Genomic DNA, 288,358 nt, shown 5'->3' on the forward strand with positions numbered 1-288,358 from the left:
TTTCATATTAGCGGTCACTTCTGATTCTCCTATCCCTCCAGGCCCTGGCAACTACTAATCTACTTTTCCTTCTTTATATATTTGCCTATTCTAGACATCTCAATACAAATGGAATCACGTAATATTTGGCCTTTTGTTTCAAAATTTTTTCAATTAGAGTGTTCTCAGGATTTACTCATGTTGAATCATGTGTTAGTAGTTTATTCCATTTTATGTCTAAATAATATCCCCATATATGGATATAGTACATTTTATTTATCTATTTATCAATTAGTGGACATTTGAGTTGTTTCTACTGTTTGATTATTCTGAATAGTGCTACTGTGAACATTTGTGTACAAGTTTTTATGTGGATATATGTTTTCAGTTTTCTTGAGTACACACATACACACCAAGAAGTGGCATTGCTGAGTTAAACTCTATGTTTAACTTTTTTGAAGAAGTACCTATGTTTCACTTTTTTGAAGAAGTACCTATTTTCTAAACTGGCTTCACCATTTTACGATCTATAAGAATGTTCATTTTTCCACATCCTTGCTAACATTTGTGACTGTCATAATCATCCTAATGAGTGTGAAGTAATATCTTTTTTTTCAATTATGTAACATGTCACTTTAACATGTCACTTTATTGGCATTGATTAATTCCAACAGATATTATTTTATTTAAATTCCGTTAGCCAAGTTATAGTACATCATTAGTTTTTGATATAACATTTAGTGACTCATCAGTTCAGTATAATAGCCAATGCTCATCACATCATCTGCCTTTCTTAATGCCCATCACCCAGTTATCCCATCCCCCACCCACCTCCCTTTCCACAACCCTCAGTTTGTTTCCTGGAGTCAAGAGTCTTGTATGGTTTGTCTCCCTCTCTGATTTCTTCCATTCAGTTTCCCCCACTACCCATATCGTCCTCTGGCCTATTCCTTATGTTCCACATATGAGTGAAACCATATGATAATTGTTTCTCTGACTGACTTATTTCACTTATTATAATACCCCCCAGTTCAATCCATGTTGTTGTAAGTGGTAGATATTCATACTTTCTGATGGCTGAGTAATATTCCATTGTATATATGAACCATATCTTCTTTATCCATTCATCTGTTGAAGGACATCTCGACTCCTTCCATAGTTTGGTTATTGTGGACATTGCTGTCATGAATATTGGGGTGCATGTGCTCCTTCTTTTCACTCCATCTGTATCTTTGGGGAGGATACCCAGTAGTGCAATTGCTGGGTCATAGGGTAGCTCTATTTTAATGTTCTGAGGAACCTCCATACTGTTTTCCAGAGTGGCTGTAACAGCATGCTTCCCACCAACAGTGTAAGAGGGTTCCCCTTTCTCCACATCTTTGCCAACATTTGTTGTTCCCTGTGTTGCTAATTTTAGCCATTATGACTGGTATAGGGTGGTAACTAATTGTGGTTTTGATTTGTATTTCCCTGATGGCAAGTGATGTGGAGCATTTTTTTATGTGTCTATTGGCCATTTGCACGTCTTGGTTGGAGAAGTGTCTGTTCATGTCTTGTGCCAATTTTTTGACTGCATTATTTGTTTTTTGGGTGTTGAGTTTGAGAAGTTCTTTATGGATCTTGGATACCAGCCCTTTATCTGTAATGTCATTTGCAAATATCTTCTCCCATTCCATAGCTTTCAGTTTTGTTGATTGTTTCCTTTACTGTGCAGAAGGTTTTTATCATGATGAAATCCCAAAAGTTTATTTTTGCTTTTATTTTCCTAGCCTTTAAACACATATCTTGTAAGAAGTTGCTTTGTCCAATGTCGAAGAAGTTGCTGTTTGTGTTCTCCTCTAGGATTTAAATGGATTCCTGTCTCACATTTAGATCTTTCATCCATTTTCAGTTTATCTTTGTGTATGGTATAAGAGAATGGTCTAGCTTTATTCTTCTGCATTTGCCTGTCCAATTTTCCCCAGTACCATTTATTGAAGAGACTGTCTTTTTTCCATTGAATGTTCTTTCCTGCTTTGTCAAAGATTAGCTGACCATAGAGTTGAGGGTCCATTCCTGGGGTGTCTATTCTAGTCCATTGACAAATGTGTCTGTTTTTGTGCCAATACCATGGTGCCTTGATGATCATACCTTTGTAATATAGCTTGAAGTCAGGCATTGTGATGTACCCAGCTTTGGTTTTCTTTTTCAGCATTCCCCTGGCAATTTGGGGTCTTTTTTGGTTCCATATAAATTTTAAGATTATTTGTTCCAGCTCTGTGAAAAATGTCAATGATATTTTAATAGGGATTGCATTGAATGTAATATCTCATTGTGGTTTTGATTTTTCCAGTAACTGATGTTTAACATCTTTTCATGTGCTTATTGGTTATAAATTGGTCATATCTTCTTTAAATAAATGTGTATTTATAAACTTTGTTTTTAATTGGGTTATTTCTTATCTTTTTTTATTTTTGAGTTCTTTATATTTTCTGGGGACTAGGTCTTTATCAGATTTATGATTGGTAAATATTTTCTCCCATCATGTAAGTTGCCTTTTTATATTCTTGAGAAGTTTTAAAACAAAAGAAAAGATTTAAAATTGAATAAGCCTTATCTACCTATTTTTTTCTTTTATTACTTGTACTATTGGTGTTATATCTATGAAACCTTTGCCTAACTCAAGGTCTTGAACATTTACTTCTATATTTCTACTGTATGTTTTATAGTTTTAGCTCTTACATTTAGGTTTCTGATCTCTTTTAAGTTAATTTCTGGATGGTGTAAGGAAACTTCCTTAATTCCATCATTTCTACCTTTGTTGTTGTGTTAAACAGATATTTTATACTATGATAGTTCCCTTGTGTTTTCTTTTACATTTTTAAATTTATTTTCTTCACAGTTTCCCTGGTGATTACGATTAGCATCTCAAAACAATCTAGTTAAAATTAATTTCAATAGTACACAAAAACTTTGCCCTGATGTAGTCCCACCTCCCCCTTCTTTTGTGCTACTATGGTTATTCAAATTCTATCTTATTAAATACAAGCCCATCAACATGGTATTATAATTATTGCTCTCACATAGTTGTCTTTTAAGTATGATAAAAGAAAAGAAAAAAATATGTTTATATTTTCTTCTACAATAACATACTTAATTATCTTTACTGGTGTTATTTCTTCATGTACATTTGAGTTACAATCTAGTATCTTTTCAGTTCAAGAATGAAAGACTGCTTTAATATATCACTTAGAGTAGTTCTGCTAACAATGACTTGTCTCAGTATTTCTGTATGTGTGAATATCTAAATTTCTTTTTTGGAGACTAGTCTTATTGGGTATGGTTAATGTCTTTTTCTCTTAGCAGTTACAATACATCCTCCTACTCTATTCTGGTCTTCATGATTTCTGAAGAGAAGTCAACAGTAAGTATTATTGAGAACTCCTCATACATCATGAGTACTTTTCTCTTACTGCTTTCATTATTCTTTCTTTTTGGCTTCTGAAAGTTTGACTATGATGAATCAAGGTATGAAACTCCTTGGATTTATCTTAGTTTGAGTTATGAAGCCTTTTGGATATGAATGTTAATAGTTTTCACCAAACTTGGAAAGGTTTCAGACAGTATTTCTGCAAATATGCTTTTTGCCCCCTCTGCTGCCTCTTCTCTGGGACTTCCATCATGCATACGTTGGTACATTTGATAGTGTCCCACAGATCTCTGAATCTCTATTGACTTTTCTCAAAGAATTAGCTATATTTTCAAAATTTGGCTGCCTTTCTTTAAAAAAATTGCAACTCTTTGTTTAATTTCAGAGTTTGGAAAAAGTTGATTTTGATAATTTTTGCCAATGCTGTCATGACTTTTATGGAGGAGTAGATATTTGGAGGTGCATTACTTACCCCATAATTCCAAAAATGTCCTTCCTATTGGCAACTGTGTTGTATTCATGGGTAGTCATATGTGGATTGACTCAGGCCATCCCTAAGCCAACACAACAGCTGACTATGGTTAATGATCCTAGTATGAATGATATATTCTGCTTACTCAATAGCAACTGGTAGGTCCATGAATGATAAGGAGGCACTGAATGGTGCAAATGCTAGGTGCAGCAAATCAAGCTGTGCTTTAAATTTGAATTGGGCCATGTCTGAATGCTTTCTACCTTTGCCTCTGTGGTAGCTTTAGGTCCAGTTTCTCCATCTCAGGCTTCACCAGTTTCTCTCCATTCTTATATACTTTATGACTCTTTTTGATCCAAGGAATTCAACAGATTTCTATAGCTTCTGTGAAAATTAAAACTCATTCATTTGGTCATATATTCCTACATTTTTCTTTTCTTCTAAGCAGGAATTATTATTTTTTTTTAAAGACAGTTCTGGGGGTGGAGGGAGAGAGGGGAGGGAAACACTGAATTATTTCTTTGTATATCGAGAGCTCAAGAGACAAATGCAGTATCATAAAAATAGTTTCTTTTATACTTCTTATTTTTGTGGCTAAAATTATTCTCTGCAATATAAATATATAATTGCCTAAATAATATTACCACTTTTATTAGTGTTACTAATACACTAATATTAGAATTACTGGTCCTATTACTTTTGGTGTCTCAAATTAATAGCTCCGTAGTAGGTATTTTAAACTCCTCTTGTTCCCTTGTAACACATCTGAGCCTACATGAAAGAAAAACTCGGGCAGATCCTTGTATTTAGGGCCTTAGTTTTGAATTTTCCCAGCCAGTTCAAATTTGTTCCATAATGCTTCCATCTTCATTGCCTACCCAAACTTACCTTTTCATTTTTGCTTTACCCTGGCAGTTTTAGTGGGCTTTTGACTCCCAGTCTCTGGCTCTATCTTCTTGGCTGCAACACTTTCCTTTTCTGGAGACAGATCACCTAATTATGGCTCTTTCATGAAAAGCCCCAGGATTTCCTCTTTCATTGCAGGGCCTTTCAAATCAGACCTCACCCCACAGAACAAAGACTTGGATATTTACAAGTTCATGGCCCCCTTCACCCTAGCTTTGGGACCAAAATGCTTAAAATGTCCAACACTGGCAGTATATCTTTAATGTTTACATTACCTATCTACTCTATGGTGTCCAACTGGTATATCTAAAAGTTCTTTGGGCATCATGATAGTGGTTTTATTTTCATCTTCTTCAAATTTCAAAAGAATCACCAAAGATTATTCTTCTAGATTATTTGTTCTCTTTGGTGAGATAAATGTCCAGCCTTCCACCTTTATTTTGCTAGTGCATATAATTGTATTTATTGATAATAAACAATAATAAATTTCCTTAAAGAAGGCATTGCATCAAAATTCAGGGAAGAAATTCAGGACAGAAGGTTCACAGTGTGCCTCATGGATTTAATATATTTCATTTCCTCTACTTCAAAAATTAGAGTAAATCACACCACTTCAGCAAACGTTATGAGAGGAAAAAATTAATACAGAGTAAAAAACATGTTTGCATATGTCACTCAGAACAATGAAAATATTCTATTCTTATAAGAAGTCAAAATTCCTTGGCATCCTTTTAAGATCTATTCAAATCTGGTCAGAAATTCACTTGCATTTGCAATTTTATTCCATTCTATTTATCCATTTCATGCTGCCTTTACCTAGAAGGCCCATTATCCTTTTCCTCCATCCGTGAAACCCTCTCCCCATTTCCTGCAAGACCACATTTCAGTGCCATCATCTTTATAAAACCCTGTCTTTTTCTTCCTTTTGACTTTATGCTCTGTTCCAGGGCTCATCAGACACAATTAAGAGGATACATTCTATGCATATCTCTAAGTATCTTGTGAATGTTTTTGAGGATAGTGCCAAACATTTCAACATTTCTGAATCCTGGGAGCCAGAAGACTTCCTGCTACACAGAGGTAACACCATAAATGTTTGAATGTTTGAATGAATGAATTACATGGGGACAGATGCCACAGGCAATAAAAATGAGTTATTGACTGTTTTGGTGTAGATTATGGTCTAGTAGAACAGAAGAAAAATAGCCACATAATTTGTAAAACAAGCTATTTAAGTGTTATTATTTCAGAGCCAAATAATAGACTCCCTTTCCCTTGATGTATTTTTTTTTATTAACTACAAGACTATTTCCCCCACATCTACAGTGACCCAGTCCTATTACAAGAAATATCAATCTTCTTGGTTTAATTACTAACTAATAATTTGTTTCAGTCCTGAGATTTTAGAGCCCACCTACTTGCTTTAACTCTTTATAAACTGGGAAAAGGAAAATGATTAAATTAATTAAATCAACCTGCTCAAATAATCCCAACATTGCCTAATAATTTAGAAAACAGTTAACTCACATTGCAAATTAAGGAATCCGGCATTGCAGCTGAAATGTTACTGCTCATCAGTGATGGTTATTGTGAGTCAAGAGTGCCGTGACTTAAATATTCTTGCCAGGGCACCACCCTGGTATTCCCTCCCCCCGTGCAACACTAGTGTGTCACTCATGTTGAAGTCTACTAATAAGTTTTAGGAGTTTCCTACAGTGTTTAGAGCTGTCCTTCCCAGGATTCTAAATTCAAATTTTTTCCTAAGTACCAGTTGCCCAAATGTCTTTGGACCAAGTTTCTGGCATAGACTTGTTCAGGAAATAGGGAGGGAGGAACACCTATTTTATATTTTAAGTGAAAAAACATTCACACGAGAAGATTATGCAATAACAAAAAAAAAAAGAAAAAAAAGTTTGGTTGGTGGTGAAGTTTAAGTTCCACATCATTGTGACTTTGTTTTGGTCATAGAAGAAGCAATCATGGGTTCTCAAGTTGAAGTAACAACATTAATATGGTAATTCCACTAGACTGCTGAATTTAACAGGCTTAAAATGAAACATGTCAATGTTATAATTGAGAACAAAACTACTTGTTTTCTCTCTCTCATTCCAAGAGAAAAAAAAACTAATGGACAGCAGATTTTCAGTAGAAAAGCAAGTGTTCTACCCATTTTTACCTCTGCAGAACATAGCCCTAGAGTCCAGTACACAGCAGGAACTTAAAAATTATTCAACTCTGGCACCTGGGTGGCTCGATTGGTTAAGCCTCCGATTCTTGATTTTGGCTGAGGTCATGATCTCAGGGTCATGAGATGGAGGCCCATGTCGGGCTTCATGCTAAGCAGGAGTCTGCTTGATGTTCCCCCTCTCTCTCTACTCCTCCTCCTATTCACACTTTCTCACCCTCTCAAAAGAATAAATAAAGTCTTTAAAATAAATAAATAAAAACAATAAATAAATATACAAAAATTGTTCACCTAAACTAGTTGCTCACAGGAGTTAGCTTTGTGAGTTCGCATCACTGTCTTGGAGAGCAACTCCCTGAGTATATACAGAGTAAAACTGAAAAATCGGAATCTTTATGCAACCTTAAAAGAAGCAGCTCTAGATAAGACCACCTATCCTTAACACCTATCCTCCTCAGAGTTGAGGAGGGTGGAAGAAAGCACAATTCGATGCTATACTAAAATGCATTTTAAGGGGCGCCTGGGTGGCTCAGTGGGTTAAGCCGCTGCCTTCAGCTCAGGTCATGATCTCAGGGTCCTGGGATCGAGTCCCGCATCGGGCTCTCTGCTCAGCAGGGAGCCTGTTTCCTCCTCTCTCTCTCTCTGCCTGCCTCTCTGCCTACTTGTGATCTCTCTCTGTCAAATAAATAAATAAAAATCTTTAAAAAAAATAATAAGATGCATTTTAAGCCTCATAGTTAACTTTTTTAAAACATTGTTTTACATTTTTCCTATAAATATCTGTTATTTTAACATAAAAAGTTTTAAAAAGTATTCATGATTGACTAAAACTATACCACCTTTCTACAAAGGTGGGAGTACCTTGTTTATCCTGCAGTTTTGAGAACCCATGATCTAACTACCAAAGATCCATGGCCTTCACCACTAGCAGAACTCTAGACCCTCTCCTATTCCCAACCCCTTAGTGAAATGTTCTGTTCTTGTTAAAAAAAAAAAAAAATCCCTTTTACATCTAGCTAATTTGAAAAGGAAGTCCTTGTTAATTTCATAATGGGTTCTAATGTCTTAATTTATACCCATTTTATTTTTTTAAAAAGATTTTATTTGTTTATTTGTTAGAGAGAGAGAGCAAGCGAGCACTGGCAGACAGAGTGGCAGGCAGAGGCAGAGGGAGAAGCAGGCTCCCCACTGAGCAAGGAGCCTGATGTGGGACTCGATTCCAGGACGCTGGGATCATGACTTGAGCTGAAGGCAGCCACTTAACCAACTGAGCCACCCAGGTGTCCCATTTTATACCCATTTTATTGGGGTTTTTTCAAGATAATTCCCTAATACAAAGTAAGGATTCCAAGTGAGGATTCCAGAAATAATAACAAGAGTCGATAGAGATGGTTTTGGCCAGACACTAACATTCTCTTTTGATGCCTATCAAATGGCATCACTTCCTATGCCCCACCACACACAGACCCTGCCCTATATTCCCACTGTTTAATTTTAATTCTCCTGCAACAGGGAAGAAGAATAATTCATTTCTATTTACTTTAATCGAGACATTTTGCTAAATGCTTCATAAGTTTGTCTCATTCAATTCTCACAATAATCTTCAGAGAGAGGCAGTATTTTTATCCCCATTTTATGTTTGAGAAAACTGAGCCTCACAGAGCTCTGTAACTTTTCCTAGATTACACAGCTAACATGTGGTGGTTCCTGGGCATGAGTACAAGAAGTTTAACTCAAGAACCTACATACTCCAATAATTATACTCACGATATATTGGATTACCTCTAAGGGGAATACTTTAGTATAAAATATATGTTTTTATTTTTGAGATAGTAACCAGTAATCCCCAAATGCCATCCTACCTGGCTGGGGAAGGTGGAGATCCATTAGAGCAATCTGGGGAGGGTTGGGTATCACCTTGGGCCTGGATGTTCACGTGGGTGGCAAGCTCCAAATGGTTTGAGAGTATTAGACTTCCCACACTATCAAAACAGGTCAAAAACTCAAAGATTCCTATAAACCACAGAGTAGTTTTGCTTTATTTTATGGATTAAGTTCTTAATCAATTCAGTCCCTAGCCTCTCAAGGTACTTGTAATTTTCACCCATATTTCCCAACTGTCAAAAAGATCTGATCAGATTAGATCTCATTTAAAATAGAAGAGTACATTGTGCAAAGTCTAGAGCTTAACATTTGCTGTCAGGTGACCCCATGTAATGACTAGTTTGTCACCCTAGTTTTTAACCTTTCCAAGCCTCAGTTTACACAATAACACATCTTCCTGCCAGGATAAAGTTGGTTAAGAGAATATCTTGCCTGACATTGGTTTATGTTTAGATTTACTGAAGTTCAGAAAATGAGCACTGATCCTAAATTTAATTCTCCAGCAATAGCTATTTTCTCAATCTCTGTATTTGCATTGATGTGAAATGGGAAAATTATTAAATATTGTCATAAGATTCATAACACATATAAAAGTTAACTTTAACCACAGCACTAGTAGTGCTGGTTATCACCATTAGTTTGCAAGTCCTAGAGAAGATTTTCAAAACTTTAAATTCAAAGTATTTATTAACCCCCAAAAAGAAAGCTAGAGTTCCCAATAATTATAACCTTCATCATTAGTATGGTTTTTTTTAATTTTTAAATTTTTATTTTTTATAAACATATAATGTATTTTTATCCCCAGGAGTACAGGTCTGTGATTCGCCAGGTTTATACGCTTCACAATACTCACCATAGCACATACCTCCCCAATGTCCATAACCCCACACCCCCCACACCCCCTCCCTCCAGCAACTCTCAGTTTGTTTTGTGTGATTAAGAGTCACTTACATCATAAGTATGTTTTAACCCTACTATTGATATAAAATTATATCAATAAGATATAATTTTATAATTTCTCTTTTCATTTCTAATTCAATAATGTTATAACTTTCTAGAGCTCTGCAGATGCATATGCGTGTATATATATACACACATATATACACACATATACACATATGTTTACATATATATGCACACTATTCTATGTTTATGAAAATACTGAGCAATTTGAAGAGATATTTCAGAGAAAGTATTTATCATGGTTTTTTAATGTCTAACCATTAACCAGTTAATCAGTATTTGATTATTGTGCAAAGCCCCATGGGTCATACTGAGAGGCATAAGACATAACTGAGACTATAGACGGAGATATGAGATGTACAGATTGCTTGTCAAGGCTTTCCCAGGAAAGGAACAGCAGGAGGCAAGGCGATGATACAGATTAATGAAGAGGGGTTGGAAAGCCAAACTGGGATATGAGACCACTGATTGCAGGCAAAGGAGTTTAAGTAATGTCAGATGAGTTTGAACTGTGATCCAACATGAAATTTTTCTAGAGATTTATTTGTGCAGTTTTGAAAATAGGACTAAGAAAGGAAAATATGAAAGCTGGAAATGGGGGGAAAGTGTTTCAAATATATTTATTAGGTAGTTAATCATTTCGTACATAAATTAGAAGAGGAATTCCTTAGCTCTGATGGGTTACATTACTGGGATTTGATGGCCTTGAACCTCTCAGGGATGCCCATCCTGTTTTTGATTTTCATTACATTTCATTACCTTTTGTCTTTTCTAGCCTTAGCATCTGGAATCCTGGCATCTTCTATTTGGTGGCAATCTATTCAATCATCCCTGTGGGCTTCTCCCTTCCCTTATCTTGGGTTACCTATCCTGTACGTCACCTGTATTGTGTTCTAGGCAGAGTCCTCCTTTGGGTGGCAGTCTTGTCCTGCCTAGCCCTAGTCCTGCTAGCTAGAGATGATTAGTTGTTGCTTTGAATTGAACTGAATTGAATACATTTTATTCCCTCCACCACCTGTAAACACAAATCCACTCAACCAGTCCTTCCCTTTCTTAGAAATTCTCAAAACCATCAAGATACAGCTGCTTTAAAAAAAAAAAAAAAAAAACAGAAAGTGAAGCGAACATGTGCATGTGGCTCTTGACTCAGGGAGGTTGGACAACTCATTCAACAAGGAAGGGAAGCATTGCAGTCTTAAGCGCCTTTTCTGGCCTGAGTCTCTCGGGGTGGGGTAACAATCTCCAACATTTTGACCTGTCAACTTAACTTCCCAATTTTCAGTTCCCTAGAGAGTGGGAGTGGAAGAGGTAGGAGTAACATGAACATGATTTAATGCACTCTTACTTATAAAAGTCTACAAGAAGAAATAAAACAGTGCCCTGTGTTCTTTATTAGATTCAATTCCCAATGTACAAACATCCTAATTCAACTTCAACAAAATAGCCCACACACATAACCACTTCTAAAGACTGTTTTCCTCCCTTCATTAACCTCCCTCTTCCTTCTCGCATTTATTTTTCTCCCTTTCTTTTTTTTCTTTTCTCTCATTCTGGTTTTTCTCCTTTTTCTGGTTTTCTTAGGGTCTTCCCAAAGAAAAGTTTAGTTGCAACCCCCGTTTAACCACACATCACCATAAGCGAAGCAAACTCTGCATAAGCTAAAGCAAAACCCTCTGTCGGGGCGTGTCTGAATGGACGCTCCCTCTACACACACACACACACACACACACGCACGCACGCACACTCACTCACTCTTAGTGCCAGACAACAACAGCACGCGAAGTTCAAGTGTCCGCAGGAGAGGGAGGTGGGGATACCAAAGTGCTCACTTTCAGAGACAATCTAATTCCTTCTGCGCAATTTAACCCCAGGAAAGCAGCCTCCCCTTAAGGGCCACGGAGTCCCGGCACTTGAAAGTGCCCTCCCTGCCCTGACTGAGGGAGAGGGAAGGGGTGTGAAGGCGGGGCCACCGGACGGGCGACACCCTCCCGAAGGTCCAGCCGTCGTGGGCCTTCCTGCCACCTTAGGGAGCGCGATCGCCCTCTCAATGGAAGGCAGATGTCCCTTTAAGGTTTGATTTGCAGCCCGTGGACTTTAGCCTAAACACGAGCCCGCGAAGCTGGCTTTATTTGTCCATGTCTCGGACACAGCCTGGGAGGCTGCCAGGAGGATTTCAGAGAACGAGCGCGCGAAGGGGCGGGAGATGGGGCAGTAAGTCTGGGATATGAAAAGCGTGGAGAGGACCTAGAGGCAGTCGTCGAAAACACAGGAAATTCACTCTTCGGCTTCTGGGCGCCGCGACTGACCGGGGCCGGAGACGGAGACCTAAGGCGGCAGAGTAGCCCAGAACGCGCGGCTCTGTGCTGCGTCCTGCCCCGTGCTGCCCTCCGATCCAGCGCGTCCTCCGGGCTCTGCGGGCTCCCGGGTCATGGCCCCCCGACGCCAAGCCAGCCCAGGGGTCGCTGTCGCCTGCTGCTGGCTCCTCACTGGTGAGCGACCCTGTTTTCTCTGAGCGTCTGCGTGCGGGGCTCTGGGCTGCGTGTGGGTCGGGAGATAGCGAGGGCTCCGCGCAGAAAGGCGGAGGAGCGCCGGCTCACTTAGGGACCCTCCAGGTAGTCCGGGCAGGTCCGAGGGCAGAAAGGAGTCTGCGTTTTGTTTCGGATACTAGTTTTGATGTATTTCAAAACCTTCCCCCTCAATAGAAGGAGGGAGATCGTGCTGGAAACTTGACAAGGTAGAAGTGAGTTTACAACTAAAGTTGTTTTGACAGTTTACATTGTATTTTAGGACTTTGCTGACTGGCATTACCCCCACCTACCTCCTTATCTACCTTTCTTTCTTTCTCTTTCTCTCTCTCTCTCTTTTTTTTTTTTTTAATTTTTTTTTTATTTTTTGGAGGAAGGTAATAGGGGGCGCCGGATTTATATGCAAAGTTCCTACCTTTAGGTTACTCAAGAGTGGGCATTATTGCATTTTTCTTGCTGCTGTGTATTCAAGATCTTTTCTACGACAGAATGAGGAAAGAAAGGAAAGCAAGGCAAAATTGCTTCTTGTCCTGAAATGACGTTTCTGTATAAGGAGGAGGAACACTTTGAAATTGAGAAAGGGATAGTCATAGAGCAGATTATTTTTTAATGCAAAATACAGTATTGTTACTTGTGTATAAAAGGCATTTTTAAGGAGGGACTTTAAAAAAAACACTGGAAATGCAAAGTTATATCCAATTTAGAAAAAGGTTGAATCATAACATTTTCTAAGATTTTCCAAATGATTAGCCCATGGCCAGATTTTACCAGATACTGAGGGGGGGAAAGTTTGTAATGGTGAAAGAAAAAGGCAGATTGGTGAAGCTTTGTGTGAAAGTAACGTGATTAATGGTTAGGTTAATGATTGGGTTTAGCATATCATCAATATTCAATATTCAGTGTCTTTACTGCTTGGCATGCTTATTGGTATTAGTTAATTTGGCATTTTTCCACTAAAGACAGGGGTGATCCTGATTTAGATGCCCAAGCATTGTTAAGTTTTATGAGGATCCCTGAGAAATGGATTATTTGCAAGTAAAACATTTTTTTCACAGCGAGGTGGTATTAACAGAGTTAATTATGAGCTATTGACTTTTCATCCAGACATTTTCCACTACTCAGGAAGTGTCCGGTAATCCAAACAGTAGTAACTTCTGAACAGCTTTGCAGCCAGTGAATGGTTTAACTTACCAGCTGCTGTCCCTGCCCTTTATACTTATTTGACCTATGATGCCTCTTCTGCTCCAACCTTTTGGAGGGCGTTTGCATTTTGTTGTCGTTGTACAAAATCTGAAGTTTTCTAATTATTCAAGTTGTACCTTTTGCATTTTACCAAATAAGCAGTCACTATGCAGAAAGGATCAAAGGCAGTTTGCACATCCTCTAAAAAGGGCAAGAATGAAACTTTAAAAAATTTAATTCCCTTTTGTGTGTGTATATGTGTGTGTGTATTATTCAATCATACTAAAACTTAGAATTTATTGCATAAGAATCAATAGGTTCCTCATACGTGCTATATTTATGCCCATTTCACAACATAAGGATCTGAAATTTGACTTCTTCCTCTCCTTTGAGAGTTTTCCAGTCAGTTATCATATTGTCAGCTTTCTTGGAAACTCCTCAATTCATAAAATCTACACCTAATCTGCGGTATCATCTGTCCATGCACAGTACGAGAGAGCTCTTCTTGTTGCAAATCTGTACCCAACTTCTAATTTATCTTCTTAATAACTAATTTTCATTATATATTAGTCTTTTTAGTAAAACAAACAAACAAAAACACTTTCATGGTTCTTTATTGTCTTCAGATGAAATCCAGAATTCTCTACTGACCACTCTGTTTGTCCTAATCCAGCACCCTCTCTCTCTCACTGTACCTATATCCATTTCCTATTTTTGTTGTACCAAATTGCTATAGATTTATTGGCTTAAAACAAGACAAATATGTTATGTGACAGTTATGTAAGTTAGAAGTATCACTGGGCTAAAATCAAGGTGTGGACAGAGCTATGTGTCTTCTGAAGCCTGTATCAGGGACAATCCACTGCCTTGCCTTTTTCAGCTTCTAGAAGCCACCTGCATACCTTAGCTTGTGGCTCCATCCTCCATCTTCAAAGCCAGTAGGATAGCATTTTCACATCCTTCCCTCTGACTCTGCTTCATCTTCCAGTTCCTTCTTTGACTCTGACCCATTGCCTCTTTCTAAAAAGGATCCTTCTAATTACATGGGCCCATTTGGATAAACCAGGATAAGCTCCTAGTCTTAAGAGCCTTAATTTAATCATATGTGCCAAGTTCCTTTTGCCATATAAGTTAACATATTCACAGGTTCTAGGGATTAGGACATGAACATCTTTGGGAGACCATTTTTCTGCCTACCAAAACCCTGAAATGTAAACTTCACATGAGAGCCAGTCACATTTCCTTATTTTCTACATAATCTTCATGCTCATTTTGCCACTGTGGCTATGGTCTTGTTGTTTTATATATCTAGAAAAGAACTTCACGCTTCCTTCCCACACCCCCTGCCATCTAAATGAACTCTCTCCAGACTTCAAACCTAGGTTTATATCATGACAACAAATCGCCATGCTAATAAACTTCCCATTGAATTAAAAACTGCCTTGTATTAGCTTTTAACAGTATTATAAAATGATCTGCCACCAAAGATTATTATTTTACATATATCAAAGTCCCAGCAAAAAACTAGTGACACATATAAAGCATTTAACTAAAGAAAGTTTAATAAAGGACTGTTTGCAGAGGCATTTAAAGAACTGACAAAAGATGGTAGAGCACCTAAGGGCAAACAATAGTGAAAGGAAAGCATATGAAGCAACACTGGGAAGAGAAGCCATTATCACTCTTAGGCCTGAGGAGGAAGTAGTGTTACATTGGCTGTGAACTCTAGCTATGGGAGAGGGGCTGTTGGATGGGAGCTGAGGCATAGGAAGAGGAATGCAGCTAGAGCCACAATCGAAGCCCAGCCAGAAGGGAGCAGAAGAAATAAATACCTGCTTCTTTTCCTCCCACCCTCTAAAAAGTCTTGCCCAACCCTCTCATTGGCCAAGTCCAAATGGCAGAATCAAACATCCTGGGGAATAGGGTCAGGACACACCATAACAGAGAAAAACTAACACAGTGCTGAATGGCACATATTTATTGGGAACATATTATGGGTGAGGCCTTATGTCAAAAACTTTGCATATATTATTTCACTTGAATCTCAAAAAAAGAAAATTTTAGAACAATTATCCATATATTAGATATGAAGAAACGAAAATGCTAAGAGATTAATTTGTCCAAAGTCCCACGACTCATAAATGGCAAAGCCTATGCTCAGCTCTCTGATCTCAAATCTCATGCTGTGAAATAATATGCCATACAGGCTATCAAAATACAAGTCCATTTCCTTCTTGCTCAACTCTCAGAATGTTAAAGCCAAGCTTAACTGTCTATGAGACTTTAAAAAGGACCTAATTAATATTGTGAATCTGATATTTTCAGGACTTTTAGGTATATCATGAAATTAGATGTCCCACCCTATATTAATTGTAACTTAAATAACTATCTCTGAATATTAAGAATATGTAGAATGACCCCAATTGAGTAATATGTCTCTTCTTGATAGAAACATTTTAGTTAGCCTAAAAGCAAGGTGTCTTCCTTTGTAAATTTTTTCAGTTAAGATTTTCTATTCAAAATGAAGTCCAGTGAGGTGATGGCTGAATATGGAACTCAGATACTTACCCATAGCAAAGAAATTACCTCCAATGGCACACAATGGACTGTAAGGAATTACTGAAGAAGGTGAAACTCTTCAGTCATTATGATGTCTGTAAAGGTAGAGTAAATAGGCATGGAGAGTAGCAATGAAATATATATCTTTAACTAATTTGCCTATTTCTCATCCCTGCTGTTGTGATGCTGTTTTAATGCATAAAGTCTTGGCACAGCTTATAACTGTTGATTTTACTCCCTTAGATGGATGTTCCTCTGCCTATGTTCTTCTGAAACCTCCAAACCAAGAAACTTCCCACTAGGTTTAGAACTTGCCCTTTAAAATATTTTGTAAATCAGCTCATGTTTAAAACATATTCAGAAAATTAGGGATCAAAATGCTGTTCTTTACTTACACAATCCTTCTGTTGTATGAAACACAAAATAGTGTATTTGAATTCATGTTAAAAAAAAAAATTGAGATGAAAGATACTTGGAATCGATGCCACAATGCTAAAATCAAAATACATTGCCTATCCAAAGTGGTCTGTGACTAGAGAATTGTATTCACTGTTAAAGCAAGTACAGAAGAGTATCAAGATATGTAAATGAGCTAAATATATTCCTGTCAAGTTTACTGAGTTTCTTTTCCCTCTTCTGTTGTGCCAGCTCCTCTGAAGTCTCCAGGCCTTTGCATAAGCAATTGCTCTCACTGCTTGCTTACCCTCAAGTCCCCACATGAACATTAGCTCCAAGAAAGTCACTAGGATAAATTGGTCCTCCTGCCCCAGAAACATGTAAGCCCCTAGTGTCTTTGCTTCTATACCACAGCACATGATATGGTTAATTAAATATCTAACTGTCTTCCCAGCTTGCTATATGCTCTGTGAGGGTAGAGTTTATTATCCTTAGCGTTTAAGAGTAACAGTCACTTGAAAAGTTGTTACTGAATGAATCTCAAAAGATAAAGACAAACTCATAAATACTTAAGAGATTGGACTGTCTCTTCTAACAGTATCCTTACCTAGATTGTGTGTGTGTGTGTGTGTATGTGTGTGTGTGTGATGACCCCAGTTAAGTTATATGTCTCTCCTTGCTAACAATTTAGTAAGCCTAAAAGCAAGGTGTCTTCCTTTGTAAATTTTTTCAGTTAAGATTTTTTATTCAAAATGAAGTATGTATATACATGTATATATGTGTGTATATACATGTATATATATATCTATACACACACACACACACACACACACACATATATATATATATATCCTCATATTTATATCTAATTGAATGAAAGACACGATCAAGGGGTGCCTGGGTGGCTCAGTGGATTAAGCCTCCGCCTTTGGCTCAGGTCATGATCTCAGGGTCCTGGGATGGAGCCCCGCATCTGGCTCTCTGCTCAGCGAGGAGTCTCCTTCCCCCTCTCTCTCTGCCTGCCTCTCTCTGTGTGTCAAATAAATAAATAAAATCTTTAAAAAAAAAGACACCATCAATTGAAAAAATGCATCATTATTTTATTCACTACTAAGGAAAAAGAGTGCTGCCAATCCAATTATAATTATTAGACTGTTAAATAACTCCCAGTCTCAGAGATGTTGAAACGTGGGAAAATATGCATCTGAAAATTACAGATATAACATACAGTAAATCTACATAGTAATTTTCTATTAAATTTCTTTGTATTTTTAAAAACTGCATCATATAATTTCAAACACTCCTGGATACAAATGACACTGTTCCTGGAAACAATGACATGAACCTTGTCCCTCTTCTTAGTTTTTTTTCTATCTGCTACAGGGGATAATTGCTCCTCTATCATCAGCAGCCTGACCAAATCCCAGAAATGAGCTTCATCTGAACACTCTGCCTCAGCAGAAATGTGGCAATAAAGTCATTAAAAGTGTTCTAGTTGCACAGGATCAATGACTGGTTTTGGCAAATGCTAAATTTCTGTCAAATGGTGATTAGTGCTAGAGCTATACACATATGAAGGTACCTAATTTTTATCTAAAGTCTTCTATAATTTAAAAGGAAGTTTAAAAAATCAACTAAGTCTTAAAGGAGATTAAAATATATGCACTGGTTGGTATTAAGAATTCACTTTATGTGCAAAAACATTAATATTTTTTTATCCAAATAGTAGATCTCTTTAAGAAACAAAAACCAAAAATTGTCCCTTTCCCCCTTTTGCCTGAATTAGCTGAATATTTCTCCCAACTGTACACTTAGCTTTGCTTGTGGTGGTCACATGGGCATCTTTGAACAACCTGAGGTTAGCACATTCCCTTTTCATAAATGATTGCATTTATTATTAGATATTCATAATCAGAGCTCTGACTTATTCTGCAAAGATCATTTCCTAAACAGGCATAATAAAACTGTCATTATACATTATTTACAACATTTTCAGCTCTTTTCCTCAGTAAGATGTGTTTGAAATAATCATTTTCTTACCCAAGCATGGGTATCTCAAAAATTGAAACAGGTTTTTAGAAACTAACCTTAAGAGTAATCTTCTCTTTAAAATTCTAGTAACATTATAAAACAAAATGTTTTCTTAATTTTAAGATACCAGTGATAGATAAGTTAAAAGTTCTGCATTAAAGGAGAACTAAAAAATATGCATTCTTTCATATGATGACTGTTTATATAACAATTGCTGTGCTGGGTTTCAGGAACATAGACAAATAAAAGTAGGCTCACAGTCTGAAAACGGGATAGACAAGCAAAGAAGCAATGATGGGAGGAGCCTCCAAGGTGCTCTAAGCAGAAGAAGGAAAAGATTAGTAAGTGTTGCAGGAAAGTTAAGTCTTGAAAAAAAAAAATACTAGGAACAAGAACATTTATACAGCCCTTACTGCACTAAGCCTAGGGTATTCAAACAAGATTTCCATTGTTCAGGAGCTCATAATTCCTGCTGCTGTGATACAAACCATTTCTAACATACCACTATAATAGCAACAAGAACTGTAATCTAATTCACCAACAAGATACATGGATTCATGTACTAGGGCTCACCTAAGTTTTCCCTGGAGAAGAGATACTAGTATAAATTAATGATACCCACAGATTATCCATCAGTCAACCTTACCGAACCAGTTATTTTTCTAAGACCGAATAATTATGATCATGTCAGTGTGAGCCCTTGCCCCCTGCTATGTCTGATTCAGATTTCTAGCTTCAGGTCAGGCATTCTTAGAGATATACCACGTGTTTGTAGAACTCTACAGTTTACAAAGTATCGTAATCTCATTAGAACCTTATAAGGGTTATCAAATGAGAGAGGCAGCACCAAAAACCTGACTTACAATTTAGAATGAAGGCTTCAGGTTTGTAGCTGTTAGGGGACCTAACTAAAGATGCTATAATCTGCTGGAAAGATCATGACTCATGTCTGCTGACTATTGCTGTGCAAGTATTAAACTTCGTATTGATCTTTTACCACTGTAATGGACCTTAGGAAGAATTAAACTCTTGAATACATTTATTTTTCTGTAATTCATTTTCTTACTACAAAATGAGGATAACAAATATTTAGAGAAGAGGATTAGAAGAGTATAGGAAAGGACCTGGTGAATATTCCATAAATGATAGCTCTTCAAGAAAAACTTAACACTTACTAAGATCCTACTGTATGCCTGCCACTGTGATTATGTGGTTTTTAATCTTTATCAGACTTTGAAGAGAATTCTACTTAGGTGATCAAGGAGCAACTCAAAGTATTTCTCTCTCCTGGTTAGGGAATGTCCTTTGGAGAGACAAACCATCTTCACATCTTAGGGCATTCGGTTCCTTACTCAAAGTTGCTGGGTCTTCTGGGAAGTGGAAGAAAGCCGTCAGAGTTAGAAACTTTAGGAAGGCATTCAGTATGACAGGAAGGTGTGGAAGGAATAGGAAAAGGAGGTAGAGAGAGGGAGGGAGAGAAGTCACAAAACAAACAATGGCTCTAATTTGTATTAGCACTTGAAAAGGGATTTTTGTGTCTCCTTGGAATCTCTGAGGAAGATAATTGAGGCATCAGAGTTAAGACTGTCAAGACTTGTGGCAAAGTCAGATTCCTTCCTTTCACCCTGGTCTCACCAGTTCTGGGTGGTTAAGATTCCCTTTCAGTGCCATATGCAAGTAAGAAAGAGAATGAGAAGATATGTGGGTAGGACTACTCTGTTCACCTCCTCTGGTTTTTGTTGTTGTTTTGTTTGTTTTAAGATTTTATTTATTTGAGAGAAAGCAAGAGATCCAGCTCAGGAGCAGGAGCGGAGGGAGAGGGGCAGAGGAAGAGGTAGAAGCAGACTCCCCACTGAGCACGTGGAACCTGCTGGGGCTCAATCCCAGGACGCTAGAGATTGTGACCTGAGCTTAACCCACTGAGATACCCATGCGCCCCTCCCCATCTCATTTTAACTCTGGGGGAAATTCTGGTGGGCTTTTTCTATTTCTACTCACTGATCTTGTTATCACCATAAAAATGCTAAGTGATTTAAGGATTTTCTTTAAAATCAACTTTGTAGCCATTCAGTCGGGTTGGTCCAAGTACATCAGACTTTTTCCACTTCCCATATCTTCAACTCAATTTAGGCAGTGAAGTTCGGGCTCTAAATTTTTGCGACCCAACCCCCAACCTAAACATTTCACAGGCTACTGAGCTGCATAAAGTAGAGACTGCCAATTTTGGATTCTGGGATTCCCAGGACATCAGGCCAAGCAACTGAGCTGTCCACCCAGGGGTGAATTCCACAGATGGTTTCTTTTCTCTCTGGGGTCAGTGCTTTAACATCTGGGTAGTCAGATTGTGCAGACAGGGTAACAAGCACAGAAAACGGCTGGGCACGTTGCTCTGAGCCCAGACCCACCGTGACCAGTGGTTCTTAGAAACCGTTTCTGGAAATGCCAACTCCAACAGGAGTGTAGCATCTGAGTGCTGATAAGGCAAGCCCAGTTTAGAACTTTGGGGCCAAGCCTGAGATTTTGAGAAATCCTTTTAGTTAAGTTTTGGATTTATCCGGGGCAGAGAGGGTGTACAGTAGTAACTTCATGCAGCTGGGCGGGTGGGGGGGGGGGGAGTTGCACTCACATACTTCCCAGATTCTGCACAAACAGGTTTGGAAGAGAAAACTTAGGAAGTCCAAGTTCAGCATTAAAATAAGTAACTCGCCACCAAAGATTCTAAGCCCTTTGCTCTCAGTTCAGTCTTCGGACGCACTTCGCCCTTAGTGCGCCTGCGCCCCCCGCAAACTGCAACCCCGCCTCCTCGTTGGGGACGTAAAACGTGCGCCGAGAGGTGGAACGCGGGCTGAGCATGCGCCGTCATTGCATCAGCCGCCGGGTCCGTGCTGGGTGCTGGAACGCCGGGGAAGGCTGTGTTTTGCTGCTGTGTCTCTTGCTCGCGTCTGGCGCTCTGTCGGAAGACTAGGAAAAGAAGGGCTAGAGTAAGTGTTCCCCTTGGCCGCTTGAGTCGGAGCTAGGGTATTTCCTTCCCGCCAGGCAAGTGCCTGTAGGAACCGGACCCCGCCCCCTTCCCGACCTAGACTCCCCTTTTCCCTCCCTGTCCCTTTCCCACCGAGGACCTTCTCCTTTCCTCTTGTTCTGCCTCTGAACCCCCGCGGAGGTCATGAAGCTTGTGAGGAAGGACATTGAGAAAGATAATGCGGGCCAGGTGACCCTAGTCCCCGAAGAACCTGAGGATATGTGGCACACCTACAATCTAGTGCAGGTGGGCGACAGCTTGCGCGCCTCCACCATCCGCAAGGTACAGACGGAGTCCTCCACGGGCAGCGTAGGAAGCAACCGGGTCCGCACTACTCTCACTCTCTGCGTGGAGGCCATCGATTTTGACTCTCAGGCCTGCCAGCTGCGGGTTAAGGGAACAAACATCCAAGAGAATGAGTATGTGAAGATGGGGGCTTACCACACCATCGAGCTGGAGCCCAACCGCCAGTTCACCCTGGCCAAGAAACAGTGGGACAGTGTGGTTCTGGAGCGCATCGAGCAGGCCTGTGACCCAGCCTGGAGTGCAGATGTGGCCGCCGTGGTGATGCAGGAAGGCCTAGCCCATATCTGCTTAGTCACTCCCAGCATGACCCTCACTCGGGCCAAGGTGGAGGTGAACATCCCCAGAAAACGGAAAGGCAACTGTTCCCAACATGACCGGGCCTTGGAGCGGTTCTATGAACAGGTGGTCCAGGCTATCCAGCGCCACATCAACTTCGACGTTGTGAAGTGCATCCTGGTGGCCAGCCCGGGATTTGTGAGGGAGCAGTTCTGCGACTACATGTTTCAACAAGCAGTGAAGACCGACAACAAAGTGCTCCTGGAAAATCGGTCCAAGTTTCTTCAGGTAAAAATCTTATCCAAGGATAATTCAGAGTGGGCAGAGGGATTTGTATAAACTACTCTTAAATTTTAGACCTGGGAAAAGTGCAGGAGGAGAAAGTGTTCACTGGACTGCGATTGTAAGTGAGGTAATGAAGTGAAAGTTGTTAAAACAGCCTGTTTACATAGTAAACTTGGCTTAAGTCCTCAAACATAGAAAGCCTTCTTTGTGCTTTTGGCTTTAGGTCATTGCAGGCTGATTAATGGGTACTCGAAGACATTCTTCTGTCTGACTTTGATAATTATGATTCTAGGTACATGCCTCCTCTGGACACAAGTACTCCCTGAAAGAGGCCCTTTGTGACCCTTCTGTAGCTAGCCGCCTTTCAGACACTAAAGCTGCTGGGGAAGTAAAAGCCTTGGATGACTTCTATAAAATGCTACAACATGAACCTGACCGAGCTTTTTACGGACTCAAGCAGGTGGAGAAGGCAAATGAGGCTATGGCCATTGACACATTGCTCATCAGCGATGAGCTGTTCAGGCACCAGGATGTCGCCACACGAAGCCGGTATGTGAAGCTTGTGGACAGTGTGAAAGAGAATGCGGGCACAGTTAGGATATTCTCAAGTCTTCATGTATCAGGGGAACAGCTCAGTCAGCTGACTGGAGTAGCTGCCATTCTCCGCTTCCCTGTTCCTGAACTCTCTGACCAAGAGGATGATTCCAGTTCTGAAGAAGATTAGTGATTGGACCTTATAATTGAGACAAGCTCTGTCCCCGTTGTTAACATATTGTGGCATCCTGACAGAACGCTGCAAGGCACTTCGTGATTCTTACATGGATTTTTCATTTATTTGGTCACACTAGGTATTTTGTAATTGGCAAGACGTGTTCAAACTAAACAATAAATTAAAAGGAAATAATCTCCATGTACTACCATTTTTATTAATTAGAATAATTTATATAGAAATTATGAGTTATTTGCAGTACTTAAAAACATTTTGTATATATAAGAATGCCTTATATTCTTTGGGATAGATCATAAAATCCCAAATGTCATACTTTGAAATAAGTTTTTTCTAAGGAAAAGCCGTTCAGTATTTCATCATACTCAGTTTCAACTGCTTATTTTAATTCTGCATAGTGTCCTTGTATGGTGTTTAATGATCCCTTTCCTCCATTTCCTGTACACTTTTTTTTTCTAAGTGATGGCCAAATAATTTGTAGACTTTTCTAGAAGACAAATTTAAAATGGTATTTTTCTTAAGAGACTTGTTAAATCAGGCATGTTACAAGTAAACTCTTGGTGGGTTTTTTGTTTTGTTTCGTTTTACAGTTACTCATACTTGCTTTGGAGAACCATATAATTCATTACTTTTAGGTCATAGAGTTTCATTCTGCTAGGGATTCTCAAGATAAGCTATTTGAGGTGTCTTTATTTTTAAAATGCAATTAAGGTGTGTCATTTGCTTGTTATGTGGCTAATTAGTGCTAAAGCGGAAGGTAGTTCCTGCTCGGGCTCCATTTCTTTGCACTATCACACTATATGTATTTATTTGGCTTATCTAGAAATATGTATTGTTGTCTTAAATTTCTATGTGGCATTAGTCTGTGCTTGCACATTCTTATTGCACTCTCTCTACATCCTATTTTAGGAGGTGAGAAGGCCTGTTCAGAAAGTTTAAGTCGCATCATTTGTAGTATGTGATAGTTGACTTGAACTCCAGTACTCTACTGTAATGAGGGTGTTCTGCTAATACCTGAGAGTTTACAATATTTTCATTATTTTAAGAGTTAGGGAGGGATCCTTGGAATGGAATTGCATCCTGACCTTTTACAAAACTCAGTTTAGCAAAATAATTAGGAAAAGCATTATGAAGAAAGAGTGGTAATTCAATTTTTAATACATTGGTACCCACATGAAATATAGAAATTAAGTAAACTTTTGCTTGTCCTTTTCTGTGTCTGGGCTTTTTCTCCTGGGACAAGTGCAAGGTCTGGGGAATATATATATAGATATAGATATAGATATAGATATAGATATAAACTTCTGACTAATCTGAGCTTACTTTAATCTGTAATTAGGAATAGATGATAGATATTTAAAATACTATGAAGAGTATGTTATTAAATAATTTGGTAGGAGTATAGAAATGAAACTGCTAAGATTCTTAATATTAGAACCTGATTGATAATGACTCATATTACCAGTAGAAGTTTGGAGACTTGGGGTGTATATTACTCTCATAATCTATGCAGTACCGGTTATTCCCAGTTCTGTTACCTACTGTATTAGAAACAAGGAGAAATAAAACCTACCCATAAATCTGACCATTTTCGGTCATAGATTCTCAAAGTTAGTTGCTTGTTAGCCTGAACTTGGGAGCTTTTGAAACTCAGTACCCAGACTGGATCCCAGGCTCAGTAACCTTTCAGCCTTAGAAATGGTTTCTTATAGCTCCCCAGGTGATTCCGTTAAGTATCAGGACTTAGAACCACTGATTCAGGCCTTGCAATTCAGAAGTGTGGTCCACGGATCACTAGCAGACTATGGACCAAGACCCTAAGAGCTTGTCAGAAACTGGAAACCAGCATCAATCCTGGGCCTTCTGGGTTTCAGTCTATATTTTAACATCTTCAGTTGATTACTTTGCCTGATAAAATCTGATAAACATAGGCAGGAACTTATTCTCCCTGTACTAATAAAAATCTCTGGCTGGGATTGCCAGCCATAGAGGAAAAACATTTGGGTCTCAAGGTTGATTTCAGTAGAGTTAATTGGCTAGTATTCAGCTTAACTATCTGTAAAACTCAAAATAATAGTGTATTTTTTTGTCTATAGAGTACTTAAAATACCTTCAAGAATTCCTGTTTTTAAAAAGTTACATTCTGGAGGCACCTGGGTGACAGCTGGTTAAGTGTCCATCTCTTGATTTCAGCTCTGGTTGTGAGATGGAGACCTTCACTGGGCATGGAGCCTGCTTAAGATTTTCTCTGTCCTTCTCCCCCTAATACCCTTCCAAAAAAAAAAAAAAAAAAGTTACGTTCTGTACCATTGTCAAGAGTATAAATCCTCATACATGTATAGCGTGAAATATCAAAATAATGATAGCATATGAAATTTTAAAATTACGATCTTTTTTCTTTTTTACTATTCTCTAAAAAGCAAAATGAACCATAAGTCTTTGGAAGTCATTTTCATTATTTTATGAATGTCATGTTGAATATGACATATGAATGAATATGACTTGAATAAGTCATATTCAGTAGTCTAATCCATTATTATGAATGTCTAATTCAACTGCTATTTATTAATAAGGAACAACTTGGCTACAAATGGAAACACCTTTCAAGGCAATGTTGTACTGTAAATTTCCATTTAACATCAGGTACTTGTAAACAAAGATTTGTTCCCTGCCCCCGCCCCCCCCCCCACCAGCACAGTAAATGAGAAGCTGGCAGATTGTTTCATTTTACTCTAGGTATAAAATACATCAAGTTTATTTTGCTATTCTTAGTCCCTCATTTATATGTTATATTTATTTTACTAGTTTTTATGTCTGGATTGTTGATTCTGGATTTCATTTTCATTTTTCTCTTACATATGAGTTGGCTCTTTTTCCACCCAGACGGCACTGCAGTGGCTTTGTAAAACTAATTTTCCCTTATCTCTACCTATTTTCTGTTGTTAACTTCATTTTCCTTTTTTTAGCCCTGTGAGCAGTTCTCTTAACCTCAAATTATCTTTAACAGAAGTGATTCATGTATTCTGGAACTGAAATTTCCTTTATTGCTAAAAAATAAAAGTACACAGATAAATGGTGTATATGTGAATTTCCCTAAGTAATAGCTGTTACTGGGGAAAGGAGTATTGTGCTTTTAAATCAGATAGTTTTCCAAACAAATGAGATTGGATGTTTGTTTTCAGTATCAGACCATGTTGAATTGCATGTAGAATAGGTATTTCTAAAGTGATTCTGAGTGAGGAGAAAGAAACCATTTGCCTGTGTCCAGATCCTGGAAATGGGGCATCTGTGTTTGTATTATACCAATTATTAAGGGTGTTACATTTATCCATTTGGATTTTAGTTCCTGCTTTGATGCTGGGTTTAAGAAAGACAAGCATGAAAACAAATCACTATTACAAGAGCAACTTGTACAAAGTGTAAGAGAGCACAGTGTTGGAAGGGTCACTTGTAGGAGGAACTTTATAGAGCTGGAGCCAGTAAATCTCCTAAATGGTGAGAAGAACCCCAGAGATGTTATTGGAAAGAGGAGAGGGGCAGAGTAAGTATACCAATCACATTAGACCCCTCTCCATGCAGCAATAAAGAGTGGGTTTGACAATAATGAGAAATCACTGAAAAGTTTAAGCAGGAGAATGGCATGTTTGCATTTCACAAATATAACTGTTCAGCAGTATCAAGGATGAATTGGAGGAGGCAAGAGCACTTGTTAAAAGAATGCAAATTAGAAAAACCCAGGGGAAAAGCAATTTTGGCCTGAACAAGGACAGTAACAATAATCCTTGCAACAGGAATGAAAAATCACTAGGCAATATGAAGAGATAGGATCAAAAGGACATGGGCTACTGATAGTTGTTCAGAGTTAAAGAGTAGACTGTAGGGAGGGCTAAGTCTCGGATTTTTTTTTTTTTTTAATGTGGTAGAGATGATGGCACAATTTAAAAAGCAAAACAAAATCAAACCAGGAAATACAGGAAGAGAAGCTGACTTGCAAGGAAAAAACATTAAATTCAGTTCTGAGTCTTTAGGGGCATCTGGGTGACTCAGTCAGATAAGCATTCGACTCTTGATTTTGGCTCAGTCATGATCTGAGGGTTGTGAGATTGAGCCCCAAGTCTAGCTCCATGCTGGGCATAGAGACTGCTTAAGATTCTTTCTCTTCCTCTGCTCTTCCCTGCCCCCCTCCCAACTCTGTCTCTCAAAAACAAATTGAGGGTGCCTGCAGAACATCTGAAATGCTCTTCCACCAGATTTCTGTATGCTCACTCACTCATTCTCTTAAGGTTTTTGTTAAAAGTTCACCTCTGTGAGGTCTTCCAAGCCAGTCTTTAAAAAAAAGATAACTTCTCCAGGATTTCTTTCTAAGCCCTTTGTCTTACTTTTCTCTATAATGTAGTTGTTTTGCTTATCATCTGTCTAGCATGGAAACTCCATGAGGGCAAGGACTATTGTTTGTTAGGTTCATTGCTATATCCCTAATGCTAAGAACATTAGCACGCAGTAGATGCTCAAAAATATTGGCTGGGGCAGGGGGTGGTAAGTGAATGACAGAATGAATGCATTCATTCTCTTAGCTAAGAAGTTCCCTTAGAAGGGTCCTGGGTGGCTCAGTGGCTTAAATAAAGCTTCTGCCTTCGGCTCAGGTCATGATCCCAGAGTCCTGGGATCAAGTCACACATCAGGCTCTGCTCAGCGAGGAGCCTGCTTCCCCCTCTCTCTGCCTGGCTCTCTGCCTACTTGTGATCTCTCTCTATCAAATAAATAAAATCTTAAAAAAAAAAAAAAGAAGGTCCTTTTGTTCATTGTGCACACAGGCCTGAAGTTCAAGAAAAAGCAGTTGGCTGAGGTTAATGATATACCAGTTGTCAGCGTTAATGATATACCAGTTGTCAGCATGTAAGTAAACTTGAAATCAGAGAGAGAGAAAAAAATGGCCTCCCAAGAATTAGTAAAGCTAGGGAAAAAGGCCAGGCACAGAAGCATAGGGAAACAGATAACTTCTTTAAATGTTCCTTGACTCTATTGTCTGTTAAAATCCATCAGAGTAGAAATGGATTTGAATATTTGAATATTCAAATATTTGAATAATTAATATGGTCAGATAATTATTTTTCCCCCTGCAGAGCTCTTTAATGTCCTAGAGATAATACAAGTAGAAGAGCCAAAATGTTGATTACATAGAAACTGGGTTTTGAAATTTCCTAAGATAAGTTTCTAAATTTGGGGGCAAAAGCCAAATTACTTTTGTATGTGGATATTAAGTGAGTCTTAATATGCATAGATGTTTACAAATTTAGTATTTATAAATTTATAATTTTCTATTTACAAATTTAGTATGTGAAAGTTCCAATTTAAAAAAAGGATAGAGTAGGGGGTGATAACTCAATTTAAGGGACTTTTTCAGGATATCCATAGCACAGGAATTATTAGCAAATTCTGTCTCGGGCCAGGTTTATAGCATAGCAATATTAACTGCTATTGGACCCTTAACTCCTGGGCTCCCTGTCCATGACATCGTTGATTTTCCTCAGCACACTTCTACTCCCTGCAGAACCACAAGTGTCACAATTGTGGCATGAATTTTGCAATGTTTTGTTTATATTTATTTTAAAAATTGATTTTGGTCAGCCCATAATTTTGTTTATACATATTTTTCAGTAAATGAGTTTCCAAGTAGCAATTTTAGTGAGGACTTGAAGACCAAGTAAAAAAAGAATCAAAACTTCAAATAAAGTTCTTAAAACCCTAAGTAAAATAGTTGTCTTCATAGTGATGTGTCAGCATCTTTAAGGTTTATGCAGAGGTTCAGTTTATGTATTCTAGGAGATGTAGTATTTTAGACAAGTGCTAATCAAGATTTTTTTTTTATTTATTAACATATCATGTATTACCTGCTTCAGGGGTATAGGTCTGTGATTCATCAGTCTTACCCTCCCCAATGTCCATCACCAGCCACCCCATCTCACCCACCCCTTCCCCTCCAGCAACCCTCAGTTTGTTTCCTGAGATTAAGTCTCATGGTTTGTTTCTTAATGCATTGTGCACACTGCTGATCAACTGGTAGTTTGGAAGTTTAGTGCAAAAGTGTTACTGAAAAGTCCTAGTGATTGCTAATGGGAGTTTGAGATGCGAGTATAATACTAGTGTTTATTAATAATGCCTTATTTAGAAAAGATTCAGAAGTCAACAATACAGCTGCTTAAGGTGTTGGGCAGTAAGATCCGTAGTAATGGTTTTGGGCAGTAAGATCCATAGTAATGGTTTTGGAATTTAGCAAGAACAATCTGAGGAGTTACTTAATGTAGTCCTCAGGTCAGGTAAAGTTCACTAAAAATGAAAAATAAATTGGCCAAATTCAGTAGGGAGCTAGTGTAGGAAAGCTATAAAAAGCATTGATAAAAGGTCATTGTTAAGCTGCAGTGGAAATGATAAAATCTTATTTGTCATTTTTCTTTATATAGAAGAATTCTACCTTTCTTAGGAGTGTTTGATTTAGTATCACCATCTGTATTCTCATCCATATTGTAGTGTTCTTTATAGATTTCTGAGTGTAATAATTTGTAAGATAACCCATTTATATTGCAGTTTTTAATTTCTGTATTTTAAGAAACATGTCAGTATGTTCTGTTGTGAATAATAACTCTCAGAAAGAAACTGGGACATTGTGAATTTGTTCATTTAAATTGAGGTGAAACCAATGCATTTACTCAAGGAAGATGCACTCTTGTGTTCAATACTTCGGTTGCAAACAAATTTGAGGCTATCATTTTTGCTCTCAACAGTGAATATTTTTTTTTAAGATTTTATTTATTTATTTGGCACAGAGAGAAAGATCACAAGTAGGCGGAGAGGCAAGCAGAAAGAGGGGGCGAAGCAGTCTCCCTGCTGAGCAGAGAGCCCGATGCGGGGCTCAATCCCAGGACCCTGAGATCATGACCTGAGCCAAAGGCAGAGACTTAACCCACTGAGCTACCCAGGTGCCCCTTGACAGTGAATATTTTAATTCTGTAATAAGCAGCATCAATATGGGAAAGGTCTTACATTTCCAGGTTCCAGTCAGTAAAGTTTCTGACATTTATGATAAATTGTGGGGACTTGGGAGTACTGCCTTCTTTTAAGTCCCCTTTCTTCAGCCCTTAACATACCCCACCTTAAAATCCCATCATTTAGAATGTTAGTGTAATGGAACTGTGCTTGCTTTCCATATTGAAAGGAAGTTAAAGGACTTAGAGCTTATTTCAGTTTAGGGTGCCACATTTGGTTCAGAGCACCCAAGACCAAGGCAGAGCTGTATCTGGCAGGCTGCAAGCCCAAGAGAAAAATGTCTTTGCAGACACAGTGCCTGGTCATGCACAGGTTTGGCTCCACTGTCCCAAATCCAGGAATGGACAACATATGACAATAAAAGTAATTACAAACTTATTGAGGGCCAGGTCTATGGTAAAATACTTTAGAATGAATTATTTAACTCTCTGAAGATGCCTATGAGAAAGATTTTGTCATTACTATTTTCAGGTAAGAAAACTGAAATTAGAAGAGGTTAAATCATTTGCCCCAAATCACATAGCTAGGGGGTGTGATGAGGTACCTACTCAAGGTATAACCTAAAAAATATAGGAATGCCAGTTCATTCCTTAGTTTTATATTTGGAGTAGATCACATGTGCCTAGAAATGGAAGAATTCTTTGATAAAACAATTTTATATAATCAACCAAAGTTTAAGCAATCATTTTATGTTTTTTATTTACCTACCACTATTATTTTTCAGCTCTTTATGAGTCTCAGGAGCTCAAACCTATGGCACTCGATCTAGAATATAAGAATTAGAAAGTGTATGGAAACTATTATAAGACTGTGTAATAAACTAAGCCCCTCAAGCCTTTAGTTAGCCTCTATTATTATTTCATTCCCAGTTTTAGCAAGCTTGTTTAAAAAAAAAAAAAAATTAAACCTACTCTGTTAATTAAATCTACAATGTTAAACCTAAACCTAAAATTAAACCTGCTATGTTAATTCATACATTATTTCAACAAACACATATTAAAATACATACTAAAATGTCTTAAGTAGCAGGAATGATGCTACTCTTGGATATGCAAAAATAAGAATTTTTTTCCCTGCCTTTTATCAGCACATTGTATATCAGGGAGAGATGATCCTCACCAAGCTGATGGAGGTCACCAGGGTGAGAAATGAGAGTTGACAGCTTAGGTAGAATCTGAAGCATTATCAAAAGAAGAAAGTCTAGGGCTTAGACTATTTTGCTGGAGTGTGAGGATATTACTGTGTTATAGAAACTGATGTTCATATTGAGAAAAAGAATGAATTACATTCTGTGTATTCTATTAAAAAATCAAGGAAATATAATGTCTTTCAAAAGTATTTTTTTCTAAGGCTATTAAAAGATAGTGGTACTTAAAGAAATCTTTAGCTAGAATGATAGTTCCAGATGGCTGGAGTTTTACTAAACCATGAGAATCTCAATAATAAAACTGAAATAATTGTTGAAAGATAAATTCTTGTTAAGGAAAAGACTCCCAATAGATTTTAGTTGTAAAATTTATCAGATAGAGATGGGAGGTCCTGTGAGTTCAAGTCTAAGTTCCAGAAGTTTTATGTCTGGAATTTTTCATCAAGTCCTAGAGTGTAAACATTGAGTAGAACTTTTTGTTTGACACGGTTATGAAAAATTGCTCTGTGAATATAAAACATTTTAATTTTGTATTTCACCTCATTGATCTTGTGACCATAATTTGTAGTTTTTTCTTTTTCTGCAAGTGTACTGTTGACAATGGTAAGAGTCATTTTTTTTTTTAGAGGGAAGTGCTTTAGGTAGAGGAGAAGAAGATTGAAAGTACATTGTAGTACATGCCTCTGAATCATTTAGAATCATGAAAGGCTAATGCTATAAGGAGCCTTATCTTATCTGGCCTACTCACTTCATGATATAGATGTAAACTTGAGGCCCAGAGAGGGTTGATAACTTGTTCCAAGTCACATGAGCAGGAATTTTTCATAGGGCTCACCTTTCTGTTTGATCCATTCTATTCCAGTTTTTTACCCATTTTCTTGTCACCAGTGCATACTAGGAGGTGGTGAGGGTTGAGAAGGAATGAATTAGGATCTTAGAATGCTTTAAACCCTCCTTTTTTATCAACTAATTCATCTTGGAGCAAAGCAATTTCTCTTTCAGGAGCATCACTGAGACCCAGACGTAGCTTTGAAGTTCAGTTGTTCATTCCTTGGAGGACTATTCATCTTCTGCTAGAAAAAGACCCTGCCTCCTACCTTTCTTCTTCTGAGATTCATTTCATTCTTCTGACAGCCATTTGCTAAGTACCTACTGTGTCCCAGGCACTCCGCCAGCCCCCAGCAATATAAATGAATAGAAAAGATTGCAGTCCTTTTCTTCCAGGGAGAGCCAGTCTAGGATGGGGAACAGACAGGAAACAAGCTATCATAGCACTGCAGTTTGTGCAGGAACAAGAAATGTGGTAGAACATAGGAACTCAGAGGGTGCTCCTAATTCAGACTGGCTTCACTGAGGAGTGCTACCAGAGCTTAAACTGATAAATTCCAGAAGCCCACATTGATCTTCTGTTATTTGCCAGAGAGATGAGGCAAAGGGGACTGAGGACGTTTACCTTTAAAGGCCCTCGGATTGATTTGGTACCTTTTTCTCCTACGTAGTGGTCACTGAAATCTCTAAGCTCTCCAGATGTTAAATATTTACAGTAAAGAGTCAACAAACCTAAGAAGAAGAAACATGGCGAAAGGAGATGACCTCATCTCCTACCCTCCAAACTGAGGGGAAAAGGCACAAGTAGAATGAGAAATGCGGATCAGGGACCAAGACTGAAACGACTTTGAGATTCTGGAGCCTTTATATTTTCCATGTTTTTGTTATCTCCTGTTTCTGTCATGACTAACAGCAAAACAGTTAATCCAGAAAGGACAGCGAAGAAAGGGATGGTGAGAGGGAGAGCATGGGACGTCGCATCCTACTCCACAGCCATTCTTGGAAGAGAGGATGTCCAAAAGAGAGGTGACGGCAGCTACCTCAGGGAAAGGAAAGCAGACTGCTGGCTAGCTGTCCAGAAGGAAGTGACTGGGCACTCGTTTAGGTCTGGGGAGGAGCCCTGGGGAAAGGCCCAGAGGCTGGACAGTAGGAAGACCTGCTAGAGTCTTTCTTCTTTCTTTATTCAACATTTTATCCACAGTGTAAAATTCAGGGAAGCACCTTCAATAAGTAGTAACAACTTCTCCCTTAAGTAGTATGTATCACTAAATGACCAGTGTGGATGGGGTATAGTGGAAAGAAAGAAAATGTTCTACAGAAGAGAGAAAAGAACATAAAAGGAATGACTGTGGGAACAGTCCTCTGACCCTTTGTGTCTCAGTGGTATCCTTAACTGAATCAAAGGAAATGGAGTAACATGTGGAATGTGGGGAAGTATGCAGAGCTGAGGCAAAACTATCTGCCTCATTAAATGTAGCCATATATTTTTTTATTTTTTTTTTTTTATTTTTTTTTTTTTATAAACATATATTTTTTATATACATATATTTTTATCCCCAGGTCTGTGAATCACCAGGTTTACACACTTCACAGCACTCACCAAATCACATACCCTCCCCAATGTCCATAATCCCACCCCCTTCTCCCCAACCCCCTCCCCCCGGCAACCCTCAGTTTGTTTTGTGAGATTAAGAGTCACTTATGGTTTGTCTCCCTCCCAATCCATGTACGAAAGGAATCCATCAAAATCCTTGAGGAGAACACGGGCAGCAACCTCTTCGACCTCTGCCGCAGCAACATCTTCCTAGGAACAACGCAAAAGGCAAGGGAAGCAAGGGAAAAAATGAACTACTGGGATTTCATCAAGATCAAAAGCTTTTGCACAGCAAAGGAAACAGTTAACAAAATCAAAAGACAACTGACAGAATGGGAGAAGATATTTGCAAACGACATATCAGATAAAGGACTAGTGTCCAGAATCTATAAAGAACTTAGCAAACTCAACACCCAAAGAACAAATAATCCAATCAAGAAATGGGCAGAAGACATGAACAGACATTTCTGCAAAGAAGACATCCAGATGGCCAACAGACACATGAAAAAGCCATATATTTTTTTAAAAAGTAGTCTGTTCTCACTGAAACTCAGATACTAAATTTTTCACTCTGGGCCTAACTCCTTGCCTAGAACTTAAGAGAGCTTTAATAAGTGTTAGAATTTTTCTTATCTTTCTAGAAATTATCCTCACCCTTATCTGACTCCTAAACTTGCTCTAAGTCACGGTAAAATATAGTGGGAAATGGGGTGAGTAGACAGGAAATACAGAGAAAGACAAGCCCTTTTGATAATGGTTTGTTATGGATTTACTCTTAGATTTGCATTTGATGCGTGGGTTCACATATATTCTTCTGGATGAATGAGAAACTGTCAGAATCAAGAGTATGGTACTTGAGACTGTGGAAAGGATGTTATGTACCAAAAATCACAATGTAAATTTGAACGCAATTTGCTACAGTTACTGGAGATCATATATAAGCATTTGCAAAAACATTGCATTTGTGAACAACCAAAATGCATCACAGCAGAAAAAAATCATTTGGCCATTTTCAGAGGACTCTGTGGCTGTGGCAGGACAAACATGAGAACTGGCCTGTGAGTCAGGAGATCAGGATGTACCCAGGCCTTACAGTTAGGTTGTGTGACTGAGGAAATCGCGTCATTCTTTTGAGCCTCTTTTTTCGTCAGTAGAATGAGGAAAGGCAGGTGACCCTTGATTTCGTAGTTGCTCCTGAGGTCTCTGATTCTACTCGGTACAGTTGCAATAACTGCTTGTTATTTTTAAAAGTTGTATCTTTCCAGCAAAATAAATCTTCTATGATTCTCAGGTTTAAAAAGAATCTGTTTTGCGCCAAAAAGCTTTCCAAAAGCTGCCAGATTTGGGGATTGGCTGATTGTTAATGAGAACAGCCTGTGAGGAGCAAATTCCAGAGCTGAGGCTCATTTATTTGGAATGCTTTGCCAAATACTCCCATATTTTCAAAGTTGTTGGGGCCTTTAAACCTGAGCATTAGGGGAGAAACAGTTGCACTTTTTCAATAGGTGCACAAAACTTTTGAAGTTTATAAATATTTTTGAATCATTTGCAACATTCCAATGGCATGCCAAGTTGCATAGTCCTGCCACCTTCCTCCTTATTATTTTCCTTCCCTATCAACTGCTTGCTGTCCCGAAGAACTGGATATGAGAAAACACAGGTCTTTATTTCTTCTAGAATGTTCTTTCAGTTTGGCCAGTGGTTCTCAAACCAGGCTGCACATTAAAATCAATGCACATTAAAATCAATCCACATTGCTGACTGGGTTCCATTACCAAGACGAGTCAGAATCCTTGGGAGAAAAGCCCAGGTTTGTGTACATTTAAAAATCTCCCCAGGTGTTTCTTATCTTCAGCCAGGTTAAACCATGGCAGGTCATCACCAAGAAAGCCAGGTGGCTTTAATATGTCCTGTGACCACAATGCCAGTCAGCTGTCTGGCTAAGAAAAAGAGATGGAGCATAGAAAAAAATGTGAAATTGTAGATTAATTATCTCCACTACTGAAAAGGCAACTTCAAAAAGTTGATGAGTGGAATTTATTTCTTTAGCTTTAGTACATCAGTATGGGATTTGTCTATACCTTTGTGTGTTGACTTGCTCTAATAAGTCCACAGTTAGGACTAATATTGACCAATTTGTGAATATTGATGCCTTTTACATGTGTATATGTTACTAGGTACAGTGAGGAAGGGTACGAAAAAGTAGAGAAACTGAATCTCAGTTCTTGAAGGATGGAACATATAAATCTTAGGCTGCAAGAATTACGTAAGACAGGACCAGGACAGCAAAATCATGTAATGTACAGAAAGTAATAGCTAAAATTGTTGATAAGAGGAAGATATCACAATTGGCTACACTCGCTTGGGAAGATGGTATTTAACTATGAGCCGCCTTTCTTTTTTATGATTATTTATTTGAGAGAGAGAGAGAGGATGAGTAGTGGGAGGTGGTAGGGAAGACAAGCAGAGCCCGCCCCCACCGAGTGGGGAGCCTGATGTGGGTCTCTCAATCCCAGGATCCTGAGATCACCATCTGAGATGAAATCAAATCAGACCCTTACCTGACTGAGCCAGAGTGTGGGCCACCTTCTGAATGTCTTCTTTTACTCAGATGGCAGGCAGCAGTGGTAAGAACACTGACCCTGAACTAGAAAATCTTAACTCTACCACAGATGAGCTCCATGACCATGGGGAAGTCATGTTATCTTTGTGATCCTCAAATTTAGATTTATGAGTTTCAACCTGAAAAATGGGAAAAATGATTAAACTTGCCCTATAGAGTTGCAAGGCATTAATGATATGATTTGAGAAAAATACCTGAAAATGAGTAAGAGCTGTATTTAACTTAGTTTAATTCCTCCTTTTGTTTTTTGTTTTGTTTCTTTTGTTTTATTTTGTTTTGTTTTTTTCCTGTATGTACCACCTGAATACCAGATCAGCTGTGGAGGTATGATGCGAAAGAAGTACTTCATGTCCTTTCTATCATAAATTCCTAGCATCTGCCAAAGATGGTGTGAAAAACCAGAAAAAGTGGAACCACTCCCTCCAGAGTTACACTCAGCAAGAAATGGGTTAGCCAGATCATGCTCAGCATTTGTAACATTTTCATTTCTTCATATTCAGATACATATTCATGTCCTGCCTCATTGCATAAAGAATGGAGGTGAAAACCTCACCCTTATAACTGTAATAATCCAATAAAGAAGAGGAACACAGAAGAGCACATTTCACTTTTGAAGTTCATGCCAGGAATAGTAACTCCTCAAGGTGACCACTGTGCACACACAGAGAACACTAGCCACCTAACTAGGTAGTCCTGGCTCGATCTGCAAGAACAGTAGATACTCACACAGCCCCATGATGCTGAGGCTGTTTCTATATCAGGCGTGACCTGTCATTAAACTCTCAATCAAGTTAAATTTATGTTAGTTCTTAGGTGAAACAATGTGTTGTCTTTTCCTCCTTAATTTTCATCTTAATTCCTATGGTACCTATTAATTATTTGAGTATTATTCCTCAACTGCTCAGCTTTCTTTATCTGGGGCTTCCATCCCTGCATAACTTATAAACAAATCACAGTTCTCTTATTATTTCTAAGTCACTTGCGAACAATAGAATGTAGTTTTGATAATATAAGTAATAATGGAATGTTATGGACAATGCGGAGACTCAGATAGGAGAGAGGAAGCCACTGTCAAACCCATGCTACAGAAATGATCTGTGTATGATAATGCAGCTGATGAAATCATTACCCTCAGACAGCCATCCAATCCTCTGGACTTAAAACTCAACCAGAGCTTCTGAGAACAATCTCTAATGGACAGGAGTAACAGATGGGTTGTCCAGAGGTTACATGTCCACAAACCATGGACCAGAAAGCAGGATAAAGGGCCATTGTACATTTGCATCTCCATCTCCTCCATACTCTGGAATACCCCTCTCCTCAACTAGGAAGAGTGTGTGGAGACACAAGAGGATGACAAAATGGCAACTAACCATTGCAAAACAGTGGAAGTAAGAGAACGATCATTACTAAATCCTTTACCAAGGCAGCTACTGTACTGGCAGTCCAGATACAGGCCCTGCAGCCAGACTGGCATTGTTCAAATCCTAGCTCAACGACTTGCTGGAAGAAGCAGCCAGTAGCTGGTGCTGAGCCCATGCTGGAACCATGTCAGTCTGATTTCAGGGCCTGAAGCCCCAACACTACTTCACTCAGTCTAGCCGGACAATTCTTAACACTTATGTTCCTCATCAGAGCAAAGATGCCAATTTGATTGGAGAAATCTTAGCATCCTTTTCAGGCTTCGTATCTGCTTGGAAAAAAATTACCTAATCATATAAATTAATTGTACACTTGACACTTTTTTTTCCCCCCTTTTACCTATTTTTTCCTAAAAAAAAAGATTCTAAGAAAAATTACCCTTAATGTTGTGGCTCTTGACTTCAGTTTTCTACTGCGGTCCTGATATTGGAATGGATGTCTGATTCACCAGCAAACACTTAAGAACCAGCCTTAATGATAGATTTAAAATGATGAATCATTTAAATACTCAAAATGAAATGTCCCTAAATTTTCAGCCTGGGAAATTGTCAACAAGATTCAGCATTAGTCCTGAGGTATGCATCATAAGTGCAAGGGACTCAGAGAATGCTTGGCTTCTATAGTCTCAGGTCTTCTTGAGGTTGCCTCAGGCCACTGACACGTCTTTCTTTTTCCTTGGCTAAAACTCAGTTCTGGCAGGAAATGAAAGTCAGGGAAAAGAAAGGTGATGTTTTACCTCCTCATTCACAACACACACTGGCCTTAGCCTAAATATCATTTTTCAACCCAGCTATTAAAATTCAAGCATGAAAGAAGAAGAGGTAGCAAATACATCCAGATTTCATGTTGGGCATCAAAAGCTAAGGAGAGTAGGCCACAAAAGTTTAAAACAAGTCCCATCAGGTTTTTTACTCTCATACAGTTAAATCTAAACCTGGAGGTAAGCCAAAATTAAACATATAAAGCATGCAACAACAGCTTGTCTTTCACCTTTCTAAGGTTTCCAGATTTCAATGATAGGCAGAACAGTGAATGGTACATACGTAACCTGAAGTTATTCATCCTTTGTCCAAAATTCAAACTTAACTTGGTGTCCAATAACCCTAAACTCTCTTTCACACTGCTGATGTTGACTGTCTTGGGTAGGAGAGTTCTTTGTTTGGGCGGATGTTAGGAGAAGCACTGGTAAGTGTATTCCTGTCCAGGACTGGGTTTGGCTCTAATTTGAGCCTTTGCTGGAAGAATGGAGAAGAACTGATTTCTTCTGTGTTTGGAAAACACTGATTGAAGGCTTTCAGCAGTAGCTCTTATTCTGAACCACAGTAAAAAAGTAATAATAGTAATAATAATCTGTGTTATCATTGGCTAGAGCAGATGGGGATTTTCTTCAAAGTAATGTTTTCAAGTAGTGTCACCTGGTAGCTAGATTCCTTTCTCTGGATGGAATTAGCACCCTAAAAGCAAAAAGAGATTAGAAATACTTGAGGTGAGGGACATCTAGGTGGCTCAGTGGGTTAGGTGTCTAACTCTTGATTTTGGCTCAGGCCATGGTCTCAGGGTCATGCCCCTGCGTGGGGTTCCGTGCTCAATGCAGAATCTGCTTGAGATTCTCTTTCTCCCTCTCCCTCTGCCCCTATACTCAGCTCACGAGCTCTTTCTCACTCTTAATTAATTAGTTAATTAATTAAAATAAAATCATAAAAGGAAAACAAGTTCTTGGGGTGATAAACTTGTGTCAATTTAGAATCAATTTAGACAGTTTAAAATTTCTCTCAAACCTAACACATTCTAGAGCTTTCGATATTACCCACTAACAAATCATGTCTGTAGAATTTTTTCCATAAAACATTTAGTCTGATTCAAACCTAGCAAGATGCTAATCTTTGCAAAACTTTTTTTCCCCTTATTTGGCTTTCTTACTTCTTGTAAAAGTCAGAGTTTAATACACGAGAATTGCTGAATGTGGCGGGAGGTTACAATTGCTGTGGGCTTAATTTCAGGAGAACTAGGTCCAAACCTGAATTCTGCAACTAAGTGGTTTTGTGACCTTGGGCATCACTAAGCTATTGTGAGCCTCACCTATAGAGTGAGGGTAATACTGCTTGGAAATGTGGGTACTATTAAATTATGGAAACTTTATGTAAGCACTCAGCTCACATAGGTGTTTGATAAATGTTAAATCCATGGCCTATTATAAGGGAATTGAGTTGCAAGGTTTGTTAGAGCTTTGATTTAATTAAATAAAAAATGAGTGTTTGGAGTGCCTGGGTTGCTCAGTGGGTTAAAGCCTCTGCCTTCAGCTCAGGTCATGATCCCAGTGTTCTGGGATCAAGTCCCACATCAGGACTCTCTGCTGGGCAGGGAGCCTGCTTCCTCCTCTCTCTCTGTGCCTGCCTCTCTGCCTACTTGTGATCTCTGTTAAATAAATAAATAAAATATTTTTTAAAAATGAGTGTTAAAGTTTTTATGTCCTTACCAAATAGATACTATCTTTCTCTCAAAGAAATTAAAAGTTTCTTAAGTTTATGATTTGAAAAAGCAGATATCATTCTAGGTTAATAATAGAAATCTGCAAAAATATGCAATTGTGCTTTAATGCCCCAAAGATTAAAAGTAATGCAATCAGAATAACATTTATTTCATCTGCCAGAATTTTGCCCTGTTTCTTGCTTTTGATTTGTTTAACTACCTGAGGTTAAATTGGTACAAGCATGAATGCTTAAAATACTTATAAAGATGTATTTTGCATATGCAAATTACAGTGTGCATATTATAAAAGATTGTTTCAGCTTTATTTGTAGCAGAGGGCAGCAGCCTTTTTTTTTCTGTAAGGGGTCAAGATAGTAAATTTTTTCAGCTTTTCCGGAAACAGGGTCTCTTTAGTGATTACTTAATGCCATTGTAGTGAAAAAGCAGCCATAGATAATAGTAAACTAAAGGGCATGGCTGTGTTCCAGTAAAACTTTATTTAGAAAAACCAATAACGTGTGGTGTTTGGCTCACAGGACAGTTTGCTGACCCCTAGCCTAGAACATGATATAGAGTATATTTTCTAATTAGGCATAATTAAGATAAACTTACTGATGGACAAAATTTATGAATACATCCATACGTTATTAATCAGTAATTATATAAAAATAACCTTAAGTAAATGCACTTATTCCTTGAGCATCATAACTTGCTAAGTTTAAAAAAATAGTGTGGTTTTCCAAGTATATTCAGTTGCTTTGCTAGTAGGTAAATCACAGTATAATCATCTTGCATTTCCCTGTACTTTCTGAAGTTCTAATCCGGATCCATGTGTACATGCTTTATTGTTTTTCTGTGTTAGGCAAGCTTCAAAATTGGACTCAAATCCATCATTACATGAATGTTCAGGACAGGATTTCCTTCTGCTGCACAAGAATAATTTGTGAATTTCCTGGGAAGTGAATTTCCTGGAAGAGCATGACTTACCTGACAGCATCTGAGCCATTGTGTTCTAAGGAATTTCCTGCAGGGATTAAATCCCTTTGGTTTAGGCCTTGGTGTTTTATAACTGATTCCCACAATCACCTGAAACAATGTCTTTTAAGAATGTTTTTGTGTGATTTCTTCCTCCAGGAAGAAATTGAAAGTAATGAAATGCCTAGACCATTAGAGAATTTTGAGAATTAGAGAAGGCATCTCTTTTTGCCATAATAATATAAGAAACCAACTCAATCCTCGGTGCCTTACCAAAGCATCCAGCATTTACATGTACATTAGAAGGGCATCTAATCTCTCACCATTTAGAGATTCTAATTTTAATTTTATAAATTCTAATTCTGTTGTATGGTGAGAATATCTACAATCAGAAGCTTTATGCAAGAGTAATAACAGGGTAAACACAATTAACCGTCAAAAGAATCCAGATATCATTGGCTTACTACTGACTGTATTTCTTCCATATATCTCAGTCCAGTGTGCATTGGATGGTCCCACTCCATCTTGTACTATGCCATCAGGAATACATACCTCTAAAATCACAGCAGAAGGGAAGAGAAAGGTGTAGGTAGGAAATAGCACTGCCTTGGCGGAGGGGACACAATATCATTTCTCAGCATTCATTCACCAGAAATGGCCCATGAGTCTCCCACCTACGTGCAAGGAAGACTGGTAAATATGGAGGTGCACATGGATGTTTGGTGACAATTGGTGAGCCCTGCCACAGAAAAACATTTAAAGCATTGGGTTTTGAGCTGAGTCCAAAAAAATCAATCAGATAAGAACTAATAAGAAACCTATGATATTATCTCAGTTTTCATTTGCTTGATTGTGACAAGAACATATGTTGATAGGGTATTGCTACATTCTTCTTGTTTCCCTTGTCTAGGGTAGTTGTATTTAAAATTCTCTGACCTTTAACTTAATGGACAAATGAAACTCTCTTCTAACTATATAATCCTTAATATCTATACCATGAAATATACCCTTTGTATTGATTGCGTACTTTGTGTGTGTGTGTGTGCTCGTGCACATGTAAGTGTGTTATTGTTGTTACTCCAATTACAGTCACGACAGGAAAATAATTTTATATCAGTGTGTACTGAATAAGTAAGTGTTGGTTGATAAATAGATAAATAGATAAACTCTATTTATATGTACTGCTATACAATGGTGAATTTACTGAACTCAGGTTCATTAAACTTGGTAGCATTCAGTAGCATGAAGACTACAAGTGACTGCCTTTACTTTGCAGTTCTACACTGCTTAGGGATTTTAGTTTAGTTAGGGATTTTAGTCTAGATTTAGTTTGGCTCTTCAGAGTATATCCAGTAGATCAAAGTGGGAAATCTGTCATGGGATCCAGGAGCCTATATTAAAAAACCATGTGTTTAGGCTACTTTCTGCTCTACCACTCCCCCCTTCTGAGTGAAAATGGCCCTATTGAATCTCTTAAAAGAAAAATAAAGTTATTCTGTTCAGGTACGTACTTGTTGCTGTAATCAAATTAGCTCATACACAGTTGGTATACATAGGGCAATGGTGTCACTATAATGCAGTTTTCCCACCAAGTACCAGCATCTGAATGCCAAGTACACTATGAGTTGGACACCGCAAGCATGGACTAATACAGTCTGTGTGCAATGTCCATTCTCCTTCCATTCTTCTTTTTGGCTTACTTTTGCCACATGTGTGGTTTCTTGGAAGGGCTTATTAATGGTCAGCTTCACACTCAGTTCATTTTACTTTTGTCCCCGTAACTCTACAACCTCAACATTTTCTTCCTTCCCTCCATTGAAGCCCTTGTATTTAGCATAGCATTTATTTGTTAGGAATGTAATATGCCTTTAAAATCATGCTAGTATTTTTATTTGGATTGTTAATGGTTTTGTTTGTATTTGGTTAAAAAGTTGTAAAGGATTTGAGTAGGCTGCTCCAAATCTATTTTTATCACAATCTGTATTATTTTGACATGAGACTGTAGAAAACGTGAGGTTGCTTTTAGGAACGGTTATATCACATTATAGAAGACATGCCTGTATTCTTACAACTTCGATCGCATATAGTTTGTGGAATACAAGAATGCCAATAACAAGTTTGTTCTGGGCCTATTTGCAAAGTTCCCACATGGAGGCAGTTTTCTGGTCTTTTATCCTTTATATTTTAGAGTGCTTCAGAGTTCCCAAATGGTGTTCACATACAGAATCTCATTTCAATCCCAGAACAATACCACAAAGATCATTATTAGCATTTCTACTTGACAAACTTGAAACTGAGGTTCAGAGAGAGAGAAATGTTTTGCCTAAGGTAGACTGGTCTCAAAATTCTGAGTCTAATTAGTTATTCTATTCAAATAAACATATTTTAAGTACCTATTTTATGCAAGGCACTGGAGATACAGAGATAAGTAAGATGAAACCTAGCCCACCTCCAGTAGCTTTCCCCCTCTTCCTTCCATTGATGTAGGGACTCTTCAGCTTGGGCTGGGTGGGACCCGGTCATTTGCCCCCTCTCAGAGAGGCAACAGACTTGCTAGTTTCCTTGAAGAGCTGACAGCTCAGTACCCTGGCTGCTGTAGACAGACTGAGGGACACTTTAGAGAGGCTCCTGATCAATAGGCCTCAGCCTGTGGACAACTGGAAATCTGTCACTTGACTCTGCTCCTCTCCAGTCCCTCCCCTGTTCTAGCCTCTAATCACGACATTGTTTTACCCATGGAAACAAAGCTGCAGACTGAAGAAGGCCTGTTTCCTCTCATCTTTCTGCCTTTTGTGAGCTGTAATTACATCCCAGGATGCACAGTGAAGCAATAATAAACCATTGCGTCATGTGCTCCATAGAGTGGGATACAGACTGATAACTCAATGAAGAGCAACAAATTGTCATCTCTGGGTTCCCTCAGTAAACTAGACATGATGTCTTAGGCAAGATTTTTCAACTGCTTGGGCCTCAGTGTTCTCTCATAATTTAAGGACACTGTCCTGCTTAAGTGATCTAAATAAGGCTTTTTTCCAGCTGTGGCCTTCTGAGATTCTCAAGGGCATACTTGGGTTTATTCAGCGTATGCTCAAAGTGGGGTTCCAAGGAGCCAGGTCCAAAGAGCTTTATGGTAAGAGAGGTCTCTTAGTTGTGCTTTCCTGAGATCCTTCTGAATCTTAGACATGCCTTACAGCTACATACAGACAGAATGATGAAAATGAAAGCACCTGATTTGCATGGAGTTTTTAAGCATTTTATTATATTATTTTTATTGAGGTATAATTGGCATATAATGTTATATTAGTTTCAGATGTATAACATAATATTTTGATATTTTTATTTAAGCATTTTAAATTATCATAAATTGAAAAAAATTTTTTAAAAACTATTGTAGAAAGTACAGAGTCATTTAAAATACACAGACATTGGGCCCCTTGGTGGCTCAGTCAGTTAAGCACCTGCCTTAAGCTCAGATCATGATCCCGAGGTCCTGGGATCAACCCAGATTGGGCTCCCTGTTCAGCAAGAAGTCTACTTCTTTCTGTCCATCTGCTTCTCCCCCCACTTCTGCTCTCTCTCTTGCTCACTCTTGCTCTCAAATAAATAAATGAAATCTTAAAAAAAAAAAAAAAAAAAAGGCAGGGGGCGCCTGTGTGGCTCAGTGGGTTAAGCCTCTGCCTTTGGCTCAGGTCATGATCTCAGGGTCCTGGGATCAAGCCCCACATCGGGCTCTCTGTTCAGCAGGGAGCCTGCTTCCTCCTTTCTGTCTCTGCCTGCCTCTCTGCATACTTGTCATCTCTATCTGTCAAACAAATAAAATCTAAAAAAAAAAAAAAAAAAAGGCAGTACCTTTAAAAAAATAGAAAAATAAAATACAGTGATATTAATAAAGAAAATAAATATTTTTGAGACCAGGTTAAATTATTTTTGATCAATAAAATATTAGAGAAGATAATCATTTTCAAAATTAATGAAAGTCCTGTATGTAATATTCAAAATACTATCAATTTCATTACTGCATTAAAAATATCTAATCACAAACTTTTAACTGTATGCCTTTATAGTGACACTAAAGGCTATTCTCTCTAACCCCAGGCTTTTCCTGCTGTAGGAAAACAGAGCTCACGTATCTCCAGAGATCTCTTCTATTTGTAGTTTTGATCCCATGATACTGCTTAGGCAGAACCCACAACCAGTTAAATGTTTATTTACTTGGTCAATGTTTAGCCTGTGGTTGAGCATTTATATCCTAATGGGGACTGAGAAAGCAATACAGCATGGTGAAATAAGACAAAGGAAGAAAAATAATTGGAAACCAGGAGAAAACATGGGAAAAGGAAGCAGAAAGAATGAAGAGTGCTTTTACCGTTTCTTTTTTGTTTCTATTGAATGCTTAGAAAATAGAATACATATTTGTATGCCTGTAGTAGCTTTACAAAGAAATTAAACATATGAGCACTTGTCTATTTATTCCACAAATATACAAAATATCATTAATATGTTCTATGCTTTCCAGATAGATGGTATGTCAGATGTTTGCAGAGTTATAGCTTGAAGAAAATGTACCCGGCCTTAAGTGCTGTGTTTGTTTTATATTTTCATACTCAATGGTCTGTGACCTAATTTCTTTCAGCCCTGACCATGCTTTGTTCTATGGGTTAAAAAGTATATATGCATATATTCGCATGCACACACAATTATAACTCACGTATCAAAATACATTTAAATATGTACCTGAAGCATCCAAATTTTAATATCTATCCTAATTTGTGTTTCCTTTTGTCTTCCATTGAAGATAAAACAGCTGGGGAAGTTGTTCTCTCTTAATGGGCTGATTAGTAACCAAGTAAAACATACTGTACTTTTACCTAATGCAATGGCAGGAAGACCAATTTGCAGAATGTCCAATTACACAATCCTGTATTAGTCACCAAAGAAAAGTATTTATATTTTATTGTTTTAAATAGAAAAAAAAAGGATGGAAGATTCTTTAAAAAGCAAACTGAGTCTCACACATTGAGGGCTTTCATCCATTTAGAGTTTATTTTTGTGTATGATATAAGAGAATTGGATGGGTATCATTCTTCTGTACATAGCTGTCCAATTTGCCCAGCACCATTTATTGAAGAGACTCTTTTGTCCATTGGATATATTCTTCTGATTTGTCAAAGATTAGTTGACCATAGAGTTGAAGGTCCAGATCTGGACCCTCTATTCTGTTCCACTGATGTATGTGTCTTGTTTTTGTGCCAATACCATGCTGTCTTGGTGATCACAGCTTTGTAATATAGCTTGAAATTAGGCAATGTGATGTCCCCAGCTTTGTTTTTCTTTTTCAACATTTCCTTGGTGACTAAGGATCTTTTCCATAAAATTTTAAAATTGCTTGTTCCAGCACTTTGAAAAATACAATTGGTATTTTGATTAGGATGGCATTGAAAGTACAGATTACTCTAGGCAGCATAGACATTTTAACAATGCTTATTCTTCTAATCCATGAGCATGGGATGTTTTCCATCTTTTTGTGTCTTCTTCAATTTCTTTCATAAGTGTTCTGTAGTTTCTAGAATATAGATCCTTCCTGTCTTTGGTTAGTTTTATTCCAAGTTATCTTGTGATTTTTGGTGCTTTTGTAAGTGGAATTGATTCCCTTATTTCTCTTTCTACAGTTACATTGTTAGTGTGTAAGAAAGCAACTGATTTCTGTGCATTGGTTTTGTATCCTGCCACATTACTGAATTGCTGTATGAGTTCTAGTAATTTGGGGGTGCAGTCCTTTGGGTTTTCCACATAAAGACAGGAATCCATCACAATCCTAAAGAACATAGGCAGTAACCTCTTAGACATCGGCCACAGCAACTTCTTTCAAGACACATCTCCAAAGACAAGGGAAACAAAAGCAAAAATGAACGTTTGGGACTTAATCAAGATTAAAAAAACTTCTGCACAGAAAAGGAAGCAGTCAACAAAACAAAGAGGCAATCCACAGAGTGGGAGAAGATATTTGCAAATGACAGTACAGATATAGGAGTGATATCCAAGATCTATAAAGAATTCTCAAACTCAACACCCAAAAACCAACTAATCCAATCAAAAAATTGGCAGGAGACATGAACAGACACTTCTCCAAGGGAGACATACAAATGGTTAACAGATATATGAAAAAATGTTCATCATTATTAGCCATCAGGGAAATTCAAATCAAAACCACATTGAGATACCACCTTACACCAGTTAGAATGGCCAAAATTGGATGTGGAGAAAGGGGGACCCTCTTACACTATTGGTGGGAATGCAAGTTGGTGCAGCCAATTTGGAGAACAGTGTGGAGATTACTTAAGAAATTAAAACTAGAGCTTCCCTATGATCCTGCAATTGCACTACTGGGTATTTACCCCAAAGATACAGACGTAGTGAAAAGAAGGGCCATCTGTACCCCAATGTTTATAGCAGCAATGGCCACAGTCGCCAAACTGTGGAAAGAACCAAGATGCCCTTCAATGGACGAATGGATAAGGAAAATGTGGTCCATATATACTGTGGAGTATTATGCCTCCATCAGAAAGGATGAATACCCAACTTTTGTAGCAACATGGATGGGACTGGAAGAGATTATGCTGAGTGAAATAAGTCAAGCAGAGAGAGTCAATTATCATATGGTTTCACTTATTTGTGGAGCATAACAAATAACATGAAGGACATGGGGAGTTGGAGAGGAGAAGGGAGTTGAGGGATATTGGAAGGGGAGATAAACCATGAGAGACTATGGACTCTGAAAAACAATCTGAGAATTTTGAAGGGGTGGGAGGTTGGGGGAGCCTGGTGGTGGGTATTAAGGAGGGCACGTATTGCATGGAGCACTGGGTATGGTGCATAAACAATGAATCCTGTTACACTAAAAAGAAATTAAATTAAAAATTATGAAAAAAAAAGCATACTGTTGTATGTTTAGGGTGAGTAATTGAGATGCTTTGTATTTTGTTTCTTGTGGTAAAGTATATGCAAAATAAATTTTAACACTTACCCATTTTATATTTTTAATATAAATATAATATTATATATAATGTATAGTACATATAAATTACGTATAACCATATAAATTATACGTAATTTATATGTACTATACATTATATATAAATATAAATAATATATATAAATATAATATTTAATATTAATATAAATTTATATGAGAGAGAACACAAGTAGGGGCAGAGGGAGCCGGAGAGCAGACCCCCCCCACCTTGAATACAGAGACTGATGCAAGCTCCATCCTAGGACCCTGAGATCATGACCTGAGCCAAAGTCAGATGCTTAACTGACTGAGGCACCCAGTGCCCCTACTATTTACGCATTTCAAAGTTATAATTTAGTGGCAGTAAGTACATTTATAATGTTGTGCAGCTATTACCACTATCTATCCATTCCCAGAGCTTTCTCACCACTCCAAATGAAGTAATTACTCCCATTTCCCCCTCGTCTGAGGCCCTGAAAATGACAAATCTGGTTGATTCATGCTGTAGTGTGTATCGATACTTCATTCCTTTTTATAGCTGAATAATACTATATAGTCATATCATATTTTGCTTATCCATTCATCAATTGATAGACATCTGGGTTGTTTCCATTCTTTGGCTATCATGAATAGTAATACTATGAATAATAATGTACAAGTTTTTATGTGGACCTATCTTTGGGGTATTATACTTGGAGGTGGAATTTTGGGGTCATATGGTAGCTCTATGTTTAATTTTTCAAGGAACCGCCAAACTGTTTTCCACAGCAGCTACATGGTGTTACATCTCCATCAGCAATATATCAAGGTTCTAATTACTACAAATAATTGCTACTAATTACTTCACCCATTTTTAATTGGGTTGATTGCCTCTTCGCTATTGATTTGCTTCTTAGTTTTAAAGGAACTGGACTCCAAAAAGGCTTCAGTTGTGCTGAAAATGTTCCTTTTCCAGATTTGGGTGGCAGTTACATGAGTGTGTTAATTTGTGCTCTAATGTACATGTGTAAAAAATGAGGATTTGTGACCTTTTCTGAACGTATTTATTTCCTAGGGCTAGTGCAACAAATTACCACCAACACAGAGCCTTAAAGGAATAGAAATTTGGCTAGCATCAAAAAGACAAGATAATAAATGCTGGAGAGAAGTGGAGAAAAGAGAACCCTTGGGAAGTCCTGGTGGGAATGTAAATGGGGCAGTCAATATGGAAAACAAAATGGAGGTTCCTTAACAAGTTAAAAAGAGAACTACCCTACGATCCAGCAATTCTACATCTGGGAATATAGCCAGAGAAAGTGAAAACACTGTATAAGAGGTATCAGCACCTCCATGTTCAAAGCAGCATCATTTATAATAGCCAAGATGTGGAAACAACCTAAGTGTCCATTGACAGAGGGATGGATAAAGACGTCACACACACACATGCACACACACACACACAAACACACACACAAAATATTATTCAGCTATAATAAAAGAAGAAAATTCTACCATTTGTGACAAAATGTATGAACCCTGAAGACATTATACGAAGTGAAATAAGTCAGACTGAGGAAGACAAATGCTGTAGGCTCTCACATGTGGAATATCAAAAAAAACAAAATTAACAAACAAAACCTAATTCACAGAAAAAGGGATCAAATTTGTGGTTACTAGAGGTGGAGAGTAGGACGAGAGAGAATTAGATGAAGATGGTAAAAAAATACAAACTTCCACTGATAAGATAAATAAGTACTGGGGATGTAATGTACAACATGATGTCTACAGCTCGCCTTGCTCTATGGTATGTATTGAAGTTGTTAAGAGAGTAAATCAAATCCCATGAGTTCTTATCACAGCAGAAACATTTTTTCCTCTCTCTCTATAGAAACTGGAAAGGAAAAAAAAGTAAAAACAAAAACAAAAACCCAGAAATTTATTCTCTCACAGCTAGAGGCCGGAAGTCCAAAATCAAGCTATACTCCCTCTGAAGGATTTAAAGAAGAGTCTTTCCTTGCCTTCTCTAGTTTGTGGTAGCTGCTAAAAATTTCTTGTCATTTCATGGCTTGTAAACACATTTCTTTAGTCTCTACCTGTCTTCACATGTCTTCTCCTCTGTGTTTCTGGTTCTAGGTATCCCAAATCTCCCTCTCCCTTTTTTTATGACAATAGCAATCAATGAATTTTAGGCACACTCTGAATGCAAGATGATCTCATCTCAAGGCCCTTAACTTAACTACATCTGCAAAGATCCTCCTTCCAAATAAGGTCACATTCACAGACACCAGATGTTGGGACTTTGGACATATTTTTGAAGGAACACAATTCATCCCCCTATACTGAATATATGTCATGATTCAGTTTAAAAAAAAAAAACTAAACTAAAAGTCTTTAAGGAAAAAAATGGCAATTTTTTTTTAAATGTGGTAATCTGAGTTTTTGTGACAAAAGTCCTATAGGTTAGGGAGAGAAAGAAAATCCTATAAATTTGCCACCCTGTAAAGGAGAAATTCTTAATCAATTTTGAAAAGTGTCTTCAATGATTGTGATTCTGAAAAGAACTTTCTCTTTTTTTGAGTTCTTTTAAATTTAATTTTATTTTTTCAGTGTTCCAAGATTCATTGTTTAGGCACCACACCCAGTGCTCCATGCAGTATGTGCCCTCCTTAATACCCACCACCAGGACTTTTCAAATAAGGCTTTCAAACGATTTATGTGGGTTGTTGTTTTTTAATTTGAGAGGAAGCTAATGAGAACAGTATCATATTCATATAGAGAGAAAATACTTTTTAAGATATTAAAGGATTCAGGGGTTTTTTGGTATTGCCAAGTGTAGGACTCCATTAAAATGTCCAGAAAGCATATCTCTGTGTGTGTGTGTGTGTGTGTGTGTGTGTGTGTGTGTGTGTGTGTGTGTGTGTGTTCACAGCTCTTACACATGATACACTCTTATTGTTGTTTGGGGGTTTTTTTGGTAGTTGTTGTTTTTGTTTGTTTTTGCTTTTGTCAATTGTGAATAATTAAATCATTGTTATTATTGAGACTTGGACCTTTGACCACTGTGATCCTCAACTTTGGTAGAGTTTGCAAGTGGCTGAGGATTCAGGTCATAAAGGCATATTATCCTAACACTTAGCCCCAGCAGCTTTGTACTTTAGTGTGACATGTAACTTATGACCAACTTTGTTGGGGTTTCATTTCATACATCAGTTAAATAAATATGTAGTAGAAGTAATTCTTTCTTTTTAAGAATGACATTTGATCCAATATATGAAAAGTTATTTGAGTCCCCAAATATTAAAAAAAAAAAAGCTGATAATTTTAGTAGTTCTGTGAAAAGCTGTTTTAGTATGAGAACATACAAATTTAAGAATTTAGACAATAGCCTCATTCAGAAAACTAAAAGCTTCTTAGAAGCCAATTTTCTGGACCCTAATGCTATTCTGCTATCATTTTTTTTTCTCAGTTCAATCTGTTAAAAAATAGATGACAAAGCTTTGATTCATCACCTTCTCAAATTGTTCCCATTATATGTCTTCAAAGATAAATTTTGGGAGCTCTTATGTGCCCAACTGTATGAATGTTTTGAGTAAGTCCTAAGTATTCACCAGGGAGCATATCTTTAAAAAAACAAAAACAATTTTTTTCTGTGCTTTCTTTGACAGGCATTAAAAAAAAAAAAAAAAACTTAACAGCATTTTTAAGTTGATGGGAGTTCATCCAGAAAATCATGACTTGTTGGTAAAAAGTTAAAATTAAGGAAATCCAATTTTTTGAAATTTTTCACAAAGTTCTTTTTGTACTTTTAAAGTAGTAAAAGGCCAAGTATTTTATGAAGTGTCCACACAAATTATATTACTGGTCTTTCATCATCTTATGGAATCGTACTTGCACTCAAGACATGAAGGAAAAATCCGCTTCAGGGTTTGGCTGGGAAATAACTGACACACAACAGAATCACTCACCCTCGCAGTTTTTCACTGTAGGCGCCAGGCAGGGTGTCAGCCCATGGAGGGGCAAGCTGGTTCCTCATTCAGCTCTGCTCTCCTCATAAGATTGGCCTGACACAAAGCTGCAATTATTCTGTAGTGACATCACCACTGTCCTGCCCTTTTGCCTGTATTTAAATGAATTATTCTTATGTTGCATAATGGAAGATTTCGACTTTAAATCTGACCGGGCAATGAAAGTCAGTGTGAGTTCTGTGTCATGTTTCCATCTGGCTTTATTTTTAACTTCTGGTGATGCCTGGAGCACAGTCGTAAAGTACTGAAAGCATTTCCTAATGTGAAATGTAGTCTTCCCAGGGAAACGTTGCGTATTACCTGCTTAGTCAACTAAAAAGGTATCACGCTTTTTCATAGTACGTAAAGGACTACCCAAATTAAGTCCCAAAGGCATCTATTTCCTATTCTCTTTTAGATAGCACAGACCTGTGGTGCTTGGGTGGCTCAGTCAGTTAAGTGTCCGACTCTTGATTTTGGTTCAGGTCATGATCTCAAGGTCATGAGATGGAGGCCTGTGTCAGGCTCTGTACTCAGCACAGAGCCTGCTTGTGCCTCTCCCTCTGCTCCTCCATCCCCCACCCTCAAATAAATCAATAAATAAAATCTTAGACAGCACAAAGCTTTTCAATGATTAAATAGGAAAGAAAGAAAAAACAAAACTAGGATTGTTAAGATTTGTAAAAATTGGTATCCAAATTACAGGAGTCACATTATAGAAATCAGCAATCACTTCTGGCCCATGGGATTTTTTTTTTCTTTTTTAACCTCATAAGGTTAATTATTTGATTATGCCTTATGTCTCACAAGTAATTAAAGCTTTCTGAGGGCATGGCTAATGTTTATTTTGCCTCTTAATCACTCATAGTTCTTCCACACTACCTTGCACATGATAGGTTCTTATTAGTGTGTGCTGAATGAATATGACAATGCAGAATTTTGTCACATACATTTATTTACATACTTCCAGTCTATATACAGGGCAGGCCAGTCACTTTTTCTCTTATTCCATCTTTTTAAAGTTTTTAATGGCTTTTAGGGGGAACATAAGAAGGAAGCATTGAGTCAGGTCAAGAGAGCCATCTGTTTTTCTTAGCTACACTGCCTTGCTCTTTTTTTCCCATCCTTCCTTCAGCCACAGTGGACCAAGGAAACTGAAGGGGGACCACTAACTGGACTAGACAGTATCTACAGATATTAGACAATATCTAGAGAATTCTCTCTTTCCCTCCTCTAGATTTCACTTTCACACCATTCTTCTTGGCAAGAATGAAGCCTGTGTCTGTTCCTGACTGTCCTGTTGCATGATCTTCAACACCAAGACAAGAGCCTACCAATGAGGCCAACCTGTTGTCAGAGAGTGGAGTACTTGGATTGGCTGCCTTAGAGTTAATCAGCTGTGGCCAGGAGAGTGAGACACCAGATGGTTCATTTTAAATCTGATGCTCATTCTTGGACCATTCAGCCTGGAAGTCAGTGTCACTTAAAACATAAAACTTAAAAACATAGCAGCAACATCTGAAACCCTGGTTTGGAGTGAGATGGTTGCCCTAACAAGGTAGTTGCTGGCTTCTGGTGAAATGGAAGGGCTAATTTAAATAATAGGTAAGGTGTCTTATAACTACTGACTATAATATTTTATGATTTAACACTATAGCAGTCAAATATTAGGAAGTCATATTTAATTCTGCTGCAGTTTCCCCTAAACTCTACAGTTTGATAGATCAGTTGAACAGATTTTTCTTGCACATAGAACCACTTACTACCTACACTATGTTAGAATAGAGATGAACACTATCACTAGAAATCTGGAAGCATATTTAAATAGTGGTAAATATTCTAGATATTGAGAAGACCCTTTTTATTCTAACAGAAATATCTAAATCATATATATATATATATATATATATATATATATATATATATAATTTTCATCCCTGATCTCATTGCTCAAAGAGTTAAGTTTTGTTTGGTTGTTTTTTGTTGTTTTTATTTTTCTTTTGGGCTTTGTAAGCCATCAAAAACTTTAAAATTGGAGTGTTACCTTTGTGTTGTATCACTAGATGGAAAAGATATAGTATCACTAGATGGAAAAAGTATCACTAGATGTCTTTTCAAAATCTTTGAAAAGACAGTAAAATGGCCTTTCACAAGGATAGGTACCATGTAGAACCCTCAGGATCCTGACTATTCCCTTATTAAAAAAAGTATATCCAATCTAAAGCCATTTAATTATCTTTGCATTTTTATAAGATACAAATTTTCTTTAACTCTAAGGTCTTAAAAATTCTGATGTAACATTCTGTAAGATATCATGGGCTCCCTTCTGAGGAAATGTGGTCCTCGATTCCGTTGATGTCAACGGGTATGGTCTTCATTGTTGCTATTGATTTGGTTGCACCAATTTCTGCTCCTTTAAAGGTCCAAATAATAATATAAGATTAGAGAGTTACAAGAATACATGGAATGGTGAGAAACAATGAAGTCAGCAAGCTTTCTAAAGTTGCAATACTTAAGGAAAATTGTCAAATACACATGCTTATTCATTTGCTATAATTCTGCTCTACCCTGTTTAACCTTGCTGATAAGTGTACCACTCCTTGGCATGTTCCCTTCCATCTTTATATGTTTACATTCTCAGAAGTAATGTTCAGTACACCTCTGGCATGCTGGGCAGTTCTAAATTGAGTGATGACCTGTTTTCTCTTACATTTTCCCTGAGAGCCTAGTGTTTGTGAAATAAGGATGGCCAGTAGAAAATCAGTAGGTGTTACTTGACTTGCTTCCATTTATTTTAGTTAAACATCTCCCAGAGTAAGGAATTATGAGTTCCCGGAGCAGCACACGGGTCTCTTTCTTGATGTAACTCTAAGTTCTGTGATTTGGATCATCTGCAGTTCTCCAAAGAGGGAGACATAGCCATGTAAGTAGTACAGTCCAATAAACTAGACTGTGGACAAGTACTGGAAAGGAAATAATGAAAATTCTAGCATGTCAGTTCCTTTTCAGGCCAGTGTATTTGTTAAGCAAATTGGGAACTTAGTATTAAGCTCATTTCTAAAATCCTGATTTTTTTTGCCCCTAGCAATGTCCACCAGAGTGTAAGATGCAGCTAGTGTAACAAACCCTCAAACAGGTCAAGTCTACCTACATTTTATTTTGCCATGGGCCACAAAGTGGTATTACCTTTAACTTGCCTTAACCTTTCATATTTTTTATTTCCCATATTGCTCAGAAGCAGTCAAGCAAACCATGGTCAGGTCTCCACATGCCCTTTTTCACCTTGCCTGCCTCTGAAATCTACCCCTTGTGAAGGAACTGTAGAAAATAGGAAATGGGTAAAGATAATTAATAAATAACTAAAGATGATACATTCAAATTATTTTATTTTGTGTGCCTCCTTGCAGCTCCTAAAAACAAGAATAGTCTTGTATTTGTTCTAATTCTGATTAAGAGATATAAAATTTTTAAAATTAATAAAATTAAAAAGAATTAGAAAAGATATGTCAACACATCTTCAAACATGATAATAATACAGAAAATGTTTAGTTCTTTTTTCTCATGAAGTACTTTAGACTAGTGAGAAAATTAAAGGAATAACAATAAACATAAGAAAATTAATTATAACATAAACATAAGAAAATTATAACATAAACATAAGAAAAATAATTATAACATAAACCTAAATGTGCCCAGATTTGCAAAATCTAAACATTGTCCCATAATTGTTTATTTTTCATGAGAAGTAAAACACTATTATGATTTTTTAATAAAGTCCAATAATTAGCAATCCTCTTCGTCATTGAGGCTAAAACTGATTGGGAAACAACCCGGAATCAGAATGGAGCATGGCTGATGAAATGAAATTCCCACAAAGCGGATTTACCCTCTACCTTCAACTCAGAGTCTGATATTGAGGAAATAGAACACAGCATTATTTTGTTTTCATTTTTGTTTTTCTGTAGGTAGGCTCACTTCTAAGAGAAAACAAGTAGGAGAAGACTGGGATGCCCAGTCTTTCCAAACTCATCAGTCAGTCAAGTGTGAAAGGAGACAGGCACAGGCATAGATACAGACAGGGAGTGTTACAGCTCACAGAGCTCCCTTCCATGAGGATGGGAAGTGAGCATTTTCTTCTAAAAACATATAAAAAACAACATTTTTATTTCCTTTTGGATCCTATTCTCTTCCTTCTCTTGCCCCCAGTCCACAGGTAACCTCTACTCGAATTTCTTTGTATATAACAACTACTTGGTCGCTAGAATTACGATTGTGAGTACCAGTATGCTTCCATTTAAGGAAAATATTGGCTGCCAGTTCTTGGGGATTTTGATATAACATCTGAATTTATTTCAATTACCAGATACTCTAGGAGACAAATAGAAAGAATGTAAAAGATGATGCGGCTAGATAGGAATAAAGTTTGAATCCAAGGATGTTACTTCTCAACAAATGTTCTATTTGCTGAAAGATCATCATGGTCTTAGCAATAACAGTTATAGCTAAGAAAACAAAATTGGAACTATCTTAAAACAGAAAAGAAAGCATCATTAAGTTATCTCTTTCTTCTGAAAAGAAAATAAGCATTCTATTGACCCTTGCCTTCTGAAATATTTCAACATTCCAGGCTACTGAGACTTTTCTTCATCTCTTGTAAACAAACCCATGTCCTTTAAAATACTTTCTGGTTTATTTTCCAATTATTTTTTCAGACGAACCACAAGTTATATGTATTTGACTTCCATTATTTTCTCTTGATAAACTGAACAAGTTTTAAATTGGGCAGAGGTACCAAAAGACTTTTGAATGAAGAGAATATTAGGTAGTGAATGATAAAATGAAAACTAGCTATAGTAATTAGCTAGGAAGGGAAAGAAATATTGTGAAGAATCATTTTCGTCTAAGTGCTGGTATGTTATTAGGGACATCTAGAAAAATCAGCCTATTATGTGGTATTTGAGAATCAATAAGACATCTCTACATCCATGCAATTTGAAATTGCCAATTAAAACTACTGGGTAACTCTAGAATGAGCAATTGTTTTCTTATAGACCTTGTTTTTGGTTTCTGATAAACTGTCGAGGTTTGCATAGTATTTTATTTTTTTAGTTAGTTTCATGAAGCCCTTAATTTATTAATGTTAATGATTGACCACTTGTGTGTTAAACCAGAAAGTATTTAGATAACCTTATTCCACCAAAAAAATAATGTTATAAATTTGTATACTTTGCCTCCTAATTCTGAGCAGTATGGAAAATAAAAAATATGAAATGCTAAGGCAAGTTAAGGCTAATGCCCCTTTGTGCCCCGTGGCAAATAATTTTATGTGTTTCCCAAGGTTAAAACCTTGGGAAAAAATCAAGACATTTTTAAAAGTCCAGGCATACTCAATCCTTAAAAAAATACTCTAGTTGATTCAAAGTGCCAGTAATTATTTTCCAGTATAAATAATCACAATTTAATTCAATTGATTTTTTCACATGTTGGAATTTTTCCATTCGTTTCTATTTTGTGTTACACATGAGTGTGTTTTCACTTAAACAATTTTAGTTCCTAACTACAAATTGTACAATTAAGAGAGAATGGCTTTGGTTCTTTTTTTTTTTTTTTTAAGATTTATTTATTTATTTTAGAGAGAGGGAGAGGCAGAAGGAGAGGGAGAAAGAGTCTTAAGCAGACTCCCCACAAAGTCCCATGTGGGGCTCCATCTCAAGACCTGAGATCACAACCTGAGCCAAAACCAAGAGTCATATGCTTAACTGACTGCACCACGGAGGTGCCCCACTTTTGGTTCTTTTTTATACCATTCGTACATTGGATAACTTGCATGTTTTTGAGATGCTTTTGTTTCAATCTCAGAGTCACATCTTACCTAGGTATCATATGCATTGTGTCCATCAATGCCTGAGAAGAAAAACCTGAATAAAAAGTTCTACCTTTATTTGCAGATTTTTTTCAGTGATTTATATTACTTTACTTATAATTTCTTCTCCATGATATATATGAGCCAGTAACACATTGCCAGTCCCATCATTTTTGCTAATGTGCACAAGAGGTAGTTTACTGCATAAGGAAAGCAAAGAGGTAGTATACGCAGTGATACAAATTATTTTAAATTTCCTAGTTTCTATTTGAGTTATTCAAACAAACAAACAAAAAGGTATAATTCACTCTCTGCAGTGAAACAGTAGAAGTATCTGAAATAGTGAACATGTCTCACACACTCAAACATGTGCATGGACTTCAAAAGCCAATACCCAAGCCTTCCAGAAAAATTGCGCTATCGAATCTGTAGGAGAATCAGTAATACAACCTGTTAGTGCCTAGAATCATTTATTTTACAGTGTGAACTACCTTTTGCCTTCCTGTCCCTCAAAAGTACCTGTTACGCATGCTAACAAAAATAACCTAAAACTGACAATGTTTTACTGTCTCACTGAGAAGATATTAAATGTAAATCAATAAAATTTACTGAAAAGTTTCATTAACAAAAAGACAACCTTCATTCATACTTTTACATCTCCAAACACTTTGTATCTCACATTTCTGTATGAATACTTGAATAGGATGCAACCTGCTCTGTTCTGAAGTGTAAGACGCCTTTCCCCATGCAGCGCTCCGTGCTGTGTAGTCACAGAAATAAATGAGTTCAGCTCCCAGGATGCCAGGGCAGCTGGAGAACAGAGTTCTGTGCTCACATTGCTTGCAAAAACACACGAGTCGTGTTTCCCACAGTGGGGTCCAGGGACCCCTGAGGTTCTGCAGCTTTTTTATCCTGTAAACCCCAGAGCCAGAAGATGATGGTGATAGGGTAGAGGCGTTGGGAAACTGAGACTGTTTAAGAATTTCAAGAGAAGGGACAGACTGAGAAGAGCTGGCAGAGTAGGCACTTATTTGTGGTGGGAGGATATGGGAAAAGAGCAGATGTCTGTAGATACTACAAAGGAAAATAAACACTGTGGGAGAACAAACTTATGTAGAAAAAATTAAAAGGGGGATTTTTAACAAAGGATGTTTGGGAAACACTCCATTGGAGCTTAATATTCTGGGCAGCATTTACAAAAGGGTACAAGTTCTTACAGCCAGAATGACCTTTATATGAGAAATCTTCATTTCTCTGTTTATTCCACCCTGTTTCACTTAACAAACTTGTATTAAACACCTACTATGTGCCAAGAATTAGGCCTCTTTGCCTCCTTCCCATCAGCCATATACAGATACACACATAAACACACACTCACTTTGAAGTTCAAATACCATTTGTATTAACTGGAAGCCTACAGGACGTTAGCACTAAAGTCAAAACAATTCACTCACTACAGCAAGCTAAAGTTAAAAAGCAGCCTCCCATGATGAAGCTTGGAAAATGTTTGAACATCGAGGTGTTTATTTGGATTGGCTTTTCTGGACTTGCTGATAGAGGTAGATATCATGCTGACATATTACATCATTTCTGATGAAAGAACCCTTAATGGTGGGATTCATTGAGCCAGACTTTCCTCTTACATAATTGTATAGGGAAGTTTCAATTGCTTGGAGACAGCAAGTTGGATATGGTATCTTTTTCTGAAGATATAGATTCCTGTATTTGAGACTATGATACCATTTCCAAACACTTGTGTTGATGCTACATCAAGGCTCAAGGCTCTGATGTTTCTTTTATTCTATTTTTATTTTCTGTTGTCTTTACCACTGGAGTTCTTTGTCTCATCCTTCTCAAGATTACAATGCTGTAAAAATAATCACTTCAGATTTCAAATCAAGTAGAATTATGTCGTACTATATTTGTGGATAGATCCAGTTACACTATTTATCAAACTTAATCTTGTCTAAAAATATCTTTATTTATTTTAGAGAGAGAGAAAGAGAAGGCAGACACAAGCAGGGGGAGGGGCAGAAGGAGAAAAAGAGGGAGAGAAGCAGGCTCCCCACTGAGCTCAGAGCCTGATGTGGGGCTCAGTCCCACGACCCTGAGATCATGACGTGAACCAAAACCGAGAGTTGGGCCCTCGATCAACTGAGCCACACAAACGCCTCTCAGATCTTATCTTTTAGGGTAATCATGTATACGAAAATTGAGATCCAACTCACTTAGCCACCAAGAATAACCGAACTAATTAAAATTTCAGATTTATAACACTGATATTATAAAGATGTTTCATTATACATTGCAAGTGAGGAAAGGGGCTTTCAGTTTCCATCCTCAACTCTTATCATTAAAATGTTTTTCTTCCTACCCCTTGAACTGTCTCAAAGTTGAATATATTTTATTTGAATTTAAGAAAAAGGAAAAGTAAATTTGAAGTGATATAAAATACCTAATGTGTCACATCATTAGTTATAGTGAGCATATATAATTTGAGGAGTTTATATCCATCTGAGTAGGGGTAGATGAACTCTTTCCACCAATAAGCTTTGGCACAGCAAGAGATATAAAAGGTGCCCAGGATGTACCAGCATTCACACTGCAGGGGTGGGGGATGCTATGGGGACTCTGCAGCTCTGCATTACAGAGGTTGTACTGCCTAGGTACTTTCTCTGATTCTCAGATGGCTCAAGACTGTCACTCAATTCATATGCCTTATGTCACTTCAGGCTTATCCTATCCCTGGAATAGATTTATAATCTTTGAAATAGGTTAGAGGAGAGTAGATTGTCAGTGAAGTAAGAAAATCCTTAACTTGCTATTGGCTGAGAACCTGGGTGGTATCATAAATATTCACCACATTTTGAGGAACTGAGATGAGAATCCAAGAGGTCTAACCGGAAGGACAGAAACCCCTGCACTCCTCTTCGTTGGCCAGTTGTTTCACCTGGAAGGCTGATTCCCTCATCTTCGATTTTCTTTACACATGTCATTGCAGCCAGGTTTAGAAACGGGAAACTTTCTATGGAAGTGAGTCAATGAACCCACTGTCCTGCCACACTGATACAACACATCTGTATCATTTTTCAAGATATAAATGGTCATCAGGATGGGAGCAGGGGATCCTCTTCCAAAAGAAAATTCAACTGCCATATGGTAAACGGATTCTTTGAATTCTACTTATGAACACAATTTACTCATTTATTGAATATTCTTTATTGCTACATGTATAAGTTGTATTTGTCACAGCAACCAATGCCTATAAAGCATTTGTAACCTCATTTTAAATGTGATAAGCTGAGACTAATGGAAGTTAAATCACTTACTGTATTTTTTCCCAGCTAGGCTATAAGATCTTAAAAGTAGAAGTGCCATCTTATTATGACTATATCTCCAGGACCTAGCATATATTCAACCCCAAGTAAAACCTTGATGAATATTTGTGTAGTAGTTGAATAAATGTGAATAATTACATAAATAATAATATAAGTGAAAGGGCTCTGTAAGCCTAGGTTCATATATCTCTAAAGATTACCATATTTCTATACAATGAAGGAATTTGCTCTAAAAACCATTAACTAAAGGGGCGCCTGGGTGGCTCAGTCAGTTGAGCATCTGACTCTTGGTTTTGGTTTTGATCTCAGTGTTGTAGGACGGAGGCTTCCATTGAGCCCTGTGTCGGCCTCCTTACTAAGTGCAGAGTGTGCTTCAGATTCTTTCTCCCTCCCCCTCTGACCCTCCCTGCTCACACACACTCTCTTTCTCACTCTCTCTCACTCAAATAAATACATAAAATCTTTAAAAATAAATAAATAAAAATAAAAACCATTAACTATAATAAAACAGTTATTATTTCCTATCTTAATATTGTGCCATTTCACTCTTTAAAAATAATAAATATAATATTAATTCCATGATTTCTCCTATGTCTAGATTGGATAAATGTGTAAGAAGTTGGTGAAAGAAAGCAATAGCATTTTAATATCAATCCCTAGCCACCATTCATTTGATACCCTTTTTACTTGGGCTTTTAAATATTCAGAATTCCATTGGCTATTAAATACTTCAATCTGGATAGTGCTAGATCAGAATTTCTGGACCACCCTGTGAAACACAGACTTTCTTCATTAAAAAGCAAAATATCAAACAGGCTGCAGTGACTTTTCTTGGAACTCAGAGGATGTGTGGAGGAGGAAGGCCTTCTTTGACCAGAGAGTCAGTGCCCTCGGGAGAAGCTCAGACTTTTCCCCCTTCATTCAACTTTTCCTGTCAGTCCTACCCTCAACTACTCAAGTTACAAGATGATTAAGAGCTCTCATGGGTCTTTTGAGGTTCTGTTGACCTGCGTTATTGTTATTATTTTTATTATTATTAATCTCACAACTTCAATGGCACTCTTGTCACAGAAAGTCTATGATTTGACCTGAGAAACCCAGTGTTTAATTCCTTCTCTGCCACTAACACAGCTGACATTAGACCAATCACTTAACCCTTCTAAGGTCCAATTTCCTAACATACAAGAAGAGAATAGTGGCTGCTGTTCTGCCCAACCACCAACCAGTTCATTGTCTAGTTCAATATCCTTTTTATATGAAAATGTTTGTAAGTGGCAAAAGGATTTTTTTGTGATTTATTTATTTATTTGAGAGAGAGAGAGAGAGAGAGAGCAAAAGAAAGCAGGGGGAGGGGCAGAAGGAGAGGGAGAGAGAAAAATCTGGAAGCAGATTGCCAGCTGAGCACAGAGCCCACCAGCCGCAGTGTGGCTCGACCCCAGGCCCCTGAGATCACGACCTAAGCCAAAATCAAGAGTCAGCTGCTTAACTGACTGAGCTTCCCAGATGCCCCATGGCAAAATATTTATATGCAGAAAATACCATACAATTGTAGGTACTTCTCCCTCTCTTTTTCTCTTTCTCTCATTTAGTTGTCTTACACCTCCACTTCCATACTGGGACAAAGAAACTGTGCACAATGATCTCTTTCACAAGAGATACCCTTCAACACCAACAATCTCATCTTCCTCCTCAGTTTTGAGCCCTTAAATATATGACACATATAATCATATTTGAAAGAGAGCAAGCCTTTCCATTTCTTTTCTACCTGAACGTGAATGTTTTGCCTGAAACTCTCATGATGCTTTATCTAGATCTCTGCAAGTATGACTTCTCTCCTCACTCCAGTGATCCCCCTCAGCCCCATTTTCTTAGCCATGGCCACTGTAGAAGGCCTCTTCCCAGTTTTGCTTCTCAGAAGTCATAATTACTTGGACTAAGAGTAATGTTGCCTTCTACTAACCCTTTTCAGTTTTAGGGATAAGATGTAAAAATTGAATTCGTGTGAATGTTTGGGAATCCTGGGGAACTATGGGCAAACTTCTCTACTGTCCTGAGCCTCCTTCTGTTCATTTGCACAGCAGTGATAACAACACTAATTGTAGGGTTGTGGGCAAATTATATGAGAAGGAGCATGTGAAGCATAACAAATAGTAATGTGTTGTTATTCTTAAGGAAAAAAATTCCTCTTCTGCTGGCACGTGTGAAATTAGAGCTTAATTTTGACGTCTGCCTATTGTCTATGTTTTATTTCCCATCATTTTCACCCTGTATGGCCCCTTAAGCCACCTCAGCTTTGTTTTTCTTTTTGTTTTTTGACTTTGACAGAGAATAAGTGCGATTTTTGCTGTACCTCTGGTACATAAAGTTCCAAGACAACTTGGTATAACAAAATGAGCATCAAACTCAGAGTTTCAAGAAGCTGCCTTTACTGTTTGTGCACTCCTTTAAATCAAAAGAACAAGATGTAAACTATTTTTTTATGTCATCTCCTGTGCTTCAGTCTCCTTGGTGCCTTAGCAAACATGAAAGAGACTGATTTACAATCACTTTGGGCAAATTGCCCGTAGAATTCTGAAGACAGGAAATGAAAAAAAAAAAAAAAAAAAAAAAAAAAAAAAAGGTGCAGCACACCCCTCCCCCTCCCTTGAGCATTCAACACAACATGTGGAATAAACAAGCCTAAAAAGGAAACCAAAATGTCTTGGTCTTATAATGAGGAGTATCATGAATGTCTTTTGGGAGAACATATACTAAACACAATAAAGTGCTAGAAAAAAACTTCAAGAGCAGTGAACTTGAACCTGATTAATAATAACTCCTTTCCCCTTTGGTCTAAAAGATGGTGAGTACTTTTAATCTAGGGTAAATTATGTTACCTACATCAACATTATGAAAGAGGGTTACCATATTATAGGCTTACACCTCTCAAACCATAACAGGAATCGAATTCCCTGGGGATCTTGTTGGGATGGAGACACAGATTCAGGAGATTTGAGTGGAACCTGAGATTCTGGATCCCTCGCAAGCTCTGGATGATGCAGATGCTGCTGGTCTGCATGCCTGTTGTTTTCCCATCATCTTCAACAAAATCATTGGTGGTGGTGTTCTGGTCCTTCTCTATAGAATAGTCATATTCAGCTTGGGCAGTTTTGGTCCCAGGGGAATTTGTCTGTGTCTGGAGACATTTTTGATCTTCATAACTTAGGGAGTACTACTGGCATTATGTGGGCAGGGACCACAGATGCTGCTACAACACACAGTATAGACTTTCATAACAAATAATCTTCTGACTCAAATCCTGTTGTAGACCTACTACCTTGTGTATCTCTCGTATCAAAAAATAATCTGTTACAAGTTTTCAAAAAAATAAAACTGTGAGAGAAGGGTAGGAGCACGTACTATTTAGTTTGGAGTAGAGTGAACAGTGTTTAAAGCTGTCTTCAAATATGTAAAAGGAAATTATGCAGAAGATGGTAACCAGCTGTTCTCCATCACACTTGAAGTAAGAGCAGGAAATGTACATAAATGGGCCTACGCTACCCATCCGTTCTTTTACTACATCTTCCACACGAGCCAGGCAAGTCTCTCTATGATTTTACAGCCATATTTGCCCCATTCTATGTCTTATCACTTGTAAAGACCCTCCCAAATTATTGGGATATATTTTCTTCTCACTGCCAAGTTGAATCTCTCCTTCCCTTTAAAAATCTAACTTGAAAATTTCCATCTCCATTAAGTCTTTCTTAACTAAAATGAAATACTTGTCAGTTTACCTCTAACTTCAACTGGTACACTTTCTCCTTCAGTGTTTATTCTACAAATATGTTATTGCCCATCTGTGTACAAGGTGCTAGATTTTGGGAAAGGATAAGAAAGAGAAGAGAGTCCCCGCTTTTAAGAATTTTCCAAACTGGAGGAGGGGGGGAGAAATCACACAGATAATTACAATGTAAATAAAATAATATTTAATAATTATTTCTATGAGGGGCGCCTGGGTGGCTCAGTGGGTGAGTGGGATCAAGCCCCACATCTGGCTTTCTGCTGAGCAGAAAGTTCGTTTCCCTCTCTCTCTCTACCTGCCTCTCTGCCTACTTGTGATCTCTGTCTGTCAAATAAATAAATAAATTATTAGTATTATTATTATCTCTATGAGAGATATTCAAAAAATGAAAGAGGAGGATTTAGTAGTTAGAAAGATTATTTCCAGTTGGAAAGATCAAGGAAGACTTTATAAATAGGTATACATAAGTATCTTTTTTCATGAATAGGTATACATAAATTTTTTTAAAAGAAAAAAATTTTCTCTAGATTAGGTATAATTCTGTGCAGCAAAAAACCCAATGTTAAAATTGAAGGTTATGACTTAGAGCATAGAATGAATTTGAGTCTGGATTTAAACTATATTTATGGAAGAGTTTATAATGAGTAAGGAAAGATAATTTTTCAGGATGCGGATAGCTGTATCAAGGTTTTAATAAAGAAAGGTGAATTCAATTACCTCTGAATGTACCTTATGATGCATGTGATTTTATAAGGGAGTGCTCTTTGGGACGAATTTTTAGTTGCATCTAGGAGAGGAATGCTTTGTAACTTCACAACTCTACTTCAAAAACTAGTATCAACCTTGGAATTTGGCACCATCCATTTGACAGAATTTGGCACCATCCAGAACCCTTTTAGGAGAGAGTCTCTCTTGTAAAGGGTTTTCATTACCTGAACTTTAAGGAAATTGAAGAGAATTAACCCTCATTGAATATCTAGTGTATGTCAAGCACTGAGTAGAGTCTTTAGATATGTCATTTGATCTAGATATATCATGGACAGCAGCCTGTGAGTGTATTACCACCAACACTATATGGAGGTTCTAGCATACTAGGATAAGCTTTCTGTCCACTGCTTGATGGAAAGAGAAGTCGAACAGATCTCAGGCCTGCTTCAGAAGCCATTTCTGGGTGAAGGCAATCTGCTTCCATTCCCTTTGGAAGCAGTAAGGAGAAAGCCTCCCCTCCTGAGGATTTAAATGGTGATTCTTGCATCCTTCATAGTCAAAACAGGAAAATGAAGTTGTTTACATTGCATTAGTGGCCATGATTCACTGTAGGGCTCATTATTGGAAAGCTATCTGTAACCACATTAGGCATATCCAAGCACGAGTTTCTGCCAGGTCTCTCTCTCTCAGATTCTGAAGTCATTAACTCTGGGAATTGTACAGCTACTAAATTTCTATAGGGTTTTGTTTGAATATTAGTATTTGTATTCTTCAGTTGTCATTTGCAGTCAATAATATAATTAATACCATAAATCTTTCTTGCAGTTCTCATTTTTTGAGTATTACTGCTTTTTATAACAAGAGCACAATTTTTAGGCATGCCTTCCAGAATTCAAAACATGATGGAATCTTAGTTAACTCTGTGTAACTGGACTTTGTTTTCCCTCTTAAAGTGGTTCTAGGCTTCTGCGTATCATTCAATGTGGATGTGAAAAATTCAATGACTTTCAGCGGCCCGGTGGAGGACATGTTTGGATATACTGTTCAACAGTATGAAAATGAAGAAGGAAAATGGTAAGCCAGTTGATTTTGTTGTGTTGTCATTTAGTTTTTTTACAAGGTAATGGAAAATATTATTTGGTTACAGTTTGTTTTATGAATGAGACTTCAACAGAATGAATCATGCATGGTAGAAAATGCAGTCTAATCATTTGGTAATGGAAACTGACAGTGTTAAAAAAAAAAAAAAAAAAAAAAAAGGAAAATTCCTTGGCAGTACTCAAGGAAGTGGTTAGTGATTTCTGTTGAAGCCCCTGTTGACCTCAAGAAGGTCCTTGTCCAAAATAGTCATTGCTCTGCAATTGTTATTCTGGCAAGAGTTCTTTAATTGTTCTCACTCCAGAGTAGTTGAATGTCAGCTGGAAGAATTGGGAGGCAAATGAGATGCTATCTTGAAAGGGTTAATATCACTTCCATAAGATATTATTGGGCTTATATTTTTGGTGATTTACTGACCTACTGAGTTTGGTTTACTGTTTATAATGAACCTTACTGAATTTCTTTTATACACTTACAAGCCCATTAGTAATGATTCACTTCACTTCAGGCATGATTTTTTAAAAATATTTGACTTGTTGAAAGTTACACAAAATTAATATTAAAGCTCTTTTACTTTATATTTAACATAATTTTAGTGACTTTTTTTTTTTAATTTTAATAAATTTTTTTATTTTTTATAAACATATATTTTTATCCCCAGGGGTACAGGTCTGTGAATCACCAGGTTTACACACTTCACAGCACTCACCAAAACACATACCCTCCCCAATGTCCATAATACCACCCCCTTCTCCCAAACCCCCTCCCCCCAACAACCCTCAGTTTGTTTTGTGAGATTAAGAGTCACTTATGGTTTGTCTCCCTCCCAATCCCATCTTCTTTCATTTATTCTTCTCGTACCCACTTAAGCCCCCATGTTGCATCACCACTTCCTCATATCAGGGAGATCATATGATAGTTGTCTTTCTCCGCCTGACTTATTTCGCTAAGCATGATACGCTCTAGTTCCATCCATGTTGTCGCAAATGGCAAGATTTCATTTCTTTTGATGGCTGCATAGTATTCCATTGTGTATATATACCACATCTTCTTGATCCATTCATCTGTTGATGAACATCTAGGTTCTTTCCATAGTTTGGCTATTGTGGACATTGCTGCTATAAACATTCGAGTACACGTGCCCCTTTGGATCACTACGTTTGTATCTTTAGGGTAAATGCCCAATAGTGCAATTGCTGGGTCATAGGGCAGTTCTATTTTCAACATTTTGAGGAACCTCCATGCTGTTTTCCAGAGAGGTTGCACCAGCTTGCATTCCCACCAACAGTGTAGGAGGGTTCCCCTTTCTCCGCATCCTCGCCAGCATCTGTCATTTCCTGACTTGTTGATTTTAGCCATTCTGACTGGTGTGAGGTGATATCGCATTGTGGTTTTGACTTGTATTTCCTGATGCCGAGTGATATGGAGCACTTTTTCATGTGTCTGTTGGCCATCTGGATGTCTTCTTTGCAGAAATGTCTGCTCATGTCCTCTGCCCATTTCTTGATTGGATTATTTGTTCTTTGGGTGTTGAGTTTGCTAAGTTCTTTATAGATTCTGGATACTAGTCCTTTATCTGATATGTCGTTTGCAAATATCTTCTCCCATTCTGTCAGTTGTCTTTTGATTTTGTGAACTGTTTCCTTTGCTGTGCAAAAGCTTTTGATCTTGATGAAATCCCAATAGTTCATTTTTGCCCTTGCTTCCCTTGCCTTTGGCGTTGTTCCTAGGAAAATGTTGCTGCGGCTGAGGTCAAAGAGGTTGCTGCCTGTGTTCTCCTCAAGGATTTTGATGGATTCCTTTCTCACATTGAGGTCCTTCATCCATTTGAGTCTATTTTTGTGTGTGGTGTAAGGAAATGGTCCAATTTCATTTTTCTGCATGTGGCTGTCCAATTTTCCCAGCACCATTTATTGAAGAGGCTGTCTTTTTTCCACTGGATTTTCTTTCCTGCTTTGTCGAAGATTAGTTGACCATAGAGTTGAGAGTCTATTTCTGGGCTCTCTATTCTGTTCCATTGATCTATGGGTCTGTTTTTGTGCCAGTACCATGCTGTTTTGATGATGACAGCTTTGTAATAGAGCTTGAGGTCCGGGATTGTGATGCCACCAACGTTGGCTTTCTTTTTCAATATCCCTTTAGCTATTCGAGGTCTTTTCTGGTTCCATATAAATTTTAGAATTATTTGTTCCATTTCTTTGAAAAAGATGGATGGTACTTTGATAGGAATTGCATTAAATGTGTAGATTGCTTTAGGTAGCATAGACATTTTCACAATATTTATTCTTCCAATCCAGGAGCATGGAACATTTTTCCATTTCTTTGTGTCTTCCTCAATTTCTTTCATGAGTACTTTATAGTTTTCTGAGTATAGATTCTGTGTCTCTTTGGTTAGGTTTATTCCTAGGTATCTTATGGTTTTGGGTGCAATTGTAAATGGGATTGACTCCTTAATTTCCCTTTCTTCTGTCTTGCTGTTGGTGTAGAGAAATGCAACTGATTTCTGTGCATTGATTTTATATCCTGACACTTTACTGAATTCCTGTATAAGTTCTAGCAGTTTTGGAGTGGAGTCTTTTGGGTTTTCCACATATAGTATCATATCATCTGCGAAGAGTGATAATTTGACTTCTTCTTTGCCGATTTGGATGCCTTTAATTTCCTTTTGTTGTCTGATTGCTGAGGCTAGGACCTCTAGTACTATGTTGAATAGCAGTGGTGATAATGGACATCCCTGCCGTGTTCCTGACCTTAGTGGAAAAGCTTTCAGTTTTTCTCCATTGAGAATGATATTTGCGGTGGGTTTTTCATAGATGGCTTTGATGATATTGAGGTATGTGCCCTCTATCCCTACACTTTGAAGAGTTTTGATCAGGAAGGGATGCTGTACTTTGTCAAATGCTTTTTCAGCATCTATTGAGAGTATCATATGGTTCTTGTTCTTACTTTTATTGATGTGTTGTATCACATTGACTGATTTGCGGATGTTGAACCAACCATGCAGCCCTGGAATAAATCCCACTTGGTCGTGGTGAATAATCTTTTTAATGTACTGTTGAATCCTATTGGCTAGTATTTTGTTGAGTATTTTCGCATCTGTGTTCATCAAGGATATTGGTCTATAGCTCTCTTTTTTGGTGGGATCCTTGTCTGGTTTGGGGATCAAGGTGATGCTGGCCTCATAAAATGAGTTTGGAAGTTTTCCTTCCATTTCTATTTTTTGGAACAGTTTTAGGAGAATAGGAATTAGTTCTTCTTTAAATGTTTGGTAGAATTCCCCCGGGAAGCCGTCTGGCCCTGGGCTTTTGTTTGTTTGGAGATTTTTAATGACTGTTTCAATCTCCTTACTGGTTATGGGTCTGTTCAGGCTTTCTATTTCTTCCTGGTTCAGTTGTGGTAGTTTATATGTTTCTAGGAATGCATCCATTTCTTCCAGATTGTCAAATTTATTGCCGTAGAGTTGCTCATAGTATGTTCTTATAATAGTTTGTATTTCTTTGGTGTTAGTTGTGATCTCTCCTCTTTCATTCATGATTTTATTTATTTGGGTCCTTTCTCTTTTCTTTTTGATAAGTCTGGCCAGGGGTTTATCAATTTTATTAATTCTTTCAAAGAACCAGCTCCTACTTTCGTTGATTTGTTCTATTGTTTTTTTGGTTTTTATTTCATTGATTTCTGCTCTGATCTTTATGATTTCTCTTCTCCTGCTAGGCTTAGGGTTTCTTTCTTGTTCTTTCTCCAGCTCCTTTAGGTGTAGGGTTAGATTGTGTACCTGAGACCTTTCTTGTTTCTTGAGAAAGGCTTGTACCGCTATATATTTTCCTCTCAGGACTGCCTTTGTTGTGTCCCACAGGTTTTGAACCGTTGTATTTTCATTATCATTTGTTTCCATGATTTTTTTCAATTCTTCTTTAATTTCCCGGTTGACCCATTCATTCTTTAGAAGGATACTGTTTAGTCTCCATGTATTTTGGTTCTTTTCAAACTTCCTTTTGTGGTTGAGTTCTAGCTTTAGAGCAGTGACCTTTTTTATTAGGAAAAAAAGGAACAAGAATTTGTTAAAATTTGCTTCAGTTTAATAACTTAAACTAAACTATTCTTGCAACTAAAAGAATAAATAAAAAGGGATCTATGCCTCCTAGGACAACAATAATCCATCACTCTACTATATTGCACAAATGAAAAAATATGGATTTTTTGACTTTTCACTCTATCTTTTAGACTTAATTTGATCATAATCCCCCCAAAATGATCAATAGTAAAAATTTGAGTTCTCACATTTTCTGTGTAAACATATTATATCCTGTACAAACTAGATTTTGTGGAGGTGTTTCACTGTCTCTTTACAAATATTTTAGATGATCCTAATAATCTAATAATAGCAAATGAGTTCTGTATTCTTTGTCCTACCAATCTATACTCTCACTTACTACCCCGCCTGACCCCATTTAAGGTTAAACACGTGAAGTCATTACTCTAGATACCAGTTTTATTCTTTTAGGCATTATGCCTGCAATTCAGGGAGCTCTGCCTCTCAGAGACTAATGTGAGTGGACCAAGTATAAGCTGTATGTAATAAACTGAAACTTAGTTGGTCACCTGGGTAGCTCAGTCAGTTAAGCAGTCAACTATTGATTCCGGCTCAGGGCTGTGGGATCAAGCCCCATGTGGAACTCTGAGTTGGGCTCTGCGACGGGCCTGGAACCTGCTAAGGATTCTCTCTGCTAGGGATTTGCTCCTCCCCCCCTCTCTTCCCTCATCATTGACTGATGAATGGATAAAGAAGATGGGGGGGGTGTATATGTACACACACACGCACACACAAACACACAATAGAATATTACTCAGCCATCAAAAGAATAAAAAAGAATGAAATCTTGCCATTTGCAACAACGGAGAGATCTAGAGTATATTATGTTAAGTGAAATAAGTCAGAGAAAGACAAATACCATATGATTTCACTCATATATGGAATTTAAGAAACAAAACAGATGAACATAAGTGAAATTAAAAAAAAAAAAAAAAAGAGGGAAGTGGGCAAACCATAAGAGCCTCTTAACTATAGCAAACAAACTGAGGGTTGCTGAAGGGGAAGTGGGCAAGGAATGGGCTAAATGTGTGGTAGGCATTAAGGAGAACGATTTGATGAGCTCTAGGTGTTATATATAAGTGATGAATAACTCAATTCTGCCCCTGAAACTAACATTATGCTATATGTTAACTAATTAAATTTAAATTAGAACTTGAAATATTACAAAAAGTGCTAATCAGTATAGCATAGACTATAAATTTAATAGGAATTAAAAGAAGGAGGAATTGACTCGATGCTTGAACTGAGTCTTGAAAGATGACTTAATTTTTAATAAGAAAAAAAGTAATGCTGCTCCAATCTGGGAAGCCACATAAGCAAGGGCATAGATTTGAGAAGTGAGTGTGTTGGTAAGCAAACAAGACTGACATAGGGAAGATAGAGGACAAAGGGTAATGGCAGACCTGAGAAGCCAGACAAAGGAACTTGGACCTAAGTAGAGGGCATTGAGAACCACTGTAAGTGTGGAAATTACATAGAGATGGGATTGGAGAAAAAAGTGCCTGAAATCTGGGGAATCTAAAGGAAAGCAAAACTAGTAATCTGTTGCTTAAGAGATGAGATCCCAGGCTAGATTAGAGAGAACTGGAATAAAAGAAAAGTGCATCCAAGATAAATTTAGATGAGTCATTAAGGCTTGGTGGAAGTTTGGAAATGTCAAATGGAGATGTAGGAGGAGTCAAACATAGTCCAGAATTTTTACACTGGATCATTGGAAAATAGGTAGCCATTCAGAGAGAAATACATAGGAAAGAAAAATAAGTTTTTTCACGAAGTTGGTAAATATGGCTTTAAACAGCTTGAGTAATGTCTGGATAGTTGGAAACCCTAAATGGAATACAGCTAAGAGGGAGAAGTTAATATATTAGTGGAGATATTTAGAGGGCAAAGACTGGTTTTGGTTCCCACTTGCAATCCTGTGCATTGTCCAACATTTAACACCGGGCCTTAAACATAATACATGTTCAGTGATTATTTGTTGGCTGAACATAAGTGAATCTAATTTAACTCCCTGTTATCATTAGTGAAAAAACAATCACACACACACAAGTAATGTTAAAAATGGCTCTCCTATGACTGTTATCAAAAACACAAAAGATAAGTGTTGGCGAGAATGTGGAAAAAAGGAAACGTTTGTGCACTGTTGGTGGGAATGAAAATTGGTGCAGTCACTATGGAAAAAGTCTAGAGGTTCCTCAGAAAATTAAAAATAGAACCACCATATGATCCAGCATCCCATGTCTGGTTAATATTCAAAATAATTGGAATCAGGATCTTGAAAAGGTACCTGCACCCCCATATTGACTACAACATTATTTGCAACAACCAGGATTTGAGAGGAATCTAAATGTCCATTGACTGATGACTAGATTTTAAAAATGTGTCATATTCATCCAGTTGAATATTATGGAGCCTGAAGAAAAGAAGGAAAGAACCTGGAGTACATTTTGCTAAGTGAGATTAGCCAGACACAGGAGAAATACTATATGATCTCACTTATATAAGGAGTCTAAAATAGTCAAACTCATAGAAGCAGCGTGCAGAATGGTGGCTACCAGGAGCTGGGAGGAGGGAAAATAAGAAAGTATTAGTCAATAGGATAAAGTTTTAGTTATGCAAGTACTAGAGATTTACTATACAGCATACTGCCTGTAGTTAACAATACTGTATTGTATACTTGAAAATTTACTAATAAGGTAGATCTTATTCAAGTAATTATGCCTATCTAATAAAGCCTTACTAAAAACTCCAGACACTGAGGCTTGAGTGAACTTCCTCCACACTGGTGATCTGGAAGAATGTTGTGTCCCGAGGACACAGAAATTTCACATTCGGGATCCTCCCAGACCTTATACTAGGGTCTCTTTTGGGGAACTCATCTTAATTTGTATCCTATTATAATTAACTAAAATCAGAAGTATTTTAAAAAAGAAGGTAGGTCTTATGTTAAGTGTTCTTATCCTGAAATAATAATAATAACTAAAGAGGGTTGGAGGAAACCTGTGGAAGCAATATATATGTTTATGGCATAGACTGTGGTGATGCTTTAACATAGACTGTGGTATACTTGTCTCCAAACTCATCAAACTGTATATATTAAGTATGTACAACTCTTAATATGTCAATCATATTTCAATAAAGTATTTGGTTTTGCTTTTGCTTTTGCTTTTTTATAGTGACTTCCACAGGGAACTGTAACTACTTAGGGCCAGAGCTGAAACTAGATCTCATGTCTCTCCACTCCCAGTCTGGTGCTTTTTTTTTTTTTTTTTTAATTAGAACTATATTAAGAAGTAAATGCCAATAATTACTATCTTTGCAGTTTTAGACTTTTCTTGTTAATATACATGTGAGAATTTGTGAACATTTGAATGTATAAGGAGGTCAGATAATTTAATTCCATTCTGGCATTCCATATTTAAAATGATTTTATATAATAAGTGTGAAAAATCAGAACAACAAAAGTGAATTTAAAAGTAAACAAACCACAAAAATCTAAATGTCCAAATGCTTAAGGATGGTTTGGTAGCAGCATATTGTTCTAAAGAGATCCAGCCACTGGTGATGCAAAATAAACTTTAGAAACATGTTTGGATATTCTGTAAGTGTTTATAAAATCAGATAGGATGCAGACTTACTTTAAGAAATGGACTATGGAATAATTGACATACTTGAGAGAACATGGATTTTGTTACTCAGTTTTTCTCCAGAGGTGGGTACCTTTATAAATCATATTTACTGCTCAGGTTTTGGAAGCTCATCAACCTCAGATTTTTTAAAAAAAAAATCAACCTGACCCATATTACATCTTGGCTGAAGTTTGCCTCAAGAAGGAGGCAAGACTACACTTGGTCCGTTACAAGTGTAGTCTGTGCATTTGAAAAACATTACTTTAATTCTTTGGAAATAATTAAAAGTTAACCAAAAAAGTCAGCCTTTTGTCCCCTTTACCTTTCAAAAGTTTACTATGAAGTGTAATTTACTTTATATACTTGGCTCAGAAACCACATGTTTTCTCAGTATCAGAACACATTATACCTCTGATTAAGATCAGCCGTTGTTCGTTATGACTAGCATGAACTGAAACATCCAAGTAACTGCAATGTGGTTCAGAAAAATTCACAAAGAACACAATTAGTTTAATAATTTTGCTTTGAAGAGAAGAAACTTAAATGTGCTCAGCATTGCACAAGCTTTCCAGATCTAGTGGTAATCACCAGTACGGCAAACTGTCCACCAAGTGGGAAAATACGTGTTGTTGTCTCGGAGCTTTCCACTCTGTGGCTCCTTTGCTTCACTCCTTTAATATGTGCATCAACCCTTTTAACTGCTGTTCCAGCAGCCATTCATTCAGTGACTTCAGTGGGCCTGCCTCTCAAGGTAGGTTTTCATGATGCAGATACCTTCCTAGTCAATCCTCTGCCCAATATATTTCAAAATATGTTGGCTTCCTGGCCTTTCCCCTAGAGGACCCTGCTTTATGCCAAGTAAGGTTTATCAGTGAACTAATGTGACTGATGATCACTTTCCAATGTATGTGTGTTTTAAGTAAGGCCTATTCAAGCTTGGGGTAAAAAGACTTTTCAAATGTTCTATCACATTTTCTCTTATAATTTTAATATAATATTTATTTTCCATTGTTTATAATATCTTTTGAAGTTGAAATTTCATTCTTGCTACACTTGTCCTTTCTTTGGTGCACCTCATTTTCACCCCTAAACCTTTCACGACTGAAAGTAATACAACTAATGAGGCCACTATGTAACCTCATTCTCCAAAATGACCAAACACTCCATTCATTAAGGAAAAAAAAAAAAAAAAAAAAAAAAGGCTGGCTAGCAGGGGTGTTTGGCGCTCTGATAGTGATTTTGGCGTGGACATGAAAAAAAGAGTTAGGTGAAAAGAGTGTTTGTGAAATAGTATAAATATGAGACAATAATCTCTAGAAAACTACATTTTTCAGAGGAAAAAAACATAAGAATATTTTCCTCAAATAAGTAAAATAATGGTTATGATGACAAGAATGACTATTATGAACGGCAAACTTTTCTCAGGTTACTAAATTCTATTATAACTAGAGTTTTTTCATGAGAACAGAGTATAGCATGAACTTTTAAAATAAGTGAATAAGAATCAGAATTAGTCACTTTAGAATGGATGTAGTAAAAATTATTTCTCTCACTTTAATGATCTTTGAGTTCATCAGGTGTTTCTCTAGAGATCAATAATGAAATCCAGAACATTCTTTAATCCTCATACTCTGCACACAGATCATTGCAATAGTGCCATAGAAAAAGCAAAAATTGAATAGAGATAAAATGCAATGAGCTAAAGCAAACTTGCACTAAAATTTGAAATAATAGTTTTCCATATTTCATGACACAAAGTGTCTTGGGTCTTCACAGTGACCATATGGGTTTGAGCAGATATCATTGTTACCATCCTCATTTTCTAGACCGGAAACTGGGACTCAGAGAATGAACTGCCAAGAGTTCAATATAGCAAGTATGTGTCAGGGCCAGGACATGGAACACCAGCCTTCTGACTTTCAGCCAATTCTGTCCTGTAACAAGGACTCTCTGGTACCATGACCTGTGGAAATGCCACCTGTTTCATACCAAAGGCATATATGGCATTCTTCTAAAGCAAAACATTCAACCTCTAAAATGGAAAAGAAAACTTCACAATTAGGACCACTTAGTTGGTCACAGGAGTCATAAATTCCCAGTTCTTATTCAGATTCTTAGGGCATTTGATATAATCATTAATTCATTCACTTAGTAAATGCTTACTGAATACCTCTTTTGTTTCGGGCACTGTTATAGGCCTTAAGGGTATATGAGCGAACAAAATAGATAAAAATTCCGGCTATTGTGAAGGTTATATTCTACTGGGGAAGAAGGGAACAAAAACATAAATAATAAATGCAATAAACAGGTAGGTTATATCATATGTCAGAATGTGATAAGGATATGCGGAAAAAAAACAGGATTGATAGAATTCTGAAGATTCTTGAAATTCCATAAAGACTATGCTGATACTCGTCTAAGATCTTATTATTTTTATGCATCTGGGGAAAAGTGAGACTTACTTCAGATTAAGTAGTAAATATATGTACTTTTCAGAGCTGCAAGCTTGATGTCAGAAAAATAGCTCCTAGGAAAACACATAAAATCATTTTAGATCCTATTCCCAAAAACCCATTTTTTACCACTCATTCCAGCTCTCGTGCTCCCTGTCTCGAGCCTGGCCTACTCCCCTACCATATTCTGAGCTCTCACACCCCAGTACTTGTTTATCCAGAATACACAATGGGCCATGACTCCAGTTTCTATTTCAGGTTCTTTCCAGTGAGCGCCATACTATAGGGGCTTTCTGTTGCCCTAGAAATCGAATATAAACTACAGAGCCTTTCCTTTAAAGTCAGCTGCGTGCCACTCTCAACCTTCTTGCTCCAGTGTATACAGAAGATCTACACTGTGTTCCCACCACCTGGGCCTTCTCTTCACCCTTGTTTTCAGCACTTGCTCTCCTACTTTCCACTTTGCCTGGGCTGCCCACGATCTCTCTCCTCTCCTGTTCACAATTCACAACAACTTTACCAATAACATGCCACCCAGAACTCGTTTTCCATCAATTATCTGAGTTTTTCCCTCGTTAATGTGCTCTAAACAAATCAGTACTCTTCCACACACTTATAACTTGTCTATTTGGATGAAGGGTCTTTGGAGGCCTATGTTGCATCTGCAGTGGAAACAACTTTCAAAACATCCCTGACCTCCATTTTGCCTGAGGGGCTGTCTGATTGGTTCACATAGGCCCTGTCAGTTTAAATCTATATTAAATCTCCCCAAGCCCACCAGCTGACTCCCTCTCTCCCTAAATCTCATGAGATGGCAATTGCTACTATTTTCAGAGAAGGAAGGAAGGAAGTTAAGGAAAGAAGGCGGGGAGGGGCCCTAGATTAAAACTTTATCCTCCCTTCCTGTTTCAGTTAGCTCTTGGTATATAACAAATCATCTCAGAACTTAGTGAGCTCAAACAATACTGCTTATTATTTTTCAAGAATTTGAGGATTGCCTAGGTGTTCCCCTGTTAACTGGGGAACTGCATGAATGCTCATCTGGTACCTCAGTTGGGACTGGAGGGTCTAAGATGGTTTAACTCACATGCCTGGCATTTCATGCTGTTGACACAAGCACTGCTTCTCCCCATGTGGCCTCTCATCCTCCATGAGTCTAGACTGGGTTTCTTCACAGCATGTACTCTCAGATTTCCGAAAGAGTGAAGTGGAATCTGTAATGCATTTTTTTAAATTATTGAAGTAGAGTTGACATACAATGTTACATTAACTTCAGGTGTACAATGTATTGATTTGACAATTCTATACATTACTCAAGCCTCAGGAGTCACAGCCCCATTTCTGCTGCCTTCTATTTATCAAGTAAGTCCCTGTTTGACAGTAGGAAATACAGATTCTGTCTTAGGGAAGGACAGTGAAGGACAATGTCATATTATAAAGAATATGAAAAATTTCCAAGTCATCTACACTGGTTTCAAACCTCTGAATATTGAGGCACCCAGATCCCTGCCTAGGGAATCAGTGACCTTTCCTCGTGTCTAAGACAAATTTTTCCTTCTGGATTCACCCCTTCTACCAGCTCAGGGGCTCTGCCCTCTCTTCTGTAATAGCCTTTCTTATATTACTAGTTCTTTCTCAACATCATTTTTCAATGTATGCATGCCTTCTATAATAACATTAAACTCACTTCAAACACTTGATGGTTTGCCGGGGGGGAAAAAAAGCCCACACATGTTGACATGGCCCATCTCCCTCATTTTTAGCCAAACGTCTTGAAAATGTCTGCCCTTTACTCATGGGTCCCATTTTTTATATTTTTTCTGCTTTGGCTTTTGTGATACCACTGTTTCCTGATTCTCTCTCTCCTTCTCTGGACACTCCTATCAGTTTTCTTTTTTTGCTCATTAAAATCTTGTGTGTTTTTTTTCCTAAAACTCTTTTTACTGTGTACTCTCCTAAGGCGGTAGTACTTATGCTTGGGGCCTCAACCATACTCAAATATGTTCCACGTGCTTTCTGAGATGGCCACCAGCAAGACTGAGCCCAGAGGCCGGTAGAAATAACATATTATCTGGCTAAAATTAACAAGTCAGGAAATGACAGATGCTGGCGAGGATGTGGAGAAAGGGGGACCCTCATACACTGTTGGTGGGAATGCAAACTGATGCAACCACTCTGGAAAACAGCATGGAGTTTCCTCAGAAAGTTGAAAACAGAGCTACCCTATGACCCAGCAATTGCACTACTGGGTATTTACCCTACAGATACAAATGGAGAGATCCAAAGGAGTAAGTGCGCCCGAATGTTTATAGCAGCAATGTCCACAATAGCCAAACTATGGGAAGAACCTAGATGTCCATCAACAGATGAATGGATAAAGAAGAGGTGGTATATATATACAATGGAATACTATGCAGCCATCAAAAGAAATGAAATCTTGCCATTTGCGATGACATGGATGGAACTAGAGGATATTATGCTTAGGGAAATAAGTCAATCAGAGAAAGACAACTATCATATGATCTCCCTGATATGAGGAAGTGGAGATGCAACGTGGGGGGTTTGGGGGGATAGGAAAAGAATAAATGAAACAAGATGGGATTGGGAGGGAGACAAACCATAAAAGCCTCTTAATCTCACAAAACAAACTGAGGGTTGCTGCGGGAGGGGGATCGGAAGAGGGTGGTGAGGTTATGGACATTGGGGAATGTATGTGTTATGGTGAGTGCTGTGAAGTCTGTAAACCTGGCGATTCACAGACCTGTACCCCTGGGGCTAATAATACATTATATGTTTATAAAAAAATAAAAATAAATTTTAAAAATAAAAAAATAAAGACTAGATATAGTAAAAAAGAAGGAAAGAAAGAAAGAAAGAAAAAAGAAAGAAAGAAAGAAAGAAAGAAAGAAAGAAAGAAAGAACGAACCTATTATCAATGCACTCTACTGGCTTCTCTTCTCTCTATCATTTTCCCCACCCCCACCTTTCTGTGGGCTTAGAATTGCCTCCCCAAAATCTACCTACACCGAAGTCTGCTTTTGAGAGAACTCAAAGTAAGACAGCTTATATTCTACTTATAGAATTGGTTCTCCCTTCTCCACTTCCTAAATTCAAGTCCTGTTTTCTTGTCTGGGTCTAGAAACTCTCACCTTCACTCTCTGAGTCTAGTTTGCCCCTTTCCCAGTTTATTCACAGCACAGCAAGCAGATAAGCTCCACACAGGTTTTGATCATTAAAAGCATGCGTGGTTCCCAACTCTCCCCTCCATATGATAAACCCAAAGTTCTCAAACCAGACTCTAGGAATGTTCATGATCTGGACACTGTTTGGCTTGATAGGCTCTACTTCTACTCCAGCTATGCTGAGCTACTTGAACTCACCAAAGGAGCTGTTTCTTCCTGCTCCTAAGATCTTGCAGATGTTGCACCAAGTTTTTACCTATCCAGTATTGTAATGGTCCATTTATAGTTCTGCTTCCCCCCTAGGTTTTAAGTTACCTAGAAAAATTCTTTTAATTCGTATCCCTAGGACCTAGTGTACATGCTGGGCCTGCAAAATGTTCTTAATAAACATTTTTCAATCTGACTAGCCTCAATTTAAATATTTTTCATAATAGTGGGCTCACTACTTTTCTCTAAACTCTCTTAACTATTAATTTAATCAATCACATTATAAAAAGCCTTGAAAATATTGGGGAAAGAACACTAACCATAATTTCCTTAATATAATTTTTTTATGAACTCCCTCTTAATCTATGTTTTACATAGATATAGTAGTTCCATCTTACAGATGAAGAAACTAAGGCACAGAGGGTAAGTGACTTGTCCTAAATCATATAGCTGAGTAAGTGACAAAGCCATGATTTGAATGCATGAAGTCTGGCACCAAAGGTCATGCTGTGTTTAATGGAGAGGATTAAATTACTTATATGGAAAGCGCTTATACAGTATATGGGAGAAGGTATAGATTTAATTAAGTGCTAGCTGTTGTTGTCATTGCTATTGTGAGGAGTACATTCAATGTAATTTGGTATCATTCTCTTCAAATTGTCACAGGTTTTCACTAAATGAGGCAGACTTTTACTTTGAATTAGATCATAAATGATTTTAATATCACCACACAATCTCATTAACTATTATTTTTAATGATTGCAATACTCTATAGAATAGCCCTGTGATACTTAGTCTTGCTGTTGATTATATATTTTTTATTTTTTATATTATATATAACACTATGAGCATTATTTTTATACATTAAGCTTTTTCTCTTAATTTAGGCCACTTTTTTAGGATAGATTTCCAGAAGTAAGAATTATGCATTAAAAGGTTTAAACATTTTTATGGTTATTTATGCATATCAAAGATGGCTTTACAAAAGCATTATATCATAGCTATATTTTAAGGATCCTGTTCAACAATTCAATATTTGCATGTTATAAAACATTTTCATTACTACTTCCTTTACCCAAAGAATTTGCACCAAAAAATCCCATTTCTTTTCATTATAAGAGACTTTCAAATATTTAGATTTCTTTTTTTTAAGATTTTATTCATTTATTTGACAGAGAGAGAGATCACAAGTAGGCAGAGAGGCAGGCAGAGAGAGAGGGGAAGCAGGCTCCCCGCTGAGCAGAGAGTCCTATGCAGGCCTCCATCCCAGGACTCTGAGATCATGACCTGAGCCGAAGGCAGAGACTTAACCCACTGAGCCACCCAGGTGCCCCTAGACTTCTTTTTAAATACATGCCTTCAACACCTACACTCCTGTGGAACCTCTCAAATTTCCCTCAGATTATATACATATATATTTATGCTAAGCATCCCCAACTTTCCCTCAAGTATCTCTGGTCTGACAAAATTACCAGACACTTAGCCATCTGAGTCATAACTTCTAAATACATCCCATTGTGCCTATGTCCCCCTTAATTTGGAGATTACAGACATGGTCTGACAGTGCAAAGCACAGAGGGGTGATCACTTTCCTGACCAGGGCATCTATTTCCAGCAATGCAGTCTGAGGTCACATTAGCATTTTTGATACTAAAATACGTTGGCTCATGTTTACTTGTTATGGACAAATCCCCCATGTCTTTTTTACATGAACTCCTATTAAGATAGGTTGCCCACATCCTGTATTCATGTAGATAATAGTATGCAGCTAAGTGAAGTTATTTACATAGTTTCATATTAAGTTTTAACTAGTTTATTAAGTTTCTTATTCCAGAATGTTGAGAAACTTCTGACTGCCCAAATAGATATATTGATTTACTTGATGCATAACCTTATGCCTTCTGTATCTTCACAAAAGTCATAAACAAAGATACAGGCTAAGACAATCCCAAGTACATTCTTATGGCACATAATTAAAGTCCTTTGGTTGATAGTAATCAGCATTTGTATATAGCTTTTGAGCCAGCAGTGAATCAGCAGCTGTGAATCAACCATAGTGCCTTAACACTCAACCACATTCATCTACCCTATTCCTGAAGATATCACAGGAAACTTTGTTAAATGGCTTCCTTGGACTGAAATAAATCATGACCACAATGTGTCTTGGGTCTTCACAGTGACCATATGGGTTTGAGCAGATATCATTGTTACCATCCTCATTTTCTAGACCGGAAACTGGGACTCAGAGAATATACTGCCAAGAGTTCAATATAGCAAGTATGTGTCAGGGCCAGGACATGGAACACCAGCCTTCTGACTTTCAGCCAATTCTGTCCTGTAACAACAAGGACTCTCTGGTACCATGACCTGTGGAAATGCCACCTGTTTCATACCAAAGGCACATATGGCGTTCTTCTAAAGCAAAACATTCCACCTCTAAAATGGAAAAGAAAACTTCACAATTAGGACCTCTTAGTTGGTCACAGGAGTCATAAATTCCCAGTTCTTATTCAGATTCTTAGGGCATTTGATATAATCATTAATTCATTCACTTAGTAAATGCTTACTGAATACCTCTTTTGTTTCGGGCACTGTTATAGGCCTTAAGGGTATATGAGCGAACAAAATAGATAAAAATTCCGGCTATTGTGAAGGTTATATTCTACTGGCGAAGAAGGGAACAAAAACATGAATAATAAATGCAATAAACAGGTAGGCTATATCATTAGTCAGAATGTGATAAGGATATGAGAAAAAAAAAGGGATTGATAGAATTCTGAAGATTCCTGAAATTCCATAAAGACTATGCTGATACTCTTCTAAGATCTTATTATTTTTATGCATCTGGGGAAAAGTGAGACTTACTTCAGATTAAGTAGTAAATATATGTACTTTTCAGAGCTGCAAGCTTGATGTCAGAAAAATTGCTCCTAGGAAAACACATAAAATCATTTTAGATCCTATTCCCGAAAACCCATTTTTTACCACTCATTCCAGCTCTTGTGCTCCCTGTCTCGCGCCTGGCCTACTCCCCTACCATATTCTGAGCTCTCACACCTCAGTGCTTGTTTATCCAGACTACACAATGGGCCATGACTCCAGTTTCTATTTCAGGTTCTTTCCAGTGAGAGCCATATTATAGGGGCTTTCTGTTGCCCTAGAAATCGAATATAAACTACAGAGCCTTTCCTTTAAAGTCAGCTGCGTGCCACTCTCAACCTTCTTACTCCAGTGTATACAGATCTACACTGTGCTCCCACCACCTGGGCCTTCTCTTCACCCTTGTTTTCAGCACTTGTTCTCCTACTTTCCACTTTGCCTGGGCTGCCCACGATCTCTCTCCTTTCCTGTTCACAATTCACAACAACTTTACCAATAACATGCCACCCAGAACTCGTTTTCCATCAATTATCTGAGTTTTTCCCTCGTTAATGTGCTCTAAACAAATCAGTACTCTTCCACACACTTATAACTTGTCTATTTGGATGAAGGGTCTTTGGAGGCCTATGTTGCATCTGCAGTGGAAACAACTTTCAAAACATCTCTGACCTCCTTTTTGCCTGAGGGGCTGTCTGATTGGTTCACATAGGCCCTGTCAGTTTAAATCTATATTAAATCTCCCCAAGCCCACCAGCTGACTCCCTCTCTCCCTAAATCTCATGAGATGGCAATTGCTACTATTTTCAGAGAAGGAAGGAAGGAAGTTAAGGAAAGAAGGGGGGAGGGGCCCTAGATTAAAACTTTATCATCCCTTGGGCGCCTGGGTGGCTCAGTGGGTTAAGCTGCTGCCTTTGGCTCAGGTCATGATCTCAGGGTCCTGGGATCGAACCCGCATCGGGCTCTCTGCTCAGCGGGGAGCCTGCTTCCCTCTCTCTCTCTCTACCTGCCTCTCCATCTACTTGTGATTTCTCTCTGTCAAATAAATAAATAAAATTTAAAAAAAAAAAAAAAAAAACTTTATCCTCCCTTCCTGTTTCAGGTAGCTCTTGGTATATAACAAATCATCTCAGAACTTAGTGAGCTCAAACAATACTGTTTATTATTTCTCAAGAATTTGAGGATTGCCTAGGTGTTCCCCTGTTAACTGGGGAACTGCATGAATGCTCATCTGGTACCTCAGTTGGGACTGGAGGGTCTAAGATGGTTTAACTCACATGCCTGGCATTTCATGCTGTTGACACAAGCACTGCTTCTCCCCATGTGGCCTCTCATCCTCCATGAGTCTAGACTGGGTTTCTTCACAGCATGTACTCTCAGATTTCCGAAAGAGTGAAGTGGAATCTGTAATGCATTTTTTTAAATTATTGAAGTAGAGTTGACATACAATGTTACATTAACTTCAGGTGTACAATGTATTGATTTGACAATTCTATACATTACTCAAGCCTCAGGAGTCACAGCCCCATTTCTGCTGCCTTCTATTTATCAAGTAAGTCCCTGTTTGACAGTAGGAAATACAGATTCTGTCTTAGGGAAGGACAGTGAAGGACAATGTCATATTATAAAGAATATGAAAAATTTCCAAGTCATCTACACTGGTTTCAAACCTCTGAATATTGAGGCACCCAGATCCCTGCCTAGGGAATCAGTGACCTTTCCTCGTGTCTAAGACAAATTTTTCCTTCTGGATTCACCCCTTCTACCAGCTCAGGGGCTCTGCCCTCTCTTCTGTAATAGCCTTTCTTATATTACTAGTTCTTTCTCAGCATCATTTTTCAATGTATGCATGCCTTCTATAATAATATTAAACTCACTTCAAACACTTGATGGTTTGCCTGCGGGGGAAAAAAAGCCCACACATGTTGACATGGCCCATCTCCCTCATTTTTAGCCAAACGTCTTGAAAATGTCTGCCCTTTACTCATGGGTCCCATTTTTTATATTTTTTCTGCTTTGGCTTTTGTGATACCACTGTTTCCTGATTCTCTCTCTCCTTCTCTGGACACTCCTATCAATTTTCTTCCTTTGCTCATTAAAATCTTGTGTTGTTTTTTTTTTTTTTCCCCTATAAGTCTGTTTTTACTGTGTACTCTCCGAAGGCGGTAGTACTTATGCTTGGGGCCTCAACCATGCTCAGATATGTTCCACGTGCTTTCTGAGATGGCCACCAGCAAGACTGAGCCCAGAGGCCGGTAGAAATAACATATTATCTGGTTAAAATTAGCAAGTCAGGAAATGACAGATGCTGGCGAGGATGTGGAGAAAGGGGGACCCTCATACACTGTTGGTGGGAATGCAAACTGATGCAACCACTCTGGAAAACAGCATGGAGTTTCCTCAGAAAGTTGAAAACAGAGCTACCCTATGACCCAGCAATTGCACTACTGGGTATTTACCCTACAGATACAAATGGAGAGATCCAAAGGAGTAAGTGCGCCCGAATGTTTATAGCAGCAATGTCCACAATAGCCAAACTATGGGAAGAACCTAGATGTCCATCAACAGATGAATGGATAAAGAAGAGGTGGTATATATATACAATGGAATACTATGCCATCAAAAGAAATGAAATCTTGCCATTTGCGATGACATGGATGAAACTAGAGGATATTATGCTTAGGGAAATAAGTCAATCAGAGAAAGACAACTATCATATGATCTCCCTGATATGAGGAAGTGGAGATGCAACGTGGGGGGTTTGGGGGGATAGGAAAAGAATAAATGAAACAAGATGGGATTGGGAGGGAGACGAACCATAAAAGCCTCTTAATCTCACAAAACAAACTGAGGGTTGCTGGGGGAGGGGGATCAGAAGAGGGTGGTGAGGTTATGGACATTGGGGAAGGTATGTGCTATGGTGAATGTTGTGAAGTGTGTAAACCTGGCCTTTCACAGACCTGTACGCCTGGAGCTAATAATACATTATATGTTTATAAAAAAAATAAAAATAAATTTAAAAAATAAAAAAATAAAGACTAGGTATAGTAAAAAAGAAGGAAAGAAAGAAAGAAAGAAAGAAAGAAAGAAAGAAAGAACGAACCTATTATCAATGCACTCTACTGGCTTCTCTTCTCTCTACCTTTTTCCCCACCCTCACCTTTGTGTGGGCTTAGAATTGCCTCCCCAAAATCTACCTACACTGAAGTCTTTGCTTTTGAGAGTACTCAAAGTAAGACAGCTTATATTCTACTTATAGAATTGGTTCTCCCTTCTTCTCCACTTCCTAAATTCAGGTCCTGTTTTCTTGTCTAGATCTAGAAACTCTCACCTTCACTCTCTGAGTCTAGTTTGCCCCTTTCCCTGTTGATTCATAGCACTGCAAGCAGATAAACTCCACACAGCTTTTGATCATTAAAAGCATGCATGATTCCCAACTCTCCCCTCCATGTGATAAACCCAAAGTTCTCAAACCAGACTCTAGGAATGTTCATGATCTGGACACTGTTTGGCTTGATAGGCTCTACTTCTACTCCAGCTATGCTGAGCTACTTGAACTCACCAAAGGAGCTGTTTCTTCCTGCTCCTAAGATCTTGCAGATGTTGCACCAAGTTTTTACCTATCCAGTATTGTAATGGTCCATTTATAGTTCTGCTTCCCCCCTAGGTTTTAAGCAACCTAGGAAAATTCTATTAATTCGTATCCCTAGGACCTAGTGTACATGCTGGGCCTGCAAAATGTTCTTAATAAACATTTTTCAATCTGACTAGCCTCAACTTAAATATTTTTCATAATAGTGGGCTCACTACTTTTCTCTAAACTCTCTTAACTATTAATTTAATTTAATCAATCACATTATAAAAAGCCTTGAAAATATTGGGGAAAGAACACTAACCATAATTTCCTTAATATAATTTTTTTATGAACTCCCTCTTAATCTATGTTTTACATAGATATAGTAGTTCCATCTTACAGATGAAGAAACTAAGGCACAGAGGGTAAGTGACTTGTCCTAAATCATATAGCTGAGTAAGTGACAAAGCCATGATTTGAATGCATGAAGTCTGGCACCAAAGGTCATGCTGTGTTTAATGGAGAGGATTAAATTACTTATATGGAAAGCGCTTATACAGTATATGGGAGAAGGTATAGATTTAATTAAGTGCTAGCTGTTGTTGTCATTGCTATTGTGAGGAGTACATTCAATGTAATTTGGTATCATTCTCTTTGAATTGTCACAGGTTTTCACTAAATGAGGCAGACTTTTACTTTGAATTAGATTCATAAATGATTTTAATATCACCACACAATCTCATTAACTATTATTTTTAATGATTGCAGTACTCTATAGAATAGCCCTGTGATACTTAGTTCTTGCTGTTGATTATATATTTTTTATTTTTTATATTATATATAACACTATGAGCATTATTTTTATACATTAAGCTTTTTCTCTTAATTTAGGCCACTTTTTTAGGATAGATTTCCAGAAGTAAGAATTATGCATTAAAAGGTTTAAGCATTTTTATGGTTATTTATGATATCAAAATGGCTTTACAAAAGCATTATATCATAGCTATATTTTAAGGATCCTGTTCAACAATTCAATATTTGCATGTTATAAAACATTTTCATTACTACTTACTTTACCCAAAGAATTTCCACCAAAAAATCCCATTTCTTTTCATCATAAGAGACTTTCAAATATTTAGGTTTCTTTTTTTTTTTTTAAGATTTTATTCATTTATTTGACAGAGAGAGAGATCACAAGTAGGCAAAGAGGCAGGCAGAGAGAGAGGGGAAGCAGGCTCCCTGCTGAGCAGAGAGTCCTATGCAGGCCTCCATCCCAGGACCCTGAGATCATGACCTGAGCCGAAGGCAGAGACTTAACCCACTGAGCCACCCAGGTGCCCCTAGACTTCTTTTTAAATACATGCCTTCAACACCTACACTCCTGTGGAACCTCTCAACTTTCCTTCAGATTATATACATATATATTTATGCTAAGCATCCCCAACTTTCCCTCAAGTATCTCTGGTCTGACAAAATTACCAGACACTTAGCCATCTGAGTCATAACTTCTAAATACATCCCATTGTGCCTATATCCCCCTTAATTTGGAGATTACAGACATGGTCTGACAGTGCAAAGCACAGAGGGGTGATCACTTTCCTTGACCAGGGCATCTTATTTCCAGCAATGCAGTCTGAGGTCACATTAGCATTTTTGATACTAAAATACACTGTTGGCTCATGTTTACTTGTTATGGACAAGTCCCCCATGTCTTTTTTACATGAACTCCTATTAAATCAGGTTGCCCACATCCTGTATTCATGTAGATAATAGTACGCAGCTAAGTGAAGTTATTTACATAGTTTCATATTAAGTTTTAACTAGTTTATTAAGTTTCTTATTCCAGAATGTTGAGAAACTTCTGACTGCCCAAATAGATATATTGATTTACTTGATGCATAACCTTATGCCTTCCGTATCGTCACAAAAGTCATAAACAAAGATACAGGCTAAGACAATCTCAAGTACATTCTTATGGCACATAATTAAAGTCCTTTGGTTGATAGTAATCAGCATTTGTATATAGCTTCTGAGCCAGCAGTCAATCAGCAGCTGTGAATCGACCCTAGTGCCTTAACACTCAACCACATTCATCTACCCTATTCCTGAAGATATCACAGGAAACTTTGTTAAATCGCTTCCTTGGACTGAAATAAATCATGACTATATTTCTTCATTAATTATTATTAAAATGATTCTATAATTCTGTCCAAAAAGACAGTAAATGATTTTAACCTGGGCCCACAACTATCCTTATTTTCTAAGTGCTTACAAACTAGTATATACTGATATTAAATCTTATGATAATCAAATGTTTATATTTGCTAATTTCTCTATGAATTATCAGTTCATAGGAAAAGTCATTTATACTTCCATGTATGTTTTCTAAACTAACACAGCAGCAGGCTTAAAAGTAATTACTATTTTAGCCCCCAATTAAAATATATAATAAAGTAATATATAATACAATAAATAAAACATACTGATATCTCTCCTCTATATATCTTAAGGTTTTTTAAACATTTTTTTTAAAGATTTTATTTATTTGTTTGACAGACAGAGATCACAAGTAGGCAGAGAGGCAGGCAGAGAGAGAGGAGGAAGCAGGCTCCCTGCAAAGCAGAGAGCCCGATGTGGGGCTCGATCCCAGGACCCTGGGATCATGATCTGAGCCGAAGGCAGAGGCTTTAACCCACTGAGCCACCCAGGCACTCCTCTTAAGGTTTTTTAATACAAATCAACCTGCAATTTGAAGATACTCAGCTTATTTTTAATAACATTACATTAATAACAGAGGGTAAAAATCTGATTATGTCTATGAGAATTACTGTCATTGTCATAGAACTCATCATAAAATAAAATAAAATGTTTCCTTTTATTTGAAAATGTTAATTGAGTTATTTAACTTCCAGGGTGCTTATTGGTTCTCCTTTAGTTGGTCAACCCAAGAACAGAACTGGTGATGTCTACAAGTGTCCAGTTGGGAGAGGCAAACCCTTACCTTGCATAAAGTTGGATCTACCAGGTATGTAAAGTTAAAACGCTAAAGTCTGATCCTAAATTATACCCAGTATTCTCATTAAAAATAAAATTTAACTCAAGAAAAGATTGCAAGAATCTGTAAACATTCTTCATTTCTTATCTTTCAGATTCACATAAAATGACATTTTGATTCTGTCTGCCCTTCATTTGCTTTAGAATTCATGATAAAATATCCATAGATTTAGAAATAAGAGAACTTTCCAAATAACCCCACCCATTACATTGCCTCCAAAAAACTGAATTGCTTCTTTTTTTAAAGAAAATAGAACAGGAATTGTAATATATAAATTCTTTTAAAGAGAATAACACAAAGCAAATTTACATAGAAATAGATATATTGGATAGAAATATCACTATAATTAGAACATGACTAAAAAATTCCTTCTAGAACTATCCAAGAATTAGAATCCTATCAGTGTTCTATACAGTGTTAAAACCATTAAATTAATATATATTGTACAAGTTTAATTTCAAATATTGCATTTTTTGGTTTTCTTTTTTTCAATTTCCTATTTGTTTATTATGAATATTTTTCCTTTATATTCATGAACATAGTTATAATAACTGCTTTAATATCCTTGCCTGGTAATTATAACATTTGGAATGTCTCAATATCACTTTCCATTTTTTACCTTTCTCTTGAGGCTGAGTCATATTTTCCTGTTTTGTCTTGTGTTTAATAATTTTGAATTGTATCCTGGATTATACTTTTGAGTTAGAAGTGTGGAGATTTTAGATCTTTTAAGTGTCTTTGAATACTCTTAACTTTTTGGTTTAGCAGACAGTTTACTTGGCTGAACCCAATTTCCAAACTGTAGTGAGAAGCAATCAAAATCTCTATTCAAGTCTTCTAACTGTAGCAGAGCTGTCTGAAGTTTACCCTGAACATGCACAGTTCAAGTCCTTCACATATTTGGACAGAACATACATGTATATGTTGGAGTTCTCTTTTTGTGGTTCTACTTTCCAACATAAATCCCCCTCACTTGGCAGTTGCTATCATTACTCTAATTTCTGTCCTCTGTTTCTTCAAAACATTAAGACATTGAATTTTATTTGTGGTTTAGCCACTGATGAGGGTCTTCTCTTCGGGGAAAACAAAAATATAAACAGGAAACTCACCCAGTGCTAATCTTTTCTTACAAGTACATACTTGCCTCCAGTTTCTGTCTGCTTTTGGTTGCTTTCCAATGCCTTCAGATGGTTTTACTTTTTTTCTCCTTTTCCTAGAGTTATAGTTGTTATTTGCAAAAGACTTGTTCTGATAGGAGCTACACTTTCATTACTGGAAACTGTAATAGAGTTTTAACATTAGCATGGAGATTTTAACTACACCAACAACAGTGGAGAAGTTCCTGCTATAGTCCCTATCGTCCCAAGAATCTTCATCCTGGGTCTACTCTAGTATAAAAAACTCTAATCCAGATTATTTAAGACCAGTGGAGACAATTGGCCAGTTCCAGGTGCTTTCAAGGCAAACCAGACTAAACTCTGGGACAAAGACCATTGTCAGAGTAGGAAGACAATGTGACCATTCGAGAATCTCTGCTTCCATTCCCCACTTGAAATTATATATAGTTTTAGGTAGGAAAGACTTCTCGGCATGACCAGTGAAATAAATCTTTCTTGAACCTGAGTTTTACCACTTTCAAATATTTCAACATTCTGCTAAGCAGGATTTAGAAGATTTTGATTTTCCTGTCCAAAGTTGTTGTTTTGTTTTGTTTTGTTTTGTTTTGTCAGAGAGAGTGAACACAGGCAGACAGAGTGGCAGGCAGAGGCAGAGGCAGAAGCAGGCTCCCTGCTGAGCAACCCGATGTGGGACTCTATCCCAGGACGCTGGGATCCTGACCCGAGCCTAAGGCAGCCCTTTAACCAACTGAGCCACCCAGGTGTCTCGTCCAAAGTTGTTTTTTTTTTTTTTCTTTTTTCAATATGAATAACTGGAAATTCTTGCCAATTTTGCCAGGTTGGCATGCTTCTTTTTTTATTTTTAATTTTTTTTAAGGTTTTATTTATTAATTTGACAGAGAGAAATCACAAGGAGATGGAGAGGCAGGCAGAGAGAGAGAGATAGGGAAGCAGGCTCCCTGCTGAGCAGAGAGCCCGACGCAGGACTCGATCCCAGGACCCTGAGATCATGACCTGAGCCGAAGGCAGCGGCCTAACCCACTGAGACACCCAGGCGCCCCAGGTTGGCATGCTTCAAGATCCAGTGTTCTTATCTTGAATGTCAAATGGGGTCCCTTCATTGTCTTTCTTCTGTCCAGATGTCCTGACCACTGTCCATTCTTGCTCCAGTTTTCTTTGTTACCCTCATGATGTCTCTATGATGGTGAAATTAATGGTCATAAACTTATATTTGAAGGGTTTTTTCCTCCTCTACTACTCACTTTCCCTCGTCAGAAATCACGTTTTATCATTAGTTATTTATAAACATATAGACATAAGATGCAAGAGAGGTATGTAAGTTTACATTATACCTATAATATTATGAGATTAAGTATTTTATTTGTTTTAATTAGCAAAAATGTGTGAAAGGCTATCCCACATTCTCTCATTACCCCAATCGTTCTGCATTCTTTTCCAGTTCAACAAAACTATTTGAGACAGTTATCCAGACAAAGTTTCTGGGATATAAGCCAGGTTTTTAGCCTTAGCTTTTTCATTATATTCCTTAATAATACTTTGAAGACTATTTAGTTGAATCAGAACAAGAATGTACTATGATATGAGCAAAACAAATAGGATGTCTTAATGAAAAGACACTTAATTATACTATTTTCCACCCTCATAAAATGTTATTCTATTTTTAGTTAATACATCAATTCCCAATGTCACGGAAGTCAAGGAGAACATGACATTTGGATCAACTTTAGTCACCAACCCAAACGGAGGGTTTCTGGTAAGAAAGCAGAGTTAGTTAATGAACCAGGAATGCTGTCATTGTTAAGTCTTTATAAAAACCTGTTATATAATTTTTAATCTTATGGTTTTTAATTTTTAAAAGGCATGTGGCCCTTTATATGCCTATAGATGTGGACATTTGCATTACACAACTGGAATCTGTTCCGACGTCAGCCCCACATTTCAAGTCATGAACTCCATTGCTCCCGTACGAGGTACGCATTTTATGCAATGTTCTTACATGTTTGAAAAGTCTAAGCAGTGAATGAGACATGTGTATACAGAGGAGCATACCAAACAGCCTGAAGTATTTTCTCAGCTACCAGCATTACCAATTTAGGTAAATGTTTTGCTTTGCCAATATATAACCAAACCCCACTGCTATTTTTGGAGCCTATTATTAGTGTAAATAACCTTTAACAGAGTCTTGTTTAAACATCATAGCTAAAGCTGTCACATTGTTTTTATTTAAAGAGTGAGTCTCTTTGAAGAAAGTAATCTCATTTGAAATACACTCAGAATGAGAGCAGTTATATAAAATTCATATTGAGAAAATTTCCAAAGATAACTTATACAGGGTTGATTAAAATTAAGTAGAGATGAGTTTTACTTGGTAGGAATCACAAACCAATTGCTATTGAGTGCAGTAGTATTTCCCAGCTTTATTTTCCTAAAACTAATTTTTCTGATTATAAAAGCAATGCGTCCACTATGTAGACTATCGGCTTGCTTTTTTTTAAAGATTTTATTTATTTATTTGATAGACAGAGATCACAAGTAGATGGAGAGGCAGGCAGAGAGAGAGAGAGAGAGAGATGGAAGCAGGCTCCCTGCTGAGCAGAGAGCCCGATGCGGGACTCGATCCCAGGACCCTGAGATCATGACCTGAGCCGAAGGCAGCGGCTTAACCCACTGAGTCACCCAGGCACCCTATCGGCTTATTTTTTTAAATGAGCTTATTTCAGCTGTGAAAACACTCCATACACCTTCATACTATCTAAAAAGACAAACTCCAAATTTACACAGTTGACTCCTTTTGTTACAGAATGCAGCACCCAACTAGACATAGTCATAGTCCTGGATGGCTCCAACAGTATTTACCCCTGGGAGAGTGTTACAGCTTTTTTAAATGACCTTCTTGAAAGAATGGATATTGGTCCTAAACAGACACAGGTATGTGACTATGCATTTTGACTTCTATTGTTCTAAAGATAAAAATGCACAGATTTTTAATAATACAAAATACTCTGAAAATAAATTAATCAATAAAGCTAATATTCAGGATGAATTTTATATTCTATATCTCTGAACTGGAAGACCCTGCTATTTTCTAAACAGAAAATATTATGAAAGCTGCTATTTTAATGCTCTTGGAAAATATTCCCTATAAATATCTGTAAAATCTTAATTATATAATGTAACCACCTTTGGTAGTATCACAAAAAGGTTTCAGAATATGTGGAAACTAATTTAACATCCCAATGAACACATTATATTACAATCTCCTTTTTCATATTATATAAGTAAGTTCATAAGTGACCACAAGATATCACTTAAGGTCCATTTTTTCTCATATTTAATAATGTCTTTTCTTAAGCAAAAAACACATGCTCCATGTTTTAGGCACAGTTAAGTTGAATAGTTGGTTTGCCTTTTTTTTTTTTCTCCTCATGAATATCTATTTCTAAACACATTCCCTTTATTGCCATTAAATGAAATGAAAGTTCTTGTGTGACTCTTCCACTTTAGACACTGAGTTTGGGTTTAACTAATCTAATGTTAATTAAACATTTATGGCCTGAAAATATGGAGATGACAGTGGATAACAGGCAAATTAAATGTCAGAGTGAAGTCAGTGCCTTGAGAGCAGAAATTAGCACAGGAGTCAGAGTCAAAATGGTTGTTGCATGGTTTGGAGACTGCAGGAGAGCACAGGACACTTTAGCACTGCACATGCAGACCAATGTCTTTCCTTTTGTCTCTTAGAGCTCTACTTTTGGAGAAATTCTGAGGCACTGAAAAAGTGGTCTGATTGCTTTAATGTTTGCCACATCCACACATAGTGCAGGACAGATACACAGATATGTGTGTATGTGTGTGTATATATATATGATATGCTTGTATATGTTTCTTATATGTATACTTATAAATATAAATATATATATACACATATATATAAAATGAATTTTCCCAAAAGGAGGTAGTTGAAGATTGCAAATTTGATGCAGACCTCAAAGTGAAATTCGAGGCTGGTAAAGTAAGAGCTAGGTGAGGGGCAAGACTTTGTATAACCTACTACAATAAAGAACATCTTGAAATCAGTATAAAATTATTTTTTAAAAATGTACCTTTATGCATCACAAAATGTAATTTTCCTGGATGCAAGTTTCTCATTTACAATTAATCTTCCCAAGTGAATTACCAGAGGTTTGGAGAGGATATTGTATCTCCTCTTGCTTCAGGGCAAAAGGCAGCCCGTGTCCTTTAAAAGACCACTCCAGAATTGAGACTTGCTCCTCCATCTGGTCCATTCCCCGCCCCCCTTCTGAGGACCTCTCTCTCCCCTCTTTCTTCTCTTCCCTTATCCTTTCTATCCTTGGTCAATAAGATTTCATAGAGCCATAAAATTAAAGCATGGCAGAATTGTAGAGGTCATTTAGTCCCAAATCTCAATTTATGGAGGGGGCGGGAGAGGCTGAGTAACTTGTTTATGGTTTCCTGCTTATTGATGACAGATCAGAAACCATAGCTTCCCAACTGCAGTCAAGCTCTCTGTCCTCGCTGAGACCTCTGCTTCTGGAGAAGTTTCAGAGTTGTCCTAAATATTAGGTCTCTAGTTCTTTTCATTTCATCATGACTGTCCCTGTCTGTCCCTGGCTGTCCACAGCCAGCCCCATGGCACGGTCTTCCCTGGCCGGACACACCCGCCAGGAGGTGGCTGCACCACAGCTCTGTCCTCTCTCACTACCTTCCCCATGATGTACTTTCTTCCCTTCCACCTGTTTTGCCCACCCCATTTGCTTCCTTATCCAGTCCTTTCTTTTCAAATTGAAGAGTCGTCTTGGAATAGTTGTTAATTTCTAGTAAATTTTAGTCATCCGGAAATTTTATTTTCTTTTAAATCCATCTATCTCTTTCACCGTGAAAAATTAGTTATCTGTAGCTATTTGTGGACATTAGTGCAGCAGTGACATGTTTGAAGTTGCTCCACAACTTCAAGAAGGAAATCTACAAGACTCTCTTAGAAAAATAATCACTGCCTCAGTGGGTATCTGTGCCAATGACTCAGTTTTGTAAAGAAATAGGTAACAATCAATTGCTTACATGCCAAGCCATTCTGCTGCAATTTTGATGTTTCTGTTCCACTAAGACTGTAATTAATTTTATATTTCTATAGTGAAAGTCCTAATAGAGGAGCTGTTCTGCCAGCTACCAGTGGAATTCTAGCCTGCTGGTGTGGGCTTTATAGAGTCCTATGTCTTTGTAAGGCGGAACAATCACTCTATTCAGAGGCATAGGGGCCAGCCCTTAAGGGTTCAGATGCTACAGCGAATGGGAGGAAAATGAACGTACTCCAAGACAGAAGACTCTGGTCACATTTACTCAGTTCTGGGACCCCATTCCACAGAGGGGGTATTTCAGAATGCAATCCTGTACACTGAGTCATTTGTGATATCTGCCAATGTCACCAAGGAAACCTTCTTCCCAAGGCGAAAGGAGCTTCTTAAATGGCTGAATTTTTATGTCACATTTTGCTTATATAATTCATTGTGGAGTTTAGCCATACTCCTTCATTCATTTACTTGAATGTTTTTCCTGAGGATTTACAGTGTACCAGGCTCTGTACTAGAGCTTGGATAATCATGGAAAATAAGACAGACACCGCCACCGCCCTCATAGGGCTTCTGTACAATGTGGTGTTTCTCCAAAAGTGGCTTGTAGAATTTCTTTTTCCAAATCCCTGAGGTGCTTGGGCTATCCCCCACATTTTTAGAATCAGAGTCTCTCAGAGTGGGGCTATGGAGCCTGCGTTTTAAGTAAGCAAGCTACGTGATTCTTAAACATGGTAAAGTTTGAAAAATACAAGACGAATGCATTGTTACATATTGATGTGTATGTGCATCTGGTGCCTCTCTAGATACAGACTTTATATCATCTTTTAATCCTTTTTAGTGACCAGCCAGTGCTTTGCTGTGATATAGTGGGCCCTTAATGAGACTCTGTTGAATAAATGTATATATCATAATTAATGCTTTTAAAAATTTTTCTCTGATAGGTGGACATTTAATGAGACACTCTTTCTGTAACTGGCATTATAATATTATTTTAAGGATATTACTTTATACTTCAGGCTTTAATGTTTATACTTCATTATTTTCTAATCTTTTTCTGTTTTGGCTTCAGTTGTATTTATGATTTGTAAGTAATTATCTAAATGAAACAGATTGAAAAGAATATATTTACTAAGCCATCGATTTGCTAATCTGTATTTAATAGGGTTTTAAGTATAACACATTTAAACTCCCTTTAAGGTTTGACCTTCCTTCAGAGGGAATGTTTCTTCTTCAGAGTAGAAACTTGTTTGTAGAAACAAGTTTTTCTACTTGTTTGTAGAAACAAGTTTTTCTACTTGTTTGTAGAAATTTTGGAAAAATACTTCCTTTTCAAAGAAACGTGTACTAAAAAGTTAGTACTAAAAGTACTAACAAGTTTTTCTACTTGTTTGTAGAAACAAGTTTTTCTACTTGTTTGTAGAAATTTTGGAAAAATACTTCCTTTTCAAAGAAACGTGTACTAAAAAGTGTGGATATCTTTCATGTAGTCTTATAGTAATTCTCTCCAAAAACATAATTTATTTTAAACAACCATTTTTTCCCCTGACTCATTATAACATAATTTAATTAAGTTTGGGTTGTTTTGTCTTTTGTTTTTGTTTTTATTTGTTTCAATTAAAGAACCCAGTTCTGCTTTAAGATCGGCAGAATTTGCTTCTGGAATTTTTCCTCCCAAGTACACCACTGCAGGGCGTGATGGCGTGCACCTGTAGTCCCAGCTACTCGACAGGCTGAGGCAGGAGGATTGCTTGGGCCTAGGAGTTCTGGACTGTAGCGTGCTATACCAGTCGGGTGTGCGCACTAAGTTCATCATCAATAAGGCGACCTCCCAGGAGCAGGGGGACCACCAGGTTGCCTAAGGAGGAATGAACCTGCCCAGGTTGGAAACGGCAGAGACCAATTACTTATCCTCCCTGCCTTCATTCCTGAAAGGGGAAGATATAAAAATAAATTGTGAGAGAGGCTACAGATAGATAGAAAGCTAAGAGCTGCATGGTGAATTCTTAGACTCCTCACCCACCTCAAGGGTATAAAGGAATTAAAAGAGAGTTGAGGGGATTTGTGAAGATTTCTCTCTAAAAAGAGCCTGGTGAGAAAGGCTTCAGTGGGATCAAGCAGTGAGCCCAATGTGTCCACTAAAGTTGGGACACACAGTTGACTAGTGCCTGATCCCTGCCTGAAATACCTAAGGGGTGAGACAGCAGCCGACCAGCTCCTGACAGGCAATCAGATGAGAGGTAGCTGCGGTTGAATTGGCCTGCAGGTGCAGGATCCATGAGTACAAAGAAGTGTGTGTTTATGAATCATTGTGGAATCAGGCTAGGTCCTGTTCATAGACTCTTCCGGAGGTGAGCAGAGCCTTCTGCAAACAAAAGCAGAGGACATCCCTGATGTCTAGGGACTGCAGTAGTGAAATATATTCACTCAGACAAGGATGTAAATAAAGGGAAATCTGCAGAGAACCCACATGAAGGCTGCTAATACCTTATAGCATCTGATCCATGTCTCTTTTTTTTCATTTATTTATTTTCAGCATAACAGTATCATTATTTTTTCACCACACCAGTACTCCATGCCATCCGTGCCCTCTATAAACCCACCACCTAGTACCCCGACCTCCCACCCCCCCGCCACTTCAAACCCCTCAGATTGTTTTTCAGAGTCCATAGTCTCTCATGATTCACCTCCCCTTCCAATTTACCCCAACCCCCTTCTCTCTAACTCCCCATGTCCTCCATGCTTTTTGTGATGCTCCACAAATAAGTGAAACAATATGATAATTGACTCTCTCTGCTTGACTTTTTTCACTCAGCATAATCTCTTCCAGTCCCATCCATGTTGCTACAAAAGTTGGGTATTCGTCCTTTCTGATGGAGGCATAATACTCCATAGTGTATATGGACCACATCTTCCTTATCCATTCATCCGTTGAAGGGCATCTATGTTCTTTCCACAGTATGGCGACCGTGGCCATTGCTGCTATAAACATTGGGGTACAGATGGCCCTTCTTTTCACTACATCTGTATCTTTGGGGTAAATACTCAGGAGTGCAATGGCAGGGTCATAGGGAAGTTCTATTTTTAATTTCTTGAGGAATCTCCACACTGTTCTCCAAAGAGGCTGTACCAACTTGCATTCCCACCAATAGTGGAAGAAGGTTCCCCTTTCTCTACATCCCCTCCAACACATGTTGTTTCCTGTCTTGCTAATTTTGGCCATTCTAACTGGTGTAAGGTGATATCTCAATGTAGTTTTAATTTGAATCTCCCTGATGGCTAGTGATGATGAACATTTTTTCATGTGTCTGATAGCCATTTGTATGTCTTCATTGGAGAAGTGTCTGTCCATATCTTCTGCGCATTTTTTGATATGATTGTTTTGTGTGTGTTGAGTTTGAGGAGTTCATTATAGATTCTGGATATCAACCTTTTGTCTGTACTGTCATTTGCAAATGTCTTGATAGCACCAGTCAAGTAAGAATTCCTGTATCCTTTATTCATCTCCCCCACCCTTGTTCCTGGAGAGGTCAGAAACTACAGCTAACGATCTAAGGGAAGGTGAGTAAAGAAACAAAGAAACAGCCAGTTGTGCCCCTTTGCCAACTACATGCTTCTCACCCACTCTAAGTAAGTAAGTAAGTAAAGGGAGTAGAGAAAAATTAACTACAAATCAACTTTGATATTTTATCTTCTTGAGTTTGTTTTAATTTAGGTTGAACTATATGAAATTATTGTTATTTGATCTTTTTTTTTTAACCTAGAAATATAGCAATTTCATGTGGTACAACTAAATTAAAATACAGTTGACCTAGAACAATGTGAAGATTAGGGGCACTGACTCTCTGCATTGTTAAAAATCTGCATATAGCCTTTGATTGCCTGAGAACTTATTAATAGTCCATATTATTGGAATCTATATTATTAGTTCATAATATTGGAAGCCCTAACCAATAACAGAAGTAATGGATGAACATATTGTATATGTTATACATATTATATACTATATTCTTACAATAAAATAAGGTAGAGAAAAGAAAATGTTATTAAAAAATCATAAGGAAGAGAAAACACATTTACAGTACTATACTGTATTTACCAAAAAAAAAAAAAAAAAAAAAAAGTCATGTATCCGTGGACCCACACTGTTCAAACCTGTGTTCCTTAAGGGTCAAATTATATAGGTTTTTATTTTTTTAAACAGATATTTTAAATTTTACATTCTGACTATACCTCATGAGTCCTTGTTTATTATATTGATATAGTCATGCACTCAGTACAACATGTAAAGATGAAATATAATAACCTATTCTCTGCAGTCATAGATTTGTCACTTAGTAACTGCATGTCCTGAAAGGTAGTTGCAAAGATGTGAAAGTAGTTGTCAACACAATGAAAAAAAACAAAAAAAGGAAAAAAGGGAGAAGGATGGAAAACAAATAAAAAAGCTTACATTAAGGAGTGCACTTGTTGTGATGAGCACAGAATAATGTGTGGAAATGTTGAATCACACCATATTGTACACCCAAAACTAATATTACACTGCATATTAACTAAGTGGAATTAAAATTTTAAAAACTTAAAAAAATAAAATGTCCATATGACAATTAGTATATATTAGGAAATTGCAACATGATGACAAAAAGATCAACTCCAAAGAGTTACTCAAAATTTCTTCCATGTTTCTGTGTGGCCCCATTAAGACTTTTGAAAGATACTGAAGGAAATTTTGTAAGCCAGTTTTTTACCCAAGACAGAGTAAAGGCTATAAAATTGCCTTTTAAAAAAAAACCACCTATAAAAACAAACCTGAAACACTCTGAGCATGCCATAAAAGATATGATGGTGTAAACATTATGGAGGCCTTATTGATCCTCAATACCTAAACATAACATTGCTTTTAATAATAAATGAGAATGATATAAATATGCCAAATACGAGTGCATTACCCTAAATAAACCCAGTAAATTGTGAGGCTTGATATAAAAGTGAAATATACTAATGGAACAATGTCTAGATTGTTGCTATCAAGAGTGTAGCATAACATTAAACCAGGCAAAATGAAAGAGAGAAATTAATTAAATTTTAGGAATATTATTTATCTTTCTTTTTACTGCACATTTTATGGCCATTTCCCTAGAAGCCTTAAATATGAGGTCTGATTCATTGTTTTGAAGTCTGAAAAGAACCCTGACTGCGCCTTGCAATCGTATCCTTGTCAATCAGGCTATAGTTTCTGACAGTGGTGCTATGAATGAGGAGAATCTTCTTGATCACTAACCACCCAGTCTCCATTTTCCCCTACTTCCATGCATAAGTCACCTGCGTTGTCTTTCCAAGGTAAAGTTCAGATCATAGCATTTCCCTGGATAAAAAAATGTATCTCTACCCGCTGAATAATATCCAAGCTCTCCCCTGGATTATACGGCATCTGTTACCTGGCACCAATCATTGCCACTGCCCCCTGCCTCCCTGGTGCCTTGTGGCCTCCCTTCTTGCTCTGCAGCCACCCCTCTCTGGCCCTCCCTGAACACGTCATCCGGGTCCACATGAGTCCCTCTGTCCAGAGAGACTTTCTCTACCCCAGGCCCTAGGTACCAGGTAAACTTCATAGACTCATTTCCTATGTCACTTGCTCTGTCACTTTCTATCCCTGCTTCCCATGAACAATTCTTTCTCCTCCCATGTTCCTGTATCCTGTGCTCACCCTTCATTTATTGTTCTCATCAGTTGGTAGCACTACTCTTTGCTTCATGTGTCTGTCTCTCCTGGCAGACTATGAATTCCGCTTTGACAGCATGGGGCCTTAATTCTTTTATTTATGACATACAATAGAGTGTTAGGTGTTGCCCAACACATAGGAGGTAAATCATTTGGGTTGGGAAAATTTCATTGCTGGGATTTTTCTCTTTGTGTTAAAAATCATTGTTGTAATGACCTCCTTCTCTCATTCTATTTCATGAAGTCATTGAGCTAGAAGTACTTGTTTGTGGAGACTGTCCCCACCAACACTCCTTTACATTAGATCTCAGGTTTTTCTCTGCAGATGTTCCATCCCTAGCCCCATTCACCTCTCGTTCTGATTTCTGCCACAGTCTCCTGTCTCCTCAGAACCTTACTTTTACTCTCTCTTTGCGTTTTTGAATTTGGATGCGTTTCATTGTGGCAGCATCCAAGAGGACAGCTAAAGACACCCTTTTCCTAGGACTTATATCTATCATCTATCAATTTTATGTTTCTGAGGACTCATTTCATCTCCTTGGAAACCAGTCCCATTTATGTCCCTCTCCATAGTGACAAGAGGTTAAGCATGGTTTCAGCTAATGTAGCCTCAGAATGGCCTGTGCTGATGGTTCACTTGGACTGCCGTCTGTATTATTACCACATCATACTCTGACTTAATTACATTAGAAGCATATTACAGGGCAGGGCTTTTGTACCATAGTTTGGTAAAAGGAAAGAGAAAATTGGTCAGACACAAAGGCTGAGCTCTTTTCATGTTAAACAATTGTGCATCTTACAGAGAAAACTTCATTATTTTTACCCTATCATTATTTCCCTAAAGAAGCCATTGAGTTGGTAATGTTAATTGTTGAATGAAAGCCCAGAAACTTAGTTTGTGCTAGAAATAAAAATTTGGGCACTGCTGTTATAACAGCGACTTAACAATACAAAGTAATAATATAACTCTAAATGAGAAATAATTCCATTCCTTCATAGCTCTTCGACTTAATACACTTAATAGCTATTTTGTACACTTCTCTTTCTTAAACTTCTTTGTCATTCTGCTGTGACTTGAAGCTTCATGAGAGAAAAATGAGAAGGCCCTCCTTTCAGTGATTTCTTTTATATTTCTCACATTCACTTTCCTCCTCTTTCTTCTCGACCCCCCAAAAGAAACAAAGCCTCTTAGATAATTAATTCATTGTAATTCAGCAGATATATATGAAGTATCTTACTGATTGAATATTATGCTAGATGCCATGGGCAGTTTGAAAAATGAATGAATGAATGAATGAATGAATAAAAACTCTGTCCCTGAACCCAAAACACTTCCAACTTAGAAATGAGATAAAATCTTATATTTGGGCAACTACAGTACATGATATTATATCATGACTATAACAAAGGTAAGTGAGGCAGAACAATTAATTGATCTTTGCAAGATCAATTAATGTTTTAATTAAAAAAATGTTTTCCAAACTGTGTTGCTTAAGGTGTTGAATATGTTCCTCACAAAGAATGTTCTGTTAAATAACAATAAATTGTATCAAGTCTTCCAATTCATGATTCACGATTCATGTTTTCATATTAAAGATTCTAAGAGCACTTTCATTTTTTCTAAATATTTATTTATTATTTTAGAGAGGAGGGGAGGGCCAGAGGGAGAGAGAAAATCACAAGCAGACTTCCACTAAGCATGTAGCCCAATGCAGGACTCAATCTCACAACCTCGAGATCAGGACCCCGCTTGAAACCAAGAGTCTGGGACGCACAGCCCCCCCCCCCCCCCCGAGAGCACTTTCAAAAGAATTTGCTTATGAGTCAGAGTAGAGCAACTGGGGACAGGAGTAAGAGGAAAGCCTTGGTCTTTTGCATTTGAAATTTGTGGCTTTTTTTTTTTTTAACTTAAGTCAATATAAATAGCAGAAGGAGAAAGAAAGGCAGACAAAAGAGCTAAAGGAGGAGAGACAGAGAGGTTGTAGAAGGGGGTCTTGCTGTAAAGATACATATTAACTTTGTGTTACCCATTGTTTTCCAAGATTTCTTGGCCATGGCACTCCTTAAAAATCATACCTAGTAACATACAAAAGGATGCTAATACTCCCTAGGAAAGGAGTAAGGGAATATTAGTCTGTGGCTTAGCAGAAGAAGGATTAAATCTCACATTTAAATGGAAGGTTTGAGTCAGTGTTAGAAACCTCTGGTTCCTGTAACAGAATCCTCAGCCAGTTGTGTGTCTGAGTTATGCTCTAGCCTGAATCTTAGTTCTCTTTGGACTTAGACTATAATTATATACTTGTATCTTTTGTTTACTTAATCAGGAAGATCAAACTGTATCTCCCTAGGAAGTAAAGGCCTCCCTTCCAGGTGTCTCTGAAAAGGAACTGTGCTACTTGTGATTCACCCACTCCTTATCAGTGTTTTTACTATCTTCCCGTACTCTTACTGATGTCATAAGCTACTGTTTTTCCACTTTCTCTACATCGAACCTCTTGCTTCTTTTAGCTGCCATCCCTGCTTACTTATTTCCATTCAGCAAACATGCCTAGAATCTTTCTATCTCCAATACTCAACAGTGTTCTACTTAGCTTCTACCCTCTGGTTTTTGTATCATTCCAACAACTGAAGCAACCGGCTGCTTCAAGTTGAATATGATGATTATTGGCTGTTTTTATTTTTCTCAATTCCTAGAATGATTTCAATTCCTCATCATTTTTTACATATTTTCCAAGCTCCAGACAGCTTTGCTTTCTCCCATTCTACATTCATAACCTACTGTGTGTTCTTTACCTGGGTATGTCACTCAGGAGGCTACGTTGTCTTCCCTCCATGAGGCCTTTCAATGTGAGACAGTAACTATGCTTGTACTTCTCTCCTCCAGTCTCCTTACAATGTGTATTCCTCACTTGGCTCACTTTTTATCTTGCTATTTACATCACCTTTATTTGATTCTGTTGCATATGTGCCTATACACAGTGTGCTTGTATGAATCTGTTTTTACCTGCCTTAAATTATACACTAAGCTGGAACTGAAACCGTTTTTATTCACTGAGTCTCATCAATACTCAGCAAGCATTACTTATATTTTTGTGTGTGATTTTACCATTTTCATGTGATGAAAATCAATAAATGGCACCCTTTTTATGGGGAAGACAGAGCAGGCCTTATTCGGCCTGTTTTCTAAGGAAATATGCAGCCCAGTATCAGCCAGGGTCCCACACTATGTCATTTCCGAGATTTGAGTTTCCACTGTTCAGTCTTCTCATTTCCCACACTTATTTTTGTCTCCCTTTTTCTGCTTCTCATTATTTCCCTGCTATCTCAATTTTCTACTTGCTTATGTGAAATGTTACAGTCATCTAGTAAGAATTTATGCGGGTCAACTGTAAGCAAAGCAAAGCAGTGGTGTGGGATAAGAGATACCAAAAGCTATGACATAGTCCATGCTCTTTGCCCCTCTTTGCCCCTCTAGAACATACAAGGTAGTTTGGGAGATAAAGCACGCGTACAAAGCAGTTGAGAAGAATGCTGTATTCACAGGAGCAAAACAGATAAGTTTGCCTCAGGGCTTAGAGAAGAGCCACATCAGTATGAACTAGATTGGTGACTAGGTGGGGAAAGTTTTGCAGAGAAGGTGAAGCTTGAATTGGATCTTCCAGAATGGGTAGCAAGAATTTAGTTTTGTTAGAGGGATGAGAAAGGATAGGGACAGCCCCTGGGTCTGGGGAATCCTAAAGTTGAGGGAGAACAGAGAAGGTGCGGTCAAGCTGTTGAGTGACTGCAGGTCAGGGAAAGAAAACTGAATTTTATCCTACAGGTCTAGTATTTCAAGGAGCACCTTGAAGTTTTATCTGTTTTCTATTGTACGCAGAATAAAAATCCTCCTTCAAAGTGTATTTCAAAGTGTATCTTTCAAGTGTATTGGTGTAGTAGGCCATGGAGCATTATTAGAGATTTTTGAACAAGGAAGTTATGTGATAAAAGCAGAATTTCAAGACATTTAGTCTTCCATGAATATGTAGAAGGAGCTGAGGAGAATGGAATTGGAGGGAAAGCGAGAGTGGAGAGACCAAATATTGACACAATCTAAGTTCAAGGCAGTGAGGTCTAGCCTGGGCCGATGAAGAAATTCAGAAACAGAGATAATGGATCACATGAAAAGAGGTAGACTATACGGAAATTAAACAAGGCTGTTTGTGGCATAATATTTGACATTTGCAACATACTTTACATATCTTATAAAACCTTCTATGAACTATTGGATTATCTGGACACCAAGAATAACAGAAAAATTTTAGTCTTTTGTTAAGTCAGAAATCAGTGTTTTATATCTCCTCTCTCCCTCCTTTAGGTCTGGTTTCCCAGACACAAACTCTAAGAAAATGAGCCAAGTGACAGTGATTTACTAAGGGGCTTTTAAAAGAAAATGGCAAGATATTTGGCAGAGCAAAACAGTAGCAACTGAGGACCATCAAGGGTGTGATTTCAGGTGAAATCAAGACCTCAAGCTGATCTGGAAGGGAAGCTCCAAGTTGAGTCAAGGGACCGGTCTTTTGCTGCCTGGGTTCAGACATTGCCTGTGGAGAGGAGGGAGAAAATTTCCAGGCACTTCTGGTTCTTTGAGCCTCTGGGGCAAAGCAACTCTAGCAGTCCAAGGGCAGTCAGTCATTTGAAGAGACTGTCAGGTAGAGTTGTTAGAAACAAAGTGAAAGAAAGGGTGAGGCAACTGGCAGTTAAAAAGTCTCTAAAGAATAAACTTACAAAACTGAGATATATGTTAAGTAGGTAGAGAAAGAGAGAGAGGAGATATAAAGCACTGATTTCTGATTTACCAAGGAGCTAAAATTTTTCTGCTATTCCTGGTGTCCAGTAATCCAATTGTTCATAGAAAGTTTTATAGGATATGTAAAATGTGTTCCAAATGTCAAATATTATGGCATAAAACAACCTGTTTGCCTCTTTTCATGTGACCTCCTCCCCATGTATCAGTGTGATACTCTCTTTTTCCTGAACAGTTAAATCTTAGGACTAGAATTTGATGGAACTCAATAAATGGAGCAAAGTGCATTCATTAGTACAAAGGAGTCGGACTGTTGGGCGGTGTTATGTGCAACCACATTAGAGATCCATGGCCATAACTTTAAAGTGAGACCAGTCGACAAGTTGTGTGATTTCTGTGTTGAAACATTTAGTGTCACAGAAGCATGCAAAGAAAAGGAGATATTTGGACTTAACCAGAGTTGGAAGTTAGCCAAGTGAATTAATGGAGGGGAAAAAGGTTAAAGGAGTTAAAGTCTGCAAGTAAATGATTATGGTGATGGACCATGGAATCTAGGCTAAGTTTAAAAAAAAAGTAGGATCTCTGAATTAATTAGAAGTCTTGATGTGGTGAAGGAATTGATGAATTAGATATACTATGTAAATGAGTTTAAGTTAATGGCCAGACAGAAGAACACTTGAAATTGAGATGGAGGTGCTGCAGTATTTAGTACTTAGTATTTAGTACACCTGGAGGTACTACAGATGGAGGTAGCAGCTTTTAGTGGAAACTAGCAGGTTGAGGTGACAGAGAATGTGAGGGCTTTAGGGAGGTGTGTGTTGGTAGAGAGGAGGTTGAGTGATAGAAAAAGCCCAGGGATAAGGAATTCTCATCTTAGACTAAACCCTTCTCTGCCATGAAGAGTATTCTAAACCTAAATTCCTCATTTATAAAATATGGTACTAATTTCTGTTACTATAATCTGAATAAATTAGGAAAAAGGTTTTTAAAAGCATTAAAAATATAGGATACTACTCTTATTTAAGTATGGTGGCCTTAATTGCTCCAAGATGTCTAATGTACTCTAGAAGGTAGCTCAAAGATAATAAAAATTATTTTAAATTGGAAGGTTCTCTTATTGGTTTCTGAAAATGCCAGAGTATACATCTGGCTTACAAGAAGACACAGTAGTGGAAATGTACCTTTTAATCAAACATGTAATTAAGCCTGAAGATTTCTGACAACAGTGACATCTGCAAAGGAAGCTGGAAAGTAGATGTCGATCCCCCTGACACTTGGAAATAGGATCAGACTTGGAAATAGGATGGGTTTGAAGCAAGCAAGAGGCAACTTTATCAATGAACAAACTACACAATTGCCTGGGAAAGAAAATAGCCTGTCTCAAATAGCTTCCCCAACCCAAGAAATGTAGTGCCCAGAATTTCTTCATTAAGACATTCCTTTGGGGGGCACCTGGGTGGCTCAGTGAAGCCTCTGCCTTCAGCTCAGGTCATGATCCCAGGGTCCTGGGATCGAGCCCCGCATCGGGCTCTCTGCTCAGCAGGGAGCCTCCTTCCCCCTCTCTCTCTGCCCGTCTCTCTGCCTACTCGTGATCTCTGTCAGTCAAATAAATAAATAAAATCTTTAAAAAAAAAAAAAAAAGACATTCCTTTGGGTGTAGAATCCTCTGAATCTTGAATTTTGGGGAAAGAAAATTAAATAAAAAGTTATCTTCAGTCACAATTCTTGATGTAGATTCGTCTATTGGTTCACATCAACATTTAAAGAAAGGTATTAAAAATGAATAAGAAAAATGGGCATCTCTAGGGGAGAGGAGAAGAATAAGGAGCAAGAGAAATCAAATCAGGACACTTTACCCTCTGTATCATTTTACTCTACGGTGGCTCTGCAGTTAGCTGCCCACATTATCCAGTCTATGCAAAAGACAGAGTGAAAGGAGGGAGGCAAGACAAAGAAAGGGAAGACAGAGAACATGAAACGGGATGGTGATGAGAAGGGATGGCAGGAGAGAAATGAAACTACATCTGAGCTAGATAAAGCCTGAAGCATATATGAGCCCTCCCCAGATACATGCCCCACTTATTACTCATCCAGACTCATCTTGTTTCACTTCCCCTCACAGCCTGGTCCAGGCTTACTGACTTCCTTTTGCTTCTCAGGACATCCCTGCTTTTTGCTCATCTCCTCTTCTGGACATACAGATTCCCCTTGTGTGGACCCCATCCTCCCACTCAGCCTCCATCCAGAGTAGGTTTCCACCCTCCTTGCACCTTTCAGTCTTAACTTGAATATCACTTCTAAGAGGCTTTCCCTGAGCCTCTTCTGAAGTAGGACCTTAGGTTCTCCTTGCTAAGCAGCTTTTCCAATACAGCCCTCTCCACAGTTGAACATGCATTGGAATGATCATGGGTTGAAACTCTATGTCTCTGTCTAGTTTAGAAGCTCCATGAAGGCAGAGAGCAGGTCAGCATACAGCACCTTCTACACCCACCCCCAAGGCCTGCCAGACCCATTCAATAGAAACTACTGAAGAAATAAACCAATTGTTTGAGAAGTTTAATAACAGCACTATCATTCTTGTTCTCTGGGCTGTAACTATCCACATGTAGCAATGGTTATTGCTGTCAAAAGAGAAGGATTTGTGTACTGATGAATTTTTAAACTCATGAATTGATGAATTTTAAACTGATTTTATGATAAACGATAAAATCATTTTCATGATTTTAAACTCATGAAACTGATGAATTTTTAAACTGAAAGACAAAAATGTATATTTGATCCACATCTTTAAATAAAGAAAGAAAATTGATAATGGAACATTGCTAGGTGGCTAACTCACAGTGGGCTTGGTATTTCAGGTTGGAATTGTACAGTATGGAGAAAATGTAACCCATGAGTTCAACCTCAATAAGTACTCCTCAACGGAAGAGGTACTTGTTGCAGCAAATAAAATAATCCAGAGAGGTGGCCGCCAGACTATGACAGCCCTTGGAATAGACACAGCCAGGTATGTGGACTAAAAAATAAATCAAAGTAAAAGACTGCAAAAATAACTACTCACAATCAACCCCTTTGAAGTATTGATTGAGTATTTACCTTGACAAGATCTAAAGCCATCTTTTTAAAAACTAGATCCCATTGATTAGCTAACAGGTTTAGGACCAAGTTTTTCTATGATATAGTCTCCCCACCCTTCATATCTTTCCTCTTATTCTGAAGGTTGAATGATGGAAAATTCAGTCACAAAAATTGCTATAGTCTGCTGCATCATGTTCTTGGGTACTAAGACATAATATTAGTGAATATCTTTTCCCTTTGTTCTTTGTTTACAGTTTCTAGGAATCTCATTTTTTTTTAAAAAAAGGATAATATTCATCCACTTCTACTCCACAGTATTTATGTCCTAATATGTCCATAATTTTACAGTACCTGGTGTAGGGCTATTGAACTCTCAAGTAACAGTTTTTAAGAGGTCAAGTTCAATATTCCTGTAATTGACAATATTTTCAGTGCAAAGATTAAAAGGAGTTGTAAGAACTTCATCATTCATGCACACTTTCTTCCTTTCTCCAAATCCCCTCTACTTTACATCCCTTTCTTCCTCCTACCGTCCGTGGAAAGCACATGTCCACTCTGGTTGAACTTCATTCTATGAGAAGCTACAGAACTCTACTTCGATTACAATGTAAAACATTTTTTTCTGTATTTTTGCCAACTGCATTCAACTCTTTCATCTCTTGCTATTTTTTTTCCTGATTTGCCTTTAAAGCTAGTAAGGTTCTGAACAAAAACTAAACAATACCAAAATCACAGGAAATCTAATAAAGTTTGACTAATATTAAGGATCCTTCTGTTAAGTGTCTTCAACTTTTGGACTCTCTTCTGGTTTTAAAGAGCTAATTAGCCACACTTTCATTTCACCTGCCTGCTAAGATCAGTATTTTAAGGGGGTTAAAATAGTTAATATGGATATTCTAAAGAATGAGTTGGATATTCAAAAATTTAAAATTTTACATGCAGCATTGAACTGGTAAGTGTTAAAGAAGCATGTGGTTCTACTTACATGGAGCTCAAGAGAAAATAACCACAAACAGATGGGGTAATTTTACATTTACCTGCCTGTAGGATCACCAGTTTGCATGCACGAAGAGTGCACATGTTGAGGTGTACTAAATGCACCCTCTTAAATAATTGACTAAATGTGACTGCACATTCAAAGTAAATCAAAGTGTTCTTTAAAAGCTCTGAGCCTGTAGGGAGCTGTGTATTTTCCAGAGGCAACCACTTAAGAATGAATATTCATCTTTGAAAACTAACTGAAGAAATATTCTGGCTGCTTTGCTTCTGCATAAATACACTCTAAATACCATGACCCTGTATGGTTTTTGCCTACATGTTTCACAAAGGGTCTAGCTGTAGGACACATAGTTTATTGAGTTTTCTATATAAATAAAACTCTATAATGGTATTACTAAGTATCTTTCTTGTATATTAGTTTTTCACATTGAAGCATATTTTTAATTGTTCTTTTGGCAGGGCCAGTTACAAACAGTATTTTTAATTTGTTAGAATGCTTAACTTCTATTTTCATTGGGTGTTAGTATTGGGGGGTAAATGGCAATTTGCTGAAGATATTTGAAACAGAGAGAGTGTACGCAGGAGTTCTGCCAGTGGCTACTCTTACGTTATATAAAACCAACCCTTGTTTAGATCTACCAGGTTTTCTTTAAGAAATGTCTTTTAATTATCTCCACTGGTTGAGGTTCCTTCAGTAATGGCCTGGATCTTTAAGAGAATTAGGAAGTTTTGATGATCCTCTAAGGAGTTAGGACTGCAAAAAGGATTGAATCTTATATGATATCCATATCTGGATTTCATTTAAAGACTGGACTTTAACATCTGTTTTCACCTTTGTTTGTACATATAAAGAGGTCAGAAAATCTATCTTTATAGTGTAGAGGGCAGAGATATGTATTTCCCTAATGGCCTACTTTTTTAAAAATAGCTTCTTTATTTTGAAAATTATAACAAAAATTTAAAAATGTAAAAAATAGTATAACAAAATCCTATGTATTGACCAAACAAATCAACAATTGTTAACAACTTCTCACATTTACATTCAAGCCTTTCAAAGGAAAATAACCAGAGATAAAATCCCTTTGCCCACATCACCAAGATCTTTTAGCCTGCTCACAAATTACCTACTATTGTGTATATTTACTGTGTATCTACAGTAAAACTAATGTATAATGTGCAAACCCTTTGGAAGGTTAGTTTAAGAGAAGTGTTTTTGGGGCATATCAAAAACTGCAGCTGTTTGTCCTCATGACCAAGGAAAAATATTGAAAGGGATCATTCAGCATAATGATTGCTGCATTTTATACAAAGATCTAAAAAATATTATATGAAATCTTTTCATTATTTCATTCCTAAGTAAAATATACTTGACTCCAGAAAGGAATGTGAGTGAGTAAAAGAAAATAGAAAAAAATATGCCCGTGTGTGTGTGTGTAGAAGCACAAGACAACAAAAATTGTTAATTTCACTTCTCTTCCATCTCTTTCCATAAATGCTTTTTGAATTAAATAAAAAATTCTGTTTTTGCAGTTAGGTTATAGCATTTTCATTTTCTTTTTGTTCCACTTTCTTCCACCCCACACCCAGCAACCAGTGTCCTAAAACCTAGTTCAGACCACAACTTTCATAGGTACTCCATCCACTCTTGTGCCCCACAGCCCTCCTCTATCACTGACTCATACCACAGCCATCAGCAGTCTTTCATTGCTATGTCCAATTTTCCTCCATATCCAAGAAAACTCTCAAGCATTCACAGCCATACAAAATTCTTTTTTCTCCCATCTTGTCAACTCAGCACAGAGGATTTCCATATTGTTCTATAAACATCAGAGTAGATGTGGTGGAAGTGAAGACAAAGCAAAAACTTCTGCCAAAAGCAGAATAAAAGATGAGTGTTTATAGAGAAAAGAGTGGCTGAGCAAGTATTTAAGATCTGAACTTCTCCAGATCTGATGTGTACTCTAGTCATACCTTCCCTGAGAAGTTTCCAAAGAATGAAATACTGCTGCCCTTTGTATATGGGATATGTGATGATTAGTAAAATGGTGACCTCTTCATCATCTGGGAGAAATCTAAAACTATTACAAATGACAATCATCATGCCTCCCAGCTTGAATAATGGTTGTGAATGTTGATCTTGGAGGGACAGCACTGTTCTAACTAGAGTTGTCAGTGTTTTTCTTTCATTTACCATTTGCCTAACCTTGGGATGGTGTTTTATTTGCTTCTCTTTCCTCTGTGTTCACTTCAGGAAGGAGGCTTTCACTGAAGCTCGGGGTGCCAGAAGGGGAGTTAAAAAAGTCATGGTAATTGTGACCGATGGGGAGTCCCATGACAACCATCAACTAAATAAGGTCATCCAAGACTGTGAGGATGAAAACATTCAGCGGTTTTCCATAGCTGTAAGTATATGGCTAGAGATGGCTTTCAAACTCTGGTGTGAAGATAAGAGGTGTGTACATATCATGATTATTTTATGAAAGTTACACAAACAAGGTTGTAAAGGAGAATCTTCTCCATTTGAAGGTACACTCTGTGGGGGCAGGATTGGGTCTTGCTCCCTTTGTGTCCTAGGGAAGGAAGGACAAGAGGAAGAAAGAGACAGAAATAGGAAAGGAAAAAGAAGTGCAGGAAAGGAGAAAAGGACCCTCATCAGGGGAAAGAATACTGGAAGGATGGAGGGAGGAATGGAGGAAGGGCAGAAAAGAGGGAGGAAGGAAAGGAGAAAGTGGAAGGGAGGAAGAAAAAGGAAGGGAGGAAAGAAAGGAGGAAATTGAGAATGTGCTAGTAATAAATACATTGTCTGCAGAATAATCAAAGATGGTGGAGGTATAGGAGACCTTAGTTTCATCTGGTCCCAAGAATCAGCTAGATAGCTATTAAGTCATTCTGAACACAAACAAACTCAACCAGATATCTAAGAAAAAAATAGCGGCAACTCTACAAATAGAAAAGTGACCACTTTCTGGAGGAAATACAAGATGAAAAAATCACCTCAAAAAAGAGAACAAGAGGCAGTATTGACTACCAGGTACTTAATCAGTATGGATATAAATAAGATGTCAAGAACTAGAGTTCAGAATAATGACTATAAAGATATTAGTTGAGCTTGAAAAAAAGCATACAAGACCCTAGAGAATCCCTTTCTGGAGAAATAAAAGAACTATAATCAAGTCAGAATCAAAAAGTTTATTAATGAGATGCAATAAAAAATGGAGGCTCTAACTGCTAGGATAAATGAGCTGAAGAGAGAATTAGTGATATAGAAGACAAAATGATGGAGAATAAAAAAGCTGAGAAAAAGAGAGATAAACAATTACTATATCACAAGGGGAGAATCTGAGAGATAAGTGATATCATAAAATGAAACGACACGTGAATAATTGGGATCCCAGAAGAAGAGGAAAGAGAGTGGAGGGGGGGACAGAAGGTATATTTACACAAATTATAGCAGAAAATTTCCCTAATCTGGGGAAGGAAACAGGCATTCAAGTCCAAGAGGTATAGAGAACCCCATTTAAAAATCAATAAATATAGGTCAACACCATGATATGTAATAGTGAAACTTGCAAATCTCAGAGACAGAGAGAAAATCCTGAAAGCAGCTCAGGGACAAAAATGTCATAACCAACAAAGGTAGAAACATTTTGTTGGTAGCATACCTATCCACAAAGACCTGGCACACCAGAGGGGACTAGCATGATATATTCAAGTTGCTAAATGAAAAAAATATGCAGCCAAGAATACTGTATCCAGCTAGGCTATCATTCAAAATAGGAAAGATAAAAAGCTTCCGGGACAAACAGAAAATAAAGGGATTTGTGGTCACCAAACCAACCCTGCAAGTGATAGTAAAGGGGATCCTTTAAGCAAAGAGAGAGAGCCCAAAAGTAACAGACAGAAAGGAAACAGCAACAATCTATAGAAACAGAGACAATCTTCAGAAACAAGGACTTTACAGGTAATACAGTGGCACTAAATTCATATCTTTCAATAGTTACTCTGAAAGTAAATAAGCTAAATGCCCCAATCAAAGGACACAGGGTATCTGATTGGATTAAAAAAAAAACAAGACCTATCTATATGCTATCTGTAAGAGACCCATTTTAGACCCAAAGACTCCTCCAGACTGAAAGTGAGGGAATGGAAAGTGAGGGATTTAGCATGCTAATGGACATTAAAAGAAAGCTGGGTGATAATCTTTATATCAGACAAATTAGATTTTAAACCAAAGACTGTAATAAAAGATGAGAAAGGATACTATATCATAATTAAAGTGCCTATGCAACAAGAAGATCTAACAGTTGTAAATACTTATGCCCCTAACATGGGAGCAGCCATCTATATAAACCAATTAATAAGAAAATTAAAGAAGCACATCAATAATAATACAATAATAGTAGGGGACTTTAACACCCCACTCACTGCAATAGACAGATCATCTCAGCAGAAAAGGAAACAAGGGCTTTGAATGACACACCAGACCAGATGAACTTTACTGATGTATTCTGAGCTTTCCATCCTAAAGCAACAGAATAGACATTGCTTTTGAATGCACATGGAACGTTCTCCTGAATAGATCCTATACTGAGTCATAAATCAGGTCTCAACTGTTACCAAAAGATTGGGATCATTCTCTGCATATTCTCAGACTGCAATGCTCTGAAACCAGAACTCAATCACAGAGGAAATTTGGAAATAACTCAAATACAAGGAGGTTAGAGAGCATCCTACTAAAGAATGAATGGGTCAACCGGGAAATTAACAAGAATTTTTTAAAAATGGAAACAAAGGAAAATGAAAACACAACTGTTCAAAACCTTTGGGTTGCAGCAAAGGCAGTCCTAAGAGGGAAGTGTATAACAATGCAAGCCTTTCTCAAGAAACAAGAAAGGTCTTGAATATATAACCTAACCTTACACCTAAGGGAGCTAGAAAAAGAACAACAAATGAAGCTTAAAAACAGGAAGAGAAGAGACTTATTAAAGATTAGAGCAGAAGTCAATGAAATAGAAACCAAAAGAACAGCAGAACAGATCACATCAACAAAATTAGGAGCTGGTTCTTTAAAAGAATTAGTAAGATTGATAAACCTCTGGCCAGGCTTATCAAAAAGAAAAAAAAAGAGGACCCAAATAAATAAAAGCATGAATGAAAGAGAAGAGATCACAACCAACACTGAAGAAATACAAAAAATCACAAGAACATATTATGAGAAATTATATGCCAACAATTTAGGCAATCTGGAAGAAATAGGTACATTCCTACAGACATATAAACTACTAAAACTGAAACAGGAAGAAAGAGAAAACCTGAACAGACCCATAACCAGGAAGAAAGTTAAAGCAGTAATCAAAAATCTCCCAATAAACAAGAGCCCAGGGCCGGATGGCTTCCCAGGGGAATTCTACCAAACGTTTAAAGAATTAATACCTGTTCTGAAGCTGTTTCAAAAAATAGAAATAGAGGAGAAACTTCCAAACTCTTTCTATGAGACCAGGATTACCTTTATCCCCAAACCAGACAAAGACCCCATCAAAAAAGGGAATTACAGCGGAACTTTCCAGAACGCTCGGTGAGACGCGGAGGAGCGGTGGCTACCCGAGCTGCGCCCAGCAACGTGCTCCTTCCCGCTCCCCCACATCGGCCTCGGCCCTCTCACTGGCTGTAGAAAATGGTGAAAGAAACCACTTATTATGATGTTTTGGGGGTCAAACCCAATGCCACCCAAGAAGAACTGAAAAAGGCCTACAGGAAACTGGCTTTGAAGTACCACCCTGATAAGAATCCAAATGAAGGAGAGAAATTTAAACAGATTTCTCAAGCTTATGAAGTACTCTCTGATGCAAAGAAAAGGGAATTATATGACAAAGGAAGTGAACAGGCAATTAAAGAAGGTGGAACTGGTGGTGGTTTTGGCTCCCTCATGGACATCTTTGATATGTTTTTTGGAGGAGGAGGAAAAATGCAGAGAGAAAGGAGAGGTAAAAATGTTGTGCATCAGCTCTCAGTAACCTTAGAAGATTTATATAATGGTGCAACAAGAAAACTAGCTCTGCAAAAGAATGTGATTTGCGATAAATGTGAAGGCTGAGGTGGTAAGAAAGGAGCAGTTGAGTGTTGTCCCAATTGCCGAGGTACTGAAATGCAAATAAGAATTCATCAGATAGGACCTGGAATGGTTCAGCAAATTCAGTCTGTGTGCATGGAGTGCCAGGGCCATGGGGAACGGATTAGTCCTAAAGATAGATGTAAAAGCTGCAATGGAAGGAAGATAGTTCGAGAGAAGAAGATTCTAGTTCATATTGACAAAGGCATGAAAGATGGCCAGAAGATAACATTCCATGGTGAGGGAGACCAAGAACCAAGACTGGAACCAGGAGATATTATCATTGTTTTAGATCAGAAGGACCATGCTGGTTTTACTCGACGAGGAGAAGACCTTTTCATGTGTATGGACATACAGCTGGTTGAAGCACTGTGCGGTTTTCAAAAGCCAATATCTACTCTTGACAACCGAACCATTGTCATCACCTCTCATCCAGGTCAAATTGTCAAGCATGGAGATATCAAGTGTGTGCTAAATGAAGGCATGCCAATTTATCATAGGCCATATGAGAAGGGTCGCCTCATCATCAAATTTAAGGTAAATTTTCCTGAGAATGGCTTTCTGTCTCCTGATAAACTCTCTTTGCTGGAAAAACTCCTACCTGAGAGGAAGGAAGTAGAAGAGACTGATGAAATGGACCAGGTAGAACTGGTGGACTTTGATCCAAATCAGGAAAGACGGTGCCATTACAATGGGGAAGCATATGAAGATGATGAACATCATCCCAGGGGTGGTGTTCAGTGTCAGACCTCTTAATGGGGCCAGTGAATAACACTGCTGGCATTTTATGTGCAGTAGTGAATGAGTGAAGGACTATAATCATAGCTCACTACTTACTATTGTTTTTGTTTTAATATTCAACTATAGTAGTGTTTTGAAAGTTAAATGAAGAATAAACTCAAATATAAAAGCTCTGAAAAAAAAAGGGGGGGGGATTACAGACCAATATCCCCGAGGGACATAGATGCCAAAACTCTAACCTGGATACTAGCCAATAGGGTTCAACAGTACATTAAAAGGATTATACACCATGACCAAGTGGGATTTATTCCTGGGCCATAAGGGTGGTTCAACATCTGCAAATCAATCAACATGATACACTACATTACAAAAGGACAAGAGCCATATGATCTTCTCAATAGATGCAGAAAGAGCATTTGACAAAGTATATATCCTTTCTTGATTAAAACTTTTCACAGTGTAGGGATAGTGGGAACATGCCTCAGTATCATAAAATACATATACTAAAAAACCACAGCAAATGTTATTCTCAATGGGGAAAAACTGAGAGCTTTCCCTAAGGTCAAAAACTTGGCAGGGATGTCTACTATTATCACTGTTGTTCAACATTGTACTAGAAATCCTAGCCCCAGCAATCAGACAACAAAAAGAAATAAAAGTCTTCCAAATCTGCAAAGAAGTCAAACTCTCACTCTTCACAGATGACATCATACTCTATGTGGAAAACCCAAAGGACTCCACCCCAAAACTCTAGAACACATACAGGAATTCAGCAAAGTGGCAGGATGTAAAATCAATGCATAGAAATCGGTTGCATTTCTATACACTAACAATGAGAAAGAAGAAAGAGAAATGAAGGAGTTGATCCCTTTTACAATTGCATCGAAAAACATAAGATACCTAGGACTAAATCTAACCAAAGAGACAAAGGACCTTACTCAGAAAACTGCAGAATACTCATGAAAGAAATTGAAGAAGACACAAAGAAATGGAAAAACATTCCATTCCATGCTCATGGATTGGAAGAATAAATACTACTAAAATGTCTATGCTACCCAGAGGAATGTACACATTCAGTGCAATCCCTACCAAAATGCCATTGACATTTTTCACAGAGCTGGAACAAATAATCCTAAAACTTGTACGGAACCAGAAAAGACTCCAAATAGCCAGAGGAATGTCAAAAAGAAAACCAAAGCAGGTGGCATTACAAAGCCGAACTTTCCATTTCCTCCCTACTTCATAGTCCCTAACTGTGCAGCCAAAGTGAAGGAGCCAGCAGCTCTAAAATGTTCTCTGTAATTTCGTTTAAGCTGGACAAGAAGGGGGAAAGGATCAGAGAACAAATTTCATTTAATTCCAAGGAAAAGCCTAGCCTGCAATTGATAATGTAGAAGATATTACATACAAGTACTGTAGCTCTTTGTGAGCAGCTCTGTATCAATATAAAAACAATCTATTATTATTAATATTAGTGTCACAAAAATGGAAAAAATAAAAAGGCGATAAAGTGCTTTTTACCTCTTAATAGTGATTTTTTTTCTAAATCAACTTTTAGTAGTTCCATGAACTGAGATGGCTCAATTTCATGTTGCCACCCCATGAAGAGGGACATTTAGAAAAAGAGAAGTAAGAATTCTACCTTTCAAAAGGAAATATGGAAAATAAATTATCATGCATATGTAACCTAGAATAGTTTTTGGGTTTTTTTTTTCTGTGTCCTAGATACATTTCTTCATCCTTCATGGCACCCCAAAGAGAGCAGGGAAACTTTCCTTTTCCCATTTTATGAATGAGAAAACCAAGGGACATTAGGTTTCGTGGCTGTAGGCTACATGACCAAGACTCTAGACGCCCCTTGACTTACCACATATACCACTGCCCTGGGCTATTCTTCCCCAGCCCCCAATCTCTCTTTCTTGCCGCCGCAGATATCTGGAAGGGGCAGGACTGCCCTAACTGTTTTTACTCACTTCTCCAGATTACCAAAGAGCACCGCAGTCTTCTCCAGCCCTTGTACGTGAGCAATAAGACCTAGCATAGAGACACTAAGCCTGCCCCATAGTGTTATAACCTTAAACAACAACAGACCCATGGACATTTTCTAAAATAAGAAGAAGGCAGGGAGAGTAGAGAAGAGTATATTTAGGAGCTAGAAAGAACTTTGCTCCCTTTTTGCCTTTGTGACAGTGGATAAGTCACTTAATACTCGAAACTTCATCTTCTTTATCTGTAAAGATAAATGGTAAGTATTGTTCTTCTCTCTCTCAGATAAAGAATCAGTGAGATAATGACTGAAAACATCTAGCACAATGGCAAGCTATGCAACCAATAAATATTGTTTTTCTTAACGATCTTCAACTAGAGGAGTTTACAACCATGAAATAATAAAATCATGGTGCTAGAGATAAACTGTGTCGTGCCCTTGCACAGAAACCTTCAGAGATTCCCCCATGGACTCCCAAACCTTATCTCAGCTTCACTAACAACTGTGTACAACCTTCCTTTTGCTCTCAGTTCCATAGCACATGCCCTCAGCCTAGGAGGAGAGGGTCTTCTTAATATAAATTGATTTTTTAAATAGCCCAGGAAGAAAAAAATTTCAGAACTATAAGAGTTTAACTGAAGTTGTTTTTCAACAAAATCTTTTGTATTTACTGTAAGAATCAGCTATTACACATAATGGTTTTCCAGCATTTCATCAGTGAGATTTCCTCCTTTCCTTTCAAAAGTATGATCAGTGAAAGACATCCTGCCCCACTGTAGGAAGGGAAGAAGAAGAGTGATTCATCCCTGACAAACTCCCAGAACACAAAATTGACTCACTGACTCCCAGGGACAAGGTGACTGTATTTATTTTATAACCAAGATGACTTGATTATAAATAAGGCAACTTCTGATTGCAAAAATATTCTTTTTTTTTCTTTTCAATTTTTTATTTAAATTCTAGTTAGTTAATGTACAAATGCAATATTGGTTTTAGGAGTAGAATTCAGTGATTTATCACTTACATATAACAACCAGTGTTCATCCCAAAGTGCCCTCCTTAATCCCCATTACCCATTAACCCATTCTCCTCCCATCTCTCTGTATCACCCTCCAATTGTTCTTTATCTTTAAAAGTCTCTTGTGATTTGTTTTCCTCTTTCCCCCCTTCCCATACGTTCCTCTGTTTTGTTTCTAAAATTCCACATATGAGGGAAATCATATAGTGTTTGTCTTTCCCTATCTGACTTATTTCACTCAGCATAATACACTCTAGCCTCATCCATGTTGTTGCAAATGGCAAGATTTCATTTTCTTTTCTTTTTTTTTTTTTTTTTTAAGATTCTATTTATTTATTTGACAGGCAGAGATCACAGGCAGGCAGAGAGGCAGGCAGAGAGTGGGGGAGGGGAGGAGCAGGCTCCCTGCTGAGCAGAGAGCCCAATATGGGGCTCAATCCCAGGACCCTGGGATCATGACCTGAGCCAAAGGCAGAGGTTTTAACCCACGGAGCCACCCAGGTGCCCCCAAGATTTCATCTTCTGATGGCTGAGTAATATTCCATTGTGTGTCTATATATGTGTGCGTATATATATATGTGTGTGTATCTCATCTTCTTTATCCATTTTGATAGTGTTATATCTAAAATCTATAAAGAACTTATCAAAATCAACACCAAAACACAAATAATCTAGTTAAGAAATGGGTAGAAGACACAAATAGACACTTCTCCAAAGAAGACATCAATGTTGAAATGACGCTCAACATCACTCATCATCAGGGAAATACAAATCAAAACCATAGTGAGATACCACCTCACACCAGTCAGAATGGCTAAAATGAACAACACAAGAAACATCATGTGTTGGTGAGGATGTGGAGAAAGAGGAACCCCCCTCACTCTTGGTGGGAATGCAAACTGGTACAGCCACTCTGGAGAACAGTATGGAGGTTCCTCAAAAAGTTAAAAATGGAACTTCTCTATAATCCAGCATGCACTACTGGGTATTTACCCAAAGGATACAAAAATACACGTGCCAAGTGGTACCTGTACCCTGATGTTTATAGCAACATTATCAACCATAGCCAAACTATGGAGCGAGCCCAAATTTCCAACAATGTTCTTTTTTATTTGGGATACAGATGTGAAAAATTAAAATACTTAATTGTTTCTTTTTCCCCTTGTTGTTACTATAAATTATCTTTTGCCAATTACTATCGATCCATTAGTACCTCTCCTTACTATAATAATTGCTATAACTATTTTGATCTCTTCTGTGATTGAGATAATTCCATAGGTCCAGGCTTCACTCAGTGATACTGGCCAGAGAGTCTATGGCTAGTCTTTTCAGTGTGCAAAAGTGTATGCCCAGTTTATCCCAGACAACTGGATATCAGAAGTTCTATCATTTGTTCAGCTTCCTCCCAAAGAATATAGTCTGGCTTTCCAGGTACCACTGTAGCAGGCAATGATTTGAATAAACCATCAGCAGCATTGACAACATTAAAAAAAAAATTCACTGGAAAGCAGATACTGTACCTATCAATGAATGACTTAATTTTAAGTGAAACTTATATCACTTTTACAGGGTGTCTGGCTACATATACAGTATTTTTTGTCCTTAAGTCACTGTGTTCCCTTGGTTGGATCCCTAGTTGATAATTCATACTTTGCCTCCCATCTGGCCAAAAAGCATTCTCATAATTGCATTGATTTTCCTAGAGAATCATAATATCCTGGCTTCTTTTCCTGTTTTAATCAATGAATTATTGTTACATTGCTCTTTAATATTTTATAAATAATGTATAGGAAAATTTCACTTCAGCAAGAACTGTTATTTTCCCAATTCATGTTTCTTTTCCCTGGTGAAACTTGTATTTTTTAGTTTGTGTCAAACTAGGAAATAAGACAGTTATTTTATTTTCTCTCCTTGTGCATTCACACAGAAAGGTTTTAGGCATTTCTGAAGCTACGTTCATGCTTCACATGGATCAAATATACCTGGGGGTCTGCTCCTATTATCACCTGGGCTGTTCTTCCTACTCAATTTTTTTTAACTTACCATTTGATCCTGAACACCACAAAGGTGTGTTTTGGGGAGACAATACCCCAAAATAATTGACTGTTGAAAATTTAAGCACTCTATGATAAGACTGCAAACATGACCCATTAAACTCTCAGATTTGGTGAGGGTCCTAAACTGGTATGTATTCTACATGGTCTGTATTCTGTTACCTGAGGATACTAGACATTGCCAGCAGGAAACTGTTTTACATTCATATTCTATTCTTAGATGATAATGGCTGGGATTATAATGACTCTGAAATGTGATCATTTACAGCATTCACATGAAAATAAGAGAAGTTAGAAAGTATTTTAGCATTGCATTCATTTGCACACAAAAGACACAGTAGTACATGTAAATGTATTACACACTTTACATTTGACACATCTGCCTCAAGGGAACTTCAATTCTGAATGTCTACCTGAGGTAAATATTAACAGAATACCAAATGCCGGGGCTTGACATATTTGTACAAAGTGAAACAGAAGTGATTTGTAAGTATTATTTTGTATTCTTCTCATTCATAGAAAATAATGTTTCTGCAAACACTGGATCCTTGGGTGAAGGATCAAAATACATTTCTGTTTTCGTTTCTTATTCTGTAATACAAAATAGTTCAAACTGGATGCAAGTCACAGCACTTCCTAGGAACATTTTCCTCTTATATCTCCTTCAAAATACATACTCTCATGCTCCATTTATGTTTTATTATTTAAGAATGTCACTTGGGCATTTTTCCCATTGAACTTTATCCAAGTTCACATAGAGCACTAAGTGTCTGATAACATTTACATCACAATTAAGAATCTCAACCATGCATGGACCAAACATCTTTACAATTTTTATGTGTATTTTCAAATGCGTCACTTCATAAGTGAAATGGAAGTTTACTTGTCAATGTGACAGTGAATCTAGAATATGTTCAACAGGGACTAAGGGGGAAAGATGGTGACTTTCCAGCCCAGGATGTCAAAAACTTCTAAGATAAATTAAGTGAAACAATGGGTACCCAGAGAGCTTCACATGAGGTTGAATTTGTATGAATCTAAAAGAAATCCATGCATAGCAAAGCTGCTGACAAAAGAGGAACCTAACAGTATGTGAGAATACAGGGTGTTGAGTGAGGTGTTGGGCAAGAACCCAGTGATCCTGAAATGGACACATAGGTGTGATGGAGGCTCTGGAGGCTGGAGACTGTTTCCTGCCTTTTCCGTGCTTTCCCTGGGGCATGTCCATCTAGATGTGGGGAAATCCTCAACTATAAGGCAACCATCTTAATTGTTTTTAAGTATAAGAGAGAATTTGTTCAATGTAATAAGAGCAAGTGGACCTTGAGTTTTCCCTCCCTAATCTGGACAATTCTCTACGTTCATTTCCATTAACTCTCTCCCAAGTAGCTAACGTGGGAAAAGCACCAGTGGTCTCCGTTCAAATATAACCATTTCTGATGGTTGTCATTTGCTTTCTAGCCAAGTAGACAGGGTCTGAGTTTTTGTGTTTTGGTGCCATTTTTCAGACTCCTGACCTTGACCTTTCTACCTAAACCTGGACAAGGAGTATAGAGTTAGGTTCAAAATCAAAAGTTACCCAAATAGTGTACTGATTTCCTTAGAGCCAGCTCCAGTTTTCCTAAATTGCCCACTTTTTCAAAGTAGCACAAAGTTCTTCACATTGTGCCTCATGAACGCATTTTACAGGTAGATGTGGAACTAAAGAACAGACAAGGGCCTCAGTGAAAACCTGTGTGTGCTGATAGGCGGTATTGCTCGAGACTCCTCTCGAGTATTCCGTGGGAATGGGGTGAGGGTGTGAGTCAAGCCAGGGGGAGAAACCAAGAATAAATCCCCCAGCACTTTCTCACTAAGGACAAATCCAGAGCTACTCTCTGAATTCCGGCCTTACTACCTGGCACACAACTCTTGTGCTCACATTTTAACATTTAGGGTACATTTTAATGATTCAGTTATGAATCTAAATCCTCATACATTTTATGATTCAAAAAGACAAGTATGTGGTAGATCATAAATCGCAACACCTAAAACAGTAATTTTAGCTTTTTTCTAACTATAAGTGAAAAGTTGTATCCTTCTAAATAAAAATACCAGTTCTTCTAAGTAAAAATACCAGTTTTAAAATCTACCACTTTGAATCTGACATTTATCCATGCAGATGCCTAGAACAAGCAGCTTAAGGACAGTGGCAGGTCGGGGGGGAAAAGGGTTCTCAGAGGAGAGAGGCAGGTGTCTGTGGGAGGGGGACCCAGTGAGGACCAGGACTGACTGCTGCCTCCACCTGTGCCAGCCCCGCCTTGTGTCCAAGATCCACCCAGTCCATAATGCTGAACTGTGTTTGGGGACTACTGCAGGTCTGTGTTGCAGTGGGACTTTGAAGGCACCCTAGAGTCTCAGTTTAACGATGCTAGACAAATCTATGTCATGATTTAAAAATGGAAAGTGAAGCTAGAAATTTCCAGTAGCTTCATGGTCGCTGGAGGTCATGACTTTTCTTGTCCCCAAGGAGTAGATTATTCTAAAAATAAGCAATAGTACAAAGTTGAAGATCTTATCTTTGTTTTTTGGATTCCAGGAGCACAGAATTGAATTAATCATGATCCTTGGTTTAGGAGACCTCATCATTTGTGAAAGCATGGCCCACTTCATAGGTTTCCATGTTTATTATTATACCTGTATACATATTTTAAGTATCCAGTATAATAACTGTCTATGGGCCTGACTACATTCACCACCTGGCATCCTCTACCTGATAACCATCAGCCCAAATACTGTACTCATCTCTTATTTTGCTTTTCTAATCTCTTGGTATCTATACATAGTTAAAAAAAAATTCCAAGTCTTCCTTTTTTTAACTTTATAAAAAGTGTGTCATATTGCATATAGTATTTTAAGACATTTAAAATTTAATATTGCTAAGATTCATCCATATTATTATAAGCCATCAAAGTTCATTTGTTTTTTTAATTAACACATACAATGAAATGCAGAATTTCAATGTGAAAATTATGTACAAAGTAAACAAATTAATGAGTTTAGATAATTGCATACACCCTTGTGACTGATACCTCAATCAAGATACAGAACATTTCCATCACCCCCCAGAAAGTTCCCTATACTTCCATATTTTTAATACTCACTTCTGTAGTAACCACTGGTGTGACTTAGACCGCCACAGCTTAAGTAGCCTATTCTATTTTATGTAAATGAAATCATATAGTATATACTCTTTTGTGTTTAACTTTTCACCCAACATAATGATTGCCCATGATATATTGTGCATCAGTCATTCATTTTTTTAATATACATTGTATTAATCTACCATAATTTGTCCCATACTTTATATGGACATTTGGTTTGTTTCCAATTTGGGTGCATCTACCCAATGGAACCCTACTAGCAATAAAAAAATCCTGAACTTCTTATACATGGGACAACATGAATGATTCTCAGAAGCATTCTGCAAATAAAAGGAGTCAGGCACAAAAGACTACATGCTATATGAATCCATAAATATAACATTCTGGAAAAAGCAAAGCCTTAGGGACAGAAAATATATCGAGGTTTGTAAGAGTTAGGGGTTGGAAGAGATTGACTGCAAAGGGGCAAGAGGGGACACTGATAGAAATGTTCTACATCTTGGGGTGCCTGGGTGACTCAGTGGGTTAAAGCCTTTGCCTTCAGTTCAGGTCAGGGTCTCAGGGTCCTGGGGTCGAGCCCCGCATCAGGCTTTCTGCATAGCGGGGAGCCTGCTTCCTCCTCTCTCTCTGCCTGCCTCTCTACCTACTTGTGATCTCTCTCTCTGTCAAATAAATAAAATCTTTTTAAAAAAAAAAAGAAAAATGTTTTACCTCTTGAAGTGGTAGTAACACAACTGTGTGGGTTTGTCAAAACTCAGAATTGTATAACTAAAAAGGGTGAGTTTTACTGTATATATTTCAGTAAACCTTACTTAAAAAATAAAATAGGTGTTTGAGAAAACCTGCTGAGACATCTAAATAATTACAGTGAACTATAACAGATAACTCCTGCCTTTCTTCTCTATAAAAAAGGGTGGGGGGTGTGGAGGGGTGTCCCTGTCTTGAGCATTTGGTTTCAAACAGGAATCTCCTGATTGTTTATTTTCTAGATTGCCAAGTTAGATTACTATCTATTTTATCATCTGTTTAAAAAATATATGTGTGGGACTGCCTCTCGGTAAGATTATCAGGAAGAACTGCCTCTTCAAGATCAAGTAACTCACTTGCTAATTGATTTTGCCAGCAAATGGCGGAGGCATGGGCTGGAATAATACCAGAGACATTCAGAAACCGTAACTTACTTTTGAATTGTCAGACTTTAAAGATAGAGCTGTTCCTAGAGGGTATCATGCTTAGTGAAATAAGTCAATCAGAGAAAGTCAATCAATCAATGATGGTTGTCTTTCTCTGATTGACTTATATGATCTCCCTGATATGAGGAAGTGGAGATGCAACGTGGGGGTTTTGAGGTGTAGGAAAAGAATAAATGAAACAAGATTGGATCGGGAGGGAGACAAACCATAAAAGACTCTCAATCTCACAAGACAAACTGAGGGTTGCTGGGGGGAGGGGGGTCGGGAGAGGGTGGTAGGGTTATGGACATTGGGGAAGGTGTGTGCTATGGTGAGTGCTGTGAAGTGTGTAAACCTAGCGATTCACAGACCTGTACCCCTGGGGATAATAATACATTATGTGTTTATAAAAATATTTTTTAAATTAAATTAAAAAAAAAAAAAAGATAGAGCTTTTCCTAAACAGGGACACAGAAATGCAAGAGAAGAAACTTCCACAAACATACAAGATTGCCCTTTATATTTTCCTACATGAATCATAGTATATAACAATTAATATTAAGGAATCTACATATCCTGAAGATTGTTCTTCCAGGAATGTGGAAGTACATAAAAACCGCATTACATTAAGGTACTACACACTCTCTTGTTTATTGACGAAATGCTTAGGATCCTTATTTAACACATAGAATTTAAAATACATTCTTGCCATTTTGTCGTGTCTTAGATTCTTGGGAGCTATAACAGAGGAAATTTAAGCACTGAAAAATTTGTGGAAGAAATCAAATCAATTGCAAGTGAACCCACCGAGAAGCATTTCTTCAACGTCTCTGATGAACTGGCTCTAGTTACCATTGTGGAAGCTCTGGGAGAAAGAATATTTGCCTTGGAAGGTATGACTAGTTCTTATAATCCTACATGTTCTCTCTACAGTGTAAACTCAGTGTAATGGGGTTTTAGTATTTATTCCTACTACTATATGGCTCATGCACTATTCCAGCCAGCATGGAATAGTGCCTTTTATGTAAATCCTTCCCTGAGATGGCTATCTCACACAGCACCGTGTCTGTCGGCAGCTCTCTTTGTAAGCCGGCTGAAGGGAGGCAATGGTCAGTGTAGATTCACCAGAACAAAAATGTGCCTGCATGTGTTAGTCCTTTTCTGGGACACAGGTTTAGAAAATGGGGGCACTAGCTCAAGTTTTCTTTTTTCATATGTTTGTGTTATTCTGGGCTTCTGTGGAACTGTTTCTTGTTTGCAGTAACTTCGTTGTTCATTTATTTTCTCCTATTTTGCTTCTTGCCTACTTTAAAGTTCTTTATGGAACTCTGTCTCAACTCCCACAACAGCAAAACATTGCTTCACTATATTTGTCTAAGTCATAATTCTTTTTTATAGATTTTTTTTCTTTGATTTTTGCAATGATGATTGGCTACTGAGGATAATGAGTCATGGCATTCCTTCCTCTGCCTTTGGTAGATGTCAAGTAACAAATTACTTTGAAACTAGCCCTTGCCTGACAAAAAAAAAAATAAGTCTGGAATTGTTATGCCGGGAAAACTGGAAAAAAAAAAAAGCCTCTTTTTCATATTCTCTGATAAGTGGAGACTAAAAGAACATGCTTCTTTCCCTTTTTCCAGAGAATTCTACTCTTATGCCTCATCCGAATTCAGTGGACCCTGTCCTTGTGAGGACAGATGGAACTACTGTTGCTTTCATCTTCAACACAGAAATTCAAAACCACATTGTCAGTCATCCTGATATGACCTGATAATGGGGAACAGAAAGATAAAATGAGAAAGGCATTAAGTAAAACAAGGTAGACCACTTTGATTGAGCATCAAATGACCAGGAAAATGCAAAAAACTGACCAATGACAGCATATTAAAATGTATGGAAAGGAAAGAGTCACAAGGCGTAGTGTATTTATTATCATGGGTCACTAAAGGGGAGTAAAGTAGGCCACCCCAAACTATGTCATTTTAACACGTAGATTATTTTGAGCTGAAGGTAATCAAGACCCAGCGGACTGGGGAAAAACTTTAACCTCTTCCTTAACTACCTAAAATAATTTACATAAGTGCCCTGGCTCAGAAAAAGAGCTATAACCAAGGACAACTTTTTTCTTGGAAAGACCTGCCTGCGTGGCAGGGCAAACTTCTAATTACTAAACATCTGTGCTTCTTATGTCCTGTCAACTGCCCTCCTCCCTTTAAGGTCCCCTGGTACCTATCCCAGGCCTTAGGTCAGGAGGGCATATAAGAGTCAATTGACCCCACTTGCCCTTCCATCTCATATTTTGGGGGGTCCCATATGAAAATAAATTTATTTTTGTTCGCCTCGTCTGTTTTAGGTCAAGTTAATTATTAAACCGGCCAAGAAACCTGGAATGGAGGAAGGGAAAATTTTTCCACTTCTGCATGATCTAGTGCACATACATATAAGTAGAAGAATAAAACAGAATTTCACAAAACCACTCTTATTATGTACAAAGCACTCTGATAGTTTCTCATTTTCATTCTCTCTTCTCTTTCAATTAAAAAAATGCTGGTGATGACTCGCCCTGCTGATTTCATGACTGGAACATGACCCATAAGTGACAGATTTGGTTTAGATTTGATGAGCAGCTACAGCCCATGCAGATTTCATTTCTCTGCTTCCCTTTTGCCCTGTCTGCTTTTCTCCTGTACCCTTGGAAACAGAGCACTTGAATTACTTATCCATCTGAAGTCGCAGCTGCTTTTAAATTACTTGGCTGTCCTGCATTCTTTGCACAAGTCACTTTTAAGTGGCTTTGGTCTCACAGTAGCTATCCCAGTGTCATTTACTAATAGGCCAGACCATAAGCTTTGATGGTCTCAGGGACATATACAAAGTTTTCCAAATCATTGTGTACTTTTTTATTTTTAATAGTGCGATCTGATAAGTCAATAATGTGATACATGATAGGAAAGAAACAGTCCATAAAGACTATTTAAATGAAAATGATTGTTACATTAGATAGTTAAACATAATACAGTTTCCATTTTAAACCTCATCTTAAGTAAGCAAATAAATATAACCTTATAGAACTTGTAGAGATGAAGCCTACATCAGCAGTTGTGGGAAGAGGAGCCCAATTCTCCTTAAATTACATTTTTGTATTGCTTCTAAACTAACCACACCATGAGTTAAAGATTACATGTTGGAATGCCCGGAAACTGTAAGAAGTCTGTATATTTAGAAGCAAAATTATTTTTTAAATGCCCTCAGATTAAAATGTCTCCCACATCTTTACTGCTGCACTTTCAGGCCTAACCAAATGCAGTGTTTTGACTAGCCTGTTTCGGATTTTCTTCATAAGGACAGCAGAAAGGATTTCAGTTCCTTGTTACTTGAGAAGTGTCCACTTCCTATCAACATTTATCTTTAGGTGGTAAATAGCAGGGATTATGAAATTCCTGCTTGCCACAGACAGCGCCACCTAGTGATGAGAACAGGCCACCAACCTGACCAATCAAAACCAGAAAATGGTCTGTCTCCCTTTCCCAGCAAAAGTTGGGGAAATTGCTGAAATTCCTAAGCACATGCTGAGCAGTGGGGCGAGTGGTTATCTCAGTACTCATGAACAATCCTGGGAGGAGTTGACAGCAAGAAGTTTAGAGATGTGCGAGATGCTATTACCATGAGGACAGTGCAGCAGGCAAAACGTCACACAGCTCCCCTCTCTCTGTTCTCAGCTGTAAGCAGAACAGCATCAGGAGGAGGTATTGGAAATATGTAGGTGTTTGCTGCTGCTCTCTTGCAGTTGGCCTTGCAAGATAAATAAAAAGACACCATAAAGGGCACCTGGGTGGCTCAGTGAGTTAAGCCGCTGCCTTCGGCTCAGGTCATGGTCTCAGGGTCCTGGGATCAAGTTCCGCATCGGGCTCTCTGCTCAGCGAGGAGCCTGCTTCCCTCTCTCTCTCTCTCTCTCTCCCTACCTCTCTGTCTACTTGTGATCTCTGTCAAATAAACAAATAAACAAATAAAATCTAAAAAAAAAAAAAAAAGACACCATAAAGCATTATGGACTTAAAAACTTAAAATGCCCTTCAGTCATTTAAATTAGAGGATAATTCATACATGAAATTAAAATGATACATTTGAATTCTAGATTGATATCCCCATTTAACCTAGTCCTTAAAAAAGGCAATCACTGATGTATTTGTTAACAGATTTATGATAGCAGATAGCAAGTAAATAAGTTTTATTTCACAAATTTAATTATTCTCATGCCTCAATGAAAAGGCAGACTGGCTGTTACAATTATGCACTATTTTTAACTTATTTGCAAAGCCAGATAAATCAGTAACTCCCTACTAAAAGTAAATGAATCAACATTCCCGCAATCCCCTTAGGAGGTTGTGGCTTTGGGTTGGTGAATATTTTGAGAGTAGCACATTTTCCATGGAATGCTCTGATTATCTCTGTATCTCAATAAAGAGCCTAAAAATGGGTATAGAATCTTGCCCATAGAAATCCTCATTAAAAACTTTTCAGATTCAGGGAGCTCTTAGAAAGCTAAAAAGATCTAATGCTTGCTACTGAACCTCATACAGACCATTGACTAAAAAAAAAAAAAATAAAATAAAATAGGTACAGACTCTTAAAAAAAAATACGTGATTGTACATCATGCAGCCTAGAGCTCATCAAAAAGTTCCTCCCAATTTGTGAGTGATATCTACCACCAGAATTTAGAGCAAATACAAACCCAGAACTCTTCACCCTTTATCAAATAATGGAATTCTAAGAGGATTTGTTGCTGGAAATACAGGTGGGGATGGTAGAGTCAAGAGACCTCTTTAGATATGTGAATAAAATTATTTCAGCCCTGTAACACAGCAGATGAGTTTAGCCTAATGTCCGAGCAGAATCCTCATAGTGTCAGGGACAGACAGAGGTTTTCAACTTCAGTGCTTTCACCTTTAACCCCCTGAGTCCAAAGTGCCTTATCATCCCCAGGCATCTACAGTGTAAGAACAGAAGCATGAATGGATTTTTCTCAACTTCTCCAGCAAGGGTGGGGAAGCCATCAGTCAAGAATTTAGACATGGCCCTTCTGCTAACCTTCTCTGTCCTCCACCCAGCCCTACCTAGGAATTTTGGGTTGAGAAATGTGTGGCTGAACATACCCAGAAGATGTTGGAAGTTCTGGTTGGTAAAGAGCCCAGATTGTAATTGACCTCTGTCTTCTTCAAATCAACACTGTACTAACAGGTGTTTATCTTTCTGTTATAGCTACAGCTGACCAGTCAGCAGCTTCATTTGAAATGGAAATGTCTCAGACTGGCTTCAGTGCTCATTATTCACAGGTACATTGACCACTTGGTAGAAAACAAAGTTTGTTTGTTTGTTTGTTTGTTTGTTTTTTAAGGTTTCCACTTCCAAAAGCAGTGCCCAGGCATCAGCGTTATAAGTGCAACTAGTAGTTCATGGCTTGAACAGTTATTCCTACCGTGATGATGTTCCTAATCCAAATGGGAAAATGACATTTCACAAACTTACTAGGAAAACAAGTTATTTCACACAGTTCATTACACTGTACTAATAATTTTGAATAAAACATTTTGACGTCTGCCTTATGTAATTATCCATCTGGCTAAAAAAATAGTTGCTAATGATATGAAATATATCTTTTTCTCAGTTTCAGTGTATTCAAAGATCTTACTAAAATTCCATGATCAAGACCTAGGGTTCTTGGCACCTAGAATTAAGCAGACAGGCAAGATTAGGAAATATATCATTTGTGGTTGATGAAAGAAAAATGCATCAGAGTCCATGCAAAGGAATATTGACATTTCGGTGGGCAAATTGTACTGTATAACTTAGGGCAAGTTACTTACTCTGTTAAGTTACTATTGTGTTATTATGAAAATTATGAGTTAATTATGTAAAGCACTTTGACTGGAACCTATCTCATTGTTAATGCTGTGTTCTTACTATTTTGTTAAATATCATTTGTCTTCTCTATTTGGATATAAGGACTGGGTCATGCTTGGAGCAGTAGGAGCCTATGACTGGAATGGAACAGTCGTCATGCAGAAAGCTAATCAAATCATAATCCCTCAAAATACGACCTTTAACGTTGAGTCTACCAAAAAGAATGAGCCTCTTGCTTCTTATTTAGGTAAAGTTTGGATGTAATCAATAGAAAATTATTATGTTTTATTTTTGGTTTTGTTTTTATTTTATTTTTAGCATTATTTGCTTATATTTATATAGGCTTACTTATAATCGCATAAGACATATCACTTCAAGATTTAGACATTTTATAGGACTCATGAAAGTTCCAAAGCAGCCTTAGTTTCTGAGCAGTGGTCAGAATAATAGAACATGGAGGTCATCTCTCTAAGAAAGTCTCTCTAGTACAGAAATGATTTAGGCTGATATGTGTTCTTTTTGAGGTCTCCCTGTGTGTCTGGTATTCTCATTAATGTCAAGAAGAGCTTTGCACTTGGTGGATAAGAAATTACGATTAAAAAAGAGAAACCTTGATTCAGCTAATAGCCTGAAGATCAGATTCCTGTTTTCTCTGATATATCCTATATCATTGGTTTCTTTCTAAGGGTACTCATTTTGGGGGAAAAAATGTTAATTTGTCTTGATATATAGCTTCTTCTTTAATATTCTATTAAGTCAGACAAATGTTGAGATGTAATACCATCTTGTTTTTCAAAGACTTGTCTGGAATAAAGAGGCATATGTCTGGTATCACCTTGTTCTAGATCTGTACCGAGCTGTCTAGGAGATACCAGGGAACTAGTCTATCACTAAATGATCTCAGTAAACCATTAGGAGGGACTAGGATGAAAAAAATCCTCAGGGTATGATTTCCCAACTCATTACTCATTCAACAAATATTTGACCAGTATACCTATTTTGCCCCAGGCATTGTTCTCAGTGCTGGGGGTTCAGTGGTAAAGAAAACAAATACAATTCACTGTTCATATTTTACTATGTTAGCATTCCTCTCTGGGATCTTTCTGTCCTGGAGGCAACTCTTTTTCTCTCTCTATTCCAGTTTCTTTCTATTTTACAAGGATGGGGCCTTTACTGGTAAGTCCATACATCTCCTTATTCAAGGAGACATCTTAAAACTGTAGAGGCAGGGGTGCCCGGGTGGCTCAGTGGGTTAAAGCCTCTGCCTTCGGCTCAGGTCATGATCCCAGGGTCCTGGGATCGAGCCCTGCATCGGGCTCTCTGCTCAGTGGGGAGCCTGCTCCTCTCTCTCTCTCTGCGCCTGCCTCTCTGCCTGCCTCTCTGCCTACTTGTGTTCTCTGTCTGTCAAATAAATAAATAAAATCTTTAAAAAAAAACTGTAGAGACAACAAGACTTAAGAAAAAATGAAAGGCCTGAGGGTTTAAGATAGTTAAAAAATGGCAGTAAGCAGCAAATATAATGTGAGTGCTCAAACCCCTTAACACATGTTGAACTGCATTCATGAAAGTCTAGTTTATTTCTCATAGAAGTCCTATTCCACTCTGCCCTGGTCAGACATTACACATTACAAAAGAAAATACCAAACTAGGTTGTGCTGATAAAAGATTATCTAAAGGATACTGACCTAGAGACAATTCCTTTCTGTCCTTCCCCACCCCCTACATAATTTGAAGAAGTTGATGGTTAGAAACACTGCTATAACAGTGTTTGATTGTGCTATAACACACAGAGGTTAGACTCAATATTCATATACATTAAAAGAAATCTTAGCATGTGGTAAACATCCAACTTTCCAAATTAAGATATTAAGAAAATAGAAGAATGAGGTCGCAGCTCCCTATGACAGATCTGAACTAGAATCTAGGTCCCTTGATTCTCATTTCAGTGCTCATTTCAAATTTAAAACATTTACAAAATTAAAGATATGATATGAAGTCCACAGAGATGTGTGTGACATCTTAAAACGTTCACACATTGGGGCACCTGGGTGGTTCAGTCATTAAAGCGTCTGCCTTCCTCTGAGCCGCACACTGGGCTCCCTGCTCAGCAGAGAACCTGCTTCTCTCTCTCCAGCTCTCCCGTGCTTGTGTTCCTTCTCTCTGTGTCAAATAAATAAATAAAATCTTAAAAAAAAAAAAAAAAAGGAAGAGAAAGAAGAAGAAGAAGTTCATACGTTTTGGGGCGACTGGGTGGCTCCATTGGTTAAGCATCTGACTCTTGGTTTCAACTCAGATCATGATCTCACAGTTCTGGAAAGTCTGCTTCAGATTTTCCCTCCCATTCCCCTCTTGCCCCTCCCGGCTCTCTCTAAAATAAATAAACTCTTTTTAAAAAGCTCACCCATTTTGAGGTGCCTGGGTGGCTCAGTCAGTTAAGCGCCTGCCTTAGGCTCCGGTCATGATCCCAGAGTCCTGGAATCCAGCCCCGAGCCCCACATCGGGCTCTCTGCTCAGCAGGGAGTCTGCTTTCCCCTCCCTCTCTCTGCCTCTCTGCAACTTGTGATCTCTGTCTCTCTCTGTCAAATAAATATATAAAATCTTAAAAAAATAAAAATAAAAAAGCTCACACATTTTAATAATACTATAGTTTTTTTGATATTCTGAATTATTGTTATGTGATAAAATTCCTTAAAACCAAAGAGTCTTAAGAATCCTAAATCTGGGGGCGCCTGGGTGGCTCAGTGGTTTAAAGCCTCTGCTTTCAGCTCGGGTTATGATCCCAGAGTCCTGGGATCGAGTCCCACATCGGGCTCTTTCCTTGGTGGGGAGCCTGCTTCACTTCCTCTCTCTCTGCCTGCCTCTGCCTACTTGTGATCTCTCTCTGTCAAATAAATAAAAATATTAAAAAAAAAAAAAAAAAAAGAATCCTAAATCTGTTATTCCCTGAAAGCTTAGATTCAAGTTTGCTTAAAGCAAGCTTAGAGAATTCAAGACTTACAAATATCACTGTGAGCAAGAAAAAAACTAAGAGAACCTTCATTTGCAACCACAGTATTTATGACATATGATTCCTTTCTGCCCAAAAAAGGAAATTTGGGGGTATGTTGTCCACAATGTGCTTCTATATTTTAGAAACTATTTCATTAGCTTAATCACAAGTTAACACATTAAGATATTTTGCCAACATAAAATTTAAGATAATAAGATTTCTTTTAAAATAGAAAAGCACCCAGAAAGGGGACAGGGAAGAAAAATAGCTTTGTACCCCAAATATTATTCTCATTCTGAAATGGAGTTTTCAAAATGTCTGCTTGTGTGGGTTACAAATTAAGAAGAGTCTGAATGTGTTAGTTTGAAATCTGTGTAGATTGCAAGTTGTTAGGCTGTGGAAAATCTTACGGAGGAAACAAAGTGATGGGTAAATGCTCTATTACCAAAAAAAAAAGAACAAAACAAAACAAAAAACCCTCAAACTAATCAATAATGACCAGAAAAAAGTAGGAACAGAAATTGTTGAACCTCTCAGGGTATAATCACTCACTTAACCACCCAGGAACTGCCTTAGGACAATATGCAATTAGCAAGTGATTTTGATGGTGAGGACACCACGGAAATCTCATTCCCTGCCTCCTCCACCCACTCACGGTCTGCCCCCTTTCTAATCATGCCAGACAAATTCAAGAGAAAAAGTAAAGATATGAGGCAAATGCATGAAGTCAAAGCAGAACTATACCTGTTTCCCATTACCTCAACAGCTCCGAGCACTTTTCCCAAGGAGTGAATTATGAGAGCTGACAGGATCTATTTCTTTATAGATCCATGCAGCAGGCTGTGCTATGAATTTTCTTTTCTCTTCAATTTTGTACTTTTTTCTTCTTCATAAAGCAACATTAAACTTAGATGTTTATAATTATTTTCCTTTCAAGAAAATTAAACTTCACATAGCCTTCTTTCTCTCTCCCTCCTTGTCTTTAGACACCTGAGCGTCCATCAGTAGCCACCTAACCAGTAGATACTGTCCTTGTGCAGACTTCAGTTAATAGATGTACCTATCAAGTGCAAATTATCAAACTTAATTAACCAAATAGTCACACAACCCCAAGCCTCAAACAGAATTTTTAACTTTTTCTTAAAGGTTCATTTATCAGTTGGCATTTATAGCTCTGTAAATGAAAAAAAAAAAAATCAAAGTATACTAACACCCTTAGGCCAATCTTTTCTTAATATTTCTTAGTAAAGTGACATGAAATAAAACAGCTTCTGTTTTGCACATTCTTCTTTTCTATTTTATTTATGTATAAACATGACCTTAAAGTTTTTATTTTTAAGCAATATTGTGGTTAGTAATGTAAGTACTTGTTTAGTAACATTTCTTTAAAAAAGAATGGTTTACAATTTATTATGTATAATTTTTTTAGGAGCTCAAAGAAAGATAAAGAAATGAGAATGTAAGAAAAATATTCATGAAGGAAAAATGCCTGAGGAATGTGTTCCTTTAGTACTTGTGAGATTAAACATGTTTTAATATAAAAAAACCTCTGTTCCTTTACAAAAATGTCATAAGAAAGTGAAACTATTATCCTATAGTAAAACACTTGGAAAATAAATTTTCCATATAACCCTTTTCTTAGTAAGAAATGCTATTCTGTGGAATTTGGAAAAATAATCTGCCCTCTGCTCCTCTGCTGATGGGCAGATTTGGTTATTAGAACATTTCTTTCTTCTGTAGAGTTGAAATGTGCACAGAGTAATTTTTATTATTGATTTAGCTCTGTTCTCTATAGACACAAAGAATAAATTTAATTCTTCACTCAGAAATTAATAATCTGCCTCAAAGACACACAAAAAATGAAAGCCCAGTTAAAAAGAAAAATGTCAAATCTCACTTTTTAAATTTAAATTCCAGTTATTTAACAGTGTAATATTAGTTTCAGGTGTACAATATAGTGATTGAGCATTTCCATACATCACCCTGTGCTCCTCACAGCAGGTGCATGCCTTAATCCCCATCACCTATTTCAACCATCCCCCCATACACCTCCTTTTAATCAAAGAAATGCAAATTGAAATCACAACAAAGTATTATTGTTAGATTATGTTCAACATCTATTAGAACATTCACAAATTTAAATAATAGTATTGAGACCTAAGGTTTGGGGGGGAGTTGATAAAACTAGTCTGTACTTTGGCTGTTCATGGAATAAATTAGTGCAAATGTTCTGGAAAAAAATTTGCCAGACACTGAAAGAATTGAAAATTTGATCCAGTAATCTATTCCTTGAAATTTATCACCAAAAAATCCAAAAGAAAAAAATTAAATGTTAAGGATGCTTTGTATCCTGAAGCATAATATCAAAAAATTAAAAACCACCTAAAAATTCTACCATTTCCTACTAGGTAGGAGTGGTCTTGTGGTAGAAAGGTAATCCCTTGATACCTTAACTCAGAGAAATAAACATCAACTACTTAAAATTACTACGTAAAAATCTACCACAGCAGGGGTACATGGGTGGCTCAGTCGGTAAAATACATCATTCTTGATTTCAGCTCAGGTCATGATCTCAGAGTCCTGAGATAGAACCTTGCCTAAGGTTCTGCAATGGCCATGGAGCCCACTTAAGATTCTCTCCCTCTCCCTCTGCTTCTTTTCCACCTCCCTCGTGCGCTCGTGCATACACACACTCTCTTTAAAAAACAAAATAAAGGGACGCCTGGGTGGCTCAGTTGGTTAAGCAGCTGCCTTCGGCTCAGGTCATGATCCCAGCGTCCTGGGATCGAGTCCCACATCGGGCTCCTTGCTCCGCAGGGAGCCTGCTTCTCCCTCTGACTCTGCCTTCCACTCTGTCTGCCTGTGCTCGCTCTCACTCTCTCTCTCTCTGACAAATAAATAAATAAAATCTTTAAAAAAAAAATAAATAAAAAAAAAATAAATAAAAAACAAAATAAATAAAAAGAAATAAAAATTTACAGCAGCAACACAGAAAAGGCTTACATTTGCTATGATGCCAAATGCATAAAATTACTAATTTTATAAAATAAATAATACTTAAAATAATAAAATAAAATTAATAATTATTATAATTATTAGGTTCTATAAAATATGTCCAGGTAAAGTACAACTGATTTATTACAAAGTGGTGAATTGGGATTATGAGGGATTTTTGGTAGGTTTTTTTTTTCTTCTGTCATCATTGTTACATCATTTGTGCCTTTAAACAATGAAAAACCAAGGTTGGGGGGTGGACAAAGCAGTCACAGTAGATAATCAGAGAGCATGCTAAAAGCTTCTACAGAGACAAACTTCCCTTCAATAAAAAATAAGTATTTCCAAAAAAGAGAAATCTATATAAACATATAAAAATGATTCTCCCAGCCATTTAAAGTGGATCTTAATTTATTCTGTGCAGATGTTAAGGGGTCAAACAGTATATCTGATATCTGGCATTTCTCTTTCGTCAGGTTACACAGTGAACTCCGCAACTATTTCTGGAGATGTGCTGTACATTGCTGGACAGCCAAGGTATAATCATACGGGCCAGGTTGTCATCTACAGGATGGAAAATGGAGACATCAAGATTCTCCAGACACTCAGTGGAGAACAGGTAAACTTGAAAATTATTGTTTTAATTTAATCCGTGTATACTCTATGTAAATTTAAATTAACCCTCAATTGTCCTAAACTTTAAAAAAGAGAAAGTACTGGGACACCTGGATGGCTCAGTCATTTGAGCACCCATCTTCGGGTCAGGTCATGGTCCCAGAGTCCTAGGATCCAGGCCAACACCGGGCTCCCTGCTCAGCGGGGAGTCTGCTTCTCCCTCTCCCTCTGCTGCTCCCCCTGGTTGTGCTCTCTCTCTCTCTCTCTCTCTCTCTCTATCAAATGAATAAATAAAATCTTTAAAAAAGAAAAAATACTTTCATAGTCAACATCAACCTTAAACAGGGCCCAGTGTTAACTTCCTTGCAGAGACTAATATACCTACATCTTTGGCCTCAGGACCTAATCAGTTGCATGGATATGGAGGTAAGATGGATGGATGATGATTTAGATACAGAAGTACAAATATATACATATAAAGAAAAAGATCTAAAACATTAAGAAGCAGGAAAATGCCAATGGCATAGACAGTAAATGCAGAAGGTGGAAAGATTGTTTCAAGCTAGGATTGGTGCCAAAATCTTAATACGAGATAGGATTTCTACTAGTCTAGAAGGAAAGATAGACTGTAGATAGGTAGAAAGAGCAGAAGAGCCAGTTAAAAAGATAACTCAGACCCCAGCTGTGTAAGATTTTGAATGGCTGGCAAACTAAAGAATTTGGATTTTCTCCTGGAAGTAATGGGAAGTTATGTAAAATTTAAAAATTCTCATTAGGTGATATTGAATAATAAAAGTAGTTTGAGAAATGCATCCAATATGCAAACATAAATATATGTAAATATTTTTTAACTGAAACATCTATGATGTTGGTTAGTATTGCATTGCAGTCATTTGGGCTTCACTAAATATCCCAGCTCACCAGACTAGCCCTATACCCTCCTCCCATCACCACCTACTCCACGAGGCAGGGCAGCAGCAGCCTTCCTCCCCTGCAGGTGTACCCACAGCTGCCCAGCGCAGAACCGCTTCGGTGAGAGGAGACAGGCACATCAGGCAAGGACAGAGCTGCCCTCTCTATAATGCCCCACAGGAGCCAGTATCTTTCATAATGACACCAAAGACATAGCTGCCAGGGCTTCTGCTAAGGGCGTGCGGTTTTCAGAGTTACCCTGGGAAGCCCAACCTATGTTAGCTCCATCAGGTATCTGTAAATCCCCACAGCCTTAAATGCAATGTCCCAACCAGAGATTATTTTTACCCCTCTCAATATTGCTTCGTAATATAATTGAACTCCTTTCTGCCACAGATGTCCAGGAGAACAGAGTTAAAGTGAACCAAAAGTAAGAGTCTCATATATAAAGATTCTCATATGTATAAAATAATAAAACTTGGTGAAAGGGTTTTGTTAGCCCTTTGCCCACATTCATAATCAGAAAGTGCATCAACCATCTAAAAAAGGCTAAGGTGAGGAGAGCCTAAAATGATGTATCACCAATAAAAACGGAAAAGGAAGGAGTGTAGTAGACATAAATGAGGAACTGACAGGGTTGTAAAACGAAGCATTTTGTATGACATTTTGGGTCTGATATCACTCTGTTAATTGTCTACAAGACAGGAAGTGAAAATTTTGTGAAAAATTGCTCATGAAAGTTAATGATTTAAATTATAAATGATTTAAGTTTCAAGCCTGGGAATCGGAGAGAAAGGTGGCACCATTATTAGAATGTCAGCAACTCAAGCAGTGTAGATACGTTTTTTAAATGGTATTTGGTTTTACAATTTCCTGTAACAGTGAGCTCAAATTCAAATCGTTATGGGTGTCAGGAATGTAAAGTAAATAAATAAAGCTACTACACAGAAGACGGCAGGAAGTGGTGGGAACCATGGTCTGGACAACTCATGAGCCATCTAAACATTTAGCTCCCACTCGGCTCCAGATGGCTATTGTCAGGGGGGAATGAAGCCCTGAGGTTGCTACATCTTACAGTATTTTATTTATGTTTGTAATTAATTCAACTTTATGGGAAAATTAAAAAAAAAAAAAACCTTTTAAATCCTTTATATCCTATGAGGAGAGGACATTCAAAAGCCAAGCTCTAGCAGTTGTCTGAGTGTCTAGCAATGTCTAAGAATGAAGACCTGGAGCCTTGAGAGGAAAATAGAATGAAATTTGCAATTTTCAGTAATAGAAATGTTTGGAAGGATTGGCCTTCTAGAAAAGAGAATGGGGGGAAGTGCAGATCTTAGCTTAGGGGACACCAAAACCTGGGGCACGGGAGGAGGAAAAGGAACCAGCAAAGATGAAAACAAAGGGTGGCTTGTGATATTATGGCAGAATCAAGAGAGCAAAATTAAAATCATGGAAGCCAAAACAGGAAGTTTCAATAAGACAGTTATCAAGAGCATCAAATATTAAACACAGATCAAAATTTGGAAAGGTTATTGCATTTAGATAATGAAGTGTAAGTCTCCCGCATTTCCCCAAAATACATCCATATCTTTAAAAAACAAAACGTTGCTGCAAGGGGATGGTCCCCTTTTATATTTTTCTATCTTCCACAAGTGCTAGGACAAGACTTAGCCATCTGTTGAGTAAACAATGCTTTAAAAATATGTATTTATTTGAGAGAGAGAGAGCAAGAGAGAGTATTGTGGCAGAAGAGGAGAGGGAGAGGAGGGAAGCAGGCTCTCCACTGAGCGGAGCAGGGAGCCCAATGGGAGGCTCGATCCCAGGACCCTGAGATTGTGACCTGAGCTGAAGGCAGAGGCTTCACCGACTGAGCCACGCAAGTGCTCCAGTCTTTTTTTTTTTTTAATTTAGATTCAATAAGCCAATTTATAGCACATCATTAGTTTCAGATGCAGTGTTCAATAATTTATCAGGTGCATGAGTAAACAATCTTCAAAGTCGACAAGGTGAAATTCCTTGCACTAGTATCCCAAGACAAATCAGTTCTTCCTATTGTATTTTATTTCCTATTTTTCATACATATATACATATATGTATCTATTTCATAAATACATATAAATACATGTATTATACATATAAACATTATACTGAAGCCATCCTAGAATACCTTTTATTGCTTACTCTCATTTTATTTCCTTAAAAAAAATCATGGTGGCATTACTTATCTTTTCTACTTTTTGGGAAAAAAAGAAATGCTAGGATGAAATCTAAAGGAAGCCGTTTTTCTTACACACTGAGGCTGCACAATCTATGACAGCTGTTTACCCTCAAGGGTGGGTCTGCCTGTTTACTAGCCCCTCCCCCACCCCCCACCCCCTACCGCCCCCCCCACTCCCCGCCACAAGAGCTAATAAAGAGCTCTCAGGTAGAGTCCATTTCTATATTTTATTTTTATTTCTATGTCTGTCTGAATCTCAAATACTCTCCTAGATTAGGATAAGTAAAAGAAGTGCAGGCTTTTAGCTATCTTGAGAATTTCCAATGTTCATCAGACTATTTTGTTTTGTTTTGTACCCTAGATTGGTTCCTACTTCGGCAGTGTGTTAACGACGGTTGACATTGATAAAGATTCTAATACGGACATTCTTCTGGTTGGAGCTCCCATGTACATGGGAACAGAGAAAGAGGAACAAGGGAAAGTGTACGTGTACGCTTTGAATCAGGTAATGGTAGCTCTGAGTGTTGTCGGATTTCAGGAATAGCTCTCCCTTTCTTCCCATTTCAAATAAGTAACGCAGTTCCAATTTTGTGCTCACTTTGGAAAAAGGAGCCAAGAATTTTTCAGGGCTCCTTTACCCGCACCAACTCCTCAGTTTTTTAATAAACATTTTAGAATTCTAGTAAGGTAGTTTAAACCGTTAGGTATTTTCCGCTTGGAGATGTGAGCTATTCTTTTTTAGCAGAAAATATAAAATAAAGATAAGTTTCATTAAACTGCTAAATAAACTCACAGGGCAGCCATTTATCGCTCTGGCCTGGAGCTGTTGGGAACATTAACAGTTAAGACTGCATTAGGTACATGAGAGACTCTTAATCTCACAAACTGAGGGTTGCTGGAGGGAGTTGGGTAGGGAGAGGGTGGTGGGGTTATGGACATTGGGGAGGGTATGTGCTATGGTTAGTGCTGTGAAGAGTGTAAGCCTGACGATTCACAGACCTGTACCCATGGAGCAAATAATATATTATATGTTAATAAAAAATTAAAAATAAAAAAAAACTGCATGAGCTGTCAAAACAGTTAAAGTAGGGGAGGTAAGGAGACTATGGAGTTGTGTGTTTTAAGACTGTGACACCAGTTTCAGCAAACTTCTATAGTCTTTGGAATACTTCAGTGGGCTGGAGTGAGATTTTGTTTGCCGCTCCTGACTTTGGACATCACATGTTAGGTGAAATAATTCTTGATTTCTTCATTAGAAGCATTTTTTGTTTTGTTTCGTTGTCTATAGCAAAGTCAATATTCATCTATTTAGTTTTTTAAATTCTTAGAGTCTCTCCAACTAATTTTTTAATTCATAAATTATATATCTTTCATCCTATCATGTTGTTTGCTTCCTCTAATCAATTTTTTTGGTCCTATGCTCTTTTTTTCCTTTTTTCCTATAACCTGTGTTCCTGTCCATCATTACTAGCCCTGTCTTTACTGAGTTTGTTGGGCTTTTGGGGGTTTCTTTGTGGGTTTTTTTTTGTTTGTTTGTTTGTTTGTTTTTGCTCTCGATAGCTTTGAGAAAAATTTGGTTTTTGGATAGAGTAATTTCCTTTTTGCCCTATTAAGGAGACTATATAGAGACTTTTCAAAGAAGTAGATTTGGGATGAAGGAAGAATAAAGATCTGAACTAAGGATTTTAAACATTCAGTTCTTTGGCTTTAAAAACATTCTGGGAGTCCTCTACTCACCCAGTTCCATTAAAAAGAGAATCCATTATAATCCTCAATATGCCTTCTTCCCCACTTCTACAGTCTGTTCTTTAAAATATTTAACTTGACTCTTAGATAAGCACTCTTTTTAAGAAATTTTACAAACTTTCCTGTTGATGTACAAATGGTTTTTAACAGTGGTGATTTAGCACGTACTTAAAAATTTCACTGTGCTGTAGTAATGATAGAAATCCATAAGTATCCTGTTTATGTTTCTTCCAGACAAGGTTTGAATATCAAATGAGCCTGGAGCCCATTAAGCAGACTTGCTGCTCATCTCTGAAGCACAATTCATGCACAAAAGAAAACAAAAATGAGCCATGCGGGGCTCGTTTCGGAACAGCGATCGTTGCAGTGAGAGACCTCAATCTTGATGGGTTTGATGACATTGTGATAGGAGCACCCCTGGAAGATGATCATGGAGGAGCTGTGTACATTTATCATGGGAGTGGCAAAACTATCAGGAAGGAGTACGCACAAGTAAGAAGTTAAACCTACACATTCCCACCCTTAAACGATAAGTGCGTTCAATGCTAGGCTTGCTTCTTGTCTTGCTTCATGAGTTATTTGATTATTTTTTCTTCTGACTTTATTGGGAAACTAGATTTAATTCTCTTTTAAGGTTCCTTTACAGGAGCATTATTATGTATTTTATCCTTTTATCTCGTTTTGGTTTTTGTGGTCTTTTTTTTCTGTTGTTATTTGCCGCATCTCCATGATCTGAACTCTCAGAATAGTCAAACACGAACCAAAAAAATGAACACTTGTTAACGATATGATTTAACAGTTGCAGTGTGCCCGATCCTAAAAAGAGGATACCACTTTCTAAATAAGAGAATAATAATGATATGATTTAGCGAATAAAGAAGATGAGGTTATTGTTTTTATATTCAATATCTGTGTTTTAACAAAATTGCACAACATTTATGTTTATGAATTAAATTGGTATGTTTTTATGAACTGAATTTGGATTCCTGAAGGTTTATAATTTCCTCACAAATAATCCCTCTTGGGAAAAAATCTGAATAAGCTTAACTTGCAGGGGATTTTTGTTGTTCTGGTTTTAAATTTATTATCAGTTAATGGTTCTAATCCATAAATGCAATTTTTTCCTGCATAAGAAAAATACCAATTTGCAGAAGCATTTAATGCACTATAAAAGTAGGAGAGTTTAAAGGAATTCTTCTAATGTAATTGTCTGTTTTTAAGTAACCATAAGTAATTAGGCATTGAACTACTTATATAACATGAAAAGAAAATCAGAACATCAATTATTTCTTTTTTATAGTTGTTCTTTTTGTACTATCGTCAACAGAATTCTCAAAATCCATTCAAGTGAAGTTGTACTTTATTTTTCAGAAAGTCATAATGACATTAGTGAGACAATAAACTAAAGGGCATATTTCAGTAACAAACTTTCATCCACTTAGTAAATTATCTGTTCTCAAAAAATTCAAAAGTCTTCATTACTTAACTGAAAACAGGCAAGGTTAACCATGGGAACATGACGGAAGGAGGAACTGCAGGGAGGCATTTCTTTCTTGTGTTCGGCCACTTTATTCCTTCACTATTAATCCTGAAAACTTACTGAAATGGTGTTTGCAGTAGAAAAAAAGAAGATGTTTAAATCATTAATAAGAGGATAGATTGTCGTAAAAAATTTATTTTGTAAAATGGTGGTTACTCGAAGTGCAGCTTTAAATAACAACAAAAAAGAATATTACAGCTGAGTTTGCTTAATTATTGGCAAAATGCTTTCCCAAGGATAGGTGAGGATGTGCTCGCTTGTTTCCATAGTAACCAGAGGTGCTGTTTGTGTATGCGATAATCCAGAATCAAACTGAATGAGCTCCTCCAAGACCAATGAGGCAGATGTTTCTGGTTCGTTTGCTGAAAATAAGGAAATACTTCCCAATGAGCCGCAAACCTTTCAGCATGAAAAATGTGTCCATTTGGTTTGCCTTATTTGGCTTCTTAACTTATGGTTTTCAAGAAGACCTCAAGTTTAGGGAGGGTCTGTCAGTCCTGTCTCCTTGCCATCAGGTTCTATTAAAGTATTATCAGTTTGAACCAAAGCTAAGTCAGGAAGTACGAATATTAAACACATTCTGTACGGGTATGTGACAAATCAGACATCAAGAACTCCATATTCATTTGTACCTATTAAGCTTATAGCGCCCTTGACTTTTAGCAAAGAAGATCATATACTGGGAAATGTTTTTGATGGCATGTGCTATTTATAGCTACCCCCCCAAATTCAGTAAACCCCAAAATGACCCCTGTGACAAACTTCTGCTCCCTCTCTTGCATGTGTGATGTGTTTTCAAGGTTCCAGTATCTTTAAATATCTCTGCGCTATGGAACTGAGTGGGAACTAGAAAGGAGAGCCAATGACTCACAATGTTTTCCTTGAGCATTAGACAAGATGACGTTATAAAATTTTTTTCCCCTCTCTCTGGTGTCAGTAACCCTGGATTATTTTGTCTGCACTATAAAAAGAATAACCTTTGGTAACAACTGAGTAATTCAGCTTGTCACCACATGAGGGGCTTCTTAGGCGGGTTTCCAAAAGATCTTTAATTTTTGTTTTTTGTTGCCCAATCCAAGTTCTCAGATTTATTTGAAACTGTTTTTGAAGAGACACTTCTGGCATAAAAACTCTCTGTTGGGACTTTCACAGCGTATTCCATCAGGTGGAGACGGCAAGACACTAAAATTTTTTGGCCAGTCTATCCATGGAGAAATGGATTTAAATGGAGATGGTCTGACTGATGTGACTATTGGAGGCCTTGGTGGTGCTGCCCTCTTCTGGTATGTATTTTAATAACAGCCAATTCATCAGGTAATACTTCACAAATAGCTTCATAGCTCAGAATATGATTGGATTTCCTGTCATACCAAATACCTGTTTTCTTTTGTACCCCATTATTTAGATAAAAGTTATGTAGTTAAAGAAGCTGAAGGAGTCATCAGATCTTAAAATGGAGAAACCATATGAAAGGAATAAGTAGAACCACCTCTTAATTTGGGGTATTTATTATATGCTTGGCGCTAAGGTAGATATTCTGTTTTAGGAAAGAAGAGGAAAGAAGAGGGCTTCATAGAGAATTAAATAAACAAGAAAACATGCCTAACTTTGAGCAGTTCACAAACTTTTTAAAAGATTTTATTTATTTATTTGACAGAGATCACAAGTAGGCAGAAAGGCACACACAGAGAGAGAGAAACAGGCTCCCCACTGAGCAGAGATTCCCATGCAGGGCTTGATCCCAGGACCCAAGACCCTGGGATCATGACCTGAGCCAAAGGCAGAGGCTTTAACCCACTGAGCCACCCAGGCAACCCAGAGTAGTTCACAAACTTTTTAGGGTAATTGACTCTTCACTCATTTACCTAATATGTATAATTAGATAATTGTGCATCATTGTCTGTGTTTTTATTATAAATGTGTATATATATAACATGTGCAATATATATTTTATATATATATAATATTTTTACCATACCATTCATAGATGGTAACTGCACTTATTGTGGTGAACATAGCATAATGAATATAATTATTGAATCACTATGTTACAAACCTGAAACTAATATAATATTATATACTCTAGTTCAACTTTAAAATTTGAAAAAAAAAATTCTAACTAAAAATAGAGATAATGTTTAAAAACTTATGGTCAAATAAAAATGGTACACTAAACTATACACAGATAATAACCATTATGTTAAAAATGTCTTAACTGTACAGTAGGGGGAAAAGAAAACTGTAATGTGGTGCCTAAGAAAGGAGAGTGCTGGGCAGCAAGTAGCTATGACTTTGGGGAGGGCTCACCCAGAAGCAGGGCTCCAAACCAGAAGTCACCAGTGTCAGCAACAAAGGATACAGTTTAAACTGTTAATCCTGGCTTAATGTATTATGATAACCTTAACTCAAAAAATATTTAGTGTAGTCACTCTCCTATTTAAAATATATACATTATGAGCCTGGGTGGCTCAGTGGGTTAAGCCTCTGCCTTCAGCTCAGGTCATGATCCCAGGGTCCTGGGATCGAGGCCCACATCAGGCTCTCTGCTCAGCAGGGAGTCTGCCTCCCCCCCTCTCTCTGCCTGCCTCTCTGCCTACTTGTGATCTCTGTCTGTCAAATACATTTTAAAAATCTTTTAAAAATATATATATATATACACTATACACACACACACACACACACACACACACACATACATTATAAGGGCAATTTTTACTCTCCAGTTTTGTTTCAAAGATTTTTAAAAAGCTCTGAAGACTTATCCTCTTTTATCCCCAGCCAGTGCTTTATCACTGATGGGCCAAAATGACAGAGTTGTACCCTGTCATTACCCAGCAGAAGGGACCAGACCAATAGACAGGGACACGAAGACCAAGATTTACAATGCCAAAGGAGGGATTGAGAGTGGATATAGGTGGCAGGCAATAAACAGAAGCCCACCCCAAATGAAGACTTTCAGGAGCAGATATGGAGAGCCCCATTTTGTGGAATAAATTGCACCATAACCCCTTTAAAGACTTTGTTGGGGCAGAGGAATGTGCGGTGTTGAAAGTGGTCAAGGCAGCCTCATTCCTGAAGGATCCAAACTATGAGCAGGGAAGTAGATACGCTAGTTCATTGCTGGTGAAAGAGCAAACTGGTTAAAATGCATTAGAAGGTATTTCTATTCTTTTCACTTATTTGCCAATAAGTGTTAAAGAGCCTTAGAATATTCATACTTTTTAACAAGGAATTTTCTTCCTAAAAATTTTTAAAGATTTAATCTACATCGAAGATATATAATCTTTAGAGTCATCACAGCACTGTGGTAGGAACTATATTTTTTTAAATAAATTAATGAAGGACCAAATAAATAGATTACAACACATGCATATGTTGGAATAGTATCTTGCCATTAAAACTAATGTTCCCAGAAAAATACAGATATTGGAAATCTGTTCATTATATTATGATGCTTTAAAAGTATGTATGGATGTATATGGATGTGTGTATCTCTCTATACACACGCGTGTGCACACACACACACATCTATACATATAGAGATACATTCTGCAGAGAAAAAGAAGCACATCAAATATTAATGGTGATTATTGCTGAGTGGTAGAATTACAAATGATTTCTGTTTTTCTTGTTTCCTTTTTTTATGTTTCCCTGTCTTCTATGGCTAAAATGTTTAAAATAAAAATAATTAGAATTTTTTAATTAATGCAAAAGCAAATCAAAGACTTATGTATTCACGAGATACGTATCCCTAGTACCTGTACTTGCCTGTACAGGTATTACAGTGCACAAGAGTTGTCCACAGGCCTTGGGACTCTTTCCAGATTGGGAACAAACTCAAAGATTCCCAAAATACCGTTTTGATTCTGAGGTTGCACCTGAGCACGTGGTTCCATCTTCCTTCCATCACAGGCAAAACAGATTTTTGGCTTATGAACTGTAAGGAATGAAAAATAATTTTCCTTCTAGCCTTTTGAGCTCTTGGCTGACAACCCATAACAAAAGACAGATTAACAAGAGAAAAACAAACAAGTTTATTAACATGCACACCCCATGTATACATGGGAGATAGCCAGAGAAAAATGAGTAATTCTTTGAGGTGGCTCAGAATTCGGACTTAAATGCCATCTTACTAGAGGAAGGGAAGAAGGTATGTAGGCCTCCCTGGGGAGAGAAAACACTGCGCTCTGCTCATGCACATGTTTTCTCTCACTCTCCCTCGCTCTCTCAAATAAATAAATAAAATTGTTAAAAATAATTAAAACAATAAATCTTTTTTAAAAATCACCAAAGAACGTGAATCCTGCGAGCCCAACTATACACAAAAAAGAATCCCCATCAGTGCATTCGCACTGCACTCCCATAATGATGGCGTTGATGAAATATGAAGATTGGGGAGTAATTGTCATTGTTTCTGTTTGTAGGTCCCGAGATGTGGCTGTAGTTAAAGTGACCATGAATTTTGAACCCAATAAAGTGAATATCCAAAAGAAAAACTGCCGTGTGGAAGGAAAGGAAACAGTATGCATAAATGCTACTGTGTGTTTCGATGTGAAATTAAAGTCCAAAGAAGACACAATTTTTGTAGCTGGTAAGTGTCTTATGTGTACCAAGTACTTTGGGGCAAGAGAACAATACATTTGCTCCCACCTGAGGACTTCCAGTAAGATATTGTATTTTTCCCTGATGATAGGGATCTGCATATCAGATTTGCTCTGTGAACATGTTGAATCTTGAAAAAAAAAAAAATCTACTGAAGAGAGAATATGTTACAGAACCCAATAAAATCTGGAGCAGAAACTATATGCTTATATGCAATGGTCTCCACAGTCCATGGTTCCCCTCTGGCTCTCCCATTTACCACAAACTACGATGCGCTAAAAACAATAAGAATAATACCAGCTCAGAAGTAGAGTTTGGACGTTGGGCACTCCAGGAGCCCAGTTGTCCTTCCTGTGGGTCTTCACAAACCCTGTCTTCCTTCTCCTGCCCTCTCTTTACTAGGACTGCTATTGCAAAGGGCGCGAATGCTTTGCCAGCCCACTCTCTGAGATCTCTTTGCTCCACTCAGAACGTGATCCTGGATTTTGAGCATCAGACACGTTGTGTGTGTGTGTGTGTTCTCAGGCGCAGTCTAGGAATGTCCTCCACCCTACACGTACACTTCCTGGCGTGTTTTTATAATGATACTGAAATATGTTGGAGTCAAAACGGTGGAGGTCATTGGCTGCAAAATAGTAATTTACTCTATAAACCAAATGTAAATAGAATATGAAAAATCATTAATCCTTAAGGTCTGTTTTTCCTAGTTTGCTCTTCATGTGTATAATTATGCTCGCCAATAGCCCTCTGACTAGTTTTAGGTATAGAAACATAAAATATGATTTACATTTCTACATACAGCACTATTTCAGTCTCATTTATTTTTATAAAATCAGCGGTCAAATAAGTAGAATGATTGCCTTTTTAGAAAGTATAGGTTTAACTTGTTTTTTATTTTGGTACTCCTATTTTATGAAACGTATTTGGTAAGCTTCTTTTATTACATGCTTTGAAGAGTCTGAAGTGACTTTTTCATAAAACAGATAAGAATTCATTAGTGCATATTTTTCCGTCTATTGAAATAAAATCAATACTCTAAACAGGGCTTCAACATTGCTAAACTAAAAAAAAAATTAAGTGAAAACCCAATAAACACATGCATAATCAGAAATTTAGTTTCTTTGTTGGTGTACATGTTGTATGAGTATGTGGGTATGCATATGTACACATGCACACACACTCACAGAAAGTAGTTCTGAAGGTTATCGTCATCACTGGAACTACCATTGTACTACAGTAGTGTAGACAAGCTGAGTAATAGAAACTTTCTGTTGACTGTTTGCTCAAGAGATTTTGCTATAAAGCTAATTTAATGAACTGAACCATATGAAAATCACCCCAGGCAAATATTTCTGTCATTTTGTTTCCAGATATGCAGTACCGCGTCACACTAGATTCACTAAGACAAATATCACGAAGTTTTTTCTCTGGAACTCAAGAAAGAAAGATTCAAAGAAACATCACAGTTGAAGAAACAGAATGCACTAAGCTCTCCTTCTACATGTTGGCAAGTAAATCATATGTTATAACTGCTTTATTCCAAATCAAGAATAAAGCATAAATGTCTTGTTTCAAGCCAATCTTATGATTTTTATTTCAAAGTGCACATGATGAAGTAAACTTCATTTATTTGGTCACTTTATCAGAAAATCACAGGCCTGATCTTCTAATTTCCAGATGCATTTCATAAAACCATCTTTCATCTTCCCTGCGTGTGTTATCAGTTATCCGTATATTATGGAATAGTAGAAGGCACATGGGACTAGTTGATAAGAAACCTGCATTCATTCATTCATTCATTCATTCATTTTTTGCATTCATTCACTTATTCTTTCAAATTGAAAACATCATTTAACTTTTGTGGGCCTCATCTGTCAAATGTGTATCACATTTGATATAAGTGCTTACATGCCCTGAGGAGAAACTGTTGGGCCATATTCTTTTGGGGGTCCTTTCTTGTCCACTGAACTATATGTTTCACTCTTTGACTTTAAATCGAAGAGAAAAAAAATCTGCTATTTTCTATCATCCATAGACTTTGTGCTACCTAAGTTTCTTTCCATTACACTAATAAGGGAAGCTTGGGAAGCAAATTATTAATCCCCAAAGATGGCTAGGAAGCCAGTTTGAACCATTTAAATACATTTTATTGAGTCATTATATAGAGAGAGAGAATGTTCCCAATAAGGGCAGGAGTTTTTTAACACTTTCTTATAATGCACATGATACTTAAAAAAAAAAAAGAGGGAAGAGTGGATGTAATGACAAAATACTGATTTTAGTGACTGAGACAGACTTGAGATTTATACATGATCCTGGAACTTTACAGGAAAACAGGCCGATTTCCCCCCACATCTGATTTATTTCTATATTCTTGGTGTATTCATATGTATAGTCAGGGGAGGAAAGTGATAGGAAACATACCTATTAGTGTACTGTATTTTTCTTCAGTGATTTTCAAGTCAATTTTCCCGATAGTATATATCAAAATTAACCTATCTGTCAACACTAAGATCAATCTATAATCAGAAAGAAAAAAAACTGGAGTTATCCTCCTATTTATTTCATCAGAACTGAGCATTTAGGAATTAGAACTGGTATAAAATTTGAAAGGGTGTGAAACCAGACGTGCCCCTGCCTTCAACCTGCTAGAAATCACTTAGTGTATATTTGTCTAAAATGAAGAATCTAGCTATGTGTAGGCACTTGGTAGGAAAAGGAATGATCTAGTTTCAAAATTTCTAAAATTCTTTTAGATTTTAATAGATACACAGACATTTGTTCTGGAGTCAGTCAGCCAGGATGGAATTTGTCTTAAAGCTTCCCCACATTCCAAGTGATTTTGACCAAGTTGTTTAGTCTCTTAGAGGCCCGGGTTTTCATTTGTAAAATAATGACTATAATAGTTATTCATCTCGGAGCTCTGTTGAAATACTTCTCAATAATGTGTGTAAAGCTCATAATCCCAGACACGCCATAAATGATGGCTGTTACTCATGATATTATAAAACAACATTGATTGCATTCATATTACTTACATATCATTTGACATTATAAAATTCTTGCAACTCGAGGCATATATTATACTAATGAAATCCAACTCAATTTAAAGCAACTTTGCTCATTTGAAGTTGGAAGTATTACATGGCAGTTTTTAGCTCAAGATCTCAAGAGAAAAGATATTCCTATGCAAGGAGCCCGGGTGCTATATGCTGCCATGGCGAAGGATGGCACATCCTATTACTACAGCAGGACTGCTGAGAAGCCGGGTGACTCAACTGGTCATCCTGAAGCCTTTGCATTCAGCAGTGTCCCTTATCATGGTAGAAGGCAGCTTCTCTCCAATGAAGCAAAAACCTGATGGCGTCGTGTCAGATCAGGTGCACAAAAATGTTCCAGTAACCCTGACCTACAGGGGCAGAAGAAGGAATCACATAACAAGGTCAGAACATGCAGCAAATATGATACCAATGATAAAATATGTTCTGTTTCGATCTGTAGGACAAGCATGACTTTCGGGACTCTGTAAGGATAACTTTGGATTTTAATCTCACTGATCCAGAAAATGGGCCTGTTCTTGATGATTCCCTACCAAATTCAGTACATGAATATGTAAGTCGGATTTTTGTTTTAAATTCAGAATGCCTGCATGTGAACATATTGGGGGGAAAAAAACCCCTAAAACACATAGACACACACATACAACCCTAACTCATTTTTTTAAAAAAAGGAATGAGACTCTTCTAGACTTTTCTCAACTCTTCGGCTTCCTATTGTTGGAGGAACTTACAAATAGCACCTATTTTTATCTCCCCTAAATTTAGGACCAATTGAAAGAAGGACATGGATTAGCCTACAGGAATTCCCTTTATTACTAATAAACACCGGGTTCGGGTATGGCTTAGGCATATTGGATGTCCTCCTGCTGAACAAGGCATAGACCACAGATAACCAAGTGCATTCATCAGCAGTGCTCCTCAATCTCAGGCCTCTTTCAAGGGGGCCCACCTCATAAAACTTGCAGAATGGAAATAGAGAGCAAGAATGTATGGCTCCCATGGGCACAAGAGCAGAAGAGGTGGGAAGAGCTGTACTCCCCCCGCTCCTGCTTCCAAATCCACAGAGTCCATTGTCTTGCCCCTGAGAAAGAGTGAGCGAGCAAGTAGAAGATGGGGTGGCACCAGTGGAGGAAATATTCGGGGTGGGGAATTCGTTTTCTCTACACCCATATCTTTCACTTTCACTTTCTTCCTTTCAAGAATAATGATTGGGTGTCTTATATGTACCAAGCTTCAGAGTTTACAGTCTAACCTAGGAAACAGGTCTTATTGGATTAAAGCACGTGGTCTGGAGGAGAATTTAATTGTTTGATGGGAACTTCCGCCTCAGCAGACAGAAGTTGTGACACTTAAGTGGAGACCTGAAGCCTAGGAGGATTTTCCATCCTCTTCATAGGAGTGGAGGGAGCAGTGTTTTATGCACAGAAACGTGTGTAAAAGGTCTGAGGCATAAAGGAACTGCACTAAACTCTCTAATGTGGCTGAAGCTGAAGAGCGAGGTGGGAAGGTGACGTGGGATAGGGAGGGAGGCATAGGAAGGAACCAGGTTGTTCTGGGCTTCATGCTACTGCACAGATTATCTTGAAGCAATGGGATGCTGTTGGTAGTTTTAATTGTTTCAGTGATAGCACTGGATTTATATCTTTTTAAGGATTACTCCACCTGCAGCGTGGAGAGTGATTGGAGGAACCGTGGTTGGAGCAAGAGTGGGTGCGGGAGACCACTTAGGCATCGGTTGCATTCGTTCGGGGAAAAATAAGGATGGCTAGGCTAGAGGTGATGGTGGCAATGAGAGTTGGGAGATGCTTAGAAGAGAGGTAGAATGGAGGGCTCTTAGTGAAGGTTTAGACAAGAGGGTGGGGCTTAATGGGAAGACCAGTCAAGGAAACTCTAGCTACGTGGTTTGACCATTTGTTACCTCTGAGCCCTATTGCATTTCTAAGGTTTTTATTCTTTTCAATAGAAAATCTCATAACGGGAGTTGAGTGTTGAAGTGTTCTCTCATAGATTTAGATCTTAGAGTACTTGACTTGATTTTTTTAAAGATTTTATTTATTTATTTATTTATTTATTTGACAGAAAGAGAGATCACAAGTAGGCAGAGAGAGAGGGGGAAGCAGGCTCCCTGCCAAGGAGAGAGCCTGACGCAGAGCTCAATCCCAGGACCCCAAGATCATGACCCGAGCCGAAGGCAGAGGCTCTAACCCACTGAGCCACCCTGGTGCCCCTTGACTTGATTTTTTTGAAACTATTCTACTCTGGCAGACTAAAGCCAGCAAAAAACATGTGTGAAAACTGTGCGGTCTCTAAGGGACTGAAAGAATTTATATTCAGAAGTTTATTCTTTTTCCCTATAAATTATAGGAATAAACTTAAAATTCCTCATGACTTCTGCAGCGGAGTCTGTTCTCTTTATAAGTTGCTTAACTTAGTTTGGCAATGTGTCACTTCACCAAGCAGGTTAATAAGTAATTTTCAATCATGCTTAACTAAATGTTGAAAAACACTTTCCTGTGACCATTTTCAGATTCCTTTCGCCAAAGACTGTGGAAACAAGGATAAATGTATCTCCGACCTCGCCCTGAAAGTATCCACTGCAGAAAAGGACCTGCTTATTGTCAGGTCTCATAATGATAAGTTCAATGTTAGTCTCACAGTCAAAAATAAAAAGGACAGTGCCTATAACACCAGAACCATAATGCACTATTCTCCAAATCTAATTTTTTCAGGAATTGAGGTAAAGTTTTAGTTTATATTTGTTTATTCTTGTAATAATCATTTATTGAGCCGACTTTTCCTGCTACTGAACTAATTGTTTTTATTGGGTTTAGAAGAATAGAGAGCATTTTGGACAAATTATTAGTACTCACTAATGGTGAAAGTATGAAACTTTTTTTTAAAGTTGTTTTTTTTTTTTGATGAATGTATTTAGAGATCTATGACTTTTCTTAGGTTCAGTATGAGGATAGGATCACTGATGTATCAAAATCATACATTTTATAGAGGCATTACATAGCTGAAATTGAGACAAACCCAAAGAAAAATATACACATAACAGAGTCAAGACAGTTGAACAGAGGTACAGAGAAAGGAATGTACGTATGGAACAAAAAAATATTTACATGAAGAAAAATAAAGGTACCACTTCTCATTTTCTATGTAAAATCCTTACATTGGAAAGAGAGATATTATATAACATGTCATTGTCATAACAATTCTTTTTCATCTTGGCAATAACAGACAGCTGCATAAGATGCTATATCAGCAATAATTAGTACTTTCACATTTGAATTTTGCTTTTAATTCTGATCTCTGAATGAATTCCCCTTATTTACAATTCTGTCTATATGTATATGAATTAGTAATATGTATGATTAATACAATATTAGAACTCTATTGTCCAGTTTCTGTAAATTCAGACTTTCACTGATATTACTCTCTATTTATTAGGATACCACTTAAGGACATGATGACTAACAGAGGCTTAAAAAATGACCTCCATTACTACCTCATATTTTAGATTCAGTAAAGAATGTTAATTGTAAATCCAACTGTGCAAAGTGATGCTAGAAAAATGTTACCACTGAATTTTTCTCTGGAATGTGGACTATATTAAAAATCATTGCCAGTATCCTCTTCAACTAACTTCATGGCTTTGGAAGAGAGGGAGGACTATAAAAATAAACAACGTGTCTCCCCTACTTCTATTAACAATAAAAACAGTAATAATAATGACAGCCTTTTCCTGAGTCATATTATGTTCCAGGCACTGTTCTAAGCATTCCATTTACTCAATTCTCATTAAGTAGTTAGGTATTTTTGTACTACAGAGATTCTAAGATAAACCCTTTCGGTTACATTTTAACTTTACTGTAACCGCATTTTACAGTTGATATATTTACTTACCTGGCAGCATTTCCCCTCCTCTTATTCGTACACAAAATACTGGCAAGTCTCCTACTATTCAGTGGCATTTACAGTTAGATAAAATTGAGTATGACTGACCTCACTTAACAGAAAATCAGGCTCAGAGAAGTGAGCCTTTCTCCTTGACAAGGAGAAAGCTAATAGTGATGGAGTCAGAATTGAACTCCTGGTGGTCTCAGGTCCGAACCTGTGCTCTTACCACTGAGTGAAACTCTTCTCACGACAGCCAGCCACTCACTGTGGGCTTCCACGTGGCAGTCTGATATGTGTGGATTATTTCATCCATCCTATGTGGCGCATGCTGTTAATACGTCCATTGTGCAGTGGGACACCTAGACAAGATATGTGATGTGCTTTGCCTTACAGCCTTACAGTCTCCCTCAAGTAATGTTTTCAGATTTCCCATGGTTGGTGAGACAGGTGATCCCATAATGCTGTGACTTTCCCAACTAAACTGAGAGACAAATCTTAGTAAGGCAGAGTCCAAGGCACAGCTGGGAAAAAATCTGGAAAAACCAAGCCCAAGCATTTCACCTGTGTGTCTGTTCTAATTCTGCTTACTTTTTCTTCCAAGGCTATCCAAAAAGACAGTTGTGAATCCAATCATAATCTCACATGTAAGGTTGGCTATCCTTTCCTGAGAAGAGGAGAAGAGGTAAGCAGATTATAAAACATACATATGGCAACCGGATATGAAAAATACCGTGCTCAAAGTTAAATGTATAAATCCCTCTAATGGTATTCTAGGATGATGCAGATGAAGAAGGTTGAGTTCAAGATTTTGAGACATTGGAATCAAGAACCAATTAGTGCATGAGTCAAACTCAAGCGCTAAGACAAAATTTAAAATTATACTTGATATTTTATCCAATAGTAGTGGGCTTTTCTGGCCTGTAGACAAAACAAATCTTTCAATTTTTTAGAATCTTTTAGAACTTTAGAATAGAAACTCTTTAGTATAGAAACTCTTTTTTTCATTTCTCTCTCTCTTTTAAATAATATCCTCATTGATATATAATTCACATACCATAAAATTCACTTATTTAAACTGTACAGTTAAGTGAGCTTTTGTATATTCACCAAATGGTGAATTCTGCAGCCATCACCACAATCAATCTTAGAACATTTTTGTATCCCCAAAAGAAACTCTGTACACATTACCAGTTACTTCTCTTTTTTCTCCTCCAGTCCCTCCCCCAACCTCAGGCAACCACTAATCTACTTTCTTTCTTTATGGGTCTACCTATTCCAGACATATCATATAAATGGAATCATACAATCTGTGATCTTTTATAGCTGACTTTTTTCATTTACCATAATGTTTTCAAGGTCCATCCATGTATCAGCAGTTCCTTTTTATTTCCAAATACAATTCCATTTTGTGGATGTAATGTATTTTATTTATTCATCTATCATTTGTGTTGTTTTTGCTTTTTGGCTACTATGCGTAATACTATGAATATCCGAGTATCTGTGTACAGGTTTTAATATGGGGATGTTGTCCATTCTCTGAGGGTGGAATTCCTTGGTTAGGTGATAACTATGTGCAACATTTTAGGAAACTGAAAAACTGTTTTCCAAAGTGACTGCCCCATCTTCCATTCCTACCATCAATATATGTCTTTCTTCACATTGTTACTGCCTGTGATTTTGATTTGTGTTTCCTTAATAGCTAATGATGTTGAACATCCTTTCATGTGCTTACTGACCATGTGTATATCTTCTTTGGAGAAATGTCTATTCAGATCCTTTACTATTTTTTAATTGGAATGTCTTTTTTTTATTATTATTGAGTTGTGAGAGTTCTTCATATATTCTGCTTTCAAGTCACTTATCAGATAAATGATTTGTAAATATTTTCTCCCATTGTCTTTTCACTTTCTTTTTTTCAAAGATTTTATTTATTTATTTGACACAGAGAGAGAGCACAAGCAGGGGGAGCAGCAGGCAGAGGTGGGGAGAGAAGCAAGCTCCCTTCTGAGCAAAGAGCCCAATGTGGGGCTCTATCCTGAGACCCTGGGATCATGACCTGAGCCGAAGGCAGATGCTTAACCAACTGGCCACCCAGACGCCCTTGTCTTTTCACTTTCTTGATGATGCCCTTTGAAACACAAAGATGTTTACTTTGATGAAGTCTAACTAATCTATTTATCCTTTTGTCCCTCATGCTTTGCTAACCCAAGATCACAAAGATCTACTCCTATGTTTCCTTCCAAGAGCTGTATAGTTTTAGCTGTTACATTTGGGTCTCTACTCATTTTGATGAACTTTTGTATATTGTGTAAGAAGGAGAGGGTCCAACTTCATTCTTTGCATGTGGATATCCAGTTGCCCCACACCATCGGTTGAAAATGTCATTCATTCTTCCATTGAATTGTTGTGGCTCTTTTATTGAAAGTGACTTGACCATAAACATATGGGTTTATTTCTTGATTCTTAATTGTATTCCATTGATCTAGATGTCTGTCTTTATGTCAGTACACTGTTTTAATTACTGAACTCTTTTGCAATCTTTGCAATCTGAAAATGTAAGTCTTTCAGCTATGTTTCCCTTTTCAAAGTTGTTTAGCTCTTCCAGGTCCCTTGTATTTTCATCTTCACTTTAGGGTCAGCTCGTCATTTTCTGCGAAAAAGGCCAGCTGGAAGTTTGATAGGGAGTACACTGAATCTGCAGATTAGTTTGGGGAGTATTACCATCTTCAAGATATTAAGTCTTTGGTCTGTGACTATGGGATGTCTTCCTATTTATTTAGATCTTCTATTTTAATTACTTTCAAAAATGTTTTATATTCTTCAGAATACAAGTTTTACACATCCTTTGTTAAATGTATTCCTAAGCATTTATTCTTTTTTAATGCTATTTTATTTTTGTTTCTTTCTTTTTTCTTTTTTTTAAAGAGAGAGAAAGTGGTAGAGATGGGCAGATGGGAGGGAGAGAATCTTAGACAGACTCCACACTCAGCACAGAGCCCAGCATGGTGCTTGATCTCATGGCCCTGAGATCATAATCTGAGCTGAAATCAAGAGGCAGATGCTTAAACCACTGAGCCACCTAGGCACCCCCTTTAATGCTATTTTAGATGAAATTCTTTTCTTAAATTTATTTTCAGATTGTTTATTCCTCATGTATAGAAATACAAATGATTTTTTAATATTGATCTTTTGTCTTGAAACCTTGCTGAAATTATTAGTTCTAATAGTTCTTTAGAGGATTCCTTAGGATATTCTATATATAAGATCATGTCATCTGCAAATAGAGGCATCCTTCCCAAGCCAGTACCTTTTATTTCTTTTTCTTGCCTACATACCCTGGCTAAAACCTACAGTAGTAGTTGAACAGAAGTGAGAGAGTGCTTTCATGTCTTTTTGAAAACAATATTTGTTTCCATGAAAAACAGAATAGTTATCGTCTTGAATGATAAACAACATATTTGCATATATTTTCATTGAAGGTTACTTTTCAGTATATTTGCTCCTCCATTCATATTGAGTTAATGAGGGAAATATTGAATCAAAGTGATGAGATAAGAAGATATTTTACTTACTTGACTTAGTCTTTAAAAAAAAAGATAGAAATACCATCCCAATTTCAACTTCTTCACATTATAACATTTTTTAATATAAAACTTCAAAATAGATCATTGTCACCTTTATCACATATCCTAAAAAGATGACAAACACTGAGTTAGACATCTGGAAATGACAGAGTCATATCTATAATGAAGTCTTTTAGCTCCTCTTTTTGCAAATGAAAATTCAGAAAGGTCTTTTCCCTTCACACATACGGCATAGCTACTAAGGACTGAAAAAACTACTAATGACAGTAATTATCACTGAATTCAATAAACCATTTTAGCTATGAAAATAACTAGGTGTACCACTTTAATTTAGGAACCTCATTATCGAGCCCATTTCTTGACTATCTCAAATGAAATTTATTGTGAAATTACGTTTCTTCCCTAAAAATCTATAAAACATATATCCTATTTGAAAAAATATACCCATGATTCCTCTATTTTGACATAGAAATAGTGAATTTCAACTCATTTCTACTTCTTCCTCTGACCACTATAATTAACCATGGAACTATCTCCATTTCTTTAAGAATAATAATAGAGCCTGTATTACATTTCAGCATTTAGAGATATTAATTGCAATCTTAATTACTTTTCAATCACTTTTTCTTTCTTTAACAATTCCTTGCTGCTTAGAGCAAAAGCTTAAATCAAAGCATCTCATGCCATCAATATAGAGATGGGAAAATAATTTGCAAGGGATTTTTGCATGGGCTTTACACTTAGGATATACTTTGACTTCAAGATCTAAATTTATGGTTTAAACATTTCAGGATCATGTCAATAGAGAATAGGCACCTTCTTCAACCCTACTTCTCTCCTAGTATCTTCCCAAAGTCTGAAGACTCATCAGAAATGCCAAGACTTAAATGTTCAGGCCAGTCAGGGGTCTAATGAAGGCAGGAAAAAAGGAGCTCACTGAGAGGCAATTTGGCAATTGGACCCTTTGTGAAGTATTATAGTTCAAACCCACCCAGTAATCTCCTATTAGAATTATGATTATTATTTCAATGCAAGAAGCATACTGCAGATCTGCAGATTCTTAAGAAAAGATTTTTTTTTTTAGTGTAACCCAAAATATATGTGGAAAGAAAATACAAAAGAAAACTCCACACATAATACAGTACAACCATGCAAATCTCATGACACATGAATTCTAATCCTGTGAATGGGCCTAAATTGATTAAGAGAGCTTTCAATACCAAACTCTGCCCTGTCTGGCACTTAATCACAAAAGTAAAATTTTAAAAGTCTCTATTAATTATGCACTTTGAGCCATCTTTTTGGCTGGCCAAATTCCAAAACACTCTAGTTAGCGCAAACCAAGATTAGTTTTCAGAATAGAAAATAGCTTAATGAAGATTATCATGAGGGGTCTTGGACTAGAACTTTACTGAGAACCTGTGTCTTCAAATAAGTAATCCAGTTTCTGGCCTGTCAGTGTTTATGAAGAGTCCTAATTATATAGTTTCTATGCTCAGGCATCGTTTTTAAAAATAAGTTAACCTGTACCAGAATGTTGGTATAACAAAAATGTTTTCCTTAGGTATTATTTTTTAGGTATTAGTTTTTCTTAGGTATTAGGTGTTAGTTTTTCTTAGGTATTAGGTGTTAGTTTTTCTTAGGTATTATTTTAACTATCCAATTTGTAAGCAAAACTTACTACATTATTGTTATTATTATAGTTTATTATAAATAAGTCTTTTATTTTTTCATTTTGTTTTTATTCCTTAAAAGCCCAAAACTTTTTGTACTATTCAAATTAATGGACCCACATAGTTTTCCCCTATTTTATAATGAACATATATAGATGGTAGAAGTTTACATATTAAAGTTTAACTATGACTATTTCATAATTACATTGCTTATGGTTGTGATCTGGTAGAAAATGGTAATGTAATACATAGAATGTACCTTCATGGTAATAGTTGATATATATATATATATTTTTTTTATTAATGTGATTTGAATAAAGTGTTTAAATTCATATTAATATACAAAGCATATTTCATACTTACATCCAAAAGTATATGTATATCTTGTTCTGTTTTTGAGATGTGATTAGGTTTTATTTTCTTAGGTAATATTTCTTAAATAACTTTGCAGTTTCAGTCTAGGAAATATCATTAATGTAATTAAATATTTTGATCGATGTAAATATTTTACTACTTTATCTGTTACTAGACTAAAAATATTTTTATTTCATAGGTTACTTTTAAAGTATTATTTCAGTTTAACACATCTTATCTCATGGAAAATGTGATCATTCACTTAAGTGCAACAAGGTTGGTTGATATGTGTGCATGAGTGTATGTATGTAAATGTATAAGTATGTAATTTCATTATTTAGAATATTTTGCTTTATAGACTCACTAGAACTTCTTACAGCTTTTATGAGAGACCAGTAAAAGTAAAAGGTGTGAACCCCCTTACTTCACAAAAACATCCATATGATTAACTTAAATAAGAAATTTAGAATTAATGCCAAAATTAATGCACCTACCAATATTAAACCATTGATTCTATGAGCTGTAAAACACGTTGTAATCACATATTACTTATATCTATCAAATTGCATTTAAATTTATTTAAAAATTTTTACAGGATTGCTATTTTAACTTGTACTGGCAGCCCATCAAGTTCAACTGGATCATTAAATGGATTTAAAGTTTTATGATGCCCTTTTGTAGTTTAATACATTTTATCCAAATCAGTCAGATCTTCTGAAAGATATCTCCCAATACCCATATAACAAGTAACAAATAACAAAAGGCTAATAAGGAAACTAAAATAGTGTCTTAGCTTTCTTCTAAGTATAATCACCCACGGGACCAAAAACTCCTTGAAATAAAATTCTATCTTTTGTTGCTTTATTCCCCGGTATCTAGCATGGTGCCTCACATCCAATAATTGCTGAGTAAATATAGAATGAATGAATAAATGAGAAAATAAATTAATGAGTAAATGAATTCTGTATGCTCAATTTAATCCAGCTCAAGAAATATTTATTTGACATCTACTACAGACAAGATATTGAATTTGTCACTATAGGGAATATAAAAATTAATAAGGATTTAAACTTCATGGAGTAAACATTAAATAGGAGGCAAAGACTAATATATAAATTATTATAATATAGGGTACAACAAGGAAAATTCATTAGAGAAATAAAAACTGTGTATCAGAGACATAATAGAGGTTAAGTTATATCCACTTGACAATGAGACCCCAAGAAACCTTTATCAAGGAGAAGGACCTTAAAGGTTGGGGAGCAATGCATAGGTTAGTAAATGGAATTAAGTAGAGCATTTTAGGAAAAGTATACAGCTTGAGCAAAAACTCAATAGTGAACCACTAGACCTACTGAGGGAATATCAGGTAATCCATTTTAGCTCAAATATAGAGAATACAAAAAGAAGTAACAGAAGATAAACAGGGAGTGTGCATCCCACCATGTTATGGTGAGTATTGAATGTAAGAATAGGGCATGTTTACTTAACTAAGCAAACCATAAGGAGCCAGAAAAGTTCTTGAGGGGTGAAGTTTATATACAGAGCTAGCTGGTTCTTAGGAAGACTAATTTGGCCACAGTAGGGAACAGGTAGGAGAAGATGGGACCAGTCATAGCAAAAGCCCTGTCCCACAAATATCTATAACCCAAAGTAGGGTTCTGCTTTTGCTCTACTCTAGCTCACACCAAGCCACTTAGCACACTTAGGTATGGCAAAGCCATTGAGAGGTCCTCATTGTCCATTCTGCGAGACCAAATGCTAGGAGCTTGGTCACTTGGTGGAGAGGGTATGTGTGATAAAAATAATGAAAGCTAGTATTTTTTATTTCCTACATCTAGGCACAATGTTGAGCACTTTACATGTACTATAATCATCATTTATTTATCACTTATGATAAATCCCCATTTTATAGATGAAGAAACCAAGGCAAAGAGAAATTAAATAACAATACCATGCATGCTGGCCCCAGAGCCAGTGTTGGTAACTGTTATACCCCTCACTGTGCTTTTTTTTAAATGCATGGGAGTATGAGATATGCATATGCATGTGTAAATATGCATGCCTTTACCTAATGTATAATTGAAATGACAACTTAAGGGAATAAATCTTGAACAAATAACATAAGCATCAAATAATAAGCATGGAAGGACTATTAAAACAAGAAGATGAAAGATTTTATATTGACTTTCCACCATGTAAACCTAGTCATGTCTCTTTGTGAGGTCCTCATCGGTGAGGAATAAATAAGAATCACTTTGTGAGAAGAATAAATGAAACAAGATGGGATTGGGAGGGAGACAAACCATAAGTGACTCTTAATCTCACAAAACAAACTGAGGGTTGCTGGGGGGAGGGGGGTGGGCAGAAGGGGGGTGGGGTTATGGACATTGGGGAGGGTATGTGCTTTGGTGAGTGCTGTGGAGTGTGTAAACCTGGCGATTCACAGACCTGTACCCCTGGGGATAAAAATATATGTTTATAAAAAATCTAAAAAATAAAAAGAATCACTTTGTGATCTTTGTTAAAAACACAAATTCCTAGGTCCCACCTCAAACCTACCTACTAAATCTGTATTTCAAGGAGCAAAGCCTAGTAATCTGTGTATTTAATGACTGAGCCAGAGTTACTTATCCATAATCTTCATAGAAGTTTGAGAAATCATTCTGGTTTTCAACCCTAGCTACAATTCAGAATCAACTTGGGAAATTTAATAATACCCATTTTTGACCTCCCTCCCCACCCTGACTGAACAACAACAAAACAAAAACGCAAAAACAAGAATTCTACTCTTATGCTTTTGTTTAGTTGCCAAGATAAGCTTGCCTTTCAAATGCTCAGAAATGTCTCTAAATAGTCCGTAGTTTCATGATTCGTCTGAACATGCTATGTATTTCCTAGTGACAGCGAAGAACCTCCTGAAGCCCTTTCTGATAATGAAGTAAACATTTCTATCCCGGTAAAATATGAAGTTGGACTTCAGTTTTACAGGTAGGAGGAAACTGCATTTTTACGTTGATGCTTTTCTACAAACCCAGTGGTTCTCAAAGTGTGGTCCTTGGCCAAGGGCATCAGGAACACCTGGGAACTTAGGCAAATTCTTGGCCCCACCCCCAATCTACTGAATCTGATTCAGTACTCTGGGGCCCAGAAATCTGTGTTAAACAAGCCCTCTGGAAAATTTTCATGTCCTCTAAAGTCCCAGCATGCTAAATAATCTTATATGTGAGGTGCTAATGATCCTGGATGGCATTAGCAGTCCACTCTAAACTCATTACCAGTCCAGTCTAAACTCTGAAGACCTAGAAGACGTAATTTACAAATGCTAGTGTTCTTGGAGGTCACCAGCATATTTCTTAGCCCTAATTTCTCGTTGTGAGGGATCTGATCAGCCTGGCCATTCTGGACACACTAGATTAAATCTTTCTTATTGATGAGGGCTGTTTACTTCTTGCATAATTCATAAATTGTCCTTTCCCCTAAGAACTTTCAATCTATCCAAACACAAATCATATTGGCAATGTTTCCCACTACTTATTCCCTTGCTTAAGCAAGACTCCAAGCTTTTGCTAAAATATATATATATATATATATATATATATATATATATATATATGCAATGTATATAAAAAGTATAAGAATCAGAGGCAAGTTTAGTCTAAAAGTCTTATTTTATTACTTTATTTTCTATGGCACTTTGCTTTTTTTTGATAACAACAAAAATGAGAGGATCATAGGGTTTATATAAAAATAGATTTTGTATATATTATTTAGTCTCTGAATTCTATTTGCTGTTTTCTATCTGCTGTTATCCACTTCTCTTGGTACAATGATTTTTTCCAAGAATTTTTCATTTTATTAAAATTTTGGCAAACACCTATAATATTTTTATTATACTTCATTCCACCAAGTTCATCCAAAGAACATGGAGAACTTGTATGGAAAAGAATGAATTTTTAAATTTAGCAGTAAATATAGGCCTTTAATATGAAAAGCTTAACATTTTTAAAAATCTATTTAAAATTCAGCACTACTAAAAATATTAAGTTTTAGCCTCATTATTCACAAAATATAAATGATGTTAGTGAATTAATAGAAACTTTCACTTGGTAACAATGAAACTTTTATTTTAAAGTTGTATATATTTTCACATTTTAAGGCCAAATTGGCTTCAGTGACTTACTGAACTAAATTATATAGTCTTTCTCATTCTCACCCTCCTCAAAGAAGTAATTGTAGGTTTCAGGGTAAAAGAATTTACCTCTTACTTGTAATCTCTACGAGTACTTTCTGTGGGATTACGTGGTATAAAGAAAGAAAAAGAGTGAGGTCATAAAAGTTAAGCTTCATTGTGTTTTGTTTTTCTTCTTCCAATTAATTCTAAGCTCTGCAAGTGAATACCATATTTCAATTGCGGCCAATGAGACTGTTCCTGAAGTTATTAATTCTACTGAGGACATTGGAGATGAAATTAATATCTTCTACTTGGTAAGAATCTACCTCTAAATTAGTATTGTCAAGGAGTAATTTATAAGCTTATAAATTAAATGAAAGTATTAACAGACACATAGAAACATGTTGATTCAACAGTTAAACTCTGTATTCCAGAATTTTTTTATAATTTTACTATTTTGAAGTACTTTTACTCAAAGAATTATTCATAATTATATTTTGAAGCAATTTTAAAAACTAAGGCACAGATTTCCTCTTAACACATGCTTTAGTTGACTTCCTAGAAAAAATAAATTTATAAAACCAAAGAGACACTATCTATAAACCTATAGAGTTTATTTACATTACTTTTTCAGTATGAGTGAGAAATGTACTTATAAAAAATAATTATGACTATTTCAGAAATTGATTATTTCAGATATCTTGGTAATATTTTACTTTACTCAACAAATAAATACATATCTCTTTCTCCTCATTGCTGCCTTCCATAGGTATCATACATAATTTATGTTCCTCCTACCAAATCCTTAAGTGATGTTTTCTATTACAACAATTATTTTTATCTTTGAATTCCTCATAATGAATTTTTCCTAACCATTATAGCAAGCAATTATGGACCTGAACCAGACTTTCATTTTAGGTAATGCCTACTTACAGACACAGACTAGAGTTAATCTTACTCAAGTAAAAGAGGGTCCAATTCAAATGATGGATTTAAATATGTATTCAGAAGTATGACATAATACAACATTATTATCTGTGAAAATGGTCTCAATCTCTTTGGGAATTGCCCACAGTGGAAAAGGAAGTTCTCTTACACGTAAAATAAATGTATCCTCTCAAGATTCATTCTATTGTTTTTATCTGGGCTCTTTGTTAAAATTTCTATGACAAGATTTTGGCGGAAATTAGCATGAATGACAATCACCTTATTACTGAGATTATTTTTTGAAATTTCGGCTGCCAAGTTCTTCTAGCCCTATTTGCTTTTCCTAGATTAAAGAATTCAACAAAAACACAAGGAAGGAACAAAGGGAGGAAGGGAGGGAGGGAGGAATGAATTTTGAATATTATAGATCTTCGTATGGTTTACTAGGGTCCAAACTGGAAACAGGTACTCTTCAGCTATTATAAATAATGCTGATATAAATAACATTGTTAAGGATATCCCTGACCATAATTTTTTTTATCTCATTATTTTGCTGGGATAAAACTTAAAGCTGGAGTAATGGAATTGAAAAAAGAATATATGGGAACATTTTCTTAGGTGAGAGCCGTGAATGAATTTACTACTAGAAATGTACCACAGAAAATGATTGGTGATACAAAGATTTATTCTCAGAGATACTCTTTTTTTAATTTTATTGGTTTATTTATTTGTTTGTTTCTTTGTTTACTTATTTGTAAGTAATCTCAACACCCAACATGAGGCTCATACACACAACCCCAAGATCAAGAGTCACATCTTTCCCGACTGAACCAGCCAGGCACCCCTGGAAAATACTGTTACCAGTGTCATTTATAGCAGTTTAAAAATTGAAACCTGGGAACAATATAAAAGTTTAACCACATAAAATTGCTTAAGTAAATTATCAGATAGTTATTCAAGGGAGAGACAGCTAAAGAGGACATATTTTAGATTAAAAAAAAAACTTAATTCGCTATTTACTAGCTCTGTGACCTTGAAAGTTCTTTGTTCCCAATTTAACCTTGTCTTCTTATAGGTAAAATAGGGATATTAAGAGAATCTACCCCATACCGTTGTTAACAGGGTTAAAGGCACTAATGCAAATAAGAGAATTAGCATAGTGTCTGGAATATAAGTGAATATTGAACATAAACAAATATTGATATCAAAAAGAAAACAAAAAAATATTGATATCATGGTTAATATTAAGCAGCTAATGAAAGTCATATTCTCAAAGAATCTCTAAGTTTATTAGAAAAGACCATGAAATACATTTTATAAATGGGGTGCCAAATCTTGTATTTTATATGATACAAATTTTATAATGTATACATATATGCAAATGATAGGTAAATTGTACACTAAAGTGTTACCAGTGTAGGAGAATTGTAGAAAACTTCCCATTTATTTTCAATATTTTCATTGTTTCTGTAAATAACATTGTTTTTAATCAGAAGAAAATAAGAGTTAATTGCAGATTACATGATTTTTTTTTATTACTTACCAGAAAGCAGATGGAATTAGAGTGGGAGACCATGGCAGGCAAGTTTAAGGCGTATTACAATAAGAAGGGACAAGAGTCAAGGAGCATGCTTAAGAGGCCCCGCACAGCTGGTCAGGAATTCCTAGAATTCCAAGATTAAGGGATGCAACCACAGGGAATTGTTTCAGATCTGTGTAACTCCCAGTCCAGAAGGCTCAGTTAGATAGATCCTTTGGATTTTCTGGCATCTAGATTAAGGAGCTCCCTACTCACCTAGGAATTCAGCCTAGGGAAGGTGTAAAGAAGGTGGAGGTCCTGAAAATTATGCCTGAGTGGAAGAAGGGAGGCCCATAGCACCTGGTTGCTCCAATTCAACCTGTGAGGACTTTTGAATAGTAAATTCAACTTCCTGATGAATTTCATCCTGCCTGGCTTTCCTTCCCTATGTGCTACACTCACCACTGGTGGCATGATGTGATATTCAGTGGGAATTGTAGTTTAGTAGATAAAAACATATAGGCAGTGAGAAAAGAATCAATGTGACTCTCATCCAACTGGATTATCAGTCGTTATTGACACAGTAGCCCTAGCTGGAGATAGGATAGTGAAAGGAAGCAGATGGTTATCTGGTTTGCCTGTGCAGTGGTGGCAGATGCCATGTGGCTGGGCTGAGAAATGATTTGTGGGCCTCAGGGGTTACAGCAGACTGGTTGAGGCAAACAAAATAGGCTCACCTGTGCTGAGTGGGTCAAGTAAATGTTCTCCTTCCTTCCCACCTCCAAAAGACTAGTGGATCCAAAAAGACAATGAGCATAAAGAAATTTAATTCTGACTTTTCTTAATCCCAGTCCTATTTTGGGACTGGGAAGATGAAGGACCAATATACATTATCGCTGATACATATGGCACTATGAAGCATCCCTATTTTATTCTTGTTTAATCATGCCAGCTCTCTGTCCAGTGCAATAAGCTGCCTGCATTCACTTTCAGATTCAAAATATTATACAACTTAAATCAGTTAAGGACAAATATCCTACCTAAGGCAGAAAGGGTGCTGTTGGAAGAGGAAGAGAGGATTAATTTTTATTTTTTTTTCCCGTAGATTAGAAAGAGTGGACATTTTCCAATGCCAGAACTTAAGCTGTCGATTTCATTTCCCAACTTGACATCAGATGGTTATCCTATGCTATACCCAAGTGGATGGTCGTCTTCTAATGTAAGTCATATGTGCCTTGGAATGACATCGTAATTATTATCTTCTTCAATTTGTATTTAAAGCCTTTTGTTCTGCATGCCACTTGTGATAAAGAACTTTACCAAAGTGACCTGGAAAATAATTTAGAAAATTTTAAATAATAATAATAACTTCCACTGGATACTTAGTAGATGCATTAGTTTCCTACAACTGCTGTGGTAACAAGTTAACCCAAGTGGGTGGCTAGAAACAACAGAAATTTATTCTTACTCGGTGCTGGAGGCCAGAGTCTGCGATCAAGTTGCCAACAATGTTTGGTCCCCCTGGAGGCTCACAGGGATGCCTCTCTCCTAGCTTCTGGGGGCTGCTGTCACCCCTTGCATGCCTGAGCTTGTGGGAGCGTAATTGCAGTCTCTGCCTCTGTCTTCACGTGCCCATCTTCCTTGAGTTTCTGTGTCTTTGCCTCTTCGGTCTCTTACAGCACAGTCATCAGTGAATTTAGAGCCCATCCTAAATGGAAAGACCTCATCTGGAGATCCTTAACAACTGCAATAAACCTGTTTCCTTCTTTCTTTCTTTCTTTTTTTAAGATTTTGTTTATTTATCTGAGAGGGAGGGAGAGAGAGAATGAGCACAGGAGCAGGCACAGGGTCAGAGGGAGAACCAGACTACCTGTAGGCAGGGAGCCCTAAGCTGGGCTCGATCCCAGGACCTGGAGATCATGACCTAAGCTGAAGGCAGAAGCTTAGCCAACTGAGTCACCCAGGTGCCTCCAAATGACCCTTTTTCCAAATAAGGTCATGTTCCCAGATTCCAGGTGCTAGGACTTGGGCATGTCTTTTTGGAATACTACTCAATCCACTGGAGTGGATTTTAGGTAACTACTTGTTTACTTGTGCCTTAACATGTTTGTTAAAGCTTTAATATTTTTGAGGTCATCAAACATCTCAAAAAAGAGACTTCCTAAATGCTCCTAAGCAATTTAAGAGCTGCACGTAAAACAGTAAAGCACTTTTTTACTCACTTATCCCAAGTAATAGTGGTATCGCACCCATTTTGTACCTATAGCTTTGAATAAGTCAATGTGGTAAATTGTGTTGGTTCAGTCTCTAAGACATAGAAAATCACAATGAATGTTGAAGCAATGCATGCATATTATCAGCATTTGACAATCTGTCTTCACTTCAGAGACTTTTTTTTACTTAAAATACTCTCAGAAATCAAGAAGTAAAAACAGTGATAGTTGGATTATGATCTTCAAATGTTTCCCTAAAAACAAGGAAAAATTAAATCTCTACCATTTCTGGGATGCCTGGGTGGCTCAGTCGGTTAAGCCGCTGCCTTCGGCTCAGGTCATGATCCCAGGGTCCTGGGATCCAGCCCTGCATCGAGTCCCTTGCTCAACAGGGAGCCTGCTTCTCTCTCCACCTCTGCCTGCCACTCTGCCTTTTTGTGCACTTGCGCGCTCTCTCTCTCTCTCTCTGACAAATAAATAAATAAAAATTTTTAAAAATCTCTACCATTTCTCTCTAATCCAAAAAAGCAAGTTAGTGAGGATGTAGAAAGACTAAAATTGTAGTTTTCCTATTACTTATGAACTTTAACCTTATTATCTTTTATCAAGGCTGTAGAGAGTTTTGATGAACAAAATGTTTATTAGAGTTAAGTCTAGAAAAACAATCTAAGAACTAGCTGTCCTATAAACACGGCATCTCAACATTTATAGGGCTGCTGACGTACATTTTCTTCCCACATAGACCAAGTATCTTACCCTTGGTGTTTAGAGACTCCTGAAATATTATTGGATGAATACACAAATACAGATGAAAGCTCATCTCTTTTTTTGTTTGTTTCACAAACCATCGTATGAGCCATCATATTGAATAACAAATGCCAACCCTTTTGTTTCCCACCATAGTTTTAATTTCTTTTCTCTCTCTGTATTATGGGAATTTACAACTAAAATTTGATGAAAACAATAAATTAATGAGCATGTTACACAGTAGTAAGTTCCACTAGCACCCTTCCTTTTTGATAACAATCTCCCTGATATCTATTACAATTCAAATGTAGCACGCTAACAGTCATTATTACCTGGGAGTCGGTGAATATGGCTACTACAGAATAGCTTCTTCCATATTGCACACTCCTGAAGATGGATCTTTCATCTGTGACAATGGCTGTCTCTCAGATGCTTCACGTTATTATACCAGGTCACTTTTCCCTCTGACATCTGGCATTGTCTGATAAAAGAAATATTTTCACTTCTTAGAATGCGAACTGCAGACCCAGTAGCCTTCAGGACCCTCTTGGCGTCAACTCTGGGAAGAAAACAATTATATCCAAACCTGAAGTTCTCAAAAGAGGCACAATTCCGGTAAATACCGATAACCAAGACAAGTACTAGTTTTATCTCATGCCTTTTAAGTGAATAAATTCAATATCAGCCTAAAAATAGCTACCTTGTAGCATGTCTTCATATGGTATCTTTTTGTCAAATGACAAAGGTACTAATATGTACCTCTGATTGTTTAAACAGGACTGCAGTACGTGTAAATTTGCTACCATTACATGTAATTTGATTCCTTCTGACATGACCCAAGTGAATGTTTCACTTATCGTATGGAAACCAACTTTTATAAAAGTAAGTGATTGCATCGTTCTCTGCAATTATTGAATTATCAAATTATGTTAACCAGTGTTTGTTCATTACTTAGTATATACCAAGTATAGTGCTTCTGTAGAAAGAACTGGAAGTGTAAAAATATGTGGTTCAAACCTGGCTCTACTTAACCAATCAAATGGGTCTCATTTTCCTTGTTTATTCGTAACTAAGTTATCTCCAAAGTGCCCTTCCAGATATATACTTTTGTTTTCAGTCTCTTTTACAATTTTTTTTGTACCTCTAGAAATAAACACCTATACTGTATCAAAGTTTGCATTTATCTTAACATAATAGAACCCAGTTAAGGGACAAAGAATTCTAGAGAGACAGCGCTTGACTCCTTGACACCATTAACAACAAATAGAGCTAACACATATTGTGGATTTATTGTATTAGATCAGACTTTACATATATATACATATATATGTACACACATTTATGTATACTATATATATACACAATTTATACTATATATACACACATTTATATATACTATATAATACATAATTTATGTATAAGATATATGCACACACATTTATATATACTACATATACACATTTATATATACTACATATACTATATATATATATATAAAATAGAAGGATATTTTTTAACTTCTAATAGTCATATCTGTCTGACAACAAGCTACTTTAAAACTTAATCCATTTGTATTTTGTATGGTTTCTTTCTCTCATAGAAGTGTTTGGTTAATTATATGAAATTCCCATTTTTAGGATTTGATCATAACCTAAGTTGCAATTTTCATAAGTTAAAAATATTAAGTTGCAATTTTTGTAAGTCACAAACTGTTGGATATTGGCAATTTTGTGTTTTATCCTACACAAGCTCCTATATAAACTTCATTACCAGAGTGTAGCTATTTCATATCTAGCTGTATGAAAGGGGGCAGGGTTTGAGGTTTGTTTTTACTAAGGATAAATCTGAAGAAAATGATTTCGAAAATTGTTGCATTCTATAACAAGGACCTAAGTGACAATTTGAGTGGAGAGAAGAGGGACGGGTCGTCGTTTGAAACAACCTGTTCATTTGGATGTTAATAAAACCAGTGTTTTTAAACCTCTCAGGAAAATCTCCATTTTAAAAATTGCACTGCTCAAACATGACTAGCTCTTACTATGATTAGCATAATATATTGAATATAAATTCTATTTGCTTTTCAGACACGTTTTTCTAGCTTAAATCTTACTGTAAGGGCGGACCTTCAGAGTGAAAATACATCACTGATTTTAAGTACTGGGAATCAAAAAAGAGAGGTAAGAGGAACTCTAAGTCTTGAAAACATTATACATTTCACTCTGAATTTTGTGACATAATGTTTTATAATTGCTTATAGAACCTAAAGCGGTGACTAGCTAGTCACTAAGTAACAGACATTTTTGCTTCAAATTGTACTTAATTAACTTCAAGTGTGATTTCAGTCTTCTTTGTAAGAAACTGGGAAAAACCATGATATTTACAATTAACATGCCATGTTTGACTTTACTGCTTGTAACTATCACAATAAATTGGTGTTTTTACTTTCACCTTGATAACAAAAGATGCATTCGTAATTTTCCTCCTTAAAAACTGACATTATAAAATGCAGTTGATATCTGAAGAGCAGACTTGTAAAACACTTTATAGAAAGTGACTCTACACTTCAGAAATAAATGTAAATTTTGAAAGGTTTTCTTCATGTAGTCATTGGGAAGTCAGAAGCAAAAATGAAATGTTATTCCCTCGTACAAATTCACACTTCAGTCCTTGGGAAAAACAAAATGGTTTGAGGTTTTCTCCCTCCTGCTTCATTATAAAATAAGGCCAGAATACTTGTTACTGATGTGGATATGTAAACATTTCTCCTCTTTTCATGGGGGAGTTTAAATATCCCATGTGGATAGTATGAATCATTTAATTTTATCTGGAAGCTATCTGACATTCAGATATTGTTTAAAAATTTTCTTATTTCAAATTAATACTTATCTCAAGTAGTTCCAATGTCAATGACCCCTGGTAAAAGAATATAAGCATATATTTACTTACATTATAAAGAATACTGATAAATGCAAAGTTGTTCCACATGCAGAGAAGCCAAAATTTTACCAGTAAACACCACCCCCAAAATGAGTATGAATAATATTGTAAAAGAGTACTTTTGATTCCTAGATATGTTTCATTGAAATTTTATAATTAGCTCTATTTCCCCTAAATGTTAGTTTAAAACTCCCCTTGGAACTATCATTCAACATTTTATCCTAAAAGAAAATTATACCTACATTGTTAAAATTACTAAAAGTGATCATTTTGTCATTGTGTGATCTTAGAGAAGTCCCTGATCCCATCAGACTTCAGCTTCTGCATCTGTCAGTTCAGGGAATTGTTTTAGATGTATTTAAAACCTGTCCTAAAAGATCTTATTTTTTGTATATGTACACGCGTGCCAGCTCTGCATTCCCAAAGCATCAGCAGTGACCCACACGGAGCCATCTGAATAGCTTGTATCAGTATCCAATATATGTAAATATCTCCCCATTCCCTTTTTTACCTCCAGTCTTCCCTCTAGCGTTAGGAATTGAGAAGGTCCCTGTGACAAGCCAACATAGAAACTTGAACTGTTATTCATCGTGAGATCTACCCTGAATTAGTCTTTTTTCTTAGAAACCTAGGGATGAGACCCAGGGCAGACAAATCTCACCATGATTTGGGGGACACATGGAGCAGCTGCTTTAACCTAACTACGAGCTTTTTACCTCAAAGTTCTCCTTCAGTTAAGACCTAATGTATAAATTGAAGATCAGTTGACTGGCAGAGACAATGCCTTCTAATAAAAAGCACATAGGGCTGCATATATGTGCAAAAATTTATGTTACCTGTACACTTGAGATTTGTACATTTTACTGTAGGAAATTTTTATATAAATTTGTAGACAAAAAATAAAGCACATGAAAACTAGAATGAGAAGAAGACCTGCTCAGGTTTTTTTTATGTCAGCAAACTGTGGGTAACACTCCAGCCTAAACCTTTACGGTCATGATAATGTACTAAAGTCCATCAATAAATCTTCAAAATACATAATACTTTGGGTTCTCAGTGAGTTAAGTGCACCTCTACTCCCAAGCACTCTGATTCATAGACAGTTTGCTCTTTATGTATGCATTTCTAAAGCATACGATTATACATATTTGGGGTAATAACAAATTTGACATGCTTAGAGATTTTGAATAGATGAAGGGCGTTTATAAATGTAAACTCAAGGTTTTCTCTGTAGGTAGTAATCAGATTAAGTACATTGTTTGGTAGAAAATTATAGCCTGCAAGAACTCAATGTACCAGGACATATAGTAGATGTTTATCAATGTTAACAGTCTTTTTAAATAAATTTCAGTTCGGTATTCAAATATCCAAAGATGGACTGCCGGGCAGAGTGCCGTTATGGGTCATCCTGTTGAGTGCTTTTGCTGGACTATTGCTATTAATGCTGCTCATATTAGCCCTGTGGAAGGTAAGCACCAGAGTTCCTTTGACTTTCTATTTCAACTATCAACAGCAAATTGGTGAAATAAATGATCATTTATCCATGCTGTGTAATATGGTATTACACAGCCATTAAAAATATTGAGATGATAACCAAGACAAAAGAAAAAAAATGGGTTGAAGTCTCTGCCTTTGGTTCTGGTCATGGTCCCAGCATCCTAGGATGGAGCCCCGCATCCAGCTCTCTGCTCAGCAGGGAGCCTGCTTCCCTTCCTCTCTCTCTGCCTGCCTCTCTGCCTACTTGTGATCTCTGTCTGTCTAAGTAATTAATTAATTAATTTAAAAAATTCTCCCTCTCCCTGTGCCCTCTGCCTCTCTTTATATGTCTTTATATGTCTATATATATAGACCTTTATATGTCTATCACACTGAAATATTTGTAAATTAAGTATGCATTACTTTTATAAGTAAAGAATGAAAACTCTCTTTTATAAAAAAAAAAAAAGAATAAAATGAGCTCTTATGTCAGTTTAAGAGTATATAAATAATAGAATGGTTAAGATGAGCCTTATCCAAATACATATATCTATATATCTTAAAAACTAAGACTTCTTTAATATATGAAGAAATGTGCCACGTTCTATGTAATAGCTGTGTGTCTGAGTGAGAGAAGGTAAGTTCATTAGTCAGTTGATGAAAGAAAAATCTTACTGTTTCACTGACTCCTATTTCAAATCCTCTCATAAAACTATTTCTATTCGGTAAATCCATATATTTATGTAGATATTTTGCTTATACTGAGATGTGTGAGATTTTTCAAACTCCTAGCTGTATCCTTTTCAAATTAAGCAGAACTAAGATGATAGTATTTACACAAATTTAGTAGAGAGTAAAGTCCTATCAAAAAGTTGAATTTAATGTTTTTTCCAATGAAACATCAAATTGGTATTCATTCTAACATCATACCACCCTATATTTTACCAAATTGTTTTATTAAATAACTAAACTCTGTTAAAAACACAGGTTGTGGTTACATATTCATTTTTCTAATACCTGAGCAGCAGAATTCTCTTTTGACTCAAATAGTTTAAATAATAAATTTTTGTCCCACAAAGTGCCAAAGGTTGCTACCCTTTTCGACTGGCTTACAATGCCTAACTTCTTCTTTTGGGGGGATTACACCCAGGGTGGATGATAAACAAAGCCATGTTAAAGGTGTAGATCAGTAGCATTTAGTTTAGTGAACAGAAACTGCAGCTTTTCTCCAGCAAAGTCTCATTAAGACAGAATTCCTTGCTTTCTCAAACCTCCAGCTTCTCCTCCTACTCCAGAGAGTTACCAGTGTTCCGTCTGTAATACCTGGCTTTACCACACCGTGGTACCCAAGACCTGGCTTAGTGATGTCGAGGTTGTGCTTGAAACAAAGACTCACTCTTCACTTCTGTGCACCTCTATTCCAGAGAGCATCTTACTGTTGATTTCTTTCGGTGTGCTTTTCTATTCTGAGCACTGCACTTGCCCGTGTAGTTTAGGACACAGCTGACAGGGATCTTTTTACACTCAATAGACCCTGAGCTGAAACCTTAGGATTATCCCTTCTTCCTCCTTCTTCCAAATCTGACTCTGGAAGTTCATTGAAACCCCCAGGCTCCATACAGGGAACAGGCCAAAGATTCTTCCTGGATCTGTGACTTTATTTCAAAAAGCGCTGTCTTTATATAATTTGTCCTTGCAGGACACATGGTAGAAATTAAAGTTTTTCAAAATCTTAATGGTAGCTTGCTATAGTTAATATTGAAGAGAGAAGGCTTTGAGGAGACACAGGTTTAAATAGAGAAACACCTTCTGGAATATAGTGCCACACACTGAGGGAGAAGCCCAGTCAGGCCAATATGACCAACAGAATGAAATGAGACTCAGCCCACAGAGAAGCCCTAAGAAAGCAGAACCTTTTTCCTTCTTAACTTGATTTCATACTGATGCCTGAAGTTCATCACTAATGATTTATTTACTAACCCTGAAGGTGTATTCCTTATCCAATATACATATTCTTGGCAACTGTGGATGGGAAATAGTACCACCATTTTTCTGTTTTTTATATATTAGTTCAATTGGTTCACTCAACATTTATTCCATATTATAGTCAGTAAGCACGTCATTTCTACCAGGTACTGTTGAATCTGACCCTTTGCCATAGGGTTTTGAACCCAGGGATAAGCATAAATAAGATCTAGCCTTTACTGATAAGTAAATATGGAAAGGCAGAGAAGGAAAGTGAAAGTTGTAAGTCTGGGCACTGAAAACAAACTTAGCTTGTTTTTAATTTTGTCCAGTATTGGCTCTAGCCAGTTTGAAGCTATGTCCCGTATTCACCTAGTCTCCAGTCTTACGACCCAACTTCACTAACAACCCAGGTTAATAGAATTAGCTGAGTGGAAAAGTTCAGATAACACAATTAAGTTTTTTTTTTTTTTAAAGAGTTTATTTATTTATTTGGCAGAGATCACAAGTAGGCAGAGAGACAGGCAGAGAGAGAGAGAGAGAAGCAGAAACCGAGTTCATGTCCTCCTTTGGTTGCCCAACAAAGGCAGTAATGCTGCATGAGCTGTTCGAGAAGCTCCATTTCATCCAGGAATTCAAGTGACTCTATTCTGCTCACTTCAGCTTGAGGCCGAAGCTGAGAGCCGATCAGAGAGCCCAATGTGGGGCTCGATCCCAGGAACCTGAAATCATAACCTGAGTTGAAGGCAACGGCCTAACCCACTGAGCCACCCAGGCACCCCCACAATTAAGTTTTAAAATAGGACACTTCGGGGTGCCTGAGTGGCTCAGTCGGTTGAGCATCCAACTCTTGATTCCAGCTTGGGTCATGATCGCAGGGTTTTGAGATGGAGCCGGTGCATGGGGCTCTGTGCTCAGCAGGGATTCTGCTTGGGATTCTCTCTCTCCTACCCTCTGCCCCTCTGCTCAACCCCCACTGGCTCTCTCTCTCTCAAATAAATAAATAAATCTCAAAAATAAAAAATAAAATAAAATAGAGCATTTAGTATATGAAAGCAAAGGAAGGTTGAAAAGATGCCAAAAGACTTGAGAGGGAAAGGACAAGAGAGAGCGAGCGAGAGAGCAGGGAGGGACAAAGGAGAGGAAAGTCTTATACCCACCACCTGTTCCTGTGACAGCCTGGTCTGATTTATTTTCAGCTCAGGACCTGCAGGCACAAGGTAAGGGGCCTGATAGTTTGTGAATCCAGAACTTTTATTTTTGGCTCAAAGGAAGAAACCCTGAGACACAGAGAACTGCCATTGGAAGAGGATACATTTATTGTGTTTTTTCATGTTAATTTACCTGTTGTCCCCTTTTCCTCATCTACCGCCAACTAGAGTCTGACATATTGGAAGACATAAAGCTGTGTCATGGTGGAAGACATAAAGAAGTTACCTTCTTTAATTTAAAACTGCATTTTTGAGGGGAGGGGGATGGGGGGATGGGTTGGCCTGGTGGTGGGTGTTAAGGAGGGGATAGATTGCATGGAGCACTGGGTATGATACGTTAACAACGAATCTTGGAACACTACATCAAAAACTAATGACGTACTGTATGTGACTAACATAACATAATAAAAAATGATAAAAAATTTTTTAAATCTGCATTTTTGACCATTTATCCTATATAAGCCCTCAATTATTCAATAATGATTTTTTAAAGTATACCATTCCCTTGCGAAATTCACCATAACTTCATTATTAAAATGATATGGAGGTACCATACCTTCAAAGAATTAACTCACTGCCTGAACTATTATAATCTGCTCTGAAACTTTAAAAAAATATATAGACTTTAAAAATACACTTCTCTAGGACCCTTAATTTCCTTTTATTTAAAATACATTTTAGATGAGATTATTACAAAGGTCCCTTTCAGTGCCTGTACTTTTTTTTATTATAATGTATAATAGGAAATAAGTATAACACTTATAATTTTATAATGATCCAAATTAAACAGTATAATTAAAAAGTCACCCACATTCACCCCTATGTGAAATTTCTTCTATGATCAGTGAGTTCCTTTTCATCTCCAAATAATACAGCATGTTTTCAAGAGGCACTTCCTGTCAAGCCTATAAAGGCAGATATTCTAACACATTTAAAATTAATCCAGACAACTCCTGTCTCCCCCACCCCTCAGCCATGGTGCATGTGCCAGATTCCCCCACCTCCAATGACCTCAAGTTTTGATCATCATTTAACTGATTGAATTTCTCTGCCACATCCCTGAGAAAAATGTAATGACAAAGTGCCATTCAGTGCTAGCTAACTCTAGTTTGTATGTCTTCCCAAATATTTTCCCAGAACCTCTAAGTTAGTTCACCACGTGTACTAGTTTTTACTAGGAGACATGTATATTTCACCAACAAAAAAGTTTAAAATGAAGCAATTTAATTAAATATCATTTCTTGACATTCAGTATTACTTAAGAGGTCAGTGAAAAAAAAATCTCAATTATATTCATTATCTGTATGCCCAGAAGCACTGACATAGTATTAAATTTTATCTAAGGAAATTACTATTTATTACCTAAATTCAAATAATTAATTGTGTTATGCTTGGTATTTTTTTCAACAGATTGGATTCTTCAAAAGACCACTAAAGAAGAAAATGGAGAAATGACGTATTTTACAGGAGAAAAAAATACAGTTATTCGATTATCTATCCTCAGGTTTGCCTCAAATATGTGACAAGAAATTTAAGACATAGTCACATAACTTTATGTACTCCATCAGGGATTAATCACCTGGAAAATGACAAATCAAGGAAGATCCAAAAATAATACCATAAAGATATATTTTATAAAATGATGAAAAATATTTTTAAATAATTACTCTTTGTGTTATTTAAGTAAAATTACAAAGTGTTTTGAAGATGAAGAATAACTTGTACAAATATGTTTATATATTAAATCAGCATCCAGAGTATTTAAGAAATGCATAAAAAGATTTTTATGATCATTGATAAATTGAGCTTTTTCCATTGATTCCTGATGGATATCCACGTTCAGCATGATAGTCAACATTTGTAAATGACAAGAGAGGAATTAAACGAAAAAGATCACTTCTCTCTATTCAAATGAGACAATTTTCCTCGAGAGACTATATATAAAATATGAACTGAAAATAGAATTAAGTCATATAGAATACATTCAACATCTTTGTGTTGGGTTCTGTACTTGGAAAGCTTTTTGTTTGTTTGTTTGCTTGTTTGTTTTTCTCCCAAAGTGTTTGGAAACAATTGAGCTGATGGAAAATGAAGATAGACTTGTTTAAAGACAGCTCACGGAATGGATTAAGCTTTCACAGAACATGCTTAATTTTGACAGGAGCCCTAAAACTCAAAACTTTCATGCTGAAAACAGCACTTCACAGCAGTTTTGTGGGGCAGAACAGTGATTTGTAATGAAAAGCCCTCTTGTGTGTGGGATATGCTGAGATGGTTTCTGAATGGAACGTGACAGCAGATGCCACAGAAACGCCCACCTCATCTTTGCTGGGCAGCTTTTGAACATTATGGGTCCAGGATGTAACCAGAAGTAGGAGTTTTCTCAACTCCTTGGCAAGTGGTTCACTGAAACCCTCAAGCTGTGAGAGTATGTTTATTTTTAATTTTTTAAAGGTATTTAATTTTCCAAACACATTTCTTATTTTTATGAAAGGCAGCATTCTATTATAGTATTGCATTTTTACCAATAAGCCACTGTTTTTTTAGTGTGGCATATCAATATTTAAATAGAACTCCAGAAGTGTATTTTAAAGAATCTTAGGTTTGAAACCTTGCACCAAGAGAAAGATATCACGTCTTTGTATGAGCTTCTTTGCTCCTGAAGTAATCATTATGGTGCATCGGACTCTACTGAAGCACAAGCTCGTAGGTTGCTCTGTTTCTTAGGAAAGTAACAATGGATGAATGTATCACAGCTGCATGTGTGAACTACTGCTGTAAAATTTGCTGATATTCCTGCAACAACTCCATCTCTCCACCTGGCTGACCATCACAAGACCAGCACCTGCCCAGCACCTTACACAGAAAGTCCTAGACTCTACTTTTCTCCAAAGCATCAAATCAAGGGAGAAATTAAATGCCATAGGTTTCATTTTTTAAACTAATTTCCAAGGAATTCTCTAAGGACTCAGAGTCCACTCCCTCGTGCCTGTCTGCATCTACGTCTAAGATCCTGATGACCAAAATCATGCACCTGGGGAGTGCCCTGGTCATCAATACTAGAAGAAAGGCTCAGTGCTTCCAGAGATGTGATATCCTCTTGCCGGTCGTTGTTCTGAAATGTCTACTTCGGGAATCTCCTTCCCACAGCCTATCTCCAGGTCTGGAAATCATTCTTCCTACCTGTTCTTTCCTTGCCCCACAGAACTCAGGTCTCTCTTACTCTGAGCCACCGCATTGCAAGCCTATTGGCAGCTCAGCTCCAAAGTCAGCACATTCTTAGAATAAATCAAACAGGTAAACTTAAATTCACACTTGGCCTCTAGGACTCTCAAGCATCCTGTTTCAGTGAATGTGCACATTTCAACCAAATACGATGTTACAGGAATGTGCACATTTCAACCAAATACGATGGTAACCCGGAAGGGAAAGATCGAAACAATGGCATTTCGAACTTGTTAGAAAAGAGAGGAGGAACCACTGGGACAGATCAAATAGCTACATATAAGCCTGGCACAGTTTTTAACAGAAGTCGTTCCCAGTTTTCAAACAACGTATAATGAACCAGATATCCCTTTTCCCTAGTGCTATTATTTGTTGGGCTTTATGTGTGTATGTGTGTGAACATCTGTATGTTTAATGTGTAAATACACATGTACACGCGTGCACACACACACACACACACATGAAAGGACACAAATCAAATACAAAATACCTCGGTCATATCAAATGGCCGGGTTTGACAAAATGACAAAAAAAATAAACACAAAAGCTACACCAACAAGAAAAGTTTGATTCATCCATTTTAATTAATTAATTCATTCATTTTCATTAATATTTAACTTTAGGGCACAGTTCTGCAACAAAAGAAGTAAACGTGGAAGTTTTGACTAAAATAATAAATCAACAGTACGAGTGTTCTAAAACATAGTTAGTGATTAAGAAATATACCAAACTCTAATCATTTTATTTTAAAGCACTTAATAAGAGAAGTGAGTGCTATTTAGGACTATGGGTTTATGCCAAAAACTTTTTTTTGCATTGGTATTTTATAAAATTGATTATTTCTTCCATTGTGAACTAAAATATGTATGAAGTCCCTTTTCGGAACTTAGAATGGTATATTGGTAAATTATTCAACAACTAGCTCTCCAGGAGGAAAGAAAATCCCTGATTTGTATAATTTGCCAATTTCCATGATTTAAATAGTCTTGCCATGGCCATTTTCAAGCTACCAATATAACCCTAACCAGCTTGCAAAACCCCTGAAAATTGATCTGTCAGCTCCCACGAACCAGTATTAGCTGGCTTCAGCACACCATTGAAATAGATTAGATGACAATAATAGATGATAGATAAACAGATAGATAGGTAGATACAGAAATACAATGATATAGAGATATAACATGTTAGGTATATATAATGCATAACTACACACAATATAATCATCTTTCAAATTATGCTTTAAATGCTCATCTCAAGCCCAGCAGACATAATTCTATCCCTCATTCTTCAATTTCAATTTCTAGAATTATAGCCTTCCTTTAATCTTAATAAAATGATAAAAAAAAAAAAAACTTTCAGGAGAAGCAAGGAGTTGAAAGCAAGAAAATATAAAGGGTGACACCATGAAAATCAAACTTTGACAGCCACAAAGAAATTTTTACTTTCTCTAGGAATCCAGAGTCCTGAAACAATACTGTGAAGGTTCATCCTTTGCAAATATTTATAATTTCTGTGATCTAATTTGAAATTCAGTGGTTCCATTTATTCAGTTATTTTCTCTGAGCCTTAAAGTCATAGGCAATTTAATCTCTAAATATTTCCATGTCATCAGTATGCTTGAAATGAGGCTTGTACGGGAAGATGTTTTTGCAAAATTTGATGCTTCCTCAACCATAATAAATGTACCTACACAAGCAAATACCTGTAAATACCTATAGATACATATATTCTCTTTTCCTTTTACAAAACCAATATCTAGACTCAATTGGAAAACAAATATCTGCTCCAAAAGCAAATGTGGTTGCACAATATTTGACCAAAGCTGGGTTGTAGCTGTCGTGGGAAGCTGTGCTCACATTCTCCCCAGGCAGCCCCTGCAAGGGGCTTATAAGGGGGAACAGCCACCCCTCCAGCTCCCGGCAGTGTGCTTTCATAGAAGATGTCTTTGTCAAACATGTAGTAATCTGCTCCATGAAAATTAACTGTCTTCCTTGGCACAACACTGAGAAAACTAGGGAAGACCCAGGCTCCAAGCATGATTCATGTGCTTGGTGCGGTCACGTTATTGTTAACTAAAGAGGCTTCGGGCAGCTCCTTTTTTTTTTTTTTTTTTTTTTAAACAAAATAATATCCTTTGCATCCTTCATTTAGTTTCAGCGCTTCTCAAGACCTCTACATTAGTCATCTCCCCCCACCCCACCACCAAGGGAGATTTTCCAGAAGACTATTGGAGAAAAACCCGTTTACATGTCCTCTCTGTTTGCTGTGAATACCAGCTTCAGTGAACTGATCCTTTATACAGAATTTCAGGCCTCAGGTCTTCTGTGACACTATAAAGGCATGACATGATATAGGCATAATGTAACAGGGACAAAATGCCTTGTACTTCAGAGAAGGAATATCTTTAAATTTACTAACCTTTGTGGGATGTTGTCAGCATCTATGCCAAGAGTTGAAGGAAGGGTTTGTAGGATGTAGCCATCAGCACCCCGCAATCTCCATCCTCACCCATGGACACAATAATCCAAAAAAATTAAAGGAGGGCTCTAAAATCTTCAGACTGAAGCTGTTTTTTAACGTGATTTAACTGTAAACAGCAGATTTTTTTAATGCAAACATAGCTTCAAGACGAGTCCACTCGGCAACCCTTTTCATACCAAACTGCTGTCCCTAAACCTCTCCGGCACAGGACTTCTGATGTTAACTCTGCCGTGCATTACAAAAGGGCTCAATTCTTCTGTTTCCCAAATGGAAGCGCTATTGTGCAATATCTTATGTAAAACAATAAAAATAGAGCTAACACCTAACATTGTGATCTGGTGAACAAGTCCATATCCTTGGTCCTCATTTTCTTTTTTTAAGATTTTTATTTATTTTTTTGACACAGGGGGAGAGAGAGAGAACACAAGCAGGCAGAATGGCAGGCAGAGGGAGAGAGAGAAGCAGGCTCTCTGCTGAGCAAGGAGCCGGATGCGGGACTCAATTCCAGGACCCTGGGATCATGACCTGAGCCAAAGGCAGACACTTAACTGACTGAGCCACTCAGGCATCCCCCTTGACCCTCATATTAAAATTTAACCTTGAATTTTAAAATTCCAACTAGCAGCCTTTAGCCATCTACCTTGAGGAAACATGAAGAAGCCTGTGTCAGCTCCTAAGCCCCAACTGCATTGTCCCCTGCGACATCTGGCACCTGGAGGTCCAGGTTGTAACTGATGGGGATGGATACATACTTCTGCCTCTATGAAAGGCCTGAGCTTAACCCCTAAATTCATGGCACCCCAGATCAGCCTGGCCTCACCTCATATCAGATATACATATAAGCACTTCTTGCTGAAAATTGGCCATACTGAAAAATACAATGCAAGGTGAGTTATCATTTCAGACGTACTCTGCTTTGAGGTCAGCGTCTTTTTTTTTTTTCCCTTTTTAAATATATCAAAACCTTTTCCCCATAACTAATGAGTGCAGAACTTTACCTAAGACTTCCTTGCATTTGCCTCCTGCTACTGGCTGGAGAATATCCATGCTATGAGGACGGGCAGCAGGAGTCAGAGCCCATTTGCAGTATCTTTCCGCCTGCTGCCCTCCAGTCGGTCTCTTCTATTCTCAAGTGCACACTGGGGATGTTTTGTTTTGATCTGGAACTTCTTGGCAAGGCCATTACAAGCCTCGTGCCCCTTGCAGGACCTTGCATGGTTGCATGTTTTCTTCTGATGAGTTGAGACTTGGAAATCCTTTAATTATCTGACACATCACGGAAACCCTGGCAGTACACTAGGGACCAGTGACATTCCCAACTATGATGATATTTGATTTCACCATACTTCAAGTCACATCTTTATGGAAAAAAAAAAGAAAGACTAAGTGGAATTTTAGAAGCTCTTCTGCAGAAGACAGAGACTCAATGCTTAATCTTTTATTTCAGCGTGATCTGTGCATATAGATGGAGGACAAAATTTTAAAGAGAAATCTTCCAAGTAACACAGAATGAAAGCCAGGTGTCCTCTGGAACAATTCCCTGTTGCCATTACTTGTTCCCACCCCCATTTTTAAAGCAAGAGATTGAATGAGGAAAACTAAACATCATTGTTCCTCCACAAAGTTGTAGCCAAGCAGAAGGGAAGACACACCCCCACACAGAAACTGATCATGGCTTTCTGAGACACTGTAGCATGGTAGGTCCTGTGCCAGATGGCAGGCAGTCTTCCTGTCATGCCCCCCTCAGGCATCTTGCATCTTGAGAGACAGGAAAAAAAAAAAAATGGTGGGGGAGAGGAAATGAAGCTATTTATCTTTTATATATACATCCTTCCTCCTCAAAATACCACAAGCTTCCTTAGACCACATTGTACCCACACACCATATTAACACATGTACTTTGCACGAGTAAATTGTTGATTAAATAAAAACATATTCTTACTTGCTTATTAACTAGGGCTAATTTGCTAAAGTTTAGTACACTTTGTCTCAAGTAAAAACAATCCTTTGAGGCAGCAACACACAGATCTTCTTCATACTGGAATCATTTCGCACAGGACATCCTGATACTTCCATTTAATTCCGACACCTCTTGGCCTTATTGCAGGATGCAACAGCTCGCTCTCTCTCTGCTTTCTTCACCAGGAAACATCGGCCTGTGAAGAGAATAGTCTATTGTGTATTACTTCTGTGAGGGTGTAAAATTGTTAACGGTGTGAAGAATCGTATCCATTTGATTAAAAAGAAAAATATTGTATATAATAACTACTGCCCTGAAACAATTCTTCTATCACTCGAATAAAGTTTTCAGCATGGCCTGACATAAGGTATATTGCATTGTGTATTTTTTTTTATTTACCTCAGAATAAACCTATTAAAATGAATAACTTGAGGGGATGTGCATTTCTGTAAGACTTTTATTGGACAAACTCATTAGACAAAAGTGTTTTCCTCTCCTTCAGAGCAAACACCTTTGTTGACTCTATTAATTTATTAGATGTCTAACTTAAACCCATGTTTTAAAAAGCTGTTTTCAGGCAACAATCATTAAAGTGATAGAGTTAGAAATAGCTGAGAGAATAAAAGAATATTTTGAATACCCAATATATGGTATATCCTGTACACTGATTTGAGGTCAGAGGTTTGGTATTTTGCGTATAATTCTTTCTTATCTTGTGCATCAGCTGTGTATTTACGTCAAGGTAAAGGAGCATCCTGTCTTATCTATGAATTTTTTTCTAATGATTCAAAGAAGAATGGGATTGCTGTGATTTAAGTACATAAATTTTATCCAAGATTAGTATTTCTTCCAAAGGTCCAACTTTTTTTTTAGCTCCTTGGTAGGTTTTCACTTTGATAGCCTAAAAGGAAAAAACAAAAGCAAATAAAGTGTGTCTGTGGTGTTTCCTGTATACAATATAGCAATGTTATTAGTCTTTTGCAAACTTGACACAAAAGCCACAGAATCCGTATTACCACATATCTTCTTCTAATGGGATGTTTTAAAAATAAATAATCTGTTGTAACAATAGATTAGACCACATGGAAAGAAACAAAAAAAAAATTCCTAAATGAAAAAAAAAAGTTAATTTCTTTATTTAACCTATAATTCAAAGAAATATAATTTTTAATTATATTTTAATTTTCCTTCTAGCCTAAGGAAGGGCTAGAATAAGATATAAGAAGGAGTTTTAGTAGTAATCACACATGTTCATCTTGCAAATGTTTTCATCCTCAAAGCACACTGTAGGATGACTAAGGTACTTCTACAGAAGAAACAGGCAGACTTATGAGAAGATTATTTACAAGATCTTGTACTAATTCTTGCCAGCACGTTTCCAATACCCTGTTTTTTCTCTCCACTGTGAGAAGTAGTTTTTCTGCCAGTTCACCTTTTGCCTAGGATGAGAATACACAGTGGAGGTACAAAAATCTGGATATATTCACTATAAAATAAATGGCATACATCAGAATTTATTATTTGTAAGGCTTATAGCATAGGCACATACTTCACTTTCCTATCCCTTGTGGTGTCTTTTTTTACTTTTATAAAATTAATGTAATAATCTGCAGGCAGAAGTCAGGAATAATGTTCACCCAACAGAAGTGATCAATGAGGACTGGTGGTAAGTTCTATTTTCTTCTTTACAATAGTTATACTATTTGACCTGTTTTTAAACAAACGAGTATCAATTTTTAAATCAGTAAAGAATTAAGGTAAAAGGGAATATGTGCACATTGTAGGAAATCTGAAAAACAGAGGAATAATTTTAAAACAGCCATAATACCAGATATTTCTAACATCAAATTGTCCTTTTTATGGGCATACATGCTTATTTTTTTACATATTTCTATTTTGATATGCTTAATACCACAGAGAACATGGTACCCTGTGACTTCTAAAAATGTTACATTCTATTTTCAATTTTTCTTTGGTTTTAAAATGGTGATAGCCATCAAATTCTTTCCTTCACTCTGGAGCTGACAATAAAAATATATATATATCCCCTCTCACCTTCCCTCTAAGTTAATAATCATTATACACACATATATATGCCATGGTAGAATTCTCCATAGTCCAGATGTCAAATAATGACTTTTTTTACCTACTTCTTCAAGCAGGGGTGGGATGGGCCAAACAGCGAGGAGTGGATACAAAAAGATGAGAAAGAATTCGCTAAGAATAAAAGCAAGCCATGAGAGACTGTGGACTTTAGAGACAAACTGAGGGGGGGGTTTCTGGGGGTGGGGGGTGCGGTGAGCCTGGTGGCGAGTATTGTGGAGGGTATGTATTGCATGGAGCACTGGGTGTGGTGCACAAACAATGAATTTTGGAACACTGAAAAAAATTAATTTACTTTTAAAAAAAAGAATAATAGCAAGTGTGGCCCCACTGATTATGCAAAATCAACTGGGTTATTTTATTAACAATGCTTGAAAAAGAAAGAATTTTTGCCAGAAACAAGAGCTGTCATCATTACATTAAAATCATTACAAACAAATGAAGACAGTGAAGGGGAAACAGAGGAACAAGCAAAACACGAGGGATATAGAAAACACATAGCAACATAGCAAATGTTACTCCAACCATATCAAAAATTATGCTAAAAGTGAATGGTCTAAACACTCAAACCAAAAAGCAGAGATTGTCAGCCTTATAAGAGAATAAGGTCCCTCTAGAAGAGACAGACTTCAGATTCAAAGGCACAAATCAGTTGAAAGGGAAATGATGGGGAAAAAAATACGTCATGCCAACAGGTACCATAAGAAAGCTGGAGACAGCTGTATGAATATCAAACAAAATGAACATTAAGATGTGGAAAGAGTATAATCTTGTGAGAAAGGAGATCCCTGGAATTCTTCAGGATACAGAAATCCAGATTTATACTTGAGTTGAATCTGATGTCTTACAGATTTTCCAGGACTCATTGGTGGCTGAAATGAAACTTTCTGGTGGATTAGAGCAGAATCATGGAGTCGTTCCAGTCCGAGAGTTGAGTCTTAAATCGGTGTGTAGGGTCCTTGACCTGCGCAAATTCCAGTTACAATGGTCCAATTCCTCCCTATGGCAGGAATAATAGGGCAAGCACCACTGTCTGCCAGTGGCACCCAGGCTGCCAGCCCCTTCACACATGAATGCAGGTTGGTCATGTGCCAATGCTCCAGTTCGTATTTGACTGGCAAGAACTGGCTTGAATTAATAAAAGCAGCATTGAAACATCTGCAGGTTCCATCTTTAGCTTCCACTTTGCTCAGCTATTTTTCTGTTTTTGTAGTATCTTTCAACCGAGCACGTGTGGTAGTAATTCAGAAGATACCACAATCCCGAATGGCATTCCAAAAGTAAGAGTGGAAATGCCTCAACCTGGTAAATAAAGAATAGTACCCGGAATTGGTCATCAGACTATAATTAGTGGAGCTGGAAATTAGCCATGCTGGAGACTCTTAACAGTCCTCGATGAAATGCCCAGGGCTCTTTAGTTTCACATGCTGAATCTCTCGTTTTCTATTTTCTTCTGTCCTTTACTCTCAGACTTTTATATTCTACTAGCACCCAAGTACCATCTGCTATTCCTTTTCATTCACTTTTCAAACGCTTTTTTTTTTTCATTCCTACCCACCCTGCATACCTCATCATTATAAGGTGGGGAATTCTGCAAAGATTCCAATTAGTGTATTATTTGACAGCACGGCAGCTTTTCACCTTCTAAGATGGACCATATCTTCATGAATGTAGATTGTGTGTTTAAATGAAGAGTCATTTGTATTCTATAAGAGCTGTAAGAATTGGCGCTTGTGAAGCAGGTAGTTTTGAACGGAACTGATGGGGCTGGGTGAAGTCTCCTGTTTTTCTAGAAGCAGAAAACAAAGAGGAAGAAAAGCACCGTTTATTGCCTACAGCCCACATGCCAGGCAATTTTCTTGTATATTATCTCATCACTAACACCGTGGTGATCCTATTATTATATTTGTTTTACAGGTGATGTAACTGAGACTCACAGGAATTAAGGGGCTGCTTCAAGGTTATAAAGCTCATAAGTGGTGATGCTAAAATAAAAACCAAGTTCTATCTGGTTCCAAGGTCATTTCCTCCAAGAGCAAGGATTTCAGAAGTCATGGGAAGAGAAATGAAAACATGGAGATGGAAGAGAACACACATCGATCTTTGTAGTAGTTGGCACATAGTAGGTACTCAGAAAATATTTATTATTGAATGAGTGCAAGAATTGATAATCTGAGTAATGTTTTATTTATCTAGGTATTATATCTCTTTGGGAGGAGAACCATGAACATATAGTATGGTCACTAATCATAGATTCATAGATTTGAAGGCAATTTAAAAGTCATCCAGTAATGGAAATTTCTCCACAATGTCCCTGATAGTATGTCCCAACCTATTTCAGGCTCTTCCAAGAGTGAGGTTTTCACTACTCCAGCTAAAAACCTTGCTCTGCTTTCGAGAAGCAGTAATTGTTTGAAAGCATGCCCTTATATCTCGAATTCTAATATTAACTCTGTATTAACCAAAGTGTTAGTTCTTTTATCTAAATCTTCCTTAACCTATTAATGGTATCTTAGCATATTAAGTCCCACAAACTTACTACTTCTTGTCCAAAATGAGAGTTTAATTTTTCTGCCTCCATATTATTTTAATATCTAAAATTGGCTCTCAAGTTAATGTCTGTCAATTATTTTCCTTCTACCAACTTTCAGGACTCTCAGATGACTATTTTAACTTAAACAAAAAATTTTTTAAAAAACTGAAAAAATTGGATATTAGGATATTAAGATCATTACTATATGATAAACTATTTTAAAAATCAAGACAACATATGACAGTGCAGACTGTCTTTACTTCTACTGACTATGAAAGGAAATATCCATTCTCCTCAATCAATTTTTAGTCAAATCAAACAAATGTGCTTACACTGAAAATGCCTTTTAAAGATGTAATTAAATATGAAGAATTAGTCTCTCTTCTTTCCTTTCCTAAACATTGTGGCATAAACATTCACATTTTATTTCTTAACTCATATCCTAAGTTTGCTTCCCCCAGAGCTCTTCCCCCGTATGGTGTTTCTGTAGCTCAGATTTTACCCCACCCATCTCCCTTTCTATAAACATATTCTGTTTTTATTTTGGATTGTCAAAGTTTTAAATCATGATGATTCTGATATTTACACACAGCAGTTTATCCATTTCAAATCAGTAGCTCTGCAGGTTGCGAAAAATGTACAAAAGCATGTAACCATCACCATAATCAAGATATACAAGGTTTCTGTTGCCCTAAACGTTTCCACAAGCTTCTTTTTAGTCACTTCCTCTCCTCATCCCCAGCCTCCTCAATGGAGCTGATTCCTATCCGTTTAGTTTTGCTTTTTCCAAAAGGTCATATCAGAGGATTTATAAAGGATCTGCCTTTTGTATCTGCCTTTTCTCATTCAGTATAACTTGTTTGTGATGTGGCCATGTTGCTTCTGTATCAGTGTGTTCCTTTTTACTGCTGAAGAGTATTCCATTGTATGGATGTATTTTATGATTATGATATATTTATTAGTTAGTTTTTATTGTCTTTGAAACTTATAGGGTGGTGACGGGGTGGGGGGAGATTGTGATTATATTAGAGTTGGCTATTTTTTTTTGTTTTTCCTATGAGACAATATGGCCTTGAAAGGCAACCATGCTTAGTACTCAACATAATTGCATGCCTTGTATTGCCTAAGCTGAACAGTACTCAGATTTTACATGCTGCATGAAAAACCTGATAAATATATGTGATTCCTTTCCTTATAAAGCAGTTTTAAAATACTGTATCCAAAGTATAATTTGGCCACCTAATATAGGGGAAGGAAAATTGAACTTTGGAATCAGGGAAACTTGGGTCCATAGGCACACTCTGTCATGACTAGCTGCACTTGCTTGGGTAAGTGTCCTAACCTTGGCTTTCTAAGAATGAGCTTCTTCACTCACACAGTAGAGAACATAACACCGGCCCATAAGTTGTGATGAAAAGCCAGAATAAAAAAAAAAAAGTGGAATAATAAAACACGTGGCATGCTCAGCACTTGGTAGACAGTAAAGAGTTACCTCACTCTCCTCCTCTCAGCTCCCTCTCCCGAGTAGTCACTTTGGTACACATGGCTTTTTCATTTCTGTAATAATTTAGGGCAACAATGTAAGGTTTTTCTTTTAAATTCAAAATAACATATTTAAACTATTTTAAATGCTTTGTTGTAATTCTCCCTGTGGATGACAATAAGTGATTGTTTTTTAGTCAAACATATGCACATTTTTTTTGTGCCCCAGTTGAGAGAACATACATCTGTATGCTAACCATGTAAAACAGCAACAGCTGGAGTTTGTTTGGTTTCAAGTTAAGTTATATATTAATGCATAGAAACTGGCTCCGGAACGGGTTGACCTTATCTTTTCTGATCAGCCTTGATGTTTGTCACTTATCTTCTTCATCCACTTATTCATCTCTGTAATCTACAACCCAAAGATGATAAATACAGGAAGTTCTGCTGCTTTGCTACAGGTACAGAGAGTCAATAAGAGGAGCATATAAGGTAACCCTGATTTGAGAGGTGGGATGGAAAATCGACTATAATAAAAAATAAAAGGCAACTTATACACAGTGATACAACGTACTGAGCAGATGTGTTTATATCTTGGATTCTCACCCTGAGGCATGCAGTGGTTAGCCTATAGCATTACAATAACATTTCTCTGACTCAAATCTTGCTTAGAGATGTGTAGGAATCTCAGGCCTAACTCTTTCCTTCTGATCTTCTGTGGGTTAATAGAACGTATAGCTCACACCTACCAATTAGCAGCAGCACTGTTCTCCTGTCATACTTTTCTTTGGCTCCTCTAACTACCATGATGGTCCCAACATTCAACTTGGACTGCATGGCATGGTGCCCTGGTCATTATCATCTTCTCCAGCTCTTGGTGTTGCTCACTTGTACGTGCTTGGTGGTTTGGGGAAGAAAAAGACTTTTCCCTCTACTCTCCTAGGTGCTATTGCTAGGGCCCTGTGAATTAGATAGACAAAAGAACAGATTAACAAGAAAAACAAAACAAGTTTATTAGCATGTTTATCAAGTGTATACATGGGAAACTCAGTGATGGTAACTCAAAGGGGTGGTTAGAACTTGGAGATTATATAGCATCTTAATAAAGAACAACAATTTTGTAGACAAATGACGAGGCAATGGAAAAGTGGTTTAGGCTTTTAGGGTTTAGCAAATAAAAGTGGTTTAGCTTTTAGGGTTTAGGCTTTTAAGTTTAGCAAATAATGGAAAGATAAATATATGGAGAAACTCATGAAAGTTAAGAGCTTGTGCATGCATAAAGGTTCTTAGGCAGATTTTTCTGTTGCCCTATCCAGGCTGGTAAGAGTTTAGAGTTGTCCCTGGTGACTAAGTATTATCCTGCCCTTCATGGTAGAAGGGAAAAGGCAGAGAGATTTTCTTGCGTCTGCTTATTCTCTATGCCTTCAGCTCAAAATAATCCTTATGTCAAATTGGGGTGGTGCACTCTGAACCCTTTCAGTGGCTTCTAACTTATGGTCATTCTCTCCTCTGGTTCATGATCCAGTAATGTTTCTATTGAAATGAGAATATTTACACTCTGTTTTTGTTAAAACCTAGCCAAAAATGCATCACTATCTTTTACTCTATCACTGGAACATTAGTACCACTTTGCTTTGTAATCCTTTTACTATCCACACCCCCCTACACACACACACACACACACACACTCCATGATTTTGAACTGACATCTCGTTTTACTCAAATTAATCTTGCCCCTTGGAAACCTCTTGCTTCTTGGATCAATGTTTTATGCCTTACTCTCTCCTAGGGGTAGCTCCTTCCCTGGAAGTCTCGTAGCTCAAATGGTTCTGCCAGATTAACCCTCCAATTTCTGTCTGGGTTCTCAAGTTACCTTGCCTTCTATGAGTGCCTCCTCTGTGCCCTTTAGTTGAAGGACACACAAATATGCATGCATACAAAAGTACACATACACCCCTACACAACTGCATGGTTTTTTTTTTTAAATCTTTCAAGATTATTTTTAAAATGTACTAAGATAGAAATATGTAATGTTAAGACTTATCCAACAGAACAACTTAAACATGTGCAGTTATTGTATGTCAATCATACCTCAATGCACCTATTAAAGAAAATACAATTATAATCACTATTACAATCTTATACTTAAAAATGTATACATAAACATATTGAAAGAGTTTGTGCTAGGGCTGGAGCTGAGTTTTAGTCATATATGTCATGTGGAATTATGTAGCTGGGGAAGGAGAAAGCAGAGAATGGAAAAGAACAGAAGCCAAATTGCAAGGAAATATGGTGGAAAAAATTTCTGAGTCAGACTCAAAAACAGAGCCAAAGGTCAAGGGGAAATAGTGTTCCTGGATAAATGTAGTAACTCGTTTGAACACTTGGTGACCCCGCTACTCTGGACCCAGCTATGCATCCTGGGGAGGACTGGGGAAGGAAGAATGGCCACAGGTAAATCTGACAGGACCTTGTAACGCACTGGGGAATGAGCAAACCTTCTGGGAATTCCCTCTAGGAGAACCGTAGTCTAAGGGGGGGGGGGGGGTGGGTAGCGGCCTCCTCATTTTAAGGCAGAGTCCCAAGCAAACCTGGCAACATGAAGACTGAAGTCATCATAAGTTGTTGAAATGGAAAAGGATCGATGCCCATTTAGTGGTAAGGGAGAGCATAGGCCTCAAGCAGCAGGGGCCAGCAGCAACTAGCCCTGATCTCCCAGTGCATGTGTGGAAGTCATAACCCACAGACATAAGAAATAGTTCATGGGTTGAGGGCCCTAGTTATAAGTGGGAACAGTGAAAGGAGGGCACTTGGGCATTTGCTTGAATGGGATCTCATCTGCACTCAGAGACTGGCAAGGCTGATGAGTTTCAGTTTATAACTGTGTGAAAGCCACTACCTCTGTATATATGTCATGGGCCAAAACTCCAAGACGAAAATGAACTATGTTACCATACCATACCATGTGAAATTTGTATGATTTTATAGACTTAAAAATGTTAGGCCTCCATGAATTTAAGCCTTGAAACATCTTCACTTACCTTTAGATCTAGAGGTTTTTGATAGAAGAAACCACTTTCTACCTAACTGTACTTTTAAAAAGGTTCATACCAAATCTAAAGAAACTGTGCCTAAATGTCCTTTCATTCCACTAAATGGCATAAGCCAGACCAAACTTCCATATTCTCTGCTTACACAGCTCATACTATTTCATCTATAGCAAGACTCTGTAAATAATATCTGATAATGAGATTTCAAGATCATAGAGGACAGCCGGGTAACATGTTGGTTCCCACCACAGGGCTAGGGCTATTACTTTACACATGGTAGGTATGTGTTAAATAAATGAATAAATGAAAACAGTGATCATTTTGCAAGATTCTTAATTCAAGTGAAGGATCATGTTAATTATAAAAATGTAAGCGGGCAAGAGAGTTAAGAAGTCTGGAGGAGAATTATATGGAGAACTTAAAGACAAATACTAAAAGACCGTAAGACGGATCAAATTTTGTGAGCCAGGGATACAAGTTTTGCTTTCTCATATAGCGTAATAGAGGACATAGAAACCGAACAGATTTAACGGTTAAGACTGAGCTTCCTGCCAAAACCTAAGTTCCTAATCTTTCGAGGCTCTCCCATCTTCACTGATTTCATTCTTTTGATGTATAAACAAAGCTCATTGACCTGCCAGTCAAATAAATCCTAATGGCAAAATTGGCTCCGTTTGACTTTGGTTTTATACATTTGAAATGTGTTTCCATCTAAAAGGACAGACTCCAATCTAACTGGCACAGTCAAAATTACTTCAAATAAGAATTACTGTGATTCACAGGAAGCACTAAAAGTTAAATTGCGAAATGGATCAGAAAGTAGGGGTCTTGGGGCGCCTGGGTGGCTCAGTGGGTTAAGCCGCTGCCTTCAGCTCAGGTCATGATCTCAGGGTCCTGGGATCGAGTCCCGCATCGGGCTCTCTGCTCAGCAGGGAGCAGCCTGCTTCCTCCTCCTCTCTCTCTCTCTCTGCCTGCCTCTCTGCCTACTTGTGATCTCTCTCTGTCAAATAAATAAATAAAATCTTTAAAAAAAAAAAAAAGAAAAGAAAGTAGGGGTCTTGGCTTCAGAAAAGAGTAAAAAGCTACCTGCAGAATCAAAGATTGTGTATTCTTGGCAGAGGACTTAAGAAAAAAAAAAAAAAAAAAAAAAACCTGTCATTGTGAGTGGTCTTATGAGTGTGTCAAACTGAAGATCATGTACTGAGTTAAAATTAGGTCTCATAGGGGTGCCTGCGTGGCTCAGTGGGTTAAGCCTCTGCCTTCGGATCAGGTCATGATCTCAGGGTCCTGGGATCGAGCCCTACATCAGGCTCTCTGCTCAGCAGTGAGCCTGCTTCCCCCTCTCTCTGCCTGCCTCTCTGCCTACTTGTAATCTCTCTCTCTCTCTCTGTCAAATAAATAAATAAAATCTAAAAAAAAAAATAAGTCTCACAGAATCAAGACTAGAGACGTGCCATGGAAACTAAAGACACTTGCTGTTTGAAAATAGAAGGCCGTGGAAGTGATGAGAAGTTAAAGAGGAAGTAAGTCTCCAGGTAGAGCATGGAACAGGTATAAGCAGGGAGGCAAAGCCAACTCCTACCCTTGCTCTAAGTTGTATAAAATGGTCTGTGCTTTTGCTTTTTTTTAAGATTTTATTTATTCATTTGACAGAGAGAAATCACAAGTAGTCGGAGAGGCAGGCAGAGAGAGAGAGAGGGAAGCAGGCTCCCTACTGCGCAGAGTGCCCAATGCGGGACTCGATCCCAGGACCCTGAGATCATGACCCGAGCCGAAGGCAGCGGCCTAACCCACTGAGCCACCCAGGCACCCCCCTGTGCTTTTGCTTTTTCCAGTCTCCACTTTAGATCCCTGAAACCACGCTGTAATTAATTCACACCTTTGGGTTCTTTGAAATTTCCTCATATTCTTTGAATTCTTTGACAGTTTAGGGATCAGTTATCACATTTCACATTTCACTTTAGCATACCTATTTACAAAACTGCCACCTGCTAGCACATTTTCATAAATGTGTACTTTAAAAAGAACATGCCAAGATTTTGTCTGTTAACATTGATTTTGATGAAAAAAACAATTTGACCATGATACAACACAAGTAGTTGGCCCTTTATGACAGGCGGCTACTTTCCAAAGCTTAATACTAAAAAGCATATATTAAAATAATTGCCTATTTATTAATCAAAAAATAGACAATAATGTTGGCATATTCTTTTCCGTTTATTAATGAGCTTGCCTTCTTAGCAATATTAGAAATGTTTTATAAAAAAGCAATTCATGTTACTTTTCTGGTCTTTTCATGACATATGAGCAAATAAACTATTTACAATAAAAAATAAATAAATAAATAAATAAATAATGTGGGATTGCTTTTTCCTCCTTGAAAAATACAGTCATTTCTATCTATTATCTCTAACTGAAACATCAAAGTTTTCCAGAGACAGCAGAGTCACAAATAACAAATACCTGGCTTGATCCATCATATAACACATTTCTTTTAAAAAAAAGGAAAAAAAAAGAAAGCAACAGCAACAAAAGACAAAGTTCAAAAACATCCTGAAGTACATGCGAACAATATTTTCCGTTTGTTGAGCTTTTCCATGTTCTAAGAGATAAATTTCCTAACTTCTCCTTTTCTCTGGCTCATCTTAATAATTAGATGTTAGTTTAATAATTGTGTTTATTCATTAATGGAAGAAGCATTTACTGACTACCAGCTATGTATCAGGCCCTATTTTGGGGACTGTGAGTAAAGTAAATGAGACATGGTCACTGTCCTCAAGGATGTCCAACAGGAAAAATAAAAATAGAAAATATTAGGAGGACACCAGGGAATTTCATGGAATGGGCACTCCGATCTCTCAAATGACTCAAAACTGAAAACAGAAAGAGAAAATGAACTAAAGCAATCTCTCTATTACCTTCTCTCTCTCTCTCTCTCTCTCTCTGTCTCTCTCTAATTTATTCATGCCTCAGTGTCTTGGTCTCTCCTTTCTGTTTTCTAGGAATAGCTGTTAATTGGTTTTTTCTAGGCTCATTAGAAAATTGCTTCCCCAAGTGAACATGAATTCCTAGTCCATGTGCTCATCAAAGACCTTCTAGAATCTTCGTACCCTGAATACAGCTCTCGAGGAGAAAATCTAATCAATCCAGTTAGGGTCAGGTGGCTCTCCATATACTAGGAGGCAGGGTGACCCCCAGAGGGAAGTCAGCTCCAAGCCAACTCCATGGCAAACTCCAAGAACAACTGATTGCTCTGCATATCTGCCACACATGAAAACAAATGAGGACAGCTAATCCTAGTAGACCTAGAACAGAAGTATGAATAAAATGCATAGATGAACTGATGGTTCCAGGGACCTGAGGAACACTGAATTATTCTAGTTTTGTTTACTTGTTTTGTTTTTAAGTCGGAAATGTCTAGACATCATGCAACTCAACAGGTGTCGGGAGACACGTAGGTAAGTCAAATGCAATGGATTCTGAGCTTTACTCAGTCTTGTCATAGATTTACTGGGTAACATTTGAGGAGTCATTGGTTATTGCGCTGCAAATTGTCCAGGAGTAACATAGAATTTCACATTTCCTACCCTTTCTAAGGTCTAGGATGAAGAAGGTAAAACTCTTCAGAAATTCAATTTAGTAATTATTTTTAGGAACTATTTGCCAGGTACAGGACTAAACACTTGTGATGTAAACATGTAAGATTTCGGAGATCCAGTATTTAAGTGAGAAGGTGAAGTATTCACACGTCACTAAATTTAAGCCATATCCTGATACATACAAAAGAAAGCGTTTTGTAAGAGAGACAGCAGAGGCAGGTTGAAGGGCAACTGGAAGCTTGAACACTGAAGTGCTTGAATTTCATTATGTAAATTTCCAAAGATTTTCAGCAAATCAATTCTGCATTTTGGAAAGAGAAATGTGATGATAGTATAGAGTGGGTCAGAGACAGGAGAGGAGGAAGCACAAAGAGATTGCATAGGAGACATTGTGAGGAAAGATCAAAAGAGCTTGTAACTAAAGAGAGTAGCAATGCACACAGAAAGTACATTAAGGCTAAGGACAGGATTGATAAAGTGTGGTGGCAGGGAGGCCTGTGGTAGCCCTGAGGATGGGAAGCAGAGTCCTCTAGTTTAGGTGGGTGTCCATGGGGGAATGAGATAAACAAAGAGCCAAATTGGAAGCTACAGAGAGGTCAGAGAGAACTCAAGGAAAAATTCATCAGAGCCTCCTCCCTGAAACACTCCAGCCTAGAGTTGGAAAGAAAAGAGTAGAGAGGTCTCGCTCCATCCCTTGGCAATTCTCAGAACGTGGCCCGTGGGTGTCTCAAGACGCTTTTGATGGTAGGTCGGTCAAAAATATGTTCATACTAATACTGAGTCATTATTTGCATTTTTCATTGTGTTCACCTCTGCCTTATGGTGGAACAACAATGATCAGTAAGAGTAATCATTGCATTCTTCACGCTGGACACTCACAGAGGAAACATGAAAGGGAGGGGACAAGGGGAGCAATAGAGAGAAAGGAAAGAGGAAGTACGGGAGAAGAGGACAGAGGAGGAGGGGGGAGCAAGGGAGAGAAGAAACCAGGAAGGAGGAAAGAAAGAGAGAGAGAAGGAGGGAGGGAGGGAGGATAGAGAGAGCTAGTTTCACCTAAGAATGTCCCTGACATGGCACCTGGGTGGCTCAGTCAGTTAAGCATGGTCATGATCTCAGGGTTGTGAGATTGAGCCCCTCATTGGGGTCCATGAGTGCTCGGAGCCTGCTTGGGATTCTGGCTCTCCTTCTCCCTCTGCCCTGACCCCAGCCTCTCCCGCTTGTGCTTTCATGCACTTGCTCTCTCTCTGTAAAAATCTCTGAAGAAGAAGAAGAAGAAGAAGAAGAAGAAGAAGAAGAAGAAGAAGAAGAAGAAGAAAGAAGGAGGAAGAGGAGGAGGAGGAGAAGAAAGAATGTCCTTGACAAAACAGTAAAAATTAGCTACCTTCATTAAATCTCAACTCTTGACTACATGTCTTTTAACTATTTTGCATGCATAAACCTGGTAATACACATAGAGCACTTGTGTTGCACACTGAAGTAAGATGGTTGTCTGAAGGATCTGTAAAATGACCTAGCCACATTTTTCATGGAACACCAGTTTTACTTGAAAGAACAACTGATAGACAAACTATTATTATTTAGATTTGGGTATTGGATAGACATTTATTAAAAATGAACGAAGTGGGCCTTTCATTTCTCATAGAACAACTGACAGCATGTGCTGCCAATGATAAAATTCAAGCTTTCAAATGAAAATTAAATTTTGGAAAATGTGTATGTGCCAGCATGAGTTTGACAGTTCCCCAATAGGTAAAGACTTTTCTTTTCTTTTTTTTTTTTTTTTAAAGATTTTATTTATTTATTTAACAGAGAGAGATCACAAGTAGGCAGAGAGGCAGGCAGAGAGAGAGAGGAGGAAGCAGGCTTCCTGCTGAGCAGAGAGCCTGATGCGGGGCTCCATCCCAGGACCCTGAGATCATGACCTGAGCCGAAGGCAGCGGCTTAACCCACTGAGCCACCCAGGCGCCCCGGTAAAGACTTTTCTGATGAAAGAGTTGACGATATGATTTTTTTGGTATTGTGTACTGAAATGTGTCAATAATTAGAAAATCTGCATAACCCAGTGAACCAATGTTTTCCAAATGACCAATATATGATGGGACAAAACTTTGCATGGGTAAAATATCTATTCAAAGTGCTCAATTGACCAAAGTATTTTAATGCACAACTTGTTGGAGAAGGTCAACAGGAGGATGTGATTGCTGGTTGACCTTAAGTTGGACCCAGATAATTGGAGGCTCCTTATCCCCTCACCTGTCCTCGAAATATAGGCTCTACCTACTGTTCCCACACTCGGAGCCAGTTCAGGGACAGAGCTTTGAGAAAGTACTGTGTTACTGAGACTGTCTGAACTGTATGTATGACTGAACCCTGCCTGTTAAGGGCTCTCCACAAACTTGAGAGTCTGGTAGCTGGGTTGAAATTCACTCATCTTGTAGCCACACCAAACAAACCTAGCATGTAAGTTCCCTTGCTTACTAAAACTGCAACCCCCTAATCGAAAGAGGTCTGCCTCTTTCTCTTATCTCTCCTTGCCTTCCATGTATGGAGGCCACTTTCAGATTTCAACCCCAGGAACTCCTCAGGTTACAAATCAACACTAGGGTAGGAAAGTTTATTGATGTGGTTTCAGATTCCACATTGGAACTAGTCTTGAAGAAACTACCACTTTTTGAGTTTGGGGGCAGTATCAGGAATATCCACAATTATGTCCTGTTTTTAACTACATCTGTGTGATGCCAGATTAATTCCAAATTAATATTTCACTGAAACTACCTATCACAACAGATTAGATGCAGGAGCAGATATAAAAAATCAAGTTTTTTAAAGTTAGACATTAAAAAGATTGGCAAAATTGTAAGACAATGCCATTCTTCTCATGATTTTCTTTCTTTAGGGAAATAGAGCTATTCTTTGTAAAATACATTATTTATGTTAACTCCTAAAAGCCTTATTGTTGAATTAATATATAAATATTAGAAAATGTATCTATTTTAGTTTCTTACATGATAAACAGGGGTAGAAATAATCCACATAAACAAAACTTCTTTGGGATCCTCCATATTTTTTCCTGCTTTAATAAGGTATAATTGACAATTACAATTTGTATATATATAAGGTATATATCATTAGATTTTGATATACATATACATTGTGATCTGATTATCAAAATCAAGATAATTAACATATCCATCACTTCATACAGTTATCATTTTTTGTTTTTGTTGTGAGAACACTTAAGACCTCTCTTAGCAAATGTCAAATATACAACACAACATTATTAACTATAGTCACCATGCTGTACACTAAACATCCAGGATTTATTCATCTTATAACTAAAAGTTTGGGCCCTTTGACCAACAGCTCCCCATTTTCCTCACCTTCGGCACCCAGTAGCCACCATTCTAGTGTCTGTACTATGAGTTGGCTTTTTTAGATCCCACATGTAAGTGAGATCACACAGTATTTGTCTCTGCCTGGCTTATTTCACTTAGCATCATGTCCTCCAGGTTCATCCATGTCATTGCAAATGGCAAGACTCCCTTCTTTTATATGACTGAATAATATTCCATCACCTTGGTCCTTACACACAGAGCTGAGTGACCATGGTGCCCGAACATGGTCACTGAGGAAGTTCCTCATCAAGGGCAGTGTGACAGGGGCACCATCTAACTGGTGTTATGACCAGGAGCTGCGAGGACCTAGTAACAAGAGCCAGAATGCCCTTCAGAAGTCTGAGGGGATAGTCCACTGCCCCTCCCCCAGCCATGGACCACTTCAGCCAGTACCTGTGTGAGCAGACCAGCCTGAAGATACCCTGGCTCCCAGTCTCTCCAAAGTTTATCTCTCACATCCACAAGTCCTGGAATTCAGGCATCATTATGCTGATGTTTTTTCTCTCATTGGCCCCCTCCAAGACCCAGGAGTACTCCAAGGAGAGCTGGGGATACCTGAAGGGGCAAACCAAGGGAGGAGGCCACCTGCCCCAGTCACGAACAGAGGCAGAGGCGCCATAGACCTGGAGACTGCACACTGGGACAGCTCCCAGCCTTGTTGGCCCAATAAAGGGCTTCAGAAACGTTAGAAAATATATACAGTATTTCACCATTCTTTTTATCCATTCATCTGAGAGCTTCTCAATAATTTTAAGTGTAAAGGGCCCCTTGAGACCAAAGAGTTTTAAAAGCCCTGCCTTAATCTTATTTCCTCAGAATGTGGTGTCCAGCACAGTTACACCTAGGCAGAATAACTCCTAGGAAGAGTAAGGAATGAGTTCTCAAAACTATTTTGCTTCGAGAACCGTTTATGCTTTTAAAATTAATGTGGGGCAGGAGTTGAATCTTTTTCTTGAACTTTAAAATTTTTGCCTGCTCTGGAAAAATACAGCCTCTGATTTATTCTATACCTCATGCCAGCATAATGTTCACTTGTCCAGTTGGGAGCACAAAAGCAAAAAAAGGGTGCATTTTCCTCTCCAGCACCCAGAGACAAAGCACAGATTCCTGTCTCACATGAAGGGAACTATACTGCCTCCCAAACAAGGGTACGTTCCAAACACTTACTCACATTTCAGTGAGTCAGAAGGAAACAGACAGATATTCATCTCCCTGAAACCTGGCTGACTTCCTCCTGCAAGAAGTCTGTGAGAGGCAAGGTTGGTGTCAGAGTTAGTGAACAGCCAACTAAGAGCTCTCAGGTAATGTCTGGAGTCTTAGTAAGCAGTGAGAACCATGAACAGGTCAGGAAAAAAAAAAATGCCTTCAAGTGTTTGTCAGGATTAGTAAGTAGAATTAGTAAGTGACAGATAAGAAAACAGGAAAGAACCAGGAGCGATATATTTTGAATTCAAAGGTATGGAGTTTATAGCCATGATGAAAAGCAGTAACACCTGATGAATACCAATTTAGTGCTTTAAGATTCCAGCTCCGGCTATGGTAAAGGAGAGCCTTTGATTTTTACCAACTAATTAGTCCTTCTGCCCTGAACCACTTCACTTCTGAGTGGCGGTATCCCATATTACTCCATTAGTGGTCATACTAGCTGCTCCATGAGGATTTGGGATGGTCATAATAATAATGATTAGTCTAATAATTCCTTAAGTTTAATTTATTAAGACATTTGATCATTTCACAAAAGTGGTCACTGGAAGAATTCTCATTTCAACAATGTGCTGGGAATTTGTGGGTGAGCTTTTGGAGGAAAAATCAGATTTAAAGAAAAGTTAATATCCTAAGAAAAACCACAGATATGGCTACAGAACGTCCTTTTTCCAGATCTGAGACTAAAATAATGGAATAAAATGATCATGGTGTATTACAGACAAAGGAAGAGTCACAGGTTCCTATATGGGTTCTCACTCGTCTCTGTGTCTTGAAGTAAATCGCTTCAACTTAGTAATCAAATCAGCTGCTTATTATCTTGGAGGAAAGGAATGAATGAGGATTTATCACACACACACACACACACACACACAGTTCTCTTGCAACAGGTCTTGCTTAAATATAACTCGGATAATCATAACTTGTGAGCAGATCTTCTTTCCCGTTGAGTTAGTTCCTAACCTGGTCATTCTGCACTTATTTTTGTTCGTTTCTCCACCCACTTGAGAAAAGCAGAGAAAGCCACGCACCGCACCACCCATAAAAGCGTGGCTTTGGACGCCCCCCGCCCCCCCCCCTTGCTTCCCACCTCTGCCTGGAGCCTGGAGCCGCAAAGGGCAGCAGAAGGGCCAAGGTTCTCTGGGGGGCCGGGGGCTGCGCGCGGGTGGCAGGCCGTCAGGGGCGGGGTAGTGGCAGGCCGGTTCCCGCCCGTCGGATGTGTGGGGCCAGTCCGGTGCGGGGTTGGGAAAAGGGCCAAGCGCGCGGACTGGAGCGCGGGGGCCTCCTGGATCCCCCGGGCCAGGGCGGGACCGCGCGGGGAAGTTTAGGTGCGGTTTGCAGGGGTGTGGTGGAGCGCAGGTGCCCGCGGGGCCGCAGGGACTGGCCTAGGTGGGGCGGGGCCGGGCCGGGCAGATCCGGTGTTTGCAGCCGCCGCCGCCGCGGAGGGGCGGGTTGGGGCGGGCCTTGGAGTCCCAAAAGCTGCCAGGCAACTTTTCCCTGCCCTCAGCCCGGAGGGCGAGAGAAGCTCTCGGGACAGCTTCTGGAGTGCGCGTTCCGGAGTCCCTCTGCAAACCGAGAGCAGCTACTGTCCCCCGGCAGGGTCAGAATGCGGCCAGCACGGACAGGGGGCGCGCCGTTGCGGCTGCTGTTAGTGCTCAGTCAAGGTAAGCGAGGAGTTCGCTCTCCATCAGCGGCCGCGGGGGAACCTGCCCGGGTCCCCCGGGGAAGAGGAAGGAGTTTTGCGGGACGGAGGCGCAGGCAGCGCGCCCCTCTGCTCGGATTCCATTTGGATCCAGGCTCCACCCGGAGCTGGATAAAGAGAGACTCCCCATTCCCTCTCTCCCCCGCCTGATGTCCCCATAAGGCATGTCTCACCCTGTTTGTGAAGCACCCTTCAAAGTCAGCTCCCCGCGCGCTTTGGTTTTAGACACACGCGCACGCACTCAAATGCACAGAGGGAGTGGAGACTAAGGGGTGTCCTGAAGATGGAGAGTTCTGCAGACCGGCTTCAACAGCAGGTGCCGCCGGGGACGCGCCCCACAGGGTTCTTGGGTCCCGGGAAAGCGGTTCTGGGAGGCAGCATGCACTAGCTCGGCGCTATGCCTGGTGGCTTTGCAGGAGACTGGGAGCCCGAAATGTTTGTTTTTCAAACCGAGGGTGTGAATTATGCTCCCACGTCTTCAGGCTGTAGCACGGTTGTTTCTAACCCAGCGCTTCTTAAGTACTTGGCAGAGGGGAATTCTTCCTTCCCTTCTGCCTTCCTCTAATTGTTGTAAAGTTTCTGTTCAACTTAATATAAACTTAGGCCAGGAAAAGTTCTTTTTACTTTCTTGATCTTAGCGGCTGCCAACAAGAGAATTAACTAAATCCGGAGCGCCAAGGGCAGGGCGGTGAGAGTGAGCCCACCCACCGCCTTTTGCACCAAGCTGAGCGACCCTATCCATCTAGTATACCTTCTCCAGACCTTTCCAGAGCCTCCTGTGTGCTTACTGTAAGGACTGTAGTTTACTAGGAGGAAGCAGGTCACTTGTATTTTGTAGTTTGAAAAACTATCAAAACAAAAGAATGGTCTCTGGTTTTCAAGTGTTTTTACAAAGAATATGAATATTTCCTAATACATACAAATATTTCTTATCCTCCTTTGAGGCATTTAGCCAGGGTATTCTTTATTATGGAAAAAACTTAATCCAGATAACTCTGTAGCATTTTCTTCCAGTCAGAGAGAATAGACGGGGAGTACCACTATCCCCCACCCACAGCAGAAACCAGGCATCGTTAGGTTTTCTGTCTAACTCTTTGTCGGGTGCTTTGTGGATATTGTGTGTTGGTACCCAAAGAGTGTTCTGAGGGACCATCTACCCTAATCTAGTGGTTTCAGGTCACGTTGGATTCACACTGAATAGCAGTCCCTGGAACACCACAAAACCTTCCCAAGAACTAACAGACGTTTAAATCCAAGCTCCTCATCTCTCTTTAATTACCCATTATTAACAGAAGCTATGGAAACATAACATCATTTTCTTATCTTTGAGGCTTGTTTTTTAAAGAGCAGTGAGAAATACTTCAGTGGAATGTGTTGCTGCAAGGCTTGAAGTCAGGGATAGAGATTTCTAACCTGGAGGTAATTAATAAGGACAAAGCAGGCAGAGGTGATTAAATATGACATCTGTACAGATGATTTTTTAACATTTATTCCTTTCTTCTCTTCCAGTTATTTGCATACTCAAGAAACAGGTTTTCTTTTAATTCCAGATGATCATAAGCAGGCTTGATCATCTGTGAGATCAATCCAGGTTTCTAGGGAAACAACATCCTTTTTTGATACCGTGAATATCCCAAATTAACATGAATAATTAAATCTCTAGGTCAGTGATAGCTGACATTTTTTGATATTATCCTAGGTATGTAAAACTTCTGAGTATTCATCATTACTATACACGTGCTTTTATAGATGTTTGTAAACTATATACATGTACAGCTGTGTAAGGTAAATACATACCAACAATGAGAATGTAAAAAGCATGTGTGTATGTATGTGTGTTTATATATCTCACATCCTCTCCAGCAAACATGGCAACCACTGTAGAAACTTAAAACCCACAAATTTCATTTTAACACTTAGAGTCAAATTTGCTTTCTGTAAACCTTCTCATGGGTATTTAAGGAAAAGCAATGCTCAATGTTTAGTTTCCTATTTATCACCTTGCATTGATCACTCCTTTGTTTAAGTGCTTGCAGTCATTGAAATGGTAACTGGCAGATGAAGGATGGAAGAGAAAGGCCATAAGGGGCCCAGATCATTCATAATCTAGGACCTATTCATAATAGGTCCATAGGGGAAAGGAAAATGTACTTTTTTAAATTATTTTTTTAAGATTTTATGTATTTATTTGACAGAGAGAGAGAGAGAGTGAGATCACAGGTAGGCAGAGAGGCAGGCAAAGGGGGAGGGAGAAGCAGGCCCCCTGCTGAGCAGAGAGCCTGGTGCGGGGCTCCATCCCAGGACCTTGAGATCATGACCTGAGCCAAAGGTCAGGTTAAGGTTAAGCTGAGGCTTAACCCACTGAGCCACCCAGGTGCCCAGGAAAGTGTAATTTTAAAGTGCACAGTGACACTTTCTCCATTGTGCTGCCAGACCACAGATAATCCTTATCTTCTCACCCTGTCTCCGGGACCCTACCCCAGAGTCACCCCCTCTTTGCAAAATACCTTCAGAACCTCTCCCTCATTCCCCTCAAGCTGTAAGTATTCTAATTTCTCTCAGAACAAGTAAATTCTTCTTTTAATATGTCATTTGGGAGCTCTGTCCTCCTGAAACACACACTACCTCTGTCTTGTCTTCTCCATGTTTTTCTCCTGTTTTCCCAGAAGCTCTTCCTTCCTCTGTGTCACAGGCTCATCTGTTTGGCCCAGTCCTTGGTGTTCAGACTTCCATCCTGGAGCCTTGTCTTCGCTCTCCCAGTTCTTCCTGGGCCAGTTCCCCACTTGAGTCAGGATCCGCAGCCGGACTCTTGTTCTGGTTCCGGATCAGTCTTTCCATCTGCCCGCATCTCCACCCAGATGTCAAACAAGCATGGACTCAATGGGTCCTCAACCGAAGTCAACACCTGCCCTCCAGACTTCTCTCCTGTATTGTCTACTCTTGTAAACCGGCAGCAGCATTCACATGCATGAAACCCAGGGATCTTCTCCCTTGATTCAACCTCAAGCCCATCTCCAAGTTCTGTCCGCCCTCTCCTCCTTATACAACTTCTGCCACCGCCCAATTCAGGCCCTTTCCTTCACTGTGTCTGGACAAATGTAAACTGGTTTTCCTGTTTTCATCTCTTATCCCTCTGACCCATTCTTCTCGTGGTCACCAGCGTTATCTTTCTAAACACTTACTTGTATCCAGTCAACCCCTGGTTCAAACGTGTGGTAGCTCCCCTGTCGGAGTAAAGTCCAGATTTCTTGGCCTGGCCTAAAAAGTCCTCTGCCCTCTGGCTGCAGGCTGGCCTGCCAGTTCCAGCTTTTCTCTGCTGCCCTCCTCATGCACACACGTAATACTAGTACACACGGCGCACAGGCACGGACAGGACACCCATGCCCCGAGCGTTATAGACACACCTATACACACCTGTGTCTGACTGCACATGATTAGACCATATTTTATGTTATTTTCCAGACTATTGCATTTGCCTTCACTGCCTAGATGCCTTTTCCGTTTTCCTTTTATCCCTTTGCAACTCACCATTGTCCCAAGACAACCCCAAGCAGAATTATACAGTAGGGAAGGTTTTTCTTTTATGACTAAAAGGGAAGTTCAAGGTCATCTCTCATTTCTGGCACTGACCCTACACTGCCTCTACCTTCTTATCCTTAGCACCCCATAGCCGCAAATCACCATCTGACAGAGTAACTCCCCAACCCCATGGCTCTCCAGCTATCCCGGCCCAACTACAACTATGCTTTGCTCTCTTAAGCCCTGGCTCGTGAGCCTCTGTTTGGTTTAAATTCATGCACTGGGGCTCAGGATCAGTATTTAAGAATAATTATTCATACGTTTCTGACGTACAGCCAGATATCAAAGTAATTGCTTAAATATTAGGGCTGTACCTCATCTTTCCTAACAGATTAAAATTCCAGCATTGCCTGTACCACCTTGTTGTGAGACGACCACCAAGACAGGTAGGTTTCAACACCAAGAGTCAGTGAACGCGTCAGTTCAAATGAATTCCCCTCTGCAGTGGGTGATGACTGTTCCTGTCTCAATGTGCTAATAGCCGTGGGCCTTGTAAAAGGGAGAAGCCTGTAAGTGTAAAGAGATGAGCTTCTGATCATGGAATTTTAGACATTCAGCAAAATAAAGATACACATTCAAGGCAGTATGTCAAAAATAAAGTATTTCAGGAAGAATGGGGAAAAACATTGGGGACCAAAAAATGTCATCCTGATGTCATGTGAATGTTCCCACTGAGGTCAAAGCTTTGGTCTGGGGGCACCTGGGTGCTCAGTGGGTTAAAGCCTCTGCCTTCAGCTCAGGTCATGATCCCAGGGTCCTGGGATCGAGCTCCACATCGGACTCTCTGCTGGGTGGGCAGCCTGCTTCCCCCGCTCTGCCTGCTTCTCTACCTACTTGTGATCTCTTGTCTGTCACATAAATAAATAAAATCTTTGAGAGGAAAAAAAAAAAAAAAAAAAAGCTTTGGTCGGGACCATCAGCCTTGATTAGCTTGGGATGTTACTGACCTGTTCAGCACAGCATAAAAGAGAAAGAACCACAGAAGGCGGTCATTGTAAACGGCAAGTCAAAGATAGGAGGGGTTTTGTAGGTGTTTTGTTTTGTTGTTGCTGTTTTCATTTGTGATGGTGACTAATGATTTACTTGAGCACACAGAAGAATGTCTCTCCAAAGAGAAGACTCTTAATACCACGAACCCTGAAATAACAAGAGATTCTGTATGAGAACATGGTTCCTGTGATGCCCTTCAGATGACCCATAGGTGCTTTGTTCATCTGGCTGTGGTGAATTCCATAAAACTAGCATTTGAACATATTTTTATGCGTGACTGTTTCATGGGAGGCAGTGTGCTCGGACCAGCCAGAGGAAACTTGAAACGTGGTCCAGAGAGTTTACGGTCTATTTGGAAACAAGTCCAAACCTGAGGGAAGGACACTGTCTCAGCCCCTGAGAGGGACCTAACCCATTTCAGGCCCTGCCATCCTTCCTCCTGACAGAAGTGCGGTTACGAGACTGTCTCCTACCCAGTGCAGCTAGGAGAGCGGGGGACTTCAAGGGGGATTGCACTGGCCCATTCCTGGGTCTCATGCTTCTCTCCAGTGTCTGCTTTAGACATGGCCATGTGACTGCAATGAGATAAGGAGGCAGATACACTTGGAGACATTTGGGAAAGAATTTTTCATTCTTAGGAGAGACACTGGTTAAGAAACATACTGTCAGGTCTAGTGAAGTTTGGGACAGCTGCAGCCATCTGACAGCCATGACATTGGCTAGCTTGAGGGTAAAGCCAGTACTGGCCCAGGGGAAAGACAGAAAGCAGGTCCTTGATACTGTCTTTGAGTTTCTGAATTATTGAAGTTCAGAGCCATCCTGTTGTGCCTAAAAAAATGTCCATATAATTTAAAACTTGGTTATGTTGTTTTCATCATATTGTCTTGTTGTCTATGCTTGTAACAGAAATATGTAACATAAATTTCTATAATGTAATAGATACCATTTGGTTACATATAATTAATTGCTAAATGGGTGGTACAGAACTTAAGGTTGAGTTCAGAGGATGGTTTAGAAATGTCACTGTGCTGCATTTAAGTGTCAAGCCTCCTGACAAGCCTTTATGGAGAAAGGAAAGAATCTTTACAATTCACATCTACTGTGAAGGATCTCAGAGGTCAGAGAACCCCAGTTCTTGCCCTTTAAAATGGCTGTTGGTGATAATAATATAAGACAAAGAGTAACATAACCAGGAATGGGACCCAAGTCTCCTAATTCCTAGACCAGATGTTTTAGATGCTTGCATCGGGAAGGAGAAGGTCGTTATATCCAGAACACACTGTTCAAGGTTTTCATAGAGGGTGAAAGGTTGAGAAGGTGAGAGTTAGTCGGCACCTGGCCCTAAATGGCCTTGTAAACTGTGGTAAGCATGGATTTTTGAGGACAACAGGAAGGTTTTGAAAGGTCTTAAGCAGGGGAGTGACATATCAGATTGGCTTCTTAGGTAGATCACTCTGGAGGCAGGGAGGGGGCCAGACTGAAGGCTCCAAAAGCACTTAGGAAAACTGGTTCTAGTCTTGGTTGTAGGTTCGCACACAATCGGGAGATGATGGTGCTAAAACAGTAGCAGCAGAGAAAGATCACAGAAGACAGATTTGAAAAGTCATTAGGGAGAATGGACAGGATTTGATGAAGGATTTACTACGGTGGCAGCAAGTGAGGGAGAAGACAAGACTGAGGCCTAGGTTTTGGCTGTAGACAACTCAATGAGCTACTGACTGCTACTGCTGAGACGGGGAGGCAAGGAAAAAAGGCAACTCAGATGAAAAAGATAATCAGTTCACCTTGATGCATTGAGACATCCAGGTGCACATGTCTAGTAGGTAGATAGTTATATACAGAGCGGGATTAGAAGTAGGAGAGAGAACAACAGGAGACAGAGATTTAGGAGTCAGAGGCAATTAGAGTCATTGAAAACGTGCCATTGAAGAGTGAGGCAGAGACCAGAAGACAGCTTTGGCCGCCACAGGAGGGATTACCTGAGAGATTCAGGTGAGGAAAGGGAGACACCAGGGTGACAGGAGCAGATGGAGCAGTAAGCAGAGAGAAGATGGCAGGAAGTAGGGCGCCACACAAATATTTTGAGAGGGAAGAGTTGGTCAGTAGGATCAGCTTCTTCACGGAAGTCAAACATGTCGGACAGCGTTGACGAGGGCCTTCTCCACGGGGTGAAAAGCAGAAGAAGCCGGAGTGGAGTGGGCTGAGGAGTCAGTCACTGTGAGGAAATGCAGGCAGAATCCGGAAGTTAGGTAGTAAAAGAGGAGAGGGCGTGGCAGAGGGACAGGATGGGGGAGACTTGTATAAACAAACCTACAAACATGCATAAAAATTATTGTAATGAGATTTTTTTTTTACCTCTATTACTTATGTTATTACATGGTCTACTTGTGATTTTTGAGAACTGCACTGAGGTATCTGTATGTATGGCAGGAGTCCCTAATGGGGTAGAGACGGCAGCACAGGAGGAGTGCTGATGTCCATGGCAAAGGGGTCCTCGTAGAGAACGTGGTGGGGGGTGGGGGACAAGAAAAATAGGACTGCCAGAGTAGCAGCTCTGACAACAGCTTTGAAGCTACAGATGACCATAGGAAGGAAGGCAGAGTGGGTTCTGGGGTCTGAAATGGAGAAGACATGAGCTGAAGAGACAAAGATAAAGTTGATGACTTTGAGGAGCACAGAGGGAGATAGCCCCGCCATGGGAGTGGGCACCCCCCACCCTCCAGTGTGGCCGCTTAAATTGATGAGGAAGCCTTTGTAAATATTTCTCTTTCAGAACAGACTTACCACGCTAAAATAGCTGTAATTAATAAACTTTGCATTGTTTTGGGGGTGTGTCATATATAACAGGGTTCAAATTCTGGTTGCAGAATTAATATCTGTGCTTTAGTCAGATTTCCTAAAAAACAAAGTTTTTTTTTTAGAACTATAGGTAAGTTTCTCCAGTTAGGCTTTTAGTTCTTTATTTCTATCCTGTTTAATAAAATTTTCAAAGTCATCTTTTCAGAAGTCATAGTCCCATAGAACCCAGAGAATTAGAGTTGGCTTTGAAAGGTTCTATTAGTGAAATGTTAAAGCCTTTTATTCTGTGTGACTCAGTGGTGTTTTCAAAGTGCTTTGAAACATTTTCATTTCATCATAAGAATTAGAAAAGAAATCAACATCTATTTCTTAATTTTGTTAACGTTATAATTAGTTCAAAGGGCTTACATTCAAGTATTTTTTTTTCTAGTCTGTTCCTGCTGACACTTGTACATATAAAATTACGTTTACTAACCAGTATAAACTTGAACTGCATATTTTGCTAATGTTTTCAGGTACTGGGACTGTTAATAGTTTTCAAATATATTGTTCTTCCTTTGAAAGAGTTGTCCGTTGTGTTGTCCAAACAGTTCACGGCAACTGTGCAATTTTATCAGTGGAGGTTCCCGCGTTATTATTCTGCATTCTGAAAGATTAAGTACAGTTCTTCCTTTTAGTAGTTGAAAGTGACTAGAGACAGTTTTTACTACAGAAGCCATACATAACTCCTGATCACTGAAAGGCTTTCTGTATAAAAATGAGGTTAATGTTTAAACAGAGCCATGGAAATAAAGCAGTGATGGACACTGTATTGTCAGCGCAAGAGAGGATTTCATTGTGTTTTGAAAAGCATGAGCAAAGCTCTAGCGCCCATGGATGCCTTGAACATTGGCAGTTGTCATTCCCTCTCATTCATTTGAAGGTGGCCTTTGTTTGTCTTTGTGCACGCCTGATCTCATTCCCATGGATACTGTGTAAAAATGCAGACTGAATGCAAGCTGGCTTCTGGTCAGCTCAGTCAGATAACTCTATTCCAGATTGTTTACCAGTTACCTTCAGGTCCTTAACCAAATAGCTTCATGGGTGCTTGTTAGAATACGGACACTGAATCTTTTGGATTTTATAACCTTTCCAAAGCCATATTCCAAATGCTGGCATGTAAATAGATCTTTCAGAACAATTGACCTAGTTTTTCTATGTACTTATTAACATTGTTCAGGGGAAAAAAAGAATAACTTAACCTTGGAAACTGGGATACTTATATGTGATCTTTATTTACTTTTCAGCCTAAAAAATGTAATAGATACCCTGAATAAAAGGGCCTTACTGAAAAATTGAGAGATGATTAAATAAATAATTTATGTAAATGTCATAGTGTCTTAGTCCATCTGGATTGCTGTAATGAAATACCACAGACTGGGTGACTTATAAACAACAGAGATTTGTTGCTCATGATTCTAGAGGCTGGAAATCCAAGATTGAGGTGCCAGCATGGTCACGTTCTGGCAAGAGGCCTCCTCCTGGTTGATAGCTGGTGGAAGGAGCTGGAGTCTCTCTGCAGCCTCTTTTATAAGGCATCAATCCCATTCACGAGGGTGAAGCCTAAGCCTACCTCTCAAAAGCCCACTCCCTATCACCATCATCTTGGGACATTAGGATTTCAATATAGGAAGTTGGGGTGGGGAAGGGGAACACAAGCATTCAGACCATAACACGTGGTAACAAAGAAACCCCTTTATTATTACAGTATTTAATTTTTGTCCCAAAATTATTGGGCATCATTTTATCATTACTTTTTTGTTATGGTCTAAGTGAGATATGAACTTAACCCCTATTAAGAGTACAGTCTTGGGCTCCTGGGTGGCTCAGTGGGTTAAGCCTCCTCCTCGGCCCAGGTCATAATCTCAGGGTCCTGGGATCGAGCCCCACATCGGGCTCTCTGCTCAGCAGGGAGCCTGTTTCTGGCCACCCCCACCACCACCTGCTGCTCTGCCTACTTTGATCTCTCTCTCTCTCTCTCTCTCTCTGTCAAATAAATAAATAAAATCTTTAAAAAAAAAAAATGAGAGAGAGTACAGTCCCACAGACTCTTACCTTTGTCCATGTTCTCTATTCCTGAAATACTCTCCATCCTGCAGTCCATCTTCTGCAGTCATTAATGTGTCAATTTCATTGAGGCTCATGCACCCCAGGAAACTTCCTCAACCCCAATCCAATTTAGGTGTTCTCCACATGTTCCTTGCCCTTGTCACTTTCTACTTCACAAAGCCATTTACTTAGCTCTCACCCCCATCAGCTGCAAACCCTGAGAAGATAGGGCCTATGTCCTTTTCACTGGGGCCCAGTTGAATTCTGGTGACTGAGTGATGACAGTTGGAGACATGTATGTCAGCTCCTGTAGCATGGAGAACCCACTTCTGAACGAAGGCTGAGCTGAAAACTTCATTGTTCTTTCCAATTAGAATATGAAAAACAAAAACAAAAACAAAAACAAACCTCTGTGCAGATTTATCTGAATTGGCTAAAATATTTCTTTCATCAGTCTTTTTTTTTTTTTTTTCACTTCTTTGGAAGAGCTTTTAGAATGTCTCTTCTTTGCCTTGAAATGTCCAATTAGGCTCTATCAACAAGTAACAAGATGAAGCAAAGCACAAGCCTGGTGCAGACATCCTTTTGTCCCCAAAGTGCTGTCCCATATCCCTATTCTGTTCTCATAAAGCAGCACCCATAATTCAGCTTCAGCTGGACTCTCTCTCCGACTGAATACATTCTCTAAAATCATCTTCAATCCTATTTATTACGGTATTCACAGGCCCTGGCACATGTAGTAAGTGCTCCAAAAAATGATCGATAAAAAAATTTTTTTAAATAAACTTGAAGCTGACTCCTGGGTGGCTTAGTCAGTTGATTGTCTGCCTTCAGCTCAGGTCATGATCCCGGACTCCTGCGATCAAGTCCCGCGTTGGCCTCCTTGCTCAGTGAACAGCCTGCTTCTCCCTCTGCCTGTCACTCCCTGTGCTTGTGCTCTCTCTCTTTCTCTCTGACCAATAAATAAATAAAAATCTTTACATAATTAATAAAAAACAAGAATTCAGATAACTTAAGGTGCTTATATGTCTCTTGAAATACTAACTTGATTAATAGTTTCAGAACATTAAAGCAGAATATTTAATATAGAAAAATAATACACATACTAAAATAATAACTAAATAACTAATAACTAAAATAATAGCACATACTAAAATAGCCATCTTAACAGAAAAAGCGTTTGTATTTCTCTTTTGATATTTATAAGTGTGAAAGTAACTTTTTATAGATATACTTACCATAAATATGAAAATGGTAAAAAATATATAGATATACTTTTTTTTCACTTGGTATCTTTCGTGCAAACTTTTCCATATGGGCTTCGTCTCTGCAGATTTGCCTTAATGTATCCTGCCATATCATGGCTAACTATTGTTTCGTTGTTGGATATTTAGGTTGTTTCCTGTGGGCTTTTTCCCCTACTGTAAATAATGTGTCTATAAATATCATTGTGCAAGAAGATTTTTCTTTCTTTTTCCTTTTGGACAGTCTCCAGCAGAGGCATTACTGGGTCAAAGATTCTGTGTATTTTGTAGCTCTTGTTGCATATTGAACAGTGTAGGCCTCAATAATGTGTGAATTTGCAGATTTCACCCACATGAGGTTTTAGTTTACCTTTTGTAGTTTTTCTTTTCTATCTTTTTGTAGTTTGGTAGATGTAAAGTGATCCTTCATATTTATTTTAAATCCTCATTCTTTATATTCATTAGGGTGTACTTTTAAAGTTATAATTTAAAACTGTCTATCTTTAGGAAGATATGTGGAGATTAGGATATTCTGGAATTTAGTCCTAGAAAAACATCAAGAGATCATCTAGTAAATGCCTCAGTTTTATAATAATCAGTTTTTGAAATGACTAAAGCCCAAAACTCCAATGTTCAGTGTGCTATCCATCATTTCAAAATGCTCTTCAGAATTTCTTTGACAAACCCCCTTTGGTGACCTATTTCCCATAGACTCATTAAAATCCATTTCACTTGGGGTATGGCAGGCCTCTAGCCTCTAGTTAAGATTTCTATGCTTCCACGGGTCAGACCTGTTTAGGGGGAGAGAGGGGACATTCTGTCTGCCAGAGCACTTGACTTCAAGTAACCGAATCTGGAGATTGTTCTTTTTAGCTTTTGCAATGTAAGCCCTTACCCTAAAACTTAGTGGCTTAAAATGACAACCAAACTTTGATATCTCTCATGGTTTCTTGAGTAGGACTTTGGGAATAGCTTGACTGGGCAGTTCTAGCCTGAAGTTTCCCATGTGGTTACTTTCAGAGGGTGGGCAGCTCTCTTTGTGTGGCCCTATTATGGGCCACAATATTCCTGCATTTTCAGCCTTTTAGCATAAAGACAGGGCCTGATCATCATGGCACCCTGTGATAGCCTGACTTCCTGCGGGATGACTCAGGAATCCAAAGGCGTGTGTTTCCTCCTCCCCAAACTGGTAGAAACTGCATGGCTGTTTCTAACATAGACTCAAAAATCATGCAACTGCCTCTGTTCATCAAAGCAGTCATAAAGTCTTGCCTAGATTCTGAGGGAGGAGACATACTCTCTTGATGGGAAGAGTGTCCAGTAATTCCCAGACAGATTTTTAAAGCCACCACAGTAATTTAATCAACTTAAGGGTGCTTACAAGACAGTTCGTTGTTTACATCAGAATTGCTCAAGATGGGCATTATTGACATTAGGGCCAGATAATTCCTGCCGGGCAGGTGGGGTCGGGTGGAGGGGCTGTCCTCTGCATTCGCTGTAGGATGTTGAAGAGCATCACTGGCCTTCACTGACTAAATGCTAGTAAATACCCACCCCACACCCCCAGTGCTGCAACCGAAAATATGTCGAGACATTGCAAAATGCCCCCGAGGAACAAAATTCTCCCAGCTGAGAACCGTTACACTAAACAAACAAGTACAGATGTACCTCAGAGATAATGGGACTTCAGTTCTAGACCACCACAATAAAGCAAATATTGCAGTAAAGTGAGTTAAGTAATTTCTGGTTTCCCAGTGTGTACAAAAGTTATGCTGAGGGGCACCTGGGTGGCTCAGTGGGTTAAAGCCTCTGCCTTCAGCTCAGGTCATGATCCCAGGGTCCTGGGATTGAGCCGCGCATCGGACTCTCTGCTCTGCAGGGAGCCTGCTTCCTCCTCTCTCTCTGCCTGCCTCTCTGCCTAGTTGTGATTTTTCTCTGTCAAATAAATAAAATATTAAACAAAAAATTTATGTTGAGGCTATACTGTCATCTGTTAAGTGTATGAAGCATTATGTCCCCCAACAGTACATGCCTTAATTTTCAAATACTTTATGGCTAAAAAGTCCTCATCATCCTCTGAGCTTTCAGCAAGTCATAATCACTGATCAAAGATCACCATAACAAATATAATAATAATGGAAAAGTTTGAAATAGGGCAAGAAATACCAAAATATGACACACAGACATGAAGTGAGCAAATGCTGTTGGAAAAAAATGTGACCAATAGACTTGCCAGACACAGGGTTGCTGCAGTCCTTCAGTTGGTAAAAAAGACAAATAAAGTTCAGTAAAGTGAAGTACAATACAACAAAGTGTGCCAGTATTAGGCACCTGTACTGTTCATGGCCTTGTGGAAAGAATTCTAGCTCTGGGGAATAAACGAAATACCACTTTTCCAGGTGACTTTGCGTGTCACAGGAGAGCTGTTCCTTACCTTTCTGGGTCAATGGGAAGACCAAAGGGGATTATGAATAGCAAAGTATTTTGCAAACTAGAAAAGCATATATGATGTTATTTTTTTAAAAATCCATATACTTGGGGCGCCTGGATGGCTCAGTCGTTAAGCCTCTGCCTTCAGCTCAGGTCATGATCCCGGGATCCAGGAATGGAGCCCCACATTGGGCTCCCGGCTCAGCAGGGAGTCTGCTTCTTTCTCTCCCACTCCCCCTGCCTGTGTTCCCTCTCTCGCTGTGTCTCTCCTTCTGTCAAATAAATAAATAAAGTATTTTTTTTTAAAAATAAAAAATCCATATACTTGGTTTTCATCTATTTTTATCGTCATTAATTTATTGAAGAGATCTGTTTAAGGAAGCTTTATGTAGTCCTATCCAACGGCAGCTGTGTCAGACCCTGGGGGAATAGGAAGATTCAGGGTAGACCCTCAGGAGCTCTGCTTTTCATTTTTAACATCACCTCTGGAGGAAAAGGGTAGCACCTAGATCCTTACTGAGTATAAAATTAAACACTGAAAACAAAGTCATTTAAAGAGAAATCATATTTTTCTTAATGAAGGCAGGAAAACATTATGCCACTATAGTCCAAAAGCCATTGTAAAGGTCATCTTATGCTTTTGGATTTTGCACTACCTTTTTTGTTTTAAAAGCACTATAGCTATAAGTCAGCCATCATCATAGAGCTTAAGTCTGTATACAATATACGGTCATTTCTAGAGGGCCTATTATTTCTAAATTTACTTGCTGTGTGTGTGTGTGTGTGTGTGTGTGTGTGTGTTTTTAAGAGCAGGAGAGGGCTTTCTACATTATTCTGCATTTTCGTCCTTTTAGCATGAAGACAATGCCATTGAAAATGATTTCCTGTGGTTGTGTATGTGTTCAAATGATCTTATGTGACCTATGACTGTTTGTCATTGTCATAAATATTCTAAGTAATGATTAGCTACACTTTGGAGTTTGAAGTCTGTGTTCAAAGTTTAAAGTCAGGATCTGAGTAACCCCACTTCCTGATTGTGTGACTTCCTGAAGGATCCACCAACTGATAATGTTTTCTTGGCTTTCGTGGTATCCTTAGAGTATGCCTCAACAAAATGCAGCAATGTGTCTTCCTCCCACGCATTACACACCAGTTCTCAGAAACTGGGACAAAAACAGATTAACCATAAAACATGAGAAGCTTAAGTTTCAAGGACCCTCACTCTTCAGGCCCCTTCCCAAGTGTTTGCACAACCTGACATGCAAAAGTTGAGGTCACTGTCTCTTTTGCACCCTAACATATTCAACAAAGATGTTAACAACAAACTGGTTGAGAATGGTCACCAACTGAAAGATTTTTTGGATTAATCCCTGTAAAGAAAACTTGAGGGAACTTAAAATATTATAGCTCATGTATGATATTGGAAAACAGTCCTAAACATTCACATGACATTACAAATAGGAGTTATGAAAATGAAAGGAACTTCCCTTAACTATAAATAATAAACATTTCTTAAGATTCAACTTACCATGCCAAAAAATATTGAATACCTTTTAGAAAATATGATTTTATAAATTGTCAAGTGAAGAGGTGATTAAAAGATACAGAGGCAAAAAACTGTAGGAAAAGGATATTACAGAAGTGTATTAGGTGATCAATAATACGTATATTGTTTTTTCAGATTTTTTAGCTTTTAAAAATATGTAATTTGCTAGGATTGCTTTTCTCATCCTAATTAAGTATTTAATACCTGAATTTTATTTCACAGTTTTGTAATTTTCTTTCCTTAAAGGGTCACTCTGCCCCAAATTGTAGAAGGTTCAATTCCAACAAAACTTAGATGTCCCTGTAGAGATTCTAATGAAGGAGGCAGATAGATAAGAGATAGATGTATAACTTGTGAGGTAGTGATGCATTATTCAAAACACAGCAGAGTAAGGGAGATAGAGAATGCTAGACAGTGGGTGGGAAATGGGCAGGTGTCATCTTACATGGGTTTATGTATTAGTTACCTATGACTACATAACAAATTAACACACAGGCAATGACTTAAAATAATAGACACTTATTATCTTACAATTTTTGTGGGTCAGGAATTTGGGCCTGGCTACACTAGAGTCCTCTATGCCAGGGTGTCTCTTAAGGCTGCACTCAAGGTATGGGCCAGAGCTGGGGCCTCATCTGAATGCCCAGCTCTTCCGCTGACTTCTGCTCACTTTGATTGTTGGCGGGATTGATTTTCTCTAGGGTTGTTGGACAGAGGACCTTAGTTCCTCTCTGGCTCTCACTGAAGGCTGCCCTGAGTTCCTTGCCCTGTGGACCTCCTTGCTTCCTCAAAGACAAACAGAGAGAGGGCATCTGCTAGCAAGACAAATTACAGTCTTGTGTAAGATAATCACAGAAGTGATCTATTGTAGACTTCGATTCTATGTTTTGAATCTTCAGGTCTATTGGTTTGAAGTCACAGGGGAGAGGGTCACACAAAGGCAAGAATAACAAGAGATGGGGTTCACTGGGAGCCCTCTGACCACCACAGGTAGTGAGGAAAGACAGCCCTGATGAATCGATGTTTGATGCAAACAGAAGGGCAACAAGAGTGAAGGTGATGCTTTCTGGGAAAAGAATATTCCATGCTCGAGGGCCCGAATGCAGAAGGCCGGAGGTCAGAGGGTATTTAAGGAAGAGCCCGAGTCCAGTTGAGTGGGATAAGGGGATAGGGCAGGATGTGAGATCAGACAAGCAGGGGAGGGAGTGATGGCATACATAGCTCTCCAGGAAGAACTCACATGAAGAACAGTGGAGTAACATTTCACGTCAGTACGCCACAGTGAGGGATGCGAATGGCGAGTATCAGGGGAGTTAGAAGAAGGGTGTATGCAGGTTAATGGTAGGGGAAGACCAGAGCCAAAGTTTATAGAGAAGCAGCCTGTGAACAGAGATTTAATAGAGGAAATATTCACTTCAGTTATGCCTGTTCCTTCCATACGTTGCCTCAGGATATAAGGCATATCTTGTTACTGAGCAAGTTATTTAGCAGGCATTGACTTGCTAAATGCACAAAAATGCTATTCTGTGAGAGAGAGAATGAGAGAGAGAGAAGGAGAATTTCTCCTTTCACGCAGAAGGAATTTAGGAATGAAGTGTGAAAATAAGAAGGGAATTGATGAGTGGGTATTCCCAATCCTCTTGGCCACTAGGAGACCGTGAGTCTGCCAGATGGCATCTTTATGAAAAAACAAAATAAAATAGAATCTATTGAGTTATCAGGAGGCACAAAGTCATACATGAATTTAAGGAGAATTTGGAGATGTTCATTGCCTGTAAGATCAAAAAATGTGAAAGAACCTCAAAATCATCCAACTACGTGTCACAGCAGCCCAAGACTTGATGCAGTTACTCTGTCAAGAAAAAACTTGGATCTTTTTTCCACAAAAAATATGAACTTTAAATGACATAAGTGGAATTATATATAACTCTCCTGTATTTATATATGCACATATATGGATTGGCAGAGTTATCTTTGAAACTCAGAATAGTAAATTAAAATTTTCTGATATAACCTGATTTTCCCTTGTCTTAATCTGCTAGGGCTACGCTTAACAAAATATCACAGACTGTGTGGCTTTAACAACAGAAATTTATCTTCTGTTATATATAGTTTTGGAGATTGATCATCCAAGACCAAGGGGCCACCAGGGTTGGTTTGTGGTGAGACCTGTCTTTCTTGTGGACTGCTGTCTTCTTGCTGTGTTCTCACACGGCCTTACCTCAGTGATCACATGGGGAGAGAACTTTCTGGTACTTTTCCTCTTCTTATATGGATACCAGACCTATCAGATTAGGGTCCTACCCTTATGGCCTCTTTTTACCTTAATTACCTCCTTAAAGGCCATAGCTTTAAATGCAGTCCCATTAGGACTTAGGGTTTCAACAGAGGAATTTGGAGGGATACAGTTTATCCATAACACCTCTGTAGCCTTAATAATCTATTAACAATAATATTAACTTAATAATATGTTAATAATGCATATTGATATTAATTAAATATGTTAATAATATATTAATAATGTTAATAATATATTAATGGATTTATCTCTGACCATGGAAATGATGCACACATTTCTTTAATATGAACACAGAGTAATTGTTAAATAAATGATACATGCATAAATTGGGTTTTTCTTTAAAGGTAGACATGAACCATGAAGCAGGGGGTTATTACCCAGATGTCAACCAGAGTCTCTCTGCTTCTTAAAATTGAGATAAGACTCCTTCAAATTCCTATTCCACCGTATAGGAAAATACAATGCTCTCCCAAGAGCTCTCTGAACTCCCAGGAGTTACCCATTTTCATTGTCATTCAGTCTCCAACTTCTGACTGTGGAGTTTTTACTCTCCACTCTGTGTGATGTCTACTATTTGATTGTGTCCTATGTACAATTTAATACATTAGCGTGTTACTGTTTCACTGATGCTGACAGATGACACGAGATTTCTGTGTCAGAAACAAAGGACTTTATAACCGCACAACAAGCAGCATGCACACGAGCGTGTTTATATCAGGAACCCTTTTGCTTCTCCATGAAGTCTCCTGGGGACTATGTAAAGGGTTTCAAATGGACTCCTGCACACACACTAGGCTGCATTACAAGATAGGAACCTGCTGTTTTACAGCAAGAAGTCAGCAAGCCTGTTCTTGGTCCTGGAGGGAGATCTTACCTCATCCATCAAGGCTGCCCACTGTAAACATCACCCCGAGAAATGGCTGAGGTAAACAGCAGTCAGGATCTTAACATTCTTGGCATACCCATTTTATGATGTTGAATAGTGCCCCCCAAAAGATATGGCTACATCCTTGCTCCCAAAATCTGTGTATACTACTTCATTTGGAGAGAGGGTCTTTGAAGATTGCCTTGTGGAGACCATTAGTAGAAACATGAAGGTTGAAGCTGCTTCTGGTGAAGTTCTCGAGAAGGAAATGAGGCACACGCTATTGGGAACTGGAGGGAAGGTAATCCTTGTTATATCATGGCAGAAAATTTGGGCTAATTGTGCCCTGAGGTTGTGTGGAAAGCAGAGCTTTCAAGCAGTGAACACAGAAGCTTGGCTGAGGAGTTTTCCCACAAAATGTTGAAGGTGCAGCCCACTTTTTCCTTGCTGAATGTAAGACGAAAGAGAGAAAATTGAGAAAGAAACTGTTCAACGAAACAGAACAATACTTAATGATATGAGAAACTCTCAGTCTCTCCAGACTGCAGAAACAAAAGTTAATATTAGGAGACTTGTTGTTAAGAAAGTGTTGCTCTGAAGAAAAGGCCAAGGGTGTGGTTGGAACGTTTTGCAGAACAGATTAGGCATGTGATCCATGGATCCTTTCAACCATCTTGGCAGAGGCCAGAGATAGAGATGGAGTTAGCCAAGAAAGGTCTGTGGAGAGCTCTCTTGTATAATGGATTAGAACCCTGTGATGCACACAGGAGACCTCCAAGCTTTTAGGAATATTGTTTCAGCAGAAATGCTGCCACCTGGGACTGAAAGGGATGGAGAAGCAGAGGCCAGTAGAGCTGTTGAGGGCCCAAGCGACAGAGCCTTGAGTAGCAGGGTATAATTCTCAGGCCTTGAAACCTAATGAAATTTGACCTGCTGGGTTAAACTTTCTTGGTACCTGTGACCCTTCATTCCTTCTCATTTCTCCCTTTTGAAATGGAAATGTCTGTCACATACCTGTCACACCACTATATTTTAGAAGCAGACAACTTGTTTTCAAGGCTTATAGACCCACAGATGGAGAGAAATTTTGCCCCAGGACAGACCCACACTTGGAGTCTCACCTGTCCCTAATTTAGGACTCTTATCATTGCTGTCCCTTAAGAGTGTTCCCCTGTGGCTTGGTGACTTCTAGACCTTCCTGCTGTCCCTGCAGTGCCTGGCTCGCTGCCCCTGCTCTTGCCGACCCTCTGCAGCCTCTGATGAGGACAAATTTATAGATCTATATCTATCTGTATGTGATTAATTTAGATTTTATCTTTTATTGAGATGAATTGACATATATATTACTTTGAGGTGTACAACATATGGTTCTGTATATATGTATTGTGAAATGATCTCCACAATAAGTCTAGTTCATATCCATCACCACAGATAATTACAGAGTTTTTTCTTATGATAAGAATTTTCAAGATTTACCTTCTTAGTAGCTGTCAAATATGCAATACAGTCTTTTTAACTGTACTCACCATGCTGTACATAACATCTCCAGGACTTATTTATTTTATCACTGGAAGAGTTTGTTTTTGTTTACTAGTTAACAGAGATATGTCTCCTGTAAAATGCCAGCATACATCTGCAGGAACAGGCAAGAGTGCAACCTGAGTACCCAGTTAAAAGCACCACACTCTTCCCTAATCTACCTTTTGCTTTTGGCCTTGAGTCTCTTCTCCTCATGAATTTCTTCCCTTATATTTCCCTGCACCTTTTTTCAAATGAAGCCTTCCATGGAAAGCCTGCCCCACCAGCCCTTCAATATATGTAGACATGTTCAAATTTTGCACCGACTGCACAAGTTAGACCCTCCTTCTGCCGTCTCTTACTACAAATATGTGCCATTAATTTCTTACAATGATATTTTGGAAGTCAATAAACTTCCTCTGCCAAACTTTTGTTGTTGAATATAGAATGGCCTATTTTGCTTTATACATTTATTTCTGCTCTGGTTTTCAAAAGATGTTTTTTCTTATCTAAGCTTCACTGCATTTTGAGAACAAAACTGGGTTAACTGATCTAATCCTCAAACATGTATTTCTCTTTTTAATTATCTTATAACTTAAAATTGGGTTCCAGAATGAAGTGGGAGAATGAATTTCATGTTTTATGAAACTAGTTCTCAAATTACTAAGGCTCCCCAAACACTTATTTCAGAGATGGGCAGGAATTCTCAGGGCAGGTAGTTCTTTAAAATTTTTTTAAATGAATAGAAGAAAAATGAATTCTACAGTAGTCAAGGTGTGCTTCTCTATTTGGTTTGCCTATGAATGTTAACATGGCAATAAGCCAGGTTATAATCAACGAGGACTGTGAACATAGAGGAAATAAGTTAGATTTTCAAGGGATATAGTGTTTATATTTGCAGTAAGTTTTAGTGAGATTCGCTGGAATACTGGGACTTCAGTACTGTTGATAAAGGCACAACGAAGTCACCTTTGATAAATACTTTGAGTTTGCTGCACTATTATTGCATTCATAGGCATTCACACAAGGACAAGGAGGGAAGATTTGCACTTTGGGTAATGATATGTCCCTGGCAGGGCAAAGCTCAAGTCACCTTGAAACTCACTGTATCTAACATAGAACTGGAAATGTCTAAGGAAACAACCTATGACTTTTGGTGCCAATTTTTTTTTTTTTTTTTTTTTTTTTTTTTTTTTTTTTTTTTTTTTTTTTATCCCATACTCTTCTCTTTCACATCTCTGCACTGCCGAGCAGGATGTTCCTTACGCCTGGAATGACCTCTGCCTTCCTCTTTATGTCGTGAATTTCAGCTCATCCTCCAAGGTCCAGATTATCGCCACCTCTCCCTTGAAGCCTTCAAACTTAGATAGAATGTAGTTCTCTGAAATTTAATACTCATCCCATTATGAATAATTACTTGTTTTTTATTCAAATTACCAGAAAGAAGCTCGAAGACAGCAGGGGTCTTGTCTGTTTTATTCATTGCTATATCCCCAGGAACTAGAAAATGTCTGGCACAAAAAATCTAGATGAATATGTTTCCAATGAGCCATTTATTAGTGGGTACAGACATAGGGGTCTGGTGGAAGGGAACACAATGAACCGAAAATGGCCGTTATTATCCTTACTATCCAGTTAAGTTATAAGAACAGATATAGAAAGGTATTTTCATACACAATGGGACTGTAAAGAAGAATAGACAGTGAATTAGATAGAATACTTACATTAAATTTACATAAGCTAGGGGCACCTGGGTGGCTCAGATGGTGAAGCATCTGCCTTCAGCTCAGGTCATGATCTCCAGGGCCTGGGATAGAGCCCTATGTCGGATTCCCAGCTCAGTGAGGAGTCTGTGTCTCCCTCTCCCTCTGCCTTTTCCCCTGCTTGTGCTCCCTCTGTCTCCCTCCCTCTCAGTGAATGAATAAAATCTTAAAAAAAAAAAAATATATATATATATATATATATATATATATATATATATATAAACTTAACATAAATGATTTGGCTATCATAGGCTAAGTGTGAAATGATGACGTAGTGAGTTGTAAATATATATTTGAAGAGAAATAAGTGTCGTGAACTGAGATTATCCAGGTTATCAAAAGAGGCGTGGTCTTGACAGGAGGATTGAATTATAGCAGGCAAGAAGGTATTTAGGATCCATGGAATGAGGAATGACAAGGGAAAATGACGTATTTTGTGAGGAAACGAACAGACCATTTATGAAGGAAGCTTTGGACAGTAAGGTTGAGGAAATGAGCCAGACCCAGACTCAGAGCTTAGCCACCAATTGTGTGACACTGAACAACAAGAATGGTATCTAATGTCCTTAGATACACACTGGTAATAATAGCTACATTTTGCTTTTTCTCATGGTTTCATGGAGGATCGAATGAGTCAGAATGATTCTGAGATAGGTGGGTGGGCATGAATACTCAATTAGTATGATAAAAGTTTATGGTTTAAATAAGAGGAAAAAATATTGGAGGGAAATATATCTAAATTCACTGCACTTGCATTAAAATAACATGAGTATGAGTGATCTTTCTTCCCCTAAATTCTCTATATTCCAGATTATCTTTGAAGAACATATGTTAATTAAAAATTCATTTCATTCAACAAATGAACTATACTAGATGCTAAGAAAATAAGAGTGAATAAAAGGAATAAAATCTGAGCTCGCAAGGAGTTTAGGTCTTAGTAGGCAGAAACAGACACGAAATAATGCAGATACATAAGATAATTTCAGATAATTAGTGCTGTATTGTGGTGTATTGATGGAGTAGAGTGTTGCTGCTAGATAGAGGAATCGGGGGAAGTCTCTGTGAGGATAGTAGAGACCTAAATAATGAATGGATGCCAAGACATGGATGCTGAGCTGGGAAGAAAATGTTGTAGGCAGTGGGTCAAGGAGCTGCAAAGGCCATAAGCAGAATGAGCTACTTGTGCTCGAAGAACAGAAGGAAAGCCAGCGTGGCTGAAACATAGTGAGGAAGGAGGGTGGTGAAAGTGAAGTCACCAGATACACAAGGTCACATCATGAATGATCTTTGAAACCATGGTAAGAAAATTGTCTCAGTATACTGATAGACATTGGGATATTTCTATGACAAAGGAGGCAAGAACATATAATAGGAAAAAGACAATCTCTTCAACAGATAATGTTGGAAAAACTACACAGTACATGTACAAGAAGGAAACTGGACCGTTTTCTTACACAGTACAGAAAAATAAACTTCAGGTGGATTAAAGTCCTAAATATGAAACCTGAAACAGTAAAATTCCTAGAAGAAAAATAGGCAATAATTTGTTTGACATCACATCCCAGATATGTTTCATCTGGGAAAGGAAATAAAAGGCAAAATTAAACTGTTGGGACTACACCAAAATAAAATGTTTCTGCACAATGAAAGAAACCATCAAAAACAACAACAACAAAGACAGCCCACTGAATAGAAGAAGATATTTGGAAGTGATATATCCAATGTCCACACACACACACACACACACACACACACACACACACATACCAATTAAAAATGGACAGAAGACATGAACATGCATTTCTCCAAAGATGACATACAGATGGCCAACAAACATGAAAAGATGCCCAACATCACTCATCATCAAGTAAAGGCAAATCAAAACCACAGTGAGGTACCACCTCACACCTGTCAGAATGGCTAAAATAAAAAACACTAGAAACAACAAGGGTTGGCTAGGATGTGGAGAAAAAGGAACCCTCATGTACTGTTGTGGGAATGTAATTTTGTGCAGCCACTGTGGAAAACAGTATGGAGATTCCTCAAAAAATTAAAAATAGAGTTACCATTCCATTCCATTCCATTCAATAAAGTGGAATTACCAGTAATTCCACTACTGGTATTTACCCAAGGAATACAGAAACACAAATTGGAAAAGATACATGTACCCTAGTGTTTATTGCAGTATTATTTACAATAGCCAAGATATGAAAGCAACTCATGTGTCCTTCAAGAGAAGAATGGATAAAGAAGATGTGGTATATGTGTATTTGTATATATGTATTTACATATATACATGTACATATATGTACACACATTTTTATATATACATGTGAGATTCTATTTTGACAAATAAGTGCAATATAAAATGTTCGACCTGAAAATTTAAAAAGTCGAAACCAAATAAAAATTTAAAAATTAACAATTGTAAATATTATTTACCTATTATAATATATTTATTATTATTTATTTATATTTGTATATATTTATTATTATAAATTATTATTTAATAAAATATTTAATTATTTAATAAGATAATTATTTATTTTATTATTTTTATTTAAAAATGTATATACACACAAACATATTATATATGTATATATATTTATACATTAATATAATATATAAATACATATTTGTATATAATATATATAAATTGAAATATAATTGGGAGATGGTAAAATGAATTCCAACTTGATTTTGTGTCAGTACATGATCTGCTGAGGTCTAATTAATAGGTATAATTAATTAAATGATGTCATTACAGTCCTATGTGGCCTTTCCAGCATTAGATATTAGAAAAGTAGGAGCATTTGACATCAGCTCCCTAAGCTTTTACTAGTATGTTAGATAATTGGTAACATAATTAAATGGCATTGAAGTTAAACTGTTGGTTGAAAACACCAGTATTCTGAGTGTCAGTTCTGATTCCATGATTAATTTGCTATGTTACTTTCTTCTGCATTTTATTTCCTGAAAAATAGGAAAGAGAAATGGTACATGTGAAAAATAATGTTAAGAAGAAAATTTGCAAATGTAAAGCTATGTAGATTTTGCCACAGAGTATTTCAAAATTACTGTTTGTCCTTCTCTTCCTGTCTGACCACATTTCTAAGAAATAATGAGCTGAGCTGTCTTGAATGAACAGATCGTGGCGGAAGGACTTTGGCACGTAGAGAAGCACGTTATCTACTTTTAGTCCCCAAAACTTTATCACTGACTTCATAATTCCTTTAGTGCACTGCGTGGAATCAGCTCCGAGATGTACGCAGGCCCCATGGAGGAACAGGCCCTTCTCACCCAGCCTTTCTGTGCATGAAACAATAGATTTACGAATTGCTGCCCAGAATGAAAACATGAAAACATGTATTAATAGAACTTGGATGTCAGTTTTAAAGAACCCACTCTAGGGGCACCTGGATGGCTCAGTTAGTTAACTCACTGCCTTGGCTCAGGTCATGATCCCGAGTCCGGGTATCAAGTCCCGCATCGGGCTCCATGCTCAGCGGGGGTCCGCTTCTCCCTCTGACCCTCTCCCATCTCATGCACTCTCTCTCACTCTCTCTCAAGTAAGTAAATAAAATGTTAAAAAAAAAAAAAAAAAAAAAGAACCCACTCTGTCTTAAGTCTCTGTAAAAATAAACACTGATCTCAGCATCAAGTGTATGCCCGTCCCCACAGATGGCACTTATAGCCACACAGGTTTCTTTCTCCAGAATGAAGGACTGACAGCCATCAGCCTTACTCTTTGCCTTATTCCCTTTCCAACACAAATAAGATTTTTCAAATAAGTCTATTAGGGCCTTATCTTATCAAAGTCTTTGTTGTTTTTGAAAATGATTTTCATTTCTTGAGCATTCAGAAAGAAGCATCAAAAACCAAAACCACTTTTGACAGTTCTCAGTGGAATAAAAGTGATGGGACACCATCCCCTAGATTTTCATCCTCAAAAGTGATCTCTTCTGAAGGAAAATGATAGAGTTTTCAAGGAGCTGTGATTTTTCTTCCTCCTTTGATCTAGTTACTCGTGCTTTCCAACAGATACTTCATAGAGAGTCCGTGTTAAAATCTTCAGAGGAAGTTAGCGGGAGAAGTTGACAGCCTTTATCTTCTGCCTTTGGGCAGCTTGGAGTCTTGCTGTGTTAAGAAGGGCAAACAGGATTGAGTTCCTAGAGATAATCTGTGGCTTAAGAATCCAAGCTATTGGGGCACGTGGGTGGCTCAATGGGTTAAAGCTCAGGTCATGATCCCAGAGTCCTGGGATGGAGCCCCACATTGGGCTCTCTGCTCAGCGGGGAGCCTGCTTCCCTTCCTCTCTCTCTGCCTACTTGTGATTTCTGTCAGATAAATGAATAAAATCTTTTTAAAAAAAGAAAAAGAATCCAAGCTAGTGACTCAGCTAGCCATGTGTTCAAATCCTGCCCTTACCCTTATTACTTCCCACCTACGAGACAAACTTATCTCCAGGAACCTGAGAAATATCTGCAAAACAAATACAATGTTAACAATCATCTCCTAGAGATGCTATGAGGATGAACGAGGTAATGAATTATGCATATAAAGTATTTACCCTGGTACCTGAGCTGCAAATAAGTACTTAAAAATCAGTAGCTATTATTTCTTGGCAAAGGCTAAAAAGGAGAATAATGATTATATAAAACAAGTCTTTTAAGTGGCCTTTGAGAATTATAGTACAAAACTTATTCACAAATTGTAAATATGGACCATGTTTTCATTTTTCTTAATAGGCATTTTGAATTGTATGGCGTACAATGTTGGTCTCCTAGGAGCAAAGGTATTTTCCGGTCCTTCAAGCGAACAGTTTGGCTATGCAGTGCAGCAGTTTGTAAATCCAGATGGCAACTGGTAAGAATATTCTTTTTATGATTTCAATAAAAATACTAAATAAATTTAATATTTAACTCTAATAGCTTGTTCAAGTTGGTACATGAATGTATTATTAATGGATATCCCTCAAACGCCCTTAAATGAAGGATCTGTCCTTGAGAGTCGGTAACTTTCAGGTTGATAATTAATGAGACGGTATAATGGCACTTTTTAAAAACCTAGATAGAAAATTTTCCCGAAATATTCCATAGTCAATTCACAGTAGCAGTTTTGACCATTTAATTAATGGTCAGGGAGGGAGGGAAAGAGGAAGAGAAGGAGGAAGAAAGGGATAGGTAGGTGGGTGGATCAGATGGATATACATACATACATACATACAGTGGTCTTCATTTCTTATTCTGTAAACTGTATCCACCATTGAGCTTTGTAAATGGTCAGCTAGATCATGCTGGCTATTGGCCAGTTCTAGATGATAGAATTTTTCCCTAAATTTTTTCCTTCAGCAAGTCTTTATCCACTGGCTTTATTCTAAGTCAACCATCCCTCCCATAAGACACTCGCAAGCATTTGAGCAGAATTTAGTTACCTTTCCCTAGTGCCTTTGCATCCTCTGCTTTTGCATGAAAGTGCCCCCAGTTTTTTCATGCCGTCTAATGGTTACATTTAAACCATGGTTACATTTATATATACTACCCACCCGGATATGGAAATATATACTCCCATTGCTGGTTTAGGTTTCCCACAAAAATAATGAAAATCAATGCAAGGGAGTTCAGATGATTCGGAAAGTTGTCTTTAGGTAAAACTGTAGCTCCTCTCTTGTTAGTGTTGATGTGCACTGGTCACAGGAGTCCTGCCATTGGAAACTTAACTCCCCATTGCCACAGAAGGTTCCAGACTCACTCTGGAGCTTCCAATCGGATCCTTCAGAGCTCCTTCCAAAGATTGAATGAGCTATTGTTGGCTTATCAAGTAAGAGCTATAATTAATTCTCTTTTTTTCTGTGAGACCTTATGTTTGATGCTCAAAGAGTTAATTTCATAGACACATTTAAAATCCAAATTATTCACATTTTGGAGGAGGCCTATCCGTGTGATAAAGAAACAAAATGAAATTATCACTCGAGAGGTACGTCTAAGGGTCTAAGAAGGCATCTTGAAAGAGGTGAATCATGAGGCGGGTCTTAAAGGGAGGAGATGAATAGGCAGGAGAGAAGCATTAACTAAAATGAGGAGACTTGGAAAGTAAGGGATGCTGGAGTTTGCCAGTCATCTGGAAGGATAAAATCTGGTTGAAAACCCAAAGAGTAGCAATTATTGACATCATTTGGGATGTGAGAGGACCTCTCTAACTATTATCTTATTAGGCTTTGATAACCATAAACTGTAGTCAGAAAGCTAGAAGGATGTTATGGTTGGTATAGTTTGACCTTGGAATCTAGCAGATGACCCACAATTTTATATGTCCAGCCCCAATTCTTTCCTGAACTGTAGATACCCATAAGAACCATCACTATGTTAATGCCTACTAGACATAAAAGGTTAACATATCAAACTTAAACAAATATCTGATTTTCTGCACTAGCTAATGAGACCAAAAGTTCTCAACTCCTCTCTTTCTGTCACCTCCCCCATATCTCATCCACTTGCCAGTCCTGTTGGCACCACCACCAAAATACATGTGATAACAGTCACTGGGTTTCCCCTGTCTTCCCTGCAGCCCCTGCTCAAAGCCAGCATGAGCCCTTGGGGGTACTGCTACAGCCACTTCTCAGTCCATCTCCTGTTTCCCTTCTTACCCCTCAGGGCAATCTTGTGAACCCTTTTTTTTTTTTTAAGATTTTATTTATTTATTTGACAGACAGAGATCACAAGTAGGCAGAGAAACAGGCAGAGAGAGAGGAGGAAGCAGGCTTCCTGCAGAGCAGAGAGCCTGACACAGGACGCGATCCCAGGACCCCAGGATCATGACCCGAGCAGGAGGCTTTAAACCCACTGAGCCACCCAGGCGCCCCCAATCTTGTGAACTCTTAAATACATGATTCAAATAATGTCACTGCCTAGACGAAAACCCTCTGTGGCTTCCTACTGCTATTAGAATACATTAAAATTCCACAAAGGGTCTTCTGTGATCTGATATCAGTCTGCCTGACCCATCTCATGATTTATCCCCTCGCCCCTGTGCTCCATGAATTGTGTCTTCTGTCTGTCCCTTGAACATACGAAGCTCATTACTACGTCAAAGCTTCTGCACCTGCTTTTCTCCTATAAGGAGCAATCTTCCCAGGATCTTCACTTGGCTGCTAGGTTCCCATTTTTCAGTCTCAGCTCACGTGTCTCCTCTTCATAGAAACCTTCCAGAGCATTCATGTCTGCCAAAATGAGATCACAACACACCTCCCAGCCACTCTCCTACCTTCCGTGTAGATTTATTTTCTGCATAATAGTTCTTAGCATCTAAAGTCACCTTCATTTGTTTATATGCTCATTGTCTGTCTTATGCCCTGTCTCTGAATAGAGGCACATTATTTTTTTCCAGTGGTGTGTACTCAGAAACAGAGTGCTATGTGGCACCAAGTAGGGGATCAGTGATTATTTACTGAATGAGTGAATGAAAGTCCTATTTCCAAATGAATCACCTCAGGTACTCTACAAAGTGAATTATAGTAGTTGACTTAAGTGTGACCTGAACAAGACCTTTGGAAGGACTCTGATGGCCTGCTTCCTAAGTGTGACCTTGCTGAGGACAATCTGCCATCAAGCTTGAGGTTGTTCTTTTCAAGTGACAAGGTAAAGGTTGTTCTTTCTGAGGAAAGGTCATTCTGAGAGAAAGAGCCACCATCAGGAGGAGATGCTGTCAGAGACAGCAAGCCTACCCAGGATTGGAAGGCAGCTCAACTACTGGCCACGCTGCAGGTTGAAGTTGAGTAAGACCAACAGGGACAAAATGTTGACAGGAATCTAGCAGGCAGAGTCCTGGGAATGGGAGAGGCAGCCATACATCCTTTCTGTCTCCATGATTCTCTCGGAAGATGCAAAGCATTCTTTAAAGATGAGTGTATCGGCAACTTGATGATGAGATTCTGGTGCTGATCAGGTTATGTCCAGATCAAGGAAAGTAGACATTCCTAAGTCCTACCATGTCCTTCTCATGACATTCCAGAAAGATGTATAAACACAGGACAGTGACTTGTGGGGAACAAGGCACCACTCTATTATTGGCTGGGCTGGTGCTTTTAACTCCAGTGTAGAGCATTCTGGTAAGGTATAATGTTAGCCTTACTTCCCTCAAGCCTGTTTATAAGAGCACACCCCAGCACACAAGCTGAGGAGAAGGGAGAGTACGTGTGTTCCCCGAGAGGCTGAGTCCTGTGGCAGTGCAGAGCTGCGAGGAAAGATAGCCAAAGCAGGCGTGGCATTCCAGTCTGTCCTTTCACTGTGCTGGCTTTCTGAAAGCAAAGAAGCAGAAGAGGCTGCGTCGTGGACATGATCCCCTACAGGCTGGACCCTGTGTGAGGTGCAAAATAGAAAACATCGACTGACCTTTTAAGGAGTGTGGAGTAGTGTCAAAGCGGAAGATGGATAGGCAGAGCCGGCAGCCATGAGAAGAAATCCCAGAGATAGAGTAAAAGCCAACCCCACGTGGTGACTAGTGTTGCTGTTCTTTCAGGGTCATAACTGTATTATCTTCCTGTTAGGAGCTCATTCTCTCCTCCCAAAGCGTGGGACACTCGAGGGACAAGATTTCCTCCTGGTCCCTCTCTTGTCAGCCTGGCCCTGCCAAGGTGCCTTGCCTCGGAGGACAGGGCTGTGGCAGGATCCAGCGATGGCGTGTCCCACTGCAGGGCTGGGGTGGGCCACAGCGAGGACAGGCAGCCCTCACAGCTCTCAGGCTCAAGGAAAATAATATGAAACTTGGAATCCAGAATTGCCTATTTGTTTTGACGATTGGCACCGTGCCCTTCTCCACTCCTAATTTATGACAACTGCACAGACATTATGGAAGTAGCAGATGTGGGAAGGGCTGTTTAAACATTAACTTTCCTCCTGATACTAATCAAGTTAACTTTGGGCACAGAAAGCGGGATTACTGTGAATTCCTTTAATAACTGTGAGTCTTTTTCTCTTGGACTTAAATAACACACTCACACATACACACATACACACCCTTTTATTTTCTTACTCTCTTACTGCTTGTCCTGAAGCTGCTGTTTTGGATAGCTTTTCCGCTGCTCTCTTTGACTTTCTGTACAGACTGCATTGTTGAGCCCCAACTCTCTCTCTCTCAGCCCTTTCCTCCCTTCTAACATCTCGCCTGTGGCTCTACCTGAGTTTTCTTTTTTTAAAGATTTAATTTATTTGACAGAGAGAAAGAGATCACAAGTAGGCAGAGAGGCAGGTGGCGGGGCGGGGGGAGGCAGGCTCCCCGCCGAGCAGAGAGCCCAATGCGGGACTCAATCCCAGGACCCTGAGATCATGACCTGAGCCAAAGGCAGAGGCCCAACCCACTGAGCCACCCAGGCGCCCCTCTACCTGAGTTTTCTTAAACCACGCTCCTTATTTTCCAAGTACAACTTCAGCTGTGCCATATGTCCCTTGTTTTTTAGAAACAAGGTGTGGTTTACATTGGGATAGACAAGATTTTCACAAAATGATCTTGATGCTTTTGCTTGTTTTATTTACTAAACTTTTATTACACTGTGGACTTTTACTCGAGAAATAATGCGGATTGGCTTTAAGAATGCTAGTGTTTTTTTAACAGTCTCAAACAAGCTCCATAATTTTAAATGCAAGATTACCTCCCAAGCAGTGCAACAGAACACCCCTCTGCCTGTAAGTAAAGCTGTGGTCTGCTCCCCCTTCTGTGTCACTTTGAAGCCCCCATTGTATACACAGGATATACAAATGTAGATGAGGCAATTCTTATCAGAAGCAATTATACAAAGGATTGAGATATGTTTAAAGTCATTTCCTGGAAGCTTGTGGTGATATGTACTGTCTCTGTTTGTCTAATCCAAAGGCCTGCCGCATGAACAGTCTGAGCTCATTATATGACTCAAAAACCTTAGAACAGTCACTTGTGTAACAGAAACTGTCTGGAAACAAGGGGTATTTCCAGTGGGAGAGATGTAGTTTCTTGGGTCAGCAAGGACTGGTGCATACTTGTTCCTAAAGAAAAAAAGAGAAATATAATGAACATGTGTTATGGCCAATAAAAAATTCCATTATGTATGAGCTTATATTATAGTTCTAACTTTTTTAACTAAGAAAAATATGAATAAAACTCTATGTGTGTTATAACAGCTTGTCTATAAGAGATATGGGAGAGAATTTTAGATGAATAAGAAATACTCAGTTTTATAACACATACCAAAGATTATGCCATATGTAGGTTGGGAATAACAGTACTTGTTATTTACTGATATTTGTAATATTTAAAAGTACTGAGTACTCTTTCTTTGCTGAACATGTAATACTCACAATGGCTCTATTATCACTCCTTTTACAAATGAGGGGATTGAAACTTAGAAATGTTAAGTAGTTTGCCTAAGATTACAGAGCTAAGAAGTAATGTGCAGATGGTAGATTAATGCAAAACAGAGATAAGATGTTCCAAGTGTACATATTTTTTTAAGTATCCAAAAAAGAGAGTGGTAAAAGGTAATTGGCATTTATAAAAAATATTTAATTCTATTGTCATGTAAACTTGATAAAGTAAGATCAACTTCATTCAGTATTTTGAATTAAAATTTCTGTTACAAAACAGCGTTGCCTGAACAGCGATGACAGTTCCCATCTGTCTTTTCATTCTCTCGTGGACAGAAGTTTGTCATGTAAGTCAGGAGCCAGAGCACAAGGGTTTTACCCTTAGTTTCCCCACCCCTAGCTGGGTGACTTTGAAAAAGGCACACACCCTCTCTGGAGCACAAAAGAGAGGGCCATTCCTACCAAACTGGAATGTTTTGAGCACCTTGTGAGAGTATAAAAGTAAAGAACTTCACTGGTGAAATCCAAATAAAATCTGTAGCTTAGTTAAAAAAAAAACAGAAGAAGAAGAAGAAAGTAAATCACTTCAAAAACCAAACCACTTTAGGAATAAATCTAACCAAAGAGTACAGTTTTCTATACTCAGAAAACTGTAAAACACTAATGAAAGAAATTGAAGATGACTCAAAGAAATGGGAAGATATTCCATGCTCATGGATTAGAAGAACAAATACTGTTAAAATTTCTATACGACCCAAAGCAGTCTACACATTTAGTGGAATCCCTATCAAAATACCTACAGCATTTTTCGAGCTAGAATACACAATCCTAAAATTTGTATGGAACCCCAAAAGGCCCTGAATCACCAGAGCAAAGCTGGAGGCATTACAATTCTAGACTTCTAGTTATAACACTGTAGTGATCAAAACAGTAAGGTACTGGTACAAAAATAGTGAAACAGAAGAGAAAACCAGAAATAAGCCTACAACTCTACAGTCACTTAATCTTCAGTAAAGCAGGAAAAAGGCAATCTCTTCAACAAATGATGTTGGAGAAACTAGACAGCTACATGAAAGAGGAAATAACTTTCTTATACCATATACAAAAATAAATTCAAAATGGGTTTAAAGACCTAAAGAAACTATTAAAGACCTAAAGAAGCCTAAAGACCTGAAGAGACAAGAGACCATCAAAATTTTAGATGAGAACACAGGCAGTAGAACTATTTGACATCAGCCATAGCATTTTTTTCTTGAGATGCCTCCTGAGGGAAGGGAAACAAAACTGTTGGGACTACATCAACATAAAAAACTTCTGCATAGTGAAGGAAACAATCAAAAAAATCAAAAGGCAACTTACTGAATGGGAGAAGACATTTGCAAATGACATATCTGATAAAGGGTTAGTATGCAAAATATATAAAGAACTTATGGGACTTGTAACACCTGGTGGCTCAGTCACTTAAGCATCTGACTCTTGATTTCAGCTCAGCTCTTGATCTCAGGGTTATGAGTTCAAACCCCACATTGGGCTCCATGCTAGGCATGGGGCCTGAAAAAAAGAAAAAAAAAAGAACTTGTGGAACTCAACAACCAAAAAATAAATAGATAAATAAATCCTATTTTTTTTTTAAATGGGCAAAAGACATGAATAGACGTTTCTCCAGAGAAGGCATACAGATGGCCAGCAAGCACATGAAAAGCTGTTCATAATCACTTATCATCAGGGAAATGCAAATCAAGTCTATTATGATATATCACTTCACACCTGTCCAAATAAGTAAGATCAAAACACAAGAAAACAGATGTTGGCAAGAATGTGGAGAAAGGGAAACCTTCTTGCACTGTTGGTGGGAATGCATACTGGTGCAGCCACTGTGGAAAACAGTTTAGAGTTTTTTGAGGAAAAAGTTAAAAATAGAACTGTCCCACAATCTAGTATTTGCACTACCAGTATTTACCCAAAGAATACAAAAACACTAATTCAAAGGGATATATGCACTTCTGTGTTTATAGCAGTGTTATTTACAAGAGCCAAGGTATGGAAGCAGCCCAAGTGTCCATCTATTGATGAATGGATATAGAATGTGGAAATATTATTCAGCCATAGAAAATAATGAAATCTTACCATTTGCAATAGCATAGATGGATGTAGAGAGTATAATGCTAAGTGAAATAACTTGGAGAAAGACAAATACTATGATTTCACAATTATGTGGAATTTAAGAAACAAAACAAATAAACAAAAGGAAAAAGAGAGAGAGAGAAAGTCCAAAAACAGACTCTTAATTATGGAGAGCAAACTGATGGTTACAAGAGGAGACGTGGGGGTGGGAGAATGGGTGAAACTTGTGTTGGGGATGAAGGAGGGCACTTGTGATGAGCACAGGGGTACATATGGAAGTGCTGAATCACTAGATGGTACACCTGCCACTAATATTACACTGTGTGTTAACTAACTGGAATTAAAATAAAAACGTAAAAAAAAAAACCAGAAATAAACGATATCACTGTTTTAAAAAAAGAAATAAATTATATCCACTGTTTAAAAAAAAAAACTAAGTCACTGTGCATATGTAAAGTGCTCTCCTTAGCATTATGTAAAAATACATAGGAAGAAAATCAGGATTTCTTGAAAATCAGTTCCTTCCTACCTCTCTCCACTGCCTGTTTCTCAACCATTTCTCATCTGTCATCGATTAGCTTCCATGCATATTGGATTAGCTTCAGTCCATTTCTTCTTCTTCTTGGCCAAGAATGCTATTCTGATCCCTTTTCCAAAATAATCATGTCTATGGCCTTTAAATATTAGCCAATATCATCCTTTATGTCTTTTTCCAAAGATAAAATTCTCTTGCCATTAGGGTGTCTTGGCAGTACCATTTACTGTGCTTACTTTGTTTATTCTCAGAGTTTGCTTTTATTTTAAACACATGACATAGATATGTATTCCTTTTTGTTCTTTCATTATATTTTATTTTTACTAACTTGAAAGTAGTCCAATTTTTTATTCTGGAAAGGCATTAGAAGTCTGACTATAATAGTCTTAAACTTTTAAGCTTAAAAACTTAATATGTTATAAATAATTATTATGTTATTGCCATATAATTAAACCACCACTCAACACTTTTAATACAGATGTGCAAAATGGCATGTCTCCTATAAACAAAGATCTTCTCTAGGCAGGCAGGAGGGGCAGAATAGTGAACCAAGGACCTTTTAGAACCCCATGGACCACTCTGGTGTTGATGCACCTACATTTATTATACCATAGTTGTTCATTTCTTTTCCACAAGTTTAAATAATCTTTATGGCTAAATTGGTTCCATGTTTTCTGTTATTTATCATAAGTAAAAAATCTGTAGCAGAAAAGCACTTTAAATATCCCTGCTCTGATTTGTTTCTCCCTTCCCCCACTCTGGACACAAATTTGTATGTATACCTACACACACACACACACACACACACGCACACACACATATCTTTTGTGACTTTCATAAGGGATAGATCCTCTACTCCCTAATGTCTGGAGACCTTCAGTGATCTGTAAATATTCTCCATGCCTCGCTAGCTTGTCTTATAATTTAAAGCTTTCCACTGTGTTAACGCCTGAATGTCTGTTCCTGGAACAAAGTTCATTTACAAAAATGAATGGGGCTTACACATGCACACCTTCCTGGTGACCAGTTGTATGAAACTTTTCCATTAGTCTAACTCCATCCAAAGAGGGATTTGGGGAATACAAAGTGGCACAGGTGGAAACTGTTAATTTGTTTATGGCCAATAAGATGGGCAAACAATGAGTATTAGTCCTCTACAAGAGTTCTAAGAAGAACTTAACTGTGATAGAAAGAATCAGGGGTTTGCAATGAAAGGACACAGGTGCAGATCTAGACTTTGTTGCCAATTAGACACTTAGACTTGGTTTTTTTAAAATAGGAAAACAGGAATAATTAAAACACCTGACCTTTATTTATAAGGATTAAAGAAAACTGTACATAAAAAGTACTTTATAAACTATAAAGCAGTATATAAATGTTGCTTTTCCAAATTCTATCATTGATAAAACAACCATCTGCCAAAGTATGTTGATGGAAGTACTATCTCATGGGCTTTGATTTACAAAAATGTGGTGGTCTTAAAAATCCTTCCTGCCCTTCAATGAATGTGGGATTTATGTCATCACGAGGCTTTAAATTGAATATATCAGCTTTTGATTTTAACTTTAGAAAAGCCACATGTTAGATGAGTCAGCATAACAGAATCAGCTTTTATTTGATTCATTTGCTTCCAGTGCAAAAGCTAATTTCCAGGCTTTTTATGAAACAGAACAATAGGCTTAAGATGTTTTAGCAATAATGAGGTTGGTAGACTCCACATCAGGGAACTGAAAGACTTTGAGGGTTTAGCCATCTCCTATTTAAGGAAGTAGTCTGGCAGCCAAAGGAGTCTGAGGTAGCATAATGAAGTTTAGAAACTAAAATTGCCTTTCAACACATGCCAGAGGGTTTAACTTCTAAATTTATAACAACAGTATTTCCCAACCGGGAGCTAAAAATGCACTCTCTTTACCTGTCTTCCTCCTTCCTGGAGACTTGAAGTCTTCGCAGGTGATTTCTTTGCATCATAAACTCCTTTTACATTACAAGCAGGAAGCACGTAGCTGTATAGAACTCACCAGACCCCTTGGGTCATCAGTGGCTTGGAACTAACCAATGTAAGGAATAGTATTTACACTTAATAAACTATAGACTTAGAAATTTCTTGTAATAATGTACTATATACAATAGGTTTATAATCCTAAGTAAAATATCCCCTTGGATGTCTGTAGGTATCTCAAGTTAAAATACCTCATGCTGGGACGCCTGGGTGACTCAGTTGGTTGGATGACTGCCTTCAGCTCAGGTCATGATCCCGGAGTCCTGGGATCGAGTCCCACATCGGGCTCCCAGCTCCATGTGGAGTCTGCTTCTCCCTCTGATCTTCTCCTTGCTCATGCTCTCTCTCACTGTCTCTCTCTCAAATAAATAAATAAAATCTTAAAAAAAAAAAAAAAACCTCATCCTGAGCTCTTGAGCTCACCCTATCTCAAAATCTTGCTCTAAGGTATCCCCCTTATCTGATCTTGACCACTTGGTTCCTTCTAGATTCTCAGCAGAGAAAACTTGGAGTCATCCTTGACTGTGTGTGTATGTGCGTGTGTGTGGGTGTGTGTATTTAAAACCTAATCTCTTGAGAAATTCTGCTAGCCCCACCTTCAGAATATATCTAAAATAAGATCACTTCTCACCAGCCCTGTAGGAGACCCTCATCACCTCTTGTCTGGATTTTGCATTTGCCTCTGAAGTGTTTCACCAGCTTCACCTTTGCCTAGTGCAGTAATTCTCAACAAGGCAGCCTTCACAATCCTTCTAAAAATGTCAGATCACATCACCACTGTGCTAAAAACCCTCCAATGGCTTTCTCATGTCACTCAGAGGCAAAGCCATGTTCTTAGAATTTCATACCAATCTTATGGGACCTGGCCTCATTACCAATCTCACCGCATCTCCTCCCACATTCTTCCTCATACACTGTGGTCCGACCACAGGGCTTTTGCACTTGCTGTTCCCACAGCCTAGTAATCTTCCACCAGAGTCTTATGGTTTACTCCTTCACTTCCTTCAAGTCTTTGCTTAAATGGCACCTTCTCAGTGAGGCCTTTTGTGACTATTCTAATAAAGATTATACCACACCCTCCATGCCACACTTCTGTCTTGTTCCTTTTTCCCACTGATCACCATCATGACATGTTTTATATGCTTCTTAAATTTATTGTCTGTTTTTCCCCCACTAGAATGTAAGCTCCATGAGATCAGAAATGCTTGACTGATTTATTCACTGATGTATCCCCAGTGCCTAAAATCAGGTCTGGCACATAGTAGGTTTGGCCACCATATATAGCTGCACAGGTTGCATACTTAACAAGGTCAGAGCACTCTATTTATATGGAAATGGTATACCTTGGAGTTGTGCAAAATTTCAGCGCCACAGGATTTTTTAAAAAATCTTTGTTGAATCAAAGAAAACATGTTTTGCCCTAGTATTTTAAGTACACCTCTGTCAATAATCTCTAGAAAAATCGCTAGTATTAAAGGAACACTTGGAGAGTTTATAGACTCACAGACCAAAGGAAGATATTTATAACAGCCCCTGGATTGTGGGTTTAAAACTACCTACACCTCCATAAATACTGTTTACTAACTAAACAAAGTATTTTGAATTTCACTGGAGGTGGGCAAATTGACTGTGTTTTGGACTCTACATAATCACTATTTCCCCACAAGATAATTGAACAGTAAGTGTTATTTTAAGTCATCTTGGAAGAATTCCCAGTTTCACTGTAGGAAAGAGAGTTTATATCTTGGGATTTTGTTTTGTTTTGAGAATCAGCACACATGACTGTTCATACAGCTCTTGTGTCTGGTTGCAACATTAGATCCATTCCTTCAAAGATGTTTTGCCATATTTCAGCAGGGTTTACTCATTCACCTATCCTATTCTCTACCTTGGTAACATTTTCTCCTGGCATGTTGCTTCCTGTTACGGCTGATTACATAAGATTTTATAGATAAATATACCAGCCTCCCTCATCTTCCTGTCTGAGTAATGCAGGAGTGTCACAATTTCCTTGGAGTAGCCACTGGTGATGTCATAACCTTTCCTTAGAAGGATGAATTGTCAGGAACCAGGATTTCACTGAGGCCTGCTGGTAGAAATGACGAAAGTCTACTGGAAATGTTGCCAATAAAGGAGTTGACAATGGTCTTTGAAACGTTCTCTGTAGTTACTATTATGACCTGGAGGCTACTTACTAATGTGGTTCGCTATATTGAAAGAATGAGTCCTATATGATGAGGACACCCTGGTTCTTTACCAGTCACCAAAATGATCTGGTTTTCCACTGGTATCTGTTATGTTATGAGGTTAACATGGCATCATACTGTCAGAGATTCTTTGAGAGATTTACAAGTATTTTCACATCCTTTGAGTTAAGAGGCACAGAGTTATGCAGGTGCTTCTTTTCCTCTCTTCTTCCCATTGGATTCATGTAGGAGGCCATAGCTCTCGCAGCAGTAGTGGAGATGTCATACCCCCTCCTGCATGTGAGATTATCAAATCCCAAATCCTTTGGTGAGGTTGAAGGAAGTGAGGCAGGAAGGGGTGTCCAGGGAACACTTAATCAAGAGGAAACACCAAGAGCTTTTGAGCTTTCTCAGTGAGAAGTAGGTAGCTGATGGTGCTTTGCTGCTGAAGGCTCTGAAGAACAAATTGTTAAATTTTAGTGAGAAACACTTTACTTTTATTCTTGCCTGCCCCTGGGCTGGTGAGGATGGATGGAATATGTGTATAATAAAAGTTGCCCAAATTGCCACATTTAGTGCTATTTGAACATAATCTGCCCTTACCTACATTATGAACAGTACATCCCGGGCCCACAGTGTGGATGTGCTCCTACAAGATCACGTTGGCTGGTGTCCTCCTAGACCCCAGCCTCCTAACACACCACGCAGCCACACCCTCGCAATAGGCGTGGCCTGACCATCAGATTCCAGATCTACTCCTTGATTGTTCTGGAACCCAGCCCATTAGTCCAGATAGTTTTCCCAATCTGGGCCCTATGGCAGGCCTTGGTGCAGATAACAGGAAGGAGAATAAGTTAAGGGTTAAGAGACTGGACTTCAGAATCAGTTACACTTAGCTCTCACTAACTGTGTGAATCATTAACTGTCTTTCAAAGTAAACTGTATTTTCCTCTTTCCGTAATTATTCACACTCTTCCTTCTGCTGAGAATGATGGCTGCCTCCTACATCCTTCAGTATCCATTTTTGCATCCTCGGACCATTTTAATGTTTGTTCCAGAGATGAACTTATTTTATATCTTTCTGTTCACTTGTATTGTTATTGTTTTACTTGTCATGCATCTTAAACAATTTTGCTATATTTAGTAGACAGGTGTGCACCTTAGACTTTTGGTAACCTCAATGTGAGGCACATGTTGTTTAATCAACAATGATTAAATATTTATACAGAAGGCTCATGAAAGAATTTAGGTTTCATCTAATCCTCCAACCCTGACAAGGAAAAAAAATACATTGAATCAAATATCTTCCTTAGTAACTGAATACTACTGAGTAATTCACCTACTATAGATTCTGAAGATCAGACTGTTTACATGGACTCTTTCTGTCTATTCTTCTGTGAACAGAAATGTTAGGTGAGTGGCTCCATGGGGAAACACTTAGTCTTTAGTGGAGAAGCTCTGTAGGAAATTAAACTAACCAAAAGGAGGATGTGAACTCCAGTCTCCAACCGCTGCATCCTGTGTCCTGGTTACAAACATGTTACACCTAAGGAAAGCTCCATCTTATGTTTGCTCTGTGTTTTTGCTAAGAATCCTCTTATATAGACAAGAAATAGGAAAACCACTTAGATAACTCATCCGCTCCCCAAGTAAAGTAACATATGAAAATACTTAGGACAAGAAAAGCACTCAAAAAATGTTAGTTTTTGCTTTTGGTTTTAATATTGCTTCATTCTTTTAAGTTGTGCTGACCAGTACGGCAGCCACTAGCCACACGTGGCTACTGAGGACTTGAAATGTTCCTTTTCCATATTGATTTGTGCTCTCTGGACTGCTTTGTGCTCTGAGTACAAAATACTAAATTTCAAAAACTTAGTATGGAAAAAAGAATGTCACATATCTCATTAATAATTTTTATTTATAATGATTGCATACTAGTTTGGATATATCAAGTTAGATAAAATGTGTTATTTAAGTGAACATTACCTTTGCTTTTTATTGTATTCGTGTGACTACTAGAAAATCTTAAATTACGTATGCAGGTCACATTTGTGGCCTGCAAGATGTTTCTATATTGTATTGCAGATATTCATTAAGAAACTTGATCAGCTAAGAGAAAAGGAAAAAGAACAAATTATAGCTGAACAAATATAAACTACTTTCTTGTTAAAAATTGGAGCTAAATGTGGCCATTGTTTTGTGGCCAGTTTTAGCCTTTAAGAAACTATACTAATATTTTACATCTAATGAAAAAAAAAAATTCCTGTTTCTAGGTTACTGGTTGGTTCCCCTTGGAGTGGCTTTCCTGAGAACCGAATGGGAGATGTGTATAAATGTCCTGTTGATTTGTCCACTGCTACATGCGAAAAACTGAATTTAGAAAGTAAGTGGTAATTGGCAATATTTTTTTAAGAGATGACAAGATCTCATTTGTTATAACTCTAGCAAAAAAAAAAAAAAAACCACCAAAATCAATCATAGTCTGTCTTAAAGAATATAGACAGCTTTTTTGCCTTTATATCTTTAGTTATATGAGGTCTAGTTGGATCCAAATTTCCAACATAGCTTAAAGACCTGATTTAATAAGATGCATGAGAAATGTGCTGCCTCTTGAACCATCTACCCCCAGACTATGGACCAGTTTCCATCAATGTTTAGGATTATTTTGCTGATTATTTACAGATATCAAAGTCTCTCCATAGCTCTCTCCCACCTCAAAACAAATCATTAGGTATAGACCTGTCAATACTAATATTGCATTTGGAGATGCAGAGAAACACTTGTTTCTGGTCACTATTTGGAATACTTTGGAATTGTTTGGAACTGCTATTTTAATTATCCATATCTCAGATGATTTCTGTTAATGCAAAAGTTATTAAAGGTGCAAGACTAAAAAGCTAAACAAGTCATGTTTCCATGCAATGTTTCCTGGTGCATCTAAAAAATTACTCAATTAAATCATCATCATCATATAAAAACAAAACAAAACAACAACAACAAAACAGCACTGAGGAGGCTTAGGGTTCTAAAGAACTAAAGCCTGGATTAGGAAAATACAGTGTAAAGGAATCAAGGGAAAGTAGAGATTCAAAAACAGTGATTACTTAGAAGTAAGGGCATGTTTCTTGCACATTTATGTGTACCTAATTACTAGTATCATTTCTGGCATATAATAGGAGCTCAATAAACATGGGATGGAAGGAATATCAGTGCTGTCAAATGCTATAGGGGTTGAACGGTGTGAAGACTGAGTACAATCGTCAGCTTATACAAGGAGATAATGAGTGAGCTAGATCAATGATCTCCAAACATTTTGAACACTCATCTATATAAAACATAAGTAATACATAATGTTTCTAAAAATAATAAAAATATACACATTAATGAGGAATGCTCAAAGGTTTATTACATAGTTCAAACATTTTATTATATCACCCCAATGTATCATATCACCTCTAACTTTTGAACACATCCCAATGTATATATTTTCTATTTTTTAATATTATAAAAGAATTTATAAGAATAAGCACAAGGGGGGCTCCTGGGTGGCTCAGTGGGTTAAAGCCTCTGCCTTTGGCTCAGGTCACGATCCCAGAGTCCTGGGATCGAGTCCCTCATTGGGCTCTCTGCCCCACAGGGAGAGAGCTTCCTCTCTCTCTCTCTGCCTGCCTCTCTGCCTACTTGTGATCTCTGTCAAATAAATAAATAAAGTATTTTTTTTAAAAAAAGAATAAGCATGAGGCGTTATATGTAAGCAATAAATCACTAAATTCTACTCTTGAAACAAACAAACAAATAAATAAGGTTTAAAAAAATAAATTTAAAAGAATAAAAACATACACATAGCAGTTTCATTATTTTCTTTCTGCACTCCAGCAGATCACACTTTGCAACTTTCTTGCCTAGAGTATCAATCTAGTAGTGTTGAGGGGAGAAATAGGTCACAGTGAATTTAGGAGCCTGTGAGGTATGAGCAAGTTCTACAACTAAAGGTAGACCTTTATTTCTAGAAGTTACAGAGTGAAGACTTGGGAAAGTATTTCCATGGAGTAGCAGGGTTGAGTGAAGATTTTCTTAATGGAAAGGAGATGATCTTGTGTATAGGAAGAATAGAAGGAAGTGATAAAAGGGAGTAACCATTAGTCAAGAATTGAATTAAGTGGTTGGAATTAACATCACTGCTCTGTGCGAAAATTATTCTTAGAAAGATTTCTCCCTTCTCAAAGACACAAGGGAAAGAGAGAACAAGGAGGAAGTTCCAAGAATGACCTTTAAATAAAGATAATAAAACAATCACCCTGGATCAAGGGGGATAAATGAAAGTGGCAGTGTTGGCTTGGCAGAGATTAGAGAACTTGAGTAAATAATACTATTGAAAAGAATTGCAATGCTCCATAGCTCAAGAATGGCTACAGTGGATGATACCCTAGTTCAGTGGGAGAGAGAAGGTTGGGGAGGTGTATTTATTATTTTACATGGTTAATCTCACTATTTCCTTTTAAAATTCACTCATTGGTGCTTTGCTCCAGATTCTACTGTATGGCATTTTCTTTTCTTTCTTTCTTTTTTTTTTTTTTTTTTTTTGATGACACTTTAAGGACTTTTTTTTTTTTTTCTGATCCATCATAAAACATTAGATGGAGCAGTCGTAACCTTGAAAAGAGTATGTTAGCAAATTGGAGACCAAATACTGTCCTCAGATATGTTTTGTTTGGCCAGCACTTTGTTTTTAAAAAATTTAAATTTAAATGCCTAGAAGTCATACCCTTTCCACCCACCAGCCCCTAATATCTGACATTCTGTAACCTCACACATTTAAGTGCACAAGCTGCCAGATGAGTGAGGGACCCTCATTTCTTTGCCTATGATTATATAATGTGAGTACCTGGATATGGGACACTAAATTCATACATGCTACACATAAACATCAGCATGTGGTTTGTTTGTTTGTTTTTTAACAAGTTTAAATAAATGAAGTTTTATTCACTTTTTAAAATCTTTTTCCCTTTGAAAGCTTCCACAAGCATTCCCAATGTTACTGAAATGAAAACCAACATGAGCCTCGGCTTGACACTCACAAGGAACATGGGAACCGGAGGATTTCTCGTGAGTGTTTACCTTTCAAATTCTCATCCATTTCAAGAAAGTATGAAGTTAGGGTCTTCTTGCCATCCCATCTATCAAATCAAATCTCGATACTTAAATGTTCGAGTTTGCTTTTGGATAAATCGTGCAATGTGGATATCCAACATGAAATGCCCTTCTTTTGATGTGTAGACTTCTTCAGATATTCAGCAAAACCAATGCCACAAAACATCTTAGAAAAAAACAGCACAAGGAATACCAATTCTTTGCCCTTGGAGAGTATGCTTAGCATTTGTTGATAATAGCAGAATTCCAGGTTTCATTTCTCCTTCCCATAGGAACATTCAAGATAGGTTCTGCTAAGTCAGAGAGTACATTTCAAACCTGAAGAGTATTTCTGCCTTTAATCCTTTGCTATAACTGTTGGCAAATATGATATCATCTAAGTCATGACTGGGTTTCTTCCTATTTCATGTTAGTGTTTACTCTCATTTATTTTCTAGAATGCTGTGAAAAGACATCACAAATCAGTGCGATAAAATACCTTCTTTAACAAGTGGTCTGGGGACAATTAATTGGTTAGTAACTTGTATATCCAAATATACTTACAAGTGAATTAAAGAGTTAATACTAAAAACTGGAAGAAAATGGAAATTTTCTGAAAGAGGGAGGAGTTTCTGATCTTAGAACTAACAGAAGAAATAATATAGGAAATTGTTGAAAAGATTTGACTATATTAAAAAATTAAAACCATCACATACCAAGAAAAATTTTGAAGGCAAATAAAAACCCAAACTTATTAGGCATTTTCATCAGCTCATAGATGATACTAGTTATATTACCCTGTTAAAATAGCCATAGAATGCTTAATAGTTTGGCTTTACATTAGTTATTTCTATGTCATTGACATGCTTACCTAAAAGCCTATGTGTATAACCAAATTATTCTAAAAATATAATCAATTGTTACCAATTTCATTCTACTTTTATTAATAGACACTAGTATTCTGACATTGGTATTTAGACATCAGGTATTGCTTATAATTTGTGTAATTCAAAGCATAAATGAATATTGCAATGATCTTCATGGTTTATGATATTCCAGAGTGTTTATAAGGTTGCCTTCCTCTTTTTTTTTTTGTTTGCTTATTTGTTTTTAAGGTTGAATAAAGTCAGGAAGAGGAAAATATTAAAATATAATAAAATTTAATTTTAAAAATATTAAAATATAAAAATATAAAAATTATAGGATGTGCTTCAGAATTTTTAATGTGTAACTTCAGATAAAGTAAATTAAAATTGCTAGAGAATGTTTCAGAGATTAACGACCTATGTAGCAAGCAGAGAAGGATGGAAGAGAGAGCAAGGGAAGGAGAGAGAGGAAAAAAAGAAAAAAAAAAAAGCCAAAGCTTCCTTTACATACCTAAAAGGTCAAAATCTTAAGATACTCTTAAGAATTATGTGGAAAAGACTGACAATCATCACATTTTTTTGAAACTTCCTAAGTTCTGGGCTTAAAGCAGGAATGTCGTTCTGGCATTAACAGTTGGCATATTCTAATTTCAGCTTCTAAATGCTGTTTTCCATTGCTTTTAAAACAAAAAAAAATCTTGAATACTTCATGAGCTATTGTTTTTCGAGGTGATTTTAAAAAAACAACTGGGGATAGGGATCTAGGAATCAGTAATTGGTATCTAACCAATTGGTAATTGGTATTTGGTAAACTAACCACAGGCATCAGTTGTGATTGTCTCCTAACTGATTGGCAAAATGAATCAGTTTTTAATTTTTTTATTATGTTATGTTAGTCACCATACAGTACATCATTAGTTTTTGATGTCGTGTTCTGTGATAAAATGAAACAGTTTTATAGGAGGAACAACAATGGCTTATTCCTTGAACATGAAAGATGACCACAGCTGTTTTTCCTTTGAGCGACCAACAATTAAACTGGGTCCAATAAATTCCCTTTTATTCTTTCAACTGCTTTTTGCAAGTTCACACTTTTTTGTTAAGTTTTAATAATTGATCCACAGCTTTAAGTAAAGTTAAAGTAAAAAAGTAAAGCTTTTGACTTAAAGCTTTAAGTAAAGATGCTCTTTAAGATCTTGACTAGATTTCTCGTTCCCATTTTTGTCCTTTTACATCTAGAAATTTTAATATTATTTAATATAATGTTTCCCATGTGGTTTAATCACAATTGAAGCAGGAGTTCTTGGCATTCAAAGGCTGCTGAAAAAGAGATTTGGGGCTGGGTTGATGGGAATATGAAGAATTGTAATGTCTGGTGTGGGCAGGGAGTCAAGTGCCAGTTTGGATGACTGAAGGTTTTAGGTCGTAGAATTAGAGGGATCAGAAGTCCTCCAAGAAATACTTCAGAACAAAGTTAAAAACTGGCAGTTCAGGAATCTCACTGTGTTTGTTTAGACCATAGAGTGTTTTTTTTTTTTTTTTTAATCTGGATTTTCACAAAAAATATGTCCTCTTGGGCTCTCCTTGAAAATGGGAAAGATCTCGCAAGGCTGGCGATGGGCAGGCACCATGGTGGCCTGTCCCTGTGTCTGAGGCCTGGGTTCTTCATGCATCATGGGGTCTATACCAGCCCACAACACTCCTAGGTTCCTGCCTGGCCCTGGAGCTTGTGGGCTTATGGCTTCTGCTGAATAGTACAAATGGTAGTATATTGAGAGTGTAGTGGTATAGATGAATAGTATAATATGTGTTCAAGAATAACAATAGCAGTGATGCTGGCTCATAATTATGACCATTTGCTATTTACCCCATGCTGTCCTACATGTTTTATATCTACAGACCCACTTAATCTTTACAGCAACCTAAAAAGATAATAGGTATGATTATCCTCATTTACAGATTCAGCTCCCAAGGCCCAGGTAACTGAGAGACCAAAGATGAGAGACCAAAGCTCTTTCCCTAGCTTGGGGGTTGGAGGTGACCTGAGGGTCTTCTCCCTGCACCCCCAACACCTGCCTCCCAGCCCACCTTCTACCTTCTTTCTCCCTTACTTCTGGTTGTTCTTTCTTTCTGAGACACTTTCTCTGAAAGGCTTTGTTTGACCTGTTAGTTATAAGAGTTGACAATTCCTGGTGTCCTATAAAGCCATAGAAATGATCTCGGAGTTTCACAGATGGAGACGTAGAGGACTCATGTTTTCCCTATGTTTTGTCGTTGCTCTCATTTCTTTGAAGACGTGTGGTCCCCTGTGGGCACAGCAGTGTGGAAGTCAATATTACACAACAGGGGTCTGTTCTGACGTCAGTCCCGATTTTCAGCTCTTGACCAGTTTTGCACCTGCAGTTCAGAGTAAGTGATGAATGTGCAGTGGGTCTGAGAAATACCTTACGTGAAGGGGGAAGGTGGGATTTATCAAGTACCCTCAAGTACTTGATTACTTTGTTCCATTTGCATATGAGTGTGAAGACTGAATTACCAATGGAAATGTTTCTTTCCTCTTTTCCTCTGTAGCCTGCCCTTCCCTCATAGATGTTGTGGTTGTATGTGATGAATCAAACAGTATTTATCCCTGGGAAGCAGTAAAGAATTTTTTAGAAAAATTTGTCCAAGGCCTGGATATAGGCCCCAAAAAAACACAGGTATGGATTTGAATAATACATACACTAACCCACAGCTTTCTTTCTGAGAAAATATGCTTAGATTTGAGGTCTTCATTTTTGCATTTGTCAGATCCCTATATTAAATGCATTTAATGGTCATCTTGACTGTTAATTGAAACTTGTTCTCAGTTGAAACATTAAGTTGTTCTGTCTATGACTTTGTGCCATGCTGGTCTTTGAGATTTTAGATTTCTTTTTCTAATGTAAGCATTGGATGCAGGATATAGCAGTGTGTGTGTGTGTGTGTGAGAGAGAGAGAGAGTAGTGAGGGGAGGAACAGAGGGGGAGATAGAGAATCTCAAGCAGGCTCCACACCCAGCACAAAGCCTGACGTGGAGCTAGATCTCACAACCCTGAGAGATCATGACCTGAGCTGAAACCAAGAGTCAGATGCTTAACTGACTGAGACAGTCAGGTGCCCCTGGGATATAGCATTTTAATTCTCTTTAGTTGCTTATTTTTCCCTCTTATAACTCATGAATTTATTAATAGATTTTGAAATCCAGTTATGTATTTTTTTCTTGACAGCTACTTAGACTAATTATTAATTTCTTTTGTGTATTGTTTGCTAGCAATTGACAATTGTCCTTGAATTCTTAGATTTTTATAAAGAAGTCCATAGATAGTATAATCCTATCTTTTATTATTTTTTAGTCTTTTATCATATTTTAGTCTGTCCTTCCTTTTTTATGCAGGACAAGTCTTTCAGTAGTTTTGTGTAGCTATCTATGTTTTAACAAGTCTTAATTTGCTTTTCTATCTTCTTGAGATAGATATCCACAGGAACAGAAGCTTCCTGCTTTAATAAAACTGAATAGCATTTATTGTTAAAGTTCTGGGTCTTTTTTTTTTTCTTTTTTATTGGATTTGCCATTTCATGGCTCATTCTGGTTGTAGAAGCACACTGAACCAACATCAACAAGGACCAGTTCACAGTAACCTGTGGAAGTTCTTGGGTTGTTCCTGTCATCTGATGCCTTAGTGTCCAACATCTAGTAACAATTGTTGGAACATTTTCCCCTCAATGCTTTGCAGTTAAATATATTGAAATTTGATTTTCTGACTTCCTATACAGTATTACAAAATATCTTTATATATTTTTTCCATTGACATTGCTTCTCAGTACCAAAAGGACACTAATGTCCACTGAAACTTTGGCGGTTTCACTGTGGGCTTTTGCCAGAAAATTCTATAAATAAGACTAGGTATGGGGGCATCTGGATGACTCAGTTAAGTGTCTGACTTCAGCTCAGGTCATGATCTTATGGTCCTGGGATCGAGCCCCCCCCCCCAATCAAGCCCCACAGCAAGCTCCATGCTCAGCAGGGAGTCTCCTTATCCCTCTCCCTTTGCCCCTCCCCCAGCTCATGGTCTCTCTCTCACGCGTGAGTGTGAGGAAATGAATAAAATCTTTAAAAAAAAAAAAAGACTATGTATAGCACTGATTTCTGTATAGCATCATGTTAAGGCCCATTAGAAGAGAAATTTTCATAAATATCTGTCTCTAAATGGATTACCCCCATATCTAAATTTACTGTATTTAATGGTCTCTTGAACAGAATTTATGGTCTTCCTCTTCTCATCTGTCTCCCCCAATGCATCGTCTTAATCTCTAGAGGCACTTTACAAAGTCTCTTTTTCTTCTATTCTAAATTTGGCCTTTCTGTAAGTCCTAAAATACTACATTCCTTTAAGTCTTCTGGTCATCATTCCTCTTTCTCACACAGAATTTCTGGGGCTGTTATGGCAGTTACTGACATCTTCTTCTCATTTTAGGCTTTTAAATCCTTAAAATTATTTTTGATCCATCCTCTCTCCCAAGTCTTACATCCTATCCTAAAAAGAGGACTTCAGCAATGTCATATTTTTCACATTTTCCCAGTGCCTACTTGATTGCTTCCTAACAAGAGTAGCTGATTGAACTCAGAAATCCAGGCCTTGCCCTTCCTTATGTACTGACCTCTATTTTAGAGACCTTTTTACCACTGATCTCCTATAGCCACTTCCTGTTCTGAAAGCCCCCAACTCCTAGGCATAGAGAATGATTTCAGCACTGAGAACAAGGATGCTAATAGAAGTGTTTGGCCTTCTTGATTTAAAGGATTAGGAAATGTGCCTCAGCATCTTGTTCAGAAGTTGTTCTGTCTGTCAGATGTCTCAAATAAGATTCTCTCTAATGGCATTTTCTCTGAAGGCCAGAAACTTCCATATTTGTTTCCAAAGTTGCTGAAGTCTGTGATTAGAGGAAATCCAGAACAATAAATACATCCAAATTGACCGTGTTGATTAGCTCACTCATTTTTCTTTTTTTTTTTTTTGTATTCAAGTCTAATTCTGTGTTTGATATGCAAGTATTCTCAGTTGATGATCATTATCTTCCATCTGTGACTGCTTATAATTGTTTACATGCTTATATCCATTGTTAAGTAGAAAGGTTATATCATTTTAATCTTATGAACTTGAATTTTATCCACATTAAAATATAAGACAGTGCTTTAAAATCTATTACTAGATAATCTATAATCTATAAGATATAGATAGATGTATAGTTGAAAATCTGTAATTATTACTCTTGAGAACCAAATTATACCAGATAGGACATCATCTTGCTTATCAACAAGTACTACTGCTCTATACTGATAGCCTCTAACAAAGAAGTCATTCCATTGGAAGAAAAATAACTCTTCTTAAGAACAAAATTGGAAATGATTCCCTTATACTATCCATATCCAGATGCACTTTTTGATTTTGATTATAGTGGTTAATTAGAAATTACCTAGAACCTAATGGCAAACCTTTAATGAACTTCTGCTTTCTTGAAGGTGGGGTTAATTCAGTATGCCAATGAACCAAGAGTTGTATTTAACCTGAACACTTTCAAAACCAAAGCTGAAATGATTGAAGCAACATCCCAGACATACCAATATGGTGGAGACCTCACAAATACATTCAAAGCAATTCAATATGCGAAGTAAGTAATGATCCTAAGAGCCCAATATTTTGATAAAATAGAAGTGCTTGTAAGTGAGAAAGAAGAAAAAAAGACAAAAATAATGTACCTGGTACTTACACTTAAGTCAGAAGTAGTAAGAAAAGTCCAAACATTCTCTCACGTGAACACTTCGAGAAGGCAATAGGAAATGAAATTTTAAAATCTTTGATTTCTAGGACTTTTATAAGATATTCCATGATTTTTAAAAAAGATTTTGTATGAAGTAGATGAAATGGCATTAAAAGACCTTAGGTTAAGTAGGAAATGAAGCAATCTGCAATTATTTGTTAATATTTACCAAGGCCACAGATGACTTGAACTAATGGACTACTTCATGCATATTGAGAAGGGTCATAGAATCTTAAATGCTAATGACCTAGGAGTCTGCGTTGAGTGGAATGGGTTCACTATGTGTATTACCATGGGCAACGTGAGTGTTACAACTATATAACACTCTTAATTTGTAGCTCAGTTTCTCTATTTTCTCAGTGCTCCTGCATTCCTCTTTACTCTGTTTTAATCACACACTTTTACAAAAAATGCTAAAAATTCTCCTATTCTTTGTCATGGTGTTGTGCATTTCTTCCTTCCACTACCATACTCCTTGAAAATTTTTCTTTACTCCCTCCCTCCATTTCCTTGAGAACTTGGCTTGCCACCAAGTAAATGTGGGCCTCTTCATCAGCCAGCAACCCAGTGGTCCTGCCTCAGACCTCATCCCCTTAAGCTTCCCCAACCATTTGCTGCTGATGAGCACACACTGCTATTTCAACGCCGGTTGCAATGATATCACAGACTTTTGGAATCCCTGCCAACATTTTGTCAACAATTTTGCCTGTTCATTGGCTCCTTTCCCTATTTTTTCTTCACTAAACAGAGCCTTCTATTTTTTTTTTTTTAATCTCCCTTTACTCTTGGGCATTTTCTCCACTCTCATGGCATCTCCATTAGCCCTGTGTGGGTCACCGCATTACTATGTGGCCATCTCTGAACTCGAAACAAAATTCACACAGGCATCCAGCTGATGCTGGATATTTTTAATTTGGAGTGTTGGCTCACTTATCAAATTCAATACATCCTAAAACAGCCTTAGTCTTTTCCCTACCCAAGCTCACAACTTTTCCATTTTGATTCATGCTATTTCCTTTTTCCCCCAGTCATTCAAAGTAAGCACTTGATGGTTTTCTTTATTATTTTTGTTCTTCCTTAGTAGCACACATCTGGTCAGTCACCACATCCTGTTTTTTTCTACTTCTGCATTTCCTTTTGTATCTGGTCCTCCTTTTATCTGGGTGTATATTCTAGTTGCTGTTTCTATCAATTGGTGACTTTTCCTATATGTTTCAAAAGTGGATTTCCCACAAGTGGATTGGTTTAGTTAATCTTTATTGTCCCTATTGAGATTTTTTGGGGGCCACACCCTCTCACAGGCTGTGGCCAGTCAATAGGTCAGTTGCCATCTGGCAAAGTGCTCTTTATGGCCTAGTAAATTAAACTCAGAGGAAGAGTAGGTTGACATAGAAAATGGCCTGGAAGGAGTTACAAATGGTAGAGGACCTATGTTTTCAGCAGGAAGTATGGATATGATGTGAGGAAGCTCAGGGGCCTGGCTGGTAAGATCTCCTCTCAAGAAGAAGAGCCACTGTCTGTTATGATGGGACTTTTTTGGTTTTATCATCTTTTCAGAACTTTGGTTTTCTCTCCTGTGCCATCATCTCACTCTTACCACTATTTCCCAAGCTAATAGAAGCCTTTCTGTTGTTAAGAGAATCACCTAACTTCTTACTCACACCTTCCAGAAGTTAATTACCTTTTTTTTCTTTTCTTTTTTTTTTTTTGTCTGTTTCTTTACAATATCAAATAGAATTTACTCTTTTAGTAAATATTGCCATTTTCCATTTACCTTATTTCATTGACTCCCTGTGGTTGTGATTCATTATTCTAAGACCTGAAGGTAATCAGAACAAATGAGGCACAGTTTCTACCCTCAGAAATCTTATAAAAATACATGAATTCTACCATGTGTCATAAAGAGTATAATTCACTCAACAAGTATTTCATGGAAGTACTGTATTCTAATTTGTCTGGGTGAAAAATACGATATATTTTTCTACACTTCTGCATTCTGCTATGTAGGAAAGTTTTAGGGAATAAAATTATATTCTCAGTTTTAAACATGTTGAAATTAAAGTGTCCCTTACACATTCTGGTGAAAATATTCAGCAGGCATTGAATATGTAAATTTGAAATGGGAGAGATGAATGGAAATAGATGTAGACTTTAAGGTGTCATCATATTAGTGGTAGGTATTCCAAAGGAGTAGAGGGCATTCCCCAGAAAGAATGTGCAACAGGAGAATCCCATGGACAGGAAAAAAGTTGTTGGACAACTGGGTACCCATCTAGAAACAAAATAAAGCTGAACTCCTGACTCACTCCTTGAATCAAAACAAATTTCAACTGTACCAAAAATGTAAATCTAAGAAAGTAGAATTATTAAGGGACTATGAGAAACTTGGATGATCAAAGAAACAAGTCTAGAGATAAGTCCTTTTAACATACCATGTCAAAGATAAAAGACACACATAAAAAACTAATAAAATTGATGTCAAAATATACAATTTATATACAGAGGTAATACCACTAAAATTTAAAAGATTAATGAACTGAGGAAAATATTTGTGACATATATGACAAAAGATCATTTTCTTAATTAACAAAGAGCTCTTATTAATTAGAAAATAATGAACAATACAAAGAAAAATGGGCAAAGACAAAGAAAAATCAAGAGTTCTTAGAGAAAAATACAAATGGCTAATAAACATAAAATGTTTATTATTTCTTAATAATGAAAAAAATGCATATTAAGATAGTTATATATTCTCACTTATCAGAATGTCTCCAATTTAAAAGTTTAGTAGTCCTCATTGTTAAGGAAAGGAGATGGAGAAACTTGCATTCTTTTACATTATGGAAATACAAATATTTAGAGTCCAATTTTATAATATCTTTCAAAGTTTGAAATGTGTAAATTTTTGTCCCAGTAATTTCACTACTAAGATTTTATCCTACTGATACATTTGGAAAAGTATGCCAAGATATATGGACAAGGACATTTATTACAGCATTACTTGTAAAATTCAAAATGGCCTAAATGCGCAATAATGGAGAATTGGTTAAACAATGGCTATCCCCATATGATGAAATATTATGCAGCCATTAAAAAGGAGAGCTTTGGGGGCACCTGGGTGGCTCAGTCAGGTAAGGATCTCAAGGCCCTGGGATCAGGCTCCCTGCTTACTGGGATGTCTGCTTCTCCTTTTCCCTCTTCCCCCTCCCACCTCTCTGTTTGTACACTCTCTATTGCTCTTTCTCTCAAATAAATAAATAAAAACCTTTAAAGAGAGAGAGAAAGAGCACTTTGTATATGCCTATGTGGAAAGATCTCCATCAAATGAGAAATAAGGGCACCAGGGTGGCTCTGTCGTTTAAATGTCTGCCTTCGGTTCAGGTCCTGATCCCAGGGTCCTGGAATCCAGTCCTGCATCAGGCTCCTTGCTCAGCAGGAGCCCCACTTCTCCCTCTCCCCCTACTGCTCCCCCTGCTTGTGCTCTCTCTCTCTCTCTCTCTCAGTTGAATAAAGTGTTTAAAAAAATGAAAAACAACTGTACAGACTATGGCCCCATTTACATGAATATTTGAGGAGTAGATTATGCATATACATCTCAATAAAATGTTTTCTATAAGGAAACATAAACAGATACAGGTAGTTACCTTTGGAACAGTGCCTTGGCCTTTCCAAATGCTTTGAAATTCTTTGACCAAATATATTTACTATTTAAAAAAAAAAAAAACCAGTTTCATATTGAGACAGTAAATGCAGATCCAGTGAGTAAAGCTGGTGACAGGACTATCTTTGCTCTGTTGATTAGTATTAATGAACTGAATTTTGTTATCAGAAGAGAATTCTAAGGATTCTTGATGTCAGTACACACACACACACACATACACAAACACACATACACGCACGCCATAGAAACTACGGAAATTATTGTTAATGCTAAGCAAAATTTATATATATTTCCCTATAAGCTGCAAAGAGAATGCAGGTAAATATGTCAACAGACCTGACATAGAGAGAAATTCTAAGTCCCAGTAGGTCATGCTCAAAGAAGTTAGCTTCGCATTTATATTTCTAACCAGAGGCCCACATATTAGCTTCATCTTTTGATAGTGAGTCTTTAATCTCATCTGCCACAGAGAATCTGCTTATGCGGCCGCTGCGGGAGGACGACCGGGGGCTACCAAAGTCATGGTGGTTGTAACTGACGGCGAATCACATGATGGCTCAATGTTGAAAGCTGTGATTGATCAATGCAACAAAGACAATATACTGAGATTTGGCATAGCAGTAAGTAGCTTTTCTTTTTAGTTGTCTTTCAGTTCATGGGTACGTGCTCCTTTATAACATCACTTCCCAAGACTGCACTTTCTTTCTCATTTGGTGCTCACAGCTTTATAGAAAAAATTTTGACCATGTCTCACTTTTTGCTGATTTTCAGTCCTGTTGACTAAAGGGGTTTGGGTTTACTTCTCCAGAGGTACCGTTGTGTTCAGAAATAAATATTAGAAAGTGCTAGTAGGAATATTGGAGTGCAGCTGTAATGACTTTTTTACTCTCCTCCTCTATTTTTAAGGTTCTTGGGTACTTAAACAGAAATGCACTTGATACTAAAAATTTAATAAAAGAAATCAAAGCAATTGCCAGTATTCCAACAGAAAGATATTTTTTCAACGTGTCTGATGAAGCAGCTCTACTAGAAAAGGCTGGGACACTAGGAGAACAAATTTTTAGCATTGAAGGTAAAAGAACACCATCTTTCAAAAACTTTTTTCAAGAATTTTTTTATTTTATTGCTTATTCTTGCTCTTTTAATGTTAACTTATATACTTTATATGAAAAGAACTCCTATGAATCAGTAAGAAAAATACAGAACATGAATGAGTTGTTCATAAAAGGTAAGATACAAATAGCTAATAAACATAAGAAAATATTCCCTATTTCAGTAATTATTTTAAATTATAAGTTAATGTTAATTTGTGCCTAAAAGATAGTGAAGATTAGTAATATATAATCTTGGAGATATTATGGGGAAGCAAAGAAGTTTATACACTATTGATAAGATTATAAATTATATAGCTTTGGGGGGAAGGCAAGTTAGTAATATCTATTATAGATGTACAGTTTTACATTTTTATCCCACATAGTTTTTATAATCATAAAAGTTTTACCTTTTTATACTGTTACAGAATTTCTGAAATTCTTGAATTCATTTACAACAAACATGTATACTTTTAAAATTAAAAAAACATAGTGAGGAATTTTAATAGTTTGGATTTCAAGGAAACATGTTATTTACCAGATCTACAATAATTTACTTTAATGGTCTTGGAAGTGTAGAAATACCATATGTTCAAGAACTCACTATATGGAACACACTCTCCAGTTAGGAAAAAGTCCCACATAACCCAAATTTTGGTTCCTAGTGGTTAACTGAAATAACTCTCAGTAATAAAGAGCCTGATTTATTGAGTACCCACCATAGGTCAGGTGCTCTTTCAGAAGCTGGGTCCAAGGACATTGCATAAATTAAGCATTCATACCTTAGTCTTATCTTCACCTCCTGATTATCTACTGGCAACTTCTACCCAAAAAAAATATTACTTCTTCTTTAAGCATCTGATGGTACCTCTAACTTGTTGAAATCATTATCAAAATTTAGTGTGCCCTGAGATAATATAAAATTATTTGGCTTCTTATGGTATGACTTATGCTTGCTTGTAGTGGCATGGACATGAGTAATCACAATGCAACCTAAATGCTAATTAAAAAATGATTTTGTGCTTTATTTGCTATTTTGGCTTTTGGAGAAGCACTGGTCTACTTTATTAAAAATTATCTTGGGGCACCTGGCTGGCTTGGTCAGTAGAGCATGCAACTCTTCATCTTGGGGTTGAGTTCGAGCCCCATGTTGGATATAGAGATTACTTAAAAATAAAATCTTTAAAAAAATTATCTCTACTCATCCTGTATAAATTATTATATCTTCTAAAAAGTGACTATGTTCTATGGTATACATTATCTGTATCACTCTCTATATCCAAGTGGTAGTCAGGAATTTATTCCTTTTTGTGAAAAATAATGAAATGTAACCATTTTGACCACACAGTATGGAAAGAGAATACTAATCGAATTCTACGATTTCAGTGTCAGAGGCAAGCACATATGTAGAAATAGGACAAACTTCCCAATTGATAAAATTCCTACTCAGTCTTGAGTCCCGGATCCTGAAGACTAACACGAATATCTCTGTTTGGTTTTCACTGCACATCTTCCAACTACACTGAGATGTGTGTGTACTTATTAGTACCAATATTTAAAAGCAAAAATTCAGTTAGTTTCTTAGCTAGTAATAATTTTTTAAAAAGGCCATCCCTTCAGTTTTTATTTTACCTCATCCCACACCTTCAGTGTTTTTATATCAGGAACATTATATGCATACAAATAAATACATTAATGCATAATCAAGATTAACCCCAACTTCAAACACTACCTTGGAAGTCTTGTGGGTGTTGTTAGAACACTTCCTTAGTGATTTCTCCCTCCCAGAATTTGCCAGCTCTGTATTTTTGAGTGAACATCAGAACATTGTGGGTGTGTGAGTGTGTGTATGTCTGTATATGTACGTGTGCACATGTTTTCATGTGTATAAGTGAATTCACATGTGCTTAAAAACTTGATTTAAAAATTGGCAGTGATGTAACTCTTGAAATTACTATCTCCCAGGTACTGTTCAAGGAGGAGACAACTTCCAGATGGAAATGTCACAAGTGGGATTCAGTGCTGATTACTCTACTCAAAATGTGTGTATATCAGATAAATTCTGGCCATGCTGTCATTTGACTGAACACTTCAGGGCACAGTAGCTTTATATATAGAATACAAAAAACAGCCATCTAGTGATCAACAGTTCTGATTCCTAGTCATAGTCATTCAGTTTCTTTGTGTTGCTGATTTGTCATCCAAAAGATGAACGAAAATAATGCCTTCCCTTCCCTGTTTCACGGGGATATTTTATGGAAAAAAAAATGTTAATATGCAAGAAAGTGTATGAGTGCTTCAAGGCCCAGGCACTATATTAATTCAAAGGATTATCATTGCAGGAATTTCCTTTAAATCAATTAACTACTGGAAAAATTTATTAAAAACACAAACTCTTGGGGTACCTGGGTGCTTCAGTCGTTTAAGGGTCTGACTCTTGATTCATGATCTCAGGTCATGATCTCAGGGGCTTGGGGTTGAGCCTGCCTCTTGCAAAGCAGGGCGTCCGCTTGAGATTCTCTCTCTCCCTCTCCCCCTTCCCCAGCTTGTGCACATACGTGCACACGCACTCTCGCTCTCTCTCAAATAAATAAGTGTCTAAAAAAAACAAAACACAAACTCTTGCCATCACTGCCACTGTTGAATTCTGAGGTGCCAGAGTATCTCTTTTCTAAGAGCAGAGACAGAAGAAGGTGAAAAAAGTGAGGAGTTAGGAAACATGTGAGATGGGAAGATTTCTTCGCTCAGAAAATCCATTCTTCCTTCTCATAAACATCGACCTCCCCGGGCTCTGGTTCCAACTCTGCTCAGGGTTCCAGTGGAGTAGCAGAGGACACAGAGATGGCACTGAAAAAGCTTAGGGAAGAGTATGAACTCAAGGGACTTGATTGAAGGACCAGGAATGGCTTGTTTTTTTTCTCTAGAAGTAAAGGAGCTAACTTTGAATCACCAATCATTTGGAGTGCTTATAAAAATTATGGATTTTTCCCTCAGAAAGAGTATAAATGAAACCACACTCAGAGGATTTTGCACACAACTTCCTGAGTTTTTGTACTCTTCCTGAAGTCCCTCCTTGGACCCTTGATGTGGAATCCCAAATTTTTTTTTAATTTTTTATTTTTTATAAACCTATATTTTTATCCCCAGGGGTACAGGTCTGTGAATCGCCAGGTTTACACACTTCACAGCACTCACCAAAGCACATATCCTCCCCAATGTCCATAACCCCACCCTCCTTCTCCCAACCCCACTCCCCCCAGCAACCCTCAGATTGTTTTGTGAGATTGAGTCACTTATGGTTTGTCTCCCTCCCAGTCCCATCTTGTTTCATTGTTTCTTCTTCTACCCACTTAAGCCCCCATGTTGCATCACCACTTCCTCATATCAGGGAGATCATATGATAGTTGTCTTTCTCTGCTTGACTTATTTCGCTAAGCATGATACGCTCTAGTTCCATCATGTTATCACAAATGGCAAGATTTCATTTCTTTTGATGGCTGCATAGTATTCCATGGGGTATATCTACCACATCTTCTTTATCCATTCATCTGTTGATGGACATCTAGCCAAACTGTGGAATCCCAAATTTATGACAGTCTTTCACACAATTTCATGGTCTCTTGTCCTCAAAATGGGACACATTTTCCTATTTGCTTTATTTTTAGTGGCTTATATTTTCCAATCCAAAATCCGTATCTTTGATGTTTTCTGAGATCTAAAATCAAAAACTTAAAAGTAATAAGTCCCATCCGGACAACCCCTGCCTCCTACCATGACTTACAACTTTGACGATTCAGGTTGGATTTTGAGTCAGTCCGGAGAACTCTGTCCTGGGGCAGACCAATGGCTATCTTCCTCCAAGCAGATGGAATGTCACTCTGTAGTTACCTTTTGTAGGTGTGCCATCTTCCAATAGATGGACTAGGTTATAGAAGATGGAGGAACCTTTGAGAAGGAGTCAAATGGAAAGAAGAAGAGCATTGAAAATAGATTAAAGAGGGCCTGAGAAGAGGTCAGAAGAGGGCCTCCCCCGCCACCCCGGGGCCCCATCTCTCCTCCTCAAGCATACCTCACATCCCACCCTAAGCTTTTCTCATGGATATGTGGGACCGGAGGCTCACAAATGTTTGTCATTTGCACATGTGTAACTTTGAGTGGAAATTGAAAGAAGGCCATTTGCTCTTCCTATAGTGTAGTAGAGATTTATCTATAGAATGTATCAAAGTGACATGGTCTGGGAGAAGGCTTGCTTTCTAGCACAAAACACATTAAAACTTATATTAATGTATTGGATATATGACATATATGGATATTTATGATATAATGGACTTATATCAACATACGTTGATATACATTTTACTTCATCATTTTCTCTTTAAATCTAGGTCGTTTATTTCAGTGCTTTGCCCATATTGCATTCTTGTGCTTTAAAGGTAGTTTGTTCTCATGATCTTCATTTTTCAATTATTTTAGGATGTTCTGATGCTGGGTGCGGTAGGCGCTTATGCCTGGAGTGGGACTGTTGTCCAGCAGACATCTCATGGACATCTGATCTTTCCTAACCAAGCCTTTGACCAAATTCTACAAGATAAAAATCACAGTTCGTATCTAGGTAAGACATAGCAGCATTTGACTCAGCAAATTTAAGTTCCCTTTTTTAAACAAACCCCTTGCTGAATTTCAGGATCCGTTCAGCAAAGCCCTGAAGTGTCATCTAATTATTATAATTATTGCACACGTTTACGTTGCCTCTTTGCAAATGGGGCCTTATCCTAAAACTCTTCAATGACACACTGTGTTTCACTTGTCGGTCTCTTCGGGCTCTTCAAGCCGCTGTGATTGTGCTTCCCTAAAATGGAAATAGTTCCTAAAAGCCAATATAGTAAGTGGTAGTTTTATATTACTTTATTTATTTATTTATTTATCTTGCTTATAATTTATTTATTTATTTTTAATTTTTTCAATTTATTTATTTTCTGAAAAACAGTATTCATTATTTTTTCACCACACCCAGTGCTCCATGCAATCTGTGCCCTCTATAATACCCCCCACCTGGTACCCCAACCTCCCACCCCCCGCCACTTCAAACCCCTCAGATTGTTTTTCAGAGTCCATAGTCTCTCGTGATTCACCTCCCCTTCCAATTTACCCCAACTCCCTTCTCCTCTCTAACACCCCTTGTCCTCCATGGTATTTGTTATGCTCCACAAATAAGTGAAACCATATGATAATTGACTCTCTCTGCTTGATTTATGTTACTTTAGAGTTCCTAGTCTTTTTGTCCCTATAATAAACAGCCACTGATTTTGAGCACTGACTATGGGACAGTTCCCGAGCTGGCAGTTCTAGCTACATAAACTTTTTAATCCTTCCAGGGATGCCTGGATGCCTCATCCGTTGGCTGAGTGTCTGACTCTATCTCAGTTCAGGTCTTGATCTCAGGGTCATGAGTTCAAGCCCCATGTTGGGCCCCACACTGGGCATGGAGCCTGCTTAAGAAAAAAAAAAATCCTCCTAAAACCCTTTGAAGAAAGTAATATCCCCATTTTACCTTTGAGAGCCGGCAAGGTTAATCACTTTCCCAAAGATAAACAGCTTAGTGGCAAATCCACAATTTGAACTTGGGACCATCTGACTTCAAATTGTCACTGCATGACAATTACCTTTTAAATTCATGTAATTACTCATTTCAAGAAATACTTGTTCAGTGCCAGGTTCATGCGTGGCGGATGGGCCAACCCCCAAACTAGGGATGTTTTATAGGTAGGTTTCCCCCTCTGCAGGGCAGTGCTGCCCATCAGAGGGGAGGAGCAGTTCGTCTTAGGAAAAAGGAAGATGTGCCCGCAGTGATATGCCCGGGCCCACGAGGAACTGTGCATCCCCGTGAAGGAGAGCTGACAACACTGACCCCGTCGTTGGCCTTCTGTGTAGATCTCCTCTCTGGCGCACAGATGCCACCACTTTAGATAAACAACAGAGAACCCTCTGGCACAGGGGGCGCCACTTTAGATGACTACCCTGTGACCTCACCACTGTGCCCATTACTCCATAAAAGCTGGAGCCTGGAAATGAAGGGCTGAGTAGGGGTTGCATAGCGTTTTGGATCATCTGTTCGCTTGTGTGTGACTGCCTGCCTGCCGGATTGCCCTTGTCAGTAATTTACCCCGAAAAAAACTCTGCAAACAATAGGGAGTGGACTGCTTTGGTTTCAGCATTAAAATACCTGCTCAGTCTGGAGGATACATTACTGACCGTCCTTCTAACACCTTCTAATACCCCTACACACACACACACACACACACACACACACACACACAGGGACCTCTGGTCCTCTCTGCCAACTTTGCAAGCTTCTCTGGCTGAGCTCTTCAATAGTACCTGCTCTGTAACTTCTCTCCTAGGTTACTCTGTGGCTGCGATTTCTACTGGAAAAGACATCCACTTTGTTGCCGGTGCTCCTCGGGCAAATTATACTGGCCAGATAGTGCTCTACAGTGTTGATGAGAATGGCAATGTCACAGTTATTCAGGCTCACCGAGGTGACCAGGTAAATGCCACTGTGTAGCAGGTGGAATTAATCATAGTGACAACTGGGGCAGATGAGGAGTGGGAGTTGGTAGAAACGGGAACCAGCATTTATTGAGTGCCAACCCTGTGGCTGGTTCTGTGATCTGTATTTACTTGAATATTCCTTAAATCATCTGGGTGACCGGCACTAAGGAGGACATGTGATGAGCACCAGGTGTTACATACAACTGATGAACCACTGAACTCTACCTCTGAAAATAATAATACACTATTTATTAATCGATCCCCTATAAAACTTGAAAAATATTCCTTAAATCCTCACAATACTGAGATCTGCTGTCTTCTTCTAATGGGCTACTGAGAGTTTACCTTCCTAAGGTCAAATAGATTTAATGGGGTTGAGTTGTCATTAAAAACCCAGTCCTGTGTAACCTCAAAGCCTGTTCTGTTAGGCTATATCCAACTGCAAGTTTTTGACTCCCCAGATTAATAGAACATGGGTGTTATTTAATCCTAACGATAGGCACCTGACCATGGCTTTATTGGCGAGCTCCTCCTAGGAGCCGGTGATCTGGAAGACAGATGCAAAGGCAGAAGTACAGCATTGTTAAGACTGAGCTGTTACATCTGGGCCTGCACAGGGGTCCTGTGGCTTTGAGGTTTCTAAAATTAAAGCAACTCACTTTTCTGCCACTTCCTTCTCAGCATGACCATTCAGTAGTCAGAACCACTGATGACTCCCAGTCGCGGCCCGCTAGAGCAGAGGCCAGCTGACAGATTCCGATTTCCTTACTAAGCAGTTTTGACCCATGGGCTTGGTGCCTATTTGAAATGGGCAACCCCGGTCTCTGACAATCAGAAATTTTCCTTCCTTGAGTCCGAGAAACCAACCATTTAGATTTCCCTTCTCTGGGATTAAGTGCGAGGCTCCCATCTCTATGGCTTTTCCAGGAGTAAGAAGACATGAGTCTTTGACTTCCTTGACCGCAAGCCAGCTACGGTCACATATTTTTCTCTCCTCTTTACTCTTTTAAGGAAGGGTGCTTTTATTTTGAGAAAAAAGATGATCATGTTCTAGATCGAATCCTCTCTTACCTGTTTCTGAATCCCTCAGAGGTATTCACGTAGGCGTGCGCGAAGCGTTCAGGTGGCTGGCCTCTCTTCTTTCACTGGCTCTCCTCCCGGTGTTGTGTTCCACTATCTGAGAACTTCTCTCCTGTCCAAGATCTCGCCACAGACAGTTCCATTACACGTACTTGCCTGCTCTTCTCCACCTAGAAAACTCCTTGATTTTTAAGATGCCATTTAAAGGATGTTTAATCTTTCTGAGCCCTCCTGGCTACTCCGCACTCTGCTCAGGCAGCAGCTGGCCCTTGCCTCTGGAGAACGTCCCTCACCACACAGCATGGGCACTTGTCCCACTTCCCTCTTCCTTCCTGCCTTTCTGTACAGCACACCTCACAGACCTTCAAGTGTTTCTCTTTTAAATGTGGTCTTTGACTCCCCCCAGCCTCGGGACACCTGGAGTGCTTATTTAAAATACTGTTTGGGGGATGGCATGCAGTCGGAGTTTCTGGAAATAGTCTCCAGAATCTGTATTTTAAAGACCCGTTCTTGGGGCGCCTGGGTGGCTCAGTTGGTTAAGCAACTGCCTTTGGCTCAGGTCATGATCCCGGAGTCCTGGGATGGGCTCCCGCGCTGGGCTTCCTACTCCTTGCGGAGCCTGCTTCCCCCTCTCCCTCTGCCTGCTACTCCTGCTGGTGCTCTTACTCTCTGTGTCAAATAAATAAATAAAATCTTTTGAAAATTTAAATAAATCAATAAATACCTGTTCTTGGTGATTTGTGTGCACACTAAGGTTTAGCCACCAAGTGCTCTATACAACCTGAGAAAGGGGACTAGGTTGTCCATCTTAATGTTTCTAGCACTTTATAGGTAGTAAGCACTCGATTTTTGTTTATTGAATGAGTAAATGAAAGTTCAGTGTACCATTAGGAGTATATGCATCCTTGGGTTGAGCCTCTGCCTTTGGCTCAGGTCACCATCTCAGGGTCCTGGGATTGAGCCCTGCATTGGGCTCTCTGCTCAGCAGGGAGTCTGCTTCCTCCTCTCTTTCTGCCTGCTTCTCTGCCTACTTGGGATCTCTATTTCTGTCAAATAAATAAAATCTTGAAAAAAAAAAACAAAGTATATGTGTCCTACAAATCCTAAGGTTAATATGCTTTCTCATTCCAGATAGGCTCCTATTTTGGCAGCGTGCTATGTTCGGTCGATGTGAATAAAGACACCATTACAGACGTGCTCTTGGTGGGTGCACCAATGTACATGAATGACCTAAAGAAAGAGGAAGGAAGAGTTTACTTGTTTACCATCACAAGGGTAAGAAAAAGCATTAAACCGACCTAGTTTAATTTGCTTCAGTATTGGTAAACAAAGTTAATCTATATTTTTGCAGAATGAAGACTTATTGAATGATTTTCATATGTAGTTTGGTTTATATTGCATTATTTTGAGGATGTAACCATTAATTTATAACTTTAAAATCACATTAAAAAGCATAACCCTTAGAGAAAGAGCTTAATGTATAGTGCACTGCTGTTTTCCATGAAAGGTCTTCGAATATATAATATATATCCCAAAAAGTACTGTCATTTTTGAAATGTGTGTGCATGCAAACATCGGTGTAGTTCGCACTTATTCCTTCAATTATTATTCTTCACTGTAAAGAAATCATGATAACAGAACAAACTATCTTATAACATTTTACAGTGAAAAAGACAAATTGTACCCGGAATTTTGCAAATTTTTGTTTAATCCTGAATGCTTTCTATATTAAGAAATCTGTTGCTTAGTATAATAGTTAGATATGTATATATGAAATATATAGAAATATATATTAGATATGTGTATATGAAATTTTGGTCTTTGCACATAAAACTTAGCAGACTGTAACTAGACTGAGCTGTCTAAATCCATGTCCATAGTATAAGGAACTTGGAGCTGAAAAGAAAACCAGAAATAAAGGCACAAGTTGACATAGGAAACTGGAGAAAAGAAGGGGAAAAAAAGGTGGCTGATATTAATATAGTAAATATTGTTACATGTTATAATGTTATGCTATTGTAGTAGTTTGTCCTACCTTATTTATTTAAATGATTCTCTCGATTTTTGGCTCAAGTCATGATCTCAGGGTCATTAGATTGAGCCTTGTGTTGGGACCCTTCCTGAGTGTGGAGCCTACTTAAGATTCTCTCTCTCCTTCTCCCCCCCCACCCCCCACTCAGCATGCTTGCACACTTTCTTTCTCTTCCTCCCCCTTTAAAAAATTCTAAAGTATATAAAGAGTGTATAATTGAGTGTTCAGTAAGGGAGGAGCATAAATGCCTGTTTAAAAATTTTAACAAATGTCTCGTTTCTTAAATGTTTGTTACTTCTCAAGTATTCTGAATTATCATCAAGTGTGGAAGATGAGATCTCCTGATACTTTGTCAGTCTCAGTTACAAAGTGATTTCCTTAAGATTATTATAGAGAAGAATCAACACTGACCTAGTTTCATATTTGAGGAGCATCGCTTTCTTGTGAAGTCACAAAATATTTCCATTCCTGATTTTAAAATCTGGAAGGAAAAAAAAAGAAACAAGAAAATGTTTTTTCTTTGGACAGAATTATTTATTTTTTATAATGTGACATTAACAGTCTCCCTTTATTTTTTTTTTTTTTTAGTATAGTTGATACACACTATGTTAGTTTACAACAAGGTGTACGAGGTATACTACAAGGTGATTTGACAAATTTATACATCAGGCTATGTTCATTACAAATGTAGCTAACAATCTTATGAGTGGAATTGTGTAGTATTTTTTTCCTCTGACCTATTTCACTTTGCCTAATACCTTCTGGTTCCATCCATGTTATCTCAAATGGCACAATCTCCTCCTCTTTAATGTGTGTGTGTGTGTGTGTGTGTGTGTGTGTGTGTGTGTATACACATTTTCCTTCTCCATTTGTCTATTGATGGCCACTTAGGTTGTCCTCATATCTTGGCTATTGTAAGTAATGCTGCAATAAACACAGGGGTGCATATATCTTTTTAAATTAGTATTTTTTCTTTCTGTGGGCAAATACCCAATAGTGAAATTATTGGATCATATGGTATTTTTATTTTTAATTTTTGGAGGAACCTACACACTATTTTCCACAGTGCACAAGGATTCCTTTTTGTCCACATCCTTGCCAAAACATGCTATTTCTTGTCATTTTGATTTTAGCCATTCTAACTACTGTCAGGTAATACCTCATTGTGGTTTGATTTGTATTTCTCTGAGTGACATTGAGCTTCTTTTCATGTGTTGACTATCTGTGTGTTTTCTTTGGAAAAATGTCTGTATAGGTCCACTGTCCTTTTTTTTTTTTAAGATTTTATTTATTTAACAGAGAGAGAGAGATCAAAAGTAGACAGAGAGGCAGACAGAGGGCAAGGGAGAAGCAGACTTCCTGCTGAGCAGAGAGCCTGATGCGGGGCTTGATCCCAGGACCCCGAGATCATGACGTGAACTGAAGGCAGCGGCTTAACCCACTGAGCCACCCAGGTGTGCCCCTGTTTGTCTTTCAAAGGACCAACTCAGTTTCACTGATTCTTTCTTTTGCAGGTGGGGCGGCACTGGGGACTTTCCTAGGTCATTGATTTCTGCTCTGATCTTTGTTTCCTTTGGTTTCATTTGTTCTTTCTCTAGTTCCTTTAGGTATACGTTTGGATTGTTTATTTGAGCTTTTTCTTATTTCTTAAGGTAGGCCTGTATCACTCTGTACTGTATACTTCTCTCTTAGAACTGCTTTTGCTGCATCCCAAAGACTTTGGACCATTGTATTTTCATCTTCATTCATCTCCATGCATTTTATTTTTTCTTTGATGGCTTCACTGACCTATTGGTTGTTTGGTATCATGAAGTGTAGTCTCTGTGTGTTTGTGTTTTTTCCTTTTTTTCTTGTGATTTTTAGCTTCATACTGTTGTGATCAGAAAAGATGCATGGTATGATTTCAGTCTTCTTAAATTTATTGAGGCTTGTTTCATAGCCTGGTATATTATCTATTCATATATGTTTCTTGTGCACTTGAAAAGAATGAGTATTCTGGGGGCACGTGGGTGGTTCAGTCGTTAGGCGTCTGTCTTCAGCTGGGGTCATGAGCCGAGGGTCCTGGGATCAAGCCCTACATTGGACTCCCTGCTTGGTGGGAAGCCTGCTTCTCCCTCTCCCATGCCCCCTGCTTGTGTTCTCTCTCTCAGTGTCTCTCTGTGTCAAATAAATAAATAAATAAAATCTTAAAACAACAACAACAACAACAAAAGAATGAGTATTCTGTTTTCAGATGGAGTATTCCATATGTATATTTTCTGTCTATCTGGTTCAAAGATGCTCAAAGACATTATTTCCTTATTGATTTTTTTTTTGTCTGGATAATCCATCGGTTATTGTAAGTGGGGTGTAAAGTCCCATACTACTACTGTATTACCGCAGATTTCTCTCTTTCTGTCCACTTACGTTTGCTTTATGTATTTAGGTAGCCCAGTGTTGGGTATATAGATATTTATAATGGTTATATCCTCTTGTAGGACTGATCCTTTTATCATTATGTAATAATTGTTGTTAGTCTTTGTTTTAAAGTCTATAATAAAGTATTACTACCCCAGCTTTTTTTTCACTTCCATTTGCATGGTGAATGTTTCTCAGTCCCTTCACTTTCAGTCTGTATATGCCTGAGGTATGAGCTTCTTGTAGGCCATGTATAGATGGGTCTTATTTTTTTATCTTCTCTGTTACCCTGTGTTTTTTGCTTGGAGCATTTAGGCCATTTACATTTAAAGTGATTATTGATAGATATATACTTTTTGCCATTTTAAAAATTTGTTTTCTTGTTGTTTTATTGTTCCTTTTTTTTTTTTTTTTCTCATTCTCTGTGTGTGTGTGTGTGTGTGTGTGTGTGTGTTTTAAGATTTTACTCATTTATTTGACAGAGAGAGATCACAAGTAGGCATAGAGGCAGGTGGGGGGGGCAGAAGGAGACTCCCCACAGAACAGAGAGCCCAATGCGGGGCTCAATCCCAGGACCCTGAGATCATGACCTGAGCCTAAGGCAGAGGCTTAACCCACTCAGCTACCCAGGTGTCCCCATCTTCTCATTCTTTGTGATTGGTGAGTTTCTATAGTGTTATATTTAGCTTTGTTTTGCTTTCTTTGTATTTCTATCATGTTTTGGGCTTGTGGTTATCACTAAGTTCACATACAACATTCCAAGTAAATAGCAACCTATTAATTTGATGGTCATTTAAGTTCAGAAGAAGGGAGTCTTTCCCCCCTTCTCTTCCTTTTTTTACTCCCCTTCTCCACATTTGTTGTCATATTTTACATCTTTGATTCATAATTTTCTTATGTCTAGTTATGGTCATTTCTTTTCCACTTAAAGAAGTCCCTTTAATATTTCTTGTAAGTCTGGTTTAGTGGTGATGAATTCCTTTATCTTTCATTTGTCTGGGAAACACTTCATCTCTCCATCAAGTCTGAATGATAATCTTGTCTGGCAGAGTATTTTTGGCTGTAGCCTTTTTTCTTTCAGCACTTTGCAAGCCAGAAGAATGTGGCAGGAGATACTCAAAAGTTTCTGCTGAAAAACTAGCTGATAGCCTTATAGATTTTCCCTTCTAAGTAATCTTTTGTTCCTTTCTTTCTGCTTTTAGGATTCTCTTTATCTTTAAACTTTGACATTTTAATTATTATGTGCAATTTTGTGGACCTCCTCGGGTTCATCTTGCTTGCAACTCTCTATGCTTACTGGACTTAGATGTTTATTTCTTTCCCAAGATTAGGGAAGTTTTCAGTTATTATTTCTTCAAATAAGTTTTCTACATTTTTCTCTCTTTTTCTGGGACTCCTGTAATGCAAATATTTGTTTATATTGTCCATGAGATCTCTTAATCTATCTTCTTTTTTTTTTTTTAATTCTTTTCTCTCTTTGCTGTTCAGCTTGTGTTGCTCTCCATTACCCTGTCATCCAGGTTGCTGGTATGTTCTTCTCCATCCTCTAAGCTACTGTTGATTCTGTTATTTCAGTTATTGTATTCTTTAACCCTGATTGGTTCTTTTTAATATTTTCTGTGTCTTTATTGAAAGTCTCAGTGAAATCTTCCACTTTTTTCTCCAGCCCAGTATCCTCACAATTATTATTATTTTTAATTAACATATAATGCATTGTTTACTTCAGGGGTACAGGTCTGTGAATCATCAGTCTTAAAATTCACAGCACTCACCATAGCACATACCTCCCCAGTGTCCTTAACCCAGCCACCATATCCCTCCTCCCCCAAGCCCCTAGCAATGCTACATTTTTTCATGAGGTTAAGAGTCTCTTATAGTTTGTCTCCTTCACGATCCCATCTTGTTCCATTTGTTCCTTCCCTACCCCCCAAACCTCTTGCCTTTCAAATTCCTCATATCAGAGAGACCATATGATAATTGTCTTTCTCTGACTTATTTCACTCAGCATAATATGCTCTAGTTCTATCCACGTCATTGCAAATGGCAATATTTCATTTCTTTTGTTGGCTGCGTACTATTCCATTGTATATATACCACATTGTCTTTATCCATTCATCTGTTGATGGACATCTAGGTTCTATCCATAGTTTGGCTATTGTGGATATTGCTGCTATAAACATTTGGGTGCACGTGTCCTGTTGGGGTAAATACCCAGTACTACAATTGCTTGGTCATAAGGTAGCTCTATTTTCAATTTTTGGAGGAACCTCCATGCTGTTTTCCAGAGTGGCTGCACCAGCTTGCATTCCCACCAACAGTGTAGGGGGATTCCCCTTTCTCCACATCCTTGCCAACAGCTGTCATTTCCTGACTTGTTAATTTTAGCCATTCTGAGTGATGTGAGGTGGTATCTCACTGTGGTTTTGATTTGTACTTCCCTGATGGCAAGTGATGTTGAGCACCTTTTCATGTGTCAAATGTTGGTCATTTGGATGTCTTCTTTGTAGAAATGTCTGTTCATGTCCTCTGCCTATTTCTTGATTGGATTATTTGTTCTTTGGGGGTTGAGTGTGATAAGTTCTTTATAGATTTTTGATAGTAGCACTTTATCTCATATGTCCTTTGCAAATATCTTGGTTTTGTTAACTATTTCCTTTGCTGTGAAAAGGCTTTTGATCTTGCTGAAGTCCCAATAGTTCATTTTTGCCCCTTGCTTCCCTTGCCTTTGGTGATGTTTCTAGGACAAAGTCAGTGCAGCTGAGGTTGAAGAGGTTGTTCTTCTCAAGGATTTTGATGGATTCCTATCTCACGTTGAAGTCTTTCATCCATTTTTGAGCCCATTTTTGTTTGTGGTGTAAGAAAATGGTCCAGTTTCATTCTTCCGCATGTGGCTGTCCAATTTTCCCAACACCATTTGTTGAAGAGGCTGTCTTTTTTCCATTGCACATTCTTTCCTGCTTTTTCAAAGATTAGTTGACCATAGAGTTGAGGGTCCATTTCTGGGCTCTCTATTCTGCTTGATTGATCTATGTGTCTGTTTTTGCACCAATACCATACTGTCTTGATGATTACAGCTTTGTAATAGAGCTTGAAGTCTGGAATTCTGATGCTGCCAACTTTGATCTTCTTTTTCAAAATTCTTCTGGCTACTTGGGGTCTTTTCTGGTTCCATGTAAATTTTAGGATTATTTGTTCCATTTCTTTGAAAAAATTGATGGTATTTTGATAGGGATTGCTTTAGGTAGCATAGACATTTTCACAATATTTGTTCTTCCAATCCATGAGCATGGAACATTTTTCCTTTTCTTTGTGTCTTCCTCAGTTTCTTTCATGAGTACTTTATAGTTTTCTGAGTACAGATTCTTTACCTCTTTGTTTAGGTTTATTCCTAGGTATTTTATGGTTTTGGGTGCAATTGTAAATGGGATTGACTCCTTAATTTCTCTTTCTTCTGTCTTGCTGTTCGTATCTAGAAATGCATCTGCTTTCTAGGCATTGATTTTTATATCCTGAGACTTTACTGAATTCCTGTGTGAGTTCTAGGAGTTTTGGGGTGGAGTCTTTTGGGTTTTCCATATCATATCTTCAGCAAAGAGTGAGAGTTTGACTTCTTCTTTGCCAATTTGGATGCTTTCTATTTATTTTTGTTGTCTGAGACTAAGACTCCAGTATGTTGATGAGCAGTGGTAAGAGTGGATATCCCTGCCATGTTCCTTACTTTAGGGGAAAAGCTCTCAGTTTTTCCCATTGAGAATGATATTTTCTATGGATTTTTCATAAGTGGCTTTTATAATATTGAGGTATGTACCCTCTATCCCTACACTGTGAAGACTTTTGATCAAGAAAGATGCTGTACCTTGTGAAATGCTTTTTCTGCATCTATTGAGAGTATCATATGTTTCTTGTTCTTTCTTTTATTGATGTATTGTTCACATTGATTGACTTGAGTTGTTGAAACAACCTTGCAGCCCAGGAATAAATTCCACTTGGTAATGGTGAATAATCCTTTTAAGGTACTGTTGGATCCTATTGTCTAGTATTTTGGTGAGAATTTTTGCATTCATGTTCATCAGGGATATATTGCTCTGTAATTCTCCTTTTTGATGGCATCTTTGGTTTGGTATCAAGGTAATGCTGACCTCATAAAATGAGTTTGAAAGTTTTCCTCCCATTTTTAGTTTTTGGAACAGTTTCAGGAGAATAGGTTTTAATTCTTTTTTAAATGGCTGGTAGAATTTCCTTGGGAGTTCATCTGGTCCTAGGATCTTGTTTCTTGGGAGATTTTTGATTACTGTTTCAATTTCCTTGCTGGTTATAGGTCTGTCCTGGTTTTCTATTTCTTCCTATTTCAGTTTGGTAGTTTATACATCTCTAGGAATGCATCCATTTCATCCAGATAGTCAAATTTGCTGGTGTATAGTTTCTCATAATATGTTCTTATAATGGTTTGTATTTCTTTAGTGTTGGTTGTGATCTCTTCTCTTTCATTCATGATTTTATTAATTTGGGTCCTTTCTCTTTTGTTTTTGATACGTCTGGCCAGGGGTTTATCAATCTTACCAATTCTTTCAAAGAACCAGCTTCTACTTTTGTAGATTTGTTCTACTGTTTTTTTTTTGTTGTTGTTTGTTTGTTTGTTTCTATTTTATTGATTTGTGCTCTGATCTTTATTACTTCTCTTCTCCTGCTGGGTTTAGGCTTTCTTTGCTGTTCTTTCTCCAGCTCCTTTAGGTGTAGGGTTAGGTTGTGTACTTGAGACTTTCTTGTTTCTTGAGAAAGGCTTGTATTGCTATATCCTTTCCTCTCAGGACTGCCTTTGCTCTATCCCAAAGATTTTGAACAGTTGTGTTTTCATTTGTTTCCATGAATTTTTTAAATTCTTCTTTAATTTCCTGGTTGACCCATTCATTCTTTACTAGGATGCTGTTTAGTCTCCATGTATTTGAGTTCTTTCCAACTTTCCTCCTGTGGTTGATTTCTGGTTTCAGAGCATTGTGTTCTGAAAATATGCAGGGAATGATCCCAAACTTTTGGTATCAGTTGAGACCTGATTTGTGACCCAGGATGTAATCTATTCTGGAGATGGTTCCATACGCACTAGAAAAGAATATGTATTCTGTTGCTTTGGGATGGAATGTTCTGAATATATCTGTGATGTCCATTTTGTCCAGTGTGTCATTTAAAACCTTTATTTCCTTGTTGATCTTTTGCTTAGATGATCTGTCCATTTCATTTAGGGGGGGGTGTTAAATTCCCCTACTATTATTGTATTATTGTTGATGTGTTTCTTTCATTTTGTTATGAATTGGTTTATATAATTGACTGCTCCCATGTCAGGGGCATAGATATTTAAAATTGTTAGATCTTCTTGTTGGATAGACAACAAGTATGTTATAGTGTCCTTCCTCATCTCTTATGGTAGTCTTTGGTTTAAAATCTAATGAGTCTGATATAAGGATTGCCACCCCAGCTTTCTTTTGATGTCCATTAGCTTGGTAAATTGTTTTTCACCCCCTCACTTTAAATCTGAAGGTGACTTTACATCTAAAATGGGTTTCTTGTAAACAGCATATCAATGGGTCTTATTTTCTTTATCCATTCTGATACCCTATGTCTTTTGATTGGGGCATTTAGCCCATTTACATTTAGGGTAACTACTGAAAGGTATGAATTTAGTGTCATTATATTCCCTGCAAGGTGACTGTTACTGTATATTGTCTCTGTTTCTTTTTGGTCTATTACTTTTAGACTGCCTTTTTGCTTAGAGGACCCCTTTCAATATTTTCCCTAGGGCTGGTTTAGTATTTGCAAATTCTTTTAATTTTTGTTTGTCTTGGAAGCTTTTTCTTTCATCTTCTATTTTCAATGACAGCTCAGCTGGATATAGTATTCTTGGCTGCATGTTTTTCTTGTTCATTGCTCTGAATATATATCATGCCAGTTCTTTCTGGCCTGCCAGTTCTCTGTGGATAAGTCTTCTGCCAATCTAATATTTCTACCACTGTATGTTACAGAGCTCTCATCCCAAGCTACTTTCAGGATTGATTTTCTCTTTGTCACTGAGATTTGTAAGTTTTACTACTAGATGATGGGGTACAGACCTATTTTTATGTTTTTGACGGGGTTTCTCTGTGCCTCCTGGATTTTGATGCTTGTTCCCTTCGCCAAATTAGGGAAATTCTCTGCTATAATTTTCTCTAAATACCTTATGCCCCCCCTTCTTCTTCTGGAATCCCAATTATTCTAATATTGTTTTGTCTTATGATATCACTTATCTCTTGAATTCTCCCCTTGTGGTACAGTAGTTGTTTCTTTCTCTTTTTCTCAGCTTCTTTTCCATAATTTGTCCTTTTCTATCACTAATTGTCTCTTCTGCCTTATTTATCCTAGCAATAGGAGCCTCCATTTTTTTTATTGCACTTCATTTCAGCTTTTTAAATTTCAACTTGGTTAGATTTTTGTTCTCTTATTTCTCCAGAAAGGTATTTTATTTCTTCAGAAAGGGATTCTCTAGTATCTTCCATGCTTTTTTTGACCCCAGCTAGCACTTTGATAATCGTCATTCTGAACTCTAGTTTTGACATCTTACTAGTGTCCATCTTGATTTAGACCCTAGCCATCATTACTGCCTCTTGGGTTTTTTGTTTTGTTTTGTTTTATTTTTTTAGGAGAGTCTTTCTTCATTGTCATTTTATCCAGATAAGACTAGATGAATGAGAGAACAAAATACTAAAAGGGTAGCAACAACCCCAGAAAAATATACACTAACCAAATCGAAAGAGACCCAAAACTGGGGGGAGAATAAAGGAGAAAGAAAAAAATATGTATATGTATTTTTATATGTATATGTATTTTTATATATATTTATTTTTTATAAATATAAATGTATATACACATATACATATATATTAGACTGGTGAATAGAACCAGCTGCACACTTGATTTTGGGTGTATACATACACACACACACACACACACATACAGGTAAAGATGATGAAGGGATGGAATATGAGTGCAAAGATGAAAATTTAAAAAGATTCTAAAAAAGGAATTGATAAGAAGTTGGTTGAAAAAAGAAACAAAAAAAGAGGAAAGAATGTGATCAGGCTGGAGACCAGAAAAAAGACATGTGCTAGATTTAGGGCATATTTTGATCTGTTTGAAGAAATTGTATACTGAAATTTTAAAGTAAGAAACACCTATATGTATACATAAAAATAAGGTTAAATACAATAAAAGGGATGGAATAGGACTATAACAATGAAAATTAAAGATTTCTAAAAAGGTATTGATAAGAGAAAATAGTTTAAAAAAAACTTTAAAATATTGAGATATTTTTAAAAAATAGAGTAAGAAAAAAATCTAGAAAATTTCTCTTTGAAAGACTAAAGAATCTTGGTGAAAAAGCCATGAATTTTATGTGCTGTATTCCCATAGCTCTGAAGTTTTGCAGTTCTCATTGATCGGTAAACTTGGTCTTGGCTCGATGTTCTTGCTGATCTTCTGGGGGAGGGGCCTGATGCAGTGATTCTCAAATGTCTTTGCCCAAGGTGGAGTTGCACCACTCTTTCCAGGGGCCAGGCTGAGCCATCTGCTTGGGTTGGCTCTCATAGCTTTTGTTTCCTGAATGCTTTCTGTGTAGCTTTGGAGGATGAGAGTGAAAATGGTGACTTCCCAATCTCTGGCCCCTTAGGAGCTGAGAGCTTGAGCCCCACTCCTCAGTTTGCCCCCAGAGAAAAACAGTCAATCCCTTCTGTCTCCCTGGTCTCTGGCCACACTCCTTGCTCACCCAGCCTGTGACAAAGCATTTCTGTCTTTGGCTCATAGCCCCATTTGGAGTCTCCAGATGATTCCTGCAGCATGCTTCCATGCCGTTCCTCCCAGAGTAGGGGGGTCTCCACAGATCTGCCACATGTGGTGTCCCTGCTCAAAGTACAGTGGCCCGACTGTGCCATGGATCATGGTCTAAGGTAACCTCAAGCTGAGAGCCCACCCCTTGGCTCTGTCCCTGTAGCCAGCTCCCATGCTCCGATCAATATCTGGGAGCTCTGCCATCCTCAGATACCCCTTTTCTTTGTATGACCCTGTGGGTCCTGAGAGCCCACTGTCCCTGTGAAGGCTCCACCCCCCCACACACACACTTCGCCTTTGGAGTGCAGCAAACTTCTAAGTGTTCCAGTTTTGTGCTCTGCTGCTGTGTCATTTGCTGGGAGCCGGCCCCTCTCCTCAAGGTCTATTTTCCCATTTATCCCCTCGGATTCACTTCTCTGCACATCCTACCTTCTGGAAAGTGGTCCTTTATCTGTTCCTAGAATTGCTGCTTTTCTTCTCTTCGATCTCCTGTTGAGTCTGTAGGTGTTCAGAATGGTTTGATAGCTATCTAGGTGAACTTTTGGGACCTGACGATATTTAGGTCTCCTACTCCTCCGCCATCTTGCTCCTCCCACCACCCACAATTGTTAAATTCTGTCTCAGGCATGTTGCTTATCTCTGTTTCATTTAGTTCTTTCTGTGAGGTGTTTTTTTCCCTTTCTTTTGGAGTATATTCCTCTATCTCTACATTTTGCTTGACTTCCTGTGTTTGTTTCTGTGGATTAGCCAGAACAGCTACTGCTCCTAAACTTGAAGGATGGTGTCCCTTTGCAAACCATGTGTTCTTGGTGACTCTTCTGGTGGCTGGAGCTGTGGCTGTATTGTTAGTTACTTGTTTAAACTTTGGATTTTTGCAGAAAGAAGAAAATAATAAAATTTGAAAGAAAAAAATCAGGAGGAAGTAAAACAAAAGATATATCTTTAAATTTAAAAATAAAAACCTGTTTTGATTAAAAATTTTTAAACAAAATTTTTTTAAAAAATTAAAATTCAGCTTATTTTCCATGCCCTGGCTTCACAGGGGCTGGTATGGGCTTACAGACCCTGGGCTTACTGATGTTGTGAGCCCTCTCTGATGACTGAACCCTGCCATTTACAGGGTTGGGACCTGCATTTTCTGACACTTAAACCCACTGGTTATTGTGTTTGGACCCTGCTCCAGTCTGGGTTTTAAATGTGGAGGGGGAGTGTTCCCACCACTCCTTGGCCCTTTTAAACTGTAGCTTTTTTTTCTGTCCCAGCAGAAAAAGACTGAGACTGGTGTGGGCTTGAGAACCTTAGACTTATTGAGGTTGGTGAGGTCGAGAGCTCGGAGACCACCAGAACTGCCCATCTGCTAGGCAGACCGTGCTCTGACTGAGGTTTTAAGGTGGAATGGTAATAATGTAAACCATCATTTTCCAGTCCCTCTGACTTGAAAGCTTAGCCTGCAACTCCTCCACCATGTGGTAGAGTTCTAGTGTTGTCTCTTTTTGATGTCAATTGCCCTTTTATTTTATTTTTTTTAAAGATTTTATTTATTTATTTGAGAGAGAGACAGTGAGAGAGAGCATGAGCAAGGAGAAGGTCAGAGAGAGAAGCAGACTCCCCATGGAGCTGGGAGTCTGAAGTGGGAGTCGATCCTGGGACTCCAGGATCATGACCTGAGCTGAAGGCAGTCGTCCAATCAACTGAGCCAGCCAGGCACCCCTTAATTGCCCTTTTAAACTGTGACTTCTTTTCTGTGCCCACGATCAGAGAAATCTGTTCCTGCCCTCTCAGCACTCTGCATCCCCACTGCTTCAGTTTCCCTTTAATACTGTGTCTCCATCTCTTTGTGTTCTCTTACCATTTTGTCTATCTTCGGTTGTCCAGTAGCTGTTTAGTCAGCCCTCGGTTTAGTTTTTTCCCCAAGAAGAATTGTCCTATTAATAGGTATAATTTGATGGGTTCCAGGGAAGGGGTGAGTTTAGGGTTGCTTTCTTGAACTGGAAACTAACGGTCTTGTTTTCTACTACCTGTACCATTATAATTTTTAAGAAAAGGTCTAAAATAAAACATTGTTTTTTGTGTGTCTCCATCTTAATTTTATTCAAGATGTTAGTAGATTTTCATCAGCAAATCTTAAATGGGAAGTTTTGGAAACAGGTAAAGATTTTAGTATTATGGGGGAAAAGGAGGGAAAGACATGGGTAGTGTTAATACAGGTTGTGCAGATACAGTAAAGAGAATTCACTCCTTTCACCTTGGTTTATGAGCACATATCCTATGAGCTGACTTGCTAAAATTCTCATTTTATAATTGTCTTCATAGAAAATTTTGAAATCTAGTTTTCAAAATCCTGTCTACTTTTAACAGTTTACAAATTGGCTCGGACATCGTTTGCTGTGAATTTTAATGATAAACGTTGGAAGGTTTGCTTTATTCATCCCTCTTTTCCTTTCTGCCAGGGTGTTTTGAATTGGCACCAGTTTCTTGAAGGCCCCGAGGGTGTTGAAAATGCTCGGTTTGGTTCAGCGATTGCAGCTCTTTCAGATATCAACATGGATGGCTTCAATGATGTCATAGTTGGTTCCCCTTTGGAAAATCAGAACTCTGGAGCTGTGTACATCTACAACGGTCATGAGGGCACCATTCGCACAAGGTATTCCCAGGTAATCCGTGAGTTCCATGGTGATGTATTTACATGTGAGTATCCTTATGTTAGAGCTGCCAAGTGCCATGCAGATAATCTGATCCATCCCACTTATTTTTAGAATTTTATTTGTTCATTAAGCAAACATTTAGTGTATCTCCTACTATGTGTCAGGCACCATCCTGGGTGCTGGAGATACTGTAAAGAACAGGACAGATAAAACTCTGCTCTTTGCAGCTCTTGCATTTTTTGTGGAGGAGACAGAGGGAAAATAAGGTAAGTGAGATAAAGTGTTCCAGATCATAATAAATGATAAGACATTAAAAAACTTTTTTAAATGTTCAAGAGTGGGAGTTATTAGGTAACTTAAAGGGTGCCCAAAGGGGCTTCATTGATCAGGCAACTTTCCAGGGAAGTCCTAAAAGATGTGGACTAGGAGACAATCACATTTGAGCTTGTTTCAAATCCTGCTCAGTCCCAGATCTGCTACTTTTTCTTTTTTCTTTGTGATTTTTATGTGAAAAGATTCATGCTGTTTCTCTGTGGCTGCAAGCATGATAAACAGATGAGAAACACTGTGATTGAAAAAAATCAATGGAATTTTGTGGCAAATAAAACAACCTGAGAAGTGGCTATTTAGAAAAATATAACAGTGCAGTGTAGAAGCTCCCTTTTTTTCTATTTCAGTTGTTCCACATTGTAATTTCATGTCATACTTGCTCTTTCAGAAAATCTTGGGATCTGATGGAGCCTTTAGGAGCCAGCTCCAGTATTTTGGGAGATCTCTGGATGGTTATGGTGATTTAAATGGCGATTCCATCACCGACGTGTCCATTGGAGCCTTTGGGCAAGTGGTTCAGCTCTGGTGAGTCAGCTGAGAATCAGACACAAACTAGCTAACTAAAAAATAACCTGCTAAGTAGAACAGATAGCTGTGCTGAAATTGTAGAAATGCCACATGCATTCTAGAAGACTCCAGGACAATTATGTGTCATAGTTTATGTGTCAATGGAAGAAATGTATTTTTCCTTAATGGGAGAAGAAAAATATTTGCTTAACATAGCCATCAAGTTCCTCTTCTCTATATGTTGAGCAGATAAAGGACACAGAATAGACAGAGCCTTTAAAATGGTATCCAGGATATTGCTGTATATTATCTTCCAAACAACCTTACCTCAGCTCACAGAAAGGAAGCCTCATGAGAATGCTCTAAAAATACTGAACACTCAGACCACACAAATTAAGTATAACTTCTCATGTGGTTATGAAGTAACTTTTGAAATTATTAGTCATAAACAAGAAGCTATTATTTAGGTTTCGCTGACCTCTCATTGACCTTAGTAGGAGTTGAAGAGCAGGGAGCAGCAATATGGGATTCAACGGCTGTGTGATACAAGGACAAAAATAAATATATTGTGCTGGTCAGGGATTAGAATCATAAAAAAATTGAGAATTCAATCAAGAGTCTCCTCCCCCCAAAAATATATTCCATTCATTTGCTTTAAATGTCCAAATACTTCAAGAGCAGAAAACATCACATATTGATGTGTTGTTTCTGAGTTTCATTAAACTATTCACAATATTTCACATGTGCTTTTAAAAAATGAAATGCAGGGGTGCCTGGGTGGCTCAGTGGGCTAAGCCGCTGCCTTCGGCTCAGGTCATGATCTCAGTGTCCTGGGATCGAGTCCCGCATCGGCTCTCTGCTCAGCAGGGAGCCTGCAAAAAAAAAAAAAAAATGAAATGCACTATTTTGAGAATGTTTTGAAAAGTTTGGAAAATGCATTGTTTTGAAAAATTGTTAAGAAGAAAACTTCATGTAGGGGGAAAATACACAAATCATACTAAAGACTGACACATTAAAAAATATATTTACTAAATAAAGTCAGTTAAGAGTAGCATGCCATTAGAAAAATATGAGATGTGATAATATTGTCACAGGATTTATAATTTCTTATAAATTTTTAAAGACACTTTTCAGGGACCATCACCCTCCAGCCATCTGGAAGGTTTCATCCTTCAGGCCTATATAATTACTATGCTATGACACTCCCATTTTATAAAAGATTTTAAGTAATCCCTACACCTATTAGGGGTTTTGAACCCACAATCCTGAGTTCAAGAGTCACATGCTCTGCTAACTGAGCCAGCCAGGCACCCTGATACTCCCTTTTAATATCATCAATGATGGCCAGACTTTTTTATTTAAAGGTGGACTTGATTCTTCAAAAAGTCAAGACTCATGGAGTCAGATCAATTGATTAACGTGATCAGTCAGCCTAAGTTCTTGCCATTTTGTGGTCCTATTCCTATAAGGTGTTGAGACTAGATTTTCTAGGTAACTTCCTGAGAATAATTTTTTAAAAAACAAGTTAACAAAATCCTTTCAATCAATGCCACCATCTCCATTGGGATAAAAGATTCTCTTAAAGAGATTGACTTACAGAAATCTTGTAGGTTTGAGGACATGCTGTACTTGTTATTAGATGTTTTATGGCTGCTTATTAGGGGGCCTTACAGGTGCATGATCAACTGATGAAACAATTTTTCACTTAAGTCCTTCAGATGGTACCTGAAATTAAAGATAAAATGTTTTTTGCATTTTCTTACGGTACTTCTCAAAACAATGAAATTACTAATTACTATTTGCTGCTCTATAAATCATGCAGTGTGTGCACAAAGAATTGTTATGATGAAGTACAGCATTTTAATGGCAGAGAAACTAGATCATGAGCTCTAGCTCCTCACTTGCTAACTATTACTCAGTAAACTCATAAGTTACTAAATGTTTTTTGTTTCAGACTTTCTCATTAATAAAAAGGGGACAATATTTGTTCTATTTCACAGGAGTCTTAAAGGAGCAGATGAGCCCATGTGTATGGGAAAGCTTTCTAGATATCTAAAGGGCTGTGCCAGAGTCCGAAGTCTTTTGCACCCTGCCTGAGAGACTCCCCAGCCATTTTCTAGTACCAGGCTAGTTGCCGCCACTATGGTCCTATGCCACACATCAAAGAAGTGCTGCCAGCCATTGAGGGAGGCAACAGGGCCATGGGCACGCTCTTCGGCCACAGCCACACTCCTCGGCCACACCACTCTCACCTTGTCCCTGCTCTCTCCCCTCCCTTTGTGGGAAGAGCAAACATCATTGTTTGTAGCTGACAAAACACAACAGAGATCATGACTTTGTACTTCATTTGCAAAGAGTTTACAGACTCACATCCCATGCTTACGCATGTATCAAACAAACAAACAAAAAATATTTAATGTGGATTGGGCTCGCAATACAGTCAGTCACAAACACAAAAGATATTGTTCTTACCTACCATTTTAGAGCTTTCAAACATGATATAGTGCTCGAGTGCTTAGACTGTGCTGAGAATAATTTGCTAATGCTGGTCCCGGGTCCTCTAGGTAAAGGTCATAACGTGCACTTGGCAGTAACCTACCTGTTTCCATTTATGTCTTTCAGGTCCCAAAGTATTGCTGATGTGTCTGTGGATGCTTCATTCACACCGGAAAAAATTACTTTGTTCAACAAGAATGCTGACATAAAACTCACACTCTGTTTCAGTGCCAAGTTTAGACCTCCTAAGCAAAATGATCAAGTGGGTGGGTTGACCTGAAATAATCTGTGTGGAGATAGGTTTGCTTGTAGAGTTTTAGTTCTGAATATAACTTGCACTTTGTGTTTATGGGCCAAAGGCAATACGGGTCCTGCAGACATTACATTGCTGCACATTTGAAGTGCCTGAGAATGGTTAATTATGTATGGAAGATGCGGTTAGATCTTCCTCTCTTGTCTCCGGAAGGTAACACTCTGCCACAGAAATTTACTCTCTCTGTGAC

General features: G+C 37.9%; 3 protein-coding genes and 2 pseudogenes across 5 annotated transcripts in view; all 5 read left to right on the top strand.

Moving 5' to 3' along the window:
- Positions 1–11,567: 11,567 nt before the first annotated feature.
- ITGA1 (integrin subunit alpha 1) lies at positions 11,568–188,380 on the top strand. 2 transcript variants are annotated; one of them, XM_059173952.1, is made up of 30 exons: positions 11,568–12,287; positions 16,713–21,472; positions 66,845–66,965; positions 89,914–90,026; positions 92,860–92,948; positions 93,054–93,165; positions 93,996–94,123; positions 109,645–109,793; positions 113,115–113,265; positions 127,815–127,980; positions 132,348–132,421; positions 133,092–133,236; positions 139,449–139,591; positions 143,079–143,222; positions 144,698–144,955; positions 147,156–147,286; positions 150,428–150,594; positions 151,976–152,112; positions 154,107–154,217; positions 156,192–156,401; positions 158,166–158,246; positions 163,375–163,451; positions 166,077–166,166; positions 167,561–167,663; positions 170,901–171,014; positions 173,266–173,370; positions 173,533–173,637; positions 174,840–174,932; positions 177,044–177,160; positions 181,755–188,380. In XM_059173952.1, coding segments are annotated over exons 2-30 (3,480 nt in total). In that variant the 5' UTR covers positions 11,568–12,287; positions 16,713–21,471; the 3' UTR covers positions 181,800–188,380. The 2 variants fall into 2 exon arrangements, with proteins under 2 accessions (XP_059029935.1, XP_059029934.1); XM_059173951.1 differs by lacking the exon at positions 16,713–21,472.
- On the top strand, positions 21,472–27,892 carry PELO (pelota mRNA surveillance and ribosome rescue factor). Of its 2 annotated transcripts, XR_009353773.1 has the most exons (3): positions 21,472–22,380; positions 22,670–23,664; positions 23,695–27,892. XR_009353773.1 is itself a non-coding variant. In XM_059173954.1 (2 exons), exons 1-2 carry the CDS (start codon positions 21,655–21,657, stop codon positions 23,099–23,101), a joined length of 1,158 nt encoding a protein of 385 aa, XP_059029937.1. In that variant the 5' UTR covers positions 21,472–21,654; the 3' UTR covers positions 23,102–27,892. The 2 variants fall into 2 exon arrangements, 1 of the variants encoding a protein (XP_059029937.1); XM_059173954.1 differs by having other exon boundaries at positions 22,670–27,892.
- LOC131831729 (dnaJ homolog subfamily A member 1-like) lies at positions 115,611–117,898 on the top strand (annotated as a pseudogene).
- Positions 188,381–198,633: 10,253 nt separating the features above from the next.
- On the top strand, positions 198,634–204,793 carry LOC131831120 (MICOS complex subunit MIC13-like; annotated as a pseudogene).
- Positions 204,794–206,504: 1,711 nt separating this feature from the next.
- The window catches only part of ITGA2 (integrin subunit alpha 2), a 107,766-nt gene continuing 25,912 nt past the window's right edge, over positions 206,505–288,358 (top strand). Inside the window, exons 1-16 of the mRNA XM_059173950.1 lie at positions 206,505–207,039; positions 232,947–233,064; positions 247,650–247,759; positions 250,391–250,482; positions 253,667–253,781; positions 253,944–254,071; positions 256,915–257,063; positions 261,344–261,494; positions 261,781–261,946; positions 263,931–264,007; positions 266,439–266,577; positions 268,367–268,512; positions 270,729–270,872; positions 284,328–284,531; positions 285,241–285,377; positions 287,982–288,121. Of these exons, the coding sequence (XP_059029933.1) occupies positions 206,592–207,039; positions 232,947–233,064; positions 247,650–247,759; positions 250,391–250,482; positions 253,667–253,781; positions 253,944–254,071; positions 256,915–257,063; positions 261,344–261,494; positions 261,781–261,946; positions 263,931–264,007; positions 266,439–266,577; positions 268,367–268,512; positions 270,729–270,872; positions 284,328–284,531; positions 285,241–285,377; positions 287,982–288,121 (2,464 nt within the window). The 5' untranslated portion in view covers positions 206,505–206,591. The remainder of the gene's footprint in view (positions 207,040–232,946; positions 233,065–247,649; positions 247,760–250,390; positions 250,483–253,666; positions 253,782–253,943; positions 254,072–256,914; positions 257,064–261,343; positions 261,495–261,780; positions 261,947–263,930; positions 264,008–266,438; positions 266,578–268,366; positions 268,513–270,728; positions 270,873–284,327; positions 284,532–285,240; positions 285,378–287,981; positions 288,122–288,358) is intronic.

The sequence above is a fragment of the Mustela lutreola genome, chromosome 5 (assembly GCF_030435805.1).
Source record: "Mustela lutreola isolate mMusLut2 chromosome 5, mMusLut2.pri, whole genome shotgun sequence".
Lineage (NCBI taxonomy): Eukaryota > Metazoa > Chordata > Mammalia > Carnivora > Mustelidae > Mustela > Mustela lutreola.

Excerpts from the sequence above, each read along its gene's own strand:
- ITGA1 (XM_059173951.1), top strand. The coding sequence starts at position 12,227 with ATGGCCCCCCGACGCCAAGCCAGCCCAGGGGTCGCTGTCGCCTGCTGC. Across the intron at positions 93,166-93,995 it reads CTCCATTGCTCCCGTACGAG|AATGCAGCACCCAACTAGAC; the intron begins GTACGCATTTTA and ends CTTTTGTTACAG. Across the intron at positions 173,638-174,839 it reads GGAAACCAACTTTTATAAAA|ACACGTTTTTCTAGCTTAAA; the intron begins GTAAGTGATTGC and ends TTTGCTTTTCAG.
- PELO (XM_059173954.1), top strand. The coding sequence starts at position 21,655 with ATGAAGCTTGTGAGGAAGGACATTGAGAAAGATAATGCGGGCCAGGTG. Across the intron at positions 22,381-22,669 it reads ATCGGTCCAAGTTTCTTCAG|GTACATGCCTCCTCTGGACA; the intron begins GTAAAAATCTTA and ends TTATGATTCTAG.